Source organism: Corvus hawaiiensis, chromosome 3 (assembly GCF_020740725.1).
Source record: "Corvus hawaiiensis isolate bCorHaw1 chromosome 3, bCorHaw1.pri.cur, whole genome shotgun sequence".
Taxonomy (NCBI): Eukaryota; Metazoa; Chordata; class Aves; order Passeriformes; family Corvidae; genus Corvus; species Corvus hawaiiensis.
Genome location: NC_063215.1, coordinates 76,005,992 through 76,265,228, shown reverse-complemented (window position 1 = coordinate 76,265,228; position 259,237 = coordinate 76,005,992). Strand labels below are relative to the sequence as shown.

At 38.5% G+C, this 259,237-nt stretch overlaps 4 protein-coding genes across 12 annotated transcripts; 2 read left to right on the top strand and 2 right to left on the bottom strand.

The window, feature by feature from the left end:
* Positions 1 to 95,231: 95,231 nt before the first annotated feature.
* Positions 95,232 to 189,807, bottom strand: WDR27 (WD repeat domain 27). The gene is made up of 24 exons (XM_048299635.1): positions 189,491 to 189,807; positions 188,481 to 188,622; positions 186,078 to 186,202; positions 185,520 to 185,633; positions 184,750 to 184,801; positions 184,186 to 184,256; positions 183,171 to 183,285; positions 181,714 to 181,849; positions 178,593 to 178,696; positions 178,077 to 178,144; positions 177,022 to 177,155; positions 175,539 to 175,615; positions 173,886 to 173,964; positions 173,287 to 173,358; positions 172,015 to 172,118; positions 170,812 to 170,901; positions 167,815 to 167,936; positions 167,095 to 167,228; positions 163,109 to 163,206; positions 162,687 to 162,808; positions 158,671 to 158,768; positions 149,365 to 149,467; positions 137,293 to 137,391; positions 95,232 to 95,943 (listed from the first exon to the last, which is right to left on the bottom strand). Exons 1-24 carry the CDS (start codon positions 189,671 to 189,673, stop codon positions 95,896 to 95,898), a joined length of 2,490 nt encoding a protein of 829 aa, XP_048155592.1. The 5' UTR covers positions 189,674 to 189,807; the 3' UTR covers positions 95,232 to 95,895.
* A 4,177-nt stretch (positions 189,808 to 193,984) lies between these two features.
* On the top strand, positions 193,985 to 199,001 carry C3H6orf120 (chromosome 3 C6orf120 homolog). 4 transcript variants are annotated; one of them, XM_048299327.1, is made up of 2 exons: positions 193,985 to 194,216; positions 195,912 to 199,001. In XM_048299327.1, exon 2 carries the CDS (start codon positions 195,956 to 195,958, stop codon positions 196,511 to 196,513), a length of 558 nt encoding a protein of 185 aa, XP_048155284.1. In that variant the 5' UTR covers positions 193,985 to 194,216; positions 195,912 to 195,955; the 3' UTR covers positions 196,514 to 199,001. The 4 variants fall into 4 exon arrangements, with proteins under 4 accessions (XP_048155284.1, XP_048155286.1, XP_048155285.1 ...); XM_048299329.1 differs by lacking the exon at positions 193,985 to 194,216 and adding an exon at positions 194,301 to 194,440; XM_048299328.1 differs by lacking the exon at positions 193,985 to 194,216 and adding an exon at positions 194,301 to 194,462.
* Positions 197,682 to 216,039, bottom strand: PHF10 (PHD finger protein 10). Of its 3 annotated transcripts, none has more exons than XM_048299325.1 (12): positions 215,910 to 216,039; positions 213,226 to 213,332; positions 212,535 to 212,665; positions 211,644 to 211,721; positions 210,078 to 210,211; positions 209,817 to 209,966; positions 208,608 to 208,717; positions 207,003 to 207,156; positions 204,398 to 204,553; positions 199,623 to 199,731; positions 199,157 to 199,345; positions 197,682 to 197,908 (listed from the first exon to the last, which is right to left on the bottom strand). In XM_048299325.1, the coding sequence occupies exons 1-12, from the start codon at positions 215,976 to 215,978 to the stop codon at positions 197,823 to 197,825; spliced, it is 1,473 nt and encodes a 490-aa protein (XP_048155282.1). In that variant the 5' UTR covers positions 215,979 to 216,039; the 3' UTR covers positions 197,682 to 197,822. The 3 variants fall into 3 exon arrangements, with proteins under 3 accessions (XP_048155282.1, XP_048155281.1, XP_048155280.1); XM_048299324.1 differs by having other exon boundaries at positions 211,644 to 211,727; positions 215,910 to 216,038; XM_048299323.1 differs by lacking the exon at positions 204,398 to 204,553 and having other exon boundaries at positions 211,644 to 211,727; positions 215,910 to 216,037.
* On the top strand, positions 215,469 to 243,078 carry ERMARD (ER membrane associated RNA degradation). Of its 4 annotated transcripts, none has more exons than XM_048299319.1 (18): positions 215,469 to 215,781; positions 224,353 to 224,521; positions 225,647 to 225,786; positions 226,284 to 226,385; positions 227,537 to 227,626; positions 228,745 to 228,842; positions 229,359 to 229,495; positions 230,764 to 230,878; positions 231,416 to 231,518; positions 231,965 to 231,994; positions 232,503 to 232,571; positions 233,325 to 233,495; positions 234,394 to 234,477; positions 235,278 to 235,357; positions 236,298 to 236,426; positions 237,884 to 238,093; positions 239,009 to 239,122; positions 239,684 to 243,078. In XM_048299319.1, the coding sequence occupies exons 2-18, from the start codon at positions 224,353 to 224,355 to the stop codon at positions 239,841 to 239,843; spliced, it is 2,001 nt and encodes a 666-aa protein (XP_048155276.1). In that variant the 5' UTR covers positions 215,469 to 215,781; the 3' UTR covers positions 239,844 to 243,078. The 4 variants fall into 4 exon arrangements, with proteins under 4 accessions (XP_048155276.1, XP_048155279.1, XP_048155277.1 ...); XM_048299320.1 differs by lacking the exon at positions 215,469 to 215,781 and adding an exon at positions 223,215 to 223,427; XM_048299318.1 differs by lacking the exon at positions 215,469 to 215,781 and adding an exon at positions 223,215 to 223,492.
* Positions 243,079 to 259,237: the final 16,159 nt, after the last annotated feature.

The window sequence follows — 259,237 nt, the reverse complement described above, 5'->3', positions numbered from 1 at the left end:
CCGCTTTTCTGCGCAAGAAGCACCATCCCCTTTCACTCCATGGAAGGCGTTGAGGGCTTACTGAGGTGTGCACCTCATGGAGGGAGCCTTGTCTCGGGGCGCGTGAAAGCGGCACACAAAAAACTTCACTCTTAGGCTGATCCTTGTCACATTAGGAGGACTGGGAAGTATCTCCACAAGCAAGGACTCCAGTCACAACCATTGAATTTTAAAGGTCAACATGCTGACGAGCAGCCAGCACAGCTTCCAGCATTATGTTCCACAGGGAGCAGTAGGATGGATCCCTGTAGTAGGTCTACACACAGAACCTGCTGTGACATGCAGATGCATTTCAGAAGTCAAAGGAGAAGACCATGATCCAAGCTGCTGAGTCCTAAATTGGGGTTGCAGAATATCTGTGAAAGAATCCTGCAGCTAATGCGAAGAAGCACGGATTTGTCTCAGTTGCCCGCAGAATCCAAGAAATGTAGCCTTGTCAAATATATAGGTAGACAAACTTCACAAATCTTAACACAAAATAAAAGTGAAAATCTCCCTCTCCCCCCAAAAAAAATTTTAAAAAGCGCTGGAAGTCATTAACTTTGCCCATCACAATTTGAAATTCCAGTAGAAAAAGGTGTTGATGTTTCAGAACTTAGAAGACTTCAAAAAGCTCAATCTATCACTACAGCACAAAATGCCAATGCAAGCACTGCTCCCTTTCCTTTTGCCATGGAAGCTCCTTCCAACTTGGCTGGCCTTGGCCTTGCAGGGTAGCAGGAGCCAAGGAGCCTTCCCCTTTCTCACAGGGTCCAGGGGACCGAGCCAAGTTAGGAGGGAGAGGGCTTTTTTTGTCTTCCTAAGACATTTGGTTTTCAGTTTTGCAAAACCTCAAGAATTTTTAAAAAATGGCTAATGATGTTCATAAAACCTCAAATTCTGCTGGGTTTACTCATTCCCCCTGCTATATTAAGACTTAGTCTTTATATCTGTATATGTAGCTGTATGGTGTGTTTTCCACAAGACTGAACTGTACTGGGATAACTCTCATCAGGAATCTGCTCTAGGATTACTGTTGGAGAAGAGAATGCAGCAAAGTGTTTAAGAGACCAAGAAAGTATCTTTGAGATAGTTTTGTGAACTCTTTGTACATTTATATTGAAAGCCTTTTTACAAGAGAAATTTTTAAGTCAATAAAAGGACAATAAAGAGGCAAATTTTATTGTGACAGCTTTTAGCCATCTGCCTCCTAACAAATCCTTCCTTTCCATCTCTGTGAGTTACAGAATGAAGGATCGATAGCATATTTTTTTGAGCTGAGTGGTTTATATATAGGATGATGACCTTTGAGAAGACGGTTTTGACTGCATTCTTTCCACAACCATGAAAATGCTCACTGCTCACTTTCCCCTGGCCACCTTGGAAGAAGTAAACATCTTCTTCCAAGATTCCTGGTGGAAAGGCTCAAAGAAACAAATACGCACTCTGCTTTCTGCAGCGAGCCAATGTACACATGCAAACGCTGAAATAATGTTCGCGTGTCTCAATTTACCTGCTTTTTCAGTGCAAAGGGAAAGTGAACAATGGTAATTAGAGAGATTATAAAGCCAGATTTGCTAACATATAGAAACACAACTGAGGTAACAGTAGATCTTATACTGATGGTTTTTTGTAGCGTTTTACCTTTCATGGCATTTTGCTTCAGACCAGCACATCTGACATGAGCACAGGTCCTTAACTTCTCATTTCTGTATGCACGTCCCTTTGCCTTTTTCAGTCTACTGTTTTCCTTCTGTACGAGCCCTAGGGACCTTCCATTTTGGATCATGTAAACATCATGCAAGGTAACATACATTACTGAAAATCACTGGGGAATGTCAGGATTCTGGTACGGCACTATCTCAGAAAGAGCTGTGATTTGATGGATCTTCACCAAATATTCCATGGTTTTGCCTAGGAGTTTCTCTCTAACATTCTGACTTAGCTTGACTTGAAGGAAGTCAAGGACTTGACTTGGGGAAGACTTGAACTCTCCTAAATTAGAAGAAATCACAATAAAGTGGAATATGCTATACATGCTATATATTTTTTTCTTCTACTGCTTTTCTGATAAAATTGAAACTTCATGCTTTTGGCGTGATCCAAAAGACAAATTCTGTGACTTTTGCTGGGTGAAATTCTGATCATTTTTTTCCCTTTTCTGACAAAAGCATTCCCACTAGTTGAAATAGATCTAGTTGCATGAGCATGATAGTGTCCTTCAGGTTTTATCCTGCAATCCTGGATTTTACCTGATGCTGATAAACATACTTACTGAAATGCTGTCAAAAAGCCATGAAGAATTTTTCTTTTTTTTCTTCCTGTGGTGGAGTTTGATTTTCATAATTCACTACACTGAGGTTCTGAAACTGAAACGCATGACTTCAGATTAGCATGTGACAGTCACTGAGTTTTTTAAATGAGCTTGTAGGGACAGGGAGAGGGAGTTGGGTGGTTCCTCTGACAACATGCTGTAAGTACTCCAGCTAAATGCAGATTTTGAGTCCTGGAAGAGAATACACAAGGGAGAGTGAATTCATCTATGATGAAGGAGAAAGTTACTTTTGATAAAGCTTTATGTATGCTTTAGTTTGAGTTCTGGTGCCAGATAAAAATGGGCATCATAATCAGGTACTTAGTCTTCTGCTCTTTGTTTCAGAGGGAAAAGTGTTTTGAGCTTGTTTTAAACCTTCCTTAAGTAATTTCCAGGTGTAAAATATATCCAGATACAAATGCTAATGCATTCTGTCAGAACAAATGGCCATAGACTGCACAAGCACAAGTCGGTATGCATTTACAATAAACTTGTCTAAGAGGAAAGGCTGCCACCCATTTGCAAACTTCAGCTTTACTCAGAAAAGGGCTGTACACAAAAACTTGTGCAGTGGTTTCAGCACGACAACTTTGAGTTTAAAGCTAAGTCTATGTTTAAGTGTTTTGCTACATTGGTTCCTACATGATTTAGCTGGTGTCACACGGTAAGTTATGGAAAGAGCAATACATAAGTGGAACCCAAGGCTCCTAACTCATGCTTGGAAACTTGAATCTGGAAACTCTTTTTTTTTCCTGTTCTTGCAGTACATATGACAAAACAAATATCCATCTACAGTTGACTGTGTCCTTAACAATTTTACAGATTTTTTTGTATTCTCTCCCCACATGTGAGCTGCTGAACATATTAAGACTGCAAAGTATTTTCAGCCTCCAAAAAGGAACATTCCCCTACCAAGTGCAGTGCAAATGAGCACTGAAAATGCTCTGCAAATCCCATGTTGCTGCTCTGGGTTAAAAAAAACCAAAACCTTTTACCAGATTCAGAACAGATTTATTACCCAAAGACCAGCTTTTATTCAACTTTGTTACATAGTTACACAGTGTAACACAGAAGTGTTGATGTTTTCACTTATAACAGGAAAAGAATAGGTCACTACAGCACTGACTAAGACTATCCTTATTATCCTGACTGTAATATTATAATTTTTATTTGCAATACTGTGCTTTCTGTATGTCAAATGGGATTTGGTGTGTTGTATTTACATAGGTTCAAAACCAACCCAATCTCAAAGCTTTTAGATGATTTGGATTAAATCCTTATTTAGAAGTAAAACATGCTGAAGTTGACAGTAGCCTTAGCTGAGAGGTAATTGAATACAACTAAAATTATAACTTCAGTGGTCCAGCTGGATTCTTAAAGTTGTTTGGGGGAACAGATGCCATTCATTTCAGAAGGAGGTAAAGCCAAACTACTTTTGAAGGCTTGGGCCTAGTTTCTTTTCATTTAGTTAGGTGAAACAAAATACCAAATTCTTACTGAGAGCTTAATAAGTTATAGCAAATGTTTGAATGATCTTAGTCTAAAAAGAATTTTTTTCTTGCAATGAGACCCACACTTTTGTTTCATCGGAACTATGATGGGTCCTTGCCCTACCTGCATGACTGCCCTGTGAAATGTGGGTTATTCCCACTGCTGCATGTGTTGACTGCTGAGGGGGCCCATCCTGAGGGGACTTTAGGTGAAAGCACAGGACAGGACCCCTTTTCTTGGCAGACATGCAGTCTGATATCCAAGGGTGCTACCTCTGCTATGCTTTCTCCCTCCTTCCAGCAAGGGCCTGGGCATCTGAACCCTTCTCCTTGGCCCCCATTTTTCTGTAGGTCCAGGTTGGCTGCCTGAGATCAAAATATGGCCTCACCAGGTTCAGTGTGTCCATGAAACATGGGATTCATGGAGTCTGGAGAGATTGGCATGCACAACTGGGTAGAGAAACTGAATGGAAGAGAGCTCCAACAGGGCAAGAAAAAAACGTACTCAAAAAAATTGAAATTAATTGCAAAAAATTTGAAAGGCCACAGAGAACAGTCTGGGGGTTTGATATCTCTCCATATGTTCAAAACTCCCACAGATGGAGTCATGAGTCCCACAGGATGAAGTGAAGAGATGAAAGAAGGCAATTCATGAAACTACTACTGCTGGCTGTGTCTCTAACTAGGAGAAAGAGCATCATTAAGCTGTGGCCTGATAATGGTTATGAAGATTAAAGCTGAACAAATAATTCCCATATATTTTGTTTTTACTCTAATATGTGTTTTGCCTCTTTTTCCCCTCATAAGAACATCCACACTCAGACCACATTTTGCCCTAGCACATTAATTATTTGGGTGTGCTCATATAGCCATTACTTGCATTGTTGGTAAATCCAAATCATCTTGCTTAGGTGTAAATGGTTAGAGGAGTCAGTTGGCAGCATATGGGCTCCCCAGTTAGCACACCATCACTTCCCAAACAAATATTTGGCCATACATATTAAAAGTGGGACCTTTTACGGTGTTCATGCTTACAAACATCCATTTTGCTCTGAAATAGCTCTGAAAGACAATAAGGAAAAGAGAAGAAGTACGGTCGATGATTGTGGCACTTCTGCAACTGGATGAATGTTTTTGCAGGTGTTGGGATGATCCTGTGTGCGTGTCGCCGGTGGTGGAATCCTGCATGTTGGTGAGGTTTGCATGGTGTTCTGTTAATGCATTTGTGTGAGCACGAGTGTGTGACTGTTCAAAGATGTGTCCTTCATTGTATTATCCCGTGTTACACTGTGTTGAAGACACTGAAGTTCAGACTCAGCTTGGGTACAAATACATAGCTTTACTTCTTTTTATTTTGGTTAAATATATACTATAAGCTAATCCTGTCATCAAACATCCCTTGTTCAAATACAGCAGAATGCCTTTCATTTGCTTTTAATTTGAATTTAATACATTTTTCTCAAAAAAAGGAAAAAGAGAAAAATAAACAAGCAATTATTCTCTTAATTTTAATTCTTCTTACTGTTATTTTGAATACAAGGGGGAAAAAGAAAGGCAAAAAAAAAAAAAGGGGAAAATATAAACTAATAAAGGGTATTGAAAAAGAATATAACATCTGAGGTGGAAGAAAAGGCCAGACTCCTAGAGTCAGAAATGTCCAAAATTTACATCACCAAATAATTTCTGCACCAGGTCTTTGAAGGAACTGGCACCAGAGGTTCCAAACTCAGAAGTTTACTTACACAGTTCTTACTGTTAGACATGTGCCCCCTTACAGGTCTAATCTTTTGCATATTTGTAGAAGTCTATCCAAAAACCGTCTAGAAACCAGCTCAATGACAGCCTTCTGAAAAAGCCGTGCCTGAGGCAGTTTCCTGGCCACTTATCTGCCAACCTGGATGACTCTTTATTCAAAAGTGCAGCTCTTGTAGCAGTTTTCATTTCCTGCAATTTAACTAATAATTCTCCATTTGCCACTGGGCCTTAATGTTTTGCTATCAGCTGCAGAATTGGGTATTTTGCATTTTCCTTCTCTACAAGGTCTATCTTAGCATAAAAGCTACTAAGAGCATCCTTTGGTAAATACACCTTGCTTTTATCCAGTTTTTTCTCCCTATCTTCATTTACTCCTTATTTCAGTAGTTTTAAATTCATTGTGCTTTACTGAGATCTGATTTACTCTCTCTTCTCCTTTATGAAATATATGTTATTTTTACCTATTTTCTGTGAGACTGTCCCAGATGAGACAGATTCAAATTATTTACTTCTGGGTTTAGAATCTCCAGTGCTGGTTCCTTCAAAGTCCTGGTACAGAAATTATTTGGTGATGTAAATTTTGGGCATGTCTGACTCTAGGAGTCTGGCCTTTTCTTCCACCTCAGATGTTATATTCTTTTTTAATACCCTTTATTCCTATTTTCTTTTCTTTTTTCTTTTCTTTTCTTCCTTTTTTTTCTTTTTTTCCCCCTTTGCATTCAAAATCAATGTACATTTTTGAAATATGAACACCAGAAATGGATGTAGCTTTCCAGTTGAATAAGTGGCAAAAATATTTTCCCTATTCTACTTGGTCTTTGCCTGTGTATGTGTGGCCAAAGTATAAGTGCTTTTTGATAATCCCGTTGTAGCACTTGATGAATTGTTCAATTAATTATTGCGTTATGACCCTTTACAAATCTTGATTAGAGTCACTGCTTCCTGTGTTCTCATATTTCGTGGAATTAAATGGTGTGTTCTTAGGGGACACCACCTGAAATATTTATGTAATCTGAAGACCTCAGCAGTTTTGGTATTTTGTTCCACGTACATACAGCTACTCAGCATGGCTGCAATGGCAAGAGCCCCTTATAGGACCTCTCTGCACTACTCTCTTTAGCCACCCACAGTGAAGATCTTTCACCTATAGCTAATACTGCAATCAAAACAGTTACTATGCTCTATTTACAACTGCTTTTTATCTATGATGGATCTATGGTGAAAAGATTCTTGAGACAAGAATGGACAGACTCAATATACATGTCAGCAGAAGAATTTAAATTTTTCTCAGAAAAGCCTTTAATTATTTTCTTGATCCTGCTCTCAAGGAAAACTAAATTTCTGTCTTTGAGAACATATTTTTGTACTAGCTTTCCTACTAAATTTCTTAATAAGTGCTCTCTTAGAATTGAGATATAAAAAGTCTACAATATTTTTCTTCCAAACTAAATAATGTAACTTTGATCAATTACTTTGTTGAATTCTGCAAATATTTTCTCCTTCCTTTGGGCCTCAGAATTACTGTGGCACTTTTATGTACTTGAGGGTGGCAGAGGGAGATACCCAACTACTACCCTGTGTGTCTCAGAAGTATTGAAGTGCTTTTTACATAAAGCTGGTTATATATCTTTATTTATTGTTTTGGACATCCAAAATTATACTAAAATGCCTTTGACTCCCACATTCAAAAGCAACTAGCAACAGAGCCTCTGTGTTTTAAGCAACTCAGCACACCTTCAGAGGACTAGTTCCTGTAGTGTAAGTCTATGGAGATGTAATTCTATAATTCATTAGAAACAGGCTTTTATGTGGTGCTGTTTTTCAATTTATTTATAAAACTTTGGAGGGAAAGGAATACTCCTGCTACTGAATTTTGGATCCTAAGTGAAAAACAACATGGCTGTTTGGAGTAGCTCCTCTTAAAGACTTTTAGACCCTGCTTAAAACTTCAGTTTTCTGTATGGCTTGCAACTTATTGCTGTGTTAAGAAGATGTTACTAGATAGTCTATAATCCTGTTCAGGTTTGATCTTGAAGAAACATTCCTGGACAACAGTTATGCATTTCTCTTCAGACATAAAGCGTGCACTAAGGCAAATTCCCTGCATCAACCTCTCACTAAGAACTGTGGCTACAACCTTTAATAACTTATACCTGTGTGAGTCCCCTTGGGACCACATTCTTACATGTAATGAGGAGCCATTTTCAATATAATAAAGTTTGTGTTTTCAAATTCAGTGAAAGTTTATAAGATATTTAAAAGTTGGTTATTTTTCACACCATCAAAGATGGTTAACTAAGTCCTATTTTGTGTCCTTTATTAATCTCTCAGTGCTGTCTTGCTGTGATCTCCTCAGATTAATTTCCAGTATAAGTAAGTTAGTGGAATATTAGTTGTGTCTACATTTTTTGTGCCAAAATTAGATTTAAGTTCTTTGTTTGTTAGAAATCAAGTTGCTAGTAATTAATAAAAATCTAGCTGCCTGACCTTTGTTTAGAATTATTATTCTAGGCTCTTGGGTTGAAAAGTAAAACTAGACACCACCTCTAAAAGAATGCATTTCACTCTGTAAACGGAAGTGGTGCAATCTCTTTAGACAGCCTGGGGTTCCTTGTATGGAGTAGAATGTGTTCAGCCAAATACTGCTTCCAGTCTCTTAAACCACCTTCTGAAGGGAGCTGATGGATGACACATAACCAGAGGATGAGGTTATTTGCACCACATGTCCTAAGTGGCTTTCACAGGGTTGCTTTTTTTTATGCTGAAGTGTAAACTTGTCTTTCCACCCTGCTTTCTCCTGGGAGGTGTGCATCACTCCAGTGTAAATAGGATGTAAATTTGAGTTATGTCTCTGTGTCCATTGTTATGTGTCGCTTAAAAGACTGCTGTGAGACGATCAGTACATTGACAGCTTCAACACATCACAGAGAAACAGTAACAATTAAACTTAGAGGTTGTGGTTCAAACAAGCCTGAAAGACATCTGGCTAATGATGTGAGTAGTGTAGACATAGGTGTACAAGTTGCTCATTGACCATTGCTACTATCTCAGTTAAGAGGGTGTCTATTAGCTGTTAAATATATAATAGTGATTTCTGCTCCTGGTAGGACACAGTCTGACTTTATCTTATAAGTCTCTAATGATTAGTTTTAACAGCAAAATCAGTAGCTTCCAACAGCCTTATATATATGGTCTCAAAAAAAACAAATCTATGGAAGAATGCAAAAGAAAATTATCTCAAATGATTGCTGGAAAAAAGACAATGAAAGCTGTTTTCTGAGGCTTGGCTGGTTAGAATGCTGATTTTCTTAGAAATTCAGTCCCAGATATAATTAAAATGTCATTAGACTTCGGCATCACTGAGGTCTGTGTTAGGTTGAACACACAGCCAAAAGGAAATGTGTTTTAGAACTTTTGTAACAGAAGGCCAGCCCAAGAACTTCTTTGATCTTTACTGGATTGCTTTATAGGCAACCTATTTCACAACTGCATTTAGTCATCTGTCTTCATGATAAAAAGCACATTTGGTGTACGTCTGTGCATTGTAAAAGTGGTAAGCAGGTCATGGCACAGCACCGTGGAAGGAGAATTTTAAAACTAATGGGACTGTGCTTGCTGAGAAAAAAAGTCTAATAGGAAACGGAGACTTTGGAAAATTCCAATTGTGATGGTTTGAGAGCTGCCCTAAGTATAAAAATACATATTTTTCTCACTTAACTCAGAAGCTGGTTATACAACTCAGCTATACCACTCTTAGTCTTTCTGTGGTCAACAGAGAGACACAGGCATTTCCAGAGAATGACTTCCCCCGTCTTAAAAGCAAGTCTGAAATGAGCAAGACCCAAAATGCTTACCAAAGACCAAAATGAACAAAACATGACTTTAAAGGTTGCAGTGACGGTAAATGACTGAGTTGTCAGAGTTCACACATTGTTCTGATAAGTCTGAACACAATTTTTTCCTTAGTGTTGCCATGTATCCAACCTTTTGAAGGCCTTTTGAGTCTTTCCTGCTTAATCTCTAGGAGTTAATAATTTGTTCTTTGACTAGCAAGTTGTTACCTGCCCTCATAATTCAACGTGGCCAAAAAAACAAATGTGAAAAATGCAGATACTGAACACTAGTAGTGAAGAACAAAGAATGAATGCCTAAAATCCCAGAGCAAATGAATGAGGACACTGAGCCCATCACACAGAAGCAGAGAATGTGCTAAATTCAGGTATAGATTTGGATGTTTAAGTCAATGCTGGACTCAGATTCTGAAGGGAAGTTAATTTCCCATTGACCTTCTAAGCTCTGTAAGAGCAAGATAAACCCAGACAGTCAGGCTGGTAGGGTAAAAAGTGCAAATTAGCCCACCTCTTGTACCACACCTCATTTTTTAGAGGTTCTAAGAGTGATACAAGACCCAATGAAAACACCCAGGAATTCCTTCATGTCAAACATTTGCCCACAGGTTGGATCATCAGTACAGACTTCTGCCAAAAATTGCAGATACTAAACAGTAGGAAAAGCAGTGGCCAAGTAACAATGCAGGCTTTGGACAAGGATGGCCTTACCCTTTCCTGCAGGTTTCACACATATCTCTTGGGAGCCATGAACTCAGACCCTTGAAAGTTCAGTTCTGCAGTGAGGCTGCTAAAATGATCTATAAAAATTCTCTATCAAGTCAGTCTCTCTCTTGGATGTCATTTCTTATTCTCTTGCTACTATACTCCAATGTCTTTCTCTTAAAGAAGTGCCATTATCTGTCCCCCATGTGTGACACCAATGATGCCCTTCCTGCCTTCTTCTCTCTTGTCTAGTACCCAAATGTCCTTCTATCTCCTGACCAGCACTAGTTTCCCCCACTCCTGACTCCCCGATCTGATCTTCAAATAACTCCCAAACTACTTTGTCAGCATTTCCAAGTAAGCCTACTTGCTCTTTTAATTGAATTTTGATATTTTATTCCAAAGATGGGGATGCAAAGATGCTTCTAAATGATAGGTTTTGGATGAGTTGAGGATATCAGATGTAAGATGTGCTCATTCCAACTTTAGAAACAACCTTCCCAAGTATTTCTTTCCTGAACATTTCTAAAAAAATATCTCTGAGACAGACTCAAAACCAGAAAATTTTAATTGAGAGTATTAGCATAGGAAAAACTTAAAAGCTAATAAAAAGAGAATCAAATAACCTTAATGCTGAAATGTTGATATCTATGCTGCCTGTGACATTTCTATGCTATTTCTATGTAGCAGTTGTTACTGAATCCCTTGGGATAATCCAGAAGTATCAGATTATCTACACTACCAAATATTAAGCAAACAGAAGAGATTTATGTTAGTAGGAAATAGAAGTTGACCCTCACTGTGTAAGAATGTTCCTAGGAAGGGAGGATCAAGGAATTTTTCCTAGTCAGACCATGACCTGTTGAGTGATTATTCTAATAAGGAATTTATGTCTAAATCTCTGCCTAGTCCAAAAAGCTGAAGTACAGTTGGGGGAAAAAAACCCTAACAAAATCAACCCAAAACCTGACAAAAACATCCTTGAATCCTGTACTGATTAAAAAATTAATTTAGACTTATTTTATGGACAGACACAAATTGAACTGGCATCAATACAGTTTCCTAAAGCTTAAAGCATGAAAGAAAATACACACAGTTCATGTTTCAAGCAGGCAACATGAAGATAAAAAGTGATTCTTATTGTATAAACCTCCGGAAGCAGAAGGAGTCTTGCAGGAAAATATAGATATCCCAAAAAATGGCATGTACTTCTCACAAAGTCATAAAAATGGCATGTACTTCTCACAAAGTCATAAAAAACTGCTCACAAAGTATAGCTGATCCTTTATATTTTTCAGGAAAATTTTGCATGCCTGACATTTCTTCTGGTCAGTTCTGTGTATTCAGCTTACATAAAAATGTTCAGCTGAAAGTAAAATCTACTGGTGAAATGTTTGATGCTTCTTGCACCACAAACATATAAGATTTTTTTTTATTGATTCTTTCACCCATGAGACTTGGGAAGTCTCAAATGGTTGCTACTAAATTGTATCCTAGAGACCGACATGAAAAGATTTTCTCAACTTAAATGGAAGGCCATAAGTAACTCCTCATAATAGCTGCATTTGGCAGGGATAGGAAGAGGTCACTAAACTGTACATCAAACTGGGAAGTCGTGCCAGGAAAACATGCATTTCTGTAGTTGACACAGCAGTGTGCAGTGTCTCAGCATTCTAGTGTATGGAAAAAATTCTGATGTCCCTACTCAGTTTTTAATCATTCTTTAGCTAAAAATGTCACAGAATGAAAGAGCAACAGTGCCAGAATAAAGACTGAGTTATAGTTGGGATTGACAGTGGTTTACTGTTTCAAAGATGACTATTCCAAGTACTCAAAAATTCACATATAACCGTAGCTGTTTGGAAAATTGTTGGACTCCTGAGGCTGAAGGTAGGGTTAGTGTCCCAGGTCCAAACTTATTTAAGCAATTGATTCCAAAGTGCCCCCCTCTCATACCCATGGAACAGCACACAAAGCCACTTGATCCTTCATTTTCTATGTACAACTAAGCCTCAAACCTTGGCTCAACCTTTCTCAAAAATGAACCAAGACCTTTTGGATATGTCTCAAGCACATAATTGCCATGGCCTTTTAGGCAAAGAGGTAGTGGGAAGGGGTTCACATAAAACCTTTCTCAATGTTTAAGTTAGAAACTCAAAGACAGCCAGGAAAATGAGCCGAAAGAAGCAACACATTAATGTTGAGGCTTTGTGTGTGTTGAGTAGCAAAGGAGCTCCGCACATGGACTGACTCAGTATCTGTGAGGATTAAAGAAAAAGGTAACCTAAACTTCATGTTTGGTGCCTCTGGAGAACCTGCAGTATTCCTGCCACCTGCCAATGGATGTGTTCTGGGAACTTTCCCATGGTCATTTACAACTGTACGGAACGTGTATATCTCTGTCTTAAGCCATGGGTTGTCCAGTCTGGGCAATGACAGAAATGTGTTATACCTACTTTCTGGCCTGCAGGCAGGATTTCTTTTCCAAGAAAATGAAAAAATGAGAATACATGAGGTCATAAGGAAGGGCCTAGAATTTGCATAGACCTCATCCTGATGCTGTTTGAAACATGAATTATATAGAATCATACAATATTTTGAGTTGGAAGGGACCCACTCAGACCATCAAAGTTGAACTCCAGGCCCTGCACAGGACAGCCCCAAGAATCACTCCATGTGCTTGAGAGCACTGTCCAAATGCTTCTTGAATTCTGTCAGGCTGGTGCTGTGACCACTTCCCTGGGGAGCTGTTCCAGTGCCCAACCACCCTCTGGGTGAAGAAACTTTTCCTAATATCCAACCTAAACCTTCCTGAAACAACTTCAGGCCATTCCCTCGGATCCTGTCCCTGGTCACCTCAGAGAAGAGATCAGTGCCTGCCCCTCCTCTTCCCCTCACGAGGAAGCTGTAACTGCAATGAGGCCTCCCCTCAGTCTCTTCCAGGCTGAACAGACCAAGTGACCTCAGCTGCTTCTCATACGGCTTCCCCTCAAGGGCCTTCACCGTCTTCATTGCCCTCTTTGAGACACTCTCTAACAGTTTCATGTCTTTCTTACATTGTTTTGCCCAAAACTGCGCAAAATATTCAAGCTGAGGCTGCCCCAGTGCAGAGCAGAGTGGGACAAACCCCTCCCTTGCCCAGCAGGTGATGCTGAGCCTGATGCCCCCCAGGACAGGGTTGGCCCTCCTAGCTACCAAGGCCTTGCTGGCTCATGTTGAACTTGTCATTGAACAGGACACCAAGGGTCCTGCAGGTAGCCTGCAGGATTCTGCAGGGCTGGTCTCCAACCTCTCATTTCCCAGTCTGCACGTACAGCCAGGATTGTCCCATTCCAGGTGCAGAATCTGTCACTTCCCCTGTTAAAATGCATATGTCTGGTATGTGCAAGCAGAGCTGAAAGCTTGGACCATACCAAGATGTCATAATATAGCTATAACCCAATGCATATAAAATCAGTTTTGCACAATAGACTTTTTCAAAGTGTTTGAAGATCTGTATATAGATTCCAGTTTTAGAAATGCTTTTCAGGGAAATTAACACTGATGTACTAGCTAGGATTATCCCTGCATAGTTCCTGACAAACAGAGCTGAATGTAAACAAGGCACAAGTCACTAGGTTGTGTAGTCAAGGGATCCATCATACAGATCCTGTAGAAAAAGCTCTTCATAACTCTTCCAGATGCTTCTCAGATGTTTTCTTGGGTTATGCAGTGCAAGAGGGTGGTCCAGAGACGGAAGTGAAGAGAGTGGGTACATTCATTGCATTTCTCTGTTTTCAGAAGTTGAAGTTTATATTACATTGAGTAGCAGCTTTTGTGTCCTAAGCTCTGTAATAACAAAGTTCAGAGAATTTTCATTTAAATATAGTTGACCATAAAATTTTAACACTGTATCTGTTCCAAGTTTTTTTAGAAGTGTCATGAAGGAAATTTGATATTCTAAGAAATTTCAAGAAAATTGAAATCATTTGTCTCTGAGTATCATTTTTCTCTGAGTTCTAACAAGTCAGACAGCAACTGAGGAACTCCCATGGTTCTTTCAAGTCCATGTAATTTAAAAATTACAAACCATGGAAAATCAAAAGTCTGCAAATAGTGTGAGTACATCAGTCCCCTGGTTGTTATGTAATGCATATTTTAATTGAGAAAAAATGTTATTGATATTTATCATAACTGTATGTTTATACATTGTGGTTAGCCAACTGTGAAAAATATCTCCATCAGCTATTTCCTTTCTCTGTCATGGTTTGCAAAAAGTCTTCTGGAATATTTTAGACAAGAAATATGAAACTACTTTTTTACATATTCCATTAGGACTATTTCCTCAGTCCAATAAAGTGGTGGAGAATAAGTTGAGCAGGGATTAGACTCATCTAGTCAAATAGTCATTGGCTAGTGTCAGAAATCTTGGACAAAATCTTGACAACTCTGCAGAAAGAAAAAAGAGATGCATATCTGAAAGAAGTTGACTGGGGAAGGAATTAAAGATGTGACGTATTCTCCTTTGTGTATAGGAGTACTTTGACTTATGTAACAGAAAGTGCATAGTACAAGCAAGTTTTTTTCATTGACTAGCTTTTTAGATTTGGCACAAAGAAGTCTTTACTGACATGCAGTGATTGATGGTGTACATGACAACAGTAAAATTCCCTTCACTTTCTCTTCTCTGTCTGCATGAGTGATGACTGTAATGACTCTCTCTCTTCTTTTGTTCCCTCCTTGAATTGCTCCTTGAAGTTGCCAAGTTGCTTTGCACCTGATTTGTCAAAAGAAAATCTTCTCTTTAGCACTCAAATCTAGAAAAAGAAATCGTCTGAGGTTGGTTCAGTGGTTTCCAGAACAAACCAGAGTCCTCATAGGCTGGGTGTTATTTCCTTGCCTTCTTCTCTTACTTATTATATGTTTTTGATTATTTCTGATTCCTTTTCTTGTCTCAGTTCTACATGTCATGGTGGTAGATTTAATAAAATTTTTGAAATAAAATAAAATAATGCTTTTGGACCTGCATAGCATTGACTTCTCATTAAACACTTCTGAGAAGAGTCTGAGAAGTGGATCGTTTGATGCTAAGAGGAATTCCCTGCCCAGAAAATGACAATGTGCAGAAATGACACTTGCAGCTTCTTTGTTCTCCCCAGATGAGATCCTTCTCACAGTAACATGAGAGGCAGGGTTTCCAGATGTCACTGTCTCCAAGGGAAATGAGAACTTCCGTTTACATGACCCATAAAATATGTTTCACTTCAGTGCACACTACTATGCCAGCAGTGCAGTATGGCATCAGTTCTGCATCCCATGAGCCCTAGGGGATGACAAAATATAGGACTACAAAGAAAATCTGTGGTGGGTGAAGTACAGTTCAGTGGTTCAATTCATGTTACGTTAAATCCCAACATTTGAAATCAATTGAGGAAGGACTGATTATATTTAAACCCTGGATGCCCTTTCCAAGAAGAAAACAAAATAGTTCATTAGAAAAAAAGCCCTACAAACTAATACCTGTGCTCTCTGAATCTAGCAAATGAGCAAATGCCCCTTTATATTCTTGATTCAGCCAATGCAAGATATATGACTGCCATTTACCAGATGACCTGAAGGCTGTAAAGAAAAAGCACAACTTTTGTTCTGGATAAGCTCAGCTAAAACTGTCTACACTAACTTACATGTCAAGTGGGGCAAATGCACGTTCAAGTTCTCTACTTTGCTGAAAAAAATTACAGTAAATACAAGCCAGCATTTTATGTTCTGGTCACTGAATTTGCAAACAGGAGAAGGAGAATTTTCCCATTTAAAACCTTCAGTACAACTTAATTTGGCTTTTCTCTAGTGACTGTGTCAAGGCTGGGTCGGTTTACTGCAGTTGAGGAATGAACCTGATGTGCATTACGGAAAAAGTACAGATTTTTTTCTTACAAAACGGTATACAGTTTCAAGTGACACCATTGGATCTCCATATTCCACTTAGAATGATCTATTTATTCAGCACATCCCTCTGAGCCCATTTTGAGACTACCTCACAAACAGGGTCTTTAGAGGGTAGATCTCTGCTTCCTGCCCAGATTCAGGAGTAGTTTGGTCACTTAACATAAGGCTTCCTGGCTTTTGAAAAGACTGGGAGTTTAGATGTGTCCAAAACCCATTTTGCTTTCTTTTTGGGTCAGACACTGAAATGAGATCGAAGCCATGATGCTGACATGCACCTGCATAGTGAATTTTGAGACCCCTCGGGGACATGAACAGGAACCAACAGATACATGAACCAGCATACTGTAGGTGCAGGGCCCAGGGTAACTATAGTGCTTTCTGGGATACTGGATACAGTTACCTCTGTATTTCCAACTGTTTGTCCAAGTTTTGTGCATAGAATAATTTTAAAGGCTATATGGAGCTGTGGAAAGTACATTAAGAAAGTAGCAACTCCTTAAGTACCTTCCCTGCCTATGCACAAATGAAAAGACCATTGCAATACTTTCCTCCATTTTCCTTCCTTCTTTTGCTCTTAGTTCTTCTGTCTGTAGTTAACACATTTCCCTGCACATGGCTAACACCCAAATTCTATCTTTTCTAAACATAACAAAGGAAAATGTCATCGGTTGGGGCTGTTATTTGAGGAGGAATTAAAGAAGCATGCTGAGAATTGTATCACTTTTCAGAAGCTTGCAAAGGGGGAGGAAAATGTAGGAGAGAATGAAGGATCAAAGTTATGAGTAGACTATACATGTGAGAAAGGTACAGGGTCTAGCTCATTCTTCACTAGCAACAGAAATTTCCCTCCTTTTTTCCTGAAGAAGCTGTTCTGTTTACTGCAGTCCTAAGGTTCAGCTGCTTGTGACCTAGGATCCTTTACAGCCAGCTGTAAAGGCTGACATTGGGGTTCCTCAATAGTGATGATGGTGTCTGAAAGGAAAGGTGAGCTGCAAACTTCTCTTTATATAATTGTAAGATTTGCAGTACAAAAGCTGTGAGGTTATCTGTTCAGACTGAATTCAGCACAAAGAGCATGTGATGTTTCCTTAAAGTGATGATCTACAGAAGAAATAAAATTTAAAAATAGGCAGAAAATGAAGGGTTGAGGAGTTGGAGAGAGAAAAATACAGAGAGGAGAAAAAAAGTAAACCACTAGAAGTGGAAAAAAAACCATTAATAAAATAAGTGCTATAAAGATATTTCTTTTGCTATGCATTACTCAAGAAATACTTCTCTGGCCTACAGGAAAAGCAGTGTCATTTTTGGAAGGCAGTGATGTTCTACCTGAGTCAACCTGGTATGTACCATAACCCCATAGTTTGAGAAATGCCATGTCAGGAAGTAAAGACTTCATTTATGTAGACATGGAAAGGAAATCATAAACCCCATTCTTTCCAGTCATATTTTTGCTGAGTGGAATAAGGCTCCCTGTATCTTACCATCTCAGCCAGATAAACATTCAGCTGAAATCTTGTTATTTCACAGGCCTCAACAGAAACCAATCTCCTCATGGGCCATTTGCCATACTGTCTGACCATACAATCCAAATAAGCCAGAAATACCAAACAGTGATAAAATAGAGAAAAGGGTTCAGTGGAAGACAGTGAAATAAGTAACTGTATTCTATCAGCAGAGTTTCTCAGCATGGTGCTAGTGACATGATTATGCTACAGAAGATACATTCTACCAGCTGAAGAACCTGCCTGGTGTTTTAATAATTACATGGTAGGAGCATTTTCTATAAATTTCAGTGGAAAAACATAAATCAATCTTTCCACTTAGATCTAGAAAGGTGGTTTTACAGTTTTTTACAGAGGTTTTACAGTTCTAGGTATGGCAACAGACAGGCATAGTCTTTTACTGTCTTAAAATGTGACTAAGACTAAAAAAGTTTTTCAAGTAAATTAAGTAGTTATTATGCGCCAACTTAAATTTCCCCACAGATAAAAGTAACTTACTAGTTTGGTTTTTCCAGCTGAAAGAGATTCAGTTTCTGAGGCTCTGGAGAAGAGGGGAGAGAGACTCTTGTTTCTTTCTTTCCTACTGTTCTTCAGTGGTTTGTGAGGGAATAGAAAATAGCAGCGTCAATGGGAGGAAGGGTGGTAGCTCTTTCTGAGAACATTTCTGTGCTTTACATGATCAAAAAATGAAGCAACTCAGTAGAATAAATCAAAATGCTTAAAGAAATGCAGAACTCTCCCCCACAGCTACTCTAGATTATACTAAGTGGCAGTTATGCAGAGGGTAAGTGCACATGTTTATAAAGTGCTTATTCTTTTATAAAATATTTTTCTTAAAAATGTTAGCCCAGCCTGAAAATGAGATACAGTGTGAGTGATAGAGTTTTTGTGTATGTATGCATGTATATAGAATGAAAAATAAAATAAATAAAAATTAATTGAGGCCTATTTGTGGAATTTCTTATGGGTTAAAAAAAAGTAGTAAAAAAAATACTCCTTATGCTTGAGTGAAAAAAATAATTTAATGCAGCTTTTCACAGCAATAGCCAGCCAGATCAAATATCCACATAGATCAGGGGCACTACATACTGTTAAAATGGCCAAGTCGGAAGTACAGTGCCTGTGGCTTCACTCATGTGTCTACCAAGAAATAGGCAGGAACATGAATGGTGTCATAAGGTGTGAAAAGTGAAGAAATAAAAAGCAAGTATTTCCAGTTTTGAAAACTAAGTTTTGGAGAGAAAAAAAATAAAGATTTCTTGCACAACTTTAATATGTCTTGGGGAAAAAGTCCTCTTGAAACCACAGATTTTTTCCTCTCAGAAACCTTTTACAAAAAGTAATTATAATAAAAAAAAAGAACATTCCTAAGTCTGGAAAAAAAATTTAACCTTTCTAAACATAAATCATCATCTCCCCCCACTTTGTTTCTCTAGCACAGAGCACCTGCTTTTGCTTTGTCCAGCTCTGGCTGCATATTAAATCTCCTGACTTTTCCTAGAGAAGGAATGTGTCTTCTGTGCAAACTGCCCTGCAGTCAGCACTTGGTGTGCAAGAGAAACCTAATCTCTGAGAATCTTCAGAGGGAAAACCAATTCCATGCATCACATCGGTCTAAGTAGTGGAATTGCTTTAAAATCCAAGTTGGTTTTTGTGTTTGATTGGTTGGGTTTTTACTCTAAGTTCAATTGAGGAACCTCCTCACCCCCTCACTGTGAGTTTGCTTTTAAATAAATTGCAAAATGGGAACATGCTGCCATCATCAATAACATATTTGTACTGCCTATAAGTTTGATGGATCTTGTTATTCCTATAGCTCTGTGCTGTCTATAAAATCTGTCTGCATGCAGGTTAAAGGTGCTTTTTTCGTGTTACTCTTCCAGAAGAGCTGTTGTGCTTGAACGTCACAAATGTTCTCACCTTCCATGCCCTGTAGATAAGCCTTAGGCTCCACACCTTTCCAGTCCATATGTTTTCCAGAGAGGAAGATTTGGCAACAAACACAGAGCCTGGGAAATAGAATTTGCTCTTTTCTTTCTTGCTGTTTCTTGAAGATCTGCTCATACATTTCTCCAGTACTTTTTATTTTTTAGTATTTAATTACAAAAGTGAGGCACACACCAGCTGTACTTGTGTGCCCTTGTGTACACACAATTTCATTATTCAAAGCAAGAGCAGACAGCACAACTGTCTTCATCCTCCTTCAGTTTTGTAATGGACATTTTTCTTTTGTTCTCTCCACTTCCTGAGCCACTCTTCAATATGACTGCAGTGCTCCACTCCAGAGCTGCATGCTAGCAATACATGGAGTGCAGATGCCCCAATATGAACAGTATTTTGTGATCTTGGGTATGAAGTTTGTATTATTGACACAATAGATTACAGTAACTTTGAGTGATGAGTTTCTGTTAGTTTTTTAATTATAATAGATCTCCATCCTTTGCCCCTTTTGCTCCCACCTTATATTCCATGTCAGGAAAGCACATAAGCCAATAAATAAAAAACTTAATAGATTTATTGTTGTCAACAGGGTTACCCTTGTGCATGGAATTTAACATGTGCCCAAGCACTTAGGTAAAGCTGCCTTAATGGCAAAATCATAATTACTGTCAAAACCCCTGTGTTTCATTTAGAAGTGCGTAGTTTTAACTGTGATTCTTTTACTTGAGGATTAGCATTTCTACAAATATCTGTGTAGTTTCTAAACACATTTCATGTCTGTCCGTCAACAAAAAACAGAGTTGGATTGGAGAAAATCCTGTTAAGTTGGTGTTTCCTTGCCTCCAACCCCTTAAATTGCTGCTATATAAGGTAAGCAAGCCCTGACAGCTCAGCACATTCATCCATCAGCTCTTGTCTACTGTAGTATCAAGATACATTGTCCCATCAGATGTGCATCTGCTGAGTCAGATACAGCATCCAGTGCCAACAGATACTGTGGCCAAGGGAAGGTCTATAAAAATGCAGATTGATGAAAAAAAACCAAGAATATATAGTGACTGATACCTCTGAGCAGGTACAGGAGCACACACTCCTGTGGGTCACTACTGTTTACTTGAAATTAAAGTTCCAAAAAAGTCCCTTATTCTATGTGTCATTCAGTGTGTTGGTGCTCAAGTTTCCTTATGTGTATCAAGAGGGGAGAAACTGGTCCAGCTAAAGTTAGTAAGAGAACTGCCAAACTGCCATGCATTTTAGTACAGCTAGGAATGCAAGCAATGTTCATAATGTGAATGCAAAATAACTTCCAAAGTTGAAAATGCTCTTCTAATGTTACAAGTTAAAAGGCATAAGCCAAATCATGTGTTCTTTGCTGCTTTAATCAGTAGTGTGAAAAAAGAAATGGCTAAAATGAAAAAGAAGATTGAAGGCATCTGACTGAACTCTTTTGCCATTTGCTTTCAGTAATGTGTATGCTTTATCAAGCCTCAAGCTCGTGTGTTCATTTAGATCATACTGCATATTGTGTTTTATAGTGCTTGAACTTTAGTTCTCATATTCTGCAAGCTAATAGCAATGATATTATTACACATTTTCTTGTGCTTTTATGTACAGATTGCATAAAAATTTCTGATATATTCCTCTATTTCAGTTGGTGACATAACAATCTCATCCCATAGTCACTCTATATACCTAGTAATTGAAATAGCAGATTAAGATTTCTCATATTGTAAGGTCTTCTCAGTCTTATTTACAATGGGCATTTTCAAGAAAAGAAAGAAAGGGAAAACAAGCTCCTCTTTGATCTTTTCCCCAGACATATTTTTTTCCCAAATGGACTTGAAATGTTTTATGGCTATTGTGTCAGCCCATCACTTTGCTTTGTGGGTAATTAAGTCATTACAATAACACGCTATATTACTGTACACCAGTATGTGTGTAATGCCTGCCTTCTGTCAGGAAACTGAAAAAGGCCAGATGTTTCTAAGAGTTCAAGCAGAATCACAGAGTTATCACTAATCACAGGCCTTCTTTGTGTAGGAGAAAGTGAACCCATGAAGTCAATGTTAAACTTCCTATACAGTTAATCCAAATCAATAAACTAAACTACATCTTATCTTTTGAACCTAAAGTAACAGAAGTTAAAGCCAGTCAGAGATCAGAAGTATCTGTGGCTTTCAAGTCACTCACATCAGATCTGTGTACTGCTATTTCACTGAGACATATATATCCAATGAAAAATCAATCCTGGGTACACAATTTCAGCCCAAGTATTTAGGATACAGGATATAGATTTCATGCCAACTTTATGCTTTTAAGTCAACAGTGTGCCAGCTGTGGGAGACAGATGATATTTGTTTTGGCACAAAGCTTGAATGATTAACACAGGCAACAGTTAAATGTTGGAATGTTAACAGTTAAATGTTAAACTTGGAAGGACCAAGTTAACAGTTAACAGTTAAAGTTAACAGACTGAAAGTTTTTTGATTCATTTGAATCAGAAAAATGAACACATACCAGGTTATTGCTTTGTATCCTGTGGTCTCAGCACTTACTAATTAGAAACCCCAGAGGCAGCTTATTGCTGGCCAGAAAGCTTGTGAATTCTGAAGGGAACAAGGAGTGAAATATCTGAGCTTTGGAACAGTGGTTACATACCACCTAGGATTCCAACACTGATCTACCCTTTGAGCTCCTGTCTAATTAATTTATCTTTTAAATGGTACATTTTGATGTTAGGTAAACAGCATCAAGGATATAGTAGCATGAATTTTAAGTGTCATAGTGAAATATCATAAACAGAATTGGTTTCTATCATGTTGTTAACAGATATGTGTATTTACAGTAGGAAAACAATTTACTCTAGATCCTCAAGTAGTTTGGTTTAAATTCTGCAGAACTTACAAAACAAACCAACAAACTACATGGTGATAAGCAAATATCTTCAATACACATATTTACCAGGAGAAGATGAAGGAAGGGATGCTTTAAAAACAGCTGCTTTTCAAAAAGGTTCCAGCTCCCAAGCCAGAGCTCCAAAATAGTTGCTCAGAAGCCATTTCTCTTCATACATGTTTATATAGTTACTAATGTACAGTATTTCCATATGACTAAAAAATATTTATTACTTTGGTTTATGCAGTAAATATTTCCATGTGGACCAAAATATTAAATTTCCAAACTTACAGTTGAGTCTATCAGCTGTAATTAATTAAACAATACAGGATGTTAAAGTTATCTCAGTTGTGCTTTCTGTTGATTAGCAGAAGGAAGAGATATTTTCCTTTCATTTGGATAATTTGAAAATTACAGTGACATCTGGATTGCAGTAACTTCTCCAATTTCAGGTAGAAGAGTGTTTTTCAGTAAATCAATGGCTGGTCTTAGTTGAAAAGTAAGTTTTGATGGTAGGTAAGAGCTCTTGAATGACAGCTGCCTTTTTGTATGAATGTAGCAGGAACTGGTAGTCAGTGCTACCCCTAGGGAGAAAGTCTTTTCCCTAGAAGCTGGATTGCTGTTTCTGATTTCTGACCGAATCATAGGCTCCTGTAATCTAGTAGTAGGTACCCTTGGGGGAGGTCAGATCTTGTCTTCTTATGTGGTAGGATGTGCCACTTTCACAGACACTAGATAGGAGCAGGAGCTGTGAATTCTGAGTGCTCCTAGGGAGCTCAGACCTTCACTTCTCTCCTTTTGCATACTATACACTGGACACAACAGCAAGGTAGTTAGTTTTGCTTCCTACACAGATGATTTCGCTAGTGTCCCTTTTGTTTCTTCATCTCTTGTTTCTTTCATCTTCCCCTTGGTATCAGAAGCCTTGTCCCAATATGTCACTGATTCTGCAAGGCATTTAGCAATGGCTGGAGCAGGAAGCTGAGGACCAAGCAGGCCCTGCACTGCACGGGGGCCAGAAGCTTGGGGCAGCACTTAGGAAGAAAATTGAAAGGTGCATAGGTTTGTTACCTCCAGCCTCCTCTATCCATCAGAATGAGATGCCAGGTTTTCCTGCATGCCCACATAGCCCGGCTGAAGATGGTGTCTTAACAGTAGGAAGACAAAGTCAGTGTGCTGGTTTGGACAAATTTGGAGGAAAATATCCTCTGATAGAAGGCAGGTTAAAACCACCCCCCTCCCCCCCCCAGGTTCGGGAAAAAAAGAAATTTTCCTTGGAGGAAAGTGAAAGAGATAAAAAATATTTATTCAACAAACACACAGGAAAAGGATAACAATGCTAAATAATAAAACCTTTCACTGTGGAGAGAAACCTGGGAAAATTTCAGAGTCCTTCTGTGGGAGTGGTCTCTCTCCTCCTCCTCAGAGCTGGGTGGGTGTGTGGCCACCTCCGGGGCCTCAGTGGAAAATTCTTCCGATGTGTTCTGATGTTGAAACAGTCCAGAAGAGAAGATGGGAAAAAACTAAGTCCCATGAAAACAAAGTTCAACTCTCTGTCTCCCTCCAGAGAAGAGGAGCCAAAAGCTGGCTGAAGAGCAAGGGTGCTTCCTCCGCTCCTGCTGCTGCAGAGGCAGAGTGTGTATGTGTGTCCTTGAACAACTGCTTTGAAAAGTTTGCTCAAACTTGCTCAAAAGTTTTTTTCTCTCCGCCCTCTCAGGCTCAGTTTAAAGGCACAGAAAGGCACAAAGTTAATTTCTGGGCATAGAGCAGTGATAGGGGATACACATCATAAAGTCACTCCAAGAGAGTCAGCAAATCAGTATCAGATTCAGATGAGCCAGTAGCACAGGAACCTTACGTGGCTGGTGACCTTTTCCTTTCCATGCCCATTTGGCGGCTACTGTGGCAGGGTGCTACTTGGCTGGGCCTTGCAGGTGGAGCTTGGCCACAGACCACTACTTGAGGAACCCTGACCGCAGCACTCGGCTACGAGAAACGGCCTGCCTTGCACATTGCACTGAAATTTGTCTCACTCTTTGCCAAGAAAATGCCTCACATACCTAAGGCATTGTAGAAGCAGTAACACTATACGTGTTCCTGTTGACAGAGACACTGCTAGTAGCTGTTCAAGGAGTCCTTATCAGGACTTGTCCTGAGCACACCCCTACCCAGGGAGCTGTTCTGCTGCAAAGGAAGAGCTGGAAAACAACCCAGCCAGGGCTTGTCCCCCTTTCCGTGGGGCTGCCTCAGATGTAGCTCCCATCCTCGCGCTGAGTTTTTCTGCAGCCATGTCTGTTTCTCATCTCCTTCACTTGAACCCAGATCTCAGTCCTCACCTGCAGGCCCGTGTCCTGGCCCATCCTCAGACCACCACCATCCCCAGAGAGGCACCAATGTCCCTGGCTGTCCTGTTCCTGGCTGGGGTGTAGGATGGGCTCTGCCTGCTGAGCCCTGCCCCAGAGGGTCCCCATGGGGACCTCTTCCCCAGGAAGCCCCTGGCCCCAACTGTCCTCTCACTCAGCTGCGCTTCTGTTTCAGCTCCAGCTCTTGCCTAGTCCCTTACTGGCAATTTCAGACCATTTTTCCCTGGCAACCATTATCATTCCACCATGCAGTATCAAGTAGTACATACCATTGCTCTAAAGAAAGCAACAGCATTATGTATTCATCTTTATATAGATATATCTGTAGGAAAGAAACACAAAACCAAAAATGATCACAGATCGCATTGGCAGTGCCATGGATAACACTGTGTTTGTCAGAGAGTACTTTTGAGATGTGATTTGCAAAACAGAGACAGCCAGCAGAAATCAGGAAGGGGAATGCCATGTTTCTCAGCAGATAAATGACAAGTGGATCTTTACTGGGCTCAGGAAATGAAAAGTGTTTACTGCTTACAAAGCACACTTCGTTCACTGTGACCGATTGCACTGGGTCATCATTTGAATTAGGTGAGCAGGAATGCAAGACTGGCCTAAAAGCTTTTTAGTCATGTTGGAAAAAATGCACATAATGATGAATATTAACCACACATATCTGGAAAGTTTTTTCAGCATCCTCTGATTACTTGAATTGCAGGCTTTTGAGCAACTTGTGGTCCTCACATGATTCTTCCAAAACGTTCCAGGCAGTGTTTGTGTTTATAATTTATTGTTAGATATAAAGGCAGCTACAGATTCAGGTCAGCTATCTTGGAATCCTGTAACAGTACAGAAGAAGGACTTAGGAAAGCATAATTGATGTCCCAGGACTCTGCAAACACCATCAGCATCATGAGTTTCAATGTTGTTCAAGGACTATGCAGGCCTACCATGGGATAAAAATCCAAGATTGTATCCCTGAAAGTCTTTGGTCCTGCTGCTACACAAACTTGTGGGCAGTCAGACTACAGGAGCTGACTCTCTAAAACTCCTTAGGTATGTCACATTCTTCCGAGGAAGTGTGGAAGAGTGTCAAGGTACATCAGTGCCTAAATCACTGTGACCAGAACTAAAGCAATAGATGTTTCTTTGTCTAAATTCTTAAGAAACTTAAGAACCCTAAGGGCTCAACTCCGTTGCACACATCACAAATGCCTAGAAGCTACTTGAAATAGCTACAGCAGTGGCTGTTACTTTCTTTTAAAATCAATCTCTTTTATATAATGCCACAGGTATTAAAAAAAAGGCAAACAAATGGAAAACCCACTCCCAAAAAGCCAAAGCATGGTATGTGGAAGGCGTGGTTTTACTCTCTTCCAGTAGGTATAAAGATGGAATTCCTACAGCAAGGATCCTAACCACTGCTGTAGGACAGTAGGTGTGCAATAGGTGGAATATGCTGGCTGTGGAGGGAAGAAGAATCCTCTACTACCAATAACCCTCTCTCATTCAGAACCTGTTCTCCCAAAAATCTTGGTATTCATTCCAAAGCCAAAGCTTACAACAGGGATATAGTTCTGTATGCCAGTGAGTGTTGAACTGATCTGTGATAAAGGACTTGTGGTCTGGTTCTTATTGCAGTAACTGTTTATTAGGCATTTGAGAAGACAATTCTCAGATGGCATGAACAAATAAATTACTCTCAGCAGAGAGGGACAGAGCATGTCAGGATATAAAAGGAGGCTGTGGACCTGTCATGTTGTGGAACAGTGTGTCATTTTGTCACTTACCTTCTGGGTGAGAGTCCTTTAAGGCTGCTTAGACATCTACACTTTAAGTAAGAGCTACCAGAATACCAAAGTTTCTGTAAATGTAACAAATGCCCAGGACCTCAACCATCTTCCAGTACAGTAGTATTAGCACAGTAGCAGCTGAAAGGATACCATGCTAAATTGTTCTTGGGATGATATTGAATAATTAAATGCTGGGATAAAAGTGAGCCCATTTCATCCATTTTCATTGCTCAAACTATGAAAATTCTGCAGAGTGAGCAACTAACATTAATGGAGCAGTTATAAATGCTAAATGGAACAATAAAGCTGACGTCCATGCTCTTACCACAGGTTATGTATTCAATATCATCAGCAATGTTTGGCACTGTTATTTTCTGTGTGAGAAAAAAAGAACAAAAACAATACAATAATAACAATAATAATTTGAAAATAAAATTAAATAACAGAAAGCAGAGAGAAAAGAGCAAGGGAACTTTATGCCCTTTCTCACAGAGCATGTCACAAAGACAGATGTAATGTGTCATGCAGCACCTAACAGGGAACTGTATTTTAGAGTTCAAGAAAAAATGGGTAATGGTTTTCTTAGAATACGATTCTTGCATAGAATGTATGTGAATTAAAAAAATATAAAATTTAATTCTTATTCTACTTGCTCAGCTGGCCTGAAGATACTGTGGAAGTTCTTTCTAATGAAGCTTGTGGCTTCATTAGAAAGCTGAGTAATTTCCCAGCATTGCTTTTTATTGCTGCTAATGAAGTATTCACAAAATAAAAGATAAAATATGTTGTGTTTTGTCTGTGACTATATCAAATTCTGAACAGGTATTGACAACCACACAAATCTTTCACTTAGGAAAAGATGAGTGGTTTAATGTCAGTTAATGTAGACTGAGAAAGTGAAATTTATCTCCTGACTTAACTGTCTAAAAGTGAATGCTTACACTGCTGATAATCAGGAGATAAAGAGGGACACCTCCAAATGGTAGCTGATCTCACTTATCTTAGGCATCAAACTCAGGACAGGATGAATCATACTCTGGAATTATTTGTCTGCTGCGCTGACAGTATGGACAGCCTATACAAGTAGCTTGGGGTAGATATTTATTTTCAAATGGCTAAAGTTATATTCAACTAATCCCTTCCAGAATGTCTATCAATTGTATTTGGCATCAAATTAGGATCATGCAAGTATATGCAAAAACAGGATTTATATAAAATTTCAATATATTTAGCACACACATTCTTTTTCTTGATCAAAACTGAAGTGAAATACTTCTCAAAGTAGTTAAAGCAATTCCAATCACACCTCTTTTCTTGCAATTTCTACCATGACAAAGAATACAAGTCAGGAGATCTTTGTTGATTTCAAAACAAAAATTTCAGTCAAATGTTACCTCAAGTTTTTAATGCTGTTCTGATTTTTTTCTGCTTGTAACTTTTTTTGTCTTAACTTTTTCTACCCTCTCTGAGTACCTTCATTTCATATGTTTCATTCTGGACTGTCCTTTCTTGTTGAATCATATTTGAATGTTTGCTCCCTCTTCAGCTTTTCCTTTCTTCAAAGATCTTAAATCATACTTAAAGTCAGTCCAGTAGCTTCTAACTCAACAGCTCTGATCCTTATGTGTGTCCCATATTATATTTGCTTACTTTACTGAAAAAATACATGCTCTACCACTCTGGGAAAGATTACTGAAAGATTTTGTAGGTCTATAAGAGTAGTGAACCGATTTTCCAGTAGCAATCCATGAAGTTTCTATAAAAGAGAGCATGAAAGGAATTCTTTTAAGATTTTTTTTTTTTCTCTGGGACTATGAAATAGAAATTAAGAGAAGCCAAACACAAATAAAAAAGCCATAACATAGCAATTTGAAATGCATTTTTTCTCTTAGGATTAGAACAGGAAAAGGAGCAAACCAGGGTTCTCCAATATTTTACATACATGTTCTCTTATTAAGACATCCATGTGAGTTTGAATGTCTTTAAGAACCTACAAACCCTCCTTGAGGTCAATAAACTATTCATGTTCCTGCATTTAAGTAGGTACTGTGGAGTAGACGCTTTTGTCTGTGGTTTTGTTAATGCTCAGCACAAGTTTCTCTGGTCTCTTCAGAGATTGCCATGTGATTAAGACAATGAATGTATCATTCACAAATATTTTCTGGTTAGAAAGGAAAGAAATTTTGTCCCACAATAACTGGTTGATAGATTTGATTAGCATATTTGACTTGTGGTCATTTTAGAAAACATTACAGACATATGAAGGCTCCTGGTAGTTGCTACTTAGCTGGAAAGCCTTAGGCACAAGTGAGCTGGTGTCACAAAGAACAGAAAAGACATCTCAAATGGTGCTAGTCACAGATAACCAAATTTGTTTCTTGTAATTTTTCAATCCACTAATCTGTGACAGATGTCAGTACAATGCTTCATTTTGCTGTCAGCCAAGATAAATATTTTTGGGATGAGCTTCACAGAACAGGGCAATGGAAAATTGTTTGGAAATATTATGAAACTAGAGAATAAAAGATGATTAAACAAATCTTGGGCCTTTGTAATGTGTTCAAGGTTAAGATCCAAAAAAAGTATGTAAGCATGCAAGTCATCACTGATGTTCTTAACTCCAAGATAAAGAAACAAACACCCTCTCTAGCTTTCTGAGGTGCCTAGAGGCCACAGATGCCTACATTTTTTTCAAAGATCTTCCTTAAGTACCTCAGTTAGTGCTCTTTCCCTGTGAAAAAGGGATGCCCTCTTTGCCTGGGCTGAGCATGGAAGCAGCTCTCCCATGGCAGGCAGTATGGCACACTGGCAAAGTGACCTTATGCATCCAACACGTAAAGACCCAAACAAATCTAGAGACACAGACGGGACACTGGGAGGGAGGGGCTGTACCCATGGACATTTTTGACCAAAAAACATGACTGCACTTAGTCCAGGTGATCATTTTCAAAGAGGAACAGCACAAACAAGTAAAATTAATGTAATCATAAAGTAACATCTCATGACTGCCAGTGAAAAATGGGAGGAATCTGATAGTGTGTGGATCTACATTTAGTACATGTAGTGACGCAAAGCAAATACTTACTTGACATGTTACGAATAATGAATGCATTTTGCAGTACTGATCTGGCTTTAAAGAATTTTTCCTGAATATATTCTGGCCTAAGAGTATCAGCTGATATATTGTTTATTTTCTTTGGCTCTCTAATGATCCTGTCAATTACATCATGGTGGAACTTGGACTATATTTTGCTTATGCAGTTGAATATTAGGGCACTCAGGTGCATTGGCTTTGTATTTGATCTGCCCACACATTCATCTGCTCTTTGGGAAATGGTTATTAGGCATGATAGAAGTGCCAGCAGTAAATAAAAATAACTGTGATTTATCTGGCTCCTTTAGTGATAAGGAAACTGAAAAATTAAAACCATATGATAAAATGAGGGCATTCTCATAGCTGCTTAGAACTATTCTTTTAATTTGATTATTAGTTTTTTTGCACTTCTGCTTCCATTCGGTAAGAGGTGGCACTGTTTGCACTTGCAAATGGAAATAATTTAAATCATACAAGCCTTCATTTTCAAATCTGAAAAGCTGATATTTCTGGTGATATCCTCAGCATTGAAATTTTCTCATGACCTGCTCAAAACAAAATTTCAAAGACTTGCAGAAATGCTGATAATTCCTATATGAAAAAGAGAATGTGTGAGGGTTTCAGTATTTCATTCATTTTGTTTTATAATTTTCTTGCTTATTTCTGTTCACTTTTGAAATTTTGGTCTTGATCATAGCCAGTTAACCAGGAACAGAATAAGAAAAATGTTATGCCAAAGAAAGATATGTAATATTTAACATTGCAAAGAAAGATAAATTAGATATAAGAGAGCTTAAGAGAACAAAATTACATTAATCACCCTGTTGGCTGAAGAGGTGTCAGGTTTTCAGCAGGTATTAGCACAAAAAAGAATCCCAAGGAGACACTTACAGTGAAGCAATGATTTGACTTTTAGGGATGTCCTTCCATGGACAAGCACTAACATGAAAAAACGGGAAGAATTAACATACTGCTGGAAATAAACCTAACAGGTGATGAGGCCAGGGCTCATTAGAAGCAGGAATAGAACTTTCCAGCAACGAAAAAGTTTTTGAGGTCATTTTGACAGTGTCAAAAATGATGTCAAAAATGGAGATTGGCCATGAAGAGCCCGAAAAGGGAAGAGGCACAAGCTACGTCTGTTAGAATACAGAAACAGAAACCAGTAAAGGGATTCAAAAAGAGAGAGAACTTTCAGTGGTTTAAGAAAATGTGTATTTTCAATAGTTGTCTAGGAGCAACATTAATAAGAAAAAATTCCACTTGTCTAGATGGGAATAAAAAGGATATTGTATTAATTTAGGGGAGAAATATAGTTTTAATTTGAGGGGAGGAAAGCTTATAAAAGAGCCATATCTGAAAAACAGAAAGAAACTGCAAGGCTTAGATGCAGTGTGAGCACAAGGAACCAAGAAACAATGTGAATAACAATAACAGACTGTCTGCATGCCCCAGTAACCAGCAGTTTCCTCATGGTGTCCACAGGCTGTGCAAGAGCCAGAGGGAGAGGTTAGAGTGTCCATCTTCCTGCTTTAGTAACAGTTTTATTCCCATCCACTCTTCTGTTTTAAGAACTAGACAAAATTTAGTAGATTAAAATCTGATGTTTGGGAGACAGCAAGAAAGGTATAGCTTTTATAAGAATTATTTAAGTTAAATGGTTTTACTTCTGTTTTCTGAAAACCCAAATACTTTCATACTAAAACAATAAATGGCAAGGAGATAAAGGAGTTATTTTACAGCAATATTCATCAAAATAAAATGTTACATAATTCTGGTTTCATTGTCTGATCATTCCAAACCCATTAATCTCCTGTTCTGCTGCTAAATACAATTACTGTCTGACTAGAAGTAATTTGAACAAAATGTTCTGATAGTTGTCTACTAATCACGTCCAGAAATCCCACAACGTTCCAAGGAGTTGTTTTCATAATGTAGGTGAAGCTGTCATGTGTTCTTCAGTGTTCTCATCATCCTGTCTCACACAGGCACCTCCTCCAGATGTGGCCTGCAGGAGAATTCTTTTGTGCCGAATCTCACCTGCTTTCCTGTACAGGTGCTTTATAACCTAGTAAGCCCATTGCCAACGTTTGGATCATGAACATAAAATGCTATATTTAAACCTTAACCTTTGTCTTGTGATACAGGACATTTCAGAACATGTGTTAAGCCTAATTATAAACCCAAATCTTCAAACTCCTGCAAAGGCTTTTGGGATTAATTCCAGCGTTTTACTTCACTTTCTCTATCAGTGCAAGCAAAACATCACACATTTTTGCTTTCCTCTTTCAGTGGCATCTTTTCAATAATTTTTTGAGATACAACAAAACAGACTGATTTATTTGTCAATGAAAATTATTTTCCCCAGAGCTGCTTTGGAATGCCAGATAGCTGCAAACTTGAAGCTACATCCTAGCCCCAAACATTGCCCATGAAGAAGAAAAACTGGCATCCTGAATTAGCCCAAACCTGAAACAAATTTATGCCAACACAATCAACATAATATGCTTTACAATGCTCAGACTCACTGCTTCGTGTATCACCTGACACATTTCTATCACTATGTAAAAAAAATAATAAAAAAGGCAAAAATTACATATCAGGGAAATCCTCTAATTCAGGCGTGGAATATTCAAAGGCATCCATGTGTCTTTTGTGTCCAGCCAAATTGCAACTCTAGATAAGTATGAGGAATGCCCCTGGATAGCTTAAAACTTAAGAAATCCACAGTTGCTTCTTATACCAATGTGAATTTATTTGTGAACAAACTATTCCGAGACTGGTATTACTTTGGAAGGAATCTAGGAAAAAATTTATGTGGTTTCTAAGTGATACTGAGTGGCAGATTCTAAAGCTAAGGACAAAAATTAGAGTTATTTCGAGTAATATATGTATTAAGTATTTTTGACTTAAATATATATTATATACTACAGAATTTTTGGGGGTATATATACCCTTAAATATAAAAGTTTACTATGGATTCCCATTTCAAATTAGCCAAGAGGTAGTTAATCTAAAGACCAACATATATTTGAGTGCCAGTGCCAGCCATTATAACAAAAAGTCATTTTGCCAGGAAGGGCTAAAATCAAGGACTCCTTACTGTTGGTCTGAAATAATGCAAGAATGACAGTTTTGCTTTAAAGCAAGGGTAGTTCAGCCCACACTCCTGTCTCTGACAGTGGCCATCAGCAAGCAAGCAAGAGTAAGAGCAAGCCAGCCCTATATGCCAGCTCCCTCTAATCCTTTACAGGCCTCCAGTGAGGGTCAGATCATTAGCTTCTTTAACCAAATGTAATTATGCATATTTAGGAACTGTCAGTAGCTATATCTCTCAAATATGTATTTTGTGTCTTCCTGAGCTAAGTTTTTGACAATCGCTGTGTGATTTAGTGGAGTTCCACAGGTCTGCTGTCTTCTTCATGAAGACCTGGCTCCTGCTTTCATTTTAGATTGGCAGCATGCACATAGTTTCAGATCTACCCCTTTTGAGTGGAAAAGGGAAACTGTTGTCCATTCATCCACCCTCTATAAAGCTATTTATGATTTTTTAAATGACAGTGTCTCCCAAATTTGCCAAAGTTGAAGAGACTAAACTTACCTTTTTTGTCGTCATGCAGATGCTATCCCTTACTTTTCATCATAGAATAATTCAAGTTGCAGGTGAGTTTTAGATGTCTTTGGGTCCAAAATCTTGCTCAAGAGAGTCGCCTTCAGTGTTAGGCTCAAGTTGTCATTTTAGTACCTCCAGCAGGGGAGTTTCCACAGATTGTTTGTGCAACCCTGTGACCCTATGACAACATTCCACACTCTATCATACCCACTTTGATGAGGACACTGAAACCTCCCACAAAGTTCAGGATGCAAAGGAACTGTAAACCTAGCATGTAGCATGATGGCATTCTTTACCGTATTCTCTTTTCCACTGCTGAGTACTCACAATAGCTGATGCACTTCTCTCTTTGTTTCTGCTACTCCAGAGAACTGTTTTGAGATTTCTCATAAGACCATATTCTTGAGAAGGAAGCTCAGGTCTGCCAGAGCTTACCTGTGACTGCTGCAAGGGACAAGTTCTGACCTGATACCTAATATGTAGGATTGATCTAAACAGCTGTGTGTGCCCAAAGTTGTGGTGACTTGTCAAAGGTAGTTCTCAAGCATCACCCTGTAGTCGGGAGAGAGATTAGCACCTCAGGATGTGATTTATCCTGCCTTCATCGTTGAGAGACCACTTGTCACACATTAATTGCTCTCTGTGCCTCCCTGTTGATTTCTAGGGGAGCCTAGTCACACCGTTTTTTAAAAGAAAAGAGCAGGTGAAAAAAAAAACAAAACAAAAAGAATTCTTCAACTATTTCGCTGTAGAAAAATCAGAGGCAGTGTACAATTACTGAAAAAGCCACTGCAATCTCTTATTCAGAAACTTTATTCCCACCATGTTGAGTGTGGACCCACTGAAAAATATGTATATGCACTGTGAAAGGAAGCTGTGAAAAAAATTGTGTAATGATGTTGTATGTCTAGCATGAGGGAGGGAAAAATATGGCATAGGAAAATTATAGAAGCCAAGGTCTCAGAGCATCTGGCCAGTTTGCTATTCTGCATTCTCTAGGAATGAGCTGAGTATTTTCCATTTTTAAAATGTTAAGACTACAAGTTAATTGAGTAAGTTACTTTCAAGTACTATAAACCAAAATTAATAATTCCACTTTCATGTTCCAAGTCCCAGTAGAGATCAAGTTGTTAAATATCCATGTAAGCTGAAAGTGTCATTCAGCTACTAAAAGTTTCAACCAACTTGCTTCCATTTACTTCACAAAAAATTTACAGTTAATAACACCATGTTATGTAGATTTATGATGTGATAATTTATCTAGGTCTCACCTTCTAAATAATTAGCAGCCATCGTGAATTGTGCACAAAGGAAAATTCTCCATACAAGTATTTTTAATGCAATTTCACAGACTTAATCATCTATTTCACAACCACAGCTCTCTATAGCCACAAATCTGTTCTACAATCATCTTTTCCTAATTATTCTGTTGTCCAAAATGCTGAATCTTCTATAACAGCATGTTCACTCATATGTGGATGCCTACTAGGAAAATAATGAGTAGTTCTGAATTTGATCTCAGTCTTGACTCATTAAGGTTGTTCCAGCTCTTAACAATAATTTTGCTTACATTGCACATGCAAGCTGAATCTGGTAGACCAAGTCTTTGGACAACAGTACTTTTTAACTGGAATGCATTTAGGTGCTTCACCAACCAAAAAGAGCATATTTTGCAAACCGCACCGTGGACATTTATTAAGGGGATGACTTAATTCATGAATAATTTGCTGCTACAAAGTCACTTTGTGTCTGCCCTAATGACTGCTTTCAACAAACGGCTGTTTTAGCAAAGCAGTGACAGAATTAAAAGGTCTGAGTTTCTGTGTTAACAGTAGGAAAAAAAAGGAATTTACTAATTTTACTAAAAGCACCAAGCTGGAGGCTCTGGAAAAGAATGCTGGAAGTATGTTTACTGTGCTGCATTAATTACTGAAAATTCTTAATTAAGAATTTCTAACCTTGGTTAGAAATTGGTTATTTCTCATTTCCAAATAATTTGGATGCCAGTTTTCAGATGGTACTTTCATTAAATAGCTCTAGACCCTATGGTATGTTTCCTGGGGGTTTTTTTTAATTTGTTCATTATGGAAATATTTTGGGAATAGTAATTTAAGTTTTTGTGGTGCAGCTGATAAACATTGGTGAGTTGCAGTAGTGCCACCTAAGGAAAATCAGGAAAATATCAGAAGAAAGCTATAGTGACTAACCTCAGGAATGTCCATTCAGGACAGTGGTATTTTAGTCACCTTGAGAGACAGTATTTAGATTGGTGCAAGAAAAAAGAAAATAAAGCCCTACTCTCTTCCAGTGGGGGGAAAAAAAAAAAAAAAAGAGAGGGGAGAATGGAGTCAAAAAGATTCAAAGCTAAGTACAGGCAAGAACTAATAATGCTCTTCATCTAAGATGTGAAAATAATAGCATATTGCACTCAATCAGTATTATGTACAGACTGTGCTTTTGAGAATGACACTTGTATCCGCTCTCTGAGCCTCAGTGACTTGATTGAGTGGATCTCTGCATTTGTGTAGAGGACACACAGATTTCCTACATCATTTCAAAGTAAAAGAGTTTCCTCTAAAGTTGGGGTTTTTTGACCAGTTAATTACAATTAACTATGAAAAACACTTCTGCATCAAGCTAACAGGATGAAGAGTTCTGCAAACCAGTGGTGTCAGGTTATATGCACATGAGGCCCGGGAAAAGTCAAGCACACAGAAATGAACATGAGCTCTCATAGCATTAAGATCTGACATGCTCAGTCTGCTTTTGTTTTTAAAAACAGAGCTCAACTAATAAATGCCATGGGAAGTTGCTTTCTTTACAGCCACTAACTACATACTGGGGACTGAGCTTCATCCTTCAGAGAAGAGAGTATTGCTTTGAAAAAAGAAGGAACACCTAATCCTTAGTGGTCTAGACAACAGTATCTTTATACATATGCTGTGCTTTATTTGCTGCATTCCCTGGTATTCTTCCAAGAAATGTAATTTCATGACAATTCATCTCAGAAGACTAGCTACTCCCTTCTCCCCATGCATTCCATATGGTATTTTCTGGGCTGCCTGGGATATATTAGTGCAAACAAAATACAAATACCAACCTCTGTGTGGCCTCCACCAGCATTTTTCTGGACTCTTAGTTGAAAGTGATGATAGGTACAGCTAGATGACCTAATTGTCTCACAAGATGAACTTTTACTTTGGGGGAATGGGAGTGAAATTGTGGCAAAGGTTAACTTCTTAATCTTTCAGTTTAGAAGTTTTCAAAAGAAAGTATGAAAAATCTCTGCTTACTCAAATACAGTCATAAAAGGAAGGTTGAAAGGGACCCCTAAGCATCATCTTGTCTAATACTCCCTGCTCAAGCAGGGCTTCCTACAACCAGTTGCCCAGGACCAAGGATGAAGACTACACAACCTCTCTGGGTAGCCTGTGTCAGCACTCAGTCACACCAAAAGTGAAAAAGTTTTTCCTGATGTTCTCCTTTTTCTTAATCTTGTCTTTCTTCTTTTTTTAAGAGGATTTTAATGATACTTAGCTAAGTTTTGTGAGCAAAACAAAGCCCCGTACAATCAAAGTTTTCACAGTAGGCTGAATTTAAAAGTGCTCATGAATTTCTAACAAATTTGAGATCAATAAAAGTCACAAGTTAAATATATCCTCTGGATCTTGAAGCTATATTGCCTCTGACAAGGCAATTTATCATTTTTTCCTTACAGTATTAGTACAGTGAAGTAGAATTTGTTGCTTCATTTGTATACATGGTGGAGAAAACCACCAACAAAATGACAAAGCAGCTACAGAGAATCCCTTCCTGTATCCCCATCTGAAATTAAGAAAATTTTCTTATTGCATTTTGGTATATTTGAATCTATATGAAGTAAGTAAACTATTCTAGTAATTTTATGACCTCAATAAATGTATCTCCAAATAGAATGTGAATTTTTAGGTGAGCTAGAGCTTTAGAGTCTTAGAAAAAGATGGAAGTCAAGGCGCACAGTCTACTGTAGTCCTTCAAGAAGTTTCTTACTTGAGAAGACATTTTATTATTAACAAAATGTGTTTGATGTGTGGACCTTGAACAGATGCACACTTTTCAAAACTTAATAAATCATATAGACTCTGGTTTTCCAAAAATGCTGTTCCACCCACTGTTGTGTTCAGAGAAGACTGCAACAAATTACATACCTTTCCTTTAAGGTTCCCTGATTCATGGTCTGTCAAAACAAAGGCTAAAAAATTCCACAGCTGAGGATCTTTTTTTGAGACTTCTCAAATCCCTCTGATTTTCCTTGAGAAGACTCAAATGTGGTAATGAAGGAAGAAAGAGGTGCACATTCAGGAAGGAGTAGGTTCTATAGGCCAACATCAACTACTTGAATTGGATGGAGAAATGAAGGAAATGGCAGACAGCTAGCAAGGCAATTGACTAAAAATTAACCAAAAGTTTAATGGAAGATTTTATTATTTAGAGAAGGTGAAACCATTGAACATTTTCCTCATTAAATAAAGAGATTATGCCTTTGCTTTAGCAAATATGCTATTTGTAGACATGACTATGAGTGTGTATAGGAACTATGGCAGAGGCATATGGCATAAAAGATTTTCTAGGACTAATCATATATATATCCTTGACCATGGACAATTAGTGTAATTAATTTTAACAAAATATTAATTAAAGATCAGTTGATATATGACTATGATTGACAGCTGCACTCCTAGCTGGGTTAAAAACTGGCTGGATGGCCGGGCCCAGAGAGTGGTGGTGAATGGTGCCTCATGCAGCTGGTGGCCAGTCTCTTAGCAGTGTTTGCCAGGGCTCAGTATTGGGCCAGTCCTGTTCAATATATTTATTGATAATCTGGATGAGGACATCAAGTGCTCCACCAGTAAGTTTGCAGACAACACTAAATTAAGTGGGAGTGTGGGAAGGCTCTGCAGAGGGATCTGAACAGGCTGGATTGATGGGCTGAGGCCAACTGTGTGAGGTTCAACAGGGCCAACCGTCAAGTCCTACACTTCGCCCACAATAACCCCAGGCAGTGGTACAGACTTGGGACAGAATGGCTAAAAAGCTTCCTGGCAGAAAAGGACCTGGTTGAGTGCAGCTGAGCATGAGCCAGCATGTGCCCAGATGGCTAAGAAGGCCAATAGTATCCTGGCTTCTATGAAAAATAGAGCGTCCAGCAGGACCAGGGCAGTGACTGCCCCCTGCACTCAGCACTGGTGAGGCTGCACCTTGAGTATTCTGTGCCCAGTTCTGGGCCCCTCAATTCAGGAAGGACATTGAGGGGCTGGGGTGTGTCCAGAGAAGGGCAATGGAGCTGGCGAAGGATTTAGAGAGTGAGTCATACGAAAAGTGGCTGAGGGAGCTGGGGTTGTTTAGAGCCTGAAGAAAAGGAGGCTCAGGGGAGACCTTGTCCCCCTCTACAACTGCCTGAGAGGTAGTGGGGGGTTGCCTTTTTCTTCCAGGCAACTGATGACAGGGCAAGAAGACACCGTCTCTAGTTGCGCCAGGGGAGGTTCAAGCTGAGAAGGAATTCAGAAAGAGTTTCTTCGTGGAAAGGGTGAAGTTCATTCCAATCATTGGAATGGGCTGCCCAGTGAGGTGGTGGAGTCACCAGCCCCTGCGGTGTTCAAGAAACAACTGGACATGGCACTTAGTGCTATGGTTTAGTTGACAAGGTGGTGATTGGTCAAAGGATGGACTCAATGGTCTTGGAGGTCTTTTCCAACTTAAATGATTCTATGATTCTCTGGAGTACAGTACATAATGAAACAAACGTTTCACCACAGTTTTGAGCATCTTAGACTGAAGAAGACTGAATGATTAGAGAAGGGTCCACCTGAGGGCTAAAAAAGGCTGTTAAAAACCTTCAAAGCCAATAGCTACAGTTTATGATTCATCTGTATCATTCAGTGGGGAAAATACTGCTGCTGCCTGTCCTGAGAAACACTCCCAGCTACATCCTGCCATGACTCATTTCTGGGTCTTTGCTCCAGCCTTTCTAGATACATTAGAAGACAATAGTATTGCTGCTGGGTATGAACCCTGAATTCTCCAGGACCTCTGCTTCACAATCATTTAAGAATGCTAACTGGCAAGCAAGGAAAAAAATCAATGCTAAAGGTCAAAAAAAGCATTTGGAAAAGTATGGTGTGCAGTGTTCTAAAATGATTAGCATTAGCTTTGTCATTTTTGCTATGAAATGTTTGCACTAATATTGCCACTAACAACATCAACAAAGCCTTAGCCTTTTAAATCTGTTCTTCTTTAAATCTGGGGGGTTTTTTTATTTGTGGAACAGAATCTTCCTCAGCCTTAGTGAATCATCCTGATATGTGGAGCAATTATGTCATTTTGGATTGATAGTAATTTAACTCACACCAGAATATGGCACATAATACAAAGACTTAACCCATTTCAAACCAAGACACCTTTAAACAGTCACAGAATCACAGAATAAACTAGGTTGGAAAAGACCTTTGAGATCATCGAGTCCAGCCTGTGACCTAGCATTACCTTATCAGCTAAACCATAGCACTGAGCGCCTCATCAAGCCTTTTTTTAAACACCTCCAGGGATGGTGACTCAACCACCTCTCTGGACAGCACATTTCAATGCTGAACCACTCTTTCTGTGAAGAATTTTTTTCTAATATCTAGCCTAATTTTCCCCTGGTGCAGCTTAAGGCTGTGTCCTCTTGTCCTGTCACTGGTCGCCTGGGAGAAGAGGCTGACCCCCGCCTGGCTACAACCACCTCTCAGGTGGTCATAGAGAGTGATAAGGTCTCCCCTGAGCCTCTTTTTTTCCAGGCTAAACAGCCCCAGCTCCCTTAGCTGCTCTTTATAGGGCTTTCCTGTAAATACCAAAAAAAGTAAGTTTTGGGGGAAAAATAGTTCATAACTCACTTCAAGTGTCATTCCTTGCAGAAAATATTACTGGGAGAGGGCAAGGCCAGGACATCTGTGCACAGGGCACTGTCCTGGGCTGTCCTAATACAAGCACAGAGATCACACTGGGCCACACTCCCTGCAATATCCCCAAAAGCAAATGTCCTTTGAACAGTCAGTCACCCAGCCTTATCATGAAGTGGTACCTAAATGTGTTTAAAACATAAGAGCCTTGCAAAGCAGATGATGAATGAGAGACTAGTGCAGGAACAGGTAAGGGCTGTTATCACAGGTAATGAGTCTCTTGCAAATGATGAGGCAGCAAGAAGTATTCTGCTTGAAATCCAAATTTCAACAGAGGATGTGGTTCAAGTGCCAAAGGTTCTCAGTATGCAGGACTTGTTGTTACTCGGATCAGGGTCACTGTGCTATTCCAATTTGGCTGCCTCAACAGTGCCTTTGATTTTGTCTCAGAAAAGCAGTTTCCCTCCAAACATTTTTTTTCTCCAGCTGCAAACTAAGGCTGCTGATTTATTTTTTCCAGAGGTGGCATATCTTCTTAGTCAATCATATGAACTACTATTTCAACAGACACTTTCGGGGACAAAATGCACCCTGTACTGCCTTTCTGTAGGAAAACATCAAAATATCAAGGAAAAATTAAAATCACAAGAGCTTATAAAATCAAAGTCCAAAGACTTATACAGGAGAAGGGGGTGGAGGGGCGAAGAGAAGGGGGAGACAAGGGAGTAGGGGAGTGAATTCGTAGGATTTTTGTGTCTTCTCAGCTACAAAAGCAGAAAACATGAAAAGGAGCTTTATCTTGCTGCACAAAATTCTTGAAGCAGTGTAAGATGAGAACAAAGGTAGCAGCAGCCTCATGGCCCAACACTTCAGACAGAAGTGCAGTGAAGTTTGGCAGGAAACTGAGGCACTTTCCATTTAACGCCTAACAGAAGTGATCTCTGGCTACTTCCAGAAAGCCTTCTGAGGGACTCTCCGTAGCTTCATGAAATGCATCAACAGCTTTCAATGTTGGACTGCATTTCAAGTCCAATTTATTTTTAGCTAGTAGTTAGTTTTATTGCCTTACATTCCTTTTATAAAGAAAGTTACAAGGAGGTATAGTCATTGACATCCTTTTGAGTGTTAGAGTTACTAAGAAAAACAGGCTATATATTTCTAATCATATAACTGCTTTACATTAAATGGATGTGTACTTGGCATTTTTAACACCAGACTTCCATAACATCTAAAAACCTTAAATTTTATAGTAACTAAAAAAGAAGAGACCAGGATAAAAAATTACTTGATTTAAAATTTCATTTTTAATCTGATTATAAGAATGAAACTGGAAAAAAGCTAAATTGCACCACATGAAGAAATGATCTAGATGTATTAATACACAGGCAGCTATAGACACAACTGTGCAATTCTTGTCTATGAACTTCTCCTTTGCAAACATGTGCAATTGCTAATGTGCATATAAGCAAGTGACTGCATATTTCTCCATCTGTTTCCCAGCAAAATGGGTTTTTGCTAATAGTACAGGCTGTGCTATCTTTGCAACCTCTATACAGCTTTCATTTCCCTCAATTACACGCAGTAAACATAATTACTGTCAACACATGTGGATTTGCCAGTATATATTATGCATCTACCTGAAAATTCTCAGAAGAAAAAATTTCCTATAAATGTCTTGAATGTAAAAGCAAAAAAGAATAAAATCTGGATACAAATTTTTTTTAAAAAAAAAAAGTTAAATAAGCAACTTGAGCCAGTAAACTTTTAAAATAAAAGAACAATCCTGTGATACAAAAATAGCATATGTTTGATCTGTTAGACACTGATGGAGACTACTGACATGATACTTAGAGTATGGCTATGGACATTTTCTTTTTCCTTTCCTGTAGACTATGCAATTATGCAGATATTAAATTTCAAAAATATTTGCTGCCATGAGAATGTCTCTCTCCCACTGTTCCTTTGGCAAACTAGAAGTGGCAGAAAGAAAATAGCTTGCTGGCAGTATAAGTGCAATCTTCATTTATAGAAGAATAATCTGGAATATGTAAAAGGCAACACTTAAAGGCAAATCAGTGATGAGCTGAATTATGTTCTTAATTGAACTGATGTAAACCAGCAAAATTTCTGTTTTCTATAATGAAGTCACTCTCTCTTTACAGCAGTATAGTTGATTTCTGAAGTGGATATTTAGGGTGCAAAATGTAGATAAAGTAGCAGACAGTAGACTCTGTGTCAGCCCAACATTTCTCTTTGGGATAGGGCACATGGAAAGATGGCTAGTTTTGATTATAAGACTTCATCAACCAAGTAATGGCAAAGGACTTAGAACATGGCTGTACTGCCTGGCAGCAGAGGGGAAAAAAAAGAAGAAAAAAAGTGTAACCATGTCAAAGAGTAGTTAGTCACAACTTTTTAGTTTCTAATGCAAGGCTCAGCTTCTGCAACTGTCTCTTAAGCAGCCCTCTCTATTGTCTGAAAACCTGAATAAGCAACTGAGAGCAGCAGATTTTATCAGTTTTTACCATTTTAATAATGATATGTTAAAAACCCAAATATACAATTAAAATGCCTCCAGAGGATATATTCATCCAGAAGTTAATCTTAACTGGTTATAGTCAAGAAACTGCTGAAATCTAGATAAATAATGAAAGGACAGATAATTCCAGTACAGCAACTGTTCTGATTCAAGAAGAATTTTGCTTGTCTTTTCTTTAGCCAGAAAAGTCCCAATTTGAAAATTTATAACCCTCCTTCTCGCTTCCTTTCACGCCATTCACTGCATGTGGCCAGTCTCTTATTCCTCAGAAAATCCAGCAGACTGTGAGAGTGCTGACACTGGGCCAGTACTTACAGAGAGGCAAAACAATCATCAGTGTGACAACAATCTTAGACACAAAAAAAGGAAAAATCTTGTAAAATATGAAATCTTGTAAAATGATGAAAAGGACCTCAGGTGATCTATTCCTCTGCCTTGAGGCAAGATGAACAATTTAGCAACAAGGTTACTTAGTATAGTACCAACTTTCATGCACAAGGCTTAATACATCAAAAGTGTGTGCAGAGGTCTGGGGTTTTGCTGACATTTTTCAACTTTAAGGCTAGGAAACCCAGTGAGCAGTTTTAAAAAGGTGTTTGATGGCAGTATAATCCCCAAAGACCCAGAAGGCAGGAATTGAATCAATACTGTGGTCACAATTGAAAAGAGGCAGTTCAGTTAAAAGTCACAGGAAAAGGTTAAGGGATAAAAAAGCTGATTGTGACAGATGAGAAGATTTCAATAAGTTTGTCTTGCAGAAGGAAACTTGACAGATGCCTTGCTTGTAGCAGGTATAGACTCTGTATGAGGAGAATATCTGAAGAAGAAGAATGTAATATAGGAGAGAAGGCAATGACAGAAAAACAATGTCTGCTGAGTGAGGTCAGCCAAGTGCAATTGAGAAAGAAGCTGTAGCTGCTCTGGTTTTAGCAACTGGAACACAGCACCAAGGAATTCTGAACTCTTCATGCTTCCAGCTTCAAACTTTCCATCTTTATAAAAGCTGCTTTCACCAAACATTAGACTCAGCTCAAGGCCAGCAGAAAGTGATACAATAAAATTTGATATAACGTGATCTTATGCTTAAGACCTAACTGCTCAATTTCCCTTAAATTCTGTGGCTCTCAAACACATATATGATATAAGGAATGGATAGTGTTTAGATTGAGTGCCTGCAGAGGAAACTAGATGCCATAGACAATACTGCTGGCAATCCTTTCTGGTACTAAAACAACTCCTACTGCTTGCCTGGGATGTGCTATCCCTAAGACTGGAATTTTATAAAATAGAACTTTGATCTATGTTGTATCTGACATTATTCCAATTATCTTGCCAAATTCCAAGTGTGAGTAAACATAGTCTTGACCTTTACCCTCACAGCTTCTGCTGGAATAGATTTCTTCACTTGTCTTATGAAGAATTCTATGAGGAAATGCATTTGTAAAACAGTAGAAATTATAAGTTTTATATAGCATATATTTATCCAGAGCAGGAGAGATATAATTCTGACCTTCAACTATTTTTTGAATACAAATATGCCCTCTAAATAGAGAGTCAGACATTAAATTAAAAGCAGTGGAAAGATTTCCACTAACTTTCCTGAGCACAGGATCAAACTTAAATACTGGCCATGTAGCAAATAACATGTGGAACATGCTATTTACTCACCGTTTTAGATTTAATTAGATTTTAGTTTTCTATTCAACTATTATCTTGAGATTTCCTCCACAACTGAATCATACTGATAAAAAGCTGTCTACTGGATTTAAGGGCAGTCATCCACTGCTGTTTATGCACACTGCTTTATGCGGATGTTTTATGGATTACAGAAACACAAATAACACTTGGTTAAACAAGTTCAAATAATTTGGAGGGTCGATGGGTAAAGACATATTTGAAATCATATGCAACCTCAGCTGAGGAAGGATATGACAGTGAGAATCAGAAACAGTTACTGAAACATGTATAATGTAAGGATCAACTTTGAGACTACTTGGAAATAGGCTTGTTCTCCACATCACACCAGTGAAACATTCCCTGGTAGGGTGGAGTGGGGAGGAGTGGAAGGAGAAGCTTTCAGTTCAATATTCAGCATTCCAGTTCACTCAGTTTCAAACACTACTACCACTGCCACCCCATATGCTACAGTCCAAAATCAGACATTGTTGCTATTCTGTACTGGAAAACTACTGAGAGAAATGGGAACCCAGCGAGCGCTGTGCAATCTATCACAACTCCCAGGTCTCACACAGTAGGGTCTTAATAATGCTCTTGATTGTTACTGACCCCGTTTACAAACTTTCAGCTCCCTCACCCTACTCTACTCCCACTATCAGTATGAGCACATTAAGGAAGCAGTGGGTTGGGGAAGGCCTTGAGCAACCTGGTCTAATAGGAGGTGTCCCTGCCCATCGCAGGAGGGGTTGGGACTAAATGATTTTTGTGGTCCAGTCCAACCCCCCTTAGCATTCTATGATTCTGTAACAAGACATGGTGACTCCCTACTCACCTACAGCTGTAATGCATGAGAGACATTTTTCTCCACATTGACACAGAGAGTTGTGCTGGCCGTGAGGCTCCGGAGGCAGGAGTGGCTCTGGTCACTGATGTAGATGCAGCCAGGTGCCACAGACATGCTCCCAGCAAGATGTTTACTGGGTTTGAATTTTTGGGATTCTTTTTTGTTTATATATATATATATATATATATATATATAGTCTCCTATCCTGAGCCTCATCCCAGAGAGGAAATAATTGACATTCCCTTGCCAATGGTAGCTGATTTTCAAAAGCATGAGTGAGGGAGAGAGAATGTTTTGAAGCTGTCTTCAATTGTGGTGCTTGATCCAGTCGCTTCTGTTCAAAGAATTATAAAAGGCATAATATAAGATGTTCCAGAATTTTTCCAGGCTAGACATTTTAATAAAAGGCAATTTCACAGGTAATAGAAATATCAACCAGGGGATTTCAGAGCTGTAGTACCCATATTTCCCTTCCCTTTCTGTTTAGCTGCATAGAATAAACGTTTTTTCTCTTGAAACTCAGGGATAAAGTATGAAAATGTTCATAACCACTGGTAACAATGGTTTACAGAGCTGCTTACATTAAAAAAAAAAAAGAGAAAAGGAGCAAATTATTCATCAAACCCTTTGGGCAGCCTTGAATATTGCCTTCTTCAGATTTCAGGGCTGGTTGAACTTAAAAGCCGTTCTTTTCTTCAAAGAAAGTGCTAGTGGTGGTGAAACCCTTTGCCTAAGGGTGGGGAAAAAGTTTTCACTTATTTTTACAATAAGGATTTAGAGGTGTTCCTGATGTGATGAAACTGCCAATTTTGGACAGAAGTGCCCTTAATCTGGCAAGAATTGTGCAAAATTTCTCTTCATGTAGCAGAAACCTAACACCTCTCTCCTGACCTCTTCAACACCCCTCTGAAGCTGCTCCCGAGGCGTTCCTGAGGAGCCAGCCAGCCATGATCTATTATGTGCCTTTGCAAAGGACCAGATTGATGTGACCACCAAAGGAATGTTTCCTTTGCTGGAAGAGCTGTCTTTCACAAGAGATTTTCTGTTCTTTTTCGAGTCATTTTTCAGGCATTATTGTCATCATTAGCATTTAATGAATGTTCTATATGTTCAAATATGCACCATATTTATTACTTTCTGGCTGAGGTTATTTTGAATTCTTTGAATTTCCTGTAATGTTTCATGTATTCATTATAAAAAGGCACATGCAGGTTTCTCATGTCTAGTATGTACAGGAAACTCCTAAAGTTATTTCCCCAGAGCAAAAGAGTCTTCATTCACAGGATAAAACACAGGTAGAAAAGTGTGTTTGTACAGTCTGCCAAAAATTTGTAAAATATACTCACTATTCTTACATTAAGATACAAGCCATTGCCATTACTCTGGAGAAACCAAGTCATGAGACTCACTCGATTCCATTCCTTCACATAAACATCTAGAAATCCAAGTAATTAAAATTTTTTCAAATTAGTCTTTAAACATAAGTTTTCAGGGTTTCGTTGTACAAAACGAAGTACCAAAAAAAGAGCACAAACTCAATTTTTATCTGTGTGTATACATTAAAGATTAGCACACGGTGTACTCCACCCTTGTCTGGCTCACACACAAGTGCTTTGATTCTCAGTTTACTTTAGATACAGCTGAAATTGAAGGTGGGGCTGCAAATCTGGCCCCAGCAGCATATATCTTCCTTCTTCTTGTGCTTCTCCAACTTTGAAATTTGAGCAACTGTATATATTTTTCCTTTAATTTTAAATACATTCAATTTTGTGCTTAAAGGAACAAAAGAAGTTTGTGCAATTCAGGTGTGTTTGATACTTGTGCTGGATACTTGTCATCAGTACCAAAGATCAGGCTCATAAGTATCATGGCAAAGATGGCATCCTTCAGCCAGTTTATAAGTCATTGCAGCTGGTTTGATTTAGAGTCCTGCAGAGGAAGACTCTAAAGACTCTTACAAGGAGATTCTGGCTCCTTGTAAGAGGGGATGTGAACAAAGTGAAGGAACTGGAATACACTGACCTCCACTGATATTCATTTCTATTCAAGAACAACAAAAAGAGGAATTATAACAACCATTCTCTGAAGTTACCAACTGAGCATAAAAAAGAATTAATTCTTGACTTTATTTTTCGACTAAGAATCTGTAAATGCCGAAGAGGAAGGGAAACACATAAGTATGAAAAAAATAGTGTCAGCAGAGTAACCTTCCCACAATTGCCCTGTTGACAGAGAAAAAAAATGCAAACTTAGAAATTAAGCTAGGAAAAAAAAATAATAATAAAAGAAATTCTGAAGTGAATACTTGGAATGTGGATTTTTATCCACTTATTCATAACATTTTTAAAATTCTCTGTGTCTACAGTGTGGTCTGCCAGGTGAAACATATGCATGTTAACATTATATTTTCATGCACTCCATAAGATTTCTAGGTGTCATATAGACAAAAAACAGGCACAAATCCTTTCACTTTCCTCTGTTGCAGCTTTTTCCCCAGCTCAACCAGATAAGTGACTAGAACCACAAGTAGAAATGGTCATAAATAGAAAGTGATGGCATATGAATACTTCACAGAAAGCTGATTGGAAAAGGACGTTTTCCTTCTAACAATACTCATACCTCTGGGTAATTTGGAACAACACTTTTTTTTGGCATACCACATTAGACATTTTGTTTTTTATTATATTTTTCACTGAAACTAGAAACAGCTGCTCTCTGATGTCAGCTGGTATATGTGGTAGTAGTGTGGGTGGAGAAAGAGATTTCTTTTCCCTCACAAGAAAGACACAACTATGGAAAGTATGAGGTTATGGAAAAGTGTTAGCAGGTGATATAAAACATTTACATAGAGAACTAAGATCCAAATTGCCTCTGAATGATTGCAGTTGTTGCATCTCTAAAGTACAAGGGTTAGATAACCACAACAGTGATTAGCAGAGCAAAAGAATCTATTTTCTTTGAAATTATAATCCCCGGGGAAGGATGCTTGGCAAACATTCTTTTGGTCTGTGACAACCAACACCTGCCCCTCTGATGTATTCCAAAGCCACCATGTGGAATAGGAGAATAAAAGCAGCAAGGGCCCAGCTTTCCATCACTCTCTTATAATTATACCTCTGGCTTTTTCATTTCTTTTCTCAAACCAGGAATATTTTTGGAAGTGCCACTTAGTTATTTTGAAGTGTTTTTGAGCACTGCACCACAACACAAGATTTCCTTGAGTTAGTTAATCCTATATAATGTTTCTTCAGAAGCTTCCTGAAATTCATAAATGGAAGTTTACCAATCTAAGCAGAAGCACGCAATGATGCCTTCCAAACCCCTACTCCTCAGTTCCTATGTCCACACACGCAAGTACATGGCCTCAGCGATTTAGGCTGAGGCTTTACAGTACGTGCACAATCAGGCAGCTGCTCCCCAGCCAGCTGGAGGAACACGTGCCACAGTGGCCAGTAAAGCCAGGCATGGAGTGCTGGGCAGAGAGTAACTGCTCACTCTCACTCCCTCTACAAGGAACTCTTAGTGACGGTCCAGTAAGACCAAGGAAAGGGTGGTGTTTTTTCACACAATGTTTAATTATACTGTGGGACTGTTGCAAATTTTACATGAGTTCAAAGTTGACAAAAATAATGAAAGAAAAAGATGTCAAGAATCATCAAATACATCTACAAGGAGAATGTTTGTAAGCCACAAACTGTTAGGGCCTATAAGAAGGATTTAGGGAAAACACAGGAAAAGTATGACTACATTTATTTTTTCTACTCTTCACTGCACATTCATCTTTATGGTCTTATGTTATTTAACATAGACACAGGTTCTGAAAAGATCTGTGAAGAACAGCACAAAAATAGGTGACTGGGACAGCTGTTCTAACAAGGTCTAAGAACCCAAATTTTGAAACTTTTTTTTTTGAAGGGTGTGTGTTTGGGATGAGAGAGCTGTTGGATATTCTCTCTCTCTCTCCTTCTTTCTTTGCCTTTGGAAGGATAGGCTGCCTTGTCACTTCTCCATGTGCCTTGGCAGGCAGACCTCAGTCTTATTTTGCAAGGCAGTTTTGCAGGACAGACTAGTCTGTGGCCTTTTCATGCTAATTGGAATCAAATGTTACAAGGATGCAGACAGGAAATTTACAGATCTTCTATGGAAGTGTCAGCACAGGTTTTCTCGATGTTGCCTGTCTTTTGCTGAGTCTGCCCAAGTGTTGAGGCAGACTAGCTCTAACCCCCAGTCCCAGAGCACCTGGTTTCAGAGCATTGTAAATTGGTCAAAAAGAGGTCTCCTCCAGTATGACTCTTGGATTCTTTATGAGACATGAGAGTGTTGCTCTCTGGGTTGGATATGAGGACCCATTCTTTTCATGAGAATGTAAAGAAAACAAGTTGATATTTCTCTGTTTTGAACAACAGTAGAAGTCCAACTCCTGCTGGTACTGGAGTCAAGCATTGCAGGCTGTTATACATCCCTATATGATCATTAATTCCTCTAAAGGACTTAGCCCTTACGTACTTACACTATGGTCCCTCCCCACAGATATCCACAAGAGCCTTGAAATGGAATGGCATTATGCCCAGTGGGGGTAGCTGAGTTCAACCAGGATAACTCCAGGCTCGTGACATCTCTCTGAGAGAGGGGTTTGTTGTTTCAGTGCCAGGAGATAATGTAAGGAGATCAGGGACACAGTGCTCTGTCCCAGCCTCCAGACAGGCATGCACCACCATGTGAGCTGTGAAATACAGGTTGTAGCCCAGACTGGCCTTGGGAAAACAGCATGAAGGACTGCATAAACCCAGCCCCTGAGCAGCCTTTCCTCCTGCATTTTGCCAAGAGCTGTGGAAATCATCAAGCAGGACATTCACTTTGTATAGAGCTACCCAACATGGCTATGAGGTCTATGGGAAACAAGTAAATGGCATCTCCATGAACCCTTCAGAAAATCTAGGGGATTGTACAACCTCAGTTCAACAGCTGTATATCTCACAAATATTTGTATATTTATCCTAGTTAGCTTTCCATTAAGGAAAAGCAATATTCCTTTAATCTGTAGCCTATAATTTCTCTTGTCGAGCTCTCCTGAAGTGAACATACAACTGTATGCCAGTGACTAAAGACTAAGTAGAAACTAATTTCAGGGTTTGGCTCATGATGATTTTAAGAAGTCACACCTGGACTGGGACTTTGGGTGCCAAAATTTTATCCTGGAGAAAATTTTTACAGCCAAGTATGGAACTCCTGAAAATGAGAAGAGAGGGGAATGTTATAATGGAAATGCTGGCATAACTTCAACTACTGTGGAGCAGCCCAAGAAGCTGATGAGGCCGAGAGTTAAAAGCAAATCCGCCAACTTTCACTCTGCTCAAATAAGGTAAGTCATGTTAAAACGTTTGACTGCTTCAAAAAAAAAAAAAAAAAGTTGCCTTCACCTCTTCAGAAAACTACCAGTTATAAAAAAACCAGTCAAAAATTATGCACTTTCAATCAACTCTGCTTTGTTTTCTCTGCACCACGTGATTTTTCTGCTTGGTAAAATAGGATGTGGGAAACTACCTTAAAAATTAATTTGACTGATCCTGGCTTGAAATTCAGGCTCTACCTATCCAGAAAAAGGCAGTATAGTCTGGACCATTTCCCAACAATAGAGTGGCGACAGGCTAAATATAACCACACTTACAGCCCCAGAACTGGCATCTAACACCAGGGGCTTACAATAACACTGAAGCTGCTGCTGCTCCAGCAACAGCCGAGGCAAGGGGAGGGAAAGCTCTGTTTGTTTTTCAGCCGGGACTTCATTCTTCACTCAGCTGTTTGCTATTAGGACTGGAGCAGTAGCAGTGAGAAATTCATTGCTGCTTGCTCTCTGAATCCTGACACAGTAACAGCACAGATCCAACTAGCCAAATCCACAAAGGATCAAGGGAAGGGGAAAAAGAGAGCAACAAATGATTGCATGCTTGTCATCTCGGTTTTACTGCACCTTTCATTCCCAAGGAACCTATTCATTGAGGACCAGACTTTGCCCCATTCCTGCAGAGAGGCATATTAGTGAGTGCTGGAAGCAAGAAACATGGAATTTCCTCTCACCCTTCACCTCCACCTGTGGAACCTGTGTGACAGAGAGGTATTCCCACCAGCAAGGGGGCTGTGTTGTCCCTGCAGCTGTCACCTGTGCTGTGCCTCTTGCCAGATCCTTTCCCATGCCTGACTGGAGTTAAATTGTGCGGAAACAAGGGTGTTCCTGGCATGGTGTTGCACCTCTCTGCTCCTTAGAAGGGCACAAAATCAAGCACTAACTTGGTTAAACTTATCCTGATGCTCTGAGCACTATCAGACAAAATTCTGATTGTACTGAGAGAGGTATAAATTGAGGTGAATATCACTGTAGATATTTTTGATATCTTGTTTTTGAGGAATAAAAGAAGAATTGGATTCATCTTACCAGCACATCTCCGTTTAAATCAGTGCAGCAATTAACACTTTGCCCGGTGCTCTGAGTGAAGACTCTGCTCTGCTGGTATTTAGAGGAGAACACAGACTCCAAAAGGGTGACACAGGTTGGGTGAAAAACAGAAATTTCTTTCCAATGCAATTGCTCCAGAGCATTTTCTACTTGGGAAAGCTGCAATTGCTGTCTGGGACTCTGCTTTGGTGCAGTAGGTAAGTGCTACCAAAGTGAATCACTGCGTTTCAGAGCTGGCTTTCTGGCAGCTGTGGAGAGCAGAGCTCTCGGCTTTCCACAGAGAGTTCTGGAGGAGGAGCCGTGACTTGGGGTCCCTGGGTACAAAGGGTGATTTCTGCTAGTCCTGCTCTAAAGCGCTGCAGCTGAACAACGGCTGCTGGATGCAGACAGCACGGGTGAGAGTTCGTGCGTAGAAGCTGGTCACAGCAGTGGAGATGATTGCTTTCATTCTTCTGCAGTCTATTTATGTTTGAAAATAAAAATGGTATGTAAGAATACAGGCTCTTTTCTGCCAGTATAGCTGCTTTCCCCTCTGGGGACTCTATGAGGTCTGGCTTGTGAGATAATTGATAAGATTCCCAGGACTGGGAATTTTGTTTTGCATTTCATTACCTCCTTGTCCTGTTGACATAATGATCTCATATGAAACAGCAAATCACTCCCTGACCTCAGCATAACAAATTGAATGCAGTATTTGACACGTGGGTTCTGAGACTGTCTGCCTGCTTTCTCCTGCTGCCCTGAAGTAAAAATGTCTGTTTCCTGTGCAGCCTGCAAACTGCAAAAAAAATCTATTGCCAATTGTCACCTCTGAGCCCATCCCTCCCAGCCATGCTTTCTGATTACTGTGTGTGAGTCAATCATGTCCTCACAGACTGACAAACAAGACATGAAGGAATTCTTGAGTACCTTAAATAAAGAAACCATAAAAACCCAAACAGGTAGTAAATGATTGCCTGTATAAAATCTCTATTGCTCATTAAGAAACAAAGTCATCACTAGATCTGTGTCACTATACACAACCAGGACTTACTGTAAAGAGCACACATGCAGTGAAGCAGTACGAACAGAAACATCCTGATATTCAACACACCTGGGAGAGAACTCCATGTGCTCTGCCCATCACCTTAAAAGAGGTCTTGTGCTTACACTGAAATCTGAACTCCCTGCGAAGTCAAACTGTGCATGCTACATATTGGTTTGCATCATAGCCCAGATCTGGATGGATCTAGCTGGCTTAGCTGGTGAGGAAAATCAGGTGGGGACCAGCTTCAGCTTGAGCCTTTCCTTAACAGGAAGGAGGGATTTTTCGTTGATTCAAAAGAGGCAGGGGAAAAAAAGGATTCACGGCTGTGAAAACATGAGTCAGGCACCTCTCAGGAAGTGGGGTGCTCCTCTTTGTTTCTAACCCACAGAACACCATGTTTACTTCTTCTCCTTCTTCTCCTCCTTCTTCTCCTTCTTCTCCTCCTTCTTCTCCTTCTCCTTCTCCTCCTTCTCCTCCTTCTCCTCCTTCTCCTCCTTCTCCTTCTCCTCCTTCTCCTCCTTCTCCTCCATCTCCTTCTTCTTTCTTCTTCTTTCTTCTTCTTTCTTTCTTCATGACTATCTGCTAACCATGTAGCTGTTCAGGGCTGGCAGTTCTCAGAAGCACACCCAGTACATACAGGAAAACTACTGGACCCCACTAGACTAATTGAGACCATTTGCATGGAGTATCCGGAAAAGTAGTTAAGAAATGCATGGCTGTTTACAGGCTGACACTACATAGCACTGGCAGAGAGGGACTCTGCTGGCACCAGAAAACTCCAGTAGCACATCTGCTGAAGAGCCAGGGCTGCACCCCTGACCTGTAGACAAACAAGCCTTGAGCTGTGTCTGATCCCTGAAGCTCCTTGGTGGAAAGGACTAGTGTCAGCCTGGGTTGTGACACCCTCATGTACTGCAAAGAAAGAAACAACCTGAGCAGTGAGGAAGGGGAAAGGAAGAGAGCCCACATCCTGTGTCACACTCCATATATAGCATTGCTACAATAATATAGTCAACAAGAGCCCTAAGCAATTAGTTTTTCCGTCACTATCAGGAGCAGTTCCATTTTAATTTCTGACAACAAGCCCACTGAGCATCTGCCAGTCATGTGGAGTTCGGATCATCTGACACTATTTTAATGCTAACATCTGCCCCAAGCCCTGTGTGAATTTTTGGCAAGAAATCATGAAAACTCACAACAATTAATGATGGTCAGCTGACCCAGAATTTCTGTGGAGTTACCTTTATTTTGCTCTGAACACATTAATTTCTCAGTACTGAAGTAGCTTTTCAATAGACTTTTATTCTCTTTTATTCCAAAAGTATCCATTTCACCCCTGAGAAATAACTGGAGGTTATTGTGCTAAGAAGGCACATCTGGTATGAACCTCATTAATCTTGAGGCAGTGTGGTATATGCCTAGCACAATTTTGTGAAAGAAGGAAATACAATCGTTTCCTCAGAAGCTATGAACACCTGCTGTTCTCTACAGGTTGCTACAGAAAGCACAGCCCACCTTAGCAGTACACTTACAAACAGAGTGTCATATAAGTCATCTTGGCTTTTTTTCCGGGAATAAAAAGAAAATATTTACCCATCTGCTGGCTGATATGTCTTCCCTGGTCCTCAGCTGGTTCTGTAGGGCACCTAAAAGTGCACTGTCTTCCATGAAGGCTCTGCCTAGCTTAAAAATGATTTACCCCATGAAATCAGCTGCAAACATTGAAGACAGAGCTATGCTTTGGCAATCAGGTAGTGTTCTAGCTCAACCCCCCGAGCTAGGGAGGTTTATCTTCTTATTGTTCCACTGTGCCTCTTCAAGAACAGGAGCACACAACGCAAGTAATGCTACCTATAGCAGTTAAAATGCTGCTATACTGGTTTAGCCCTCAAGGGGAAGTAAAGCAGCAACACCCCAGAGTGTGCTATTATGTTGTACAGACAACATTACCTCAAATAATGTTAGAATATTTATGACCCACGGGGAAATAAAAAGTAAAGCTGATAAATCAATGTATATTTTGGACTAAAGTAATGAATTTCAACAAAACAAAGAGGAACAACTCCAGAGCAGCCTTATCTGCATCACTCTGAGACTCTCAGTTGTTGCACACCTCAGGCACATACTCTATGGCCACACTACAAAGGGTCAGCAATGTTTTGGCTCCCACAACAAACAAGCTGATGTATCCACAGCATAGAATGATGTCTTAGCATCAGACAACCTACACAGCTTTGGGTATGCTTAGTCTGAACCTGCTGGTCACCAGGATCCTTGCTGCTGAATGGAAACAGCCACATGTTATTCTTGCTGTGACAAGCAGACAGCTCTACCAGATCTTAGCCTTTTATTCTAAGTCAAGGAACTTTTCTTTCATGTCACAAATGTTGGTGCTTATTTCAAGCCTTACAAAGAGAGGGTGTGAATTTATTTTTCCCACAAAGTTTCTCACCCTAATAGCTGCAGAAAAAAGCCAAAGAATTTGATGTAGTTAAATTCCAAAAGACAAAACCACAATAAAGCAAACCCAAGGGGGTTTATTTGAAGTTCAAGGTTTTTAGGCCAGTGATGCCATTTTGGGGAAGCTTAACTTGAACCCAGGAAAAGCAGGACATGTGCATGTCTGGGATTGGAGGTCATGAAGCAACAATCTACAGCAGAGCATCACACACAAGGTACTGCTCCCTCCTGCCTGGGGCTCCCATGGCAGCACACTGACCACACACAGCCCAAGCAGGGCTTATCAGGGCCAACAAACAGCCCAACAGCAGTACTCCCCTCTGCTTCCAGCTGCTAGACCAGAGACAGAGGCACAAGACGGAACCACTTCCCACTGCCACCTCCCCCTGAAGGAGGTGGCTGCAATGCCTGCAGAGATGGGAATAAGGTTTGGGGAAGCAGTGCTCACTCCACAAGCCTGGGATGCTTCCCAGTAATGCTGCACCTGGGAAAGTCTTTACTAGCACAGTGTGTTCATTCACAGCATTATAAGACTGAAGGCCAGACAAAGTCTCTAGTTCCTGATGCTATAGCATGACTACTGCTGAAGAGAAAAAAATCTGTCCTTTCTGAAAAGAAGCTGATGTTAGCTTTACTGTAGCACTAGGGGAAGTTAATGTACTGTGTTCTTCCCTCCTGGGCACTGTCTGCAAGAGACAGCATCTGAGAGCATCCCTAAGCAAAGCTGCTATGTGAGGAATCCAGACCAGCAGAAAAAAAACAGGACACAGAGAGTGCTTTATTCCAGGGCAACACCCACCTAGTTCCTATTGATGGTGAAGCCACCTCTTCTGCCTGAAACCAGCCCAATTCACAGGCTGTATTGATGCAGGTCACTTCAGGTATTGTTAGGCCATGATTTCAGCTCCCTCACGTTGTGGCTAAATATGGTTATGTAGTTCTCTGTGTGTTTGGACTGAGAATGGAAGTGGATTCACAGCCATGGAGCCAAAACATGACCTTGGCCATGGGAGAAGAAGAAATGCAGTTTTTTGTAGCAGCTTTGTAGCACACTGATAAGTGCACAAGATGATCAGGCCACCAAGGAGAGAGCTGATGCTCGTTCCTGGGTCTCCAACAAAGGACCAATAAGAAAAAAAAAATAGACCTCTCTCCATTGTCTCCTTTGTTCCCCTATCTGGATCCTGTGGAGCCTCCCAGGTTTACTCACCTGCTAAGGACTCAAACAGATGCTGCAAACCCAGAGCCTCCAGTTATGTGTTTGGAGGGTGAAATACTTTGTGCTCCCTTTTAGTCCCTGGGGACAGATGTTTCCTATTTGATGGCTCCGTTTCAGTCTACACATATGCAATCTGTCCAACTCTCTCCTTTCTAAGATGAATTCATTCTCAGTTCCACAAAGAAAATCTGGGAGAAGTCCTTGGCACACTGACCACTCACCAGGAGAATTTGGAATGACAAGACATGTAATAAGGGCTTGTAAGAGCCCATAATGCAGTATTTCCTGTAGCCAGAATGCAGAGATTATTATCAATACTCTCAGCACCTTTCTTTCTGAGGAGACAAACACCCTCAGATGCTTCAGTTTGTCCTCTTGTGGGGTCGTCAGATCTCAAAGCTGGAAAACTTTTTGGAAATTTCTCTTTCAGATTTCAGCTTGGTGTAATAGAAACCTACTCCCTGCTCCCAGGCACACCTCGATCCGTGCAGAGAAAATGTTTAAGCTGCTCAGACTCCACCCGGGCCCTTTTGTGGATTCAACAGGATGCTGCCCCACCACAGGCAAAGCCTCCCTGAATTTTTCTCTCTGTCAAAGCCCCTGGGAGCCGCTGCCAGGCTGTTCTGCAGTGCCATCTAGTGAGGCAGGCACAGCTCCACAGAGCTCCTCACTGAGTCCACGCACATCAATCATTCCTACGCTTTTTAATTTTTCACTAAGGATTCTCCTTAGGCCATGATATAAGCTGAGGTCGCAAAGAGGATGGATCTGAGGAGCAAGATAACTGGAGATGTGGCAGAAAAGGGCATGGAAACACAGCTAAGAAAGGTGTGAGGACCATGTTATGAGTGTGTGCTCTGGGAGGGAGGATGAAGAGAAAGGGATTAAATTAGCAGGAGAGCTGAATGAACGAAAGTAAGATTGGATACGGTAATGATAGGTGATGAGGCAATGGGAGACTAAAGCAGTGGAAACACCTATATCTGCTGTGGCTACCCTGGGAAGCTATGATGGGAAAATGGGAATGACCAGACCTGAACAGCAGCACTGAGAAGCTGGGAGAAGCTAGTATCAGAGTGGGACAGGTGTTTGTGGAGATTTACTGAGGATGGAGACTGTGGCAAGTGACAAAGGTAAGTGGCAAGTGATGACTCTGCACGTGTCCATGTTCTGGTTTTCAATTTGATTATTTAAAGATTTAAGAAACTGAATGTATACAAGCAAAGTGCATGCATGCACAAACCTTACATTATTTTATTAATATATAAACTAAAACCTATTTTATACTGCAGATCCAGCTCCGAGCTCTCCAAAATTAGGAACTGTTGGGTAGGGTTACCTATGCCTCCTAATTCAGCACATGCCTTTAAATGAACAGATATCCTCCTCTGAGAGAAGTCAAGAGGGTGCAGTAGGAGCACTGTCTGTAGGGGACCGTGCCTGCCTTTTTTATAGTCAGGAGATGTCAGGAGAGAGTGAGCTCATGGCTAAGGTATATGAATGATGCCACGGAGCCAGACTCTATCTCTTCCTTTCCCCAGTGTGCCTGGGGGAGACATCTAGACTTTTAAGCCAGACTTTTCTTAAGTGGTGCTCAATGTGTGATCATTGCTTTGGGGTTCCAGACTGGAGATCTAGGGATGTGGTTTGCAGAAAGGCAGGGACATAAAGCTATAAATAACATTGTGAAGAATTCCCACACTGAATCACTGCTCATGACTATACCATAAAACCAACCTGTCTGGAGGGCACGCATATGCCAAGAAAACCATCAGCTTGCACAATGGCAGTTTCTGGCTTTCTCATGTGTTGCCAAAAAATTTCCACATGCCCAAGCACAGCTCTACTTTTTCAGAAGGTAGATGTGCCTGTGGTCTGACGGCCATGATTTTTCATGTAGTTTTATGGGGCTAGGAGTCAAAGTACTAATAAATGTAGCAGCATGTAAACTGATCTTTTAATAAAACTGCAGTTATTGGGAGGGAAAGAATCTTTTTCAGATTTCAGAATAGTCTGTGTTGCATTTTCCATTTTGCTTGGACAGAAATGTGAAGTGGTGGCTGCACTGAGGAAGAAGAAAACAGCCCCTTACAACCCTTAAGTATATCTCCAAACACCTGAAAAGATACCACAACCTCTCTCTACTTTCAGTTCGGTAAGGAAAGGAACTTCATGTACTTCTAAGTAGCAAAAGGAAAAACAAATATGAAAGGGAGAAAAGCCACAATAAACTCATGGGGTACTTTCCATCCTGTGGGGCTGGCTTTTCAGTATTTACATTACATAATATACAGCTACTAGAATTACTGTGTCCTAATCCAGAGAAACTTCGGAAACCAAATTATTTAGTGGCTAGGCATGCATTCTAACCCCATCATTTGAAACACAAGCTAATAATATAGACGTTTAATCTGCCCAAGGGTATGTGTATCCATCATACTTGAGATTTATTCTTCTGTATGATAGATTCTTCTTGATGGGCATGTTTAGAGAGGCTTTCTTCCTAGGATAATTGGACAATTTTGGTTTGGGGAAATAGAGACATTTGAAAAGAATCTTAACATAGTGTAAAAACACTCCAGAGATCTGGCTACAAAGAGCTGAGGCCTGAGGAAATGAGCAAAACTCAGAAAGGAGAGATGAAATCATCAGTCTGCAGTGGGCAAGAGGCCAGCTTGCCTAGGCTGTGGTTGTGGCTAAGAGAGCCATGGTTGACATAGTTGCCCCTTGCTGCCTACAACATACAAGGCTCAAGACCACTGGTCATTAGCAATGCTTGAGCTCACCACGCTTCCTTCTGGTTTTCCCATGAAACTCTTCCCATGGAGCAGCAAAGACCTGAAAGTGAGACCTCTAGGTCTTGCAATGTCTTTACAGCTGACGTGGCATCCAGTGGTCTGAAGCGCAGCACGAAACCCATGGCCTGTAGATTTTGCTATTGCAAACCAACATTTAACTCCTCAGCTTCAGCACATCACTCACCACCCACGCCTGAGGCCAAGCGGGGACAGCGAGGGCAGCTAGGGCAGCTGGGTTTACACAACAGCAGATATTCCCTGCTGCCTGCACATTCCTCTCTCCTGGCTGCCTGTAATGACCGTCCAAGGCGATATATTTATCAGTTCCCAAATATCCCACCAATTTGTCCACAGTTTATAGCTATGAAGAGATACATTCATTTACCCTATTTGGCCATGCAAATATATATTTTTTTTTCTCAGAAATATCTCAAGGGCTTCTACTCACAAACTACCAGTAAACTGTTATATACTACTGACCAAAACCAGAGGTATTATGTGGACAAATTTTACCAGAAATTCAGGGGTCAGGTTGGACTGAGACACCAAGCTGCTACTTTGTTGTAAAAAACATTTTTTAAAGTGTCCATTTTCAGAATAGGAAAGGAGACCCAGATTGCAAGAGTTTCCTTTTATGCTCAGTCTGGTTCAGACTGACTCTTCATGACAGCACAGGGAGTGTCAGAGTGCCTATTTACACATATCTCGTGCCTGATCCATAAAGGATTAGGTCCCCAAATCACAGTGATCAGAGCCAAGTCACAAGGAAAAGAACAATGGGAGAAGACAGGGAGGAAGCAGGGAGAGACAATGGGCAGCTCAAGGTGGACTGTAACAAGGGTCAGCTCCTCCTTGTTTTGTAGAAACAATGGATATTAGAGCTCATTCTGTGCTGAAGTGACAAGCCTTCTTAACCTGGTATAAGGTTCTGCAACAACAGTGCTTCCCAGCTATTGATGTGTTATGGCTTTGGGAAACTGAAACCAAAAAACAACTTTTTCTTGGTGTAAAAACTTTCAGTGGCTCTCTGCTTTTTCTTGGAAAGTTCAAATTAAAACTCATGTTTGCAAGATTTTAAATAGACAGTCTTTACCCAGACATCTGTTTCTACTTAGGAAAAAATTACATCAGGGGAAAGGATACTTTCTTTGCATACTATTTAAATCTTACCCCCATTCCTCCTACCCCAAAACCCACATGGGCTGGTTTCATCCCTACAAAGAGATTTCATCACTGTCTCAGGAGCAGACAGCTACTACAGAGCGACTGGCAAAGTGTGTAACCAGTCAGGGTCAAGTTTGGGAATTTCATGTTCAGGGTGCCAGCAGCCCAAAACATCACTGAAACTAGGTCACCTAGTCTCTACATATCCAGGTAATGTCTTTCCTGAGGGCTTTGTCTGTTTACCAGGAAGAAATGTGACCTGGCCACTGACTTATCTTTCTAGAGAGTCAAAGTTAGGTTCAGAGGCCAGCAGAATTGCAGGAGGATGACATTCAAACCTTTATCCAGCACAAACTGCCCACAAACAAAGTTAGAAACCATCAAGTGTCAAAACCTACAGCTGAAGAGTAACTTAGTGGTCTTAGTAGAGTAACTTGTTTGGATTCAAAGTTCACAGAACCAGTTTGGCACTAAGAATAAAGTTACCATTTTTGAATAAAATAAATAAGATCACAAAGTGTGATTTTATCAAGCGAGTCTCATATCAGTAAGAAGCTTTTTGCTAAAATCGTCTGTCACATGAGGAATCAAATGCCTCAGAGTCTGAGAAGACAACATTAGCTGACAAAAGCAGTATCAGTGCTAGAATGTCATCAACTACATGGAAAAGAAAATTCCAGGCAGACGGTAGTTTTCTTAGACGGTGAGCTGTATCTTAGCAGCACGTTACTATCTTCTGGATGATTTATGCTGTCCTAGGAAAACTCTGGTGTGCAAAATGTTCAATCAAAAGACATGAGTTCAGTCATTTCTCTGAGCCTGGCATAAACAAAGGTGTTCTATGCCAAATGGACGTAACCAGGCAAGATCTTTGACATTCCTACTGCAACAAGTAATTATTATTCCAGCTTTAGATATGACAATAGCTGTCTTGTCTCATTACACAAGAAAGAACCATCATTTGCTTTGTTAGGTATGGAAGGGGGCACTTTGTCCTTCAGAGAAGAACAACTTATTAGAACTGGTTTTAGCACACATGCCTCAGAGTTTGGTCAGCACAACACTGTGTTCATGTCTAACCTCAGGATGAGAATGCATCCTCAATGCAATAAACTTGTTTTAAAGCAAAATTTTCAACCTACAGAAGCCTCACATTGGGTTTTTTGCAGTTAATAACTTTTCTGTTAGGACAAAAGCCACATGCAAAAAGTGACCCCAGCCCATGTGAGATGTCCAAATAAACAAGGCAATGGAGAACAGTAGAAGAGAAAACATTCAGACTCATGAGACAGCCACAGCAGCCTGGAATAACTGTGTTTCTTGTCCAAATCATTTGACAGGTTACATGTATGTTGTGGTGTCACTGGAGCAGAGCCTACTAATGGCCTATTTCAGTGCATGGGGAATGAATCCTTGACTGAACAGCCTTCATTACACAGATGCTTGTAGCTTTTCTTCATAGAGGCACCAGCGATTGCTCTGCCTAGACCGGCTCACTGAAATAGAGCGGGTTCGCCTTTAACGTGATTTGGGGAGGACTTTTCACATCCGAGGGAAGGAAAGAAATATTAAGATAGATGGGAATTTTTAACTCCTTAAAGCCATTGGTTCTCTCTAGCTGGACTGCTGGAACAAGGCTGCAGAAGGATTAACAGGCTTGGTGCTGAAGAGGTAACCACAGACTTGCAGCCTGACATGGTCTTGGATCATTTTTTAGAATATCCCTGCTTGGGGAAGTAAAATTTACACATTTCTCCCATTGGAAATTACATTTTTTGGACTGTTTGATCTGTGAGCATCCAGAATTTCCTCTAGTAGATAATCTTACTCTCAGGGAAGTAAGAGGGAAATTCCCTTAACATCCTTACAGCAGAAAAGCTATATTTGTGTCCAAGAACATTATACGTTTTCTAGTGACAGAAAAGTTTACCACAGCTCATATTTTCCTGATCTGCAATCAGATGTTCAGATGAGTTAAGAGCATTAATTAAAATTACTACCACAAATAAAAGGTAAAAGTTAAAACATAAGTGGTTTAGGTCTTAGCCAGCTTTTAAGTGCTGGCTAAGACACCTGTCTTCCCCAAAGCTGCTTATGCCCTCTCTTGAGCATTCAGTGCTGGCCATAGACTGAAAATACATGGAGGGTGACATGGATTTGGGATGTAGTTCAATTAAGCAACGTTCACATTTCATTAGTTCCTTCAGCAGGTATTTGTTAATCCAAGAAGGGAAATTACCCCCCAAAAGAAATACTGCAATCTCCATTTTCTTACACCCATTTTTAACATTCCCCAGTTTAGAAAACAGAGCATCACAACACTGGTGCTATTAAAAGAAGAAACATCAAGTCACGAAGTTGTCTAAAAATCAGAGTCACTAAGAACTGCTCTTTGCTGAGAGATTCTGCATATCTGAGTAACTGATTCTCTGATGCCAGCTTCAAAAGGCATCCACTGACAACAGCAGATCTTTAATCCATCCCTTCTTTATGCAGTGCAGAAGTTCGATCCTCAGCAAAGTAAAAAAAGCTAGTCTACAAAAAAAGTCTCTCTTGCAATTATAAGAAATAGATAACATTTCTTGGGAATAAAATGTTTCCTTTCAACAGATCTGGGCAAAACTGTCCAAGCATGTTCTACTGAAAATATAGAGTTTTCATCAGCCCAATGGCATGGTAGTCTGCAATTTGCCAAACAAAAGACTTTTTGTCACAAAGAAACCATCTTCACCTTCCACATGCTAGGTATTCCACATATCTTGCAAACTTAGACTTAAATTTCTTTTCCCCTTTCAGGGAAAAAAAAAAATCAAAAAACAGAATCCCAGACTCAACAAGAAAATATGGCCAAAAGCAGCAGCCATGTGTATAATGAAGATCACCCTCCTCAAAGTGAGCATGAGCACATGCTGCTGTGGCTGCTTTGACAGCTCGCCTGCAGGGCTCATCTTCCCTCCCAGATTCCCTCCCAGTGCATGGCCTGGACACTTCTCCCAAAAAGAAGAGCCAAGGAGCAGTGCAGGAGGGGAGGAGGTTGTTCCTTTGTTGAGGGCAGAGAGGTTTGTCTGACAGCACTGCAGCCAAGCAGGCTCAATGGGCCTGCAGGAAGCTCCCACAAGTAGCCCATGGTCTTGTAAGCCCAGAGAGGTGCAGAAAAGTCTGTGTCCGCCTGCCATGCAGAGAAGAAACCATTCTTATTTTATGAATGCCACCACTGCTATGGACAGGGTCTGCTTCTGAAGTGCAGATTTATTCCTGTCTGTGAAGTTGCATGGCATGATTACAATTTCTATACTAGTTGCATATTTAAATATTTTCCTATTACCATACTAAAAGTGTCAGTCTGGGGGATCTTCATCACTTTCCTCACATATATGATCACTTGTCACAAGTGTGAATGTGTCAGAGGGACTTGAGCATGGAGAAGAAATGCAAAGCCGGAACACTCTGCATTCATACTCATCTTCCTCTAGCAAAACACAAACCCTAGTGAATACACAGCTGCAAGTCCCTCATACTTAGTCCTGCACTGTTACACTCCAAAAAACCATGCTTTTCCCTGCAAATGTCACCTGTGAAGGGAACACCACAAGTCAGCCTGGAGAATTGTGCAGGCTTTTTCCTACTTATTCCCTACGTCCTACAACTCACTATTCTGTGCAAGTCTGCCCAAGATTTAGACCCAGGCAGCTGCTCTGCGTTTCCCTGGTAAGGACCAAGTTTGATCTCACTTGTGCAGAGATATGGTCCACAAAGGACCCACTGCCTCGTTGCCTGGTATTATTTTTTCATGAGATCGGCAACACAGCCATTGTGTGTGTTTATGTCTGTTTGAATCCTTTCAACTGGTGTTTCTTATATCACCCCCACGGGATGACAGCAAACATTCTTCTCACATGACTGGTGCATCGTACTTTCTGCAGCTCTCTGGTGCAGTATTTTTTTTAGGACTTTAGCCCTTCCCCATCCTTTTCCATCCCATTACAAAGGAGAGTAAAGGTTCACTGGCTGGATTTCCAAAAGGGCGGACAAATTTATTACCACTAATAATATTTTCAGCTACAAAATTAAATCAGCTGAGCAGCCAAAGCTTCTGACTGAGGAAGGAGGATCCCACATTTGGGACTATGCTTTTGCTCTGTGTAACACATCAGCAGTCCCCAGTCAGAACTCAGTCTCCTCTGGCCAAGAACTCCAGAGGGGGAGCATGCAGATGGCTCTGCAGGCTGGCTTCTCGCAGGCATTTAGGGCTCCCCTGACACCTGAGAGCCTAGAAGGGACAAGAAGGGCAAGGCAAGGGGGAAAGAACACTGTGGGAGAAACAAATCTCAGTTCCCTCGATGCCATGAGCAACAAGGATGAGGGAAAGTTGGACCATCTGAAAGGACAACCAGCTGTGTTGGCTCAGGGTGCAAACAGGCTGACACTTGTGGCAGAAATGGTTTCCAGAGTGACATGTGGCTGTGGTGTCACAGCATGCTGTTGCCCTGATTTGTTCATCACATCTTTCTTTGCTTCCCCTGCAACACTGAGTACTGGCAACTGCTGACAGATGAGGAAGGTTTCCTGCAATGGCAAAAATGTAAAAATGTCTTATGTTCTTCTTCCACTCTCCTTCATCCATCACACTCACTTGTCCTCAGGGTGCAGCTCACCGACACTCAAGTTTCCCTGATCTCCATCTGCTCCCAAAACAGTTTGGTTTTTTTTTGTTTGTAAGCGTGTCAGTGGTCATAACCAGAAGGACATCCCACAGACAGCTCCAGCTGTCAAGTTGTGGCACAGGAGGGATGGGGCAGTGCCAAGGGATCATCTTATGTTGTCTCTATACCAGACGAAAATTTAACACGACAACACCTGAGAGAGAAATTTCTGGCAAAGCCTGCCTTGTCTTGCCACACCACTGGCTCTGGCAGGATTTTAACCTTATGGAAAATGTTTTCATAAATGTCATTCATTGGATTTTTTTAAAATATATTTAAATATTTTTTAAATTACACTTATTCTATGGGTACACAATAGTTTTAAATAAAACTTTTGTGATGTTAGGCAGCACCTGACTGGTCCCTTAGAGAATGTGGGATATTATTACTATCTGCTAATGAAATGTACCCAACAATGGTTCATCACTTAGGTGAGAAAGAAGATTTAAGCCAAAGAACATTCGCTGTGAGATTCAGGGTTGTTTTCATTTCTTTCTTGCCAGAGTGTGAAAGTATTTAAAACCAGCTATAGATCAAGTTTTTTAATGGTAACATTATAGTTTTTTTTATGTTCCTGGAACAAGATAGGAGTCATGCTAAATCCAGAGTATTGATAGCAATTTTGGATTTATTCCAACTTCTGCACATCTTGAGAGTCTATCTATTAGACATGGGTAACATTCATAGCTTAATTGTAGACATTTGCTATTAATATTAGTCTGTTTCTGCTTATGACTCAGGGTACTTTGCTGCCAGAATACACTGACAAACCCCAAAAGGCAGTGACAATGAGTGCATTTATTATATTGTGAAGGCAAGGAAGGGAAGGGAAATGGTAAACTCATTTTATGAAGTTATGGCTATTTATTAAGAGTCATTTTATTGTTTGCCTCACTGCATTACCTTGCTGGAATCTCTGCTGAGCTTCACGCTGAGCTTCACGCCCATGACCTTGGGAGCCTTCCCACTCCAGAGAGGCACAGAGTGCCTCTGGGGGAGGCATGCAAACCCTGGGAGGGGCTGCTCCTGTGTGGCTCAGCCAGGGCAGTGGGGTCTAGGCAGGAGCTCCAGCTCACTCCAAAAGCACACAGACAGTGCTTACACGTGCCACAGGCTGCTTCAAAGGGGAAAGTGGCCCAGGTAGAGGAGTAGGAAGTGCTTGCACCCAGGCTGGTACCTTTTAGAACCAAAAGAAGGGAAAAAGAATCCTTCTCCTGCTATAAACCTCATCACCCTCCCTCAAAGACTATTCCCTCCTTTACTTGTTAGGGACAATTCCAGATCTGTGTCTGCAGTAAGCATGAATGAAAAATGAAAATAAAACTATTGGACATCAACAAGTAATGTCTCCTTCTTTTCTGGCCACACCTCATTTGAAGGAGCAGGATCTCTCTAGCAAGCTGCAAAATATTACAGACATCAGGAGAAGCAAAGGAAACTCATTTCTACCTTTTAGCATCAGTGTGGATTGCTTGAGACTCTGTTTCCCATTCTTCTGAGGCAGGATTTGTTTTATTCACCCCAACGGCAAGGGCACAGCACGGCCACATGCAGCAAGAGAGCTATTGGATGTTGAGCTCTAGCAGGATTTCTACAGTGTCTGCAGTCTGTTTTCCCCATCACAAACAGTGATTTCTTCCTGCATGTCCTGAAATAAAAAATCTGCCCCCAAACTTACACAACTAAAGCTGCCTTCTGTGCCTTCTTTCTCATTTGCTTTCCTCACTGGCCTTTATAGACTTGGAACCTTTATCTCTCCTTCAAGCCTCATGGAATGCCAGGTAGTACCTCACAGGAATTTCCTCAGCTCAAGCAATTCTAATCTTAAAAAATATATATATATAGAAGAAAGAAAGAAAAAGAGATCCAAACAAATGCCAAAATACAGCATAGAATCATTCAGATATTACTGAAATACAAGCAAATAAAGCAAGCAAATGTGTCCACTTGACTGGAATGGCTTGTTGGTTACACAACCTCCAAAGGACTGGGCTGAGGATTTCGACATGTTTGTTTCACTGAGTCATGAGTGTATCAAGCTCTCTGGGAAAGGCCAGCCAAAGGAGATCGCTGTGTGTCTTCCCTTCTTCTTCATTCCACTGATCATAAGCAACTCCCGTCCATGTTCTTAAATGGTAAAAAACAACAGGAATTGGATCGGGTTTGCAGGGAGAGCACCAGCATCCTATAATTCTCACTGTTGTCCTTCCTGTCAAGTTCATTATCTCAGCATGGCTGTTCTGCTGTCTTCTATTTCTATTTATAGGATTTTTTTTTTTTTTTAACTAAATCACTCCTTGCATTGATCCAGAGATTTGGTAAGTATAAATAAGAGGCCTCAGACACAGAAATAAACATACAATATATTTTGATATTTTACTTTTTCTGCAGAATATTAAAAAAAATGTCTTCTTCAAGAGGGCATGAAATTTGCAAATACTCCCTGTCCCCATCTTTTACCTGACTGATTAGGGTTCTCAGAGTGTACTAGGAAAGGCAAGGCTGGGTACTGCAACACTGTCATCCTTGAAGTTAGACTTTGCACATGTCAGATCCTTATGGTTGCTGGAACAGAGGGCACCTCATAACCAAACTGTATTTCATGGATTAACATTCCTTCACCAAAAACTTGCTGTTTTGATCACAAAGATAATCTGAACCTCTCTTTACTTCCAACTTTAGATCTCATTGAGAGAAACTAGAAGTAATATTATTTATTAAATGTCTACATTATATTTATTATCTATAATAGCTGTACTTTGCAATTTTAATTTTAAAAAAAGACTAAAATCATCCACATTGCAATCTGCCTGCAGTTCAAAATTTAGGCCTGCAAGTATATGCTGGATACATGTGAGCATGGGAACATAATATTTGTGTGCATTTATAGATAAAGAACTAAAGACCAACAGACAAACAGAGAAATAAGCAGTTGAGAACATCCTCTGCATATGTTTTAAAATAGATCTTACACCAGTTCATAGGCTGCAAATTAATTTATTCTACAAAATGCACATGTACATGAGTTATTTGCTTAGCGATCAGCATTGCTTTTAATCGGAAATTAAAACAGTATGAAGTTAGAGTGACTAAAAAGATCTCATTGCAATTTTTGTGAAGGAGTCAGTCTTTCTTGATTAAAAACCTTTTCTATTGAGACTTCATTAACTGGTCTCAGCCACTGACCCGTCTTGGTCTTAACTCTCTGTCTGATGTGTCTTAAATTTTGAAAGAGGCTAAAAAGAAGTCGATATAGCTGCTTTCTCCATTTCTACTCTGAAAGAAAATAAATAGCACATAACGTGCTTACACTGTATGATGCCAACAAAATGCTGCAATTGTTAGGTCCTTTCGGAAAAGCACAGCCAGCCTTGTTTCACGCCAAGGCTGTCAGCAGCAGCACAGTGTGTCTGGCTGTGCCCATGCCTCCCACAAGGCTCATGGCAAAGCTTACCTGTTGTGTCCACCCTCTCACATGCTGGAACTCACACCTGGACTGTGGTTTTCCTGCAGAAAATGAAATACGTGCTTCCCAAACATCCTGTTGCAAAGCCAACCGGGACAAGACTGAGCACTCAGTCCAGCCTTGGGAATGCAACTCCTTTTGTTTTCAGCCCCAGTGCCAAGGTAAGGTAGGAGGTGGTATCTAAAATAGATGACACCTCCCACTTTTAGGATTTGAGGCTGGAATTTCGAGGGCAATTGCATCTGTTGCCCATAATCATTATAGGCACTGCATGGCTGAGGTGTCTGTGCCTCTAGTGATTCAGTGGGAGAATTTCTTAAGCCACTGCTGAGAGTGGAGATTGTTCACTGTATCTCCATACAGCAAGCCATGTAAGCTGTCCAAGGTAACAGCACTGTTCAGTGTCCGAAAGATTTCTCTACACTAATTTTTTTGTTTCAACTCTCTTTGAGCTGCAGCAGCTACATCTGCCTCATTAAAACATACTTTTTCACTTCCTGTGGTGAACCTTAAAATCTGCAGGGGCAGGATACACACCATAAAGACACACACATTCATCTGCCCTGTATAAGTAATTCCCAATTCAGATGCAACTCCTGACTGTAGGGATCTTTGTTCTGAGTTTGCCTCTATTTCCACTTCCACAGAACATTTCCTGGTGGAGGAAAGTTATCACCCCAGACTCACTGGATTTATTTTTATTACAGCTTATACAGAGCCACAGATCTCTCAGGCATCCCTCACCTGAGGAAAGAATAGAGATTGCATGAGTCCATAGTTCTTACAGCAACAGACCCTAAGCTCACAAAATCTTGACTAGAAATAACTTTTGCTTTCTAGCAAGAGTCCCAGGGACAGGCACACAAGCAGAATGATCATTTTCCACTTTTGTTGCTATCTCCACAGCAAAAAGAAAAGTAGAAATCTTCATTGCACACATGTATGCAATGCGAGCAGAGGTCTGCTCTGGCACTTGATGTGGTTTCAGAACTGCAGAAGCAGTCCCTCAAGACCTCTTCTACTTGGCAGGCAATATGTTTTTCCTGCATGAAGTAAAACCAGATACAAGCATGGGACTTGTAGTGGCTGCAAAAGAGAAGCCATGTACCGCATAGTTCATTATTTGGGGTTGATCAAGGTCCCCTCACCCCGGGTTCTGACTAACCTTCAAATGGGTTTCCCCCATCTTGACTGGAAAAATAATGCATCAAAAATCACTCCTGAAATGGTCTTCTCACAAGATTTCCGACCCATTCCTGCAAACTCCGGTAGTTTGGATGGTTCAAATAAAGGTAAGCTGAGCATTCAACTTTGTAACTTCCAATCATGGAATCTTGCCCCTCCACACTATCATCCAGCACTGACTATTGTATGGTCACATTAAATTAACTACACCACACTGGTGGCATTTGCAGGTTGAACAGTAAAATTCAGGTTTTCAGTGGGAAACAATAGGAAATTTCCCTCCAAGCAATATGCACATAAAACCTGATCATTTTGCACAAATTCTCTTGAAGGTTTTACAAGTGCTTTTCCAAATTTTATTTTAGAAAATATTTCTTCTACTCATTAAAAAAAAATATTTTTAATTAATTTATCAGTAAACTCTGGATTCAAAGATATTATTAGAATGGGATTAAGCAGTACAAAAAAATCTGTACTGTGCTCTTTTCAGAAATGCAAAATGATAAAGGGTAAAAAAGGGCAGTATTTTTTAATGTGGAGCATTTAAACAATTAGCAGAAAGGAACCACTATACTACTGCACTTGACAGAAGACACTAAACTTTTGTGCAACTTCTGGGTCTTCAAATGCTTTCTTTAGCTGCAGAACAGCCTCCAAATGTAGATTAAAAATGTTAATCCTAAATTAACTAAGAAGGAAAATATGAACAATATATTCCTCATGAGACTGCCCCAACCTATTCAGCAATTTGTAGCACAGAAAGAACCTCATGCAGGTCTCTGAGCCTTTGGCATGTTCCCTAGCAGCTGCATGTACCAGCTACTTTCACATTGCCCAAGGCAGAAGAGTTTCAAGGGGCAGAAACTTCCAGCTTTGCTACTTCTGTTTGTACTTCTACAAAGATGAACAAACAAAAGAAGTTGCATCCCACATTGAGCTAAAACAACCCATAGTTTCTTCCTGAATTTCTTTAGCTGCATCTGATTTGTGTCCTGATAATATTATGAAGTCCTTTTGATTTTAGATGTCCAGGTTGCCTTTCATCCCATAACCTGTGGTTGTGTGCTCTGAAGGATCAGCCAACAGCAACAGCCATAATGCCTCACTCTTCAAGGAACAGCACAAGCATATCCACCTCCCCTCCCCCCGAGTTCTCCTTGCAGGAGTTGCAGCTGGACGTTCCTGGTGCATATGATTTTTCAGGGAGACTGAGGTATCTAGAGAAATAAGCCAAAGCATGGCTATTTCACCTTTTTTTAAAAAAAAAAAATCTCTTTTGACATTATTTTGACAGATTTCATTAGGTTTTGCAAATGGGAGGTTTGAGGGTGGGGGAAACTTAAAATTTTCCTTTTGTTCTTCCAGCTCTTACAAAACCAAAGCAAACAAATATAGGAAGGGCACTGTGACTCAGGAAGGGTTAAGATGTAAACATCCACAGGTTCTGAACTGTGAAGTATATTCTAGCTTGTTCATGGCTGGGAAAATAAACACATTTGACCACAGTAGTGCTCAGCAGCTGGTTGTTGGATTAGAGCTGCACAGCTGAAAGTCTACAGTTTAAAAAGTGTTATCTATAACACAGTGGTAAACAGAAGGATTCACTATAAATGTCTGAGTAGCTGAAAGCTTAAGAAGGAAACACAGAAACAATGGGAGACAATAAAAATAAAAAGTAATAATTTGGTTATTTACTTTGTTAAGTCAGATAGGAGAGTTTGAACCAGACATTTGGGTTATTTCTTACTATAAGTCACATCCGAAGTGAATGAAGGAGTTCTCAGCTTTAGAAGCACAAAGTGCATGAGAAAAATGCTCTCTTAGATGCTGAGAAAAAGCAGTACTATTCTATAGAGAGTTCCTCCTGAGGTATCCTCCAGAACTGGTGACCATGTCCAGTGCCTTTGTGTATGCTTAGAGTTGGGTTCAGCCCACATAACATTGAACCTCCAAACCATAGACACCCAAGCGAGGTTATTTAGTTTTCTATACAACTCCCACAGGCAGTGGAGACTGCTAAACATCTTCCCAGAATAATTCATTTCACTGGTGTGAGCTATCTATCTCTGTCCAAAAAACTCAGAAGATGATTTTGAGAGCCATCAGTATAATCAGGTGCTCAACATCTATTTTAGGGCACGGGATTGTTAAATATCCTCTAGACCCTGCCTGGACATGCAGCACACTCCCTTTGAGCAGGGTGGAGGGCAACAGCAAGAGGCTTGGTGCAGAGTGAGCATGAAGTCTAAGAAAACTAATATGACAGACTAATATGAGTGTTAGCAGAGGTTTTTCTGTAAGCTTAAATAGCATTTCTTATACAAAGTAATCTCATGGCAATCTACACAAACTGATCATTTTGTTTGTGTTGTCTCCATAAGAGAGTCAAAAATACTAGCCTGCTCTCTCTAATAATACAAAACCAGAAAAAGCATAGATTTTTTTATTGTTGTTATCTGATTTGCTGATTTGTTTGGCTTTTTCAAATTAAAAGATCATGAAAATGTACTGAAAAAAAACTATACAAGAACTAACCCATCAACATCATGGAAACGCATAAAAGTGAATGAGCACTGTAGTACCTGCAGACTTTTAAAAACCCTCTGTATTTGTAAAGCTCACTCAGAGGTATTTCAGGAGGTAAAGTGTAGAGGCATCCAGTACACTACATTCAGATTTATTCACTTATGGAAAAATCCTTTGGAATGTAATGAGTAAAGCCCAAAAAGCGCAATAGAAATTTTATCCAACATCCCTCCTATACAATTATACAAATTGACTTTTGAATTCTGTAGGAAGACTATCACTCTATTAAAATCTATCATACTTTTTTCCATAAGGGCTATGTGCCAAGGTCCTTATAGCTATTCCTGCCTTCTCCTGAAGCAAAAATAAAACCTCTCCAGCAAAACATGTGACCTTCTATAGATCCATTTTCTAATAATTGATGGATATTAGAAAAGAGAGGAATTTCCTTTTCTTTGGACTTAGGGGTACTTGGAAAGAGACCCCCTGCAATTCATCCAACAGGGTGCAGTGATGTGAGAAAGGAGACCACTAACACATGAGTGCTCTGTAATTTTGGAAGGGAGACCCCCTTTTGCACTGAATTAACGCCTGGAAAATCTGCTCCCCTTATGCTTTTTCCATGTGATTTTCTGAAGCTCATTCTTTCTCCATTGCTGTGAAGGCCAGGACATATCCCCTGGCAGTTTTTAAAACTTTTATAAACTGGAAAGTATTTTGCTGGCTTGAACTTAGCTTGCCTAGAATCTGTGAAAGATGCTGCTGTTATTGTTGGGGTGTTAGTTGAGTTTAGTCATGTTATTCATTCCTGTTAGATGGGTTGGTTTGGTTTCCTTTAAAGCTTTGTTGTTTATCTCAGGATGTCAATTAATTAATTTGCCAATAGCTTACTTTTAATCCATGCCTGTGCTTCATTCCTGTATGTGCAGAAACTTACTGTGGAGAAAGAGGAAAAAATTTATTGTTCCAGCTTGGTTTCCAATTTGTTATTTTAGTCGAGGTGAGAAGGCAAATCTATAGCGATTCAAATACCTGCAAGGTGAGAGGGAGATGGGTGTTCTGGTGCCAAGAGAGCAAGACTTTTTGCTGAGCAGTCTAGTGTGTCTTAACAGTTGCATTTTCAGCTTCCTTGAAAGGAAGCCATGAATGGGGATCCTCAATGTTTCAGGAAAAAATCTGTGGCTTTGTGATTAGAATTTTCATGTATTAAATATTAGTCCAGTGGCACATCACAGTGTTTTCCCCTAAGATGAAAAGCCGTGCCTCCTTGAAGTTTCATTGGCTGAAACATTGACTTTAAATCCTGGAAATGTGTGTGTGTGTGTGTGTGTGTGTGTGTGTGTGTGTACAAAGAGAGTATAGGTGAAGATGAGACATTCTAAACAATCCTTCCAGTTTGCATAAAAATCATGTCAATATCTAAAAATGGGAATAAAATTGGGATCATTAACCATTCCATGCAGTCAAAAATTTGCTAGCAGTTCATTCACTCACTTACTTGGCTCCTCACCTACAAAATTCACTGTGGAATGACTTAAACAAAGAATTTCACGGAAATGGGAGACCAAGTCAAGACTATACTCCTGTGCTGCTGAGGAAATATATCTTGAGTAAAGGGAACATAATATTTAGTGTGCCTGGAATGGAGTTTTAAGGTATAGTTTTAAACTGGTAATTTGTGTACTTTGAACTATATACTGGAAATAATACCAGCTGCTGGTTTGGGTAAGATTAAATCCTGGGGTGGCTTTGGTCTCTATGGTTCATTCTCATAACAAAGGGAAAATTATCAACTCTGAAGGCAATAACAGTGGAACACCATTTGGGGATCATAAGTAAGTCTCCTTAAACAAAACCCTGAGTTCACTGAAAGTCAAAAAGGATTAGAAAAACATCTGTTCTGGTATTTGTATTTATCTGCATGCTTATGTTATCATAAATGCACCACTTCGCTGCAGATACACAGAATGTGTTATGAAATACCATGGCTAGTTCCTGCCATCAGCATTAATAAAGACTTGATTGTAGGAAAAACGTGAACAAACGTGTACCACGCATTTATTAGTGCTGGTAATTAACCTTAAATCAGCTAAGGAAGGGTCTCTGGGACCTCACGAGGTCATTACACAGCAGAGCAAACAGAGGGCTGCAGTCCTGATCCCAGCGCACCCTTGGTCCCTGTCAGAGTGGAAATACCAATCTGCTCATGAGCAGCTCCAATCTGATTGTCAACTACCCCATGGTCTTCTGCTGACCCTTCAAAGCATGCAGGAAACATCCCCACGGCTCCTTACTGACAAAGTGGTCTCCCACTGTCCTCCATCACCCATTGTCCAGCAGAAGGGTGCAATATGAGCATGGTGTTAGGGACATATAGGGAATGATGCATGTAAGAAGTTTTGGAAAGGTCATTTTAGTCTGTGTCAAAATAAAGGGTTTGAAAGAGCCATGGCTTAGACAAAAAGAGATTTCAACTGTACCCTTCAAATGTGACATTTCAAAGAGTCCTGGACCTGAGTTCCATGATTCTGATCTCTGGTCTCATAAAAACATAGAAAAGGTAGAGTGAATCATGGTGAAATACTTTCAGACCTGGCCTGAAATAGCCCATATGATTGCCAGTGTAGCTGGAACGCATCTCAACAGGGGATTTTTTTCTTCCTCAAAATAAGCATATGTGCTCAGCTCTGCATACACCACATGGATGGCAAACCCACAGGGCATGGTCAGATAGGCAAGAATACTGGGATGTCTGTGAGGAGAGAAGGGACTCATTGAATTAGCTGAATTTCTGTAGATGTAAACAGACCATGCTAAGCAACATAAAGTAACTAATGAGCCATAGTTCGGTGAGAATCTATGGCAAAATGGCATTACCTCTGGCTTCATTTTTTTGTTATGAAATTATAGAAAGTAAATGAATTTGTGTACTTCAATTTCAGTACCTTTGCTCTGGGCAGAAATTAACTCTTCCTCTGCTGTATGGACTTTGCTCCCCCCTGATACTGCAATTCTCACTCATTTTTCATCCTGTCTAAAACTGATATTACCTAACAGAGTGCTCTTGGACAACTTTCTCACCCCACTGAAAAGAGAGCAGAAATGCAGGTGGGGTGGAGACCAAAGTTCTGTATTGCCCCCAAATATGTTGCCAAGTTAGTGCAGTAGTTGTTTACTGTTGGTTTTTGGCACACAGTGCAGAATAGAGGGTTAGTGTTGAACTGTTCCTTTCATCAGGAATGACCCTGTGAATTGCAGGCACAGCACACTGCCTTAAAATGGTGTGTGCATCTTATTGGCAGTAAAATAATCTGTGCTTCACAACAAGTCTATTTATTTATTGCTTGGAAAACTGCACAATGTGCAGCATTCCCTGACGCTGGCACATGAGCTCTGGCAGACCACCCGCGTGCTCTCTGTGCTATGTCATCTGCAGGACAGAAGCAAAGCCCTGCTGAGATCTGAGGTTATTGATACACATCTCAGAGATCATTTTGCAGAGAACAACTAGATTCTCAGCCAGAAAAAGGGTGAATCATATCTTTGCTAGCATAATTCTGAGTAACAGAACAAACTCCTCAAGGACAAGCTTCATTTTTCACAGAAACAACTAAAACCAGCAGCAAGTACCTAGTATTTAACAGTTTTTTAAAATAACCCTGCCATTAGGAGGTGGGAAATACAGTCTGGTTCTCAGTGTTTATTCCCAGTTCTGACCAAAAATGTCCCTGTAGGCATGCTGCACACAGACCAAAACCCATGAAGAGCCTGTAAATTGTTACAACTGGAAAAAAAGTGCCAGCTGACACAAAGAAATTTTTTTTTTTTTAAAATAACAGCACTTCATGAAATCATATTTTAAGTGGCGTTAAAAACTCTGATCCTTTTCTGTTGTCAAGAAAGCTGTAAAAGTGAAATTTACTTTTCAGGTACCTAACATAAGAAAAGGATAAAGCAGATGGCATTAGTGACTCACCCATGCTAGAAAAAAAAGGAGCAGACACCGTGAGCACAGGTCTGGCATCCCACAGTAACCCAATTAAATCCCAGTACAAGGACTTTTCAAAAATTTACTGTCCTCCTAAGATGGATTCTGCTCAAAAGAGGACCCCAAAGTAGATATGATCTCACCATATAATGTTCCCATGACATCATGGATTGCAATACCCAATTTAAGTTTGCATTTCCTCAACACCAGAGGGATATGTTTCGCAGCAACTCCAAAACACACACTTGAATATTCAAAGATTCTTTGCACCAAGACGAAACTAACCCAGGCCCAGGGCTTCACAGCCTCACAGGCTCTCAGCACGCTCACCTTCAAACCTGTGCACAGCCTCCTCTGAAGGGCTTGAAATATTGGCCATCCCAAAGACACACCCTTTCTATCTTCCCCTGAGGTTCTGAATCCCTTTCTTCTGAATTCACCCTTCCACATAACCACAACCTTAGTGATGAGAATGGAGTTCTATTAGCATTCATCTCCCAAATCCAATTAACATTGCTTGTCCAGGTGAAATTTGCCCAGACCTACAATTTCCCCATAAGTCTAAACTGGCTGTCAGGCACAACTTTGGCAACTGGTTCTCTATTTAAAAGAAACTAATAGCACTTATTCAGCAATTACCCAACACTCAATAAATACTCTCCTGCTTGATTTACTTTTAAGAATAAGTTGACGTGAGTTATGAGGCAATTGACTGCCAACTGCAAAATACCCATCCCAAGGGCACCTCCTGAGTTTTAAACTAGCTAGCACTCAACTCAAGCAAAATTTTTTTGTGCTTCTGAGCATCTAGCTGGTTCCCACAACTCTGTCACTTTAAGAAATGATCACCTCTACACCTAAATTAACATTTTTAGACACACCAGCCAAGATGGGAATGTTGAATGGGAGCAAGGGAGGACCATCTGGAGCTTTTTCTGGTGTCATGCAGAGTTGCAGAAGATGCCAGTGGCCTTGTAACTTCTCCTGGATGACAAAAAGATTAAAGTAGATGCAGGTGGCTCACAAGTCCATTGTCTGTCTTATCTCCTGTGCTGGATTATTCTGCAGACATGGAGTTAAATGTTGGTGATGAATGTCACCAACACCCAGATCTTTGTCTTCTCAAATATAACTGCATTCTGTTAATGAAAACCAACAGCTGGAGAGCTAAGGATGTGGGAGCAGACAAAAGGTTTCTTGCTTCAAACTTTGTTACTAATCTACCACTTTTACTATAATTTACAGAAAAATGAAGAACGACTTTGGGATCATTGTTTAAGGTTTTTCCAGAGTTCACTAACTGCCTCCTAGAAAGGATCTGAGTGAAGCAATATGGCCAAGCACCTTTCCTATCAACACTGAGTTATGTTGGATTTAAAGGATTCAGGTCCTATGGCTGTGTTGTGGAGGAGGTCCTTTTCTCCCATTCTTGTCACTTCATTCATTCTCAGTACTGTCAAAGGCACCTCTGTTTGGTTACTGCATGGGATGACGAACTCACCACTTCCCTTGATCATTTTCATTCATTTTCCTTGAGCACTACTAAAAATATATGGCTACAGATTCTTGTTATCTTTTCTTGTATGGATTAAATAAAAATGTAATATTTGCTTTGCCCCAGACATGAAGGTGTTCAAATAAAACAACCAAGACCAATCTTTTTGATTATCTAAACAGTTGAGGCAGCTTAAATGCTGCCATATAAATGATTTCTCCATCTCTTCAATTTTTTCTGGTATTCTTTTTTACATGAGCTCTCTAATTGTTTTATCTTTTTCTGGTTGACAGCAGCATTGAATCTTCAGTGTCTGATGAGTTCAAAGCAAAATTGCTCTGCTACACTTCTAGGTCTCCTCAGATGTGTCCCAGTTTTGTATTGCAAGTTAATCACTATCTGTAATCCTTCTCTGATCCCTTCTCCAACTGCTGTGTTCTCATTTTTGCATAGGACCACCAGTTTTAATCCACTGGCAAACTTTATCTATTTTATATTTTCTCCTCTGTGTTATGTATGCATTGAAGATTGCCAGCCAAATTATAGCTTATTGAAGAGTGCCCTGTTAATTAATTTGATAATAATTCTTCAGTGATGTTCTATGAGATTCATCTCACACACAATCCTTAATTCATTTAAAATGTGTCTCTACAGCTCAGTGCTAACTTCAAACACACATTGAGCAAAATGCTTTACAAAGTCTAAATACAGTCCATTATGCAGATCTTTTGCATTGGTCATTAGAAACTGCATCAAAGATATATTTAACTTCTGTTTAACAGTAACTTTTCATCCATTATGCTATCAGAATTTATAGCTTTGTTTTTCAATCATCATTTGATATCTGTAACAATTTGACTATTATTTTACCCAAGACCTAAGTCAGATCAAGTATTTTGTTTGTCTGAACACTGTATAGTACATTTCTTAAATATTGGCAGAACATTAGCAAACTTCAGAACAAACAGCAGAACTTCAGTTTTGTGAAATGTTCTCAGTTTTCAAAGATTTATTTAAAATTACTATCAGAAGGCCAAAGATATTCTCAGCTTCAGAATTTCAGGACAGAAGTTAGCTGTGTCTGATGCTACAAGAATGCAATAAAAATATCTTGACTTCTTTCTATTTTCTCCTCTTACAATTTCTGTTGGTCATATTTTTCCTCTTTAATTGGTTCTGCGAGTTTGCTACCATGGGTTTAAGCCAGAGACATCCTTTCTTTTCTGACAGGGCAAGTAAGTCAGTAGTCAACACAAATCTCTCCAGGGACTACATTTCATTTCTAAAAGTACCCTCCTGCTCAGCAACACTGAGTTCACCCCCTAGGGGAGCTGTGTACAGGACTTAACAACCTCACAGAGAATGTTCCATTGTTTTCATGACATTAAGGGTATATTTACCTGTTCAAAGTTAAGGGCTTCAGGATGGAAAAGTTGCATTTTTAATTCTTGCTCTGTTAACATTGAACCTTTTTGTACATAAGTGTTTGTACAAGTCTTCATCATGGCCCAGATGAGATATATGTTTAATATGAGTTGCTCACCCACTGCAGGTCTGGTATTCGCCTGGTTGACCTATTTTTGTTGAGGGCTTTATAGAAAGGAGGATCAGTTCTTTCAAGCTCTGAAATTCTTAGTCTAATACTGATAGGAAAGAATGGCTCTGAGGATCAGAGTCCCAGTCTAGTTATTTTATTTATGTTTTCCTTTATGGTTTTAAATGCAATGTAAAATTTTAAGCAACATCAGTCTGCCTTTCAAGCCTAATTTGTTGTTGGTTTATATAGTATGGCTCACCCAAGAGTATCCATTAAATAGAACTTGATTCATAATTCAGACATCTAAAAATCATAATTTTTATCAATATTCTTTTGTTAACTTAAATGCTGCTCCATAAAGGACTCACCTTGTGAGATCTGCTTATGCCTTCAGTCATTAAGGGAAAACAATAAAACCCAACCTCCTTCTGAAGGCAAACAAGCATTTTCAACTGACTGTCAACATAAGGAGAAAGATGTCTCAGAATGGAAAGAAAATCTCCAAAGAGGAGGGAATCCTCTTAAATGTCTGTTATAGAGTAATCCACTAATCAGCACTGTGTCCCTCTAAGGAAACAGCTAGCTGCTCCAAGGGAATACAACAGCCCGTGTGCCGAGGGTGCTGGGCAACAAACCTGTCTGGAAGTACTTCAAAAAATGCAGGAAGGAAACCAACAAAGACAAAATAATAACCATGATGAAAAAGTGATAAAAGATGGGGGGAAATTTTTCACACTGTAAACTGCTGTAATTCAGAACATCATTTGCAAGGCAGAATGGTGAGCATGGTGATTACCACAGTAAAGGGCATATGTCATACTAAAGGGGTCCCTGATGCCTTTTTCCTTGAGTGTCTCCATTTGACCCTGGAATGGTCCCACTCAGCTCTGAAGAAAACTGATGCCATCTTCTTCTAGCTCCAAAACAAGCTGTACTTAATGTAAATGCGTATCTCTACAGGTAACTTGGGTGTGACCAATGATCTGCAAAATTCAACCTCTGGATTAAGTAGCCAGTAACCAGTGCAGGTCTGCTTAATGTAATATAGTGGCAAAACAAAGCCCAAAGTGTGCCTTCACAGCTCTTACTTAGCTCTCTTGGGAGTCATATGGGCTCAAAAGCCCTCCACCACCCATGGCTGCCTGTTCTATGCTTTGCAAAAGACCAACATTTCTCTATCTCCCTTGGCACTTTTGCCTCTCTTTGGGTCCCCTTGGATTTCTGCTCACAATTCCCACTCCTGTTCTTGCACATCCCAAGCAGAATTGGCCTGTCTTCTAGGAAAGCAGTGCCTGGAGACCAGTGGGGATGACACCTTCACCCCCTCCATCATCTCTGGTATCACTGCAGGTCAGTGGCCCCTTCCTTTCTCTTAGGCTTGCCCTGGCTCTGAGCCTGTGCCAGGACCATGGCTCTGGGAAGGACCTGGTAGGCACAGAGTGCAGCTTGACAGGACAGAGTCACTCACCTCTAGCTTTTGGCTGTAGATGCTCTGCATGAGCAAAGACAAAGTTTCTTTGTTTCAGGAGCTAAGGACTTGGCAGACAAGATAAAACGTCTCAGATAAAGAACTTATGTCAGTCTCCATTTGGCTGTTTATGATACTTCTGAATGTTTTGGCAAACGTAAGCCTTCTCCTCAGGACCTGGAAAGCAGCTCCTTTACTTTGTAGTACAACCTGCTTTGTTTCCACAGGTTGCCAGTGACCTAATCATGGTGCAGGCTAGTATAAATCTCTGACCTGGCCAGCACATCACTGCAGCCTGCCAGCTAGATGTCTGCACTTCATACACAGCTTTCTGTCTTAGCAGTAGAACATTTTACACTGAAATGAGATTTTACCCAGTGAGCTGGAAAGTTCTGGGCAAATTGATCCCCTGCCTCACCTGCAGCCTTGCTTTTACTGTCAGAGCCAAAACTCTTGAGCTGGGTTTCTGTCTATCTGATAGCTCTTAATTCAGATGATAGCACAGAAGAGATATTGCAATGCTCCTGTGGGTCAGCATGACTGATTTCAACTGAGAGCAAAGCATACCTTTCAGTACTTTTCAGACAATCAAATGTTTACATTTACTCAGTTTGATTAACAGCTGCAGCCACATTCAGCCAAGCTCAGCTTAGAAAAATTACACAACGTGTCCTGTTTACAGCTTTAGTTGAACAGAGGCAGGAAAGATAAAAGATTTTCTTTATAAACTACTGATACGTTGCCTAAATCTGGCTCAAGAAGCAAAATATCAACAGCTGTGGAGCATGGGATTTTTAATTCCTGGACAAACCATCAGGGTTGTTTTCCCAGTGACATGGCCAACTCACAGCCCTGCAGCTGAGATAGCACTGAGCAGCTCATGAGTCGGCTGGAGGGAGAATAATGAATCCAAGATTCTCCCCCAGCCTCTACTACAAGTTTGTTGTGCAAATGAAATAGCTCTGCACCTCCACTTACACCTCTGTGGAGGAAGGTAGTGAGGGAAAGTAAAGGACTTAATTTAACTCTCCAGAGCATTCTGAAGGCCAGTAACTTGAAGCATCAGATTAGACAGATTAACAGGAACATACTTAGAGCATAAGAAAAAGATTTGAAAAAAATAATGCCTTAATCAGAAACTGTTGAGCATTAAAATAATATTTTTGTAAACTTTGGGATTTTTATTTTATGACACCTATGTTTCTTCCTGTACAGTTAGCAACAGACTAACATGGAAACAGGTACTTATTTATTCCTGCTAAAATCCATATGTAAATCAGACAGGAAGACCTCTAAGACAGAAGAAGTATTTACTTCTTGTGCTGAAAGAATTAAATTTACTGAAATTTAATTTTTCATCCAATCTAAGGATTGAAATAGCTGGAGGTGGCTCAGTTCATAAGTGATCTGTACTATTCACATATTCAAACATACTGTTTATTTACACACATAAGTGGTGCAAAAAAGAAAAAACCTATTACAATGCCTATATTTAGATAAAAATACTTCAGAATGAACAGTTAACAAAACGGAGACAAGACTTGTGTACAAATTATTGTGCAATTGAAAAAATGCAGCAATGTTTTCACACTGCTTCAGGTGTTAAAAATGCCTGGAGAGATGGCAACCTGCTACAGGAAGGAGAAAGGTGACTCCAGGTTTTGGGTGCAGTGCTCTGCAACCAGGACTCTGGTATAACCATCCAGGCAGTGACTCCTGCACACTTGGCTTGGCACACTGGTCCCTCTTGGTAGGAGATTTCAGTACCTTTGCGCGCTTACTAACAGCATGTTTGTCGGACCCTTGCTCCCATCATTCCCATGCAGGAGAGATATTTCTTCTTCTCTGCCCCAAGGACCTCAGAGGACCTGCCTAGACTCCTGTACCAATCATATCCCTCCTACCTCTGTGCTCCTCCACTCTGGTGGAAAACAGCAGAGCCTACACATCTGCGCCAGGGTCCAGACCCCTAAAGAGCTGCCAAAGGAAGAGGAAGCACGGAAAGAGAACTGTGGGAACCATCAGCATCCTTCCACAGCTCAGCAAATTAAAGGTTTCCTAGTTGCCAAGCAGGTCTAACAGGAATTATAAAAAAGAAATGCATGACATAAAACAAAGGTAGTAAGAAGAGAGGAGACTCCAAGAAAAGTGAAATAAAAAAGTCCTTGAGAGGAAGCCAAAACAGTAAGAGGATGCAGGTTCGAAAAGTCTGTGTCTAATATCAACAGTATTTCTGAGGATTTGTATAAAACAAGGCAAGCTATTCTTGCCCCATCCTTTATTTATTATGTTACGAAGGAATTAAATATTAGAAGAAAGGCATCATGCAAACAGGATGAAAAAAATTTCATTTTCAGCATTGCTGCAATATGTCATTATTTCATCCTTCTATCTGGCTTCTTAGATCATCAATGCAACATGGAGATCAAAGTTACCAATACGTGTAATTTTGCTAATAAAGATCCTAAACACAGCTGGCAGTAATGACTTAAGCTGAAGGGGAAAAAAATCCCATTAGAGTCCTCATATTTATATATGTGTCTCTCTGTTCTTGAAGAGATGTTGCCAGAGAACAAAACCAGGGCATCGTGAGTCAATAATCTTTCGTATTCACATAATGTCCTTTGGGACTGTGTACATTCTAGCACAAAGCCATATGTTATGTGATCATGGAGAATAAGTATTTAATCATTAGTATTATATATGGCCATGATTTTGTTTTGATGGATCAACTGAGCATTGTTTGCATAGCAAGCACCATGGAGTCTACATTTCAAGCCAAGTGGCTAAACAGAGCAGTACTGTTTCCCATATGTTACGTGAACTTCATTATCACCCTTTGCATTTGGAACTGGAAGTTACATTCTTTTTTTTCATGCATTGCTTTTTTGGCATTTCGTATTTAAATCTTCACACAGAAAGTCATGGCAAAAAAATTTAGGAGGGTCTCCTCTCATCAGCCTTTGAGGACAGAGTCTTGAGAAACAAGATATTCTCCCAAGCAGAGGGAGCAGAGCCCCACTGTTCCAGCAAGGAACAACACAAGAACTTCCAGAGAGCAACACCGATCCATTGTGTATTGCCTGTACTTTGGGGCAAATCTCACGTGACCTATCTGGACCTGGGACATCCAACAGACATCCCACAAATCTGTCACAGCCACATCACCACTAACATGGCAGGCAGAGACCCTGCAGAGCACCAGGGCAATGTGTCAGTGCTATGGCTGACATTTCCCAAAGACTTTGGCTCTCTGGTGCATGGAGCATGGCAATGGGCTGGGCAAGCCCTGTGAATCCCCGGTGGTCTGTGATCTCCAGGGAGAAACCAGGGAGTGGATTCTGGAATAACATAAGTGACAGGTTTTGAATTGCAAGCAATTGACTTTAAAACTGCAGCTGGGCTCAAGAAAAGCCTCTCCCACTTCCTGCTTTGTTCAGCAAAACGAGGTCAATACAGTTTGAAGCTGTGGTTCTGCTACTGAATTTAGGCCACTCAAACATAAAGTGATTTGCCAGGTCAAGCAGCTGTCCAAAGGGTTTCACTGAGAAATTATACTTCTCATAGCCTGGAGACCCCATGCAGTTGCTGTGCATTAGGATGCATCCTGAATTTACTAGTTTCACTGGGATTTTGCCAGTCAGTCTAGTCATAACCTCATCTTCTAATTTAAATCTTCATCAAAATGATAAATGGCTTAACAGAAAATGATTTATGGGACAAAAATACAAAAAACACAATCTCTTGTTCTTCTGCAAATACACATTGGAAGTGAGAATAAGTTGATGAGCATCGTTTATTCCCAGCCTGGAAATTCAGGGTTCCAGACCATCTAATAAAAACACTGGTAGAAAGACAAGCAATTAACTTTTTTTTTTTTTTTTTAACTGCATATGGACCAGCAGATTTTTATCCTCTGAAAGGGTGGAGTAGCAAGACATTTTTCTAGGCTGGATTTGTAAACACATCCTGTCAGAGCATATGAGCACTCTACTTCCTAGCCCTTCAAATCCTGTACATTTCTGGAGTTTGCTGATACAGGATGGTTAACTAGCTCTGGCAGAATTTTTCATGGAGACAATTTCCCATGAGAAAACAAAGAGGACTGGCTCCTTATTTGTCATGTCAGCCCAGCTATTCTTTGGACTCCTGATTTCTCTGTACACATCCTGGCAAAGGACTTGTTTGAGGTCTTCAGCTCTCTCTTTTTTCTCAGGCTCTCCAAGTAGATGCCAGGGATCTGGAGGCCTTTGGTTTTTGCAAGTGTCAGAGGCTACTCCAAGGTGAGTAAGCAGCCTCACCAGGTCTCCAAGCTCTTTTCCCTGACCATAAGGGCCGGCCCTAGGGCTAAGCAGTGGACTCCATGGTGAGCTCCCTGCCCATCCAGTAATTCTGATTTTCAGAATTCCAGGCTCTGCTGTTCCTTGCACTGCTTGGGAACAGGAGCAGCTATCCACTCTCTCCTAGATTTCACCTGGAACTTTAGGGGTCCCCTTCTCAGGTATCTGTCTTGTCAACTAACCATCTTCCTATGATCCTCCTCTTTTGAATGGCAAGAATATGGAGGCAGGCAGCCTGTCTGCCTGCAAACCAGACAGGAGCAGCAAAGAAGAGCAAAACTTCATTTTTTTCTTTCGTGAAGTAGAATTTCCTGGAAATCCCACCATGTTGGGAAATAAACCCCAAAGTCTGCCCTTTGACATTTTGTCCTCATTTAGAACAAAGCCATTTTAATAATACAACAGCATTTCCTGGGAAGAGATTCTCATTTTGTCAGCACCACAGATGGGGCTATTTGTTAATCCAGTTTCAGATGGGAGCCAGAGACACATTCCCTCTCCCTCTGACGCGTGCACACAAAAGAAGGGCAAGGGAAACAGGAGCTAAATGTGACTGGAGCTTTGAATTTCTGCAGAGCTCTATTCCTTAAGGAAAAAATTCCAAGGATAAATTCTGGAGACTCAGGCATTTCATTTGATTCTTTTTTTACTCAAAGTACTCTAGAAGTGTCCTTTTTTCAGTGAATGGCAAATTGCAAAAGCAGAGGCAGACAAGCATCTGGCTTGTCAAGAGTCAAGAGACCAAGGAAAGCTCAGAATGTCTTTTTCTGACATTACATTTGAATCCAGACTTCTATGTTAAGAAGATTTTCCAACTGAATACCAGTGAAGGAGTTATGATAGGGAAGAAGTGGCTGTAATAACTAATTTAATTTTTTTTAATTATTTTTTGATATATTTCTTTTCTCTCACACTGAAAGCCAGTTTTATGGGGAGAACTCTTCAGTGGGTTACCTGATGTCAGGGTCCTATGAGCCTGGAGTCAGTGTTATCAGCAAAAAATCCTTCCTGTTTTGGCTATAGCTTTTGCTATCACATTTGGCCTGGGTAACGCCATAGGTCAAAATACATAAAATTAGTCACTTAACCAGGTTTTTTTCTGAATATCATTTCTTCTTCTCCATTTAGAGAAAATACAGGAAGTTTATTCCCTAGGGAATCTTAGAGAAGGTTGGGAATTGAAGTTCTTGTATTTTTCACATAATTCAGCAACCTACTGGAAAGGAATTTGGAAAAAAGCACTACAGGAGGAAACCAAACCCTTCTTACAGGTTTTCCTTTGGGAGAAAGTTATTTCCCTTCCTAATTATATTTTATCGGTGTCTTCTTAAGTAATGTACTAACTACACAATTAATATGAAATTCATAGGGATATTGCTAGGTGTTAGTTACTGTTGTCATTTATTAACTTCAAAATGTTTTTCCAGTCTGTCTGCCAAAAGAGTGTGAAGGATGATGATGGTGTGTGTGTATTATGACATATATAATGGGTGTGCAACTTCATTATCCTTAGTGGATGTCCACACTTGGAAGAAAAATGTCTTAAATCTCCAGTCTCCTCCACCCAAACTATGTTGCTTTCACATCATCCTTACAGTCTTTATTTTAATCACTGGGTATTAGATTATTCTGCCCTTTCACAGCATGCAAACCATTTTAGTAGGTGCTTAAAAGTGAGATGAAGAAGATTGTTTGTATTAAGATATCAACTGGCAACCTGGAAAGTGCAAATACATAAATATTTCTAAAGAAGAATAATAAAAGCATATTGATAAGTCTCTTAAATGAAACCTGAAATTATTTTTTACCGCCATCTTGTTACACAATATTGTTTCCTTTCAGTGCAGCTTACTATCCTGTTATTAAAAAGCAAGCAAACAAACAAAAAACACAGTGAAGGAAAAAGCCTTTGGAGGAGTGAACTAAAAAGGTAATTTCCATTTATTGAATACCATAGCTACACATCATGCTTCACTTGAATATATTCACTGTTATGACTTCATGGGTGGGAGCAAAAAAGGAATAATAGGCAAAAGGAAATGTTCCACTATGTCAGACCCCTGATCACAATGGTTTCAACTAGAAAAGGGAAAAAAGCTCCTTGCAACTGTATTTTTCACAGCCCAGGATCACACAGGGTGGAAGGCATTTCATTCATTTTTTCAGCTTCTATTCCTTTCCTCAAGATGTCTTTCTATCTATGATTGTGGAGAGTGCATTTTATATTCATTAGGTCAAGTTCGCCCCTGGTGTAACCCTAGCCAAGTGCGTGGCTTTGGGCCAGGAACAATTTCAGCCTCTGGTCTCCTTCTTTCTGGGATCATTGCTACCTGAAACCAGCATCCTCCCCCAAGGCCTGGCTTTGGGATTGGCTAGTCACCGTGCACAGACGTGAGGCAATGCTTTCTACCCAGGGACTGGCAGCTGCCTGTGAGCCCCATCTACAAACTGGTAAAGCGAGACACCTCTGGGCATTGTGGGAGACTAAACTATACACAGACATCTCTCTCTTCCAAAATGAGAGCTTAAATAGTAAATTTAGGGGCAGGTGTTGTCCTGGGAAAGCAAAAAGCAGTTCATCCAGGCATTTTGGCAGATGTCTGAGTAACAGCATGAAAGCAGAACCACAACGACATTACTATGTGTCATTACTCTTCACAGCTCATGTTACAAGACGGCTCTGGGATAAGTTTGCCCTTACAGACCCCACAGACAAATGGGAAGTACTTAAACAATATTCCAGTGAACCCTTAGTCTGAGCCTTACTGTTTCCCTGTGGCTTAAAATAGTAGAATGTATCATGAAGATCTGGCCATGAGCAAGCTTACTCCCTGTAATTGCCCACATCACAGGCCCCAAGCAGAAAGACACTGGGTGATGCTGGTGGATGATTAGAAGCCTTCTTTCATGTAGAGGCTAAAAAAATGTTGGATTAGAGCTTTAAGGCTAATGAGACTCAGAAATTTGAATTCCTGTCCTGTTTTTAAATTAAAACAAGGCACAGCAAAATCAGGTTAACTTTTATGCTTTGCTTTTATTCCTATTAATTGTCACACGAAGAGCCTGAAACAATGGGGAAATTGCTTACCTCACATAAGTTTCATTTTTTTCTCTGGCTTCAAGGAAATTGCATAATTCTTTTTTTTCTCTTAATTCAACTGCTCAGAGACATATTACGCAATAATATCCAAGTTCCCTGTCCTTGACACAGATAATGCAGCTAATGAGAAACAGCAGCCAGGAACCTCCAGTAGCTCCAGTAGGTTCCTGCAATGGCACAATGTAGCCTTTACAAGAAAGCTGCATAAAACATCAGAAAATGCTGTCTTTAAGATGAGAAAAATAATAGTTGTTTTGGGTTTTTTTTCCTATCCCTTCTAAAAGAAGACAATTCTCTGAGGCTGAAGCAACACAGCCAAGCAGAAGCATTTAGTGCTACCTCACCACAATGACTTTGGAGGGGAGTAGAGATTTAACTCACCATAATTCTATCAGTGAAATTGAGGCATCACTCTTTGAAAATTATTGCAGCGATTCAGTGTAAAACAATCATCAAGTCATTGTGGCCAACACAGGTGGTCTTAGCGCCAGTTGCCTTTCTCACGGTAGGAACATTGGAACTCGTCACCCAGAGAGCTGATTAATGCCCCAACCCTGGAAATACCCAAGATTAGGCTGGGTGAGGCTCTGACCAGCCTCATAATAGTTGAAGAAGTTCTTGCTCATGGTAGGAGGGCTGGTCTAGGTGATCCTTAAAGTCCCCTTCGACACAAACAATTCTATGATTTGTATGAACCTCCTTGAATCTACTAGGAGAGTCAGACCAACAGTGTTTCAAAGTCCATGACTTCAGATAAAACTAAAATGTGTGCACATAAATGTGTGCATGATTGTTTTTTACATCAGAGGACTAATGCTTCTACACAAAGTCCAGAAGGAATAGGAAATTTGCAATGTGATGCAGTAAGGTAACAATGACATATGTTGTTGACCTCAGCAACATCAGTAAAAGCTGAAGTGTCCTGCCTTCACTAGGGGCAGTAATTTCATGTAATTATCTGCTGAATGTCTTCTTCCACCAGCCCCACGTAAAGTAAATGAAAAAAAAAGACCACCTTCTCTGGCAGTGAATATATAACCTAGGAGCCAAATCATCAGGCAATCTACTTTCTCTACCCTCTGGAATAATTACCTATCTGATTTACAGAAAATAATAATAATAATAATAATAATGATGTTGATGATGATGGTGACGATGATGATGGATGGGCTGGAGGCAATTTGGAGACCAGGATCAGAATTCAGTATGATGGTGGCCAGTTGGAAAAATGAGCTGAAATGCAGGATCCAGCAAACCTAGGAGATGAACATGAGTCAGCAATGCCACATATCTGTAGACAAACTCAATACCACAGTGGAATGCTAAATTATGAGTGCCATATTTAGAGGCACCAAGCCATGCCTTCAGCCTTCACAGCACTGGGTGTTAACCATGCAGAGTTGTAACCTTTGAGAGCACTGCACTGCCAGAAAGAGAAACATGGAACTAGAGGAAGTTCAGAAAGCAGCAAAAATTAACAGAGGTCTAGAACACACAACATACGAAAACAGATTGAATGACTTGGTTTTGTTTAAAGTAGAAAAGAGAATTCTGAGGGGAGACATGATAACTGTCAAGTGTGTAGAGGGTTGCTACAAGAGGGCAATGAATTATCCTCTGTACCTAATGGATTAAGACAGAGAATAACGGGTTTAAATTGCACCAAGGGGATTTCCCACCTGGGGAGGCTGTGGAATCTCTGTCACCAGAGGTTTTGAGGAGCAGTTTAGACAAACATCTATCATGAATGATTTAGAAGTAAATGCTTTGGGCTGGTGGGCTGATCTTTGGAGATGACTTCCCAAGGGTTCGTCTGTGACTGGATGACAGAATCAAGCTAACTGGCACAATATTTTACAATACCTTTGTACTTAGAATGTATTTTCATCCACCAAAACTAAACCCAAGAAATCACAAACTCTCTCTGGTTTGGACAGAAGGAAAGGCATGAGTTCATTTGTTTACATTAACTAAGACAGTGGAAATATTTCATTGTGGTTCATTTCATTTCAGACACAAAATAAAACTAATCTGGAAGGTTCTTATCTGGGAATGGAATGTATATTGCTTTGTTAAATCAAATTCAGGATAGCTATAAATCTGATTTATGCCACATCACTTACTCTGTTTGGTCCAGTATCTTCTGCTAGCAACATTCAGTTTCCATGAAAATATATAAAACCTTCAGTTTAACACTAGTTTTTGAATGAAGGTGTTGGGGTTTTTTTTAGTTTAAGATGCTATATTCACATCAAAAATAAAGATTTAACATAAACCAGTAGACATAGGACTAGCTTATCATCAGTGACTTCTGTAGGCCTTCCCAGGTGTATCTAGCTTTCAGACCCTATACCGTTTTTTCACCAAAAATTTGTCATTAACACAAGTATACTGTTCCCCCTTCAAAGTTATTAAAATGCCAGAGACAGAGTCCACTCCTGGCAGCAGCTTGTTCACAAAAATAAGCAGAATTACTCTGGCTTTAATTAAATGCAGAATTCTGAAGAGCACAATTTGGCTTAAGTGATCATGGGAATGTTGGTGGGTAGAAGCTCCATGCCATGCAGACAATAAAATAAAAAGCAGTATCTTCCAGAAAAACATCTTACATTGTCCTTAAAAAAGATGTCACTTTCAGGCCTGCAAGGATTTCAGGGAAGATCCTATTTTAGTCTTTAATTTCTGTTGCTCCTTGTTTTTGGACTGCCAATCATGAATTGAAGCAAGGCATTCTAAATTACATTTTAACAGAAATTCCCTACCACTTCATTTTTTTTTATTAGGCATATGCCAATTTTTTTTAAACGGTTTTATGTATTTTTATTGATATTTTCTCTTTCTGCAATAAAGTACCATGAGACAAATAGATCTATTCATTTCTTAAAAGGGAAAATACAAGTCACAACACTGTTCTGAAAAGATAATTTGGTATAATTAAATGAAAAAATAATGGAAGAAAGAAAATAGTAAGTACTGCTGACTACCTCCAGATATTCCAGGATTATATAACTTTGTATCTAAATGCAATCATGTATAATGGAAAGCAAAAGATTTTTGGAGAATACATCCAAAAAGCACTTATTTCATGGTGAATTAATAAAATAGAAAAGGCCAAGGGAAAGCAGAATTCCTTCGTGGGCTTGCTCTTCCCCTCCTCCTGACAGTGCAACCCAAGCTTGCCCGTATATTGGATTCTGTACGGAAAAGTGGGCAGTACCTGATATTTTGCAAACCACTTAATCCCAAACAGTTTTTTACAGTATCTGCTGTAAACAAGAACAGTGCTGGCCACCCTGCTGTGCTTTCTGACCTTTACAGCACCAGAAAAATCTGCTGTGTAAATCCATTTTAAGAATTCTGTGGCATTTGGTAGATGTTCAGCTGGGAAAGTCCCCCACACAACAGCACACAGAAAGTCACAAAAACACCACTCCTCTCCCCAGCATACAGGACACTCAAGGACAGATGACACGGCAAATATTTAATGAAACTAGACTATTCTTGTGCCAGCTGTTTTTCTCACATATTGCTACATATTCCTTCAAAGCAAGACTTTTACTTTTCTTAAGCTATTTGGGAGTTATATTATAATCACTTTTTTTCCCTAAAAGCAGTGTCAAAGCATACTAAAAATTCCTTGAAAAGACCTATTAAATATTTACACCTGCAGCTGTTTGTATCGATTTTTTATAGATGAAACATGCTATCCACCTTAGCTAACCAGGAACATTTCCTATCTGCTTTTGGGACTTTCTAATTTCAAATAGTCTTGTCTTTAGAAGAGAAACTGAACTTATAAACTCTCTGGTTTGCCTGTTAAAAACACAAAGGTATAGATGGTGCTTCTGTGGATACACTCTTCTGTTGAAGATTAATCTTTTATGACTTTAATTCTTTGGTAATTAAGTATGCCCTTCTGTGTCCTTCTATCAAAGCGATCTCAGAGGGAAAACCTAGTGATTATGAAAATTCTAAATACAATATTGCAGGATGGTAACACCATCCACAACAGTTTTTTCCTCCTATTAGCCATTAGAAAATCCTTCAAGCACTTAACTTTGCCAAACTTGAAGTGTGTCAGCTAAAGTTTTCCATTCTCAAAACCACAAGCATTCAAGCATTTATGAGGAGTCCAGGGGGGATTTTTTTTCAAGATGGAAAAAAATTATAGTGAATTTCCATTTGAAAAGTTCTAGTGCCTGTGTCGTAGGGCAGATTCTCTCTCTCCCCCGAGGGAAAAAGGGGTTAACAAATTCTTGGGCTATGGAAGAGCTGCACAGCTGCGAGGGCTGAACAGATGAATGTCTCTATTCAGCATGGATTGATGATGCTGTGGTCACAGCCAAAATGCCCCAAAGGGCTTTTCTATCCAGAAAAAGGCCTTGATAAAAGTAACCAGAAAGCAGCACACAGCTGAGTCCCACTTTAAGGAAAGAGAGATACATTAGGTTTGGGAGAAGAGTTTCTCCTTCAGAGATCAAACTCGCTCAAGATTAAGAGGGGTTTGGGGGATGCACACTGTCTGACTGGGTAATAACAGCAGTTAGTCCTAGAAGGTAGGAGATCTAGAAAATTGAAGTATTTCCCTTTTATTTCAGTCAGTGGGGATTGTGACAACATCCATGCTTGCAGCAAGAATTCATAGTTTTTCTAAGTGTGTCCTCTGCCTTAAGCCTGAGAATATCATTCTTCTGTGTAAAATATGTGGTTCTTTAAAAAAATAAGTAATAATTACAGTTCACACCTCCTCAGCAGATGTTGCAACCTCCCTGAAGAGTCAGTCACTACTAAGTTGCAACCCATGGCTCAGAAACACTTGCTGATACAGCTATGGGCTATCTTCTGTATTTGATAGTGACTCTTGATGTGTAGTTCAGAGCACGCAGATGAGAACATTTGCTAAATTAAGCCTGAAGAAGACCATCCTGAGGATCCCTGTGGTGGAAATTAAAATTTAAATCTTGCCAATAATTTGTGAGTGTAGCATACCAGGGTGTAGGCCCTGCATAGAAAATGATTTCTTGGTTAATCTGATTTTGAACTGAAAAAGTGTTTAAAAGTAATGAAGTGGGTTATTCCACATTTGCTTTGATCATACAAAACCTGATTCTGATATTCAGAGTTCTGCTGAGCATGATCTGGCTGCACTACACTTCTATAGTCATTGATGAGACCACCGTGTTCTAGAGAATACCTGGACATGTGTGTTGGGTTGACCCTGAGTTGATGGACAGTCTTTAAGACCAATTACGCTTCTCACAATTTACATATTTAAACGGCACGGAAAGGCGGGACTTCCCTTTTTGGTCGGAGCTCGCCTGCTGGAAGGTGGGGGGGCTCGGAGCCTCCCGGCCCCGCTGGGCCGGGCCGGGGCCACTGCCCCTTTCCCCCTTTCCCATCGCTGCGGCACGGACCCTGGGTCACTGAGGGGGACTGTCCCAGAGCCGCAGGCAGCTCAAACCAGCCATGGACTGCTCACAGCTAAACCCATCCAGCGCGGCTTCTGGGGACAGGCGGGTCCCTCTCCTCTCCATGCGGAGCCGGCGGAGCCAGCGGGAGCCGGCAGAGCCTCCTGTCTGCAGCCAGCACACTCCGTGCTGAACTGAAGAGGACACCACGCAGCCAGCAGCACAGAGGGAGCGAGGCTTTCCCCACCGTAAAGCCCGAACAAGAACACTCTTCAACATGGTGGCGTCAGAGTCAGAGAGAAAGAGAAGTGAGTCACGTGGGACGGAGCTGAGCATGGCGACAGGAGAAAAGTGGGCGGTGCCGCGATTCTGGCGCGCAGCTTAAAAGAAACCTTCTTGCATGCCGTGGTAAGAAACTGTAATACCACAAACTGTTTGTCTCTTTAATCCATTTGAAGAACATGGGGGGGGGGGTGGAGAATCAACGTGTGCCTATGAAGTTTGTGAAGAGTGCCTATGCCAGGCTATATAGAAGTAGTAAGAGGCTGTTAGAGACTTGTGGCGAAGAAAAGCCTCTGTGTGCAGACCAAAATAACTTATCCTTGAAAAGATGAATAACCCCATGTGATGGCCCATGTTCTGTAGTGTGAAAGAACTGTGAAATTCTTCATGGGAGAGATGTTCTACACATAGCAGACTGTTTGTTTCCGGGCGGGTCTGCTATTGGTGGCAGTTTGGGAACCACGTGCAACTGAAGGAAAACCCTTTTTTCCTTAAGCATAAGAGAGAGACTTTTCAAGAACTGCAACACTGACTAACATCCCATGTTCTGTTATCCCTTGTGTGAGCTGGATAAAAGGAGAGAAGTGCTGGAAAGGGGGGGGGGGGGGGGGGAATTTACTTTAATTTTGTTTTGTTGTTTTCTCTTTACTTTTAATTCTGTTAGTAATAAAGCTCTTTCATTGTACTGCAACTGTTTAAGGTTTGTGCCTGCTTTGCTTTTCTCCTAATTCTTATCTCACAGAAGGAAAATAAGTAAATAATGAATATTTTGAATCAAAACCACTACATTTAATTGGTGTTTCCGCCCGGTTTCAAACTCAACCCGCTACAACATGATACAGCATATCCTACCAGTGTATGATTTTGCTCAGCAAAACACTGCTAAATCCTTTACAAAGGAATGTTTGTTATGGAAACTAAACATAATTTAAAAAAAAAAAATCCCCAAAAAAACTAAACATAAAAAAACCTAAACATAAAAAACCCCTAAATTATAGAAACAACTTGATCTATTTATACTAAATATTACATGCATAAATTAGGGACATCTATTAAAATATAACATTCTTTACAGTACTGAAAGTGATCTGGCTTTACTGGTTGGTGTTAAAGTGGGGATACTAACTCCAATTTTTCAGGTTTTTTTTAAAGTAATCTGATTTAAAAATTCTGCTTTGGCAAATTTAAGTGAAAAGACAGCAAAAGAAAAACTCCATCTGCTTTCACCAGTCATGTACATGCTCTCTTAGCTAAAGTCAATGAACGGTGAGAATGTCTAGTCTAAAAAACAAAACCAACTGTCTAAAAACTCTTTTCTAAGATCAAGTAAACTAAGAAGAACACAAGAACGAACATTTTTTTTCTGATAATTTTATTTTCACATTACTTTAACATTTTTGAAACTATTTAACAGTTATTTAAAAGACAGATATCATTTCTTTTGAAGAGAATACATTTGTCACATATTCCCTAAGAAATTCACAGAATGTAGTATGAATAGTAAACCAAAAAAATTCTGCCTTCAAACATCCGTGCTGACTCCAGTAAGCCCAAAGAAGTATAACAGAAGGACTCTCATGGCATTTCAGAGAGACATACAATCCTTCTTTCTTTCAGAATAATTTAAAAATTTGTCACGAACAGATCAAGTTTAAAAATGGAACACTTGTTATTTTCCTTGTATTTTCAGTCTAGACTAAAGTGGTCCCAGTCTAGAAAAGCACTACAGAATGCATCTAACTATAAACACCCAAGAAGTCCTTTGAAAGCCACTTCTGAGGTGATTTGCAAGAATGAAGTCAGATTGAGCAGTCTCCTTCTTTTCTTGATCTGTTGCCTGTATTTTTGCAATAAAGGTAACAGATTGTACAACAGAGAAATTTTGAGAACAGCTTGAGGAACTTCCAGAAAATAAACTCAGAAGAAAACTGTGGTTTAAAAGGGAATATTATGCCACTTGCTTATGGCTAGTTACCAGTCTCCTTTCTCTCAGCAAGTCGTTATTCTCAGAGTAATACGACCAAAGCTCCCCAGGCTGGGAAGTGTCAGGGTAGGAACAATCGGAGTTTGCCATCCAAGGTGGCTGTGGTGAGCTGCAGTTCAAAAGAAAAGAACATATGGCTTTAATGAAGATCTTTCCAGTAAGCACAGTTTACTTTAGAGCAACAAACTGAATGAAGATCATTAAGATGATATTTAAATTACTTCTATGTTAAAAGGTCCAGGATTCATTTAAAAAAAAAAACAAACCCATAGACTCCTCTCAACCAAGCTAATCTGAGAATTCCATTTCACTTAGACTTTTATTTTCTAACTATTTTCAAATTTGTGTCAACATCCACTAACACATCAACAGTCTGTAAAACTGAAGCATATGTTAAAACCACATAGAAAGTCAAACAGACTTCACTGTGTATGACTCAAGAAGGGAATATGGAAGAAATAAGAACAAGCTGGAATAAATGAGGATGGAAAATACTGTGAATTAAATCAGGCATACCAACAAATACAGTTTTCTGATTTTTATTGGTGTAAAGTGTAGAGTAAGAATTTCCTTTGTAAGAAAGTATGTTGAAAAATTTTACGAAGAGGAAAGTCTTGAAGACGTGCATAAAGAGCCTTCAGTTGCGTGAGCTTTCCTTCACCAGTGTCAGAAGATCTTAACTATAAAATAAGAGGCAACACTATTTTCTGCACTTACCCCCACAAACAAGCACTTGAAAACCTGCTGTATCTCAGAAAGGGATAATCTACAAATGACACCACTCATTAGTAATTAAAAATTCAAAGTGTTTACTCCTTGCATATTAGGATTTGCAGTTATTTCACACCAGTGATAAAAAATCTGAAGGGCTGGAACCAAACAGGCATCTCATGCCCTAACCAGTTCATTTGGTTAACTTTTTGCATCCTCATTTTTCTTGATCTGTTCTTTCTTTGACACTTTGTCTCATTTGCTTTCCTCCTTTGGAGAAAGGAACTCTGTGTTCAATGAATTATGCTCTTGGGTTTGTATTCCCTCCTTCAATATCTCCAATGACTGATTCTAATTTCTCATAAGTTATCTCTCAAGACAGTGACTTATATTCTCTTATTTTCTTTTTCTTACTCTCACTTACATAACCTGAAATAATTGTCCAATCTAATTTCTCCAACTCTACTTTTTACAGCTATCCAAGATTACTACATACTCCCAAAGACTTCTAATATGGTTTTTATCTACCTCTGCACCTTATTATTGTGTTGTTATTTAACCCCAGACAGCAACTAAGCACCCCACAGCTGCTTGCTTACTCACTCGCTCCACCCCAAGGGGGATGGGGCAGAGAATCAGAAGAATAAAAGTGAGAAAGTTTACGGGTTGAGATAAAGACCGTTTAATGGGACACAAAAGGAAGAAAATAACAATGATGTTAATGATAACAATAATGATGAAAGAGTTATAATATACAAAACAAGTGATGCACAAGGGTAACCACTCGCTGACTGATGGCTAGACACTTTGCAAGCAGATGCACTAAGCCAGCTTTCCCCTCAGTTTATATACACTGAGCATGATATCATATGGTATAGAATATCCCTTTGGCCAGTTTGAGTCATCTGTCCTGGCTGTGTCCCTCACAACTTCCTGTGCCCTTCCAGCCTTCTTGCTGGCAGAGCAGGAGAAGCTGAAAAATCCTTGACTTGGTATAAAAGCTGCTTAGCAAAAACTAAAACATCAGTGTGTTATCAACATTGTTCTCATACTAAATCCAAAACACATCAGCTACTAGGAAGAAAATTAGCTCTATCCCTGCCAAAACCAGGACATATTGGAAAGAAAATGTATCTATAAAATACCTAAGTAATGTGTCCTTTCTAAATTTCTGTAGCCATTTATCATGTGCGGGGGGAAAAAAATAATTATTTTATTAATTTATTATTATTTCATGTTATCAAAAGAAAACTGACCTAACCTGAGAAATCAGAGATTAATTCTATTCTATTACAGGAGATAATATAGAAATCTTATTTAGCTTTCAATTTAAAACAAAATAATTTTAAATAAACTCAAATTTTACAAGACCTAAGGATGTCATCTTGTCCATCATCCTGCTCCAGGTGCAACAGAAAACATTAGATAAGCTTAGCTATGGCTTTCTCTGGCTAAATCTTGAAAAATTTCAAGGAAATTTCACAAATTCCAGTGTTTAACTGCCTTCTTAGTGTCTTTCTATTTTTTTCCCTAATGTCCAACCTGAACCTCAAAAACTGCAATGTGTGGTCAATCCTCCTGTGATATCCTCTGACAGTACTGAAACACAGCTTGGCTTCCACCTGCTAAATGTATTCGCTACACTGCTATTACATTCTGCTTCCAGGGACCTTCTGTTTTCATTAACCATAAAAAATTATCTTTCTACTCCAACTAACCACCTCCACATTTTGGCAACATCAAACCAATCACTGAATGGTTGGCTGAACTAAAAACGCCCACCTTCTGGCTTTAAGATCTCTCCTTGTTGGTCACGTGCTCTAAACTGCTGTCCCTCAAGTCCTTCTCCTTCCTTTTCCCTCTCTTTTACTTTTTCCACCTGTTTTCCTTGGCAGTTGATAAAATGAGGTTGGCCTTTGGCTGCACCATTCTCCTGAGAAGTGTTACACTCAGTATCTTGCCATGAACAAAAGGAATATACCCTATATACAGAGCCAATAGTTTTTATTTAGCCCAACCAATGTTTTAAAAGCCTAACAAAAATAACCTAATTATTAGACAGTTAACACTCATAATACAAAAAATGCCTAATTATTTAAAAATATTTCATAAAAAATAGAGGGTTTGATGGGGTCAATTAGTCATTAGCATCCTGAGTTCTTTCAGTGTTAATGGTGATTTTCCTCCTTAGAATGAGTTTTTCTTGGGTTATAGATTTAGACATTACATGGGTTAATGTAAACTAGCTCTGCTCTGGTTCAATGGACTGAAAGTCAGCATACTGAGTCCATTTTCTGGTTTGACTTTGTCAGAGACAAGCCTAAAATGCATCCTCACTAAGTATACAGCAAAGAGAAGTGAAGTGGGATAAGTAGGGACAACTGGGAGATTCAAAAGCAGATTTCTGATCCAAACTAAATTGCTAATACACACTTACAGGGAGCCCAGCTCAGCCTTCAGATGTTAGTATAAATTCCTATGCCTGACTGCTGAAAAAGCATATTCACTTACGTAAGTGGCATACTACATAGAACCACAGAATATGCCGAGTTGGAAGGGTCCCGCAAGGATAATTGAGTCCAGCTTCTGGTCCTGCACTATCCCAAGAGTCACACCATGTGCCTGAGAGCATTGTCCAAATGCCTCTGGAACCCTGTCAGGCTGGTGCTGTGACCACTGCCCTGGGGAGCCTGTTCCAGCGCCCAGCCACGCTTTGGGGTGTGAACCTTTAGGAAACTTTTCCTAATATCCAACCTAAACCTCCCCTGACACAACTTCAGGCCATTCCCTCGGGTCCTGTCTCTGGTCACCACAGAGAGATATCAATGCCTACCCGCGCCCCCTCCTCCTGCTCATGAAGAAGTTGTAACTGAAATGTGGTCTCCCCTCAGTCTCTCCTTCTCTTCTTTTATGAAGGGACTGAAGATAAATTCACAACATCCATAACAATAGTTTTAGACTGTGTTATATTTCAGGCACTATAGAAATTTTGGTTAATAGTGTAATAGCAGTATAATAACAGTATAAAGCTAATTGCAATTTGTATTAACATAGATAATAAGAGCTACTAAAAATCTGGCCTGTAGGACCCTTTAAATTCCTGGTTTATCACACTTAAGAGCTATTAAAATTTATTAATAATGTCCTCAACCATATTTAGAATCTATAGAAATCTCAATAAGATTTTTTTTTAAAATATTTGACTTATGATGATATTACATCTGCAAATAATGAAAGTATGTTACTTCATTCAAACCCCTCAGTTCCCAAACGTGCTACTCCAAAACTGTTTTATATTAGATTTGAAATCTCTATAGTAGTTAAGTCAATATACTACTTAAGATTGAAAAAGAAAAAAACCCAAACAAACCAAACGCCCAAACTAATTATGTCTTACTATTACATATTCAAATCTTGGCATCAGTTCTGTGAATAATTTGACATCTACGTAAAGGTTTCCTATGGGACAAACACCAGAATATTATGGAATATTATGAAATTGTGGACTATTTTTTATATCAATGGATATATGAGCAAAGAACAAAACCTTCAAGCAGGGTGGGGAAAAAGATTGAAGTTCTGTGCATTTTAGAGCTTTTTACAAAAAATTCAAGCTTTAGAAAGTACCTATGACATTTGACTCCAGAATGGGGAAGAGAACAAGTTCTTGAACACAGCTCTCCTCTACTTCATGATCTGCACAACATAGAAAAGTTTATTGGATATTTAAGCTAAACCAGTGACATGCAGTGTTGGAAGGCTATCAGTTAACTAGCAGCATGATTTTCAAGACACTGTCTACTGCATTACCTTTTATATTAACATAGTATATATATTTTTCTAGAATTATCTTTGGTTGGAGGGAAATACATTTCTGTAGTGATATCACACCAAAAAAAAACCCAAAAACCATGCTGCAAATTAGAGACCTGAATTTTTTTAAGCTACAAACACAAATGGTTGAATTTGTATAGAAATGCATCAAACTAATATTCTGTTTTAATATTTCACACGTGTATATATATATTTGTATAGAGGGCAGGCTTCAAGACATACTGTACTTCAGGAAATAACAAGAATCAAAGCAATTTCATCTATTATCACATTACAGGTACATAATATGTTTTTGCTTTCTTTTAGTTAGTATAAGTATGTGTAATATGCAAGTAGAGACACAAATTTTGAAAATGTCCACTAGATGCACAGCAAAAAGTACCATCTTGCCAAAAGTCCAGTATCTAAGCAGAGCAGATGAGAATGTAGTTTTTAGGGGGTTAGTATTTTCAGCTTTCATTATTCAAACTTTTCTATGAAAATAAGAGGCCACAGGTAGAACCAATGCTCTTGAATTTTGCATTTGTTTCAGAACTAGCAACAAGCAAGAGCAACAGGAAAAGGAGGCATTATGGAATTGGATTTTACTACATTTTTCTTGTTCAGAAAGTAGGGTCCAAAGCAATGCAGAATTCATCACCTTTAATCCTGATGATCTATAGTGCATGAAGGCTTTACCAACTCTGATTTTGTGGTTTAAGCCAAGAACAGAAGACATGTAAGCAGCACTTTGGAAAGATTTGTTCTCTTGAAAGATGAGTGTTTAATTTGACAGCTGCACGAGTGTTTAATTTGACAGCTGCACTCTTAAGCATTCAATCAGTTAGCTCAAAGCCACATGAGTTTTTTTGCAAACAGAAGACAGAAGTTTTTATTAAGATAGCTCTCCTATTGCAGAAATGAGAACTGAGGAGAAAATATAAAAAACAGGTTAAGAGCTTTTAGCCATAATTCCTTGAGGTGTATCATACACACATAACCATCTAGGGGCAAGTACCTGTAGCATCACTCGAGCTGACAACTTCAGTTTTTATAGTACTTGTATGCTATACATGATCACATTTTTCCTCCCATTATGCATGGATAGGGTAGGTGGATTTTACTGTCTCTAATGCCTGTGTTTGATATGCTTTGCATATCAGAGATGGCTTGCCTATTCAGAGGGACTCAAGTTCAGGGGCCACCATGAATGAGACATTAAACAGCTGTTAAAGGACCCACTGGTGATGTTTATATAGAGATGCTCTAGGTAGGCTTTTGGCCTTAAAGAGGAGAAAGTTTTTTCTAGAATTGATAGGAAGGATAATTGTATAGAAAGCCAAATTATTCAATAGATTGAAGTTGTAAGAGGCAAACAATGTCTCAAAGTTAGTAAGCTGCAGCTGTAGAGAGGCCAAGGATTAAAAACATTTTTCCAGACCACCTATATGTGCAGAATGCCATCAGAAAATTATGAAAATGTAACAGATCCACCATATCCAGTATTTTCACTAGTCACATAAACAAATGAACAGATACATTTAAAGATAACTAGGTATAAAAATATTCTATTCTTCCCATACTGGACTGGAATTTCAGCCTCTTCAGGACTCATTATTGTTGAGGTTTATTAATTTGCCTCTCTTCTATGCAAAGCTTAAGTCCACTGCCAGCAAGGTGCAGTCTGTGTTCCCTATACACTTTGTAGCCTTGTACTGGAGTGCCTCCACTGATTATCCTTCTTCCACCAAATATTTCATAAGCCTATCAGATCACCCAGGGCCACCTTCCCTCAGTGCTGTCCACTCTGTTTTCCCATCATATTTCTTTGGTTTTAAAACCTTTTGACTTTCCTTATGACTCAGATTAAGTTTATCTCTTCTGGACAGATGTTCCTGGAGCCTCCTGGGAGGCTTCTCTAATGCATAATACTTTTAAATGCACTACCTACTTCAGCACCTACATTTCTTTGCTGTCAGCCTTTAATAAATATTATTTAAGTGTTCAGTAAAAGCAGAATTTTCATCTATTTAATTTAACATGACATTTTTATAGGCAAGTAAAACTAGTAACTCACAATAATTCTTTTGATGTGTCAAAATTACTTGATCAACTTGTTCTTGGATTCTTCATTACATTTATGTAAGATCCATTTCCAATTATGTTCACAAATCTGGAAATACTGAGTTTGGCTGGGGTTTTTTTTGTCTTCTATCAATTCCTATGTACCCTAGATTTCCTCCCTATTATTTTTTTCTCAACCTAAATAACTAGGAAAAAAATTTCCAGCAAAGTATTTTTTTCTTTCTAGTAGATAAACTGAGTTGCCTGCCAAACATTTGTTCAAAAGGCAATCATGGCAAATGTCTTACTGCATGTCTCAGGTCTAAAATTAAGAAACTACAGATTTGAAAGTTCATAAGAAAGAACTAGAATTGAAAAGATCAAAACCCATTAACATGGAATAACTTATGTAACCTTTTCCTAGGCTAAGGAACAGAGAAGAGGAATAAAACACATCAATATTGATAAAAGTATTCAAGTTAAAAAGGAGAAGAAATTTCAAAACCAAACTGAGCCATTTATATTGAATTTCTGCTCACATCTGAGGTTCAGGCAAACTGTAACTGTTTTACAATGCATTCAGCTTTATTTAAAATAATAAACAGGCCCCAATATCTAAGGTAGGGATTTTATCCCTTGGCAAAACTCCAGTTGACTTCTTGGGGGCCAGGGCTGTAATTAAGATCTTTAATTTGCAGTATGTGTATGTAAGCCACTTCATCGGTTGTTCTGACTTCCCTTGCCAGATTACAGACGTACAGAAAGCTGACCCTTACTTCAGATTACTTAATTATACTTCCAGTAAGTTAATTTGCAAGTTTCCTATCAAATTAAGAGTTTTGAGGTATTTTGACTTGTTTGAAAAGCAGAGCTAATGTGGGTTCAGAATACAAAGGGAAACACATCTCAGACACCAAAATCTTACAGCAAGAACATTTCTAGTTTCTGCATTAATCCAGCATTCCATAAAGCCCCCACACCTTGGGAACCCAAACTCTCCTCAATGAGATGGTGGGATACCCTGTCTTATGTCCAGTCCCAAATTACACAATAATCCACACTGGTTCTTACATCAGAAGTCAAATGTCAATGTGTCTGACTGTAGCACAGCAACACAGCAATACTTCCTGCTGTGGGAATTCACACACACAGCTAATTTATGGACAAGGGAAAAACTTAGCCTAGAGTTAGGGCTTCTGAAGAGCCACGGAGAAAGTAGCATAGTATTACCAATGCTTAAGACACAGTTGCTGCAGACAACATAAGAATCAAAATTGTTTCCCTCATAGCATAAGAATTGACGAGTGATTTTGAGGTTTTACTCATAAGTGATGCAATTTGTGACATATTATTCTTCACATATTATTCCTCAAATTGCCAAATATGGTTCTTGGCTGCCTTGTACACAGAAGTTTGGCTTTCCTTGGCAAAGGCTAAATTGTGCTTGCATCAAGCCTATTGGAGTCAATAATAGATACCGTTTCTTGAGGCCAGTGGAGCATTTCTTGAAATGTAATGTTCAAAACTTGCTACAGTGTTCCACGTGGTGACTCAACAGCACTGATGTAGATTGGATAAACTACAAAAATTGTTTGATGTCTCACATTCATGTGTTGCCATCCCTCATTCAATGCACTTAGTGCAAAACTTGGCAACTGACAGTATGACTTAATGTGCCAATTATGCCTGTATTCCAAGAAATGGGTTTCTAATTTACCTTAATTAGAGGTACCATGATAATCACCTGAAGCTATTTCAATTTTATTTCTGTCACAGATAAAATAATTTCCATTCCTATGTCTCATTACCACTGCTAATTCTTCTTTGGCTTCCATTTTCTATTACAACATCAATAAGAAATTAAAAACATACCATGAACATTTCCTCTTCTGCTATAACCTTGCTTTACTCCCCTTGTTGGTAAAATCATGCCATAAATTAACAATGCAAGTTTATATGGGCATTTATGCATGAGTTCCTATCCATACACATACATAGAGTTTATTGTTACTTTCTTCAAACTTTAAAAGTTTGTTATGTATTGGTTGTGTTTCAGATAAAGAACTGGTTGTGTTTCAGATAAAGAATACCTCTGAGGCTTTCTTACTGAACCCAAAAGAGTGCTATGTTAGTATTACTGTGTCTTTATAAATACACATCAATTAACATAAAAAAACACCCAACACAACAAACAGCTGGCTAGCCTCAGGATATTACATTGAGGAAACGTAAAATATCTTTTACTTCACTGGTTCATGTACATAAAAACAGTAGAAGGAATAAACCTATCCATTGTTAGACTAACCCAACCTAAACTTTTCCAATTTGTTCTAAATTTACGGTATCTAAACAGCCTGTAAGCATTTGTATCTGGAATTTCCTTTGAGAGTTCATACTCAGAGTCAGCACTTCCTTGCTTTCTGATAAAAATGCCGAAGAGTTTCCATGTTCCTGGATGAAGCTGTGCTCCCATTGGAATTGAGAGGAAAGTCACCAGCAACTACAAAGAGCTGGAAATAATTTCTTGGGGTTTGTGGTTTATACCACCAACAAAGATTACCACTTCTGCTTTAGGTATTCATATTGACTGCTTCATCTGTTTTGTTATCATAAAAGAGACTCACAGAGTTTTAAAATCTTGTGGAGATTGAGATGTGGAATAGGAATCCCACAAAAATATTTCCAACTGTAACAATAAAGAAAGACCCAGAAGCAGATTCTCATTCCTGTCCAGATTTAAACTGGATAATTCTACTGGTTTTGTTGTAACTCCACTTTTTCATTACTTTGACTCATATCATAGTCAGTTACATCTCAGCTGCAAATGGTCCTTCTACCAAAAAATTTGACCATGGAATTCATTCTTTAGATGGCCACCTCAGCTCTCCATAAAACAGAATAAGTAAGCAGCTCAGAAAGGAATCCAGAGCAGCACACCGAGTAGGAAGATGTTTGCCAGCAGAGACAATAGAGGAACAACGATGTCACAGAATTGTCCTTGCTTCCATCCTTTCCCAGGGTTTGGCTCCTTACCGTGGACGAGGCAGTGGGAAGCTCATTTCACTCAGGATTCACGGTCTAGAACATGTTCCTGAAAATGGTTTTTTACGGCCTGAATTGCTGTAACTATTGGCTGATTTCTGCAATTTATGTGGGATTTTTTTTTCTTTAGCTTCTGAATATTCTATTTAATATTCAATTTATACATACATATGTATATGTGTGTTTGTATGTTTATATACTTCAAACAGCTAACACTTTTAGACCAGGACCTGCATGGTTTTGGGTACTACCAAAGAACTGATGCGCACAAGAGGAGCTGACACTAGGAGGAGAACCTCCAGTATATGTTTTGGCATGTGGCTGCAGTTATGTGCAGGAGTTGGCAGTGTCATTCATTTCCAGATGAGCTAAATAATAGCCTGCACTGACATTTCACCATGAACTAAGTATAGGACATGGAATGAAAAGAATATTCTAGATCAAGGAACATTTATCTGTTTCATATATGATCAAGATCCATTCTGCAATTAAAAGTCTTTCTATCCCTAAACTTCCAACTAGAAGTCTGTTCCAGGTCCTCACTCATTTGATTACTAGGCAGGAAACTAAGAAAAAGATTTTAAGTTTTTCCACGATTTTTGTTTCTCAGAAACACTTTTTGAAAGTTTCATGGATGAAATAGAGAATTCTACTAAGAATTCCCCATTATATCAGTAATTCAGGCAATTCTCTGTTCTCCATAGCTCTCTATCTCAAGTTCAGTGTAGCAGACAGAAGTTTGCACTATCAGAAGACAGTTGCTAATCTGGCTGCTGATTTTTTCAGATACATATCCACTTTTAATGTGGGTCACTGTAATAAAGGGGTTGTCATGATTGCAGCCTACTGAAGGCCATCTTGCAGTCAGATTGCTGTCCATTTGCCCAGAGAGATTGTGGAGCCTCCATTCTGGAAGATATCCAAAAGCTGACTGGACATGGATCTGAACAACCTGCTGCAGGCAGCCCAGATTGAGCATAAGTGTTGGACTGGATGACCTCCAGCAGTCTCTTCCAACCTCAACCTTTCTGTGACTCTGTGATATTAGATTGGTGAAGCAGGAATCTGAAGATACTGCATGATGAAAAACAAAGAGCACAGTGTAGTTATTTGGCTCAATCACTATCATATGAGAAATAAAGTGCTAAGACTAGTCAAACTTGCGTAGAATAAAGCAAAATCCAATTAAATAAAAATATAAAATGTAAAATTAGTGGCATTTGTAATGCATTTTTAATGTAGAAAACACTTTTATGATAGTCTTACAATAGTAATTTTTTCAAAGTCTGCAAAATACACTTGGAACTCACATGGCTGGACAAATGATCAGGACTTTTTTCCAGATCATTTGTTTTAATGATGGGTTTGAAACAACTTAAATGTAATATCATACATTCTTCAAAAGCCTGCCATAATCTCTGAGGCTACTAATGTTTGCATGACATCATTGTCATTACAATCCTGTCTCTTCACTCAGTAACTAAATAAACTGAGGAAAACATGAAAAAGAGTTTTTACTAGCATCCTACTCAGGTGTATAATTTCAAATTCCACTTCAAAATCTGGACATTATCTCACAGGAAAAATACAGTAAAAAACCAAAATTCTTTCATGCAAACCTAGCCACACAAGCATAATCAGGCATTCCTCCTCAAAGAAGTAGCTTTACACCCCTAATTATCCTTGAAACACCAGACGAATGGATCTTTCTTTCTAAAACTGAAGCTTGTATCAGAATTTAACAGCCTCACATTTCTTCTTTTATTATTCCACATTCAAATGACTGAACATGTTTACTCAGAGTATAGTGTGGGGTTTTTTTACCAAAACCCAGATATTCTCATGCAATTTCCTATTGACTATTTAAAATAGTCTCTTCATTATGAAATAGTGTATCACAAAAGACAGAAAATTATCAAAAGAGTAAACCTTCTGTATGAAGGTATTTCTATTACTTCTTGCATTCAACATTTTCAAAACAAAGAGCAGGAGTAAAAGGAAATTCTCAGTATGATTCATCCTGAATAGTGTTGTTTTTATCCCCATATGGTATTTACAAAATTTCTCCAAGTGGCATAAAGTCTGTGTTACAAAAGCTTTGAGCAAGAGCAACTTTTTTCTTTTTTTTTTAATTAGGTGTTAAGTACTGATCACAGAGGCCCAAAGCAGCATAATGAAGTCATTTGTGCCTGGAAGACCTAGACCCAACTGACAGTAACTGCAGGTGGATGTATTTCTTCAGTGTACCTACATATACAGTTCAAATTGTCACCATAGTTTAAAAGATTTTGAAATAAAATGTATCAGATTAGTTGCCTAAAAGAAAGGGGTATAAAAGCAGACAGATCATTAAAACATTTTGCAATAACCTCAGTGGCTGGAGGCATCCTAAATTTTGCTGGGTAAAAGTAGAAGTAAACTAAAAGTAGTAGAAGTAAACTAAATTTTAGTTTAATTCTGGGTTAACAATTTAAATAAAGAAAATAAACAATTAATAGTTACTAATCTTCTTATATACTTCTACCAAAAAATTTACTACTGAGTTTATTTGAACATTTTTTTAAATACCACCAATGTAACTTTTAAAGAACTTTAAATTAATGGAAATGATAAAAACCCCTCAGCTCTGGCCTACCCTACAAAATACAGTATGATCTTTCTATGTAAGTTAAATTTTCTAAAGCCTCTTAACATTTACTAATGACCTTTAGTACATGTATACTGAAATTTATTAAAGCAAAAGTACAATCATTAAATAAAAATAATTCCAAATGTCTATTAATCTCATCTAAAATGGTAGAAAACAATGAAATTTATATTTGCATCATCCATAAACATATAGATGAAACAAAGTTTAACCTGCAATCAAAATTCAACCTGATACATGGACTGCAGAATTGTACCTTCCTAACCACAATAATAGAATGTAATTTCATAAAAAATCATTGCACTAGTATTATATTATTTTATTATATTATATTATTATTTCCCAAAGGATGAAACAGATTCCACTTTGTTAAAAATACTTCTGGAAGCAACTACTGAAAGTAATTCTTAAGATGAACTTTGAAGAAAAGGAGAAGCCAAATGTGTTTTCCATATAAAATGAAGTACAGGTGTTGGCAGTCAAAAACCATAAAACATAATGAGATGTCACCACCTGAAAAAAGTATCTTCCCACTCCTTAGTGACAAATTACAACTGTCTGTACATGAAAGAGTCCAGGTGACTCATTAGCAGCTGTGTGAGTGTGCCTTTAGAGCCTCCACAGGCTGTATTCTGAGAGACATGGGCTACTGTCACTTGGAATCTAACACATAAAAAGCATGGATAAGTCCTAAATCTGAGGGCTTTCCTGCCTTAAAATGGGAAAACCCTCTTGTCAAAAAGTAGAAGATGGTTTTTTACAGTCCGGGCAGCTAAAAGGCATCTACAAGTCTGCGCAGCAGGATCAGCTGCACGGCATGAATTTTCCATTCATAATCACCACAGTATGTAAAATCATCTTGAGGGAGAAGGCCATCACTCATTTCACTTTTGCCATTCAACAGATGGTTATTTTAAAATTTTTCAAATAGTCTTAATATTTTGAGATTATAATTGTTGACATCTGTAATTACAAGAAGTGTGCCAAGATGCAAACTTTTAATGGAAAATAGGGCACAACTGTGGACACATTAAAGTAAATGACTCTTGCTAAGTCAAACTTCTCAAAGAGAATCAAAGACCTGGTATACCACTCAGGATATCACAAGAGAGAAAGAGGGAGAATTTACATGTGTTATACAGGTAAGATATTCCTAAAAGTATTGTTTTCTTGAACTTACAAATATATTCTGAGCTACATAATATAATACAGAATATGAAAAAAAAACTCTAGTCCTGTTGTGATCATATTTAGTTTTATAAAGAAGTTTTTAAGATGATTGAAATCCTGTGCAGATTCACCTGTAAATCTTTTAAATCCACATTCTAAGTCTTAATGATACTTAAATATGCCTCTTCAGTGGTTTCCTATTCCTGTGCAAAATATTTGATGAGGGTGTACATATTTTTTTACTTGTAACCTTACACTTTTACAAAGAATAGGTCATCACATCTGGAATACTCTTCACTTCTCCACCCACAAAAGCAAGCAACAACAGAAGGAAAATGTGAACTGATTTAGCTTTTCACTTTCCATTTTAACTTCATCAAGTTTGAAGTTTAGTCTTTCTGGTAGCTGAAATCTGAAATAAACTCATCAAAGGTGCAATTTCAAGATTCCTCACCATTGCAATTTTATAATGCAACACTAGGCTCTACATGTGGAATTATTTCTTTCATAATATGAAGATTATTTATACACAAATTATTTAATGTTGCTTGCTGCCATTTGGGAAATAAGGACTATATCTGAAGTTCCTACAAGTGATAAACTTTGCTGTTTGTCATTTCCTCATTAACCTGATATCTTTTGGACAGTATATATAGTATAAATGTATCACAATAGAAAGTTGAAATGAAAATATTTTTGTAAAAATGCAAAATTTTTTTTTAAATCATGCTTTAATTTATTTTCTATTATGCCATTGGCAAGCATGCTGATTTCTATTTATGTTTTGGACTAAAATCCTATAAAATATGAAGGGCCCTAAATATGCACCATTATAAATATCCCCTCTAGCTAGCAAGTCACACAGAGAACACACATTTTCAATAATCTAATTTTCAGAGCACTGAGTATTTACCAATTTCTGTTAACTTTTCAAAATTGCAAATATGGAGAAATATTCTGCAGGAAAAAATGCAATGCCACATTGCAATTTGAAACAAAACCAACTACTAAAATAATATACACTCACAAAACACTCAGAACACTAACAGCAGTAGAACCAGAATTAGTTTCCTGGAATTTCTTAGCTCACAAAGGAAAAACACTAGAGAAACTAGATTAATAGCTTTCTTAAAACGTGCTTTTCCTAAGTGCATGATTTGTACAGCCAAATGAGAACTTTAAATGTAGCAAGTCAAGTAACAAGGTCATTCATATTCATTCAACTATACCTTTAAAAACATTTGATTTAAGTAACTCAGGGTGGTTAGACTGCATCCATTAAATTCAACCCAAGTTTTAAAACAACTGTAAGTCTTATAAGGAGAAGTCTGCTATTTATATCATCATAGAAACAAAAATGAAGAACTTGAAGGCATGAAATTTAGGGCATGCCTGTACTGTGAAATGGACCACGGTGTGGTTGTCCTTCAGTCAACAGAGAAACAAGGCAGTATGTCCATACGGTTTAGCATAGAGCCACACAGTCTTACTTATGTGAGCTCACAAGCAGTGAAGCCATGTTAGTTTGGTGTGACCTTCCAGAGAGTTAGTAAGGCTGACAAGAGGCATTAGCTCATTTACAGTCCTGGAATAAAACAGTTTAACTGCCCCAGACCACAAACTGGCTCGTTAGAACTCCACTGATGAGTTTAAGTCTGGTGTGACTAAAACAAGGCTAGATCCTTCATGCACACCTATGTAAATATCACAGAACTGCAGATTCCCAGAATGGGTCAGTTTGGAAGGGACCACATGGGATCATCTGGTCCAACTTCCCTGCTCAAGCAGGGTCATCCTAGAGCACATGTGTCAGTAATTTTAAAGTGGAGTAGTCTGCACAGACATTCATAGTCTGTGCACCCATGTGCAATCAAGCATCTAAGACTAGGGATATCCATAAGATTTCCCTGTCTCACTACCTGAACCTGAAAGAAAAGATGAAGAAAGGGCCCCACCTTTTTGATTACAAACCCAACTTCTCCCTTTCAAAAAGAGCCAAAGAGAAGGAATGCAGCTGTGAATACAAATAACAATTTACTAAGAATTTCCCTCCCACCATCCCTCTGGTTTTTGAAGAAATCATCTTTTCTCCCAGGTGATTATCACTGCATACTCACCCTCTGGATGGCCCCAGGCCATATAATTCCTAGCCTAATAAATTAGACAAATTCAGAGATACTAGAAGAACACATTCACTTTAGCAGTGGCATAATTTGCTGTAAAAGCATGGGTCAATCTTCAGACAGTAAGTATGCACATCACTAGCTTAGAGACATTTCCAGAATTTTCTTGGGAGTCCCTTCACATTGAGCTGACATCTTGCTGCTGAAAATTCTCTCCAGGACCTTCACAGCAGATATGCACAAAGCTGGCACTATTTTGGAGAGGAACTTAGTGAAAGCCTCAGGAGTAATCATATCAGGAAAAGCAAATAACATGCAGCAGTTCCTCTTAAAAAGACTGAATCTTTATATTTTTCCAGGAAAGACAGTGATTACCAAAAGGCCACTGTTATTAAAAGAAGATACCAGACTATAGACAGAAAGTTTCACAGCAAGCTGATACCCCTTTCTGTGATATGGTCTCTAGAGGGCAAAAATACCAATTGCTCAAACTTACAGTTGTCAGTGTATGGAAAAATTAAATAATCTTCCACAAGAGCACTGAGCAGACACTGATGCTAAGTGCATCTTCACACAGTTCACAGAATTCCTCATGTCAAACGGGGAAGAAATGGGTCTTCTGGGATTGAAATGCATCTGATTACATTCAGCATTGGAATGCCAGTCCTCTTTACTATGTATTTTTAGTTTCCTTTACATTATTAATTATGTGCCAACTAAACTTGCATTAACCCTCAGAGTCATAGAATATTCCTTGGAGCAGATTTATGAAGTTTGCACCAAAGATTCATTTCAATCCATTAAACAAGTCTGGGCTGATAAGCAGTCCTGAAATCATGACATCTCTACCATGCATGTCAGCTAATTTTCTTGAAAACATGCTGCCTTGCTTTTCTCTGTATTTACCAAAGGAAAACAGCTTGAAAAAGCAGAAACAAAAGGACTGTATTAGAGCTTCAGATAAAGACAAAAGATCCAGCAGGGAACCCTAAACTGGTCCTGGAGAAGAAAAGTTGGCATCTTCCTATAGGTGGTCCTGTTGGCAGAAGAGATAGCAATAGAGGAAAAATGGGAAAAGGCTGATTATGGTTGAAGCCATGGCTAGCAGCAGAGGCTCCTGGCATCAGCTGTTTCAGGGGAAGAAGAGCTTTGTACTTTTTCTTTCCTTTATACTCCCCTGAATGATTAACACATACATAAGCACCAGGGTTTGATCCAAGTTATTAAGACCTTCCTGAGCAGCCATGCAGAAGGTGAGGATGCCTGGACCAACTAACCCTTGAAATCTAAAACCAAATTCTCTACTAAAAACACCCACATTTTTCTCAGTAACTAAATAATAATCCAAAAATGAACATACATGAGCTCCTAAAGAGACAAACAGTGGAGAGAATGTCAGTTTTTCCTGATACTCCTGCCTGATTCAGGGTTTGGATACCCAAATGCTTAGCTGTATGTGTTCCTTCTTTAAAGGTTGGAACTGGGCTCCCAAACCAGAAGCACAGGTGAAGCTCAGTCCATTCATTTAGGGGACAATAGGAGGTCAACAGTGAAATGTCAAGACAGGCAGCATAATCAAGACCCAGCAATTAATGTGGAAGATGAACATGCAGAATATAAATAAAACACTACATCAAAAGAACTTTACCTCTGCTGGATAGTTAAGAAGAGAGGTGGTACATTCTCTAAGAGTTTCAAAAAGTAAACAGTGGAAAATTAGGAACATGTCCTGTTGTATTTCAGAGGCTAGAAAATCCTGGGGTCTTGTTTGCTGCCAAAGTTTGCAGGTAAGTTCCTAATTTTAACCTTACACACCTAAACCTGTCAAGTTAATTGGCAGATACAGAGATGTGCATGAAAACTTATGAAAGTTAATTCTATTCACCTCTGTGAAATATTTACAGAGAAAATAACTACAAAAATCTTTCTTCAGACTTTCAAGATGTCAACATTTTCTTGACTAGGTTCTGAGAGAAACCCTATTGTACATGCACCTTTCCACAAGAAGCTGTGTTAGTGGTTTTGGGTTCCCCATTTAATATGTTATATAACATCCTGACTGTGGCTCTAGGTATTACTCCAGTAGGCTTTGCTACTATTTGTTATCATTTCATGGCAGCCTCCAGTCACAACACTGCTAAAAATAAAACAGATAGCTGTTTCCACTAATAGCAGTCAGAGCAAGGTCCACTGTTTTGATCCAGTACTTTGAGCACACAAAACGCAAAACCACACTTGCTTATATTTTAAAATCACTGTCAAGTATAACTACAATGACTAACCTTTAAACAAAGTTCTGTATTTAGAAAAAGATCCTGTCTCCAAATATCAATATTTTTCACCATACATACTGCATAATGTCCTAGTTAGGCCAATCAAACCCCAAGTTCTTGGCCTGAAAAGCAGACTCCACAGCCAAATAAAATAGCACTGGGGATCTGTTACAAACATTTCATGAAAAATTTTCAAACCCAGAGTTTTCAACCCTATGACTATATTTTATATCATAAAGGACTGAGATTCTTTTTATAATTACCTATTTTCCAGTTTTTCTCTAAATTTTAACAGGTATTTGAAAATGGCTCTGGTATAAATTAATAATATGCTGTATCTTTTAAAAATAAAATACTTACTTAAACAATTTCCTTCCCAGAACACTGGGACTTAAAAATATATTTTTATAAGTCTGGAAAACTGCATCCACTCACAAAAGTATGTGTGACACTACAACTACTATTATTAGTCCATTCTTAAGTGCAGTGATCAAGAAAATCCTTTGTATCTTACATGAAAACAAACAACATGAGAAGCCACTGCTGCATAAAAAAGTTTTTCTCCCATATAGCAATCAGAGCAAATCCTTTTTCTGTTTAATTAATTTTGCTATTTTTTCTTTTATGTCATTATTATTATTAATTTAATATTTAATTTTTAATTAATTATTATATCTAATTCTTGGGGAAATGTATTACATTTCTAGGGTCATTATCTTGCAAGTACAAGGCGTATCTCTTTTTTATTCACCTTGTATTTGCTGGTGTTTTTTAGTACTTTTTTATTATCCTTTCTTGTTTTAAGAATTTTCCATCTTATAAAAATAAATGTTCATTCTACCCTTTCCTGCAACTTTAAAGCTTTCCGCTAAAATTGTGTGTGAATACTCAATTTTTTTGGTTTTTTTTTTTTCTTTTCTTCTGGATTCTGTTCTTCTTCTTTTTCTTTTTTTGTTTTGTTTGGTGAGTTTAATTGTATATAATTATTTTACATAATGATTTAGTACTCTGGCGGGATAAATTGCTACTACTTCTTTTGAAGATTAATTTTTACTCAAATCACTGTCAAGTATATTCCAAAGAACAAGCTTTTGATCTTGGTATTTTTTTCTCTGTAGTGCCTGAGTAAGATTTCTCCTTTAGGTCATAGACAGATCAGAAATAGGGAGAAACCTTTTTACATTTTTACCTAGTAGATGTATTTCCTTCAGGAACAAAAGACTTTTCAAACAGAAACAAGTAATCTTTTCTCCTCTTCTTTTTTCCAAGTGCCAGTACAAAGCCAAAGCCATTCAGCTGCCAAGGTTTGACAGGCATGCTCAGTGCTAATGTGTCACCTTCCAAAGGTACCTTTTGAATAAACATAAGCAACCAGATTAATAACATGTTCCGTATATAAACATAGGGTAGGATGGTGCAATTAGCCTTCTGAGAATCTAGTATTGCACATGGGAGAACATAAAGTATAACTATTTTGGCATGTAAATACCTAGACACTAATGGCATAAGCTCACACAAGTAAGAATTGTATCCATAAAGCAAATCCTTTGCCTTGGTTCTTATTTCATTTGAAAAAGTCAGAACCTAAAGGAGTTGTAAGACTGATGGGTCACTTTGAAACAGCATATCCTTGAGCTGCCATCATTCCTATAAAATTTAGTCCACAAGGAATATTATATTGCCCTACACAGCTAAGAAACTTTTTTTAAGAGACTCAGACTGATGTATGTTAAAATTGTGAAGAAAGAATTCTAAAGACTTTTAAAGAAGACAATTCTGTTCTATCCTTTTCCCCAAAAGCATGAGTTTCACAGCACTTTGCATGAAGATATGTAATACCCAAAGAGATTAAATAAAAAGCCTTTGTAAAGATCTATCTGCATTTTTCATGAAAGGTTGTCTTTTATACATTTATGAGTACAGATCTCAGAGACCAGTTCTACTGAAGATAAAATATAGGTTACCAGGAATGGCAATTGAAGTACCCAGCAGACCCTTGCCCTAATGACAGACTAGGTTTGTTTATTATGTACGTGGGTGAAGGAGTGACTGTGATGCTTCAGCTGAGCAGATGAACTGAAAAGGTTTACCTATAGGAATGGTCAGCACGAGTTTCAATACAGAATCTGAGATTCTTCTTTCTCTGCTTTTGGTGAGATTACTACCTTGGCTAAATAATGCTTCTTTTCTAGCACAAAATTTCATGTCTGTAATCCCTACAGTTTCTTTCCTAATCACCTTTATTTCTCCAAAGTATTTTCTACATTTGTCTTTTTCTTTTCACCTACTGCAGTGCTTCCTTGTCAGTTGAGATATTCCTCTTCTGTTCTCCTTCCTTTGCCTCAGAGGCCCAGTCCCACACATTAACTTCTTTCCTTTATTCTCTCCATTACTTATTAACATATCAATGTCATCTGACTCTTCCTCCTTCCAGTGTAAACACTCCTTAGTTTCTGTGTCCTTGAAAGGCCTGCTGCTGTCTGCATTTCTTTCTCCAGTTACAGATCACCTCTCATTTACTTAATAACAAAGCATGCACTGTTTGCAGTCAGGTTTGGTAAAGTTTTTTTTGCAGTCCTCTTGTCTATTTCATCCGTACTTGCTTCCATCTATCAAGCTGCCTTCAATACAGCTGATAATGCTTTTTCTGGATTTTAGATCTCTCTTGGATTCCATGCTTCTTCTGTGTCCTGATTATCTTTTATAAGTCCCTCAGAAGAGCATTCTTATATCCCAGTCAGCTCTCAACAACATTTCACAGAAGTCTGTCCTTACTTTTCTCTTTCCCCCCACTTACACATTAGATAATGTCAAGCTACTTTTTCTCTAAGCGTGACTCACAGTTAAACCTCTCTTCCAGACCAATCTCCATACCAGGCTAGTGATTCACCATTATTTCAACTCCAACAAGATTAGAACAAGGATCCTTATTTCTCTTTCACTGTAATTTTTGCTCAAACCTTCTCCATTATTGTAGTCAGTAACTTGTCACTGGGACAGGTAAATTGGAGATTATCTGCAACTTCAGTTTCCTTCTACATTGTCACCTCTAGGTTATGTGCTAGTCCTAAAAAATTTTCTGCTTAAGATCTCAAGCATATGGTCTTCCACATTAATTTAAACAGCTAAAACATTTATCTAGGTCTAGGACTCATTGCAACCATGTCTTTTTACCTCAGCTGGTTAGTTGCTTTTATCCTTCCTTTCTTTCACCACTGTCACCCCTTAATTCAAAACAAAACTGTGACTATACACCACCTTTCCTTTCTTTTGTTCACTGCATCAGACCTAAGCTAATAATTTTCACTATCAAATTTCCAAAGTTTGTTCCTGCATCAAGCTTTGAGCATCTTGCTTACAGGAGCACAGTTCCTGTGTCAGACATAAGTGCAACAAATAATTCCTTAGCCTGCCCTAACATTCAAAAGAACCAAATAGTTGTGGAATGCTGCAAAGTGTTAATTAGTACTACATCAATGTATTTTTACTTGCATGGAATGAAATTTGAAATTCAAAACTATATTGATAGGTAGCATGGGAAACCCAAAAAGATGATGCTTGAGTGTCAAAAAAAAATTACTTCTAAGAAGTTTATAAACATAATTGTAATAATCTTTGGGGTTTCCTGTCAGGGTAGTATAAAATAAGAGAATGTAGGGTATACTGTTAGTCTTCCAAAGTATTAAATTTTGAAGGTCATTAAGAGCAAATGTCCATGTTTAATAGAGTTTTTTTCACAGAACGACCGAAGACTCCATACAGACTTACAGACAGAGAAATCCTTACATGTTTACTCTGAGCAGCATAAAGAAGGCTCACAGGCAAGTGGAGAAAATAACTGTGATTTAAAAATTCAAAGAGACAGGTATTATTCTTTAATATCTCAATTCTTAAAATTGAAAATATTTAATATTTTCAAAACATTTCATATATAGCTATACATAACATAGTCTTTATATAACCTCCAGTTAAAAAAAGGACCGTATTACATCAGCAATAATAATATTACTTGCATGTCTTCAAAAAACAGCTCAAAATGGACGTTCAATAAAAATTGCTAATACCAAACACAGATTAAGTTTCTTTGGAATATGGAAGATTTAGCTTTGGGCATGCTGAATGCAGGACTTATGTGAAATTCCACCACTCACAACTGCCCACACATTGACCATAGAATTTTTCCACAAGACAATCTGTAACAAGTGAGGGTAAGCAATCTCTGAATGCTGTGACAAGCAAACACACAATGAATGCTCATGAAGTAATTTTTAAAAAAATATATATGTTCTTACCTTGTTGCAAACTCTCTGGCTCATGTGTTGGAGGTTTAGTAAATGTGCTAGTGCTTGTGCAAAAGACATACATCCTTAGCAAATGTCTAGAATTCAGACCAAATAGGTAATTCTGTCCACTTTCTTTTCCCTATGGCTTCCTGTGTTTTCTTTCCCTTGCTACACCTTTCTTACCTACATTTAATTAATGTTACAGATTTAATTAATGTACAGATAATTAATGTTATCTTTCCATCCCACTTCCAAACCACTCCACTTCTGACTTGGCACCTATGCAGTTTCCAAAGCAGTTTCTATGCACAGTTTCCTTGCAGATCCAAAGCTATGCAGAAGCCTAGATGGTGACTGTACTTCTGGCAATACCACTGCCCTGTCAATAATTTTGACAAGCATGCAACACTTGACAAATAACAATTTCTTAAGAAAGCTGGCAACTTGAAAGTTTTCCATTTTCTTTTTTTTTCATAGAAAATCATTAAAAAACAAACCAGCAAAGATGGAAGTAACAGTTTGGTTTTGCTGCAAATACTTTTATGACTGATCTTGTTCTCTTACTTGATATAAGGCAAAGAACAAAATTAGAGAGTGTTGATAACATCAGGCTACCACTCAGAAGTCATCTTCAGCATCCACAGTCCATTAATATGAGACAAAGACACGAGCTATTCTGCAAATATTTCACTTTCTGAAACATTCATTTGCAGGACATCTTTTTAAAACCTACTACTGAGCTGATAGTTTTCATTAACAGTCCCTGAAGCAGTTACACTATTTCACCTTTGTATCACTGGCAAGTGATTTTCAATATGGACAGTTATAATCAGGAGCTGTATGGTTAACTAAGCCATTATAGACTTTCTTTTCAAACTGTATGTGGGAGTATTTGCATGGACTTACAAAAGTAAGCCAGAAATGGCATATCATCACTGCTGAATTTCCAAAGCAAAGTAGTATTAGGTACTGTCCAGCTGAGCCACCTCCCATACAAGATTCCTTGAAATTACAGTGGGGCAGCTTGGATAAGGACACATGGAAATCAAAAAGTGCTGTCAACAGTTCCACAAGATTTAATTATCCACACATGGTATCAGATCTAGCTGTGCAAAAAATATTTTTTCAGCTGTACTGAGAGGAAAAGATTGCTGCTTAATTTTACTCGCATTTAGAAATATTCAAGCATGTAAAAGCACAAAAATATCATTAATTTGCTTTCATTTACTTCAATCCCACAAAAGACTTCTTTGCCATTATCCATCAGAAAAAATGTTTTCATTTTGCTCAAAGAATTAATTAAATTTTATAACATATCTGCATTTCTTTAATAGTATGAGGGAATAAATGTCTTCAACGACAGGTGACAATGTTTATAGCATCACAATTATAAGTAGACTATAATGGCACAATGGTTCAAGGTACTGAATACTAGTTAGACCTGAAGATTTCTTCAGAATAAGATGGCAAATTATAGATTTTCTGATGATCTCTGCAAGTATGTATACATATAGAAAGTCTCACTTATTCATGTACCACACAACAGTGATGTGAATTCAAAATCAAAAGGGGATAATTTACCCTCTCATCAACACTAATATACAGAAGAGTGACCATACCATCCAAGAAATCAATTGTGAAATCAGCCTCCTGTGGGGTAATAGTTGGTTTCAGATTCACATTATGAATTTTGGAAATAAATGAAACCAAGAGCTGATTTTTCTGAATTCTTTATCAAGCAAACTTGCAATAAATTCAAATACACTGTCAAATTTTAGCTTGCAAATTCAATGATCAACGTTGATCTAGAAACAACCTTTCAGTTTTGTAGCCTCATCAACTACGGTTTTCTAAACAGCAAATGACCAAAAAAAAAAAAAAAATAAAAGAACACTAATTTCAGCTAAAAGACTTCATTAGTCTGTCTCTATTCTCATATTGTTAGGGAAGTAGGGGTATACGAAAAAATGAAGACATGTTAAAGATTTCAATAACTAAATGGACTGGTTTATATGCTTGCATAAATAACCATAAAATTACTAATAGCCCTCTCCTAGCTGCCCTTAAGGCCACTTTGTGTGTCAGAATTAACCAATACTAATGCAGTGTACTTTCTTGTTTCTTTCTTCATGATGCCCCCCCCCAAAAAAAAAATTGAGCAGTGTAGACTCTTGTCAGGTTTACTGAAAATATACAACATAATGCAGAGAACTGCAAAAGTGTTTTCTCATAAACCAATGAAAGATACTTCATGAAAACACTATATACATGCTATGGTTTTAGCAGCTATCTCATGCCACTGTAATATTTTTCAAGAGAGACAAGAGCAAGCACACAAAAAGTGCAAAGAATACTTTTGCTCACCTTTTACTTTAAAAATATGAAAACATTTTTTCTTGGCAGCTGAGAAAACATGTGTTAATAATTTGTCCAAAAATAAAAAAAAGTCAGAAATTAGTAAACAAATGACACTCTAAAATGAAAACATCCACAAAACTCTAGTATGATTCAACCCTAATAGTTGTTTATAGCAACATGCTTTTTCTGTTTTTTCTGCATTTGTTTCCAATTAAAACAATTGTTTTTGCTATTGCAGGATTTGCGTTTTATAAAAAGAAAGATATTAGACTGCATTCAATGGACAATAAACATATAGTACCCAGATTAATGAAAAAAAAAAGGCTACTTTGCTGGTTTTTCATGGCTAAATTTCAATTTGCCACGTCTGACATAAATATATTAATATAAACCACTAAGAATTGATAAGTGCATTGGCATATGAGGAATATATAGAAGGCATTGAAATCAACAGAAGATATTTTTAAACAAAGGAGCTGTACTACTGGAAGTAGTATCATTCTTAAGAAAGAGACAACAAAAAGAAACTGCTCTAATAAGAAAGTAACTGAAGTGATTCACTTCCATACTAGGAAAACATAATTCAAATCAACATTACCCCACAGCAATTTGGCACACAAATTTCTTTCAACTTCAAAGTTTGGAAAAATTCTGTGGTTTGGCAATAGAGCAGCACAAGGGTGCAACTGTATACAGTATTGTGAAGTAAAACTGTGTTCTTTGAGAAGAATGCAACTATATCAATTAATGTAAAGAGTTTACTTATTTTTAAAGATATTGCAAGATGTATAATGAAATATTCTGATCTCTCACTACTTTACCACAGTCCAGGAGCCATACCTTCCTCCATAATTATAAACTGAGTTGTAAACTCTGATTTTCTTCACTGACATAGAACAGGCCCGTTTACCAAAGTATGCCTAAAAATGAGACTGTGACCTGTGAGACCGTTTCATGTGGAGTTATTATGTATGCAGTATCACCTTTTTCTATAGTGTCTCCTTCCCCTATGAGCGGCTGTCACAAGCTTAGCCATGCTTAGCAGAGTTAAACAAAGAACACATCTATAAATAGAGAGCATTACTCTCCTTCAAGCCATAGTGTCTTCCTGAAACTGTCCCTCCCAGGAAACTCTTGGGCCACCCATGATACATCCTATTTAGGAGCTGTTTGTTATTGGTGGAGTGTCCCAGACTGCCAACATATTATGACCACCCATTGTGGGTTTGCTTGAGGAATGAAACTCAGGCCATTCGACAGCAACAGTAAGAGTCTCCATGAGTTGAGTTAAATGACTAAAACCTCAAATACTTAATATAAGATCTAACAAATGAATAAATGATAACTAAATAACTGACTCAAGAGCAGCTTCCAATTCCATCTTCAAAAAGGATCTGTAAGCTAGAAGCCTAAATCACTTGAGTGTTTTTATATCCTGCTATTTAGTCCATAAGCCAACATCTGTAGCAGATACCTTACACTCTTATGTATAAAAGCCTGGAAAAGTACAAAACCTTCTGATTCATTAACATGGGCTGCCTGTTTTTGCAATCTACTTATATTTCCAGACTCCAATATTACTATTAATAAAGAGCCACTGTTGTCTTGTGAGCATCTTGGTCATGAACGTTGCTGTATAATCAACCTACACTCCAACAGAATATTGTTCCCACCAACTACTGTATAAATCTCAGTCATCTTGCTGTTCTCTTAGTTTTAACTGTAGCAGAATTTATTTTTACTTTCAAATCTTTCCAATTTTTAAATCTAGAAATTTGTAACTTAGAAGCATGGTAGAAATGAAAATGAAAGGATGAACATTGGACATGGTTTGAATATTGTCTATTAATGACCTGTAACTTAAATTTAGCTCTTAGGAAGCCCTTCATTCTACATCTTGACTATAAATCTGAAAGACACGCTCATTTTTTCTCCTTTTGAACTGTAAGACTATACTTTGTGTCCATCAGGCACAAAGCAGCAAACATTTAATAAATCAAATGTCAGAAATAAAGGCTAAGTTGAAGGGCACTTTGCCATCTAACATATAATTTCCTACTAAGTTAAAGTAAGTGATTTTCAATACTGTTTTTATATTCTACTCATTGGCACCACCTCTTTTAAACCACTGCACATTAAAACTCCCAAAATAACTCAGTGGAACAGGAAGTGTTTACAGAAGTGGGACTTTTAAAACTGTGACAGTTTTTCACTTCACTTGTAAGCACTGTGACAGGCTGGACAGCTGTACTTGACATTTGATGTCAGTCAAATGGATTTCAGATCTGATATCATACAGTTTATTTACAAAACTCTTCATTGAAATAAATAAAAATCTCTGGCTTCTTCAGAGTTTCCCATGTAGCGTAATACGTTAACAAAAAACCTCTTCCTCTTCCAGCGTAAGTCTTAACTATGCAATTTAGCAAATATATTAACATTTGTTTTCTTTAACTTGCTCCTGGAGAACAGTCTCTTTCCCTTCAGACTCCAACACATTCTCTTTTGTTTGCATTTCCTTTTTAAAGAGGCCAGAAATGCTAGCTCTAGCTAATTGTATTACCTCTCCTTACACACAAACAGGAGTTAATATGACTCATTTCTCTGTACAAAACTCCATCACACTGGTCAATTTTAATATATTGGTTACATATTAAGTATATTTTCCCAGAAGTTTAATAATGATTTTTCCTTTTAAAATAACATATGTGAAAGATTTCTGCCATTCTAACACACACCACAGTTCCATAATACGCAACCTGACCTAGGTAACAAGGGGTTTTATTAATTCAGCATTGCTTCCATTTCCTAAAGGTTCTGTTTTGCTCTGGGTGGTACTCATCCTCTGTGGCTGAGAGATTTGCAATGTCTCAGTGTGCCTGGGTGATATAGCCTGGGACTCAAAATATATTTTGGTCATTAATTATTCCACCCTATATCTATATGCCTACAGAAAGAAAGTTCATTTTATTGCTGGGTTATCCACCTTTTTATGGAAAATATTTGTCAGATAGCAAATCCTAAAGACAAACCATGGTCTCAAATTACATATTGCATATTTAAATATTTTCAAGAGAAAAGGATATTCTGTTTAAAAATAATAAAGGCATATAAATCACACTTAAAGAAAAAGTGGAATCATATTTATTTCATACAGACCTTTGTATCTTGAAATATTGCATTTCCCTTTCATGAAGGACCTTATTATTTATAAGATGTTTTAAAGCTCTGTGTCCATATTTAAAGTAAAAGTAACAGGAGCTGTTCAAGTCATGGGATAGCAATGCTTGCATAACACTTGGTAAGTCAGCAGGAAAACTAGCTAAACATGCCAGACTAGCAGCTTCCCAATGGAGAGCGTATCATATTCTGCAGTGCAAACAAAACATTTTGAAGTTGAGTCATCCATAGACAGAACTTGTTCCAACCTTCAAATATAGAGTAAGTCTGAAGTTTGGAAAGAGAAGGCGCTTGAAGTGAAAAACACTTCTCCCAGTAAGTACCATAGCTGCTTACATAAATTATTGATGGAAAAACCTCAAAAGTTTCATTTCAGAGGCAATGCCAACATTTCAGGTGCTAGCTGGAACCTATTCAAAACATTCAGATCACATCTAGATTAGAAGCAAATTCATAGTCCGTGTTCATATTTCACACTAAAAAAACAGTATTCCGCAAGGCAAAGAAGGGATTTCAGAAATCCTTATGAATTCTGTAATGAACCTCAGCTTGGGTGTCCCTCATTAGGTACTTTTTTAACCTTAAGATGAGTACTAAAGATATTTCTCTAAAACAGCCCAATTAAAAAATTATTTTTCTAAAACAGCACTTTTTTGTAACTATTATTTCTTGGCATGACAGGCATTTATGGGAATCTATTGTTATAACTGGTATATTCCTATAGACTTTTGGACTGCTTCTCAAGGAAAACAAAAAAATTTCTCAATTTTGTATCAAACTTCATATTAAAACAGTCCTGAAAATAGAATGGAAGGAATTCAACTTCTAATTAGAATCACAGGAGAAAATGTTACGTGCTCCAGATACAATAAAATGCTGCCATGTATAGTGTGACTTTTAGTTTACGGTACATCTTCTTGGAAGTCCTCAAGATTTGTCTGATGGTTCTATGTGTATTACTCCTAAGGAATTCTAAATATGTACCCTTGAAAGGGTAGCATTTATGTCATACTCTTTGTATAAACTTTAATCTTGCTATATGCCTTTTCTTAGAATGATAGCTCTACAATTTCTGTTTCCCTTTTTTTATTATGATACTATTTATTATATTTGGCAACATACACTTATTTAAAAAAATTTTTAATATAGGAAGGTTAGCTAAAATCTGATAACTGGAATCAGATGTTGCTTTTAACTGTTACACACTTCTCACCCTCAGTGTTCTGTCCAAATTCGAAGTGGGTAATTAAATTTCAATTACTCTGCTCTACAAAGGCTCCTATACTACACTCATCATCTTATCTCAAACCTAGAATTTTAATTGTGAAAACCATAATCTCATTTTGCAATGGCACGTGTTACATTTCAGCGTGATGTATTTTAAACGAGTGAAGACCAACTGCACTTGACTTTGCAGGCCCACTGCTGAGACAGAGCTAATAAAGGCTAATGGACTCAAACTGCCTACACCTGACCAGCATTTGTACAAGGAATCCCTTGCCTAAAATAAAAGGTTTAATATTATATATAATTTTTCATTGCTTTCAGTATGCCAGACCGTATAGAACTAGGGGGAAAAACAGTATGGAAAGTCTGGCTTTCAAAACTTCTAAACTGCCACAGATATTCAGGAATAATTCTCTCTGTGGACTCCATCACTCATCCTGGGAAATATGCTGTCAGCATATCAATAATTTTTCTTTTAACATTTTTACCAATGAAGAATATTTTCATATTGATAGTAGATCTACTAATTTTCATCTTACTCATGAAGTTTCTGAATGCTAAAATATCTCCAGAAAATTTCAGCATTCTGAAAGGTCCCTCTTTTTTATTTTTTCCAGTGCTTAAAAGGGGAGAAAACCCAAAACACAAACTGACAAAACACTCAAAGATGAGTGAAAAAAGAACTGCAAAATGGAAGTCAGAGAAGAAGGAGGTTCCTTAAATCTTTAGATGATCCACAGAGTTTATGTCTGAGAAAGGCATACTTGACAGACTTGTGCTACAACTCAGGAAACTTCCTATCACCTAATTACAATGCAAGGTCTATTCCTAAAAAATACTGCTGAATTTATGGCCATGAGTTATGAATATATATTGTGAGACCATAGATGATTCTGTCTTGACTGTAAGCAAGGGAGAAAAAAAACCTCTATTTCAGCTGAATATACAAATTTATAATTTGAGATTTAAAACTATGAGCACTCTATCTGCTTTTGGATACACTAATAAAAAGCCTTTCCCAGAAATTTATCTTGGCATAACAGTGAGAAACAAGATTCATATTTCACTAGACAATTTTTAAGACCTGTGTTAGTAAAAGTTGCACAACAAAGTAATTATATTTTCCACTTGTTTCAAAATTTCATATTTAATTAAATTGTTAAATTTGAAAGTAAACAACATATTATAAATGTATTAATAAAAAACTGTTCTCTTCAATCAAATATCTGTAGAAGTAAAAAAGACAATTTTTTTAAAAAAGTTTTTCTGGCACTATCAATTCAATGTAGAATTTTACAGCTTTCACATTTTATCAGCAAAGTGCTTCTTTCATTAGTTTTAAGTGCATTTTTAATGTGTCTAGGGATAATGGATATGGTACACATAGATGATAAATATATGCACCTATTCAGACAAATATGGGTAGAGAACAATTCCAGATATTTCTTTAGGATTTAGCTATCCTTGTTTCTCAAAGTCTCTGCATCACAGCAATTGTACATCCCTTGAGCAAGTTCAGTAATTTTCTAAATGGACACTTGAGTTCCAACTTGTTAATAAGCAAAAGGCTTCACTTTGTCCCAAAAAATTCTAGATAAAAACATAGCCCTTTCTTCTTTAAGCATTTTTGATACAAAAAAAATCCCTTCACTTTAGAAAGCCACGATAGAGGCCTCATGAGAGCAAAGTCCATAGAGTCATGCCAAGAGAAAAACTGGCTTGTAAAATAATTTTTATCTTAAATAAATTTGTACTTAGTAATACATAATGAAAAAATAGATTTCAACACATTATTGAGATTCAGAAAAGACCACTAAATGATAAGATTTGACATGTCTGCATTAGCTGTAAATAAGCTTGAATAATCTGAAGACTGTGAGACAGTTTTAATTCTTGTGAGCATTGGCTCTGAAACAGATTTAGAAAGACAAAAGGAAAGAAATAAAAATCCTGTTTCCACTTGTAATCTTTGTGACGTGTCCTTGAAAGTGGTTTTGGAGCTGAAAACCCCTGGCATTTCAGGCAAATGACAGTCTCATCTTTATTCAACTCATGGTGATCACAGGAAATAGAATAAAATAGAATAATTATGCTACATTATGCCTGGCATTATGCCTAAGAAGTTATGACCTAGTTTGAGGGGTACATAGAGCAGCTGTCTGCAGTGCGCAGGTCCCAGGCCCACTAAGAAAACCAGGTCAGAAGTGGACACAGCTCAGATGGGACTGAAGGCCCCAGGCTGAGCTGAGACACATCCCCTGGGTCCTTGGCAGGAGACCATGTGGTTTGAAGCTCCAGGGAATGCTGGTCCCAGCCATAAAAGGCCTGCACTCCCAGGACCCTGGCAGGAGCAGACCTGCACAACTCATAAGCTTTCCTTTAGACAACGATGGCTGACCACTTTGAAGAAGAGTATTGGGCCAATGGACCTTTGCTCTTGTTGGGGTTTTAGTTTAGTCTTAGGTTTTCCTGTTAAAGGAATTTTCTCCCATATGCATGTTGCTAGGGGACAAATAGCTGTACTTAAGAAAGACAAAAAGGGGAGTGGGGCGGGCCTGGCTACTCTTTTGTCTACACCTGGGTGTGGGGTCAGTTCGCTCTGAGCGTCCGGAGAGAGAAGCTGCAGAGAAAGGAGCTGCTGCTGCTTTCTTTTTGGCCGTTCTTTCTTCCTGCTGGAAGCAACGCCGGGACCCCAAAAGCCGCTTTTCCCTGCCCTGCTGGAGACTGAGCTGTGGCTGTCCTGCTCCGCTGCTGCTTCGAGCTTTCGCTACGCTGTAGCCCTGCTCACCCTGCCTGCCTGGGCCTCCGTGGGGTTCTCCCATCTGGATACATCTCGTCTGCCACCCGGGATTTGCGTTTGTCCCTGCCATTCCAGCCTGCTGTTCCTGAGAGCCCGGGATCGGCTGCCCAGCGGTTTGTGAAGCCTTTGTTCCATCCCTTCCCGGGATCCCAGGGCACCAGAGCCGCGGGTTTCCCGAGCTCGCTCCGGAGCGCCCCCTGCAGCCGCGGGGGAACCATCGCACCTGCCCTGCTCACCGGGAGCCGCCAGCGCCCCTGCCGGCTGCGAGCGGAACTGCACCCGAGGGGAAAGGGCCCGACAGCCGAGAAGGCTGGGACTGGGTTTGTGATTGCTGTTACTGCCATAGTTGTTGTTGTTTTGTTTGACTGGTTATATACATATATATATATAGTAAAGAACTGTTATTCCTATTTCCCACATCTTTGCCTAAAGGCCCTTGATTTCAAAATATAATAACTTGGAGGGAAAAGGGGTTATATCTGCCACCTCAAGGGGGGCCTCTGCCTTCCTTAGCAGACACCTGTCTTTCAAAACCGAGACAGATCTGATGAGCACTGCTGTTCTCAAGCTCTCTTGTTTTAGCATTTTTTTCCACAGAAAACAGGTCAGGCATTTCCAAAATTGTTTACAAGGAGAAAAAAAAATCCACAGGGAAATGAACAGGTATTGCTCACCTCAAAAACATTTGCAACCATGTAGTTCAGGAGCACACCCTGCTTCAGACTGAGCACTTTGTCTTTGAGCCTTGCGAGTGTCAGAGATGCAGGGGTTTGACATCCTTTGGAAACCCAGCCGAACTTGATGAACACAGACTTTAAGAAAAAACACTTCACACATGCTTTTTGAAAATTTGTTCAGTTATTCAAATCATCATAAGATGGTCCACAACTCTCACACCCATCAGAAGGTACATGCCTTCTTCCCACAAAGGGGCACAGCCAACACCTCGGCTGGAACATGATTAGTCATTCAGTCCCTTCTACTAATGCAGGGCTGGGAAGAAATCTGAGAGATTTCCTCAGCACGTACTGCTAGGGAAAGGAGGAGATAGAAACAATAAAATTCAAATTTGAATTTGGATTATAAATTGAATTACAATTACAATTAAATAGACTGGGATAGAATTCAACTGGAAGAGGCCTACAAGGATCATCTAATCCAACTCCCTGATCATTTCAGGGCTGACCAAAAATTAAACCATGGTATTAAAGCATGGTACATTGACCAGGAAGCCTGTTCCACAGGATATTTCACCATCCTCTCTGTAAAACAATGTTTCATCACATCAACTCTAAACCTCCTCTAATGGATGTATCTTTGAGCCATTCCCACATGGCCTGTCACTGGACACTAGGGAAAAGAGGTCAGCACTTTTCATGTTCCTTCCTCATGAAGCTGTAGAGAACAATGAGGTCACTGCTCAGCCTCTTTTCTCCAAACTAGACAAGCTCAAGGTCCTTAGCTGCTCCTCAAAGGATTTGAAGGCCTGCTATGATGGAGTGACTACAATGGTCCACAAGGGAAAACTGACTGTTGTCATCTACCTAGACTTGTGTGAAGGCCTTTGACAAGGGCCCACATGACATCCTTATCTCCCAACTACAGAGACATGGATTTGAAGGGTGGATTTGAAGGTTGGATAAGGAACTGGCTGGATGGGCACAGCCAGACTGTTGTAGGTCTATGGTGGTGGGCAGTAATGACAGCTGTCCCTCAGGGCTCCATCTTGGGACTGGTGGTCTCTAATATCTTTGTCATTCAAAAGACAGTGGGATTGACTGCACCCTCAGCAAGTCTGTAAGATGACCTGAAGCTGAGTGGTGCCATTAACACAACAGAAGGAAGGGATGCCATCCAGGGGGACCTGGACAAACTTGAGAAGTGGGCCTGTGAGAACCTCATGAGGTTCAGTAAGTTCCAAGTGCAAGGTGCTGCACCTGGGTCAGAGCAATCCCAGCCATGAGACTGCGAGAACTAATTGAGAGCAGCCCTGCAGAGGAGGACTTGAGGGTTCTTGTAGATCTTCAGCTGAACATGAGGCAAGAATGTGCACTCACAGCCCAGAAGGCCGGCCACATCCTGGGCTATGCTTAAGAACCATGGCCACCAGGTCAAGGGATATGATTCTCCACCTTCACTGCGCTCTCAAGGAGACTTAACCTGAGATAATGTGTCCAGCTCTGGGGTCCTCAGCACAAGAAAGATGTGAACCTGTTGGAGTATGTCCACAAAATGATCAGAGGAGTGGAGCATGTCTCCTAAGACAAGCTGGGAGAGCTGGAGTTGTTCATCCTGGAGAAGAGGCGGCTCCAGGAATATCTTATTGTGGACTTTCAGTACATAAAAGTGTTTTACAGAAAAGGAGAGCGACCCTTTACACAGGCAGATAGCAATAGCACATAGGGAAATTTTTTTAAATTAAAAGAGAGATTTAGATTAGATGTTTGGAAAAAATACTTTACTCAGAGAGTAGTGAAGCAATGGCACAGATTTCCCAGGAAGGTTGTGGATGCCCCATCCCTGGAAGAGTTAAAGACCAAGTTGGATGGGGCCCTGAGCAACCAGGTGTAATGGGTGGCAACTCTGTCCATGGCAGAGTGATTTGAAATAGATTGTATTTAATGTCCCTTCCACCCCAAGACATTCTATGATTCAGGTTAAAGAATGACACACATATCACGTTGACATTTTAAAAGAGTCTTCATAATTGCCATTCTTCTTTCTCCCAATCTAGCTTCTCTCTGCAATGAACAGTGTTGGTCACTCATTACCTGGTTACCAAAGAAAAAGGCAGTGGCAGTGTGATTCTCTCCAGATGTTAGCAGAGGAGCAGAAATGAAGGTATTAAATGCTGGAATAAGTCCCATATTTGTGTTTGTTTCTGGTGTGGTACGATATGGTATGGCATGACATGGCAGGATATATCAGCAGGGAAGTTATCTGTTTCTTTCAAGAAATTTTCTTACATGAGTTAATAACTAGCTGGATGAAATACAGCTATAGTTTTGTAAAAGAAACATGTCACAGTGTCTCAGCAACTACAATATTCCAGACAAATACATTGTGAATGATTTATGAAAAAGCATAGATTAACCAGTCCCTTCAGGTGTCAATATCAGCATTTTAATGCATGTATTACCATAATTTCTAAACATTTCAAACACTACTCTTCAGAAGCACAGCAGCAAGGAACAGTGGTGATTGCAGATGTTGAATATTTCTATAAGATAGGAAAAAAGGGCACAGGATCCCCTTATCAGCGTGTACTTTTCCCTGCTTACTCCAGCACACATCACAGCCCTGAAAGCAAGAAGGCAAAGCAAAAGTCCCCTCAGTTGCCAGATCAGCTCACAAGGAAAACTTGTTAGGGAGTGCAGAATCAATCCCTTCTGAGACTGCTGTACTTTACGCAGTGGACTGGAAGAAAAGAAGCACAAAAGGCAGCTTTAAAGAATTTCTGCTTCCCGCCTTTCCCCTTTATGCTGAACACAGTTCAGATACAGCCAGGAGCTGGGCCAAGATGTTTGGTGTGGCTATATCATACTCCATCAGTCAGCTGGAATCATTTTATGTTGCTATTTTAATTTAAGACAGAAGTTGAGTCTGTTTTTCTTTTCATATTTAATCTGTTAGCTAAGACTTAGCTTTCCCTTTTCCAAAAGCTCATTTAGAATGCAGCTTATTCCACACTTCATTTTGCTTGTATTTCATATAAATATATTTTTAATGGCTGAGCTCTGATTCGTTGTACATTCACTATACATTTGTATCATGACTGCCAATTAATTTGCCTTTAAATTTCTCAAAGACTCTTCTCCCAGGAAGGGAGAATCTTCTTGGAATGCAAATGCTTGAATTTTAATTGAAATGGAGGAGGAAGCTACATGAAAAGCCCAGAAATTTTTTCATGTTCTACATGAAAAGCCCAGAAATTTTAGAACTGGAGCTTCCTCCAGAATGGTTTCTAGTGTATCAGCAAATGTTCAACTGCATTCTATGAATACTATCTGCTGAGCGAGTTAAATGCAACACTTTTCAAGAAAGAGAAATAAGGTACCTTGACAGCTTCCTTAAGTGCTACATAAGATAATTAAATTGTAATTCCTACTTCTCTATAAAAATTTTAGCTGAACAAACTCCTAATCATTAGTCCTTTAGTTCCTCCTGTTTGGCAAAGCTTCCTTACTTCAGCTCCTCTGGACAGAGGAGGAGACTGTATTCAAAGTACACTTCACAAAATACTTTTCTACATGCCCCTTCATGGAGCATGAAAAGCAGATTCTCACTTGCTTATCCCTTTCAATACTGTATTATTGGCTCCTACAAGACAGTTGTGTAGTGTGTGAAGGGAGCAAGTGAGGTTTATCTCATCTGGAAGCTTCCCTTTATGTCCCTTGAAAAGCTTGGGTTTTTCTGAGGCATTGAACACACCAATTTTCAGAACTGTTAAGTAAAGAGCAATCTCTGGTTCTCAGCATCTCTGAAAACCAAATGACAGGCATCTGACTCTTCCTATCTTTTTCAAAAAGAAGGCTTAACTAGAAGTGCAGAAAATATAAATCTTAACCTTGCAGCTATCACCTCTTACTCAGGGCTTTCGTTCCCTCCCTCTAGACACTCTCTTCATCTCTCCAACATCATCACTTCACTCCATATATATGTTCTTTCCCGCCAGTTTTTAGTCTCCACCATTCTCTCTTCACTGTCTAACTGACAGTTTCCAAGAAGCTGTCTGTTCTCCACATTATCTCTATGGCTACACATAGTGCCTTTCCTTCTCACTCCCAGCCAATTCTCTCTCTTTCCAGTCCACAGGGAACCCTGTCTAGATATTTGGTAAACAAAATTCACATTGAACAGCTGAGTAACCACTTGTTTCATACCAGCCCTTTCAACTTCACAGTGCCATTCAATAAAGTATCTACCCTTGTAAGAAGTACCATAAAGATTATATGACAAATGTGCTATGAATTGAGAAGCTTACCTCTGCAAGCATATTTAAAATCATGTGGTGTACAGCTGTTGTTTGCTGGCAACACACTTAAAATGGATGGAGTATTCAATGATTAAACTGAATTATATTGTTCTTTCTAGCTTATAGAAGGATCTTTCTTTCTCTTTCAAAATCTGCCATCTTTCTTCATATGTTTTCAAATGTACTCGCAAGAATTTTTTGGTACAAACGATTTTTTGCACTAAACAACATCAATTCATATTTTGCTATATTCATACACAATATTATTGGAGTTTGTTAGAAACTGCAAAAGAAATTATCTTTCTGCTATAAACAGAGACACATATGTTCAGTGATGAACTCTTAATTCTGAATTCTCAGGGATTGGAATAAACTCAGTAGGACTATCTGCTGTGTCACTCTAGTAGTTTCTCCACAGGTTCAACTACCCTTGTAGCAGGAGTGTGGGACAGCCCAAAGCTCTACATTCTTTTCTGTCAAGGCAGTTTTTAAGGCAGCAAGGGCCAAGATCTGCAAACATAACCAGTGGCTTAAAGACAGCAGCCAAACAAGGCACTGTAGGAAGCCAAGACCACTTTGAGGATTTCCAGAGGTGGGTAGACTTGAAGATCCTCTTTTCCCCTGAGTTATTTTGACTAGCACTTCCCTGCTTCAGCTCAATTTCTAAATCCATTTAACTGTTGGAAGTTTGAAAGCTGAACAGTTATGCAGTTCTCCAAACCTGAAGACTATCAAGACTTTTAACATGTTGCAGGCTTGCATGCTACACAGTTGTATCAGTCAATGACTGCTAATGACTTTTTTTAAAATCACCATCTTGCATAAAAACCCCCAAAGTTTAATTCGTGTCACAGTGATTTGTTTGCTCAACAGTACTCCAGGTGCTGTTACCTTTTGAAGAGATCTTTTTACCCCAATTTCTCCCCCTCATATGTCTTAGAGTCTCGCAGAATAAGAAAGGGCAGATGCAGCTGCCTTGGACTGCTTTGCATGAATGTTTTGGTAACATTTACAAGTTGATCTGGAACAACCCATGAAAGATTAGGACAAATTGCATTAACTGCCATCCCTTCTTTTTTTTATTAATACCATCATAATAAATCTGTACATTTGAGGATGAAAAAGAGAAGGATATTGAACATGATGGTGAATAAAAATAAAATATTAATAAAATTTAATCAGACTGATATTTCAGTAATTTGGATAGAAAAATTAAACTGGTATGTTCATTAAATTTAGGAAATTTCCACTCTATATTCTCATTCACCTCACTGAGATTAACCAAATGTGAGTACACAGATTTAGCTAAAAGTTCAAGAAGACAAAGACAGAAATACATTCAACCTCAGAAATCTTGTAGATGAGGTCAGCAGGAGGCTTTTTTTTTTTTTTTTTTTTTTTAATGCAACTGCCTCTTTTGGCTGGATGTTGGTAAAGGAAATATCTTCTTACCAGACATAAACTGCAGTACAATCTTTGCCAAAGACAATCTTCATACAAAGACTGCATTGCTCTTAAACTGTACAGGGAATATTTAAGGAAAGAGAACAGGCTTGTGAAATGAGCAAAGAGTTTAAGAACTGATATCAAGACACATGAGAACATGCTGGCTTCGCATTAAATAGGAAAAAAATTAAATAGTCTCTCTTGTTCTTGATCATCTCTGATTTGTCACTCAATTTTAATCATAGTCTGCATCAGAAGGTTCTCAGCCAGGCCAGCTGACCAACTGCAAGTGCAGCCTGAGCTCACCAAAAGCATGAAACTACCTCTCAGTGTATCAATAGGGTGGTAGCAATGCACACCGATTTCAAAGTCATGATTCTGCCAGGAAAAAATAACTTCCATCACAGCATATACCAATACTCAACTTCACAAAAAACAGAAGATGACAATAGTGTCCCCATTTGCTTTTATCCTGCTTCAAAAACATTTCAGAAATTATCTATTGTTCCCATATTTGGAAGACTCTCACCTTTTTTAACTTAGACTGACTCAAATGTGTTATAGTTAGTAACTGCAGTTATAGTTAAACAGTATAATAACCCTTAATGTATATTCCCTAAAATAGATTGAAATGTTATTAATGATTTTGGTAAGATAAATATTTATCCCTATATAAGTTTTGAACAATGAGTGAAAACCAGGAAGTGACAATAAGGAGCTAAAACTGAGAAATCATCTTGAAAATTAAGATAACTGCAAAGGCTCTAACTTATTCTCCTTCTCCAGCCTTCATATCAATCATTTTATAAATCATTGCAGATTACCATATGATAAAAGCAACAATGCCCCCTATAATAATATTATATCCACCCAGGGTTTTCCCCTCTTTTCTGGAAGAACACTTATGCAAGGGAGAGTTATAAGAATGGTTGGAATAAGCTACCTCATGGACAGGTGCTGGGCAAGCAACAACTGAACTGGAGCACTGACAGAACACCTCACTTTTGGCTGGATGTTTCCACAGCAGAAAGCTTAGCTATAATGTCTGAATTTCACTCATCAGCCACTTTCTTTTTTCACCCATTTCTCTTTCCCCTGCCAGTGTTTTCCATTGAATGCAATGGGGCTTTATGCTGTTCAGTGGCTGTTCAGAACCCAAAATAAATCTCAATTATATTAATTCAAACATTGGATGAAACAAGAATAGAGCCAATTTTAAATCCCTAACCAGTGGTAACAATCGGTACAAAAATCCTCCAGTACTGGAAACTCTGACTGCCTAATACAAAGTCTTTCTTTCAAGGTATGAGATTATTCTTTTTCTGATTAATTTGTGGTTTTCTTCTTTTCTACTCTACAAGCTTATCATTGCATTGCTTAGCAGCTTCTCCTAGTGCCTTGGAATGTAACGTCTTGCTAAACTCTGTGTTGGAAAGCCCAGGTAGGTTTTTTTGGTTTGATTTAGTTTTTGTGTTTCTCTAACTCCCCCAAAAATACTTACTTAGAAAGCATTTTGAAGTGCTTATTATGCAGAATTACTTGGTTAATTAAATTTACATTTCATTTGTAATCCTTCAAAGCAGCAGTTTTACACGTTCCTTGCTTCTTAATATGTTCCTGATAACATCAAAATCTTTCCCCAGAACCATATCTGTGGGGAGATTCATCAGCTGGTTCAAGTCCACAGGCTTTGCTTCTCAGGAAAGAGCTCTTCAAGAAAAGGGTTTCTGGCTCTTGAGCTTCAGATTAGGCTCTCAACCATAATACTTAATTGACTGTGTGATGTTTCATAAAATTCACTATTGAAGGGTTTGTGCCCCAAGGCACAGTCTCATACCTGTCTGGCTCGGAGCTGCAGCCAAAATTTATTTTACACCATTTATAGATTCTGCCCCCTTGATCAATAACTGATTTTCCTGAACTTGGTTATTTCCAAGTCTTGATTCATAGTATTACTACAATTGAACTTCTAGACTTTTAACAGTTAAACTCCTAATCAGACATTTTCCACCAAAATGCATTCCAACAGCTGGACCATAGATCAGGATGCTGCAAGATTATAGTCAGCTCCATTCCTATGGTATATAATATCTTTTTTGCAGAAGTGTGTTCAGTGCTAAACCTTGCATTGCTCTTAATTTGGCTGCAACATTTAAGAAACCATACCATTTGGTTGAATATAACATTGCTGAATCCAAAGACCAGAAACACATAATATTCACCATAAGACAGCAATCAACTATTTCTCAGTTCAAGAAATATATACATAAGGAATAAAACTTCCAGAAATTCTAAAATCACAGAAGTGCTAGCATCTTTATTTACAAATGGAAGGAGATATGTAAATGCTCCAATACTCCTACAAGTAAAAGAATTCTATTTACTCCATAAATATTAATAGTAACAAGTATAGCCAGTGGTGAGGAGGTAGTGAAGTGAACAGAAGCTACTGTGCACTCTTACTTAAATATATATAGTGACCATTGTTGTGTCTTTAGAGTAAGGAAAAAAGTGGAAAGTATAAGGCTTCAATGCAAATTCAACATGAAAACAAAGAAAGTACATCTTTAGGATTAAAACCAGTATACAAAGAACTCACGTGATAAAATAGCTTCAGGGAAGCTTGGGTGTCAAAATAAAACTTAGAAAACAAACTTCTTCGTATATATTGCTGCACTATAATTAAACCATTACATTGAAATAGAATGCTGTTAGCATAGTATAATGTTCACTAAAATAATAGAAACTGTAACTGCATAATGCCTAACTTCTTTGGAGTACTTTTTACCTATAGATATCAAAAACACTCAAAGCACAAAAGTAACAGTTTTTCAAAATATTGTGATAAAGATATTTCAATATTTATTCTGAGACAGCAAACTTAAAATAATGTTGCTTTTTAAATCTTTCAGGCCTTTGAATAATGACAGCAAGCCTGAGGCCCTTGTCATTTCCCTGCCCCTACTTATTTCTCCCTTACATACCCTGTCTATTCTGGTAATTCGACATGTATGTTCCTTTTCCCAACATTCAACATGTACAGGTTCATAAGAGTTCCCAGGCCAGAATTCTTCTTTGCAGGCCCTTAATCAGGGCATTTGTCGCTGTAGCATGTGGAATTTTGCATGAGTTTGTAATTGGCACAATAACCTCACTACAGTGGGAAGTAGATGAATAGCCCTACAGATGCACAGCACATTGGCACATGTAAATAAAAGAGCAGACTACAGAATAAAGAGCAAGACCACAGAGAGGGTGCTTTTTTGTAATTTTGTAGCTTTAAAATGATAAAATTATAGTTATTTTACATGCTTTAATTATAAAGAGGAAAAAAGCAATGGCTTACCTGTGGAGATGAAGGACTAAAGCTGACATTGATGACAGATTCTGTGTGTCTCCCCAGTTTATGTAAAAAAGTGCTTGAACGCATTTCATATATGTAAGCCTAAAAAACAGTGAGTTGATATTTTCACTATAAGAAAAATAATCACATTCTAGAAGCATTAAGATATAGTATAGAACATTAAATATTCAGCCTACAGAGAAGTTAGAAAATTTTAATCATAGCTAAACAAATATAAAAGTCATCAATGTCTTAGAATTGATTTCTATCATTTGGGATAATTTAGCAAATGCTTAAATTAACTCAATTTTTTTTAAAGTATTTAGAAAGAGTAATGCACTCTTTTCCCCATAAATAACTAAATATTAGGTGTACTTCAAGAAGCAGGTAAAAAAATTACCCTTTTAAAATATATTTTAAATTGTTTTCTTTGGAATTTAAATCCTTTCTTTTAAGTGGAATCTAATTCCTTTCTAAATTTGATCACTCCAATGTTAAGGTAAATTTTTTTCAGTTTCTACACAGTTCTTTGCAATTTTTAATGAACAGCATAGAATTCAACAACAATTCAATAATATTACAAGTGCTGCAGGTATCATCAATGAGAAAAAGTATATTGCCTGACTTTTTTTCTCAAAAGAAAAAGGGAAAAGTGTCTTCCTAGGGGAAAATTAAAATTTTACTGGTACAGCCTCAAATAACAAAAAAACTGCATCAGGAAACCATCCCAAAATTCAGTGAAAGTCATAGGCATACTGATACTATGAAAATGGAATTACTGTGATATTAAATCAGCATTATTTTACATTAAAAAAAAATGTTTTGAAATAAATCCTGTATTATAGATTTTCCTCACAATAAACACTTGTGAGAGTCACGTGCAGACACACGGGATTGTTCTAGACTATTCCTTATATAGTAAAATCATAACTATTTGTAGGATAGACTATGCATATGCAAGGCATATTAAAACAGACACATAGTATGTAGTCTTATTTGGTATATTATAAATAAAATTTGTATCTCAAAAGATAGAACAGATTGTAAAGCATGCAAAAAATAGTCAAAGATGATAATCCAAACTCTAAAGTTTCAATTAAAAAGATTAAAGTTCCTCCATCTTTACTAAATCTCTGACATTAATGAACATGGAATTTAGAACACAATCTGACGTAAACTGAACCAAACTAAACTGTGTAGAGACTCTATTACAGAAGCGTATTACACTGTGACTTAAGATTTTTGCTGATAGTGCTCTAAAATAAGTTTAGTCATTCAGACTCAAGACAGCTGAACTTCCCCTATCAGACAGCAAATATCAATAAGATATGTGTCCCAAAAATGTGTGGACTCAACTGACAGTCTTCCCAATTTATGAAAATATTCATGGACCAATTCCAGTCCTCAAAAAAGTTTAATGCTCCACTCAGAAAACAAATCTTAGCATGCAACACCAAAGATTGTCTAGTCCTAACCAGCACTGAAAAATCATTGGATTATTCTCAGTGTCAAATATTCCATTCATGGCCATATCCACTGGGAGTCAAAGAAAGAAGCTAAATGTAAATCTACTTAATTGGAGCAAGTTTATAAACCTCTCATAACCCAGATGCAGTCCTAGATATGGAATTGAAACCATCTACTGGCATAAATGGAGTACCTGAAAACAGACAGAAATGTAGGTATCCATTTTTAAACTCTGGATTTTTGTAGCATTACACACAGATACTGGCATACTGAGAAAGTAGCAGAGTCTTTGGCAATGTGCTAAAATCCTTGTCTCCTTCCTAAAAGCAAATGCTTGTTAATTAAAAATCCTTCTTTAAAAAGTAAGACCTTTCTGCCTATTCTAAAATATCTCAGGAAACCTTATTCTAAAATAATTTAGGAAACCTGTAATAATAATGAGTAGTCATTGCTAGTGCTTTAAAAGCAGCAATTTTCATTTGCTTGTTTTAAAATATATGGCCATAACATCGCTACTGTGACTTTCACCACTTGGGACACGATCATCTCACAACAGAAAAGAACAGTAAGTGGAGCCCAAACAAGATAAAAGTGATATGACGCAAAGGAAAGCATTCTGATGCATCTGTAGACATGAAATTATTTCCTCTAAAGAAAAATACAAGACCATGTATTAGTAAAATCAGTCTATACACAGGACAGCTCAAGTTTTTTGCTGTTACCATACAGAAAAGGGAAAAAAGCTCCTTATAAATACCTCTAGTTGTTTTATCGACATAAAAGAATTAAGAGGCACTATTGGTTATTTACTTCACATCCTAAACAGATTACAATATTGCCAAGCTATTAGGCTTAAACAGAGAAAGTTTCAGAGTTCTAACACAATAGTATTCTTCCCTTATTTTACAGGGTGTAACCACATCCACATTCATCCATTCTCCTCCCTCTGCAGTGGCTTTCCATTTTTAATTCTGATGCTATCATACCCCAACCCAACTAGTACCAAAATTATCAGATGCTCACATTTATGTGATATCTCAGTACCTGTAATATTGTACTCTCTCCTTCATACCAAGCTTTGTCACACTCTATATTGCACAATCCTATTGTCCAGACTTTCAACAGGTCTTCCTTCCATGAACAGAGTGCTGGAAATTACCTTTGTACTTCAGCAAGGATCAGGTGTAGAGACTGCAGTCAGGTTGTACTTCAGCACCACAACCACAGTTCCAGAACAAACTACAGCGGTCGTGCTCACACAATTAATTGGAACATGCAAGTCTCAAGAAAATTAGAGATAAAATGATGTAGAAGTCCATATTCCAGGGAAACTCCAGAAAGGAAAGGAGTACACTGAGTGAGAGGTGAGCACAAAGCATTGCAAGCTGCACTGCACTTTCCAGAACAGGATGCTCCTACACATCTAACTAAAGAAAGAGTATAAGTGAAAACAGGGAGAAGTCATTCTTACCAAAGGGCCCTCTTAAATCCCAAGGACATCTTGTCAAAGTGGTTCAACAGTATCAAAATATTCAGTCATGTCATGACAGTTTAAAGTATTTGCATCATAAAATCAAATCCTATTACTCATAGCTATTGAAAAATATCTATCCCCTTTGGAACTGTGGGAATGACCAAAACAGGACAAATATGTTGTGGTTTTTAATATACTACAGAACTTTGTTAGAAATAAGAACTAAAACAGAATAGAACTCTACTGTAGATAATGAAATCAAAATGCATGTGTTTGATACACACAATAAGTCATCTGGACTCTGCTTAACTGACACATGAGGATCTAATAAAACAGGTTGCTTTCCTCTCACTTCTCCAAGCCTACTCTCCTTCCCTTTAATGGAAGGAGGAGCAAAGAAGAGGCAAAGTCAATGACAGCAAGAATCAAAAGCACAAAATGTTCTGATTCACAGAGAAACATGCTCCATTTTTTAACCAAGAGAATATATCACAGAGAGACATGGTTAGTGAAGCTGAAATTTTTCCATCAGAATCTATGGCTTATAGCACTTTGCCAAAATTATCCAATAAAAATTAACTTTCCATTCCAGGTTCTCAGTTTAATTTGGGAAGGACTATGTTCATTTTTGGCTTAATCTTTATGTCCCCGTTCCACTCTGTAAAATAGATGTGATAATAGTTCTTTTTTTTTTTTTTTTTTTTTTTTAACAAGAATCCAAGGTTTGTTAAACCCAGGTATTTTAGTAATTTATGCTCTTCACACAGTTTCTAAATCGACCATTTATCTCATACCTTTCTTTCAAAAAAATGCTGTGAAGCAGTCATGCAGCTTCATTATAATCTAGCAGGTGTGTATTTGGTGCTGTAGTCACACTTCTCAGCCTAAAAAGTATTCAAACCCTTACCTCCCACCTTTCAAGAAATGATTCTTAGACCTGAGCTAGAGATTGGGCTGGGATGCAGCACTTTACCAAATTGTCACACTATATAACAAGATTCAGTGGATCAGAGGAAGTAATGACAAGCAGCTACTGGTAGAAGCCCACCTGTAGCTAACCACTGAAGCACTGGAAGACATGGGAAAGACCAGACATGGGAAAGCCCTTTCCTCTGACCTTTACTACAAAGAGTATGCTCATATTGAACAGCTGCTAGACAAAACACACAGAACGTTGCTGGGAACACAACCTGCCCATTGCACTCCACTCTAAAAAATCTATCCTAGTGGAACCACTGCTAAACATCTTTCTGAATCTGTATTTCTAGTCCCATAAATCTTAAATATTTAGGTGTTATGGTTCAACTTCAACAGAAAAATGGGCAGAGACTCCAGCTACATAGTTTATTACATTGTGGCAGCTTCACTTCCAATAACTGATTTAAGGAAAACTAATAGTAATTTTTTGAGTAATTTTGACATTTAACACAATAAAATCTGATTAAAAGAAAAACATCATCATATAAAAGTGTATAAAACCAGCTTCTGTTTCAGTAGCTCTAGCCACAGATATTTAAACTAGCCAGTGAAAGTCTAAATTCTGAGAATAAAAGTTAAATATTGAAAGTACATTTATTTTTAACTTCAAAAGTTTCAAAACAAAACATAAACCCGAAAGAGAATTGTATTTTAACAGAACTAACACTCATAAGAAGAGGAATAACTCCAGTATAAACATTCCTCCACTATAGTCAGCCATCATTTTAGTTTTGCTGTATTTTCTGATGTCATCCAAATGGTTTTTCTATTCTATACTTACTAGATCATTTTAGAAAAAAAATAAAAGAACAGTAACTGAATTGTAAATGATACCATAACACTAGCCACAGAAGAATTAAAAAAAAGCTTGAAACTTTGAAATCAATGACAGAGGAAGAACAGATTTTCAGCAAAACAAATGTAATGAAAAAGAAAACAAAACAGTCTAGGAAGCACTCAGCAATGCCCAAAATGCATATGTGCATATAATGCCTTAGACTTTAGCCAAAGTCAATCCCCTTTTTTTATATTAAGACTAATTTTGTCTAATAAAAATACTGATCCAGTAGATATTGGTATTTCCTTTCCATTTCTTGCTGAGGGTCAGCCAAAAGTAAAAATAATTTACCTGTACCAATAGCTTCCAAAGAAGTTTCCTGGACCCATAACCACATACTTACTAGTATTTCCTTTCACTTGATATTTGAAGAAAATTTGGAGGAGTCAGGTTTCAGCAAACCAGAGTGTGACAGTGTAGCACCTTACAAGTATACATAAGCTTCTGCTTTCTTCTCTAGATTTGTACCAAGAGACAGGGAATAAGGGTGAAGGCCCTTCCTTGAGTGGAGGAATTTGTATCCAAATGGAAAATTATTTAATTCTACTGAATTGGTAGATAGAGTGTGCTAGATAAATTGACACTTTTATCTGCAGAGTTTCACTGTAAATTCTTTCCTCTGTTTTCTCACACTCTAACTTCAAAGGAAACTTGTTCTCATCTGTTCCCATTGCCCCCTAGTCTAACCCATGGCCATACAGATTTGTGTCAAACTCCTTACACTCCTCTTGGGATAGGAAAGAGGGGGAAGCAAATCATAAACACTTGAAGAGTAGCAGACGGATTCACCTTGTTATCAGCTTTTGCACAGAGATCAGAAAAGCAACACCAGTTTCAAGGAAACTGATTTTGTTGCTGCTGTGGCTTTAAGCTGAAGTGTGCATTTTACAAACAGATCACAGGAAAAGAACACAACTAACAAACAAACAAAAAGACATTGATATCTAAGATACCTAATTTGGTCTTACACAAATAGAGATGTTTTCTTCACATGTTTTGCATGGATTAGCCAATGTCATCACTTTTCTGTGACTATTTTTCCTAATAAGTCAAATGAGCTACAGAAGATAGAAATGTTAAGCCCCCGATAGAAAAATAAATAAAAAATCTAATGTGTTTTTATAAACGATATCTCCAGTTATTAATAACGCATCAGTGCCATCAAACTTGATGCATAATCCCACAGTACATAATATAAGTGTTTGACCTGCACTCCATCACTCCCTATTTATACTGGGACACATATCCCATAGAACCATGTATTCTTTCCTCAATCTCAAGCTGAAAAAGCTCCTGAACTACTTATGCTAAAGAAAAATAACAATTAACCTGAAGCAGACACTGAGCATGGAAAGTTCCAGCCCAAAATGTTCTCACTTACAAGCAACTGAAAACAGAATTATAGTGGAAAGTGTTAGACTACCTTAACTATAGGTATCAGTGCCAAATCCACACATAATAAAACAGATTTCACAAGTATCCTAAGCACTGATTAATGCTCTTCAGCCCCAAGATATCTTATACACTTACCACATGGTAGCATGGAAAGTCTAATCAAGCCTGGCACCAAAACGTTGAGTACAGTACACCCGCTGAGAGTCCCTTTCCCTTTTAATGACACTTATAGAGGCTGTCTTTCTGGTAGTCACGGGAAACTTCCCACTACTCTAAGATCCCAGTCTCCATATGATTTCCTTTGACATAAATAAAAAATGAGTGACAGTGAATTTTTATAATGTTATTATTAAAATATTTTATTATTAAATTAGTTATTAAATTAGTTATTATTAAACTAGTTATTATTATTAAAATAGTTAATATTATACAAATCAGCATTCTTTCAAGATGCAGGGGGTATTTTTCAAATGTATCAGTCTTCTGGCAGTTACAGCTAACACATTTGAATTTTCCTCACTAAAAAAGATTACATAAACCGTATCTCAGATTTCCCTCTCTAAACCACGTTTCTATGAAGCTTCCAAATTGTAGTTTTTGTCAATTCACTTTCTATTTCATTACCTAATTTCAAGGCGTCGTGTATGTGATTGTTTTCAGTTGTCTTCATATGAAATTTATGTAGCAGCACACACGACTGAATTTAGGTTGCCTTTATAACACACGTAGTGTTGTCAGAGTACAGAATTATTAGTTGAAGATTTTATTCTAAGAAAATTTTCCTCATCTCTCACTATGAAGCAGCATGGTTGTATCACACCCACTTTGGCTCTTTGCTGACTGCTGCTAAGATTCTCCTCTGTATCAACTATACCAATAATTACATTTCCTTTTTGTGTGGTGGTGTTGACTGTTTGACTGAAGTACTGAAAGATGCAGATGCTGCAAAGGACCTTTAATCAGATTTTTGTACCAGATGTACCAATGATACCTAAAATTCAGCTACTGTCAAGAATTGAAACCAAGAGGTACACATATAGAAAATACAAGCCCTGTGGATATAAAACTATATATATCCACTTTTATCAGCTCACTGCTAAAAGTATGATTCCACTGTATGCATTCCAAAATGAACATTGGGTATTCATATCTACTTCGACTTCCTTTTTTGCCTACAGTTGAACACAGGGTATTTTCTATAAGATTAGCTTTCTTTAGCAAAAAGGCTAATTTCTCACGCTTCCACCCATCTCTCAAAAACATTACCAAAATTCAGTGTTAACACAGTAACAAATTACATACTCATAAAATTCAGTTTGATTTTAAAAAATGTGTTCTGTAGTAATTAAATAACAATACATCTATACCCAGCAGAAAATCCTCCACCTCTCTCACCTGCCAATCTGGTTTTGTGGTGGTCAGATCTGAAGTGTAGTGGCCTAGATAAGCAATAGCCTGAACTGACCAAAAAGCACACGAGAACAATTAATGTGCTCATACTCCTATAGCTCCATGGTTCATAAAATAATCTACCAAGGCCAAGATTTTCAGTCATCTTCAAAGATATACCCAAAGAGACAGTGAAGCAACAGCATACTCAAAGTCATGACTGTATGATTAAGAAGGCAACATTTATCTGTTCACTCCTAGGATAAGCGGCCTAACAGCCAACCACGCTACCAAGGAATCCAAGAAACTCAGGTTCAAGAGTAAAACCAAACTGTGTTTTTCTTTGGAAAGGGATACATTTTCTCCATCAATAGCTGGCAGAGAGGCTGTCAGAGTCTGTCATTCATTCTCTGCTATGGATTTTGTTCTGCCAAGCAATGTCAGTTCTGCCTTTTCCACAGTAAACATTACTAAAGCTGTTTTCTCCAGATGTTTCCTGTTAAAGTCTATCTTAGTTAAACAGTATGGACACATAAGATAAAACCTGAACAATATATAATTGGAATACCAATCACACTGAAAACTAAAATACTTCAGATAGTTGCTACCACTACTTCATATAATACATTCTGTTCTGCAAGCCCTCTGGAATGAAGTGTAGACCAAGACAACAAACATTATACAACAGTATATATATATATCATACATTTCTAAAAGTAATTTTCCAGTAAAGAAAATAGCCTTCTATTTTCTCCAAATAAAGTATTAAAGCATACTTTATCATGTATCAAAGATACCTAATTTAAACCTCAGTGATGCCTCCAAGACACACTCCCAAGAGATATGAAACAAAGCATTCTAAACTATTAACTAGTCCTATCTCTTCCCTTTACACACACCTATATCTTAATATCTTCGCTAACTCCCTCATTTGTAGCCTTTTACCTACCATTATTAGTACCAAAAAAGTTCTAGTGAACTGGGGTCTTAAAGGGAGAACAATCTACCACATATTTATCATTCACATTTGGGGTTTCCTGGGGTGTTTCTTCTTTGATCTCTAGATCATTTTATGCAAGTTTTAAACCTAATCAGATGCAATTTTAAAGTTTATCACACCACAGGCACACGAGGATGGAAGTATTTCATATTAATAAGATCGGAGCATCTGAGCACAACAATAACAAACTGAGATAGGCCTCATCTAAACTCTTCTTTTAAAGACAAGAGGAGAGAAGAAAGATAACATTGCTGATCGCCACTTTATAAATCAGAACTGAGCCATAGCAAGACTAATGTGACTAATAATATATTTATGGGGGTCGAGAAATATATCATAATCTTCTATGGCGATGATTACATTAGGAAGCAGTGCAGTGCAAGAGGAGCAGATGTACAGAACAAAAGAGTGCTGGCAGCCCAACCTCAAAATGTACTTTTCTGGTAGTAAAACATCAGAGTATATTGCTCAGCAGCACTGATATTTATTTGGAATATCAATCTCTTTATCTACTTAAAATTAAGGTGACAACTATAAACAAATTCTACAGTTTGTATTATGCCTGATGCAGAATCTTGCATTTGAAAGTAACTGAGTATGCAAACAATATCAGGTCTGGGTTTGCATCCAGCCACCCCTCACAGATTCGCAGAACTCTTTGGACATGTCCCCTGACCAGCATCACTTTCCAGCATCACTTGCAAAATGAGAATTTACTCTGAAACCAATTTTGCATGAAGGTTAATATTCAGGGATTCACAACTGGTTATTAGACTGATGTTACCTATAAGCATCAAATTGCTTTATCTTGTCTCCTTCTACTCCTTTCAATGATGCTGCCCTCTGGACTACTCTCTCAAGATTTGGTGCCTTCACAGTTGGAAGGCATAAATTTAATCTTGGATTTAGAATGTGTTTCAAAGTCACTGTTGTGAGCAAAATCCTAGATTTCATTGAAAAGTGTAAATAAAAGGGAAGAGAATGTCATACACTACCCATGTATTTTTGTTATTCATGTAGCAACCTGCTATGCTGAAAAACTTCTGGGTTTGTGATATGGGTCAATCCATGTGAACTACGAACACAGGCTTTGAGATTTGGCATGGACAGAGAGTTTTATGTTAGAAAATCCAATTTCAGCACTAGGGTCAAAATGTGCCTCTTAGAGTCTACAGTTCAAAGAGAGCCAGCAAGAATGAATCTGAAAACAATTACAGAGACAATTATTTATTTCTGCATTCCCTACTTCATTTCTGGAAACTTGGAATTTATTGAGAGAGCCCTGAGGTCTCCAAAGACAAAAGTTAAGTGCCTAATTAGACATAAATTAAAACAGCTAAATAGAACTACATGTCACAGAAAGAAAATTAGCTCTTTTTTTTATAAAAACAGGTTTATACAAAACAGGTCATATACCCTCTAAGTAGAGAAAAAAGCAGACAGAATTTTCATCTCTTTTTTTACAATAACGTATTTTGGTTTGCTGTTTCTATGCCCTGTAGGAATGTGATTTTGCTGCTAATCAATGTAGACAACATATTCCTCTTTGTCAAATACTTCAGATATTGTGAAATACAAAAGGTAGTTTAAGGTCAACACCTCTCAAATATATTCCAATTATGCCTCTTTTGGCTTTAAAATCAATCACATTTGTTAACCACATAGTGCAAGAATTGCACTTGATAAAGTAAACTCCAAGATGACTGAAGATGCAGTTGCTTCTCAGTTGAAAGTTTCATAATTTATTCCCAGAATGCTCTTTTTGAAGATAATGCATTGTATCTACACTACTGATTTTATGCAGCTTATTCCAGTAGACATTCATTCATACAATCTTCAGAAATATGTGACTTCTTGGTACTATTAAAACTGTCCCAGGTGCACATTAAGCCATCTGTCAGGATGTTATTAGTTGAAAAATATGAATGGACTATTCAGTACAACGTTCAATTTTCTGTTTAAAAAGGAAGCACAAAAGTATATCCAGTCTCAACGTTTCAAAGGGAAGGTTCCTAAAAAATGCCCGAAAACTGCACTTTGTCCTAACAGTACAGTATAAGCAAGAGTCCAAAATTTGACTCAGTTTTCCTGAGGGGATAAGAAGAACAATGAAAGTTCTCTACAGACATAGGACACAAATTATGCAAAATTCCTACCTAAGAGCCACACTAAAAAGTATTGACTGGCACTGTGCCCACCAGGGACCACATGCCAACTGGAGCAGGATGCATGCCAGCTACTCATCTTCCTCTGATGACCCACCATGTGCCAAGAATTTGGAGTAAGGACAAAATCATGCTGTCTTTCTTGTCTTGTATCAGCACTAATTACAAACAAATACTTTAATGCAAAAGAGAAGACAAACGGTTTTGTGATTGCACCTCTTTTTATACAACTCAAGAGCAACTTTAATTAGTAACCTCAAATAAATATATTAGTATATCATATAAATCATGACCTGAGATGAATATTAGATGCATTTTTTCACAGATAAACCAAAAAGCCCTTCTTGTGTATTGCAATCTACATTTTGAAATGCTATTTACCAGAAACTTGAAAAATATGTTTAACATGAAAATGTCAAGAACACAATACCTATTGCCAAACCTCCAGCAATCTGCCAATAAAATCTCTAACCTTCACGTTTTGAGCCAGTATTTCAAAACCAGCCACAAGAGTAAATTCCTCTTGTTCTGAATTTGAAGCTGACCAGAAACTCTGTGTCATGTTCTGATGATTAACCTAGAAATACCTAAAATAAATTTAAACAGCTTTCCTACCCAGCTGTTTTGAAAGGATATGTTTGCAATAAACCCAAACCCAGTCCAGTTTCAAAGGCCTATAGTACAAGTCAGCAATCATCCATCTCTTCACAAACAGCAAGAAAAACATCTGCCAACAATGCAGGCATTACTGAATTAAATTTAGGTGGAAACTCAAAAAGGTAGCAATACACGTGTACTCAGGATTAATTTCTAAATAATTTAACTATGGTTGACATTGATACAGAAGAGAACCTGTCTGGGGAGAAAACACACACACAAAGGGTGTGGAAAGTTCTAATTCCAGCTGAACGACTGGAATCATTTTATTCAGCTGATTGGTTCATAAGAGAGCCATAATGAAAGGTTCATCACCCTGTATTTGGGAGCTTAAGTAAATTAATGTGTATTTGCTACAGAGTTCCTCATGGTCAGATATGTACATAACACATAAAGCTGTGCTACAAGGAACACCATTCTCCTCATCTTTGATGGCACATGACAATTCAGAGTCAAATATTATAGAAACCCATAGAAACAAGCTTTTAACAATTACTTTGAGCACTAAAATTTAGCTGCTCTGGGATTTTTCAGACAGAATAATCATGAATCATATGTAACTGCTACACGTGAATGAACTATATGAAAGTATTATAGACCCAAATAATGCACATTAAGATGAATCCTAGAAACATGCTTGCAAAGACTCTTTTTTGTACAATATGAGTAGTTCCTATAGTTTAGGAAGAAAATAAGCAAAAACATTACTTACATATTTGTCATCTGATCCACTGGCTATGAAGCGTCCACAGGGAGACACTGCAATTCCACATGGATGGCAGCGGCTACTGTGCCCTTCAAAACGACGCTCACACCTACACAGAGGAATTTCAATGCTATTAATACCAACTAAAAACTACCTCTTTTACTGCCATTTTCATGAAATCCTGCTGAAGTCTCATCTGTTTCTCTTAGTCTGCAAATTCACTAAGGCAAATCCACAAATTAAGTTTTAAATATCTCTGCAGTAGGATTTTGTCAAAACTGAAAATTTTGAAAATTAATGACTAAAAATAAAATGAACAGAAAAAACTGCCCCAGGACAGTGACCAAACCCATGTTTTCCCTTGTTTAGTTTACAGGGATAGAAACATCATTAATAATTAGGAATGAGGAGCTGCAATGCCTGGCATCAAAGGGGAAGGTGGTGTGAAAGTCTGCTTCATGAAGATTTATAGATCTTCCTCAAGTTATTTATATCAAATCAAGATGCAGTATGTGGAATCATAACATTAATAATTATTGCTTGCTTTTCTCACACCCAAATCTGAATACTTAAACCCTGTTGCCTATTTACATTTCTACTCCATATGCTAATTTATTGTATATGGTAAACCAAGAAAGACAATATCCAAACAACATTCCAAAGTGAGAAATCTCTCTCTCTGTCCTATAACTGTTGATAATTTCTTACCTATCTGTGTTAATACAGTCTAAAGGAAGGAATGGATTTAAAATTAATGCAAGGAATTAATTTCGTACTTTTCATGTTAATATTGCAAGAAGCATTGTAGAGTAAGTTTTAAATAGCTGAGCACATTTGGGCCATTTAAAAATAATAATGTTTTTAATGAGATGGAGATTAATATCCACCTAAAAAGCACCACATGGGTTGTAAAGAACCATGATATGTTTGCAGTCACCACAAAACTAATGTTAAAAATATATAATTTAGAGTTTCCTCAGTATTAAAAGACATTTTAATACAAGTTTCAACACCATTCAGAGCTGTCATTTACATATGTATGCCTCATTTCAGAAGTTTATATTTATACCTTTGAGGTATTATTGTAAAACAGACTTATAATAACCTATATTCTTCTTTTGCCTTTATTATGAATGCTGTCAACCTACGCTTCTTACAAAACAAATTCACATACTTCACCATAACGCAGCTGTCATATACTCTTTTTCTTTTTCTCTTTTTTTTTTTTTTTAATGTATGCTAGGTCCAGGAACAAATTTGAAATAGTAAAATCTCCTGCCAACTCCTGTGATATACACTTTTTCCTGGCCAGTGAAATCACAGGAGCTATTTAAATGCAATCGACTGAACCCATGTGCAGAAAGCTTTAAATTTTTATACCATGTTGTTCTGTTGCAGATACGCATGTATGTGTATGAATGCACTAAATGCCAAGCTGGTTTCATTCACCCAGGTGAAACAGACATACTTAAACAAAAACATGGCTTCATGACTGATCTAATTGCTATCACTTATTAAAGCATAAAAGAGACACTTTTGAATGCATGAAAATACATCATTTTATAGAGCCTAACTCTGAACTTTACTGTATTCTGTATAACAAAACTACTGATATTAACAGACATTTTGGGGATACAGTAACCAGACACTTCACCTCAGATGAGTTCTATCCTAAAACTGCTAAAATAACCCAATTTAAGAGAACACTACAGTTCAAGAGAAGCAACATATGAAGAGAGCCAATTATTGTGACTAAGATGTAAAAATATTTTTCAACTTCAGTATTTTTGCATGAATCTTCAGAGACTTTTAGTAACCAATAGCCACATTTGGCCTATTGAATAACCTGCCTCTGTTAGAGATTCCTATTGACAGCAAAGGAGAATACCTCAGTCTCCACAGTATTTTCCTCCTCAGTTAGGCTTCCACCAAACATTACTCATTGTGTAGAATAAACTTCTCCCACAATTTAGCCTCAAGTACCAGTTGCACTCTTTGCAAATTTCAGGGAGATTTTTTTCCCTTCTGAGTGCCTTTTGATAGAGAATTTGAGGAAAAAATTTCTTTTTAATCTTATACTTGTAAGATACATCAGCATCACATGCAAGAAATTTCGTCATGAGAAAAATAAATAAAATTCATATCCACTGTCTCTCCTGAAGGTATCTTCAGGTTCACCATTCTTCCTTAAGTAGAGCACTGGTCATCAGGACTACTTCTAAGTGTTTAAGATCTCATTGTCAGAGCCTGTAAAACATAATTTCCTCAATGGGGTCTTCTTCACAGATGAGTCTCTTAATAAAATAATGCAAAAAATTTCCTTTCCAAAGAATTTGACTCCTCTGTATTTGTGACCAATAACTCAAATACTTCACATATAAATAGATACATAAGAACTAAAAGGGTCCCAAGGCTTCGACTGATCTTTTCTCTGCTACACCACAGCAATATAAAGCAATGTCCCAGTCATAGGACAGTGTCCTTTTCCTTGTGCTAGTACAGCCACAGTAATAACCAGCATCCTGGATACTATTTTCTTAATTGTTTTCTTGTTCAACTTTTCCATTATATCAGGATATATGTTCCATTACAAGTTTAACTACTTCCCCAAACCCTCAAAATCCTGCTCGAAAAACACGTTTTAAAAAAACCAAACTGATTCCAATTAAACTTTCCACAGAATTAAGTAGAAATTTTGTTATGCAGTCTATTAACTCCAGATACCCACAGGTATCACAGCAATGGAAAAAAAAGTGGGCAAAAAATCCAATAATTAATAGTAGATACTATGTGTATGATTTTAGCTTATTTTAGGGATTGTCTTCTTTCAGGCTTTGGTTTTTTTTATTCTATTTTTTTTAAGTAGCAACAGGTGGTGATCCAAATTATTTTGGATATTGCAGGCTTTACGTGGCCAGCTGGCATGCTCTCCAGCCTCCTAAGAATGCTTTTCTGGTCAGAGCTTTTCGGGGGTTACCATGACAAACATCTGGTAATTGCATGGGACAGAAAACAGCTTATGTTCTCTATTGTACATCTTTTAGTCTACATTCCAAAATATGTATCTTTTTATGTTGGAAAAAAACTTGAAAAATATTAGAAAAAAGTGTACCATGTTTTCTGTCTTTGGAAGAGAAAGATACTGGAATGTGTGTCTTTATAAATAAGACAATATTCTCACGAAGGAGTCTATTTCATTATACTTGATGCATTAAAAAAAATTAACTGCAAACAAAAATTTTCTTTTCTTTTTTTTTAAACCACTTTCATTTGTATTGTTTTACTTTGTGCCAGTGCTCTGATATTTGTTCAGAGACTCTTCAGTACCAGCAGATCTATTGAGGCTCTGCAAAATGCAAGTATAACTTGACAGTAGTAGTAGCTACCTTAGATGTACTGTACACATGGGTCTCATTTCATTGAAACACCAAACCCTTCACACAGGAGCTCAGCATGTTTTCACCACAGCATTCAGCAGGGACCACATCCCTGTGTTCCTCATCCTCTATACTTTCATGCATCTCCAGTCCCAAACTTGGAGGAACTCCAGCCAGTCTTTTATCTCTCAGAATCTGAATAACTAGACTCAAAAGCGCCAAGGAGGAAAAAAAAAAAAAAAAAAGACAAATCATGGGATCCTCATGTTCTGAAGAAACCAAGAAGCAATCAAATTCTGAGTATGTGTATATTTGTATCTTGCTTAGGATGATGTCAAGCAGCTAGCTCACAGTGGAGATGCAAACTGAAAAGTATCTCAAAATTCAAACTGCATGTCTGACCCTAAGGTCTCAAAGTGCAATTGTCAGAAAATGAATGAAGTGAGCTCCCTGTGGCTGCCGGAATTCTGCTAAAATATGTTGCCAGAGGAGTTTATGATCTAGCTGCACAGCATCATAGCACTAGTTGGAGACTTTGCCTTAATGTCTAATACTATCTTCATATAATTGAAAAATTCTTTCAGAGACTGAAAGAAGGTGAAACTGATTTTCTCTGGGATCATACATCAAAGTATTATCATGCAGCTGAGTATTTTGCTGAAGCAATTCATTATGTGCAAGTAGCTCAGTATTCCTCAAGTCTTCACTGTGGTCTGATAAGCGCCCAGCGCATTTTTTTTTTTTTCAGAAGGAGATGAAAAATGGCTATTTCAGCAGCAAACAGCATAGTTCAACAGCTGAACTTCCATTTCTCAACTGATCAGAGTGTGAGTCAGAGGCAGGCAGCTCCTGCCACCATAGGTGTTAGTGTGTTTGGTGTTGGGAGGTCTTCCTAACACCTTGTCCCTGCTATTCTTATTACCTGCAACAGTAATCTAGCACCTACCACGTCTACCTCTTCACATTACCACAGTAGCATCCCTGACTTCCAAATTGGGCTGTACTAACTCTTCCCTGCTCTCCTCATCTCTGGGTAGATAATAAGCACGGCACGTCTGACAGCATAGCACAACTCTCCCTCTCCTGCCTTCTAAATTAATTTTCAATTTCAGCTGTTACTGTACATCTTGCTCTCTTAGTCAATATTACATCAGCTCCCCCAGCTTCCCATACCCTTCCCATTTCTGTGGCAAGTTAAGAACAAATGCTATTTTCATAGAATCACAAAGTGACATGGTAGTTGAGATTGTTAGGCAGCTCTGGAGGCCATCTTATCCAAACTCACTGCTTACATAGAGCCAGTGTGGCTTCACCAATGCTAAACAGAGGGGAGGTATCACCTCCCACAACCTGCTGGCAACTCTCTTCCTGATACAGCCCAGGACATCATAAGCCTTCTTTGCCTCAAGGGCACATTTCTGGCTCATGTTCTTCTTGGTGTCCTTTTCTGCAAAGATATTTTCCATCTAGTTGCCCCCCTCAGCATATATTGGTGCCTGGGGGTTGCATTTGGTGCATTTGGTGCCAGCACTCCCCCTTGCTGAAGGCTTCTGTTGGTTCATTTCTACAGACTTCTACAGCCTGGAGCAAGGAGCAGAGCAGGGTCAGGGCAATTAAGGCCCAGTGGCACAGAGAGCATCCTCACAGCACAGCTCGTAAATTGAGTAAAGGTACACCTGAAAATCTGAGGTCAAGCCAGGCCACAATTACTGACACAAAGAAGAATGAAACTTTATTGTATTATGGGTTTAGCCATAATTTACTGATGAGAAAGGAAGGTCCACATCAGTGCCTAAAAGCAATACAAGAGGTCTGAAATCTGCCTTGGAGAAGAAAAGTTACACTACTTCACATTCTAAAACCTCTCTTTAGGAAACGGACTCCCTGGAACTAACCATCCTAGGGAAGCTGCAGAAAACAGGACACACAATATTTCTCATTATCAGCCAGTCATGAAGATATCTGTATTCGTGTAACTTTGCTAGTGAATGTGAGCTGGTGCTACTAAGTGTTTATTCAATATTCTAAATGCATTAAACAAAGTGAAGAGGGCAACACTATGAATTCATAGTGTTCCTCCTAACAGAATGAATGAAAAGAAATCTTTCCTCTGGACATTTAAAGCACAGAATTATCTAATCTACAAGTGGGAGGAAGTGAGAAATTGAAAGGATCTAGACTGGTAAAGCAGAATTTAAAACTGTCATATGAAGTTTAAGTGATAAATGAATGTATTAAAGCAGCTGGTATTTAGTCTAGTCTGATACTTTGTATTGTTATGTGTTTACTGTGTAAGGGAATGGAACGTCCATTAATTCCTAAGTTTCTACATTCTTTCTATGCATTGGTTTTACAGCACTGGGATGCCAAAGTACATCTCACTGCTCATGAGCATAGCCATTAAACACAGGCAGGACTGGCAGACAAGGAGGCTTAGTGTACTGGAATTTTCTGATATATCTGGCCTTTGTAGTCTAAAGCAACTTGTGGTATTCCAATTCAGACTTTTCTGAGATATTAAATTTAAATGGTGGAGAGAACAGGTACAGGTGAGTATGAATAAATGCTAGATTCCTGACTTCAGAAAGAGTAGCAATGTCTCCAAAATGCATTCAATACACACAGCAGTATGAGAAAGAATGGTAAAGTTTCTTATGTCTTACAGACAAATGAGAGTCTACAAGGTTTCATCACAAAGAACATTTAAACTCCTTCAAAAATGCAAGAATGCATTAACTTTTTCTACCTCCTGATCATTAAATGTTTTTCTGAGTCTTTTTTGGGTATCCTGAAGCTGGTGACAATAATGTTCTTCTCATTCAGATTTCCACAGCCTAACCCCTGTGTTCACTGCTTTCACCTTGGACACAAGAGAAAGCAATTTTACTTGTTCTCCAAGTAGTCATTCTTTTAGACAATGTAGACTTAAATTGTTCTTCAAAATGTCTTGGAAGCTGGTCAAAAGTCATTATCTTACTCTAAAGCATGTATTCATAAGGTCTCATAGTTCGTTATCCTAATCTGGAAGAAGAGTAAGCATAGTTTTCTTCTTCCAAGAAAAACTATTTTCCTTGCTTCTTTATTCCTAAGTCTGTTTTGTAGATAGTCTAGAGCTTTTCTTAGCTTTAGTTATAAACGAGGAGAATGCAGGAGAAGTATAAAAATATTCAAAATCTTCAGATGAAACTTTACAAATCCATGCATTTCAAAGCAAATGAAGCAGGAGTCTGAGTAAATCCAAAAACCACTAGCAGTGTCCAAGATTCCCTCATTTATTGGCAAGATGACCTGGCTGTGTGAGGTTGGCTGACAACATCAGAAAGTTAAAGTGTCTTTTCTTGTACCACCTTCAGAGGAACCCATGAGACTTTCTGGCACTCTCTGAAGAAATCCTGGAATGCCTCCCGATCATCAATAGTCAAAGAGACAGACAAACTCACAGCTTTATCCAGAAAAGATGATGAAAATTGAAGTTGCAAAATACTTTCACTGAATTCAAGAACATAAGAAAAGTTAAATGAATTTTCACTGGGGAAAAAAAATGTAGTTTGATAACACATGTTGGATAGCAAAATTCTTATAGAACTCAGAGCAAAAATATCAATATATTCAAAACTTATAAAGCTGTAGGCCAGGTTAACCTGTTTGAAGATTTAATCTAAGCAGATCAAAAAAGAACCTGAGAAAAGAATCCTGCTATGATTCCTCAGTCAATTGTGAGAGAAGAAATGCATGTCATAAGAAAAGGAACCATCATCAAAGAAACTGAATAAAAAAACCCGTAAGAGTCCTAAGAAAATTGTGCAGAGTTATTCTGTAAATTATTTCCCATGCTTTCAACAGCAGCTTTGAAGAGCACTGTGCTGGAGGGATTTTTTTCCCCTTATTTAATCAAAATCTTGTACTTTAAGTATTTTTAAATAAAGTAACAATGGATAGATTCTCAAGGGCAACAACTAGATTAAAGAAAAGCAAAACAATTTTCGCTGTGGATGTCTAGGGAATATACTTAGAAAAAATCAACAAACAGTAAAGTGGAGATCTTGCAGTTAGTGTTACTATCCACAACACTGCAAAGAGTATAAATGAGAAGGCAGACTTACCTTTGCTATATTTCAAGAACACTGGACAAAGATTTCACTAAACAAACCCTATTCTGGCAAACCCAAAGCAGAAACAAAGAGAGATCAGTCCAGAGGGATTGGAAACAGTTGCTCATGCACCAACTTTGCAAATTAACAGCTTTAAGGGATTAAAAGTACTGGCCCACCATAATATTGTTTAGGAACTAATCCCTCCTGTAAGTACTCAACAGTGCAAGGAATGGACTGGATTTGATTGGACAAGACCTATGAACAAAAAAAATAAGCAAAAGTGTACAGTCTGTGTAACTATAGTAGACCTAACACTTCAGCAGAGACTTGTTCCAAGTTCAAGCAGAGCTTTCCAAACCTAGACATTTTAAATTTATTTATGTGAAAAACACCTGGTGAACACATAGGAAAAATTGAACAGTTTTACTCCTTTTGAGAACTCAAGAACAGATTTTAAAATATAGAAGACTTGGTCTCTGGACTGAGCAATGGCAGAAAATTTCATTTTAAAAAATTTGGTTTGTTTTCCTTTTTTCCTTGAAAATTGCTAGCAAGTGAACAACAATGATTTATTTTTTTCTATTTCTTCTCCACAAGAGTTAATACCATTGGTCACTGTGTAATGTGTAACAAACACACACATATGCATAGTACCTCACAAGCGCCCTTAAAATATCTGTCATTAAGGACCTGAATTACTTTTTTGAAGCTTGGCTAATAGAACTCAGTGGACACTAGAATACACTGACCTAGCCAAATTAAATATACAGCAAGAACATACATAAATTAGTCCCTTCTTCTGAAGACATATTTATTTAATTGATTGCCCAGATTTTACTCTTTAACTATTTTACCATTCATCGACTTTACCTATGTTAGTATTTAGAAACAAAGAGACAGATAAGTGATCTGTGAAAAGCTTTCTACTTTTTCATTACTCTTCAGCAACACAGTTTGAGCAGCTTATTAGAAAAACATAAGAAGGTAACATATTCCAACCCCAGCAGGCTCCAGTTTCATTACTTTCTGGCATTGAGTGAAGGTTATACAGCAATGATTTTGGGAAGAACATACATGCCCCCTATAGATTTAATGTATTCTTACCACAGAAAGATGGAAATAAATGAAAGGCTCATTAAGCATGTCCCAAATAGAAAATTCAGTACTAGAAAAATTATATTACATCTTTCCATAGATATGTTTACATACACAGAAAGCAAATAGGAAATTATTCTTGAAAGCTTAAACATCCTCCTGCCCAAACCACTTTTATTTCAAACATAATTCTTTTGGCCTGCACAACAGAGCTTGCCCCAGGTATTAATTCTCCTGATCAACGTTCCCTCCTTGATATGCTATTCCTTTGCCCTGAGGTTTTCCCAAGTATAACACTGAAAGGTGTTTAGAAACAGTGTAGCATTTAATTCTGAGTTTATGGTAATGTATTATGCAAAGTTATAGCACTACATACATGGTTTATAAAAATGTTGTTGCAATTGGCTTATATTTTAAAAGATAGATCATAGATTTTACTTATTTTAGCAGTAATGGCATGCTGTTTAAGAAATACCATTAGCATTCTGTTCAGTACACTATTATATATGTACAATTAGATCTACAAAGGTGGGTGAACATGGGTGATAAATCTTAAATATTTAATGGCTTCCACATAAATAACTATAATTGAGGAATGAGCATTTTTTGGTCTATAAAAACTAGTAAACTTCAATTAGCCTGTAGTTCAGATTCCACATCTAAATTTCTACCGATATATGAGAGCAAGCATGACAATTCTGAATAAAGCATGTCTTTTTATTCCAAGGTACCTAATTCATTCATACCTCAGTGTTCTTAAATCCCACAGTTTGATGCCATCACCTGCAGCTGTGGTCATGAAAAGGTTGTAAGCTTCAGGTTGCTGAGTGCTGAAGGACGATCCCTGTAGAACAGTAAATCAGTTTCAAGTAACAATTCTCATGGCATTAATTATTTATAGAATCATAGAATATCTTGAGATGTAACATATCCATAGGGATCATTGAGTCCAACTCCCTGCTCCTTGCAGAATTATGCCATATGATTAAGAGCATCATTCAGACACTCCTTGAGCTCTGACAAGCTTGGTGCTGGGACCACTTCCCTGGGGAATCTGGTCCAGTGACCAACCACCTTCTCAGGGGAGACTTTAGTCCATCTAAGAAATAAACAGTAAATATTTGCTAGGTTATGTGAAAAAAAGCTTGTCTGCCACACACAAAGGAGTGAAGAGGAAAGCTGGCATGCAGAAGAAGTCCCATAACCCATTCAGAGAAACTGAGCATGGCCTCGACTCCTCTCAGTGCTGTCCCAGGACAGCCATGAGCCCTTTGGTCCAGGGGTGACACACCAGGATGGTCAGTGAGACAGGCTATCTGGGTCACCTCACAGACAGATGGGGAATACTAAATACCAGGGCATGGATCCATCATGTGAAGCAGAGGAGGATCTTTTTGTGATTGCACAAGACATTACGAGATGTTCAGGGAAGAAAATAAGGGCAGTGAAAGGGAGGGAGCAAAGACTAGTTCAATGATGAATTATAAGACATGTTTAGCCCGGGGCTAAGTGTACAATTTCCATTGACTCCAGTAGCAATTGCATTCATTCTTAACAAGACTAATTTTGGCTTCATACCTTTAAATAATTAAATCCAGTTTAAAACCTCTGATTTTTTAACATCCACATTGGCCTTTTGGCTGGCTACAAATTTCTTTCTCCAGGAAACCAAACTGAAACAGTTAAAACATTTTCTTTCCTTACCATTCACTTTCTTGATTTGGCTGAATACATCACAGAAACCTCAAGGTAATTTCCTGCAATCAGTATTTGATTGCCAGGAATCTTCTATTCATTATGAAAGCTTGCCCTAAGAGACGAATTAAAATGCACTGTGCAACAGATTTCCCAGCAAAGTCTACACATTCTCACATTAGCTGTGTATAACTATATAAAAAAAGAGTAATGCAAAAGACAAAGACAGCTACAGTCCAAAGGGCAGTATTCATTAAAAGTTACAGAGCACCCTTTTTTGTGCCTTTGAAATGTTTGCTCACCATCCCTTGCTTCAGTCAGCACTGGTCACAGAGTCCAGAATAAAAGGTTATACAGACACATACACATTTACCTTGTGCATTACTCTTTATTATAGAATACACAGCATACACTAACTAATAAACTAAGGAAGAAGTGCAATCTATTTGTTCCTTGTCTGCCCTGAAATTTTGTCAGCAATATACTTTATTAATACATATATTTGTATCTTCAAACTACATTTGCTACTGAATATTGATACAGAAGACAAGAAAATACATACTAGTTGGGGTAATGTGCAAGCTGAATTTTATTTATCACTTTGTGTTTTTATAGTCCAGCAATTTATGATAATCTATTATTTATGAGAATCTAATGCAAAAAGTAGCACAGTCCCACACACTCTTGAAACTATCCCTGCATTCTGATAGACAAATCCCTTCCCTCTGCCCCATGCACCTCTTCATCCACCACTGTAATACCTTCTCAGCCTCTCTCTAGACCAACTACATTGCAACCTTCACATAAAATTTGGCCTCAGGGAAGTCATGGTTCTACAGAATCCCTCTTTCTTTCACTAATTCCATACGAGCACCATTTATGTCATCCAAACAGTGCAGCTGGCTTATGCTAAAGGCATTGATCAATAGACATATCAGAAAGCACTCCATATCTCCAGGTGATCTTATACTTTCACCAACATTGAAACTATGCTTAGGAAAAAGTTAACTGACTGAAAGTTTGGAGTTAGCTACTACATTTTTCAGTCTTCACAGCAAGTAGACTTCCTAACTAATGAACCAATGAATTTTGAAACAAAAGGGTCTGAAAAGAAAACTGAAAACTTGCTGTTTCTGTGAAAATGAGTGTACTCCCTAACTGTGCGAGCAGAACATATACCATCCAAATATTTGTGGCTCATAATGACAGATTCCTGTTCAAAGAATATGTTTTGCAGCAGAAAAAACATATTATTAATACTAAAGCTCTCAATCTTTGTGGTCTGATCTCAAATTGCCATCTATTTCAGAATCTCAGATGTTCCTAAACTCTGTAACAGGAACATGATTTTGATATTTCAATCAATTCATTTTACTATGTCTCTTAAAAGTGCATATAAAAAGCAATGGACTGTTGTAATAAGCTTAATCAACACACCGCAGGCTGAGATGAATTTCATGCATTGGCAATTGCAAACAATCTCTAGAACAGATCAAAAGAACAACTTAAAATCAAAGTCATTACATGGCAAATTATATATATTTGCTTACAGCTGCTTCTGTCTAAAACCAAAAATAAGAGAATGTCATGCTGATCATCTAGGTTTGTAGGATATCCTATGTATTTAATAATTTGCTAACAGGTTTCTCCCACACTTAATTGGAACATACTTTCCCTATTGTCCCACAAGACCTTCAAAAATTATTTTCTTTTTTATTCATTTAAAGAGTAAATTTTATGATTATGCCCACTTACTACTGTCCAGGTAGAATCACAAAACAGTCTTGGAACATGAGAACTGATTTGCATGAATCTAAAGTAGAAAATGCACTTCAAGAATATATACATAATGCAATCACAAATGAGTATTCAGGGCACACAATGCGACTAGGAATAGTCCAAAGGAAAGCCTTCCTAAATTTTGGGGTGTAGGCACTGGATCTTCAGCATCAACTGTTTCACTCCACAGATTTGCTTCCATTGAATCATGTCTCAGCACTAGCTAACCTCAGATTCCAAGGTGTTCTATACTTTAAACAGGACGTACTTTGCACACAGCATTCTGCAAATTTTTATAAGTCTATAAAATATTTTAGCATATCATCTTAAAGAAAAAGCAGTTGTATTTTCTCTAATAACTTTAAACTACCCAATGTAATAAAAATAGTCGATGTGTAATTTTCCTATTGACTTATCTAAAGTATTAATTTTATATAACTGAAAAAAGTAGAGAACCTTGATGTATCATTTTCCCCCAAAATGGTCAGTTTTCCTTGCTATACCACATACCTCCAGGTTTTTTTCCCAAGTGAATACTTGCCCACATCTTTAAAGTTTTTCTTGATTAAATAACCTGAAGGCACTAAGCTGACCCAGCAAAAAGAAAAGCCAGAACTTTAAGCCTATATGTGTTACAAATAGTACTGAAACAGTTAGCACAATTTTAAGTGTTTTACCAGATCACATCTATAAGGAAAACCCACAAAGAGATCTACAACAGTAATAATAAGGAACTGTTTTAAACCCACAGAAGCAAGGACTTTCCAACTGGGAATGAAGCACCACATTCAACCAGACCTAACACAGCAGGCATTCCAGAACATATGGTACCATAAAAACTACAAACACTCAAATCAGTCTTCAAGGGAAAAAAAAGAGCAAAAGATGAGGGGTCAACTATTCTATTGCAGTACTGAGAAATTTCTTTTTGGTTGCTGTTTCCAAAGTTTCAGAAAAAATCACACAGTGTCAGATTGAGCTTCAGAAGAGAACAATTACATAAGGAAAAATTCCTGCTGAACTACAGTATTAAAGTCTAGTGCAAGTAAGGCAAAGGGTAATAAACACTTCTCTAATAGCAAGATCATTCGGTCAGTCTCACTACTCCCTCCTTTACACTAGAGAACAAATGAAATCTGTATGACTCTATCACAGAGACTCATGTTCTTGCCCATCCTCCCCAATACATAAAAACTTATTGATTACTAGCAATTCTATTTTTAGCCTCCAATTTCTTTGCTGATGGTGTTGTAGTGGTACTACAAATAAAATTCACTAAAGTATATACCTTATTTTGGCAGATCTGATGGACTGATCTAACATGAGCTTCCGGTATCACTGCTGTGCTGCAGCCTGCATTGAGGTCAAAAACTTCCAATGCTCTGTTGCTGCCAGCTGTAAGTACAATATCTGTACAGTTCTCTGGGTTAAAGTTAAACTTATCTAAAGGAACAAAAATATATAGACAGATAAAAATACAGATAAATAAATATATATATTAACTCTGTTGTAGTTAATCCTCTATGAGCAACACCAAAAATCTTACAGCACTAAAAATTTATATCTAAGGATGAAGTTCAACATCAAAAAAATTACAAGTGTTTTACTCTAATAGAAAAGGAGTAGTAAATAATCAAATGCTACTTACTTTAACTGATGTCCATGTCATTAAGCCCAAAGAACTGCAAAGAAAATACATACAAAGGATACAAGAATAGAACTCATTTACTGCTGAAAGGCTGGTAATCTCCATTGTTGATGTCATGGGAAATTTCTGTACCAATTTGCAAACACTCCTCTGTTTGTATCTGCAAACAATATCAAATGAATGCTGGTGTTAATGAAATAAGTTATGATTTGTAGTCACCAGTAAACTCCCATTGGAATCACAAAGCAAATCAAAATGCTTTCATTATGAAAAATTAAAGCCACAGATCTTTTGGCTTATTGCTGAACTCTATTAAAGAACTTGGTAACAAAACTCATTTGGATGAAAGCAAACATGATATTAATATACAGAAGACTGATCTTCCGTCAACATGAAACACTAAAATAATCCTGTATGTATATTGAAAATGTTGAAAAGAAGTCTGTAATGTACCTATGTTCGAAAAAGCAGATATGCCACTGGTTTCAATGTAGCATTTAATGTGCTGATGATAGGGCAATCAGGAAGAAAATGAAGAGAAAACAGTGAGGAAAGAATAATTTCCACTTAGGGGAATAAGGGGCTGATCACACACTACCAAAGAAATTTTGTTTCCCAACATACACAAAACCCTTTAAGGTCCCGTGGGTTACCTGTCAGCTCCATGCAGATGTGGAAAACATGCCAAAACCTCTAAAATGGCTTCAGACTTTTTTATATTACACAAGACTGTGTTGCTATTCAATCTGATTAGAACTCTCTCTTTACTGAAATATATCCACATAGGCAACAGGGATCTGTTCTTAAACGGAAAACATGACGATATGGATATGGATATGGATATGGATATGGATATGGATATGGATATGGATATGTGAGGCAAGAAGAGGGTGATTTTCAGAGAAGTCACCTAAGGAATAGAGAGTTAACAACTGTACTGGGTCTGGTCAGGGTGGAGCTAATTTTCTTCATAGTGGCTTGTACGATGCTGTGTTTCAGACTTGTGATCAAAACCGCCTTGATAACACACCAGGATTTTAGCCATTGCTGGACACTGTCTGCACAGTGCTAAAATAATTCCTGTGTAACAGCCAATATTATACTTGCTTTTTAGCACGTCTGTCTAATGAAAGTACAAAAGTCCATGCATGACATGCTTGTAGGAATCATCACTGTTTCTTTCCAACAATGCTAAAAGTTTGCAAAACTGAGATCATTTGACAAGAGCAACATGATTATCAGCCAGATCTGTTCAAAAGAAAAATGTTTAATGACTTGCTTTTTCCTTTAGTTGTCATTCTCAAACAATGGTCTGCTGATCTTTTCAGATAGACATCAGAGCTACTTTAGGAGTGATGGCGCAGCAGACATTTACAGTGTTTTGCAATTTAATCCAAGAATATTTTGTAGTTTCCACAAGTACTTTATTCAAATTAATGAAAAAATAAACTGCACTAGACTTCAAGAGTGTGTTAGTTTAAAACAGTCTAGTTTTCTTAATGGGCAGAGGAAGCGACAGGTGCAGCTTCTGAGAGATGAAACTACTCAAAGCTTATACTATGTCCGGCACAGAGCCAATCACTGAAGGCTCTGATGATAGGCAGGTTGCTGGCCCAATTAGAGAAGTTCGTAGCACCTCTGTGATGACATATTGAAGAAGGGAAAAATACGCGGGGTTTTTTCTTCCAAGGGGTGATGAGGCGGACACCTGGGCCCATCCAGGCAGGGTGGGGGCCACTGCTGGCCTCACACCATCTGAGGGCTGCCGCCTCAATCACAAGGCTTGAACTCTCTCTTCAAAGCTCTTTCCAACTTTCCCTTACGGTACTTGTTGGCTATCGGTCTTGTGCCAGTATTTAGCCTTAGATGGAGTTTACCACTCGCTTTGGGAACCCGACTCCAAGAAGCCCCAGGCCTGGCATGCCAGGACCACCTGCGTGATGCCAGCAGGGACCACGTGGCCAGTGACGAAAACATGGCAAACAATTCCCCGACACGGAGCACAGACGAGATCAACCTTTTCAGCGCTGCAAAGCTCTATAAGAACTTTTCAATTGATAGACCCCGAGAACAATAATACCTACGGACAACAATTTTCTTCCAAGTCAGAGAAGAAGAAAAAGTGAAGACACATGAGGAGAACCAACATGGCAGCACTGAGGGCAGTGAAAAGAAGGAGAGGGAGGAGGTGCCCGGGGCGTTGGAGCTGAAATTTTTTCTACAAGCCACGGTGAAGACTATAATACAACAGTTTCCCTGTAATTCATTAAGTGCATGGGGAGATTCCGAGATCCACTCGCAGCCCATGAGGAAAAGTGCTCATACTGGAGTATGTGGATGCTGAAAAGCAGTAATCTAGTGAGAAACTTGAACAAAGAGAGAAGACCCTTGCCTCCAGAGACAGAGAAAGAGAGCCCTTGCTTCTGAACTAGAACAGCTTCTCCTTAAAAGACTAAACCCCATGAACTAAACTGACCCATGCTATGCAGTTTTGGGAAGACTGCTACGCCCGTGGGAGGAACTCCCATTACAGCAGGTCGGGCGGGACAACTCTTCGTGAAAATTAAGACCATGCTAAGAAATTCACAGAAAACTATCTCCTGTGGGAAGGATCCCATGGCACAGAAGAAGAAAGAAACTCCTTTCCCTAAGCATACTGAAGAAATATTTTTAGAAAGTGAAAGACTGACCAAAATCCCACGCTTTGTCTCCTTGCGTGGTCGGTGGGAAAGAGGGAGGGGCTGGGAAGAAAATAAGTGTTCTAAAGGTTTATTTTCGTTCTCATTACCCTTTTACTTTTAATTCTCTTAATAATAAATTCTCCTCTTTTTCAAAACTGTTTAAGTTTTGAACCTGCTTTGCCTTAGAGTGTTTTTTTCCCCTAATCCTTATCTCAACTCATGAACACTTTGTTACAATTCTTGTGGGCGCCTGGTGCTTTTAGCCAGCATCAAACCCACAACAAAGAGCAAATGATTTATCTCTATTTTTGGGTAAACCTACCCAAGCTAACTTTAAATAAGCTGACTGAGATAATAGGTACAATCTAATGAAGGCAGTATGAAGCTTCTTTTGGTCCAATTTACCCTGCTAAGAGAGGCTGATTGAAACAGCTAAGTTGCTCCCAAATGCAAGAACAATTGTTTGAGTTAGCTGAAGTACCTTGTTTCTACACTGCAGACTGCTACACAAATACCTCACAGGGCATGGCCCAGGTAGAATTTCACATAGAAAGCAAATCAACCAAGAGTAAACTGGGATTCATCAAATATAAGTTATGAGAAAACTGAGGAGGAAGGAAAACAACAGAGGGAAAATAGAAGAGTACCCATTATTTTTAAAAAAGAGGAAATTTAGTATATTTAAGATTTTTTTTTTTTTTTTTGACACAGTGCATTTGCTACACATCCTATACATGTTCAATTCAAAGTGCAAGTCATTTAAAATTCAGGCAGCCATTGTGGACACACTGAGCTGGACACTGTTCATTTGTTCTTATCTGTTAGAAATTGAAGTTTATGTAGCAATTTGGGTTCCCTTTTTATTTTATGAATATCTCCATAAACTAAGAATTAATGAGTAAAACAGAAGGTATGTAATCAGATTATGGAAGAAAGCTATTACATAATTCTGTCTGACCATTTAGCGTTTCAGTGAAGTTCCACATACCAGGGCCATGCCTCAATCCAGGAAAGCACTCCTATTCCTAAACATATTTAAGCTTGTACTTAGGATGTTTTTCTGTGCAGCAGCAAAACTACCAAGAAAATAGACCAGTTTTTCCCATCTAAGGATACAGCTCAATACTGTTTTAATATTATCAGCAGACAGGACATTCCATTCACAATATCAACTAAGACTTCAGTGTTGTAGCCCTAATTCTTTTTGTCCTTCCACTCAAAGATATTTTGCAAGTAGCTTTTACCATTTGTTCAGTTTCTTATCTTCTGCAATATTTTTGCCCCCTCAGCTCACCTCACCACTGACAATATCCCAGATCAAACTGTACGAGTACTTTCACTGGTCTGTTAATGAGAAATGAACTCACCGTTTTAGGTCATCCTTGGTTGTGTCTAGATGGAAACTTAATAGATGAAATTCAGCTCCACAACACAGCAATATAAATGTATCTATAAAGTAAAACTGTGCAAAGCGTACATTCTTATGGAAGTTCTCTTTACCCTGAAAAATAAAGGAATCTATTAAGAATGGATTCAAACATAACAAATATTTTTGCTCTGAGATTCCTGGTGTTAAAGCAGAGCCTCCTTCATGTAATGCTGATCATAGGCCAGGAGGTTAAACTACTATGTAGTGGCCCTTCCTATTTTTGACATCTATTATTCTCAAAATAAAGATTTCATTCTGCTTAAATTAGCTGGAAGTAAATTTAATTGTATCTGTAGTCAATTGAATCTGGCACAATCTATCTTCATACTTAGAACTTCTTTTTGAATTGGGGAGTAAACTAAAGCCAAGCAGAGATGAGCCAATGAAATAAAATGTACAGACCAGACAATAAAACCAAAATTTCCAGACATGCCCACTAGTTTTTTTTTTTTATCAAGCTTGATTTTTTCTTTTTCTAAATTATCATGAGGAAAACCTAATTTGAATTCGATGGAGATCACCCAGATTGTTATATCAGCTGAAGTCACCATTCAGTAGTTCTAGAAATTGGTTCTTTCTACAGAGCTTTTAAAATGGAAGTAAATGAAAGTGCGAAACAGTGTTCTCTGTGTCCAAACCAATGGAAGCTTCCAATTACCAGAATTAGGGCAGGCTCCTTATTGCAGACTGACCAGACCCTTAAAGTTCGGTCTTCTGATGCAGAAACTAACCACTTCTTGTCATGACTCCAGCCAACAGAGTTAACTGCACCATCATGACCTAATAAAAATATTAATGGAAATATCATAAAGCTCATTTCTTGCATTCATGAATTTCTCTGGAGTTAATTGTGTTGTTTTAATACAATTATGCACAATATTAAAATACATTCTAAGTACAGGTTTCAAATGGTTGGATTACAACTGGTAACAGTAAACCAGCTATTGAAATTTTCTTCCACCAAAAAACACAGAAAAATGTCTCTCATTAATAAACAGGCAAAGATAATTCCAACTTTAACTTTTCAAAGTTATTGGAAGAGCACTTTCAAGAAATATGCTTGAAATTAAACTTAAGCAAAGATTCAGTATTGAAAAAAGATTTTGAGTATTATATTATAATGAAATTTTATATTAAACATGATCTGGAAATCCCTTAAGACAAACTGAAAATAGTTGAAATACTTTATTTTATTTATTAACCTTTTATTACTGAGCTAGCTATTTTTGTCAAAATAAAATGAGTATGCCACTTCAATGGCTTGTTAAAAACAAGAATGTAAACTTACAAAGAAAGAACTTTAAAAGCCAGAAACAATATTCAAAAGCTAAAATATTAATGTGATCTAACATTATATTGAAGCTGATCAAAAAGATCAAAAAATAACGTCAATCAAATTTTAAAAACTTTGATGCATGTTATTGCAATTTGTCAGATAAAGCCTGATAAATTTCATCTAGCCTTAAAACATTCAAAGTTCTTATGCTGCCCTCTTGTGCACATTTTATCTTTAGTCAACTGAAGTTTTATATTAAAAAATAGTTTGCTTTAAATTACAGGAGGGCTATTAAATTTATCTCAGCAATTGAGATATTTCATTTGGTAGACATATGTCTACAAAAACTCTTATAAATGAGATATTTTAATTCCCAGTTACCAAACAGCTGCAAAATTTTCACCAGAAAACTGCACAGGTACCGCACAAATACACATGTGAGTATTATTCTTGTTTTGTTCACAACACAAAGCTTTATTTAAAGGCTTCGATTTTCTAAAAACCAAAACACAAAACCAATCAAACAAACAAACCAAAAAAAAGAAAACCACAACAGAATATACAAAACAGTTTTCCAAAGTAGTAAGGAACCTGAGAAACTTTAGGAAAATCTGAGGTTTGGAAAATTGGAAGAGCCACACAAAAAGCTTAAGAATCTATGCACTCCAGGCCCCTCAGTCCCAAAGCACACTGAAGGAGATGCCAGCTGGCTTGAAAGAGCCCAGTAAGATTCAAAACAGGAATTACTCAGGGTTCCCCAGTCCTGGAGCAAATTGAGAAGAGCAGCTGGTTTTGTGAAAAGACTTCTTCAAAAAGGCCATGCTGGCTGTAACTCTTTACAGCTGTTCAACATTACCTGCACTTCACTACAGGACACAGACACCTGAAGAGCCACCACTGAAGAAGAATGCAGAACTACTTAAAACTGTAACTGAGCCCTTCAGGAAACAAGACTGAATAAATTAGGCTTACAGCAAAACTGTTGTTATACCACTCCTCTGATGCTGCCTTATAAAACCATGACTTTTGATAACCAGCAATATTCAGATGCTAATGCTGCCTTGAAATTGAAATTTTTTAGCAGAATAGATACAATTTTCATTTCTTGAAGAAGAGAAAATTTTACATTGCCATTGATTGCAGCTCTGAGTAATAATAATGCATTATGGTTTTTCATGAAAACACATACATTATGACACATCTAAAACACGAGCGTCAAAAGTAGAAGGTAAGCAGGTGACTACGTGGTAATCTGAACTGCACAGAAAAAAACAATGTGAATGAAACAAGCAGGCAACTAATGGTTTGCAGTTCCTACTCCCTTGCACTACTTTATCTGGCAGTTCAATATTTATGTTGCTTTTGAAAAGAACTACATGCACAATAGAATGTGGTTTACATTGTTTTTCAGACTTGTGCATCATTAAAAAAAAGACACAAAGGATTAAAGGTATCAATCAAATAAATCAGTGAAAAACTTAAGAACTTGCTATTGTAGAAGAAAAAGACTCCACTACTCTGTCCACATGGCATATTTTCATCAATTTCCTCACACAAGAAGGAGAATATCAGTAATGTTGCCTCCTTAATGTCAGAGCTTCTTCCACTAAATATAATGAAAATTACTCAAAAAGAAAACTGTTTTCACAAATCAGTTGTCAGAGTTATTTACTTAGAAATAATTCTCTAAAATATCTGTAAGTAGTCCGGTTTTAATACTTGTTAGGGTCAGCTAGTAAAAACCATTCATTTTCCATTATGAGCTCTCACAGAAAATTCAGTTAGCAGGACTGATTTAAAGTCATAACATTTACTGTTATTAAAAATTTAAGAGATTGTTCCTATAGAAATTTAGACATAATCTGGTGTTTAAGACTCATTTAAAAGTCTACATGTTTACACATACATACACTTTTGTAGTTGTGGATTTCTTCATAGGAACAGTCCCTTTTTTTTTAGATGGTTATTCTTTCGAAGTCTGGAGTTGCAAAGCAAACACATCTTTTGCCAAGTCATCACAACCAATTTTTGGCTAATAAACTATAAGAATATACTACTACAATATACACATGCCTTATTATTGCAATATATTGCCTTTATTGTTTCTCTTTAATATGGTAATATACATCATGATGAAGATTTCAATATATATAATCATAGATTGCTTCTTACCTCACAAAAAATTGAGATAATGGGAACACCTGGTAGTCAGTTTAATTCTAGGACAAAATTAAGCAATCAGAAAAATAAATTTTACATCTTGAATCATCAGTACTCCCTCTCTCTTGTTCTCAGGGTGATGTGAGTGGAATCTGTGCCAATTTAGATCAAATTCAATCATATGCTATATCTTCAATAATATATAACTCATAAATTTACCTGAAAAAACATTATGCACATCAGTGAGATTGGAATTGAATATCAGCACAGTTTTGTCAGCCAGGCCACAAGCCAGCAGCTCTCCATCCCCTATAAAGAAGAGCATCTAATGATTTACATTTGAAAGCAAAAAGAAGCTAATATGCTGCTTCTTTAAAAAACACGTATGTCACTAAAACAGAACAAAAACCAGATATTCATATCCTATGTTTAACACAGATTTTGTATGAACATCACAAATTAGTGTTGCAGAATTTGGTATGATTTTGTAGGCAATTCATTTCTTGTCCTGACATATTCTCTAAATAACAACATTTTTTAACTCAAACAAAGAACCCTCTGAAATTTTTGCTAAACTGTGATTATTTAAGCCTGTGTGTGCATGCATGGGTGTGCAAGAGACAAAGAGAAAAAGAGAGAAAGATGTTTCTTCCTCAAACTGAAAAACAGTTTATACTTAAAATGTACTAGCAAAACAGAGAGATGGCCGGAATATATTTTAACAAAGTTACTGATTGCATCTAATTGCTTTTATTTCCTGATGGTGAAAGTTGTTCTTGTCCTCAAAATACTTACAAAGATTTAATTTTGAAAATATTTTGAAAATATTTTGGCTTGCAGGGTGTACATTGACATAATTATATACCAGGTAGAATGCTTGATTGCTAATCTAGGAAGTGCTTTCTGCTTAATCATATTTACATAGGAACTGACTAAACCAATGGCAATAGTCATTTATCCAAAGCAGTTAAGAAAAATGCCTCTCTTTGGATCACACAGAAAAATTTCCTTTTTAATATTTTAATTTATAAAAATTGAATAATATTTATGTAAGAAATAGGAGTATTCTGAGTATTTTGAAACAAAACGTCAGTTTTTAATACACCCTAATGACTCTAAGTAAATATGCCAGAAAATAAATTCCTTAGTGAAAGAACTCTTAATTTTCAAGTAGTAGTGGGAAAGTTAAACTCAAAAGGAAACAAGACATAAAGTCAGAAATAGAATCCTTTTGCATATGTAGTAACAGCTTGCATGGTTTTGCAAGAAAAAAATTATGGCAAAACAGTATGTGATATTACCAGAAAGTTTTCTGTGAATTTATCCACATTAAATCCACAATTTTTAGAAACTATGCCACACAAATTTGGATTTGTTTCTGCACACTGACACAACTGCATTTTTTATAGAGCTTGTACTTACCAGAATATTGAATACAAAAAATTGGGGTTGGTTTACAAGTAAGAGATATCTCTTTCTTATATTTGATTGGAGGATAACTTTCCAATGGATATTCTTTATTTTTACTTCAAAGAAGGAAAAAGGAAAGAAACCAGTACAACTTCATTTCAGTTATGAAATAAATGCGCTTTAGGAACTATTCTAAACATCTTTATATAAATATTTGCTGGAAAAAATAGATCAAATCCAAGGTAAGAGCCAAATTAATTTTAAATTGTCATATTTAAACTACTCCTATCAGTGAGAGTTGTGAATTCATGAGATCAAAAATTAACAGTCTTGCAAAAAAATTAAGTTTCTTAAGTCACATAGCTAACAAAAGTATTTAAAGAATGTAAACTCTACCTTGTTTACAAAGACCTTGTGAAAAAATTCAGTATTAACTAGAAAAAGCAATTTAACTAAAAAACCCACACAAAACTTAAAATACTAAGTAGCTTAACTGATATAAACCAGTGCTAAACCAAAGTTGAAATTATCTGAAGTACTCATGTAAGGGTTCCTATGGGTGCAAGGTTTACAAAAACTTAGTCTTGAGCTATTAAGTGGGTTTCTTAACACTTTAACAACTCTTTTAAAATGAGAGAAATGATGGCATCAATCATTCTTTACTTTCATGTTTGTATTACATAAAGCAAATACTTTAATAATAGTAAAGAGAAAAAATGTGTGCAATATCCCCATTTAACATTCCACACAAATTAACATGAATATGCCAGCTTTAGAAAAACATTTGCTCTTTGTGACCAGTGATAAAGATTGCACTGGTCAACTTGTACTATTACACATACTCTGTTTAAATCCATTGGAGTAAGTTTGCATCAACTTAAAGTAACAATATTTTAGGGGTGAATGAGGGACATGATCTGAAATCACTTCTCTCTGTGCCACATCCAGTTATTTTTTTGACTAGAACTGCAGCTTAAGAATGTGTTGGGACTTAGCTTCCAACCATATTTAGCACCTTTCTTCTTACCAACAAAAATCTAGGAAAATAGATATGCATATTTTCTTTTATATGAAGCACTCCAATTTAATTCAAAGTCTGATAAACCAAATCACTTGCTGCAGTGATAAATTTTATATCAAATTTACAAAGCCTTTTAGTTCTATTGACAACCCTTACTAAAAAGTTCCAATGAGAGAAGCAGAGACAAACCATATTTTCAATAGAACTGTAATAACCCTTCTTTTAATTTGTTCCTCCTCTAACAGAGTTGTTAGATTACCTACCATTTACAAGTGATCTTCCACTTTGATACCTCTTTTTTTTTCAGGTTAGTATTTGGAGAAAACATGGTCATTCTACGAGAGAGAAAACAGACTCTCTTATATGAAACATTATACATTGTATGGGAGAAACAGATCGTTTCAAACAAAAGCAATCCTACTTCTTTCTTACTATTTACATCTATGGGTAATGTCAGTAGAGAAGAGAATGTAGACTTTGATGACAATATAAATGTCTAATATTCTTATGCCTGAGTTTGCACCTTCATTTCTATGAGTCATTTGTTGAAAAGTGCATTCTGAAGGTCAGAATCCATAAAAATAAAGTTCTCAGACAATTCTTTCTGCAAGCTGAAGAAACAAGAGTCTACTCAGATGAAAGAATCAGGACACCTAATATGGATTTCAAAAAGAAGTTGACCAATAACCAGAAGCTGTGAAAATTTTGGTTTACAATATTTTTTTTTAATTCTTTTCTTTGATAACATCATAACTGTTTTTCACAGGTGGTTAATTTCAAAGTCATGAGACCACATAGTTATATTATGTGAAAAAATATCACACATCAATAAAGCAGGGAAAATAGTAATATTTCTACTCACCGTGGTGCTGCTGTATATCCTGATGACTTAATTTTATTATGGAAAACCAATGGTTTATCTTTCATTGTGCCCTTCACTCCTGTAGCAAAATAATTTAATTTACATTGGTTTTTTTATATATTTTTACAGTTAAGGTAGACAGGCTTGCACAATATAAATACTTGATGCTTCCTTATATTATAAAACACGTTTATGACCAATCACTCTAAAATTACGATTTGTGAGAAAAGGAAAGAAATATGAACTGTTACATTGTATTACAACCTTCCTCCAATAATATGAATGAGGAGGAACCTCTTTAAACTTTGAAGTAGCAAGAATACTGTTCTGAACCACTTTTTCACCATTCGTTCACAAATGTGTTTCCTAACTGCCTCTGCTTAGACTTTTTATGCATTAGCTATAATGTATTCACACCTTATATTTGGAATAAGGGAATAAGGAATGCATCTAAAGATCACTAACAAGCTGACTGGTGGGAACCTATAAGTATCTGTGTTCCTACACAGCTCAAGTCATGGGTAATGTCTGCATGCCCAGTGCTGTACTAGGAAACCCGGGGGGCACCCCTCAGCTCCAAACTGAATATGAGTATTTCATATCAGCAGAAACAAACTAAACAAATAGACATTGGAAGCGTCTACAAATAAATGTTGTATCTGGTTGATATTCCCAGGGAAAAAACTCAGATGCATTGGGACACATTTACCTATGCTGAGGGTAGAAGTCCCTTCAAATGCCACTAACTATCCTTTCCCTATGCAGCAATGAGGCACAAAAAGGTCCTTCCTGAGAAGCTCCCAGTACCACATGCCTTAAGGGACCAAAGGATTTCATTACAGCACTTTTCGATCTGATCATGAGATGTCAACAAAGGCAGCACAGTTGTGAGTGATGGGTGTCCAAGGCAGCCTGGAATTCTAGGTAAATGATGTAGATGTGTTCTGAAGATACCATAAACCCCTGGAGATATAACCTTTGACATTCTAACGGGCACAATAAGTGCAATTGGTGATGATGAAAACATTTTTTTTAATATTTTTTGGACTTTATTTTTTCTAACCAAAAAAAGCTACAAGCGCTTCAATGGCAATTGGAAGTCAGATCTTCTCTTTTTTTAAGAAGTAGAATATTGAGGCAAAAATTGACTTCCTAAACATCCAGAATTGGCAAAAGATTATTCAGAACAATAAAATATATCAGAACATCTCTTTGGTATATTTAATAACCAAAGTTAAGAAAGAAATGACAAATTATACACAAAAATTTACTACATGCTATGGACAAAGAATGACTTATGAAAATGTGAATTCTACACTCTAACACTTTTAAAATCCACTGAAAGTTCTCAGACAGTGGGTTTTAAAAGAAGAAAAATACTTATAACCATAATTTTCAACTACAATTATATGAATGATGTACATGTATGATATGAAATTATCATACATGATATGAATTACATGAATGATAACATGTATGATATGAAATACTAATAGAAATGTAAAATTCTTCCTATTGAAGTAAAAATATAATGCAATATATTTTTTAAAAAATTAATGCACGGATTGTATTAGGCACAAGACAGCTGGAAGTCTGTTACTGTTATTCAAAATATAACTTTATTAATTTATTTCAGGATTGGTTTATACTTACCAGGTATTTTACTAGAAGGTTCTTTCATGTTTTTCTTTAAACCTTTACACAATGGAGAATTTGCCAATAAAGTACACCTAAATTATAAAACCAAGCACAAAAAATTGACCAATGCAATGGACAAAAATGTCAGATTAGAAAAGGTGCCAAAACTCCTTTTTAGTTATTTGTCTGCATATGTGTGTATACATGTGCAGTAGCAATGAGATTTTAATGAAAACAAGTTAGGCATAGTGGATTAGTTATCAGCTCAGATACTCATCAGCACAGACAAGCCTCGGCCCTGACTCGATTCACAGACTATAGCTTTTATATGTTAGATCCCAGTTTTGTGCATATTAACTGATGATTTTATTATAAGCACTGAAATCTGCACTTCAGGGTATATTGCAGGGGTTTTGTCATCTTCAAGATGCCAGCATTTTCTCATAAATCATTTATAGGGACATAAAGGACAAGAAAGTAATAACCAGCAGGGATTCACCATGGGGAAGTCATGCTTGATCAATTTGATAAACTTCTGTGATAAAATAAGTGGCTTGGCAGATGAGAGAAGAGCAGTGGATATTGTCTACTTGGATCTCACTATGACTTTCCACACTGTCTCCCATAAGAACCTCACAGAGAAGCTGATGAACTATGGTCTGGATGAGCACACAGTGAGGTGGATTGGAAACCAGATGAAAAACCAGGCCCAGACTGTGATGATCGGTGGCTCAAAGTCTAGTTGGAAAGCAGGAGCTAGTGGAGTAACCCAGAGATTATAACTCCATTCCACATAATTCCATTACTATAATTTCATTAAACATCTGCATTAATAAACTGGATGAGGGAGCAGAGTGTACCCTCACCATGTTTGCTGATGACTCAAAACTGAGAGGAGTGTCTTAAAGAGCAGAAGGTTGTGTTGTCATCCAGGGAGACATTTACTGTCTGGATAAACGGGCAGACAGCAACCTTGTGAAGTTCAACAAGGTGAAAGCAAAGTCCTGCAGCAGAGGAGGAACAAGCCTATGCAGCAGCATAGGCTGTAAGGCAGACTCCAGAGCCAGGCTCTGTGCCCAGTGCCCAGTGCCAGGACAAGAGGCCATGCACAAAACCTGAAACACAGGAGGTTCTCTCTGAACACTAGCAAACACGTTCTACTGAGCATTGGCACAGGCTGCCCAGAAAGGTTGTGGCTTCTCCCTTCATGGAGATATTCAAAAGTTGTTTGGACATTGTAGTGGGCAAATGACTCCAAGTGGCTCTGCTTGAGCAGGGTGGCTGGACAAGATGGATGACCTGAAGAGGTCCTTCCAAACTCAACCATTCTGTGATTCTGTGATTGCTCCCTCTCTATACAACTAAAGCATGATAGGAAAAGAAGTAAAATCAAACCACGTCAACAAATAGTACTGCAGAAAACCATATGACACACTTTAGTGCCAGATAAACAAATCCATAATCCAACATGGAGGAAAAAAATTTAATTATTCTGTACCTGGCAAAAACTGATAGACTTTTCTCATTTCCACATGGGACAAAATCACTGTGCTGAGTTCTCACCAATGCAGCAAGGTTAACTTCCAACACAGCAATCATATCTTCAAACATCGAGGTGATCAAACATAAAGCCTGCAGCAATTATACCATAAATTAACACTCCATTTACTTCATAATTTAAGTACAAAACAATAACACATTTATAATGAATAATGAAATCAATTTCGGAAATTTGTAAAAATTAGTCAAAAATATCCATGGATTTAGTCCTGAGGAGCATTAAGTTGTAAAGAGTGATTAAAGCTATCCTTCAAAAATACACCTATGTTGCTTAAATGTGTTTTAAAAAACTTACATACATAACAGTGACAGAAATTCCAACACCTCCAACACTAGAGACAGTTTTGCAGTAAGAGTTGAGAGAAAAGAAATACACATGGAAGAAAGATTGGCTTCAGCAACATGATAAGAACATGCTAAGAACTGAATTTAAACAAAATTGTTCTCTAAAGCCTAGGACTTCTATGTTAAATATCTAGCCTAGATTGAGCTTACATCTGTAGGAAAACTACAACATCAAAAGTGGAGTATAGACAAGAATACCGTCCATTTTATTAATATAATTTTTAGTGACTTTCAACAGAAATTTTCTCAAAACCCAAATAATTTTGACAGATCCTTTAGAAGGATTCAGAACTAATGCACCCTAACATTTGTTTGAGAAACAAGGTATAACAATATTTATATTTTTTTTTCCCTAAAAGATTTCCTCTGCTTCTCCAATGGTCATTCTCGACGTTCAAGGTACACCCTGAACACTGTAAAAATTCACCTTTTTCTTACTAATCACTTTAGACTGTATATAAGCTGCGAGAGCTTCAAACTAGCAGATTGCATAATGAAGAATCAGCCCTCTTCAAAGACATTTCTGTGTAATTCACATTAAATAAAGCAAATCTGTACATTAATCTGTCAGCAAAATGTCTAATTAATATTTATTGAAAATAACTGGAGCTGGTAAAATTATTAAAGCAATGTTTATTGCATACTCACCTTTTGATCAGCTGCCTTCCTTGTTAAGGCACATGATCTGGCAATCCGAATGCTGAGGTCACTGTAATCTTTACCAACAAGAACATTGTGCTATAAAATAATATCTGCATTTCCAAAGAAAAAACCTATCATCTCTAAGACACACACAAAAAAATTACTCATACTAATTTGACATGACCCTAATCCACTCTCTTCAAAGTACATACTTCTAGCTTACCCTCAAATTATAATGGAGTACAGTAACATTCCTTGTATTTAATATTCATGACGTGCAAAATTGAATAAAAATTCATTGCTAGCCACTGCACTGATCTAGTGCCAATATGTCTTCTGAGAAAAGTCACTAGGTCCAGGAAAACATACAAAAACTATTAGGAAAAAAGCTATTAGGAAAAATATTAGGAAATATTTGATTTCTATTGTATTATGCTATTTCACAACCTAATTCTTACACTATTTATGTCAGATAACAAAAGCAATCACGCTATGGTGTAATCAGCTAGCTTATAAACATACCTCTGTAAGATAAAAAAGCTTCTAATTCAAAGTTTGCCAAATTAATTATTAACAAGCCAGTAGAGGTTCCTATCCAAAAATAGCTAGTATTCAGGGAAGAATATCTATTAAAACAAGGAGAAAAAATATCTCTTAGTAGGATAAAGAAGCTTTTCTTGTTACCATACAACAAACAGCAATTGGGTTTTTTAATACTCGTTACCCAGTCCCAGTACAACAATAATAAAGCAGACACACACACAAAAAAATACATTAAATTTAAAACTTTTTTTTTTTTTTTCAAATCTGTAGTTCAAAGTTTCAAGCAAAACTGGTGAAATTTTTAAAACTAAGAGCAGAACGCAATCCTTGATTTCGTGTAAGTGCTTCGTGGCACATCTAAAACTGCACAGGAAATACTTTTCTTCAAAAATCACTGTGGTTTGTAAGAGATGGGAGATGCTGTAAAAGCACTGCATACACAAAGAGAAAATTCAAACCAAGAGGCAAATCCACTCATAGTTTACTTTTGCCACTCTTATATGAACACCCAAAAAGCAGTGAAATTCAATGTATGTTTTTACATAAAGTACAAGAGAAAAGCCAGCACAAACTAAGGGGGAAAACCCCCAGGCAAGTCTGGAATGTCTGTCTCAGCCTGTGCTTACTGGCCGCACTATTGCAGTCAGGTAATGAAATCCAGCTTCTGCAAGCACCACAGAGTAAACCAACTGGTTACAATTTCAGTCAACACCCTAACAGAAGAAATATATTATCAAGCATAAGATAATTGCAACAAAATAACAGTTGTCATTCTCAAAAAACTAAAACTGTTTTGATGCCCCAATAAATAAAAATTGACATCAACATTTTAACAAATTTTCCAAATAGGAGTCAGTAGACTTATCAGTTTTATTTGTAAAACCAGACCATAGGACTTGAAGTAAGGATATGGAAAAATAGGAAGCTGTAACTTGGTATGAAAAAACTCACCATAGTGGCTTAGTACTATTTTTATTAAAAACAAAACAAAACAAACAAACAAAAAAAGCCAACCAAAAAAACCTCTCCAAATATATACAGTCAAATATGTTAAGAAGCAGACTGGAATAGACAAGTTTCAGTTTTGGTTTTTGATACTTTTACTTGATACGAATAGTTTTATTTGTGGCTTGCACTACGTTCATTACGGCAGTAACAGACTGATTTAATTTGCAAATTCTTTGAATTATTCATAAAGAAGTGTCACTATCAAGTTATTATGAACAACATAAAGTGATATATCCAGGAAGTTTACCTCACTCCCACTTTACAATTATAAAACCCGTTGTGATGAGATTGCTCAATGTCAAAAAGCTTAGGAAAGCGTGAGATGCCTAATTTTGGACATCAGTGTTCCAAAAATGTTTCATTGTTTCTTTTCATTGCAGGCAGGAAAAGCAGTATATCAGGGATTTCTCAATTGTTCAGGCAAATCTGAACCAGCTACTGAAACCAACACACTCTATTTAAAAAATAAATAGAAAAAAATATTTATAAATACAAAATTGTCAACCCAAAAGATAACAGAACTGAATTAATAGTAAGAATTTAATGGCCATGGTTGTTTATAAGCAGAACAAAACCTTCAACTGCGATGTGATAGCTGAAAGAACAAATAGACCTTAGACGTACAATGTGAAGCAGTAACGTGGGTATGGGAAAGTGATGTTATCTCAATTCAGAAAATTATTTCAAATAATGTATTACTGTGTATCCATTTCAGGCAACCATGTCCCAAAAGGGGACTGAAAAATAAATGACATTGAGTCTCAGAAAATTTCAAGAGCAAATGCTAAAAACATTACACAAAACATGCCTTATACAAGGTGCAAACAGTTTTATCCAGAAGTGCAGAGGTAACTTGTTAATGAGCTGTAATTTGCTGTCCAAGGAGAGAACTTGATAGTGGCTAGCACTGGACTATCAGAGTAAAAGACATACTAAAAGCCTGTATATGAAAAGAGAGTAATTCAGACTAAAAGCAAAATTGAATGAGTCAGTTCCTGGAGCAACCTCACTAGGGACAGGGCGGGTTCTTTATCAGCAGAAAACGTGTCATCTTTAAAAGTTAAAATCAAACCTATAGTTGTGATGAAGACAAAGTTATGAAAATTTGAGAGTGATATTACACAAGCAATAAGACAGACTGTAATAATTCATCATCTGGCCTTCAAGTGCTGTCACTGCATTAAAGTATGAGATGTGCATCTTAAAAATCACCACTTCCTTCCTCTCAATGGTGGTACTTCTAAATATGCAGGCATCATGAAAATAACTGTTAATGAGTACTTAAATTTGACGTAGAGACAACCAAAATCATCCAACACTGCTGGATATTTTTCTTCTTTGTTTATCAAAAGTTGTTTGTATATCTAACCAGAGATTAATCAGTTCTGTCTGAATAACCCCCCCACAGAGCAAAAGTTAGGACAAGTTTTCTAAAACATGGTGCGGCTGAGAAATTTATCCAAGTGACAGTCATAAATTACAACACAAACAGGTTGTTCTTTGAGACTTCCTGTGGGAGTATGCTGAACAGATCTCCAGGTACCTGATAATATGTTTCGACTTCTCTTCAGGAAAGAAATGCAATATAAGGGTTAATTCTACCTGGCTAACCAATTCCATGGGAAGGAGTAAAAGCATCATGTTCTGAAAGAGTCGTGACAGAAGTTTGACTGGAGCAGGTTATGTAGTTCAGAAATTATTTAAATTTGGAAGGCATACTGACACAGTCACACAGTGGCTGCAGCAAACATTTTTAGGACAGAAAACTCAAAATAAGTTTGATTTATTAATTACATTTTAACTCATCTTCCCTCATCATCTGGTTTCAGTAGATGCTAAAGTATATTCTCAATGACATTTTCATAAAATTATTTTCTCAGAATAAAAACCAGTTTTAACTTTGTATCAGCTTGTGTACATTATCCTCCCAAGAGTGGGCCACCAAAACTTGCAGATCACTAAAAACATTATTTGATTTTTCTATTGCATTTTTCAAAAAATACTAAGTTGCAGTGAAAATAATTCAAGAACCAATAGGAGCTCCTAGAAATAAATTCAAGCTAAATACTAGGTGGTATTTTAAAGGACTTACGTGTTTTCTTCATTATGGAAACATACAAAAAAGTCACAATGTTCAATTAAGAGGATAGGAAACGATGTTTCCACTGATCCTTCTGGTCTCGTTTTATTGTCTGTTTTGCAAAGCTTGGAATTATTTTGCCCATCACCTAAGAAAGTCAACAATACCAGCTATCAAAAAACTAAGAAACAAGGGAAATAGGATTCAAGAGAGAATTTGTAGCAGTGATGAAAAACTAAGACCACACTCAAGAAACTTCTATTTCAAAAGACAGATAAATCCTAAGAGCCAGCTTTCCTTGTTATTATGTGGGTTTTTTCAAATACCTAGAGACAAAATCCAAAGAGTCTACTTATGGACTGAAAAGGAGTTTGCAGATTTTAGGGGTTTTCACCTCAAGAAGTGACACTGAAAGCCATATTCCAACAATCCTTAAACATGATGGGTATCTTTCCACTAGCCTGAAAATTCCCTGGACACTAAAGTTACAACATAATCCAAAAGCAAGATGAAAATCCACCTCAATTCCCTGTTCCCAAGGAGTCTCCAATCCATTCTGCATGTGTAATTCACACTTAAGAACTATTAGGATTAAATTCAGCATTAGGCACACACATTACATCACTCTCTTTCAAACATGAAAGTGAGATCCACAGATTTTAAATAATAACAAGAAATGTAGCAGTCTTTCTCCTTAGGTTAGGACTTTAGGATTATGGAAGCAGGACCACTAGGCAGGAAAGAACACAACAGCCATTGATCCAGAAACAGAGGAAGCGAGGCAAATGAGATTTCCCTTTCCCTAAGAAAGCCACAGCAGTGCTGAGGGGATGGGCGTTTACACTGGCACCACAGCAGGGAGAGGGTGACCTCCTGTTGTACCAAGGCTGTCACCTGCTCATGGTGATCCCAAGGCAGAACAAGAGAACTATCAAACCAGTGTGGTATCAGAGAATCGCCCTGCTGGGGTTACCAGGGCAGTCTTTAAAAACTCATATGTACTCCATATTATATCACTAGAAATATCACAGTCATAAAAATATCATTTCATGAAGGTACTGGTATGGATTAAAAAATATCTAAGAAAAAACAAAAAAAATAAAGAGATTCCTAGAAACTTCAAAGGTAACTGAGAAAGGTACTCCATTTAGACTAATTTTTAGGCAGTGGTTCTGTTCTCTCTGAAGCCTTGGATAGTTAATTCAATAAAAAAACATAATAGTGCACATGATGCAATGTCTTATGAACAAATGCATTGGCCAAGAATTTATTATATACATAGGTGAGTAACTCCTTCCAGATACACCAATACCCAACTACATATCAGCTTCAGTAAGAATTCCATGCCACAGTCTAAGACTCATAAGTCTATCACTTACAATAAATTATCATGGTATAAAAAGCACACACTCAGTAGCCAGTAACAACTACACTATACCATAAACAGCATTCTAGGAACACTGTGCTACCTATTTCTTTGCCAGATTTCCACTTTTTATTACAGAATTTCTCTTGTTCTTTCTTTAAGTCGATATGTGCTATGCAACGGTAATTACGATCACTGATTAAACTGAAGATCCAAAGCTGCAAGAAAAAGAAAAAGCAATTGCAATAACATTTTGACACTAAATATAAAGCTTACATGAATACAAACTAAAGATCTAATATTTAAAACCGTGGAGGTAATTAGTGAACTTTTGTGTATGGCATCTCACCTTGGACAAGAACTTCAATTATATGTATTTCTAAGATTATTAAAGATAATCAAAGGGAATGTATTCAAAAGCAGCAAAAGCAGCAATGATCGGTTTGAACTGTACAACTAATTCCCACAGGTTATGTGTTTGAAAAAAGCTCCTTATAGACTATTTGCCACAATTAAAAATCACAGGTAACATGCATGTAATTGCTCACTGGGTCATGTACATGGATTTCATTTATACTTTTCTCATTTTAGACACCACTATAGTTAAAGCTTTAATTTTCTTCAGAATTACTGAATAGTAACACTGAAGAAAAACAGCTGGAAAATATCACGTAAATATATTCTTACCATTAAGGAAGAGGTGAAATGGATATTCACATTTACCATATTTTTATTAGAATTCCAAAATGCTGAAATCATAGCCTCTTCCATTTATTGTCATGCATTTCTTTTTTTTTTTGGCCAAAATAGGAGAATCCTATTTTTCACCTATTTTGGTTTTTTTTAACAGATATATTTATCGCCTCTCAGTGTACTCTTCTTACATAATCACTGATTGTGGTCTTAAAAATTTTCCTGGTTTTCGGGAAAAAGTTTCTGTTTTGTAATAGAGGTCTTATGTACCATTTATGGTTTGCACTCAAAACACTGAATTGTGCTTACTAAAATAACTCTTTTAGCAGTTCAAAACAGGCAGTTTGTGAACCTTCTTTATAGACAGAAACATTAATAATTGTTGACTCTTGACACAGAGACTGAGTTTAATGGACAATCCTTACCTGTCCCTCAGCACATCCAGTGATAATCTGTTTGCTTTCTTCATCAATTAGCAGACTTAGCAAAGGAAATGCTGCTCAAAAAAGAAAGATAAAAGTATTTCTGGAGTAGACACAAATCAGATACTTAATTAAAATATATGATTAAAAATTGCATCTTCCTATTCATAAAGACAGGGGGGTAAAGCCCTTACTGCAGTTCTATTGGCTGCACAGTGCTTTGTGTGCCTTAGCCTTTGTGCTGCTGAGGGCTTTCTGTTTGCAGGTCTCTGAACTTCCTGTCACCCAAGCTGCCATGGCAGAGCTTTCCTGCACCTGTCACCCAAGCTGCTGTGGCATGGTTTTCAGAATTGTTTATGAAAGTACACTAAAACTATCCACTGAGAAGCAGACTTTAAGGAAAAAATATTTACTGTTCGCTTTAAAGGATAATATGTTTACTGCTACCTAGTCTACTAGAATTATTTTCACTAAATCAACCTAAAACTTCTATAATAATCATAGATTATTGTTTAGAGATAGGAGGGTTTTGCTGTGAAAAAATACATTTAAAAATAGAAAACTTACCTGTTATTATTCCTGACTGATATATTAACTGGCTGGTAGAATAGTCCCACACCTTTAGATTAAAAAAAAAAAAAGATATAAAGAAAACATAAAGATAGGTACCTACTTAGATGCCTACAGAAAATACAACTTTTAACAGCCATCACGTGGTGAAAACAGAGAAATGCAGTCACTGAAAGTGATGTTCTTAGGAAAGAATTTTTTTCAGCACCTGTTTCCAGCTATGATAAGCATCCCTGGTGAAAAGGGTGGAAGTCACATGATATGGATACACAAAGTATCATCTTTGCTTAGGTTGACCTCTCAGTGATTTTAGCTAAATTTATGAAAAGGTATACATGGAAAAGAAAAGAGGGGAGGGGTGCATTGCATACAATAACCCAATCCAATATTCCCAAAAGGTAAAATTCAGATCAATGTCAGCAGACTCAAAGGGAAATGTTTTCCTTCAGTTCAGCATATCTGAAACACTTCAGTTGCAGCCAAACTGATCAAAATATTTTATTTCTATTTTCCAGATGATAATAATCACTGAAATTAATACTTAACCATGGAAAGTTTTGAATATACAAAACCTGCATTGTTCTTTTAAAAAAAGAGTTATTAATTTTTACTACAACTTCCCAAGAAATTCTAAGAACAATGTCCTTATCTCCATAAAGTCAAAGATGTTCTTTATTTAATCTTCAAAACATATTTAATGGGGAATAAATAAGACTACCTCATATATTCACTATTCTTTTTTAAGTTCATCTCTACAGTTTCCTTGCCTTAAAGGTTCTGTCTTCTGACACTGATATGAGCATATTTTTCTCCCATGTGCAAAATTCAGCAGCAGTTACCGGAGCCAAGTGGGCGTCCAATTCAGCTAGTATAGCTTCATTCTGTGATTAAACAGAATAGACTTCAACATAAAATTGACTAATACGTGTTTTAATAATCAACAACTGTTGCTAATCATTGTCAGATTTGTTTTCAAAGTAAAATTCAGTAAGATGTTTCTGATTGAAACTGAAGCCCTGTATACCATCCTGCTGGCAAAGCCACTACACATTACATTTGCTTCTTCAGACTGAATGATACAGGAATAATTTTCAATGACCTAAGAATATTTTCTACTTCTAAGTTATTGAGGTACTATTTCAATTCCTTAAACCTAGTCTTCTATCTGATATATGATGCATTATCAAGAATCAATTCTACTTATTTTATGACACAAAATGAATGTTTTTGCTTAATTTGACTAACATTTCTGTATCATGATTTTATTTGAAAGCGAATAAGTAAAAGAAATATCAGTACCATGGCTACAAAGTATGGTATCTCACCTTTGCACTTAACATGTAGATCTGATTTCCAGCACATACTGCCACTTGTTGATCATCTGGGCTAAATCTTACATGAAGCACCATTCCCAAAAGAGTTCCTATAACAATTCCTCGAGGTGTAAACCCTGCAGCAATTGTATTGTTAATGAGACTCAATGAAATACAAAAATCTGGTGCAGTGAGATCCTTAGAAGTTTTGCGTAGCAGTTACTAACCACAGAGCTGTCCCAGTTTCTGTTAGGAAGATGTACAGACAAACACACTGTTTAATTACACCAGGGTATTAGAAAGAAAAGTATAGAACTAAGCACCACCAGAATTCCTCCATCTGCCCTGTCACCTAGACATGATCTGGTGCTCTTTGAGATATTAATAATTGCCATTAAATCATGCTTTCATGCTTCCATTGAAGATTGCCAGGGAAAGGGTTTTTGGAGTAGGGTGATGTGCCCACTAGTGCCACATTCACTTTGGAGGAAAGAAATCCTAACTGAAGCACAGCATAACAGGGCTTTGAAAAATACTTTTTCTGGGAGAATATGCCAGCCACTCAGCCAACACGTAAGGAGAATTTTCCTCCTCTGGTTTTAATTTTTCTGTGGGAAAAGACTGAAAGAGGAAGTACAAGACTAAATATCATTACAGAGTCAGATAAGACTAGCTCTGAGAATAGGTCATGTTTCACTCCTATCTCATTATTTCATTCTGGTCATCTCACTGGTTCAAGCAGACTGGTTTCTGCAGATCCCTATTTTATAATGCTGCCTTTAATGTGATGACAGTTTGGATATTCTAGGGTTTCATAGGGAACAAATTAGCTAGAATACAAACACAATACCAGGTGTCCTTTCAGGTTTTCATCTTAGATGCTGTGGAGTCTTTTTACAATTGATTAACAGGTCAAGATCCCACAAAGAATTCCTTAACTACTTTGACACAGTTTATAAGAAATAGTATGAGAAAACATGCCAAGAACGTGCAGAGGACAGTCTGGGGAGACAAAGACTTTACAGCATCTGCTGAAGAGCCTGTAGATGGAGAGAAAATGAAAAAATCCAGCAGCAGACAATCTGGATGTCAGATGTCTTTGTATCAAAACTACACATGCTCTTTTTCTGTCTGCTACTTTCTATTCCTATTTTCCAGTTTTATTTCCTCCAAATTCATAGTCCCATTTTATTCCCAGTTCCTGAAGCATCCTTTGATTCTCTATGTTACTCTTACACAGATTAAAATTTAATACTGACCTTTTTTTATAAGAATCACTGATTTTGTTAAACTTTTCTTTACAACATTAGTTTTCATAGTATATATATTTACATATATGTATATATATATGTAAATTCAAAGTGGAGCAGAGTACAAGCAAACTCACATTAAGTCATCAGCAAATCTCTAACTATAGGTAACAAGGAGGAAACTTTTAGTAGTGTGGGGCAATACCATGCAACTTTAAATGTTGACACCAAAGGGGGACAGACTGCCACTGGGAATCCAGTGAATCATGATTCTGGGGATCTTGCCCTTTTTTTTTTTTTTCCTTTCATCGTTCTTCTACTTTCCAATGAATCAATTAATTTAAGTTTGCAGAGAGGTTAGCACTGCTCCCTAGAATCTAATTCCATTGGTTGAAGCTCCAAACCAAGACGGTGGTCAGGATACTAAAACTCCTGTTCTCTGTGTGTTATGTCACCACAATGCTCTTTCACTCATGCACTCTTCTCCCAAATCAGATACTTGCATTGGTCTCTCTCTCACACACACATGAAAACAGTGTTCCAGAGACAGAAGGAGAGGCAAACCAGGATGCAAAATACTCGTTCCACAAGTATTCCAGAAAAGGTAGTATTTTGGCGTTGCATATTTAATTATGCAGTACTGCTATGACTAACTTTTCTTCTGTCCATTTTACTCCACAATGGCAGAACGTCACTGCCTCTGCACTGTTTCTCTGTGTTTGCCCCGAGGTTGCCAGCAGGCGCTCGCTCCCGCACAGCACCTCGGCCAGCTCCTGACCCAGCTCAGCATCGCCGCGGGGCCGCCGCCGCATGGGGCCGGTGGTTGTGAACGCAGCATCTCCAAAGAAGGTACAATGACAGGACTGGCTGCGCTACCGGCCTGGTTCAAGTCGGCATTGCCGAAGAAGAGCGACAGAGAAATAAAGCATTAATGTGGCTGTTCGTGCTGCTGAATCTGAGTGGCTGAGGTGTGCTTCTCAGAAATAACGATCTTGTTATAGAAGGAGCAATGGGGGAAAAGGAGGTGTTGGGGGTGGCCTTCCAAGGTGGCTGCTGCTCAGAAACTGGCTGGACATTGGTCTGAGTCAGTGGTGGTGAATGATTGCTTTTGAATCACTTCTTTGTTTATATATATGATATATAAATTATATAAGCAATACTGTACCTTCTTGCACTTTCTGTGTACATTCATCAAGATTCCACACTATCACACGTTCATGTGAGGCAGAGCAGACAAGAAGTGGATCGATTTTACTTCCAAATGACACTGCAGAAATTGAGTAATGATGCCCCGACAAATATAATGGCTGACAAATGTAGATAAAGAAGAGTTAAATGAATCACTTCAAACAAAGATTATGACTAATACAAAACTAAAAATGGATAATGTACATGAAATCAACACAACGATAACTAGTTTTTATTTACAATGTAGCTGTACTGGGTTTGGCTGGGATGGGTTTGGCTGCATGGCACAGTGCTTTGGATTTTGTGACAAAAATAGTGACGATAACACAGCAATGTTTTGGCTGTTGCCAACTACTCTTTGCACAGCATCGAGGCCCTTCTCTTTTTTCCTACTTTTTCTCAGTTTCCCCATCCCAATAATAGGCTGAAGATCCACAAGAGGTTGGGAGGGGACACAGCTGGAACTAACTTTTCAGTTTGCTGAACTGGCAAAGGGACATTCCCTACCATGTGATATTGTGCCCAGCAATAAAACTGGGGTATTGCATGCAAGAAGGTGTTGAGGGCCTGGGAGATTGATTCTAAGGTGGCTGTTGCTCAAAGCCTGTACTGGGATTGGTCTGCTAGTAGGGGGTGGTGACTGCCTTCATATAGTTTTTTTCTTTTTCTTCACTCATTAAACTACCTTTGTCTCTACCTGTGACTTCTCACTTTTGTGCATCCTATGTTCTCCCCTACCCTGCTGGGAAGGAGTGAGCAGGAGACTGGGTGAGGCTTTAGATGCCAGCCAGGGCCAACCCACCACAACAGTTTATTTTATTCTTCTCACAATAACAAAGCCCATAACAAATGCTAGTATCTTTCCAGCATTAAAGTGAAACCTAACATTTCTACCTCAAATATTTTACCTCAAATATTACCCTCAAATATTTTATTTATGGCTTAGTTTAAAGTAGCAGCCTACAAAAGGCTCTATTCTAGCTTTACCTGAGCAGTGGCTGTGTTCCAGACGCATAATTCATTGAGATTCACAGGGAAAGCACAGAGGTGGTGACTGCATGCCAGCTGAAAGAGGGGCTCTGGCAGTTTGCCTTTAAACAAGTGTTTTTCGCAGACAACGTCAGGATTGCGGCTTCCTCCAGAGGCACGGCGGGCCCCGGCGCTCTCCATCCTGCGGCTGCGAACGGCCCCGCGGCAGAGCTGGACCACTGGGGCCGCCTTCCCCCGCCGGCCGCGTCCTGACCGCGGGGGCTCGAGGGCTGTCACAGCCCCGCTCGGAGCTCCCTCCCGCTGGGAGGCGGAGAGCCCCGGCCCCGGCCCGCGGAGAGCCCCCGGCCCCGGCGCGCCCAGCCCGGGCCGTAACCAGGGCAGCGCCGCCGCTGACGGGAGGCCGGGCGGCACGGCACAGCCCTCGCTCGCCCGCGGAGCGCGGCGGGCCCGCGGCAGCAGCCGCTGTCCCTCACCCGGGCAACGGGCCCCGCGGCCGGCGACAGCCGCCCGGGGCCGCTTCCTGCCTCTCCATAGCGACGTCCTGGGCTGCACAGAAAGCAGCACGGCTAGACGGTCCAGGGAGACGTCTGCCCCACTCGTGTCCCACTCGTGGGACGCCAGCTGGAGCACTGCACCCAGCGCTGGGGACCCAGCACGACACAAGCAGAGACCTATTGGAACGGGACCTTAAGGACAGACGTGAACAGATCGCCTGTAAAGACAGGCAGAGAGATTTGGGGCTCTTCACAGAATCACAGCCAGAATGGGTCATGTTGGAACAGACCATGGTGGGTCATCTATGTCAACCTCCCTGCTCAAGCAGGGTCATCCTAAAGCACATGGCACAGGATTGCACCTAGACAGTTCTTGAATATCCCCATACCCCTATCTTGAGAGAGACTCTACAACTTCTCTGGGCAATCTGTTCCAGTGGATGGTCACCTCCACGGTTCTTCCTCATACTCAGGTGGAACTTTTTCAGCCTGGAAAAGAGAAGGCTCCAGGGACACCCTATAGTACCCTGTGAATATATAAAGCAAGCATATAAGAAAGACAGAGAGAAACTTTTTACAGAGGTCTTTAGTGTCAGGACAAGGGGCAAAGACATTAAACTAAGAGGGAGTTGATTTGGATTGGACAGAGGGAGCATATTTTTTACAATGCAGGTGGTGAGGCACTGGAACAGGGTGCCCAGAGAAGCTGTGGATCCCCTGCCACTGGAAGTGTTAAAGGCCAGGATGGAGGAAGCTTTGAGCAACCGAGTCTACTCAAAGGTGCCCCTGCCCCCAGCAGGGGGGGCTGGACTAAGTGATTGTTAAATGTACTTCCCAACCCAAACCATCTGTGGTTTTGTGATGCAGAGAACACAGCACAGACAGCACATGAAGCAGCATCACCAACAAGAAAAACAAATCTTCTACTTTCCCCAAGTTGGTGGATGATGCCAAACTGGGGGGGGAGCAGTCAGAAACAAGCTGATGAGAATTGCGTGGAGTCCTATAAGAATAAGTGGAATCCCACATCTGGCACAGAGTAACTCCATGCAAGATGAAATGCTGAAGGGTGGCTCTCTGGGAAGGGGCTCCCCAGAAAAGGATCCATACATCCTGCTGGACAAGATGAATATGAGCCACCACAGTGCCCTTGCAGCAGAGGCAGCCAACTGCATCTTGGGCTGTGTCAGTAATAGAGAGTAGCCAGCAAATTGTGGGAATTATCCTTCCTCTCTATTTGGCACCTGTAAGGCCACACCTGCAGTGCTATGTCCAGTTTTGGAGTTTTTGGTACAAGAAAGATCCTGAAGTACTGGAGCAATTCTAGTAGAGAGCAAGAAAAATGGTCAGGGAGCTGGAGAAAATGATGTACACAGAGAGGCTGAGAGAACTGTGCCTCTTCAGCCTGGAGAAGAGACAGCTGAGACTTTATTGTTGCCTACAACAACATAATTAGAGGATACAAGAAAGACAGAGAGATACATTTCTCAGAGGCACTCAGTGATAAGCTGGAACCTGGGAAAACCCAATTACAGTTACATCCAATTAGTATTAATTTTTTTAAAATATCATGACAGTAGTTGAATATCAGAACAAGTTTCTGAAGAGAGGTTGTGGATCTCTATATCTGGTGTTGTCCAGGAGTCAAATGGACATGGCCCTGAGCAACCTAATTTAATTAGAACTGTTTTGAACAGGAAGGTGTATTGGGGGAGTCTGGAAGTCCCTTTCAACCCAGGTTATGGTTTTATGATCAAGTTTTTGGTCTATACCAACTTAAACCATTTTGATGCAGATCAGTCAATACCAACCTCAACTGCATTTCAAACAGGTATTTTCTATTGGAATGTCTTTATTGTGTCTATCTGTAATTAACACTACAAGCATTTTTTCCTTATATAAGCATCTGATATATGTTATCACTGACAACATAGTCTCCCTGTCTATGTTAGTTTTGCCTGGAGAAAGCACCAGTCAAAATTCTCTTTTGTGTGTGCATGTGAATGTGGATAAAGCCACTGTATTGAGCACCAGCTGCACAGAGGCAATTCAGTGCTCTGCACATGACACTGTTTTTCTGAACTGTGACTCATGGCTGGGAAAATTTTGTTAATATGCTGGTGACAATTTTCATGAGCGATACAGTCATGAATATGTTACGACAGTTTAGTCATCGGTAAAGAAAAATAAATGCTCACACAGCAAAAAAGGAGCTGTTCTGACAGGCAAACGACTCCTGGGAGTCTTAAAGAACTTGTTCTGAAACATGTTGTGTCTCTGTATCAGCTTCTTAGGCAGTTAAGCAATACCCCTCTTTAAAATTTTCACCTTACTTTATTTTCATCTTTCAATGTTTGTACCTTCAATACTTTCAACAACCTACTGTCCATAACAACTAGGGAACTAGCAGCAATCCAAGGAAGTATCACAGATCTTGAACTGATTTCTTGACTGTATAGTGTATTAGTGACGTGTACGTGTGCAGGGAGAATTTTTTACCTCATCACACCCCTGTGAAACACATCTGTTTCTATGCAACACAATGCTAAAAGACCTTGGCTTCACGCACTCCCTCACCTTGGGTACCCACCTATGACAAATCACAGAATCAGAGAACCAATTATGTTGGAAAAGACTTTGAAATTATTGAGTGCAGCCTATGACTGAACACCACCATGTCAAATAGACCATGGCATTAAGTGCCACATCCAGCCTTTCCTTACACACCTCAAGGGACTCCACCACCTTCCTGGGCAGCCCATTCCAGTATCTAATCACCCTTTCTAGGAAAAATTTTTCCTAGTGTCCAACCTAAACCTCCCATGGCACATCTTAAAACCATTTCCTCTTGTCTGGCCATTTGTTGCCTGGGACCAACACCCACCTGGCTACAGCCTCCTTTCAGATGGTTGTAGAGAGTGATAAGGTCTCCCCTGAGCCTCCTCTTCTCCAGGGTAAACACCCCCAACTCCCTCAGCTGCCCCCTATGGGACGTGCTCCAGACCCTTCACCAGCTTCATTGCCCTTCTCTGGACCCACTGCAGCACCCCCAGTGAAATTGACATCCACGTGGAACATGAAAGACTGCTGAAAACAACAGTGCCTTACCGTATCATGCTTTTGTGTCCAACAGTATATTTCTAGTGGTCTCAATACTCAATCATAAGAAGAACTTTAAAAATGAGGTCTAGCAATTTTAATATTTCTATGGTTTAAGCAGAATAACAGTCTTTATAGGAACAAAACTGATTTCAAAAAAGCTAAAATTTATCAGAATCTGCATTTGGCAGTTTTATGTAGCCAGTTAGTTTGAGCTAGGAATGAAGAGAACAAGTTACATGAGCATTATGAAATCAGAAGGCTTGGAAGATAGAACATTAGCTCAGTTAATACAGGGCCCTTGGGGTACGTACACAGGCTCTCTTAAATCTCTTAGAACACAATGCACTCCATAAAGACTTTTTTTTTCCATTTCAATCTTTCACTCTTGTTTATGATTTTAAGCAGCTCAGCCAAACCCAGGTAATTGTTGAAATCAATGGATATTCAAAAGCAGTGTTGGGGGTTTTGTTGCTGTCACACTATTTTTCTGTTCTGTGACCTCAGATCAGGCTTATGCCGACGTTCAGATAAACTGCCGCTAACTAAGGGAGGGACGCCTATCCTCCAGCAAACATCTTACATCCAATTTCAGTGCAGCTGAAGGAAGGCTTCTCTAACTTTAGGCTTCCGCGGTGAAGAACGCTTCTCCCGGCGCACCAAGCGTCCCCGTTCCGTGCCCCGCTGCCTCCCTAGGCCCGTCCCTCACCCGTCCGCCCGCGCCCCGCCCCCGCCGCGCGCCCCGCCCCCGCCGCGCGCTCTCGCGATACCGGGGGCGCGGCCATGCCCGGGGCGGGGCGGGAGCGCCCGGCGGTACCGGCGGCGTTCGGGGAGGGTGCGGCGGCTCCACCCGCCCCCAGCGACCCCGCCCGCGCCGCTGCGGGCCGGGCTCGGCCAGGCACCGGAGCGGCTCGCGGGGCACGCAGGGAGAGCGGTGTCCCGCCCTCCCCGTCGGCTCCTCAGCGCCGGCCTCCTCTCGGCCGCCGCGCTATCCCTGGGCCCGCCCCGGGGAGGGGCTTTCCCGCGGGGCCCCGGCCGCCCTGCGCTGCCGCACGTCCGCGGAGTCCCCGCTGCTCTTCCTCGCCGTGGCTGCGGCCTCGCCGGAGCCGGAGCCCCGCGGCAGGTCGGAGGTGAGCCGTGCCCCAGCCCCCGGCCGGCGGGGTAACGCCGGGCCCTACGCCGGGCCTGTCGGGGCCGCCCGGCGGGAGCGGCGCGGAGCCGCCCGCGTCCCCCGGAGCTGCCGTCCCGCCCGCGAGGAGGCGGGGGCGAGCCGGGGCGGGCAGAGCTGCTCGTTCGTGGCTCTGTCCAAGGTCTCTTGGAATCGCTTCTCCTCCCGAACGCTGCGCCAGCGTCAGCATGCTTTCGTTCTTTGCTAGATAACTTTAATGATTTTCTGGTCAGATGTGGAGATCCTCCTGTGCCTCCGCTCGGCTTTTTCGTCACTACTTCGATGTACAAGTGACAGAGAGTCACCTCCCTGATGTGGGGGAAACAAAAGACTGTTTTTTCCTGTAGCCGTTGAGGGAGTTTTGTCAGTCTGGCAGGTTCAGCGAATGCTGCACCTTGTTCTTTTATGCTGTCTTTGCAGAATTGTGGCCCTGCAGTAGAGAGGCATCTGGAGCAGAAAACGTCGAACTACAGAAACAGTTGGGCATTTTTTTCTGGTTTTTTTCTCCCCTGGATCCATTCAATTGTAGAACTTCTAATGCTTAAGTGACATCTCAGTGGAAGTAATGCAGTTTGTTTTGATGCTAGCAGGGTACAAAACGACTTACAGGCAGCTTTCTGGTTTCAGATAATTGTAGTGTCCTTCTGGAAGGAATGAGGGGATGAGAATCTTCCTCTTAAACATGAAGGTGTTCAGGCTTGTGGCTTCTGTGATTTGCACGTCAAATTCAGTCAGCTATATACTTTGGAAGCCTTCATCAAGGTTTAGAAGCTGCTGCTTTGCACACAGAGACTTAGTGCAGCTGTTTATAGTGCTGGAGTGTGGCAGGCACACTCAGGCTGTCTTAACTGGGAGTGTGCAGCAAGGAGGGAATAGGCTGTAAGAACCTTGATCTTGCAGCAGTCCTTTCCATCTTCCCCTTGTCCTGATACCTTCAGCCTTATCTTTTGTATGCAAATGCTGTAAAGAGCTGAGCATTTTTAACAAAATCTCCTTGAAAGTATGCATTTTTTTTCAGGGAAAATATGCCAAATTTGGTCCTAGAAACAAGCCACACATCAGGGTCATAAATTAATGTATTACCTCATTAGATAATTTATTTTTATTTCTAACTCCATCTCCATGCAAGTTGGAATGCCTACTGCTTCAAATCCACATCCAGATCTGCACCTTTATTGTCTTTTGAAGTTGAGAGGATGGGAGAACAAATAGGATGCCCTAGAGTACCTCATATAAAGTTAAGCATCTTCAAGCATGCAAAAGCCTTCCTTTCCTTAACTGTTGTTTTGTTTGTTTGTTAAACTGAAGCTAAAATCATTATTAGGTTTCATCCCTTCTGGGTATCTGTCAAGTCTGGCATGCATGCGGGTAGAATGAAACTAGAGTCTCTATGTCAGTTCTGTTGCAAGAACGCTGGCTAGGTTAATTTCTGTTTAACTTTTGGAAACTTAAGCCATTTTATTCTGACAAAGTTCTGAATCTTAGCACTGGTTTCTGTGACTATTAAAAAATACAAGTTAATGTAACACACTTAATTGAAGTTAACTTTGTATGGGTTAGAGAGGATTTATACAAATTACCAAATTTTTAAAAAAGTAATAGATTACTTCCAAGAAGGGAATATACTAAAATCTGAATTGTGTTTTGTATTCACAAGGTAGCACACGAGACACAGGAAGAATCCAAATACAACTTAAGACCATGGCAACACACTGGAGAAGACTCCTGACAGTATTTGTGACGGCTCAAGTACTATTGGTGGTAAATGCCTTTGAGGAAGAGGACATACCAGAGGAATGGATTCTTCTCCATGTTGTCCAAGGTCAGATTGGAGCAGGAAACTACAGCTATTTGAGACTAAATCACGAGGGAAAGATAGTTCTGCAGATGCGGAGTTTAAAAGGTGACGCAGACTTGTACGTATCTGATGTGACACTTCACCCCAGCTTTGACGAGTACGAGTTACAGTCTGTAACTTGTGGCCAAGACATCGTCCATGTGCCTGCACACTTCCGCCGCCCTGTGGGAATAGGGATTTACGGCCATCCCTCTCACCTGGAGAGCGAGTTTGAAATGAAGGTGTACTACGATCGAACAGTTGTACAGTACCCATTTGGCGAGGCTTCTTATAACCCTGAGGAGATGGAGGCAAACCAGAAATACTCACAGTCTACAGAAGATGAACCTCAGGATGAGGAGTCTGTTTTCTGGACTATACTTATTGGAATCTTGAAATTAATACTTGAAATTCTTTTTTAAATTGATACACACTGGACTTAAGTCACACTTCATCCTGTGGAATTGGTATGAATGACTTGCTGTAATATTTAATACTCATTATGTTTCCTGAAGAGATACTCAGGTTACATTTCCTAAACCAGAAAGGAAGTGGGGAGAAAAAGCCATACTTAATTTTATATTGTAAATCCTCCCCAATAGGTAAAATGAGCAGCCAGCACAGTATTTGCAGTGCTCTTCAGAGATCAGGGCTTAAAAATGATTGTATAGTTGGGATCTTGTTAAATTCATTTAAAATAGGTGCTTAGGAAAATCAATTCCAATTCAGTATTTTCTATTGTATTTTATAAAGAAAAATGAATAAACTACTGCACTTCAGTCCCCCTCTCAATTTAGATCACATTTAAAAATAAAACCTGCTTCTTTTCTGAGCAAGTATCTCCAGTAAAACTGATTAGCAACGTGTTTGAGTGTATTCATGAAGTTGAGGAGCTTAGGGTGAAGGAAGGAGGAAACAATCAATCACCTAAGGGAATAGATGGTCTGTATTTTGACTGCATGTGCTCTACATCACATCAGCCATCTGTCAAACAGGTTGGTCCAGTCACTCATAATCACTACAAATCCATGACCTGAATCAAGTGCATGTTGCTTCTTTGCTATTACTGCAGGGAGAGGGAGCCTTCAGCTGTTGGTACTTGTCAGTATGACATTTTCATCTCTGATTAAAAACAACACAGCATATAGGTATCTCGACAGGGGCTTTCTTACACTTCTCTTGATAGCTTTTTGTGATTGATATTTTTTTTCAAGCACATATTTTTGAATAAGTCATTAGCTTGCAAGGAAAATTTCTGCTGAAAAGGGATTTGCAGTATCTTGTTAGAAGGTCATCTCATGCCCACTTTTTCTTAGAAGTTACTTTTTCCAGGAATACTTTTTGCTTTGGTCGAGTCTTTCAAAATAACCAGTTGCTATGCAAATAAACTATATTTAAATTGCTCTGTAATTTTCTTTTCACAGAGCTTACTGATGAGTGCACTGAAATAAACAAGTATGTTACTATAATTTTATACAAATGCATGTATAATTTAGATTTCACTCCTGAAAGGCTTCTCTTTTTGAGTGGGAATTTGGTTTGTCTATCTCAACATCTGACAGGACATTAGTGATTTGTAGCACAAAAAAATAATTATATAGACAAAGTTTATTTAGTAAAAAGGAAAAAAAAAGTGGTATTTCTCCTCTTAAGAGTGGTTGATTAAATAGCACCAAAGTATCACTTTAATTTGTGCAGTTAAGTTTTGGACAGCAAGTTTTTAGGGCCTTTTTAACCCTCCTTGCTGTTTTTACCCCTTCTTCCTCCTCTTCTGGGTACAGGAGGGTCTTTCTCACAACAATCACAAATCCAGCGACCTAAGAAAAGAAAGTTATCAATTATTGGGAAACTAAGTTTGTTACTCTCTCATCTATTTAGGCAGCCCTTCACCATTCTGTTAGGTGCTTATCTATTTGCAGTGGTTCCTTTTAATGCGAACAACCAATGCTTTTCTTTAAATTGAGCGTCTCTTCTATAAAGCAGCATATACAATTCACGCTCCCTTGCAGACTCATTGTGTGTAACCACTGGCTACACCAATCTTCATGGACCTCAGGAAATGCCAGCACTGCCAAGGCGGTGGTTATTAGGTACGAGCTTGACAAAGGATGCTCGAGTTTGCCGGTCATATTTAAGGTGAATGACTACAGTGTGAGGTCATGAAGTTACCCAGAGCAGAAATGAATGGCAGCTGGGGAAGCATTTAACTGTTTATATTAGAACAGCTGGGATCAAAGGTTGCTTTGGTAATTCTGTAGTTTTGTAGACATATAATCTATTTTGTTTACATTCTTAGGTCAGCCTCAAAGTGAAATCAGCCACAGAACCAAAAGTACTAAAGTGACAGCTAGCTCCAGTGCTTCCCAAAATGGGGCAGTACAGCGTGTTTTAAGTACTGTCCAGGGAATACTGTCACTGCCACTGAATATGTATTCATGAACTTACAATGGACTTAGGATTACATGTAAAGCAACAGTGCCAGCTGTTACTTTCTTTCTACTGCCCTGAGTTCGGCAGATGATATGAGTGACTAGGCAATTCAAAGCTACAGGCTGCCTGTCTGCCATGGAGGTACTTCTGTTCCAGTTTGACAAGAATAAAAAAGGGAATGAAAGGGGTATTTTAAAGAGGTATTTACAAATATTAAATTGAGACAACTATTTCATTTAGAAAGCACAATTAATGTGAAAGCTATACTCTAGCAATATGCAGCAATACAGTTTCTTTTACAGGTTTCTTCAAGGAAAAGAGCTAATTATTCTCAGTATTCTGTGGATATGGAAAAGAAATAGTTCTAAGTGAGCCTGTTTGGATTATGCTGTAAAAGCCAATTTTATTTCCTACACAGGAATTGCCAGGTTTAACTGTGCACAACCAAATATACAAAAATAAAGCTTAGTAAAAAAATCAGGTCCTACAGTGTGAATGCTTTCCTACAGTATTTCTTACTCTTACCTTCACACTTGTTTTAAACTATTCTTTCAAAAGCAATGCATGTATTAATTCTGAGAAAGCCCAGGACTCAGAGGAGGTGGGAAGGGAACAAGTAACTCTTACTTTATTACCTGAAGGGATAGCATCAAGCCCCACACAAAAAGTGTGATAACCACGGTCACATACATCACAGAACATCATTTCTTCTTCATGGTGAGGCTGCCCGCATATAATGCACGTTTTACACTCCATACATTGCCAAGGGTAAGTCTTAATCATAGCAACAAGCTCCGGGGTCATATCAAGGCAAGAAGGGTGGCCTAGATTAAAACCAGTGTTATTACTTTTATGCCTGAAATGAAATTTAAAATTAGTTAGACTTTGCTTTTACCGAACATGAAGTTTAGCTCACCTCCTGGTGAGATCCCACAGTGCAGAGTGTGCGAGTACAGAGAACACGAGAGAGAGATGGGGTCTTAACAAAGGACAGAAAAGGCAACTGAACAACTGTTGCTACACATAGTATCCACTAAATATGTCTACAAAAATATCTGTCAAATTCCCTTAGGAATCCACTTAGTGTATGTAGATACTTACCACTGTTGTCACACTGGGAGCAATGTATAAGAGCTTCAGCTTTTCCTTTCTTGTTGGACTCCTTACCCTTCAGACAAATTCCACATATAGCATTTGGAATGACCTTTGGCTGGAAGGGTAGAAGAGGGCTATAAATTCATTCCAGAAGAATTTACAGATTCAACAGGAAATGTCATCTATCTCCTTAACTATTAAAATTAATAAACTATCTGTCAGGATGTGTGAACCCTGAAACATGTGACCATCACTGACAAGCAGCAGCACTGAAAAAAATCGTAGATTTAACTACCTAAAATTTTGCATTTGTCATACACAGTGAGTTATATGTAAATCCAATTGGATCAAAAGCATGTACTTGCCTCTTCCTATTAACTCATCAGCTAACATTCTCCTCACGGTAAACTAAATGTGACATACAATGAAAAATGTCAGGAAGATTCTTCCAATACAGAATACTACTTTATAAACTATGTGGATTTCCTGTTAATGAAGGAAATTACAGATAATTTTTTATTTGCATACATTGCTTTTTCTATCTATCTTCAGTTTCTACTTATCTGGTTAGCTATGCTGTACAAGGCTGTATTTCTATTACCATTCCTTTTTGTATCCAGTCATAACCACTATAAGCAGAGCCTTGCATTTAACTACAGATTTACATCTGTAATTTTTCTAAGTGATCATCTGGAGTGTGTCTGGGTCCATGAGATCCATTTAAAGGGTAAGAGAAATAGCAGGCTGTTAAAATGTGAAACATCTATGTATCCTGTGTCCCAACTCATTAGATAAACCAGTTTCATCCTGATGAGGCCTGAGGAAGAAATAAGGCACATCCAAATTTCAGAAACATGGCAGTAGTTACATTGTTGAGCTTTAACTGCTGTATAATGAAGTTAGTGAGAAATGTAGTCTACAATTAACGTAGTGCTCACCGATATTAAACTGACTAGTGCCAGTTTTAAAAAACAACGTTGCTGCAAAGACCCAGCTAGGAGAGGGCGCTGAAGGCATATTCTCCCCTAAACAGCTTGTCAGTAAGCAAGAATCCCAGTCAACTACCGATCACACACGGGGAGAAGAATGGGGTTTACTTCTAAAATAAATTTAAAAAGTGAAACACAAATATATATATATATATATGTATATGTGTGTGTATATATATATATTTAAAAATAATTACAAAGATCTTTTGCAATACAACTTATCTTTAAGTGCGTTTATTTTCCCAGCCACTTTTTGATAGCACCTAGCAAGGTAATTAGTATCTTGATTCATTTTTAAAGTATCAGGCTGCATTGCATCAAGTTTTCTGAAGTTTTCAATCTGCTTTTTATGTCAAAACATGTCTACAGCCTGCTTCAAATTGTTTGGTCTAAGGAATTTTATTCAAGAAAGCAAAACACCACACTAGACGTTTATAGGTAACTTCCTTCAAAAGATGACAGAGGCATTCATAGACACATTTTTTTGCTTATTTATTTTAAAAAAGCAAAGTCAACCTGTTTTATACATAAATATAATAAAACAGTAAAAGAAGTCTAACACACAAACATTGCTACAAAATAATAAATATTATGGAAGCAAAACCACACATGAACTCAATTACTGTTAACTCTACTACGTGTCCTACATGTATACCTTTATACCCTGCTCCTCCCAAAAAGAGTGGCACATGCTTAAACTTTGTCAGTGTGTCAGCATTTACCCTTCCATTGTTTAGGCTATTTTAACTGTGTTTTAATCTAAGAAACTGAGCTTTTCTAGAATAGCAAGTGCACTCTTCTAATCAGACTTCTGGCTTATATTTGTATTTTACTGCCTTTAATATACAACAGCACACTCCAGCTGAAGTGAGCTGCCTTTTGGACACACACCAGTGTTACAGGTATGTGCAGGTCACACTCTGATACACATAACTCTCATTGATATAGATGCATTTATTAACAATGCTTCCATCTAGTCTTAGTTCACTAAACTGTATTCATTAGAAACTGTGCATTTTAAGGGGGGTGAGAATCACAGCCTATGAAGAATGAAGTTCCAACAGTATGTAAGTATTTTTAGAAAAAAAAAAAAAAGAAAATCAAGATGATTCACATTTCAATCCAGTTCAGTTCTACCAACATAACTGGCTTTTAGAAATGCTATAAAAATGTCTGTTAATTCCAAATGGGAAGTCACAATATCCCATCTCATTAGGAGTAAATTTTGCTTTCTACTTCCTCATCTTACTGGGATTAAGATAGGAGAGAAAATGAATGGGGGCTCAAAATGATGACTTTGTGCTGTGTAGGTTTTCACTTCCATGCTGCTGCGCTGCAGCTCTCGAAGTAAGCTTTCCAACTACACCATTTTTATAACATCCTATTCTGAATGCAAAGCGTTACATTTTCATATACATTGACCCAAACCAGAAGTGTTGCAAAATAAAGATACTCAATACATTTCATTTTTATGTGCAAAAAAATCTCCTGTACTTTTAACAGTACCCTGTGTGTGCAACTGTAGTAGTCAGTCCTGCAGCAACAGACTCGCTACTTGTAACGTGACAAAATGTAAAACACATGCTCATTGTTCTTTGTTAAAGAACTGACAATAAAAAAAGACTCCATATAAAATACAGTATTTCTTTTACTCAAAAATAACTCAGTGGAAATGTATGGAATCCTGTAATACTCATAACGTGCCTATAACTATACATATATATGCTGATGCCATAGCAATTATCCTTCAATTTTAACTACATGTAACCAAAAATTAGTGTCCTACAAAAATAGTCCAATATTAAAGAACAATATAGAACAAAAGTTTTATAAAGATTTCACAGGGAAAACATTTTGAATCAGTCAAGCCTTCGGCTCAAAGTGCCTTAACATGTAGGCACATATGGTAGGTATATTGTTATCTGGTGTTTTTATAGACTCACAAACAAGAATCATTCTGTCTCGCCAGTTAAAACAGCTCATGTAATTTGGCTTATTGCAAGCTTTCAAATGTTCCCACAAACAAGAAAGCCAATCCTCTCACCCTCCCAACACATCATCACCACCCCTGACTTAACAAGAGCCTGATGGTTGATGCAGGCAGGGTATGCTGACATTGCAAAGATGTGGCACTGTAAGTTTATAGTAAGACCTTGTTACTGACAGGATCAGTGATTTTGAACCAATAAGTAATTGCTATGGGAATCCATTTTCAAAATGCAGTGCTGTATACTACTCTTCTACAATTTTAAGTCCAAAACTTTGCTGAAAGTTCTGCTCCATCAGTTCTCTCTCTATGCATTCATGAGGCCATTAAATAGATTGGACTAATCAAACACTTGGGCATCTCACAGCTAAGTGAAACTTCTGTAAACCAGTGGCACACAATCCTAATGTCAAGTTAAACAAAGCTAAAGCAAAATTTCAGCCTTCATCTTTGGATTTCATGTTCATGGGAATACTGAAATGCATTCTATGTCCACAACTTCTTGCAAAGTTACACATAAAAAAATATATATATGTGGTAAACCACAATCCACAGTTCACCCATTTCTTAGTAAGTTCCTGAAAAGAGAAAATGCAACTGGAGCTTGCTGTCTGTTATGAACTTGTACAGATACTGTATGTAGAGGAAATTTATCAAAGCTGTCCAATTCTTGCTGGAAATTAGCTTCTTATTGTAAGTTATAGTTTATTTACTATTAACTTGGTAAATACAGATAGTAAATATTTATGAATATAAAATGCAAGTCATCAACAGCTCACTTTTGCTGAGACAGATTCTAAGTATGTACAAACTTGTCACTGACAAAACTGTTTCTTGTCCCGTAACTGTAAATAAGCATTCCTGACTGGTAAACACTCAACCCTACCTTAACTTAGTGTTTTCCCTCTTTATGGGTCATTCCTGCTCCCATGTAAGTCAACGGAAAATTCTCATTCCTCTCAGTGGAACAGGTCTAGACAATTACGTGCTTTTAATGTGTTACAGTTTAGTCAGATCCTCTCTCAGTATGCAGAATAGTAACACATAAAAAATGATGTCAAAACCCACTTCTTCTGAAAAGTATTTTTATCATAATTTTTGAAATTATTATACAGGAATACTGAAGATTTGGGTCTTAAGTTTGGCAATCACTGCTTGATAGCTGAAATGTCTTAACATCCTCACCAACGTTCTAGTTTAGATAAAAGCATATTGCCCACAAATGTTACTATATAGTATGAACTACATAAAAGGCTATTTTCCATATACTGTTACAGGGGTTACATACGATTGCCTATACAGCTGTAGTAAGCTTTTTGCCTTCCTTCCTATACCTTGTAACATCATAGGATAAAAGGCTGTATTTAAAATCAATGTCATAACAATATGTTTAGCTATATAGCTGCACTTTACAGCACTGGTCTCTTGATATGCTGCCATACGAACTAGAAAAAAAGTAACAAATAGAGAATGCTAGCTTCAAACTGGCACATACTTCTGATTGCTACGTTAAAGCAGACAGAAAGATGTTGAGTTCCAATGATAAATCCACAGTGGATTTTTCTAGCGTTACTGCCTATGAATCTAAGAAGTTAACACAATAGGAGGCCACTGTACAGCTAGGGTAAAGAAAAGCCCCACATGAAATATAAGCAAAAAGGAAATAAGGAAGCAAACAGATGGAGCACACAACAGGAGAACAGCTAGTGAAGTACAGCAAGCAGAAGTTCCACATTATTGAAAAAACCAAATACTTCAGGGAGAAGCTGGTGAGTAAAATTCAGTCAGGGGCTTTTTTCTTCTACCTTGTACCCAGGAACTGATTTGGGTAATACAGAACGTTTGGAACCATCTTTTCTTGGAGTAGCACTTTTGTCTCTTGTTTTTTGTCTTCCCTGAAAAGAATCCTCCTGGTTGTCTGTGGCGCAATCACCTTCAGATACATTGCCAGACGAATTGTCCTATAATAAAAATACCATAGCTATATTTTTTTATTTTTTGGATAGACAGACAAGTCTTTCCTATGCCCCTTAGAGCCAGCTAAGGTAAGAGAAGGATACATCATTCCTTCTGCAAAAGCATGGGGTTTATCACATCTAGAACACCTTTGTTCACAACATTCTTAATCTGTTTTTTTCTGGTTTGAGAGACTGGTGTCAGCAACAGCAGTCATGTTTTCCAGTTGGTCTTAGTACCAGTGTGGGGAGCACAACAGTGTAATTCTTTGAACCATTTTCCATTAGAAGCCAGAAAGAAATCCACTAAATGCAAGATGCTGTTTACATTGTATAGGGCCAATAAAAAATTAAAAGTGCCCTTCTCATGTATTTAAAGTGTACAAGCACTGCTTTGAATTAAACATGTGAAGGTTTTTTTCTGCCACCTTCATCTACTATTTTCACCAGGAGCAATCTAAATATTTAATTTGGACTGCAGCAGAAGAATGCTATCAATGGCAAAACAGGCATCCATATTTAATATAGAACCAAACAACAGAATTTATTTTGCAGTTACAAGTTGGGTTTTTTTTTGACGAATGAGGAGGCAAGAAAGATGGGAAGAGGTTCAAAGAGGGGGAGAGATCAATGTAAGCATAATTAAGAGCAGCAGCACAAGACTTTTCTCAGAAAAGTGTTAATAAAGGCTTCCAAAAAGCTCCAGAAGGAAGCAGTGTGATTACTAATGTTTATTACAATAAAAACCAAGAGGCCAAATAACAATGGTGCCCTACAGTAACACTCTGTAAAAACACAATAGTAATCAGCCTGTGCCCCAGATCCTAAAATCAAAAGAGATAAAACAGACACAGGGCAAATGGAGGAGTGTAACACAAAAGCAGATTAAACTATGTGGCAACAAGAAATGGTATGTTTCACCATTATTTTAGGGGAAGGGTTATTTAGGATAGCCTCACTAAAACACTATAGAGAAGAAAACTGCTACCAACTCCAACAGTGTGGGGAGGGTTGGGGGGGGGTGAAAAAGGAAAAGGTATAAAGCATATCATGGGACTCACCAGGGAGATCTGACAAATGGTAGGTAGCCCAAATCAGACAATGTCTCACCTCTAAGTTTTTTTTGAACTATATGCCCCCCTCCATGACCGACTAGCTAAGAACCCCTGCTCCCATAAGCCAAAACCACTTCACAGGAATCTGATTATCAATTTTCCACACTTCTCTACACTTTTCAAACTCAGGGACATTTTTCCTTCTGCATTCTGCCACAAAAAAAAGATTTCTGAGCCTCTGTAAAAATCAAAGGATAGTCTGCTTGGTTCAGTTACTTTTCTTTACCAATAATGAGAATGGAAGTCAGTGGAAAAGGAAACTGGGAAAAAATGGTTAAAGACCAACTGACCAACTGTAAAAAAGCTGGAGTGTGATTAAATCAAAAATTTGAGTTAACATTTAGCATGTTGTGTTTATATGATTTCTTCCTCTCAAAAAATTGCAAGCAGAAACAGTATATTAAACACCTGTATTTCCTTTTGTTAACCTACAAGCTGACCTCTTCCATTCTTCTTCACTTAGAAGTAGCTTACGAAATTCAAATAAGATGAATATTTACATGCCAAAATTTAGAATTGTACATACCCATTGTCAAACAGGTTCATCAATCACACTAGAAATTGCTAAATGCACTGTGACATTCCACTGCTGTTAAAGTTAGGGTTAAACTTCTGGAAAGACATTGTCACCAACATACAAACTGCACCAATACACCAATGGTTCAGTTGTACTCAGCTAATTTGAAACTCAGCTAGCTCTCAAGCATTTAAAACACTATCAAGGTATATAGGTGAAAGTTTCCCTTAAGTTTCAGCTAACAGTTAATTTTGTATTTGCGTTAAGTGGAGAGAACATAAGTATCTTTTTAAATATGTATTGTAAAGCAAAAGCACCAGTGCTTTTTACCTTCTTTTTAAATTGGAATGAAATAACTGTTTCTATACTGAGTACTTGCTGCTTCCACATCACAAAAAGTTATGAGGTTATCAACGCCTTTGCTTTGGGGACAGATTCTGTGGGACTTCAAACAGCAAAATATACTGTGACCTGAACTACAATGTTCATTCTCCTCAGAAATGCCAGCAACTTCCCTTTGGAAAAAGGGCATAATGAAAAGCTGCACTGGGAAGTTTCTTGAAAATTTCTTTAAACAAAACAGAACAAACAAAAAAAAGAAAAAAAAGAAAAAAGGCCTGAAATTTCAAATATTTGTTCAATTTACTTTGAAAATGGACCAAAACAGAAAGCTGGAGAGCAATGTTATGAAATAAACAGAAGTACTTAAAATGGTCTTCCCTTCATTTCGCAAATGTTAGAAGATTCTACAAAGAAACTAGTTAAACTAACAAAAGTGAAGGAAAGGATTTTTTTGTTCAAGAATACTTTCAATTTATCTCACCGAATTGCCTTTGGTTTTCCGTTTTTCATCACCTCGCCCTTCCTCTGCATCATCTGAATCTCCATCACTGTCCAATGCTGGCAGCTCTGGATCCAAAGGAGGCTCATAAAGAGCTGTGTTTAATGGCAAGTAACGAAGCTCATCTGGAGAGTATCTGAAGTTAAATAAATAAAATTCATTCATTTATGTGTACTTTATGCATAAGCATTAAGTCACACAGTATACAGGAACTTCACTGAGAAAGAGTCTCCTTTTTTTCAGGAAGGCACATAAAAACATGCAGTTCCGAAAACAAAGGAAACATACTAATTTCTCCTCCCAAATGGGATACCATGTATAGTACTTGTCTTCTTTGTAGAGCAGATATTCATGGAACACAGGAGAGTGTATTTGCAAAGTTTTAACCAATCCATGTTACTGTGCCCAACAGACCATACACTTTGTTTATGAATGTACAGTGCCCCATAACGTGTACAATTCTAACCCAGGGCACACAAACATGTCCAAAGCAAAGTAAAGAATACAGCTGTATAGCTGATTATTGAGAACAAAACAATGCATATGAAAATATAACTTCAGAAGAATGTAAAGATCTAATCCTACTGCTTATAGCCAGATACAGCTTAACATGCATAATCTACCCTTTTTCTTTTTTACTTTAAGGACTAAGAAACAAAAGTCCTCTTACTGCTGAGGACAAGCATTGTAAGGAACAGGATACTGTCTTGCTGCATATTTTGAAAGGTTATGTCCTTCACTGAGATGGAAAAGCAGCTTCACTTGCAGTTCACTTGCAAAATAAACATAATACGTAGTAATTTTAATTCAATTAATTTAATAAAATTAAAGTCCTTCAGGAACGTCCTGTAACATGCAAATTTGGGGTGGGCTGGATGAACACACACTGGAAGGAGCAAGGCAGATGCAGACGAAGAGCTTCTCTAAAGAAAACCAAGCACATATAGCATGAATACCATCTCTACTGTACAACAGAAAGACTTCAGCAAAATCTTCAAATCCGTACAGATTTGTTCAACGGTAGCATGCCACTGGTAAAATCTTAAATTTAAGTCAACAGTCAAGTAATATGTTTTTCATTAAATGCAAAGATCCATTCTGCACTGTCTTTCTCTTTACAAATCCAACATCAAACTTAGCCCACAAGACCAATCAAATTTTTTTTAAAGAGTTTCTAAAAATTCAAAATAGAACAGCAGACTGTCACACAGAAAACACATGATCACAAGCCAGCATTACAACACCTTGATACAGAAACATTAATTTTAGCACACATACAGAGGCAGATGATAAGTAAAAAAGGACAGTGGCAGGAGTGAAATCAATGCCTCTTTTTACCACGGTAAACACCTGAGCAGGACAAATCTCAGGCACTGCAATACACCAGCAGAGGCAGTGCTCTTGCAGCCAGTACTGTGTTGTTGACACAAGCTGTCACACTATGCATCTTTGAAGACTGGCAAGTGTCTCAAACATAGAATTAATTTGAAGCCTTACAGCAAAGACACTGCAATGTTTTCCACCTGCTACATGTAGACAAAAGAGATCAGTGCAACAGAATTGGCAGTTGAAACGCTTTCAAAATACCTTTTGTAGTACTCCTGGAACTGGCCGGGTATGAGAGCCACTGGATAAGGACTAACCTTTGTTCTCTCTGTAGGCAAGATTTTGTATTTCCCTTGAGGCACCTGGATAATCTGCATTGTTTAATATAAAACAATGACATTTTTGTTTCACATACAAACTGTTGAGCCTTCCTCACCAACTATTCCCCCAACATTTTTTAACTTGCCAGTTTTACTGAATTGGAACAGCTACCATGAAAAACTCAATTCATTAAAACCGTTAAGAGATCCCACTCACAAAACAGTATCATGGATTAAGCCAATCACTAAGCATCTAGTGAACTGAACAAACATTAGGTAAAACCACTTTAAACAGTATACTACGAAAAATAATCTTGAAATTAAAACCTAGCAATCGAAATAGCGAACATTAGCCATTGTGAGTGGCATCTTTAGCATGTATTATCATTATTGGTTGATATGGCTTTAGAGTAGAAAGAACACATCCATCTAATTCTGAAACCAGACTGTACTACAAAAAAACCCCATTAATAATATAAATATATGAAAAGAAGAAGCTTACACATAAGCTTTCCTTCTCTCAGAAGGAACAAGAAGTAATTATCCACTATCTTGTCTCTAACATGGGACAATACCAGGAAAACGAAAACTTTCCTTAATTGTCTGCCATGTAATAATTTGCAGAGAAAATTTTTGCTTTACTGCCTTTATAGAAGCAGAACAATATTGCTTCAAAATGCAAGATAATTTTTTTTTAATCAAGCAGAGGCATGTAACATATGCAATACAAAAATAATGTAACACCTAACAAAAAACAAGGGCATAATATTGACAGGCAGCACACTTTTAAGTAATAAATAGTTTTCTTTTCTACTTCAGATACTGTCAGGCAAAATTTTTGAGGTATTCAAAAGAAGAATTCGCCATTTATGTGAATCAACAACCCCCTTAGTCTTATGCTACTACTATCAGAATAAAGACATGATAACAAAATAACACTGAAATTTTTAGAGCTTCTGAAGACAGGTATTTTCAAGTTTAAAAAGTCTGCAGATTAAATATATTTGAGATTGTTATTTTAGCAGAATTACCCATTTAACATCAAAGCTGTAAGTCCCTATATGAATGAAACAATGATCAACCCCTCTGGAAAATAGCTAAAATGGTACCAAACCCAACTTCACTAGGTAAGCAATTTAAATGTGCCTACGTGTGTCTGTAAATCAAAATAGGCTCTTCTTTCTTCCATCCGCTCTCGATTTAAATTGCTGTTGAATTCTGCAGCTTTCTTGGCAGCTTTTTTAATATATTCTGGAACTTTACTGGCTTCTACTTTCTGTGTGTTCTGCTGCTGCATTTGCTGGAATAAAAACAAATATATTAATTCACATACTTTTCACTATCAGTTTGAGAAGAGCTTTTTCTCACACTCATGTCACAGATTTGGTTCACTTGAATGATAACTACTTACAGAATACTCTTTATAATGATCAGTTATTCGCTGTCGTTCTTTCTCTTGCAGTATAACAGAATATTCAGCATGTTTGGCAGGGTATTCTTTAATCATAAGATCAATTACTTCATCACTACGCAAAGCTGTCAGACCTAAAATAAATAAAACCAATAATGATGCTATCTGGCAAAAGTAACTGTAGGTTATTTATATCCCACAATGACCAACTCAAGTTTTTGAGCAGCTAAAGACAACAACCTGCTGTGCACAATGCTTCCCTTTCTCAAGCAGCAATGAACTTTTGCCATTCAGTTTTCAAGGTTGATTAGGAGTTTGCTCGTACCCAAGGCTTGTATAATTACTTACAGCTACAGACCCTTTCACATTGACCCAACCACCTACTTAAAGGCACTGGTGAAGCAGAACCTTTGTTCTAGATGGGACCTCCTGTACTGTTAGTTTCAGTTTCCAATGCTAGTGAAGTTTCATTACCCTGCAGAACCATTACTGAAATTACGAGGTTTACATAACGTCTCTATACAAATCAAGGAAGAATCATTATGAGAGCAATTCAGAGCAGCAAACTGCACACAGACTCCTGACTCCCAATTAAAGCATTTCAAGTTCAGAAGTCAGAATGCCTCAGTTTGCAGCTACAATGCAGAACTCCTCCTGTGAAGGTTCCAACACAACTAAACTCCAAACATGGACAACAGCACAGAATGACTTATATTACTACAACTGATTATAACTATAATTTTAAAAACAGGGGTAGCTAACTCAGCACATATCTCTATTGGATATAACGGGCAAAATGTAACATTTTACTTCTATTAATAAAAATTAAGATATGGTTCTCTTACCGATAGCTAAGTTAAAAAAAATAGAGAGCTGGCAGGCAAGAAATAAAGGTGTTATACTAAAGATTGGCAGCATATAAGATGACAGACTCATGATACACAGAAAAAAAATCGTGGCAGCATCATTTAAACTCTAACATGTCGAAGTCACGTATATTAGCAGAGTAAGAAAAAAACTCTTTCAATATAAGCCTCAGCAATTACATCAATCCATTTCAACTACATTCAAGTGCCTTAATATACACTCCTCGAATTTCTAACATAGAAGCTGAACCATTTAAGATACATCACTGATGTTTCCTGAGCTCCAGTGCAATGCAGGAAATTAAGACTAATGTATATAAAGACACCATGTACATATATATGTGTAATATATACCACCACCTACATATATATATACATATATACATAATGTATTTATATGACACCACACAATTATGGTGGTCTCTTTTATAAGAGAAAAAGGTTCTAGAAGTTAATTTACAATATAGCAAAATCCCCTCTAAGTAATTAGAATAGATCCAAAATATATTTGTTAATAATAAATATGGAATATTGATACATCATGGCCAATTTACCAAGTTAATAATAAACCAGTGCTAATTTCAGAATTTATGCTGTCAGTTAAGAGGGATGCAATTCTTCTCTAGCAAACTGAACCCACTTTTTCAGCATGCCATACTTTTTCTACTGTAATAAGGAGTCTAACAATTTGTTTTCTTACCTAGTGTGCACTGAGTCTCTGTGATAACATTTAGTTCTCTGAGGTAGAGTTTCTCCTTGTGAGATAAATCTCGCCTTTCTAAATCTCCAAAGAAAACAAAAAAGAGAAATAAAAATGTGTGCAGTAACTGAAACTCCCCCATGAACAGTGTAAGAATACTTCACAAGAAGTTTGTTTCCAGGAACCTAGAGTCTGTATTATACCATTATTCCAAGGAACATGACAACTTTATAAACTAATTTAAAAAACAATGTAGGAACATGGTAAATTTTCTTGACCTGTAGTAGGTCAAGACCCTGCCTATAGTTACCATTTACAGAAAAACTAAAGAAACCTGATGTACAAGTTCAAATGCAGAAAGTTTTACCAAGTACTGAAAGCACAGACTTTTTTCTTTTACTGTGACTTTTAAAAATAAATTCCCCAACAAAAGAATCAGATTTGACAATTCTGAATAATGAAGGCTCAAATACTAGAACCTCCACAAACATGTTTTTTTTAATTTTTCCACAGTGTAGGAGCGTTGCCATAATTCAGGAAACAGAATAGAGAGGTACAGTTATATAGTAAGAAATGACCAACAAATCACTTAAAAATAGAATTGACATCAATTTTTAAAAGGTTCTTGCTGATCTAACCCCCAATCAGACTTGTTCGCAAATTTTCAGTGGCAATACCATGAAGTCTTGCATTACTTCAAAAAACCACTGGATACATTTTTAATATGCCAGTAATGAAAATACAAAGTACAACAAGTATAATCCAGATCTGCTTTTGCTGGGTCTTTTTTTAAGCAGTTAGCTCATCCTATAACCAAAGAAGCACACACTACATCCAAACTGTTTACAGACACAAGCTTTTAGAAGAAAAACTTTATTTAAAAATAAATACCTGGATATTTTCTTTTAAAAGAAGTCACACCCAAATATTCACTAACTTGCTCCTGAAGCATATAGTATTCTCCTGTTTCATCGGGTGGCCATTTGTATTCTATCAAATTTTCAGCAGGAAAATAACTATACCTAAGCATCAGAACAATGTTAGAACAAATCACAACAATACTTAAGAAGAATGCTTACATCTCTAGAAATTCAGTAATTCCTATTTATATATCAATGAACAGTAACTACAAATTTGGACAAGCAGTTTAGGACACAGCATCCTGTGAACCCGTTTCAAAAGTCACATTGTTATACCCAACTTCACTTATATTTTTCTAAATCACCATTTATCAACATGCTAAGGGAGAGAACCTGAAGAAAGTGATACCCATCATAATGGAGAGGACACCAGGAAAAGCAACTACTACAGTGTCAAAATTCATTCAGGTATGCAATGTTTTAAAAACAGGTAAACTGTGCTGATTGTAAATCAGATGCAGCACTGTTTGTGGCCTTTTAAAATAAAATACCTTAAAATATGCTGGGAGCAATAGACATCTAGCTATTTATAGGACATCACCTCAATTCAGAAAGATGTATGAAGAATATTCAAGTAAAGAAAAAACAGCTAATACTTAAGCATACTGAACAAGAAATTCAGACTTGCAATAAAAAGTGGGAATTGTAAAAAATGGTATTACCCAAGGTCTTGACTGGAAGTTTCACAGCTCCGAGAACTGTCCCCTGAGCCCATACGCCGTCTTTTGGATGGCTGGCTGCCATCATTGGAATTTTCTTCTGTGTCATCCTAAAATGAAAATAAATATTTTAAAAATCAGACTACTCTGAAGGTATGTAAAGCACAAGGCAATCCACAATTTAAATATACTCAAACTGCTAAGCCATTCTATGGCTGTTGTAACAAACAACTCACAGGGCAGTCTACATAACAAACTATTCTTTGTTATAAACTACCTGCCTGACGCATGGTAGCCCAGGAGAATTGGGTGGCTTCTCACCTGTGGCATAGGTAGAGTTCTGAATAGACAGAGCTGTAGCTCTGGCCACCAAATTCATAATTCCTGATGTAAACTACCTCTGGCACTTGATTAGACTAACACTCCAAACCAAAAGCAAGTGCAGAAGAAAACCACCAAATCCTTGCTGAGAGCTGATGCTTATAAAATCAGGGAAAATATTACAAAAGCAATACAGGAGTTTATGGGCATACAGTTAGAACAAAAGGAACAGTATACAGTTTACAAAAAGTATCATAACAGCAAGTAGCAAAGACTCGTCTCTTGAGATGAAAAAATATTTGGAAGAAAAACCCTAACTTTGTATTACAACAGATACAGAAGAGAACAAAGCTATTCCAAGGAACATTCAGAAGTTAACTTACAGTGTCACTATTCAGATTTCAAGCGATCAATATAATGAAAGGGAATAAAGAGTGAAGAGGAAAAAAAGACCTAAGCAAAACAAAGAGTTCTGTCTGTAAAATCTAGAAGACAGTGACTCTGCTGATGCTGTTTTCCACTGCTTTGTTGTCCAGTAATGCTATACAACTCCTACTCACACCATCAACAATCTCAAAGCATTTAGTGACCAACTCTGTTTGATCATAACTGAGATACAGAAAGCAGAAATCTTTGAGTGAGTTGCCTACTGTAACTAGTAGTAGAGTCAGGAATGAAACAGTTAAGTAATTGAATCTCTAAAGTGGAGCAGTGTGAAAGAATCAATTTTCTAAAGTCTGTGAAAAGTTTAAGCAAGAGGAATTAACTTGTCAGGAATAAATGGATCAAACTCAACGATACTTACTTATTTAATAATGACAACAATGTTTATTAGGTTTACCTTTGCTAATGTCTTTCATTCTAGTATGTTTTACTTCACATATGACTTGAAATAGCAACTTTAAAATGTTCCAGCAAATAAGAATACATTACTTTTATTATGCAACATTTGTGAAATGTTATAATCAAGACAGGCCATAGGCAAAAAGCATTTGTCTCCTGCAATTTTGGCTTATTTCTTGTTTGCACAATTTTTTACAAATATTTTTCTTCCTCTTTAAGGGGCAAAAAGAACATCTTTCATGCAGTAATAAAAATTAAAAAGCAAAACTTAATGAAACTGTGTTTTCTTAGTACAGTCATTCTTAAAAAAAAGTGGTATGCAGCATCTCCACTCACATTACCAGTAATGCCACTTCCTAGTATTGCTGAGAATACCCTGTATAAATTCAGAAAAACAAAGCAGCAGCCCCCAATCAAAACAACATTGCAGGAGTATTTTGTGGCACAGCTGTCTCATCAGTAGCTCATCTCTATTTCCCTCAAGAATATTAATCCACTCCAAATCATTTTAACTGCTAGACAGAAACCAGAACAGGGCCAAAGCAACCCTCTGGTATACCAAAACTTCCAAGAGACTTCAAAACGTCTTTAAAAGACAGATCTCAACCTGACAGTTTGGTGAAGTGCCTGGTATCAGTTTCTCGTTTTCCCTTTTTTCCTTTGTAATTTTTCATTTATTAAATCTGGTACTGTTACAAAGTATGAGTATCCATAACATAGAGAGATCAGTGTCCTCCATTTGCATCTTTGCTTCCTTATTTGCTTAAAATTTCAGAAATTCAATCACATAAATTCAGTTTGTTGCAGACAACTTCGTGTAAGAAGCAAAAACATCTGCAATCTTAAAGGCACATTGCTGCTCAACCACCTTTACTGTTCAAAAAAAAAAAAAAAAAAGGATAACTCTGTGACTTTCTTTATATGAAAAGTCAAACACTGCCAAAAAAAGCCCCTTTCTCGCTGAAAACGCATGTTTCTGTAAAAAGCCTGTTAGTCCTTACGAAACATGGTGACGTTACAAACTTCTGGGACGTCTATTATTGCAAGATCGACGTAACGCTCCTTTATTAAGCGATCGAGAAGCCTGAACTACCCAAGCCGTGTTTCAAAGAGCGACTGCCGATCTGTGCCGGGAGTCCTTGGCGCCACAAGTGCCCGCGGTGCCCGGGAGCAGCCGGCAGGGCCAACGCGGAACTGCCGGCGGCCAGACCCAAACTTTCCCGGCTGCGGCGCTGCCGCGGTGAGGACTCCGCTGCCGCGCCGCCCCCGGGAAGACGCCGACGGACTTTTGGGAAGAAGACCGCCCCGGGCGCTCAGCCCCAGACGCGCGCTGAAAGTTCGGCCCAGGGCGCGGGAGGCCGCCCGCCGTCGCCCGGCGCCCCCGGCGGGAGTGAGGTGAGCCCGGGGCGGGCGGGTCGGGTGGGAGGCGCGGGTCACGGCGCCCAGGCGCGGGGGCCGCGCGAGGCCTCCCGCCGAGGCGGCTGTTGCGCCGCAGCTCCGCGGCCGCCGCCACCCGCTCTCACCTTGAGGGACTGCGCGCCGGGCGTGGCCGGGTCGCTGTCGCAGAGGCGCGGGGACAGCACGGCCGCCATGGCCGCCGCCGGCTGGGCCAACAGGAGCGACGCCGCCGCCGCCGCCGCGCGACCGGGCCTCGCGCCGCGCCCGCCGGCCCCGCCCCCCCGCGCCCTGCGGGGAGCGGCAGCGGCCCCTACCGGCCAGCGCGCGCACGGGCGCGGTGGCTCCTGCTCCGCCCCCCTCCGGGCAGCCCGCGGCGACCCCGGCCCGCGCCGCCGGACCGGCACCCGCACCGACCCGGCGCCGCCCCGCGGGACCAGCGCGAGGGACCCGTCGCCGCCGGTGCTGCCGCCGCCGCCGCTGCCGCGCCCTTCTCCTCCTCCCGCCGCTGCCGCTCGGGCGGCCGCGCGGCCCGGCCGCGAGCGCGGAGCCGAGCCGCCGCGGTAGCGCTTGGGCAGCAGCGCGGGACGGAGGGGCAGCATCGCCCCGGCGGGGTGGTCAGCGCCGAGCGCGGGAGCTGGCACCCAGCAGGGCCGGGCTGCTCCGCTCCGCCGGCAGGCTCCCGTCTCCGGGAACGTCAGCCGGGGACGAGCTACGTTTGTGAACCATCAGCCCCCGCAGGAGGGGGGTTCGGGGGGCGGGGGGCGCACTCGGAGGAGCCGCCACGAGCGCGCTCGCCCCTGCGACGGAGGGAGGGCGCGTGCGGCCGCTCCCCGCCGCTGCGCGGTCGCGCCGAGCCGGCGGCGCGCCGGGCCGCGCCGCCTCCCGGTGCCGGTCTCGCCGGTACGGGCGGGCGGAGCTGAGGCGCAGCCCTCCCTACCCGCCACGGGAGCGACCCTCGTCCCGCGGGCCCGGGAAGGCGCGCGCGCCCGCCCGCATGCAGCCGGGCCCCGTGGGCGCGCACGGCCCCCGCGCCGGCGAACAAAGCGCACGGCCGCGCCCCAGCTCCGGCACCGCCCCCGACCGGGGGCTCCCCCCGCCACGCGTGTGCGCCCACCCACGGCCCGGGCTGCTCACCGCCCTTCGAGGCTTGCCCGGCCGCGGTTCCAAACGCGCTCAGACCCAAGCTGGCCACAGGGCGTTGGGAAACACCGCTGCCCCCTCCGCGTTTATCTTCAGCTCCCAACAATAAAACGGACATGGCAAAGGCACCAGCGCTCGATTTCCACACACAGCAGATCCAAAAGCTGATGTCTATACACTTCACAGATCTGCTGGAGTCTCATTTTAAAAAATACAATCACTGCTGCCCTTGCCAATTACAGACCAACTCTGAGTAGCCTCGTGGTTGACCCCGTCGTCCTCCTGCCACTGCCACCAGAAGCCCCTAGACCAAAGTGACCTAATTCACTCAATTCAGTTCTTCTCCACCAACCAGACCCTAAGCAATACTTAACCAAAGCTTAAGACCTGGGGAACCTAATAACTGAACTTTCACTTCATTCAAGGCAAACGACTGGAAATTTGCACAAGTTCCTAGGACTGCAGAACACAGCTTCCTTCCCAGCCAAGTTTCTAGGCAAACTAGCACTTTATCATAGATACAACTATGAAAATGAAAAATGAACACTGCTTTTTCTTATAAAAAGCATGCTTTTAAGAAAACTGGTACCTGCAACTGCACGTAAGCATTGGTTAACAGTCCTAGGCACCCAACAGACAAGCAACATTCAAAATTTTGCAATGTTTGGCCTTACACCAGCTGCTTCCACTTCCACAGCAAAGCATTACAACAGATGAAGCCCATATGTACTCAAACATAAACACTTCCAAAGCATTTTTTTGGGTTTGTTTTTTTTTTTTAAATAGAGCAAAACTGAGCAAAGTTATCACAACTGTATGTCAGTTTGAATGTGCCAACAGCAATAGGACAAAAAATTAATACTAAAATAATGATGTTTTGAAAATTTTCAAGTATACCATGTACTGTGATGCATGAATCCAGCTGTGACTTTCAGAGTTTTAGTCAGTATAACAAGCCATTACCAAAGCCAGTGCAATAAATGTATCAGTTTCACATTTAGCTGAAACCCAAGTGTCTCTTTGATCATCCCACAGGCATCTGCTGGCAACCTAAAGGGATAAAAGAGAAAAAGGTATTAGTGAACCTATATACAGCAGTTTTACTATTTATTTTTTAAAGAACACACAGCATTATCTAAATGCTAATCTAATCATATTAGGAGAGTTACAACGATTAACAAAATGCAAAATTTGAATAAAATTAACAATTCCTATTCGATTTTAAATACATCTTCTTGCTTCACAGTAAAGCTCCCACCTCAACAGCTCCAAAAATCTCAACACCAAACCTCCAATTCTCTTTTGCATTCACTTATTACACTTTAACCTACTGTAAGAGCACCCCTTCAAAAGCAATAGAATGTCTGTGTGAATGGACACTAGTTTTGGGAACATATACAACTAAGAAGTCACATCCCCCACTCCTCCACCTCCAGCTTACTCCAGTCTACTCGTGACCATTTATTGGGCTCTCAGCCTTTTTGTTAGAATTGCTTTCAAAGCTAAACTGTGTGCATTGATTGCTGGAATAAACATATTCATTGTGAGAAAAAAGTTAGCTTGGACCACTTCACTAATCTGTTTGTACCTACAGCTCCTCAGTTAAAGCACTGCTTAAGAGGCAGCATACTGTGAGACGGCACCAGAAAAGCAGGTAGATGCAGGCACCTCACAAACTGGCTTTGGTACTGAAGCTGAACCCTCAAAAGTTGTTTCATGTAACTTACTAAACACAGGTTGGTTTCAATCAGGTTTTGAGAACTGATGATGAACACTCCAAGGTAGAAGTGTTCTTTGACACTGTTAGACAGATAAAAGCGTTCTGAATGCCAATGGGAGCTTGGAATACTAAATTTATATACCAAGACAGCAAAATCCACTATCCTTTTATTTTAGGTGTTCCAAGTTCAGGTGACTGGTGTTAATTTGAAGTCCCAGGAGCATGTCTGGTGGCAGCTGCAGTTACCATCCCTTTCCTTGCCATCCTTGTGTTCCATGTCACCCCGCATTACAACTGCACAGAATTTTGCACTGCATGTGACAACCCAAATGGAGATCCAAGTACACTGGACAAAGAAAAAAAAAATTCACTGAACTCAAGCGATTGTACTGGCACAGCACACAGCGGAAACAACTGTTTAACAGGGAAGTACAGTAGGCACTGTTTACCACTTATTGAACACATGAAGAAAACAGCCTTCAGAGAGTTAGGCAGTCACAGCAGCACCTTGAATTGTCACCTGGCAAACTACTACCCATGAAGAAAGTATGGAGCTTTCTTTAAAGAAAAAAGCTCCAGTACCACCTCAAACAAGTTAAGCTGCTGAATGTGAAAGAACACCTAGGAGATAACACACAGGTCTAAAAGTTGTTTCCAATTTTCAAAAGGTGTAACAAATATGTTTGCTTACAATCATTGCCTGATTTGCCTTTTCCACAATTAGCACTGATACCACATACTTATAACGGTCATAGTCCAATTCCTTCACAGACTTTAATATTTCTTCTGAGATTGAAGCACACAAGAAGGGACTAGAAGCTCCATCGTATGTGGCTTCTTGTAGTTTATTCTATCAAAAACAATGTTGGAAGATCTTAGTTTTCATCCTAGTCGTCTTTTGCAAAAAACACCCTTTACAATTATTTTCATTAAAAGAACATGAGAAGAACTAATGAGTTGAATAGTCAGTACAGATGATCATCTCAAACAGCAAAGGATGCACTACTTTTACTCTAAAATGTATCTGTTTTTTTAAAGGTGACACACATGCCCAGCCAACCTCCATTTAACAATCAGGAGTGTATTCTTCTCCATCATTTGGGCTCAGTTCACTGGAAAATAGTGCTACAAATATCTGTACCAAATATCTAAGACAAGTCTTCCAGACAGCAGAATTAAAAAGATCTGGTTATAACTGTTCAAAATACCACTAACAGCTTTGGATTATCTCAACAGATTGTTCTCTTTCATTTTTGCTTAATTTATGTATGTAGCAGTCTGACTGTCAAGGATACCAAGTAATTTTATGCAGGTCATGTGATATTAGCAGAATTAATAGAAGTCCACAAATCTGATGTCATGATCTTTCCCTAACTGGGTATTTTGCAGATTATGGTACTTTGAACTGTGCTGTAGCTCAATTTGATTTAAAAAAATGCAAGAGTTTAGGAAGCTTCGGCTCCAACTAAACAGCACATGCTCAGCAATGACCTTGCAGAGGCTCTTCTGCACTTTGCAAAACAGAGTACATTCACATTACTCTCATGTGCCAAAACTCAAAGACTGCAGAGATTTATGCAAATGTTTAAGTTTATGCAAATTACACTGTTCCATAAATACTTTGCAAGACAAGCTACTTTTGCAATGAGACAATTAATTTAAAAAATACTATACCGTTAGTATCGCTTGAGCTTTGTCTCTTACTAAACAATCCTGAACTTTAGTACGTGGCTCTAGTCTGTATGTGTTAGGGCATCTTGGCTTTGCCTGTTCTGTTGGAGCTTCGTGATGTGCTTGTGTCTTTTTTCCTTTTGACTGTACAAAATAATAAAAAAAAGTCCACATCACATGTCGATATTTTAGAATTTAACGGACTCTAAATAATACTTTATGGTGCACAGTTAAGAGAAAAAAACCCCAACAATTAGTCTAGGAATACGTTAACAATGAAACACAGAAGGCTAGAAACTGGTTATCATCTTCTGGCTGTTTTAACACTACTGTTTGGCCTGAAAACAGAGAAGTGGTCGACTTTCACTCAATTTTAACCTCTTTTACAGCAAAATCCAACTGAAGTTTGCCCTTCAGCTCAATCAGACACACCATATTAGTACCTTGAATTCACCCCCTTTTCCAAGTAAAAATACACAGATGTTAACATACCCATCCAAGACTGTTAGCCACAAGTTCAAGCTTTTAATTCAAACAGCCTACCCAAAATACAGACTTGGTTTGTTTACTTCTTCATTTTACTTATTCTTATTCCTTGTTACTAAACAAGTAGCTCATGTATAGATGATTTAATTTGCTCATTAAAAAAAAAAAAAAGGAAAAGTAAGCTCCAGTCTGCAAAACTTTGTAATTTTGCTTGGAACTTAAAAACAGATCTCTGAAGATCGCATTTTCTCCCCATCCAGCTGCGTACTCTTCAACACACATAACAAAACTCATCCCTCTATGAATGCAAGAAGGAAGTCTGTTGTTGCGAAAAGTCACCTGCTGTCCACCACAGTGGCTTAAAACAGAACCGTAAAATGGTAACAGAGACAGAAAAGCACAAGGAACCAATGAGATCATAACAAATACTACAGCCAATGGATTTCCACACCAGCTACTTCCTAACAAACCACTTCCAAGTTTTACTGACTCTTCAGTCTCTGCTCCACTTCCTGACTACTGCTAGAACTTAACATGAAAGAAAATCATCACTTCCTTTCCAGGAGAGCAGAAAAGAGCTCAAAGGTGAAATAACATCACGATGCAAGACTTATACTAAGAAGTACAGAAGAAAGTCACTTATGGATAATATAAAAGTCCAATGAGAATTATTTAAAAAGATGCGCTACTCAGGGGCTCTCAAGTCTTTCCATCTGAGGAGTTTTAAGAATCAGGGAAGAAATGCAGTTTCTTCTCTATGAAATCACTTACACATTGGCTCTGTCAACAACTGTGGACATTACCTAAAAGTGTCCTCTAGTTCTTTAAAAGCAGTGATGTTGGCAGCCTTAGTGCAAATTGGCTGCTGGTGTTTGTTGAACTCTGAATAGCACTTACTCTAAAAATGCAAAGACCAAACACACTTGCACTTAGCCTGTGGACACTCATTACCTACTAACTGCAAACACAGATCTCAAAAGATTACAGCCCTGACATGCTCATCACAGGTCACCTAACAGAAGAAAAACCACCTCAAGTCTTGCAGCTGAGCTCTTCAAATGACTATCCCCATCCATGTGAGTAGAAATGAACTTGTGAAAAAGGGCGCAGTCCAAACAGTGATTCTTTGCTGACATGGTTCAGCTTGAGCCACACCACCTTCACCCTCTTTCATTACTGATGGAAGAAAATTCATGTCTATAGCACACAGTGGTGATACTTAAAATTTTACCTGATATTATTAGTGACATGAGCTTTCATAATCACTTGCAAGAAGTCCTTACATTTCCTAATGAGGCAACCAAAAGCCTTATTGATTTCTCTATACACATGCCTAGTAAATAAACCTACTCCTGTATATCACTGTATAAAACACACAGTAAAAACCCAAGTTTTTAGCACAATGTTACAATTACATTTCTGTAAAATATTTGCACCCTCTGTGAAAAAAATCTCTCAAAAGTTCAAGAACTGACTGCATTTGAGGACTTGACCAAAAAAATGCCTGTTCTTATGCTACTCAGCTCGAGTACATTGGCTTAACTTTGGACATATGGAAGGAAGTATGCTAAGAGAAAAAACAGCTTTTGCTATTTAAATGAAATGCTGTTTGTTAGTAAGTCCATTTTAACAACCAATAGCTGTTAGTTGGTAAAACAAACAAGAAACCTTTCTTGTTTATTCCTTCAGAAGAGGGCACCCCTCCTAGCTTAAAGCAGCACCCCGACTTGGAAGGACTGCCCCACCAAAGGGAGAACCACCCTTCTCTTTACCATCACAACAGCTCGGCCTCCCAATGCCTGAGCCAGCGAGCCAGCATGCCAGCTGCAGGGCAGGTGCGAACATAACACCTGACCCAGCAGAAAGAGCACGAGCTACCGCAAATCGGACGCTAACCAAGAGGGAACAGCATTCCTGAGACCAATTTTCACAAGACCACACGCACCTTTTAACCCACGTTCTTCACGCACTGTACTGTCCTCCTTAAGCACACAAGCCCCATCCTTCCCTCCCAGCTGAAGCGCTGCAGGCTCGGACAGGCACCCCTGCCTCAGTCGGGCATCACATTCCCCCGCCCCGGGGCCGCTGCCCGCTGCCCCCGCTCCCGCTGGTGCCCCAACCCCCGCCAGCTCAGCCCCCCGGAGCCGCCTCTCGTCCTGGCGGCCGCTCACGGTGTCCTTATCGTACCTTCTTCCCTCCCTCCGGGTGCGCGGCGGCTTTGGCCCCCTTCTCCATGGCTGTGGCCGCGGTCCCGCTCGGCGGCGGGCGGCGGCCCGGGCCCTGCCCGCGAGCCGGCCGTGAGGCGGCGCGCGCGGGCGGCCGTAACGGAGGCAGCGGCGGCCATGGCGGGACCGGGCGCGCCGGGCCGGGCCCCGGGGAAGCGCTGGTGCTGCGGCCTGCGGGCGGCGCGGCGGGGAGGGGAGGGGACAGCCCTGCCCTGCTTCTGCCAGTGCCAGCCCGGGGCTTGGTGACCTGCTCTCCCTGGAAAGGTCACCGCCCCGCCCCGTGCCTGGCCCGTTTTACATAAGTAATAGTAATAAAGGGTGGCAGTGGTATTGCAGGTTTTGCTCTGGCCTTCTGTCCCTGACATGAAACGGCGAACAGGAAGGGGAAGACACAAATTAAGGTGGACTGAATGATACGTCTTATGAATATTGTAGATTTTTAAATTTATTTTTCTTTAAATAGCAGGTAGGTACTCCAGATGGCAGCTAATAGCGGTTTCTGGTGGGAACTGTTACCCTTGCTCAGTGCTGATACCTATATAAATATTTCCTCTTTCCTTCAAGCCATGAATTCAGAAATAACGTATGTGAGGGTCAATTCTGCCACCAAATTAAAGAGGAAAAAATGTTTTTCATTTCAATTAAATGGAATATTTTTCATTATTGTTAATTGTGGTACTTCATTTTCAAACATTTTTTTGTCTGTCTGGATAATGAAGAAGTGAGAGGGGTTTTTTTACTAAATCAGAACTATTTTCACCCTTGTTAACATAGGCAGTTTTATCTGTGCAAGTTTTTTAATTTAAATGTGTGCTTCTGAGTCTGTCCATTTTTCTCTTTAGACTAATGTGGAAATAGCATGAATGCTTAAATTGCACTAATACTGCTACAGAATTCACATGTTCTTCTCCTGCCTTCCTCTGAGGATCTTGCTGGTTGTAAGGACTGATGCTCTTGGTTTACTTGAAGTAGCATCAGTTTCTCTGTAAGGTCAGAGATTAGGCAGAACATTTATATGTGACTGGGATATTTTGCTTCAGTCTATCTTGTAATGATTTCAGCAGGTATAACCATCTGAAATACACCCTTCTGGCCTTGTGAAAATGGAGCAATTCTTTCCCTCAGTTTTCCAAAGGTGGTTCTGGTTGAGAGTTCCTTTCATCACATGCGTGGATGAAACTTGCATTGCAAACCCTAACAGCTTGTTTACAGACACAGTATTACTGTCTGTGTAGCTGTGCTTATGGGTATGTTTTAATAATTTTCTTTGTTCTCATGAGTTTTCTTGATACAAGGATTCTTTTTGTCTGTGTGTGTTTGTTCTAGATGGCGTTGTTAGACTCGGTCACTACTTGTCTTTCTCAGCCTGTGCATTATGCGATTTGCAAACTTGGATTTGAGAAAAAGGACACCTATGATATTAATAATATTTTATCTGGAAACGGTGAAGTATGTTGGCAATCTGTTGCAGAGCATGTGTGTTACCTTGAATCAGGTTGGTGTTTGCCTGTGGTAGTAGTGATACATTTGTAAGACTGATACAGAATTTCAGTACAGTTCACAGCAATCCTAGCTAAGTTGTAACATTTTGTTACAGTGCAGCATTAGCTCTGCTGCAGATTAGAGAATGTGCAGTTTGTATCTACAAAGAGCTTTAAATTTTTCATCCGCGTTTGGTATTTGGCTTTTGCTGCCTCCTAGGGTTCATGTAATCTGTGCCACCTAAGCAGCCGCTACTTTGCCTTCGTTTCCAGCTGAATGTGTCTGTAACATAAGGGATTCCATTCTGCTTCTCTCCCACCCCACAATTGCCTTGTTCTGTGTTCTTTATATTCCTTCTGCAGTAAATTTAAAAGCCCAGGGCCATCAATATTCCTACTGTTGCTTCTATTTCCCAACTTTAACTTGTACAGAAGTACTGTTTTGTTTCTCTTCTGTGAAGAATAGCTTGTAGTTGTTTTTTAACCAAAACAAAGTATTTATTTCCTGATGAACTCATTGAATTTTAATTTGCCAAATTGCATACATGTTATATGTATATTTTACCACCTCTGTTATTAAATCCCAGAAGTGGTAAAAATATCTTTCAGTAAACCAGAAGAATTTATTTTCCTATAAAAAGCGTCCCACGAAAAAGAAGCAGTGATACCACTCTGTAAGGTACCACATCCATCTGTGTTCTTTAAGGGCCGTAAGTGGTGCAATTTGACTCCTGCTGAGCCAGCACTAGCTTCCAGCTTGATTATGTGGCATTTATGTAGAAATTCTAGTAGGTTCTTTGCATTTCCACAAAAGCAGAACATTATGATCCTATTTACTTCCATATTTTCTTGTGTTAAGGTTTTGTTGGCATGGAATTTTTTGTTTGTTTTTTTATTTTATTCAGAGAAGGTGCTTGATCTTACCTGGTTTTGCATTGCAGTTTTACTTTTCAGTACATTTTCTGTGCGGTGTTTTGGACTGTAAATTGTATTGTATTGGTGTGCTAAAATAGTCTGGATAAAATTGTCTGTGCTAAATATGTACACAAACTGTAGCAGGTTTTATCCCTAGGGAGTTTTAAAATATTGGACCTTTGGCAAGGTTGGTACCCTAATCACCTTCTGTTTTTCAATTTAAGATCAAAGTGTGGATTATATCAAAAGCATACGCTCATTAGGACCTGTATGTGAATCTGTTAATTTGTACTTGAAATCTCTGACCAAGGAGCAATTTGCGATTCAGTATGCATCATGGTTCCACTGGACAAACTGCACAGAGGTATGGAAATTTCTGTTAACATTTTGTATTTTGGCATGGGAACCTTTTGTGGAAGTTTAGTGTGAGAACACAGAAGAGATATCCATGAACCAAAATGCTTAGAATTTGTAACTAATTGTCCTTCTCGGATAGATGGTTGCTTGTAATTTTTCTGACTTTGTAATTAGATTTTGTATTAGACAGCATCAGGAACTTTAGGCCTGTTCTAACATGAGTTTGTAGTATTTTGTTTTTCTAATAATCTGTGCCTAATATCAAGTTTTACCTTGTAAAGTTATTATGGATAATTTTAAAGAGGTAAGGCACTAGATATCAAGAGGTGCTCTAGGGAAGTTTCTGTCCAGGCATCTACACTTTTATCTCCTTGGCATGGTTTTCTTTCTACATTTGTATAGCCACTATCACAGAGGAATATTTAGGTTTCTCTGTGCTTTTGACAATGTGATCTTTCCTTCTGAATATTGAACACAACATTGTTCCTCTCCCCCATCATGCAGGTATTTCTTGAAGTGTTCGATGTTTTACAAGATACACAAGCTACAGAAGTTGCACTTGGCTTAATGAAACTAACATCAAGCTTGGAGCGAGCCTTGGGTGATGTAAGTGCCAGGATCTATTGCAGATTTGGCTTTATAAGATGGAAATGACCTCTTGGATTTAATTGCACATTGAAAAAAGGGATATTACCCTGTACTGTAGTAGTACACTAATAGCTCACATGCATTTTGTGTAGGACAGAGGTTCTTTTCTGGATCCAGTTGTGCTAATGGAAGCATATGTGGGGCTCCTTTACCAGTGCTTGTAAAGTTGCTTGTGTGAGTGCTGTTACTGACAAAGTTAATTAAAAAAGAGAAGAGTTTGATGAATCAGTGTACATACAGTAGGTCTTTGTTAGTTTTATTTATCTAACTGATGTGGGGCAGCATAGCTTCCACAGATGATTTGATGGTGTATTAACTTCTGTGAGGGGTGGCATGCGGCTGGAAAAACGGGCTGCTGGGTAACTTCTTTCCTAGTGAGAAAGGAGAAACAGCTACTTAAACAGTTTTTGCTGCTGGGCAATTTTGCAGCCAGACAAGTTAAAGTAGCTGGTTGTTCAATATCTATGGGGAGCTCTGGAAAAGGAAATGACAGAGAAAGAGCAGTGGGTTAACTCACAAATCAATTCGCCCAGGTATGGGGCATGGTGAATTTTGAAGTAACAAAAAATTATGAAAGATTGGAAAAAAAATTCAGGGAGAATACAAAGACTGGAAGGTGTGATAGCAGTTGAAACTTGAGATGCTGAGATTGCCCAACAAGGATAAAATCTAGTTTAAAGAACAGTTTGAATCAGAAGACAAACAGCAAGTGTCCTCCCTTTCACAATGACAGACCTCATAAATTTCTATGGTAAGAAGGAAATATGGTGTCCTTGGTAGAGCTTATTCTATTAGTTACATGTTCTTGTTGTGCTTTATTGGTTTTTGTGGGATTTTTTGGAAGAGAAGAGCAGTATACATACAGACCCTGTGAAAAGCCTGATATGGGAACGTTAAACAGAATATCCACTCTTTTCTGATATATTACCTAAATTTTAATTTGTCATGAAATTATGGAGTTTAAAGGCTTTTTAAGGATTTGGTGGGTTTAGTTTGATTAGTGTTTTTACAATAATAAAAATGGTTGCTGGATGAAATAGTCAAATGTTTGAAATACAAAAAAGTATACTAAATTATTTATTATCTCTTCTGCTCTTTTTTTTTAATAGGTGTATTTACTTAAGGGTAACGACTGTCCTTTCCTCCTTAGAGACTTGCTTGCATCTGACCAGCTTGCAGATGTCTTTGGACAAGCTGTAGTAAGTGCATAGTTTTGAAATAAGGAATAACTGCTGAGTTGGTTTTGTTCCTAACAAATGTCAGGTTTCCAAGCACAGCCTTTACTTGTACTGAGGGAGAATTTGCAAATTCTGTAATATATAGGAAAAATATATTTTAGATATTTTTTCATTTTATACATGTTACAGTGGGGGGGATATATGTAAAAAAAAAGTGAATATTGTAAAGGCAAGCTCCTAAGTTCTTATTTACCTTTCCATGTGAAAAACCTACATATGTAAAATTTCACATGTCTGACAAGGCGACGAGCAAACTGCAGGATTCATCTGCTTCATCTTAAATTACAGTGCTTGCAATTACACTTCCTGCACTGGCTGTTTCTGATAAGCACTTTTCCCCTTCAAAAGCACTGCAGTAAGATGCTTTATAACTTTTACCACATTAGCATTTTTCAAAATGGAGGAAAGTAATGTGCAAAAAAAAAAAAACAAAATTTGGATGACATGTGCACCCTTGTGTAAACATGGTAGGTGGATCTTTCACATACAGTCTTAAAAATGCACATTCTTTGTTAGGACAAAATATTGGGTGTGAACCTGTGGAAGGTTGAGTTGTTAGCCATTCTAGTAGTGTCATAAGGATTATGTCTTGAATTTTGATGGCATGTGGACTATTTAAACTCTTACAATTGAAAAATAAACCAAAGTTTCCTGTTTTGTTTGATAGTGATCTGTGAATACAGCTTTTAATGCAAATTCTGTATTTTATGTTAATTTGCATTAAATTACGCTGGATTAATACTACAGGAAGTAAGAGCTAAACTTAATCTCATTTGTTTGTCTGTCACTTAATCTCATTTGTTTGGGATGTCTGATAACTAGTTTTGTTCTTCCCATATTATATTCTATATCCTGTACAAATAAGCTGAAAGATTCTCTTTCAGAGAATACTGGGAATTGCAAATAATGAGTTTCTGTTACTGTGATGAGCGGTGGCCAGTCATCTTGACAGTAGACATTGTAGTTTCTCAATAACTTCTGCAGTTTTCTGCCAGGGAAAGGTAATAAAAATAAGAAGGGTAAGAAAGGCAAAAAATACTAGATTTTTTCATGCAGTAATCACTTTTTTTATTAATCAGATGAATGTACTGAGGGTATTCATTGGATCTCCATATGGTCTGAACCTTCGTAATGTCTTGTGGCATGGGTTTGCATCACCACAAGAAATTCCTGCCAAGTAAGTTACCAGGAAAAAACCCTCCTTTTCTTACCAGTCAGACGTGAAAAGTGACTAGTAAAACTTACTTCTCTTACGGGAAAAAAAAAAATTTCCCCTGCGTCCTCTGCTTCTTTTGGAAATGGATTTCCATGGAATACTTCAGCCATTACAAAGATGGCCAGTATTAGGTCCAGTGTTTTTTTTTTACTATTAGGGAAAACAAAAAGCTTTTTTTTTAAGTCAGGGCAATGAGGAATAACTTGAAACAAAAGGCAGAGGACTGGGGTAGAAGGAGGAGCAATAGCAGCCAATATAGAATACTGTGATGCTTTTTTCTAATTCTACTTTTATTTTTTTCATGCTTACGAATGCAATTGATTATTAAATGCCCGTACTTAGATGGGGAGTGTAGGTTCTGGGTGTTTTTTTAAAAGAGCAGCAAAACCCCTTTGTGTCCCCAACTCACAAATGTTGATTCTTTGCAAAAGATTTCTTTGTATTAGCTTTTCTAATATGTTATGGTATTCTCCCTAGGTACTGTGCTATGCTGCTTTTTTTAACTGCAGGATTGGGTCAGTTGTTACAGACTTATCTTCTGCAAACTAAATGTGTTTTAGTACATCGACCTTATGTGATCTTCGTTAGCTTAGAGGAGCTTGATGCATTTCCAGGCAAGTATTTAACCATTAGCAAATTTTTTATTATCCTGTATTTGCTATTGTTTCCTTGTCCAAAAGTGCTGTTGAAAATAATGCACTTTCCAGAGTTCCAAGATTAAATCTTAACTAAGATACCTGTATACACTGTCATTAGATGGACCAATCATGCTTGTAGGGCAGCTTCTTAATATATAGGCAGTTCACTCGCTATTGAGTAAAAAACTACTGCATTCTAAAATAATTATAACACACTGAAACATGAAATATAGCTGCTTCTAAAAGACTTCAACTGTATGTTACATTCTTTTGATTATGAGAGTTAATTTCATGTAAGAGTTGTCTAGTTTGCCTTTATGAAATCTAACTTTTTTCAGAGTCAATGGGTTCCAGCTGCAAGGGTGCCCTGAGTCTTACAGGGAAGTTAGTGTTGAAACACAGTAGAAGATGCTGACCCATCTTCAGTACACTAATGCTTTTCTCACAGAAGGATTTGATGTGTCAGATTAAAACCTTCTCCCTGTCTGCACACCTTACTTGGCTTATTCCTACTATTTTAAGGCAATAACAGTGTATAGGGAATCTTGGTGTCAGTGGCAATCATGGTCAATTTGTGCTGCATAATCAGTGGAACATCTGTCTAAGAAATTGAGACAGAGCTTTTGGGAACCAAATCAAGCTGATAACATTCCAATAATTATGTAGTATAACTCCTATAGCTGTTGATTGGCTTTGAAAAAACACCTACTGCAATCAAGTTACACTTATCATTTTGAGGTTTCTCTTGGATAAGACATTTATAATGTGAATTTATAGGTATGGCTTTCATTACACAGTAGCATTGAAGTGTTAATTTATTATGCTATATTTTCAACACAGAAAATTGAAAAAATAGGAACAATGTGCTCATGTTCAAATATTCTGGCTGAATAGAAATGATTAATTTATATTATACTTTTTTAAAGTATTTGGAGTAGGTAGAGAACAACTCAACAGAAGCTGGGTCCAGTTGCTATGTAGTCTTTCAATAAAAAGCAAACATGACTTTTTAAACTGCTTTTACTCTGTAATTTTATATTATCACCACAAATGCAATCTTACATATTTAAATTCTGATCTTAAATATGGCTACTCTTGTACTTGCATAGTTAAAATAAATTGGATAACTAAAAACTCCCTTTACAAATGTTGAAATAATATTATATTTTCAGTGAAATATTTAAAATTCATTAGTAAAGTGTAGATTATATGTAATTTTTCAATGTTGGTATTTTAACTTGCAGATCTTAGTAATGAAATACTGTCCATAGCTGAAGAACTTGTAAAACAGTCCAGTTTTGTATTAAAAATAATGTTACCATTTTGGATTGCTGCTTTAACAGCTTTCAAGCAAAGCAAGTAAGATTTTTTTTAATTATTTTTTTAATAGAATCTATAAAGAATATATTCTGCATTTTTATATCTGCATTTGCAGATTCCAAGGCTTCTTACAAAATTACTTAAGAGCATATAGTTATGCTTTGTTATGGTGATCTCTTGGAAGGTTTGTTGAGTAATGGCTTTGTTTTGTGTCAACTAAGGTTATAAACTATATTTTGAAGCCTAAAAAGAGCTGTTGGAGATGTAGGAAAAAAGGAAAGGTTTGCAAAGCAAGTGGAAGTAAATCTTCATATGTTTAATCCCACATATTTTGAATTTTTAAAAAGTGTGTTGTTTTCCTCTCCCATGCTCCATCTTTTTGTGAGTTATTCTAGTTTCTGAGCTTGAATTCAGTGGTCAGTTTCTGTTTGGCACAGGTAATCATTTATTGTTTGTTTACAAAGTGCATTACAAAGGAATTTTGTCAGGGTTGTTTGGCCTGAGACTGTAACGCTGAAATAGTTTATATTTATAAGGAAGAGAAAAATCCTTTGGATATCTCTGTTACTTTTTCAGGTATGCTGACAGTGTGATTCTCTTACTTCCTCAGCTGGAAGTTGGACTTAGATTGCTCTTCACTACAACTAATAAATGTCCAAATCGATTGCTAACAGCAGAGGTAAACTTCTGTCTAAAGTCAATTACGATTTAGTGCTTGCAATATTTGCAGAATGGTTACTCTAGAAGCACAGTGTCTATAACCAATTACAGAGTTACCCCACAACATTTCAAACAATTGTGGAACATTATTTACAAATCTCCAGTTAAGATTCATGAATGCCTTCAATTCTTTTTTAAATGTATGGCGCTAAAAAGGACTGAAAAAGTAGTGGAAGATGAGTGTTCAGAAGCAGTAGCTTAGGGTGAAAAGCAGGCCATGATATATTTGTTTTAAAAAACTCAGCACAAAATCCCAGAGACCCTTTTTTCATTCATAAGGGGACTTTTTTGCTATTCATGCACCTCTGGTATCTCATGCAAATGAATACATTAAAGTTTGATATACACATCTAGTTAATTGATTTTGTTTGAAAATCAAATAATATTATTTGTGTTTTGTTCTAGTCTTCTGCTCTCTACACCACTTTCGATGAGGTACTGTATTTTTTTTTTTTTAAGATATATCAGTGTCAGAATTTAAGCCATGCATGTTTCCCATTACTAGAATTAAGAATGCACTTTCTTTTGTTGAATATGACATTATTTCTAACTTTTTTCCAAATAAAAAATGATGGACAGTAAACACTTTAAATTTCGAATGCTTCAGAAAATATCACAATTAATACAAATTGTAATGAACAGACTATTTTCTTCAAAATGTTTTTATCTTGAAATTCTTCACAGAAGCAAACTTTCTGCCATTTTTCCTAGATTCAGTTATTCCAAATAAATATGAATAAATATAGCAAGCATAAACCCTCAGTTTTACAAGTTGATTAGATTATCTGAAGTTGTTTGTCAGTAATAATTAGGCATCTTGACTCTAGAGTGGCAGAAGTTAATCACATCAGATTAGGAAAACTACTTTAGTTGGTGTTCCTTCTTTCGTAATATGGTCTTCAATAATTTAATAAATTTCTGTTCAAATTACTTTTTTTTCTAGATGCTAGCAAAGCATTTGGATAATGAAGAAGTCAACCAGCTACCTGTAGTTCTTGAGGAGCCTGCCATGGCAAGTGTTTTGAAAATTTTCTGGGGTTTTGTTGTTGTTTTTTGGTTTTTTGTTTCACTTAGTAATAATCTTTATGATATACCTAATATTCATTTATTTCATATAGCTTATGTCCAGTAGCTTAGAACCTGAATTTGTTAGCCTTTTTTATTATGAGGGATCCAAAGTCATAGCTGGCAAGCTGTATTGTATTACCATATAGGACTATCTTTCTTTCTGAAATATAAGCATATCAGGGATATTTGTCTTTAGACTTCTGAAGTTCAGCTGAATGGAGCAGGAGAAGAACTGATGCCTCATACAAGGAGATTTCAAACTTATTTCTGATTGCTTCTGGGACACATTTTGCACTATCTGGGCAGATAGCACAAAAATGTCTCAAACCTACCAGAGCACATTCTGCATATCACTACCCAAACAGATCGTGAACGGGAAAACTAGGGGTGTTGAGTTTAGAGGTCTTTTGAGAATGTAGGGGAGATCTGAGGTTACTGTCCTGTTGCCAGAGGCAGTGGGGCTGTGAAGTGCCTGGGGCACAAAGTTGAAGGAAATCTCTTGTTAGCTGTCACAGTATAGAATGTATGTTATGAGTATAGTTTGCATTGGGGTTTTTCTCTGAATATCTGAACGCCCCTGTCCTACAGACATGATCACATACTTGTCTTTCAGAGGTATTCTGTACACTGAATATATTCAATTCTATGTGAATACACATAGAATAGAATTCTGTATAGTTGGTGTACGTTTCCACAGGACTTCCTTTGGGATATCTTGAACCACCAGGAGGGCCCACGTATAAGAGATCGTTTAAGCCACGGAGAGATCAATCTAAGAACAATTCCCAGAGAAGTAGCTAACCAGATAGTTGGATTTGCAGTTACTATTCTCTACAGATTCTCAGATGAGGATATGTTTTCTCTTAAGGTAGGGACCAATATTTTGCTCTCAGGAGGTTTTCTTTTTCAGTTATTCTGGATACCAAATACAATTTTAGAGAGTTTTATGACTGAATCTTTCTTGACAACTGCTTTTTGTGCAAATGAAATATTTCTCCAAGTAAAAAATTGTGAAAGTATGTTTTCCCTAGTTTTGTAGTGAAGTAAGTACAGAAAGTTTTCCAAAATGTTACCCATTCTTGCTGTATCTTAATTTGCTGTCTTAACCAGTTCTTATTCACAAGGCTGATCCATAAATTATAATGATTCCACTTAATTTTGTCAAACTGTATTGATGAACTAGCCTATTTATCTGCAGAATTATTAAAAGGTACATAGAACATCGGTAGCTCACCCACTGAGGTACGTAGTGTGTAGTTACTGAGATTTTCTTTTCCTGAGCTGCGGCAAATCTTAGTGCCTTGCTAATGGAAGTGTTATTTGTATCCATACTTACACTATGAATTTGTAAACGCTTTTTGCCTAGCACTATGTTTCTCAACATTAGCTATTATTGTGTTTACTCTCCCCTGTTTCCTGTTTATATTTGGGATTACTTCTTTCAATATAACACAGCAACCTGTGAGATAAATCTTCCATTTGTTAGTTGCAGCTCTCTTTTAGTTTCTCAAGATGTATTGTGTGCTGCTAGAATACTTAGTTGCTTTTCTGTGAGCTGCTGTCAGGTTTCATAGTTAAAATATGTGAAATTAAGCTTTAACTACTCACTGTGCTGATTATTTCTTTCAGCCCTTAGACATTTGGAAGAGTTTATTGACGTCAGTGCTATAGGTGGTTTGCATAAAATGAAGTATAAGTCTAGGTCTGCATATAATTAGGACAGCTTAGAGAAACTGTTGTGTATTGTCTGTGATTTTGTAAATCAGGAACACATGGTCATAAAACCATTGACGAACTGTGCAAGTTGCTACCGGTCTCGATTTCATCCAATTTCCCGACTCAAGAAACAGGTAGGTACTTCCATCTGTGAAAGCATTGTGGTCCTTAAAATTGTGGCTCCTCAAAATTAGTCTAATTCTTTTCTTCATTATTTGATTGTCCTAAAAAAAATTTAAAACCTTACTTTTTTTTTTGTTTATTTTTCAAAACTTAAAGGAAATCACAGTGGCTAAAGTGGGATATAATTATGCACACTCCTGCTAATGCAATTGATACTGTATTTGTGTTCTAGATCACTAAATAGCTTTATTCTTACCTGAGTGTTTGCTATTCTGTAGTTTTCTTAATCTCTTTATGCTTTTTTATGTCAGGAACACTTCTAGGTCCTGTCTCCAGGAATCTTGGATTAGGCCATTACTAATTTTTTTACTGTGCGGAGCATAGCTGATGAAGATTCTGTCATGGTAGCAAAATCTGTTTTCCATTGTCATGGTAGTTCTCTGCCAATCAGTTTAATGAACTGCTTGAGAATGTTCCTTTCATTGATTTGAGATTGCAGTAGACATACTTAGTTCTTTTACTTTTCAACAGCATTCAAACAGTGGGTTACAAAAGTTATGTTTGTTAATTTTTTATATTAAAAAAAACATAGAATACTAAATTAGTTCATTCAGATAATGTTTTAGCATGGAAGTGTACATCAAGACTTCTTGCCCTAACCTAAACCTTTAACAAATGAAGTTCGCTTACACAATTATGACTAGTGAACAAATAGCTTACTGCCTGTTGCAGTTTTTTTCTAAATGGGCCACTAAGAAAAGCATCTCAAAATCTATACCTTACAAAACATTTTTCATGATATATTTCTGAGGTGCTGGAATGTATGAAGAGCATCCACTTATGGCCTGAATTGCCAACAGTGCCTGAGGAACAAGTACAAATTATTAAAGGGTATGTATGTGCTGTATTGATGCCATGATGATTTTTCCCTTTTCTTTTATACCCCTGTTATACCTTTTTACAACTTCTGTATTCTTAGTGCTTTTTGCCTACATTCTTAGACTTGTTTGTTCAGCTAAGAGACTAAACATTTCAGAAGCTTCGTAGCTAGGGATCAGTGTGCCCCAGACCCCAAGGTTCTCTCCAGAACACATTCTGTAAACTAAGATAGAACCATCCAGGGGAAGGTTCCTTGGGGAGGGGGGGCTCATTCAAGCCTCTCATTGAGGAATTTTTGATATATATGCTAATTAGTAAGACCTATAATGTTATACCAGATCTTTTGTAGGTGGGCATTATGGTGCATTGAGGTGCATTCAACCTAGACATAGTGCACCTAAAGATCCTTAAAATAAATACCAAGGTAAAATCCCTTTTTCCCTTCTAACTGTGTTTAACTCTTAATTTTAAGACCAAGAAAAGGCATCAGTATAAGATCGCCAGCTATAAAACAGCAAATAATTCCTTATTCTGAAAAGGACTTGGTAACCAGTGGGAAACTTTATATGAGATATTAGTTAGAAAAAGAATGTAACATTCTGTTGTTATTTGAAAAGGATGAAGTCATTAATAATATCACTGGAGGAAATTGTACTTCTTTAGAGCTGAGAGAAGAAACTTCAATGCATCTATCATATATTCAGTATATTGCAGGATTTTTATGAATGAGGAGAGAATTAAGGGGTTCTGAATATTGCTGACACTGAGAAAAGGTTGTTTTAGTTGGAGAAAGAAAATCATGCTTACAAGGTAGAGGGAAAAGAAATAATAGAGAGTAAGCGTGGACACTGAATACACTGCTATCCAAAAAAATCTGCATCTATGCCATTTAAGAAATAAATGCATACTACACAGTTTTATAATATCAAATCTTATTTCTTTTCTTTTTAAGGTTGGAAGGAAATGCTGAAGCTAATACTTTAATTTTGATGGTATCTGAAATTATATCTCAATTGCATCATTACATGCCCCAGAATTGCTGCTGTTCAGATGATCTAATCAATAGTGTCCTAACAGAGAGGTGAGTCTGATGCCCTCCTGGTTGCCACTGTCAGCTTCTACGTGAGCCCCATGTGAGAACTCTCAAAGCTAAGTTATCATTTCCCTGTTTGCAGAGAAATGCTTGAAATGTTGTAAGCACTTTTCTAGTGTTGTGCTGAGTTAATCTGAAAATTTTAGGATTGCAGCTGAACATCATCTTCAAAATGAGGATGAGACATTGTAGATTTTAGAATTGTAGTAGAGATTTTACTTGGAAATTAACCTGAAAAAATAACTTTATTTTTTCAGACCACGAAAGCAAAATGTTTTAAATATCTGTGTACTTGCTAGATGAGGTTGGTTTTAGTATAGTTTGTGCTAAAACTGCATCAGAAATTCGTTTTAATGTGCTTGGTGTCACAGCTGTGTGTGGCATTCAAAATGGCAATACGCCACTATGTAATTCTATTTTTCATGCTTTAATATCAAGATTCAGATAGAGAAAATATCTTGTTATACTTGGTGTCAGACTTGGAGGTGTGTTAGTTCCAATTATGTCTGACTTGGAATAATGATCAAAATAGTTTGACTTTTAATTGCCACTCTTAGAGCAGTCTTAAGAGTCCCATGACTGAATGTTAGAACAAAACACTCCTAATCAAACCATTGGGCATGGGCAGCATAGAGCAAAGAGGATTTTACCTGTTGCTTTACTTATGTAACCTGTGGGTCTTCTGCTTCCTACCTGCCAATCTGCAAATTTATCATTTGTGAGAAAAAAGCCTAGTTATTGAAGTGTTAAACCTTTTTCTGCCTTTATCACTTCAAGTCATTAAAGTTTTGCTATCTCAGAGAGAAACTGAGCATGAGGGAAATTTAGAAACACGTCTATAAGAATAGAGTGTTCAAAGTGATGTGTGATACATTAGTGTAGCAGATATGACAGCAAGAAGATATTTGTGTACTTTAACAAAGCATGATCTGGTGTGGTGTTGATTAAGAAAATGGCCTCACCACCTGCATTTTACGCAATGTTAAGTCTGCTTCTTCTTCTGCCCAGAAGAAAGACCACACACTAATGGGAGGACTAATTAATAGCGTTTGTTTCAGTGAGTTTTATTATGGTGGATGTTAATTCATTGTGAGTTGAGCTATGGTGGGAGGCTTCAACTACAGCCCTGCTGTGATTTGATGTGTTCAGTGTATCATTTCAACCAGGCACTTTTGTTTATTGTGGTTGTGTTTCTTTGATCTGAAATGGGAAACATATTCATCATAATCAGTTTTGCATTTATATTCAATAAAGTGATAGAAAACACAATCACTACCCCTACTGCACAGATTCTTGCTTTTTTTCAGTCATGAGGTAAGGGCAGTTTGTTTCCAGGTTTTCTGAATTAAAACATTATGAGTCAAACCACGCTTAATATGAAATGTATCCTGTGTTAAATCCAGCTAACAAAAGATTGACATTGAAAATCCCTTCCTGTTTTGGAGGCTGCTGATGGAACTTTGTGATACGCGTATTTGCACACTCTATTCCCCACGACCTGTCCTGGAAGTAGTGGTGGTACTCCGCAAAATAAGCACGCAGTGCCATCAAGTGTCCCAACAGGTTATTGCCGGCGCTGGGCTGAGATACACGCAGTGGGTGAACAAGACTCTGCGTTCTCGCCAGAGGCACAACTATCTACGGATGCTGAACAGGTTGGCTGCTGGTTTTGCTTTACTGTGTGGTTGGGTTTATGAGAGAATGGCTGCACGCTGCTGTTGCTGCCTTTCAGTGCAGCAACACTGCACTGAGCAGCAACTTCACTTGGAAGTTTAAAGTCAACAGTGTTCACGTGTTCTTGTTAACCGTTTCAGAGTCAAGTGTCAACCAGATTTCTATTAAGTAGCAATATTGAAATAACAAGAAAATCTCAAATTGGAGAATAATATAATGGGAATTGTTGGATTATGTCACTGTAAATTATGAGCTTTCAAATTAACTATTATTTGAATGTTAGATTGTATTTTTTTAGTTTTCCTATTTAGGTATATAAATGACATTCAAGTTTTATCTGACTGCAATAGGTTTAACTGATTTGAAGATTTATTCTACTTTAGTTTGCTGCTTTTTATCATTACACCTGAGTCAGCCTCTTTATAGATAGAAGAGATATGGTTTAATAATCTGTTAATTTTTTTCCTAATCTTAAGGGCTTTCCAGGGTTTTATAAGTGTTGTGTTATTGGCCAGGTTATGTTCCTAAAAGTGTTAGCCATATTATTTAAGGAACACAGCTTAAACTGACTACTGATGATACGCATCTGTGATTCAGTTGAACTGTAGTTTATTATCTATGGGTTAATGGATGCTTGCAAGTTTTTCTTTGGAATCTTAGACCTTTGCCTTCTTTTCCGCCCTCTTTTTCAGTTTATAGTCTTTGTTTTTCTGGGATTTGCACTGCTTTTTGCTGAAGGACATTTTGTAGTCTTTTTTTTCCCCAACTTTGCAATATCTAGAAATTTGGATTGGGTGCAGAAGTCTGAAGAATTTTTTTTTTAATATTAATGATTTCTTTTTAATTTGATTTTAGTTTGTTTAAGTTTGTTTTTCTGGTTTTTTTTTTATTTCTAGCATTAAATTTTTATCTCCAGCATTGCGGCTCATCTTACTATTGATTACTCTGGAACTAGTCAGTGTTCATTCAGTTTGTAAGAAGAATCCTTTTGATTATCAGCAGTATCTAAAGTGAGTACATAAATTTACTTAATGAAAATAGGAGTTGTCTCAGAATTCCTTTTTGATCTGTACTGTAGAGATTTTTTGTCATTATAGTCATAATTTTACCTTGGACAATGTTCACTCGAGAGCTAAAATAACTTTGTTGAAGTGTAGATAGGGAATATTAATACATAAAAGTTGCATTTAATATTTTGCTCACTTTACTCTTTGTGTGTTAATTAAGAGCTGGTTGGATATCAAGTATATTGTGAAACATTTGACCAAGAAAGCAAAGGAAGCCATTTGGGGAAAATTCTGTCACACATATGGTCACTGTATTCTTTCTCTGGTAGTGTTAATTGCAGTTCTAAAAATCATCACATCTTACTGTGAGAGGGAGGGAGTGATTGTTCTCCAAAAGCAGAGCAAATCTTAATGTATTGATCATCCAATCATCCTGAGGGAGATTTGGAAACTTGAAGATGTTTGCAGCTTTGAATCAGTCATTGCGATCTTCTTCTCTTCTCTTTTTTTTCAATTTTTCTTTTTAAATCCTTAAGAGTTTTTCTCTAATGTTACTTCTTGTAGGTTTTTGAAGTCAGTCTTGCAGTACACTGAGAACTTGGTGACCTACACAAGCCCTGAGAAAAACAAGTGGGATGAAACCATGGAACTTACAAACAAGATTTTGATAAAAATAAGGAAAATCAGTGACAGAAAGCTAATGTTAATGCATCTAGCTACGTGAACTAAATGGGCTTATGATTGTCTGGACATTGTTATTTCTAAATAGTTATGGAGACCTCATATTTGATCCATCTAATTCAAAGACAAACTTCATCAGTCATTGTCAAATTTTGGATGCAAAATTTGGTCTTTTTATTAGAAGGTAGCTGTTGATACTGGAGATGAAGGATCAAGCTTCCAGAGAATGGGTTGTTTGTCAAATCCACTGGAAAAGATTTACTGTGAACTAAATCAGGATGATACAAGTTCTACTGTAAATATATTTTGTGGTTTGTACATTGATTTTTTTATATTTTTTAAATTTCCTACTGTACTGAAAAATGCCTAAGAAAAAAGTGTGAATAAAAGCTCTGGAAATTTTTAAATCCAAAAACTAATTTTTTACTTTGGAATACAGATATTATGTCAGAGACTGTGTTCAACACATTAAGAAATTATGAACTTTTAGTGTAAAATAGTGCTTATTGGCATCTGTAGTTGTTTTTAGTTGTAAAGAGTCTGATCTTGCTCTGAACTCTGAGGCAGAGCTGGTAACACAGTAACCAGTTGTTTATATATGAGGATTTAAAGGCGACAGGATGGAATAACCTCTGCACGGTATGTGTTTGGTTTAATTTCATCTGCTCATTCCAATACATATTTATTTAGTTAGTTAATTTCATACAGAATGAATATGAACATGCACATGCTCACAGACATGTATTCACTGCAGTTTAGAAAGCTATTCTCTTATTGCACACAATATTAATTTGAATACTTTATTTCTTCAAAATAAATTCTCCCTCTTTTTCATCACCAAAGAGAAGAACTTGAAAGGAATGCATAGGTTGAAGAACAGATTAACAGAAAACCACCAGTGTCTCTCCATTTGCTTTCTCCTATGGAGAGTAAAACCAGAGGGTAGTCTCTGGAGAATGTTTGGCTCTACAAAGGATTAAAGATTCAAGTTACATTTTAATAAGCTTCTTTGCAATGTTTCTTGACTGGAAATCACAGCTAGAGAATTACTAGTTTGGTTTATTCATTGTGGGGGATGGATATAAACTAAGAACATATTGCTTCCTTTATGCTCCTCTTGAAGTATATTGGGTGTATTTGAAATTGAACTTTGTCACTTTCCAAGGGTTCTTTTCTTGCTGTGAAACTAAATTACGTGAAGAAGTTTGAACTAGATAAAATAGATTAAATGTAGAAATAGAGAAGAATTAATCAAATGTAGTGTATGAGCCACAGTGTAAAATTTCAGCTTTTTTTAAAACCTGAGTCAGCAAATCCTAATTATATTTTTGAAGGCTTATTTTGTACTCATTGACTTTGCTCAGATGTATTAACTTTGTTAAGTGTGTCTTGGTAGTGACATTTATGGTGACACTTGCTTTGATGGTGATAAGTATTCTAAGGCAAAAATCATTTAAGTTTTATGTATTCATTGTAGGAAAGAGATCAAGAAATTAACACATTTTGAAAGTACATAAATGTTTTGAAAGTATGTAAACGGCTGACACACTTTCTCCTTTTGAAAGTGCATTCATGTACTAAAAAGCACCTTATAGACCACAGAAGTGTATTTTCAACAACATAAGTTCTCCTTTTGTTGCTATATTTAAACCTTGGTAAAATGATCTTGCATTCTGTTCACTTTATTTGCTTTTACCTAAGATGGAGCACATTGACAGTTTCTTCTTTCCTAATTAGTGCCACAGATGCGATTTGCTGGTATAAGTTTGCGTTAAGAAGCATGAAGGATTTCTGGCAACTGTCAAAGATGCTTTTTCAGTTTGTTTTCCTACCTCTGCAGCTCTCTGATGGGAGCACTGCTACCATCTATTGTTAAACAAATCTGGAACAGGCTGGGACAATCCAGTTATTTTTTCTGACTTAATGCTGTCATTTGCCAGAAGGGCTTATGCGCGCAGGGCTTATGGCTTATGACAGCCCTGCATGTCATTTGCATGCGGGGCTTACAGATTTTTCCTGCTGTTAAAAGACTTGTGGAATAGAGCTATAGAATAAGTGTATATCCTACAGGGCACATTGAAGAACAAATGGCAAGAGATATGGTAGAGGTCATTGTGTTTGTCCTTTATCAGGTACTTGCTTTTCCACTTAAATTACTCATCTTTGCCATCTCTTTTGAATCACTTTTAAGATATTAGAAAGAGTCTAAACTCTGAACATTTGGTATTCCTGAGAGCAAAAGAAGCTTGGAATAACAATGTATCTAGATATATCTAGAATTATACCAAAGAATGTTTTCTTCCAAGTGTGGTATTTCATCCCAGTATTACTTGGATCTGATTTAATTGTTGGCCTTGCTTCCTGAGGCCTGTGTTTTCCTTGAGGTATTCACTGAGTGAATCTATATAGACACAGATGTGGAATTTCAGCACCCCATGAGGATAAGTGTTGAATTATTTTGTTTACCTGGATAATGCTAATGAGGGAATGATGATTCTTAAGTCACTTATTCCAAGTTCAATTAGTCAATTTATCACAGAATCACAGAATACACCAAGTTGGAAGGGACCCACAAGGCTTATCAAGTCCAGCTCCAGGCCTTGCACAGAACCATCCCCAAGAGTCACACCATGACCCCAAGAGCATTGTCCAAACGCTTCTCGAACTCTGTAAGGCTGGTGCTCTGACCACTGCCCTGGGGAGCCCATTCCTACAGATGGAGTACATTTTTCTAATATCCAGCCTAAACCTCTCCTGACATAATTTCAAGCCATTCCAATGTTTGTGATTTTTGGTACCTTCTAGGGAGCATCAGGATCAACTAAAAGGTCACTGAGGTGGGCTTGTGTACTGCACAAATACAATGAAATATCTTTTATGGTAGGCATCTTTGTGTAGAAACAAAGCTCGTACTTTATGTCCTTTCAGTCATTCTCTACTTTGTGCTCTCAGTGGCGATAGGAGGGGTTAGAAACAAAACCATGTGTTCTTATTCAAACATGATACCGGCGACTAAAAGTAATTAAAACCTTTTTGGGATTGTCATCACTATTGCATTATACAGAAACGTTTATGTAAGAGATAGAGCAACAAATTTGATTTACTTTATCTTTTAAAATCCATCCCATCTAGCGGTTTTCAAGCAGCCTGACGGCCTTTGAAGTGAACACATGGTGGCAGTGTTTGGTAATTCAAAATAGTACTCCGTGCTGACCTTCACTTTCTTATCTCTTTTCTTAGGATATGTATAAAAAAAATCAAGTTTTCTTCTGATTTCATCAGTTTTGTTTATATGAGTCTCTAATTGTGTCTTCTGTTGAAACTTGTTTTCTCATTTGTTTCAGATCACTTTTGGAGACATTGAACGTGTCCGAAAAAAATTTTTTGCAAACAATTTAATAATTATGTAGAGGTTCATCATATTTTCCACACTACTTGCTCAGGACTTTTGGAATTTGTCAGAAGTCCATCAGCTGCCCTTCTCCTTACATAGTTTAAGAGAATGAGTTCTTCGAATTTAATAAATAATGTATTTTAACAAATGACTGTTTTTACAAAACATGAGTATTGATATTCCTAAAAGAAAAAAAATCAGATTGTCATTTATTAATCATCATAAGCAATTTTGACAGCACCAAAAAATTTTTTCTCAAAAGCAATACATATCTTTGGAACAAAAATAATAATTGTCAAGAAATATGTTTATTGAGAAAATTTCACTAAGGTCTCAGCCTTCTTGCTGTGGTAATGATTTTTCAGTCTGTTGAAATTGAAATGTGCTATTCATATGCTGCCCTGTGAAGAAGAGCTAGTTGAGCATTGCTTGTTGGGTGGCCTTTGAAAACCTTGTCCACAGTAGCAATTTCAAACCTTGCAGAGGGGTTGCAGTTAGAAAAGATTTTCATTCACATGAAGTGATTTTTGTACACTGTGAAGTCTCATGTAGAAATGTTGGAACATCCCCAGCAGAGCTTGTTTTTGCCTTACACTACATGAGTGCATCTGGTCCGTGTGTGGTGTATCACCTTTTTTTCATAAATTGGTCTGCAGATGCAGAACAGATTCCTGGCTGGTGTAAACGATTCCTGTTCCATGTTCTTTGGGGCAGATCCTTTACTCTGGTAAGGATCTTCCCTGTGCTGTTTCAGTTTCCCTTGAAGGGGATTGGTTTCTATCTGTACATCTTTTTCAGGCTTGTATATTTTCAGGGGACTGGAAGAAAGAGCCATGTAGTTCAGATAAAATTGCTGTATAGCAAAACCTAATTAATTTAGTAGCTTACATTGCAGGGAAGTGAGGATCATGTGTGGGACTTCAAAGCTACAAATCAAATTCTAAATTCTTTATTATCTTTGTGTTTCAGTAAGAACTTCACCTAGAGTAGAAATGAGTTTTCTTTTTGAGGCTTTTTTGGGTCAGCACTATAAGTTAGGTCATCTGATATTTGCTTTTTAAAACTTTTCAAGGATCAATGGAGATCTCTTATTTAAGAAGTCTTTTAAGCCATATAGATTTTCAGACAGAAATTGAAAGGAAAATGCCTGTTGTTTGTCTACCCTGGGCCTCAGGCAATAGGGTGTAAATATGGGTAGTGAATACTGTGTGAGATCAAACTGGCGTTTTTTCTGAAGGTGAGAATCCAAGACAATATATACAATTAAAGCCAACAGCCTTGCCTACCAAAAGGAGTCCATGCCTTCTGGCATTCTCCACTGAATACCTCCTCTGTTCCTCTCCCATGTATATGCATCTCACAGTTTCTCAAAAAAAAAAAAAAAAGAAAGCGTAGTAGAACCAGCCAGTGCCAGTTTGTTTTCCATGTTTTCTTTTCTCTGTAAGGGATTAGTTGTAGTAACAGATTTCATGTGCCAGAAAGTGGGTGAACATTAACTATTTTGTCATGCACTGATCCTTCCCACAGCCCTGCAAAATTTGAAATGCAGGAATGGTTATTCATTAACATTTCTTTGTGTCTACAGGAAGTACATTTACTATGTAAACATGTTTTATATAGAACATACAGCTGTTTTGAACGAGCACTCAATGAAACCTAAGAGTACAGTGCCTACACTGCCACTTCAGAAACTCTGAGATACCATAGCATTGTGTTTTGGAAGAGTGAGCACACAAAGACTTGGTGGAAGTTTCTTTTAAAAAAACAAAAAAAATCTTTGATTTGCTTGATTGTTTTGCATCTAAAATGTATCTCCACACTGAACTATTAATGTGCAGTATTTAGAAGTGGGAGGGGGGGAGGAATGTGTTTCTTTGTGCTGATTTTAGTAGAGATCCCATTAAAGAAAGAAAAGTCAAGCACCATCAGATAGTCAGTTTTTGCAGACTGTGGAGTATATTGCCACCAGAAAAAAAAAAACCTTATAGCATGCAGAAAATATGCCTAGAATATCTAGAAGAATCACAGGGTGCTTGTTCTGAGAATGTCAGCCTCAAATCTGTGAGGAACTTTACTAGTAAAGCTACATCCTTGTGTAATAGATGGAATTGTCTCAGATACACCTCTCTGAGAGCAACTCCACTGGCTGCACTTCACTTTAAGAGCATTTTGTGGAAGTGGGATGTTTCCTGAAAAGGTGAGTAATGATTCTGTTTCCCAGAAACAGCAGTCAAACAGAGCTTTTTGGCTGGGCTGTTACCTCTAGGTGACTGAAGCTGGTTTGCCCCTTCAGAACTGCGGGATGGTGTATTTAGCAAGGCCCTTCTCAAACTGGCTGTACACTGTAAACATGAGCTGTACACATGGGCCCTCCCATGTCAAGGTTACCGTTCCTAAAGGATTCTAGGGCTGAGAAGCATAGGTGTGCTGAGGAGAGGGGTTATGTACAGCAGGCCAAGCCCCTGGACAGCTCTCCCCGGCACAGAGGGGCAGATGTGGAGGGACCGAGTTAGCCAGTACTTGGACCATGGGCTGCTACACTGGGGGTTTGTGTTTGACCTTCGGGTGAGAGAATCACAGAATCACTGAGGCTGGAAAAGACCTCTGTGATCATTGAGTCCAACCACTAGTCTAACACTACCTTATTTAACACTAAACCATATCCTCAAGTGCCACATCCACACATTTTTTTTAACTATTCCGGGGATGGTGATTCTATCACTTTCCTGGACAGCCTGTTACAATGCCTGACCACCATTTTGGTGAACAAATTTTTCCTAATATACAACCTAAACCTTCCCTGGTGCGCCTCAAGGCCAATTTCTTCTTCTCTAATCACTTGTTACTTGGGAGAGAAGACTGAGTCCCATCTGGCTACAACCTCCTTTCAGGTAGCTGTAGAGAGCAATAAGGTCACTCCTAAAAATCCATGCTCAGAAAAGTCCAAGATGGAAGAATGGAGTCCTGGTTGTCTAACCTTTTATTAAATGTTAAGGAAAGGGAGGGTTACTAATAGTTTTAATGGGAAAATAATACTGCCCTTAAACTGGCAGGATAGTACAATGACAGGAGATGACAATTAGATGTGCTCATAAATTTTGAACTAATGGCATCTTTGCAAAAGCAGAAGGTTAATTCTACACAGTTGATAAAAAAGAAGTTGAAAAAAAAAAAGCTGCAATTGAACCTTCAGGATATAATGCACTTGTGTCAACATGGACTCTGCCCAAACATTGTTCTGCTGTGGAAGCAGCTGGATGCCCTGCCCTCTGGTTTATATAGCACCAAAGGGAAGGGGTAGGGAGAGATGATGTGAGGGAAGAGGGAGGAGAAAAAGAGGCAGGAGGGAAGATAAAGCAAACCCAGCTCACATCTTCAACACCATGCTCTGAACTGAAAATGTTCTCCAGCTGACCTTCCCAGCACTTATTTCTTGATATTTAGGAACCTGAATCAGCAGAGAAAGAGTGTCTGTCTCAAAGTCACAGGCACTGTTACATGCAAGCCATTTTTCTGCTTCCTTTACAAATATTTTTCTCTGGGAGGGTAGGCAGTGATGGAGAAAGGAGCAGGGGAGAGTGTAATGGCTATTTCTGTCTGGCCTCTAATATTCAAGGTCTAATTTATAGTATTTCATGTAGCATGATGGTGTCATTTTAATGGTGTATTAACACTAAAGTCTGGAATATTTATTTGGTTGAAAATGCATTGGATACTAAGTACATCTCTGGGGAGATGGCTGTGGGATGATTACAGAACTGATGGCCATCAAATTGATAGCATTTCTCTGTCCTCCTGAGTCTTCTGCTGTAAAAGTGGGACAGGATATTTTCTGGTTAAGAATAATGGTGTCTGTGCTATCCTCGGGGGCAGATGTGGCCCAGCACCTGCGCTCTGGATCCAGGATACAGAGCTTCTACACAATTATCTTCCAGTTTGCTGTTAATTTCTATTCAAATTAATCAGTAGTTACTTGACATGAGGAATCACATAAAGCTTTAAAGCTTTATCACACACCATTGTTGTTTATTTATTTACAGTCTATTATTCATGCTAGAAATACAGAACAATTTAACCTGATTTGTAACCTTTCTTTTTTTTTTTTCCCCTGGCTTTAGTCTCCCATGTGATTTGCATATGTATAATGTGGGGGAGAGGGGGAGAAGGGAGGTTATTGTGGGACTGAATTTTTTTTTGTTTATTATCTATACCAGCTAATATGAGATAGTGTCCAATAGAGTTTCTTAGCCTCCCTTACTATAAAGCAGGTGAACGTACTGAAGCAAGAGAGACATTACTGATCCCAGGAGAGAGCAACCACATATGCAAATACATGTACTTGATTCATGGAGTTTAATTTAACATGAACTGTGTCAAACCTATGCTGTGGATATTTTGAGAGTTTGTTTTCATTAACATTCAAGCAAGGTGCAGTCCTGTCTGTGGGAAAGACAGGATGTGGGATGGGGGGAGCCCTGCAGCCCGGCATCTGCAGGGTGGTGATCTATAGCTGTGACTTCTGCAGGCTCAGAGCAAAAAGGGTGTGAGCCTGAGTGCACTGGTCATGTGCGTCGGTGGGTTGGTGACAGTGGAGATTCTCCTGCCAGCAGCCTTGCTGGATGGCAGGGATTGCAGCTGTTAGCAATCAAGAGGAAGCTATCGTTTCCTTTTGACTTTTACAAACTGGTCTAATATAAGTTCTATTTATTCAGGTGTTTTTATACAAATTTTCCAAAGATCCTGAGTTTGACCTTTGTGTACGTAGTTTCCCCTCCAGTTAGTGAAAACCATTTAGAAATGTCACGGATGGGACTAGAAAGGACCTCCTAGGTTCTGTCTGCTGCTGGTTCAACCAGATTGCACACGATCTTTTTCAGCTCTGTCAAATACCAGAAATAATCTGTCTCTCCTACTCATCTGTTTGCTGTACTGCTGTACCAGAACCTTGTTCATGTTGCTTAGAAACCCTCTTCTAGTATCCAAGATTCTTTTCACAGCCCATTCAAATTAATTTGTTCTTGTGCCAATATTGTCCCGTAGTTGGGTGGCTCTGCTCTGTGTCTAATGTTTGCATATCACTTCAGTGTATTTATAATAAGGAACCATATCCTTTCTCAGACTTCATTTTTTTAATGTTAAACAAGCACAGCTTTTTTAGTGCCCACTCATAAAATAGGTTTGTTATTTCATGGATGTGCCCAGTAACATTTCCCTGCACCTGTTCTTGTTTTAGTTCCTCATCTATACAACCAGTCTTGCCTAAGACTGAAGTCAGATTAACTGAAATAATTCCTACTTTAGTGGCACACTTTCTCAACTCTAAAATGACTTCTTCGGATACTAATCCAAATTTCCAGTATTTACATGATCTTTGCTTAATAGAATTTTTGAGGTGATCATTCATCCACATGAGTTTGTTGCCACCCTTATAGAGTTCTCCCTTTGGCCAGAGGTTTGACATTACACATAAATTTTGTCTTGGAAGACATTACAGGTTTCATCTGAAATCCCAGTCAATGAGATTTTGAACCCAGTTCACTAGACTATCACAACCCAATGAAACTCTCAAATTTCGTCAAATTCCCAATTTAATTCCTATCACTTTACTCCACAGGGCAGAAGCACAAAATGAGGCGTTTGTATTGTTTCTGTAAATGCCTGTAGAGTGTTTTCCATCTCACCCCTTGCCGTGGGTGATGCGAAAGGGCAGTGGAGCCTGTCTGCTGCTGCCACGGGCCGGTGCCCCAAGACGGGCGGCTGTTCCCGCCTGAGTCAGGATGTGCAGATGCAGAGAGGAGAGCTCGCTCCAAGAGAGGTGGACAGCCACCCTTGGCTCCATCCCACTCCTGCAGCGGCATGTTTGAACAAGAAGAAAGAACGCGGTTGGTAGTGGAATGAGTCAAGTTTTACAAGGAGAGCAGGTGTGCCTGCTTGAAAGAAAAACTCTTCCCCCATGCGATGATAAGATAAATGATCCGAACTTGTGATTTAGTTAATGTTTCTGTCTTTAGCCTGCTGTGTACACAGCACCCTGCTGGATAAGCTGCCCAGAACTGCATGCCTCTGTATGCACAGAGCTATAATAGTCAGCAATATCATTCTCTCACCCCGTGTCTTTAACTAAACAGCCTTTAATCATTATACATTGTTATTATATGTTCCTTATTATACAATGCAACAGCTACCTTGCATTAAAAAAGGCCAGTGCCTACATTAAATATCATCATTGGCTGTGTCCCGAGGATCTTGTTTCACTGCTATTTCAGGCTGTCATGGTTCTCCGGAGCAGTATTTAAACTATGTCTGAATTTAGGCAAATGTTTTTTGTTCATATGCCTTGAGAATTAGAGTTAATCCATCTTTCTCACCAAGGGAAAATTCCTCCAGAGGCATCTTGCTCTTGTTTCACTGCTTATTGATTATCACTCCCAGTTTTCACGTTACTGGCTGTGGTGTTCCAGCTGCATTTGAATGAGCAAAAGAAAAGCCAGCTGGTGCTCTGTTGTTCTGATTTTTATATCAGCATTTTGGTTTCAAAGACATTTATCTAATCTTATTAACTGGCTTTACCAAGAGGATTTCCTCACAGACTTAACTGGGAGAAAACAAATAGGCAGCAAGGAGGGGGTGGTGGAGGATGTCTTCTGTTATTCTGCACAGAAGCACATGCTTACCTACTGGGAGAAAAAATAAATCAGGTTTGCCATTGACTCAAATGCTGACACGTTCTGACTAAGGCAAAGCTCCTTATTTTCCCTTATGTGAATGGCCTGTAAGAAGACAAGGCAATGGGCATTTTCTTTCCTGCAAGTGCAGAGAACAGGCCCAGAAGGCACAACCTGCTCCAGAATAAAAGGCAGGCAGTGGGCCCATGCCCCCACTCAGAGGAAAGAGGCCAGGGGGACTGGGGGCTGTGGCCATGTCCCCAGCACCTCTCTGTTCTCCCTTTCGGGTGAGAGGTCACTTGTTTTGTGTGGAGCTTTCTTGCATGAAAAGCGTGACTAAGAGCCATGCATACGGAGTGCAAAAATGGAACAGATTTGGGGAAATTAGTTCTAATGGTGCCTACACTTTTGGAATCTCTAAGGTTGAGGATAGCAAGCATGCAGCCTAAGGTCCAAATTCCCAATGAAACACATGGACAAGTCATGGTATTCATAAATTCAGAGTCATATTTAACATGAAGTAAAATACAATGAATGTATAAGCATTACAAGAGCGCATAGTGACAGGACAAGGGGGAATGGCTTCCAACAGAAAGAGAGTAGATTTAGAAGACAAAAAAAAGAATATGTGAGGGAGAGAGAGCTTCACTTTCTCATGAGTGAAATGAGAACAATTCTACCTGTCTATGTTTTATGATCAGTATAGTCAAGGCTCCTGGGTTTGGGCATGGACTTGCTTGCTTTCCTTCCTTTCTTTCTTCTTTTCCTCATCTCTCCCTCTTTTTCTGTATACAGATACCATGTTTACATGAAAAACTAATGTTGATACCTAAGGAATCTTTTTAGATTTACATATGTTAGCAATGAGGGGCTTTTAAATTAAAAGATCTGTTTGGGGTAGCACTGCTGGAGAATAAAGGATGGTACTGGGCTGAGTCAAGGGAGTGGTGGATGGCTTCTTCTCCTGGAAACAAAAGGGGGATTCCAGGGAGTTATTGCCTTGAAATCCCATGCAGAGCAAGATTGGCAAGAGCTAGTAACTTCCTAGCTCTCTACATGCTGGGAATTGTCCACAAAGGAGATTGTATTACCTTGTCTGGAGGGAGAGCCGCACAATGACGCATTCACATCCCATGCCCATCACAGGTATTGCTATCCATATGGCATCCATATGCCATCCAGGCAAAAAAGCCTGTCCAGTTGATTCAGAAGTATTTGAGATCACTTGCAGATCAAGCCCATTCACTCATCCTCACTGCTAACAATGTCTGCCCATCTCATCTTCAGGGTGGCTGGGCAAACCTTACTGCAACTTCCAGTCTGCTCCAGCCACCTTCAGCTTCCAGCCAGCAAGGCTGTGAGGCAGTGGATTGCACAGTTCTGAGTTACACACTGTAGCCTCTCTGGGAGCTGAAGGATGGCATGCTGGAGGGCACTCACCTCCTTCCATTCTGCAAAGCCATCCTGCCCCAACTGTCACAGTAAGCTTGCACTGCCTCTTGCTCAAGTGTTTTGTATAATAACATATAGTGAGGAGTCTTGAGGACTGTTAGAAAGAATACTCCTATTTCTGAGGGCACATCTAATAAAATGTCCTCAATAAAAGAGCAAAATAGAGGGCATCAGTGCATCTACCGTGATGAAAAGCTGCATGTTTTTCCCCAGTGAACATATCTCCAATAGCACCTACATTTCTGTAGCCTCAGCACCTGTCCTCATGGGGAGGCTATTACAAAATAAGTGAGTGTGTGTGAGGAGGTGAGTTTAAAATAATGCTCTGAATAATCTCCTTAAAGAGATGCCTTTGTTTGTCACAAAAGAATGTCTGTTGGTTGCTGCACTTAACTCTCCTCCACAACCAGCTAAATGTCGGCAGCCCTCTGTAGAAAATGAGTATGTCCAAACTGGAAGTTAACAGAGTAGGCATTCTGGATTATGTCCCTATTGCAGCCCTGTTCTGAGATGAGAACAGCTTCTTGGTACTCCAAGTCTTGCACTGTGCACTCCAAGTGGAGGCTTTTATTTATTATGTTAACTGACTTGTTTCCTTCTCTAGCCTAATTTAAAACACATGTAATCAAACAGGGGCCTTTGAAGATCTGGATGCTCAGCGTAGTGATGGCTTTTAATTTTAAGATGTGAATCATTGCCCCCATGGTCTGAACCCAGGCTATCAAAAAGAGCCTGGCTGAAAAAAGCAGCCAGTGGCCTTCTTTTCCCAAGAAAATCGAGTTGCCTGTGCTAATAATAAAGCTTGCGTATTCAGTAAGTTAAGGTTTGTTGGGGCATCCTCCAAGGAATATGATAAAGTCCATATCAAATTTTTAATTATTCCCACTGAGTAAGAAGCAATGTTTCCCACCTGTGAGAAATGTTTCTGGTTTTGTTCACTGTCAGTCCAAAGTGAGCCAAATTTATCTTTAACCAGAATTTTCATCATGGGATCTCTCACAGCCCAGTGTGAGGTCTCAGGAAAGGGTCTTGCCTTTGCGCTGTGAGCTGTGGACTTCCACTGCAGCATATCCAGCCTTTTCCAAGGCTGCAGCCTTAGGGGTACTCTGGGGCCGCAGACCCAGTACAAGCATAAAAGGCACAGACAGGCTTTTTGCCAGACTCTAACATGGTGTTACAAACTACTTAGAAGAACATGAGAGAAAGATCTGAAGAAGTAATAAGCACACACACAAATACGTATATATGTCTTAATTTTATTTCTTATCCTTCAGAAGAGTTGGGAAGGGGTGAAGCTCTCTAAGTTGTTCAACTTCTTTTCCATTTGGTAGTCTCTGTTCAGGATCAAGGCTAGGCAGATTTGTTCTTTCTGTCCATAGAAGGTTCCCTGATTCAACTGAAAGTCCTGCAAGAATGTGTCCCTCTTATTTCCTCTTTTTCATCTGAAGCTTATTATTTAGTTACTCTTGAAGCAGTTTTGCATCCTCCTTCTTACTGACAGTAGCATTACTACTGTTAATTTGCCTCTGTATAGCTGTGCCTCTGTATAGCTGTTGAACTGTTTCTTGCCTAAGCAATCTCACTTGTGGATCAGTGCACAGCTAGTAAGTGACTGACAACAGCAGAGAAATGCTTCAGTTTCCATGGTGAAAGAGGGATTTCATTCCATCACAATATTTTATGGCTTAAGAGCGCCATCTGAACTGCCTAACTTCTACCATAATGCTTGAATTGCACATAGATAAATAGAAGTGTTATCTTGTGCCACCTGCAATGCTAAAACTCCTTTTTCCCCACTGATAAAAATAGATATAAATATATGTTATATATATAAAAGTCACACCCACTTAGTGGAGACCAAAGCCCACAATAAAGATTTCCCACTTCAAATTGCACTTTGAGAAATATCAGTTAATTTTTAATAAATTTAATCTAAGAGCTTGTATCTCGTAGTGTCCTAGTTTCTTAATTAAATGCCATATGGTACCAGGTGAAATGCTTTGTGGAAGAAATCTAAGTCTCCTGTGTCATTATTTTGCCCTTATTAATCAAATGTACAGCCCAACAGCTGTTGAGCATCCTGTGTGCAATACTTCTTCTATATTTCATCATGGCAAAGTACCCACCTCTAGGCATGAAACAACTACAGGAGTCAGAGCTTAGAAGGCATTTTCTAGCTTTACACACTAGGCGTATTTCTGTTCTGACTTTTTGTGCATATTTAATCAATTTTGTGCAACAACGCAAGGTGAGTGTAATATATTTGTAGAGAATTCATTCAAAGTTTGCCAGTCACTTAGGAAACAGTGACAAGATGACTTCGCTATCAAAGTTTACAGGGATCTGTCTGTGTAGTAGTTTGGAAGAACCACAAGATTCTTCCTTTCATTTTTTGCCATGGAATATTGTACAGAATGTTGACTTGATGTAGATGAATGCTTATGCTCCACAGCTGGGATGTGACTCATTTAATGAAGTGTTTTAATTAGTTCAGGTTCTGTGGACTTGACTGTATATCTAGACCACATATTTCATCTCATCTAGCAAAGAAGTAATGCCATAATTCAGGTCCAGTTTCACTTACATATAAATCTACCTTTGGTTCCAACTTAAAGTGTTGACTCCCTTCTGAAGTTGGCTATTCCTATGAGTTTCTCTCTAGGCTGTGGATATTTATAGTGCCTTTCCTTTTCTGGAGTACTTGTGTGTTAAAGAGACCCAAAGCCACCCTAGTTTCCCCGGTGTGTATTCTCTCCCTTTTTCTTCCCCTTGCTCCCTATTCCCAACCCTCCTGTCAAGCAGATACCCCGGGAGCATGGGCTGTGGTCTCCACCGGAGGGAGCTGGAGGTTGAGATGGCTCCCACTCTGCAGCACCATCCTCCTTCCCCTGGGGCTGGACTGGTGGAACAAGCCCTTCACCCTACCGCCCATGCTTCCTTTGGTTATTGAGCTTGTGAGGAAGACAAAACCTGAAAAACAACTGGCCAAAGAAACATACATTGTTGGATCACATATTAATGAATAACAACAGTAAATCTTGCCAGAATTTTTCTTGGCTGTATCTCTCAATGGTTCTCTTCTCTGTATATCTCTAGAGATTTCCTTCATCCTTTAACCGATTTTTTGATGCCAAGTAAATCATCGTCCCATCTCCTTTGGTTACTCCTTTGAAATGCCATCATCTTGTGAGAGTCTGAGGACAGCCTTTTGCCATAAGGTGAGACAAGAGCCATCTCATATGGAGGAGTTTAAGAGGAACTCAGTCAAAACCTACCCTTGAGATAGTACCAGTCTTCTCAGGTTTTAGCATCTTTCAGCTGTAATGCAGAAGCTGCAATTTTAAGGTGTTTGTTGCAGCTAGTTTACCCAGCTGCCCATGGGTGATGTTTTGTACTCAAAGAGAAGTGGCTGTCATTTCTCTAGGCAGCTCTTGTCCATTATCACTGTGTTGTCTGAGCATGGTTGGTACCCTGCATCAGCACTGAGAAATTTGAGCCTATTTGAGTGAATTATTTGCCTCCTGCTCTATATTTCCCAGCAGGTGGAAAACTACAGATCCAGCTTTCTTGAAGAAAACATGCAGGAACAAGCAGCAGTTTGGCATAATAAGGACCCATAATTTCTGGAAATGACTGGTCACCTGAACTTGGTTTTTCAGGTCACTAAAAGATGATACAAGGTTTACATGCAAGGACCCACCTGAAACACAAGTGATTTTGAGTATGGTGGTGGATTTGTGGCCTTCTGTGAAGAAAAAGATAAAACTACATCTACTTACATATGTGCACTCATAATTTGTATAAACCCAGATGTTAAAACACTTGTCTATCCCTGCAAAAATAAATGGCAAATAAGGACAAGATTTCTGAATTTATGATGCCTTTTTAGTGCATGCTCTTGATGGCTTTATCTTTTCTGAGTATAAAGCACAATTTCCTTTGAAAAAAGAAAATCAACATGCTCCGTAAATGACAACTTGTTATGGATGTAAATATTAATTATACATTGAAATTCTGGAACTGTTTTTACTAGAAGCTTGTTAGCTTGTTAATTATCATAATTATCATACAAGGGGAAAGGGAAGAGAGAGAGAGAGAGACTGATTAGTGTTGGTAATTTGCCTCATCCTTTCTGTGCTGTTGCCTTTTTTTTTTTCATTTTGGGAAAATTAATTCTGTGAAATTATCACTAGGGTGCTGTGTGCTCCAGGACACGTCTGTATGATGTGGCATTGTTCTGGCAGAATGCAGACTTAATTCCTGCTTGGCACCTTTCCTGTCCCTCCCTTCCGTGCCATGTTGGAGTCTGCCAATCTTGGGCAACGCCATATCGTGCACTGCTCTTCCCTCAAAATAAAACTGAAATAAAAATAGGGACAGACACGCAGTGCTCTTGAAACCTCAGACAAATATGGGCTGACGCAGGAATAAAGGAAAATGGTGGTGTTTTAATTACAATATAATAGAGGAAAATTACTCCTAATAGGCACAAAGCTGTTAGTGGATACCAGGGTGTACCATAGCTGTCCTCAGTGTTTTGGAGTGGTCTTGGAATAAGATTTCTCCTCTTGCTGATTCTTAATGGACTCCTTGTTTTTTCTGCTTGCACCTATATGAGTGGGACAGCCCTGCATACTGAGAGAGGAGAGGGAAAAAAGAAGAGTAAAAAAATCCCATATAATGTTTGCTGATGTGAGAGCTTTTTTTAACTCTGAGGAAGGAAAAAAATAAATTGGGTTTAAATATATGTTTCGTCATAGCAAAAATTTGCCTTTCAGGTTATTTAAGGATCCATATGGCTTCCTGGTTTGCTCAGGATACTCAGGAAAGATCTGGAAAAAAGGTGGTTGTGAATCCACCAAATCTGCAAAGAATACAGAATTAGTAAAATTCTGAATGGCCTGTGAGCAAGTTCAGAGGCACCTCATCTGACTAGATGAATGGGTGACATGGTGTCATACAAGGTTCAGCTCTGTTCAGACAAAGTGCTGCACACTGACTGGGGGGAAAAAATGGATGTGCTCATATGCCTTACAGAGCTCTCAATTACCTGCAGTGGCTTGGGAAAGGCAGCTGAATGTCACGGTGGATGTCTCAGTGATCATTTGGATGCAGAGCACAGCTCTAATTTATTGGTCAGGCAAGATGTTAGACTGCAAAAGGAACAGGATAGAGAATAATGTGTAAAATGCAAGCAATTAATTATGTAAGTCAATGATGCATTCACATTTGGAATAACATATGCAGGACTGGACACCCAATACTCCCAATTTTCACAAGAAGTCTGCACCAGAGCAAGACAGAGTTCAGAGAAAGATGACAGGAATGGAAAAGGACGTGTGAAATTTCCCATCTGAGAAAAGATTGAAAAGACTGGACAGTTTACATTTTTAAAGAGGTGAAAATGTGGTGATGTTGTATCAATACCATAAAAGTAGGTTGTGATATACTGCTAGCGAACAGAAAACCGATTTGACCTGTGTTACAACTCAGAAACAAGAGAGGAGTGAGCAAATTGGAAAAATAGTAATTTCAGAACAGAAATTAAGAACAGAAATTGTTTAGCACACATATCATTAGCCTCAATGCCACCAGACATCAGTTGCTAAACCTGTAACAGAGAGTGGTTTGTCATAGGAGGAGTGGGCTTGTGGAGTGAATGGCAGGTGCTGGGGACCACCACCCCTGCTATGAGCCCTTAGGACTTTTACACAGGACTACATCTGCTCTGATCCCACAGACCAGACATTCAGTGGCAGCAGCCCATCCGTTGCACTCCTGGAGCGTGCACTGTGGTTTATATTCATCCACTGGAAAGACACTAAGTAGATATGATCACTCCACCCTGTGAAGCAAAGTGTGGTACATGAGGACCACAGCGAGAAACAATTCAAAATCACATCTCAGATTCAAATTTAAATGTTAAAGCAGATGCATCTTCTAAGCCCAAAACCATACTGAGACTGAAAGTAAGGCTTGACATTTATATTATCAAGAGAAGGTCAGAACTATACTAAAGAAACTTGGAAGCTGATAGCTATTTATTTTACTTTATTTTGTTTGTTTTGTTTTATTTTATTTATTTTTATGCTTTTCTTTTTCTTTTCACTAATTGACAATGAGGATGCAACATTTTGGGTTAAGGACTTAGGAAAACACCTATGACAGAAGTCTCTGTTGTGTCTTCATAACAAGGCAATTATGGCATGAAATTAAATATTCAAGCAGGTTTAGTACAAACTATTATAAACTTGTGCATGCTTAACATGCATTTCTTTAGATAGTCTAGCTGGGTTTTGTGCCGGTGTTTCTTTCTTGCTCTTGCCCACAGTGCAGACTCTGGAATAGCCTTTGAAGTGAAAGCAGTCATATATTACACTGAATCAAATAGATTAATTAAAAAAAAAAAATCTGTTTTCAGGTTGTCAGAGATATTCACAACTTTCAGAGAACAACTAGATCCAGGCTGAGGAGACATTACAGAAGAAGCTGCAGGCAATATGAACACATGGGGTTTGGGATGACTGCTGTCACCTGATCTAGTCCATCAGGACACACACATAAGGATTGCTCATGCAATGTGAGTTGACTCTGGCAGGGTGCCAGATGACCACCAAAGCCACTCCTCCCTACTAAGCTGGGCAGGGGACAGAAAATATAACAAAAGGCTCGTGGGTCAAGATAAGGATGGGCAGAGGTCACTCACTGATTACTGTCATGGGTAAAACAGACTCCACTTGGGGAAACCGATTCAAACAAATCAGAGTAGGATAAAGAGAAATAAAGCTAAATCTTAAAACCTCTTCCTCCCTGCCCCTCACTTCATCCCAGTCTCAACTTCACTCCTGATTTTTCTCTACCTCCTTCACCCCAGTGGTGCAGCAGGACGGGGATTGGGGGCTCTGTTACCAGTATAACACAAAGCAACTCAGCCCAGTTGGCTGTGAGTTCAGGGAGGGGTTCTGAAGACTGTTTGGTCCCTGATGGGTGTCAGCAGTTCCCCCGCAGTCCCTTCCTGCAGCCAGCACATCCCAACAAAAGGTCTTGGGAAATTGCCCTGCAAAGACCGTACTGTGACATCTGGAAGATGCACCTATCTCTGGAGGACAGTAGCTCTGCCATAATTATTCAGGTCTGATAATTAACTGGGATGTAATTAGATATAATCACCCTGACAACAGTGTGCACCTTTTTCAACAGACAAGGAGGAGGCCTTGTTGTCCACCTGTGTCTGATCAAAAGGGATAATAGAGGAGCAAGCCATTAGTGTGCACGTGGTAAGGGAGCTGGGCCAGTGCTCCCATTGAAGGCCTGATAAGTGATACAGCCGGGCATGGGAGAAAATAATTAATTCATGATATTTTTTTAAACTGTCTTTGCCATCATGATCTCAGTTGTCAGTAGCCAACCTGTTTGAATAATACCACATTAAAGAAAAAAAAAAAAGAATAAAAAAGGCAGAAAAAAGCCAGAGCAGCTAAAAGAGAAGAGAAACATTTTCTGCACTATCAGCAGGGTTCAGTGAAATTATTGTGTCCTTTTGTTGCAGCAAACAACAAGGGAACAGCTGAAATGCTCTGTATCCATCTGCACATGGCATCTACCCAAAACCTGCTTAACACAAATGCGCCAAGGCCCATGACAAGGGCCCTGTCCTCTGCTCACCCAGAATAACCAGGGCTGTGCATGGAAATCCCCTATCCATGGAAGGAAGGCTTAAAACTGTGAGCTGGGAGTGTCTGGTGCCTACCTGAGCCTTGCTTTGAGGGCGAAGGTACCAGGGGAGCTGCACATAGGGAAGAGCAGCAGCAGGGCCTTGGGGCTGTGTTGGGGATGCCTCCACACCCTGGGCAGCTTTAGGTGAATTGCCAAAAGCAGCTGTCTTCTGGAGCATCACCACCAGCAGCTTTCTGCCCTTGCCCACTG

Bases quoted from the DNA above. Each gene is read 5' to 3' on its own strand.
- WDR27 (XM_048299635.1), bottom strand. From the start codon at position 189,673: ATGGAGAGCGCCGGGGCCCGCCGTGCCTCTGGAGGAAGCCGCAATCCT. The intron at 188,623-189,490 runs GTAAAGCTAGAA...TACATTTGTCAG, and splicing joins GGAACACAGCCACTGCTCAG to CCATTATATTTGTCGGGGCA. The intron at 170,902-172,014 runs GTAAGTACAAGC...TCTTCTTTATAG, and splicing joins TTTTTGTATTCAATATTCTG to GGGATGGAGAGCTGCTGGCT.
- C3H6orf120 (XM_048299326.1), top strand. From the start codon at position 194,660: ATGCTGTCTTTGCAGAATTGTGGCCCTGCAGTAGAGAGGCATCTGGAG. The intron at 194,733-195,911 runs GTTGGGCATTTT...TGTATTCACAAG, and splicing joins AACGTCGAACTACAGAAACA to GTAGCACACGAGACACAGGA.
- PHF10 (XM_048299324.1), bottom strand. From the start codon at position 215,978: ATGGCGGCCGTGCTGTCCCCGCGCCTCTGCGACAGCGACCCGGCCACG. The intron at 212,666-213,225 runs GTAATACCATTT...TCTGATGCTTAG, and splicing joins ACTTCCAGTCAAGACCTTGG to GTATAGTTATTTTCCTGCTG. The intron at 209,967-210,077 runs GTAAGTAGTTAT...TTTTTATTCCAG, and splicing joins ATCATTATAAAGAGTATTCT to CAAATGCAGCAGCAGAACAC.
- ERMARD (XM_048299319.1), top strand. From the start codon at position 224,353: ATGGCGTTGTTAGACTCGGTCACTACTTGTCTTTCTCAGCCTGTGCAT. The intron at 226,386-227,536 runs GTAAGTGCCAGG...TTTTTTTAATAG, and splicing joins TGGAGCGAGCCTTGGGTGAT to GTGTATTTACTTAAGGGTAA. The intron at 227,627-228,744 runs GTAAGTGCATAG...TTTATTAATCAG, and splicing joins ATGTCTTTGGACAAGCTGTA to ATGAATGTACTGAGGGTATT.